Source organism: Rhamphochromis sp. 'chilingali', assembly GCF_963969265.1.
Source record: "Rhamphochromis sp. 'chilingali' genome assembly, chromosome: 2".
NCBI classification, from domain to species: Eukaryota; Metazoa; Chordata; class Actinopteri; order Cichliformes; family Cichlidae; genus Rhamphochromis; species Rhamphochromis sp. 'chilingali'.
The window spans coordinates 65,835,885-66,124,242 of record NC_137930.1 but is presented as its reverse complement, the minus strand read 5'-3'; the positions used below and the strand labels follow the sequence as shown (position 1 = coordinate 66,124,242).

The 288,358-nt window shown below is 41.2% G+C and overlaps 9 protein-coding genes and 2 long non-coding RNA genes across 15 annotated transcripts in view; 6 read left to right on the top strand and 5 right to left on the bottom strand.

Annotated features, from left to right (window-relative positions):
• srgap1a (SLIT-ROBO Rho GTPase activating protein 1a) overlaps nt 1–33,215 on the bottom strand; it is an 84,213-nt gene extending 50,998 nt beyond the window's left edge. For 4 of the 5 annotated variants that reach the window (XM_080875702.1, XM_080875703.1, XM_080875705.1 and 1 more), the window contains exons 1-2: nt 32,660–33,215; nt 2,670–2,865 (exon numbers count right to left, since the gene is read on the bottom strand). In XM_080875702.1, coding sequence (XP_080731828.1) covers nt 2,670–2,865; nt 32,660–32,723 — 260 coding nt within the window. In that variant the 5' untranslated portion in view covers nt 32,724–33,215. The remainder of the gene's footprint in view (nt 1–2,669; nt 2,866–32,659) is intronic. The other variant, XM_080875704.1, reaches the window with a different exon arrangement.
• Nucleotides 33,216–33,573: 358 nt separating this feature from the next.
• Nucleotides 33,574–37,563, bottom strand: rxylt1 (ribitol xylosyltransferase 1). The gene is made up of 6 exons (XM_080875709.1): nt 37,338–37,563; nt 37,039–37,221; nt 36,774–36,876; nt 36,342–36,656; nt 36,070–36,240; nt 33,574–34,960 (listed from the first exon to the last, which is right to left on the bottom strand). Exons 1-6 carry the CDS (start codon nt 37,483–37,485, stop codon nt 34,558–34,560), a joined length of 1,323 nt encoding a protein of 440 aa, XP_080731835.1. The 5' UTR covers nt 37,486–37,563; the 3' UTR covers nt 33,574–34,557.
• Nucleotides 37,564–37,795: 232 nt separating this feature from the next.
• LOC308392617 (cytochrome b-c1 complex subunit Rieske, mitochondrial-like) lies at nt 37,796–40,158 on the top strand. The gene is made up of 2 exons (XM_080875710.1): nt 37,796–37,993; nt 39,440–40,158. Exons 1-2 carry the CDS (start codon nt 37,882–37,884, stop codon nt 40,048–40,050), a joined length of 723 nt encoding a protein of 240 aa, XP_080731836.1. The 5' UTR covers nt 37,796–37,881; the 3' UTR covers nt 40,051–40,158.
• An 851-nt stretch (nt 40,159–41,009) lies between these two features.
• LOC308392618 (protein C19orf12 homolog) lies at nt 41,010–43,368 on the bottom strand. Its single transcript, XM_080875711.1, has 3 exons — nt 43,236–43,368; nt 41,896–42,056; nt 41,010–41,738 (listed from the first exon to the last, which is right to left on the bottom strand). The coding sequence occupies exons 2-3, from the start codon at nt 42,053–42,055 to the stop codon at nt 41,473–41,475; spliced, it is 426 nt and encodes a 141-aa protein (XP_080731837.1). The 5' UTR covers nt 42,056; nt 43,236–43,368; the 3' UTR covers nt 41,010–41,472.
• Nucleotides 43,369–44,755: 1,387 nt separating this feature from the next.
• Nucleotides 44,756–57,758, top strand: uri1 (URI1 prefoldin like chaperone). Its single transcript, XM_080868997.1, has 11 exons — nt 44,756–45,132; nt 45,821–45,855; nt 52,341–52,419; nt 52,592–52,727; nt 53,828–53,919; nt 54,017–54,080; nt 55,154–55,349; nt 55,449–55,689; nt 55,775–55,926; nt 56,479–56,719; nt 57,049–57,758. The coding sequence occupies exons 1-11, from the start codon at nt 45,061–45,063 to the stop codon at nt 57,235–57,237; spliced, it is 1,497 nt and encodes a 498-aa protein (XP_080725123.1). The 5' UTR covers nt 44,756–45,060; the 3' UTR covers nt 57,238–57,758.
• A 3,260-nt stretch (nt 57,759–61,018) lies between these two features.
• On the top strand, nt 61,019–83,441 carry LOC308392328 (uncharacterized protein). The gene is made up of 5 exons (XM_080875307.1): nt 61,019–61,131; nt 67,061–67,107; nt 69,949–71,776; nt 76,734–77,675; nt 83,042–83,441. Exons 3-5 carry the CDS (start codon nt 70,147–70,149, stop codon nt 83,275–83,277), a joined length of 2,808 nt encoding a protein of 935 aa, XP_080731433.1. The 5' UTR covers nt 61,019–61,131; nt 67,061–67,107; nt 69,949–70,146; the 3' UTR covers nt 83,278–83,441.
• Nucleotides 83,442–112,521: 29,080 nt separating this feature from the next.
• On the bottom strand, nt 112,522–128,791 carry tshz3a (teashirt zinc finger homeobox 3a). The gene is made up of 2 exons (XM_080875843.1): nt 128,397–128,791; nt 112,522–116,721 (listed from the first exon to the last, which is right to left on the bottom strand). The coding sequence occupies exons 1-2, from the start codon at nt 128,434–128,436 to the stop codon at nt 113,405–113,407; spliced, it is 3,357 nt and encodes a 1,118-aa protein (XP_080731969.1). The 5' UTR covers nt 128,437–128,791; the 3' UTR covers nt 112,522–113,404.
• A 35,019-nt stretch (nt 128,792–163,810) lies between these two features.
• On the bottom strand, nt 163,811–285,727 carry LOC308393113 (neural-cadherin-like; the record flags this gene model as incomplete). The annotated part of the gene is made up of 33 exons (XM_080876623.1): nt 163,811–164,786; nt 166,220–166,374; nt 171,613–171,860; nt 174,979–175,162; nt 175,656–175,920; nt 178,124–178,290; nt 178,521–178,704; nt 183,697–183,820; nt 185,928–186,055; nt 186,243–186,370; nt 187,752–187,966; nt 189,786–190,063; nt 190,543–190,772; nt 196,294–196,478; nt 197,506–197,599; nt 198,309–199,917; nt 200,393–200,676; nt 201,994–202,137; nt 204,874–205,060; nt 205,434–205,561; nt 207,650–207,899; nt 209,623–209,790; nt 212,886–213,058; nt 213,360–213,530; nt 214,979–215,147; nt 217,124–217,296; nt 218,770–218,912; nt 222,271–222,520; nt 225,342–225,453; nt 236,812–237,016; nt 237,927–238,152; nt 243,780–243,977; nt 284,728–285,727. 33 exons carry the CDS (start codon nt 285,725–285,727, stop codon nt 164,220–164,222), a joined length of 8,742 nt encoding a protein of 2,913 aa, XP_080732749.1. The 3' UTR covers nt 163,811–164,219.
• Nucleotides 179,504–182,766, top strand: LOC308393114. Its single transcript, XR_013970921.1, has 4 exons — nt 179,504–179,837; nt 180,714–180,785; nt 181,367–181,468; nt 181,642–182,766. It is a non-coding gene; the product is annotated as an uncharacterized lncRNA (long non-coding RNA).
• On the top strand, nt 228,541–232,093 carry LOC308393112 (uncharacterized protein). Its single transcript, XM_080876622.1, has 2 exons — nt 228,541–230,461; nt 230,745–232,093. The coding sequence occupies exons 1-2, from the start codon at nt 229,271–229,273 to the stop codon at nt 231,030–231,032; spliced, it is 1,479 nt and encodes a 492-aa protein (XP_080732748.1). The 5' UTR covers nt 228,541–229,270; the 3' UTR covers nt 231,033–232,093.
• LOC308393115 lies at nt 263,137–263,706 on the top strand. The gene is made up of 3 exons (XR_013970922.1): nt 263,137–263,312; nt 263,403–263,514; nt 263,607–263,706. It is a non-coding gene; the product is annotated as an uncharacterized lncRNA (long non-coding RNA).
• Nucleotides 285,728–288,358: the final 2,631 nt, after the last annotated feature.

Genomic DNA, 288,358 nt, shown 5'->3' with positions numbered 1-288,358 from the left:
TCTGAAGTATGTAGATGAACTGATCTGCCATTGTGGATGATTCCATAGCCTTCCTTAAGCCTCAGTCAGAGATCATCTGGCTTTCCCAATTACTAGGGAAATCTGCATTTCCCAACTGGTTGGTGAGTGGCTGCTGGCTGTTGCAAGGTGACAATGGTCATAACGAAGGTGTTGTGATTGTTTTGATCACTAGCAGGCTGCCACAGTCACCTGTAATTTGCATGAAATATGTCGATTTGTCCGTCAGCATTTGACATTTATGTTGTGTGCTGTCGTGCAACTGAAAAGTAAAGCATATACTGTTGTAAATGTTGTGCCTTGAAAGTGAACTTTCATCATTTCTGGTTTGTGCTGCATTTTTCAGAGTTTCACTAGGACTTGGCAAGTAGTTTGCAAGTGTCTTCACTTCACAGTCACATGGAGGTTTTTGGTGCAGCACCATATACCTCTCTGCGACCAATTTCACGCTAGCAAACACTCACCAACTATCAGAAGGGTCACTGATCAGCTTCTAATACTGTTTAACTAAGACCTTAACTCGCTGCTTTACCAATTTTTCCCCCAAGTTAATTTCAAAACTAGTGACGTACCTAATATTTGGAAACAATCTCTGTCCACTCCTGACTCAAAGAGCTGGATCATGTATCAGTGACAAAGGTCAGATTTATGGGGCCATCAGGTCACTTCAGTTGTTCTCTGCTTACTGTGCTAGCTGGCAGCAGCAGTGTATCAATTGCTAACAGGAGAGCTAACAGCATAGAGGAAGCAAACTGCAAAGGGTCAACAGTTTGAAAGCATTTCGCACTCAACACAACAGCTTTTCTTTTTATGCCTTCAATATTTTTTAACTAATTGCATTGTGGTCAAATCTACACTCACAGTAAGAGCAGGAAATAGAAAAGTAGCAAAACTTTAAAACCAGCATGCAGGAACCAACTAACTCTCACACTCAACTTAAATAATTTAGGTAAATGATGTAAATACTTATTTCAGTAAACTAATATTCTCTGACGCATGTATTTGCTACAAAGTTGAATAAATAGTATTTAAGCCGAGCTTGGTGTTGTCTGATATGGGACCAATGAACTCCTAGACCCTTAAAACAAATATTACGTTATTATCTAGTATTTGCAAATATTATTTCGACGCCTTAGCTTTTGCTAATAGAACCAGTGCATCGCTAATAAAAATGGACATCATGCTACAGACAGAATAAAAACAGTTTTTCACACCACAGACAAATTTGTCCAATGAAAACAGCCTGGAGAATACTGAAGCCTTATTGTACGTGCTTATGTGAACACAAAAATATGGGCCACATGATTTAACACCCGCAGGAGAATTCTTAATGTTATTCAAACGTCTTATATTTACTTAAGAAATATGCTCCTAGGCAGATGCCAAATGTTTACCCTGTGAATGAAGTGACCAGACTGTACATCATACAATGAAAACCACAGAGCGCCATACCAGAGTCTTCTCACTGGTTACACACATGGGCACGCACAGCTGCTAGAGCCATTGGAACTTCAGACAGAGAGCAGGGGCTATTTGCAGACAGCGAGGACAAACATACATTTTATTTTTGCTCCACCACAAGTTCAAACGATATGCTAATGTCTGCTTTTTCCATGAGCCACCTCCTACTAATAAGGCCAAAAAGCACACTATACTTAACTGTGTCAAAATCGATCAAAAAGCCTCCGAGACAAACCGATGCACAATAAATACAGCGGAAGAAGAGGGAGGAGGACAGGGCGAGAAAGAAGACAAACAGAATGAAAGCAAACAGTTTTTCTTCTCACTACACTTTGGTATTTTTGTTTAAGGGTAGATACCAAACAAAAATACTCCTTGAGAACTAAATATATCCAAATATCCAAAATATAAAGTACAGAAACTGTCAAAGATCTTAACTCTAATCCGTTTTATAACAGCTTTGCCAATTTTAGAATATATTTAGCAACTGTATCAAAATAATACCCCATCCACTAGATAACGTCTAATATGTCCTTATGATGACATTCACAGCACTTTGTCCTCATTACTTAGGCTTGTGTCTATTGTGGCACACACAGAAATGCAAAATGAAAAGTCAAGATGGATTATTCAAGAAGCTCCTCTGCTACAATGATGTAATATTCTCAATATATTAATATAAAACACTACATGGTTCTACACATTCAAACAGTACAAATTGTCATGAAACACACTGGAAAATGTACCTTTTCAAATTCCTCCTCTGACACTATCCTGTTTTTCTTTAGTTAGACCTCGTCTTGCTTTAACAAGGCAGATTTCTCTGTTAAAACAACCTCACCACTAAACTGGGCCTGTATAATTATGATTCACCAATAACGCACAGTGATAAGAACAAATTTGGCCGTACACACATTGTAGGAACCTGATGATTTTGGACCTTTTTTGTATGACCATTTCTAGGACGTAAACAGAGAATGAGGTCAGGTAACATCAATAGAAAAACTGCCTGGTTGGTGAACTAGCCAATGCCTGATCTGATTAATTTAGAGATTTGTTACATCCATATTTGTGAGGCAAAATCTAGAAAAGCTTAGAATTACAGAGCAACAGTTAAAGGTTATTATTGGACCCGTGTTACATAAGAAACACATTGACGACAGACAAACATCGAGACAGTTTCCTCTCACTTGTATTGCTGGTGATCTTTAGTGCTGCGAGTCTTTGCCATGAAGCGTTCGGCCAGCTTCTCGAGGTTTCTGGAGTACTCCATCTCAATCTCCGCCTTCTTCCTGAAGAAATCCTGGAGGTCCTGCAGCAGCTGGACCCGCATTTCTGTCTGCTGGTCCAGACATTTCTGCTGCTCCACTAACTGGGCCCTGATCTCTGAAAAGACACAAATTTAAAAAAATATATATATATATAAATATAAATATATTAGGAGCTACAAACTGAATGAATGAGAAGAAGCCACAGAAACACATATGTGAGGCTGGTACTCATATACTGATGTTTTAGCTTTCTGAGATCTTGTAATAGAGCTAAACTAGCTAAATGATTACATGCAACAGTTATTTCTGCAGTAATCGCATGTATTTACCGGTTAAATTGGCTCTTATTTTGAAAACTACACACTCTTAAATGTTAAAATACGTGAAAAATATCAGTTATGAAGGTGCACAATTTGGCTTAAAACTGGGCATGCAAGCATAAAATGTCTAAAATGTATCGATAGGTAAATGGGACAAATGATCAGCAATGCGAGCAATTACATGATAGTATGTGTGCATAGGAGTGCAACTGATAGGCCCACCATAGCTTATTATCCCTTAGTTATGGGTTTTATGAATGTTTGTAAAGATATGAAGTTGTCGACTGGTCTCAGGTGTTTCATTAAGGCTGAAAATAACTCGAGGATGAATGGAAGATGATTCACGTCATACCGAGGCTACAGCGCAGACCCGTGCATGCACGCGCACACACACAAACACAGATACATGCATTCTCATTGGTGCTCATCAGTGAAAATCCACTTAAGAAGGCAGAGGGACAACACCAGGCATCACATAAACAAGCTGTACATGCAGGCAAATGACCCTCTAAGGTCTTTTCTGAGAAATCACGGTTGTCAGCGTGGCCCTCATTTAAATTTACGTTCTCAACAGGGCAACTGGGAGTGCACACACACACACTTGCATGAAGACAGTCGCACACAAATTGTTTCCTCTGTGTGTTCCGTCTCACCACAGCCGTGTATAATGGATTTTACCTAATGGGCGCAGCCTGGTCGGACATCTTCAGCAAAGGAAGCAGATTAATGAGGTGATTTAAAGCCAACACCACTGGAGAGAAGTGTGGAGTGATCCCTAATTCTAAAGGTAGAAAACACTAAGATGTAATGCCTCACAAGTCATTTGTAGTCTGAGCCATTATACAAAAACCAAACCAGCCTGATTGGGTTAAAGATTTAATCATCCTGGGTCATTCAGAAAAAGACGACTACATTTATGGAACTGAATTCAAGGTTTTTATGCCTTTTTTTTTTTTTATATCAGGTCAAATGACCATACCATTTGACATTTTAAAAAAAGTGTTTTATCTGTTTTTCTGCTTTTTCTAATAAAAGAATTTGAAAAATTCAATTTCAATAGCAAAACTTCATACATTTCCTTTTCCTTTCAAGCACTATCCCTGGATTTTTCTCATTATTTTCTGATTACTCAGTAGAGAAATCCTTTTCGTGAGCTGTAAGGTGCAGTTACTGACATTATCACTGAGTAGAAACTGTGAACAGAGATCTAAACCCAGATAGCTTTTACCTAAACACATCATAGCAAACCATTGCTTTCCTTTGAGGAGTATTCTTGTGCTTGTGTGAAATGACATCTACATCGTATGATGTAGATGTCATCATACGATGACATCTACATCATCTCAGCTACAGTGAGAATTTTCCTATATTTATTTACATATTTTTTCTACTTACTTTTGAGTTGCTATTTGCTAGTGTTAGCTAACCATGTATTCACTACTTTTAGCTAACTGGTTAGGCTTCTGTGTTTGTTAAAACTACTGGTCAGTACCCTAGATGGCTGTAGTGAAGAGAAAGCATAAGCACAGCCTGTTAGGAATCAAAGTGAAACTTGTGGATTATGTAATTCTGCCCAGTATTAAATGTACGTCAGACCTGAATCCCACTTTGGCCTCATCTTCATGAAAGTCACAGTGAATCAGTTTCATTTTCATTAGTCATAGTTTAACGTGTATCAGTTCCTGTTGAAAAGGCTTTGTCATACTGCACTGCTGGATCACTATTGAACTACCTGATTTGTTTCGATCGTACTGTCTATGTTTATATATCAGTGTCTGAAATTGTGATTCATTGATGGCTGTTCAGCTTTATAAGGGAGGGAATTTAATCATCTCCTATGCCATGGTCAGTGACCAACTAATAAGCTCATCAGAAAAAGTTTCCTCATGGATCTTTTTAAAAAATAAATAGGACACATCCTTTGAACCACAGAGCAACACAACCCAGACGTCAAGGAGCCACAATGCTGAAATTAATGCTTGGTCAGTGTTTGAATCAGCCAACCTCCTACTTAGTTAATGCAGTCGTTAATACAGAAGTAAAGCATACAAAACGTTGCGATAAGTATTTGATGATACAATCATACGGGAACAAATACTTTGGCAAGGAAGATAAAAGATCCCTAGGAGCCAGAGTCTTAACAGAAATCCATCAATAGTTCAATTAATGGCCAATCAGCTGCTGACTCATTTAGACAGCTTCCAGCCAAAGATGGGTGAGAGCTGTCTGTCTGCCTGTGTGCATATGGACACATGCCCATGATGCAGTAATCAATTAGAAAAAGCTCCACTTCATTCATCAACACAAGATGTGCTCACCCCATCCTGATAAATTAAACATTTACATTGAGTCTAGAACTGATTGTTTTTGCATTCTCACATAGCATCGACTTCCTTCTGGCACTCATAAGCAAATAAACCACTTTGAAACAGCTGGAACACAGAGATGCTAAATTTAAATCAATGTTTATCACAGTTGTTAAAGTCTTGTGAACCAGAAACAACATTATCATGGACAGTCTGCAATCGAGAACATCAGGCCATTAAACGAGCTAGCAGGACACCGGTGAGCACTAAGAAAAGGTTTGCTTTTAAATTTGACTTGAGTAAAGTACACCGGGCTTTCTGATGAATGAGTAAACCTTGCAATTTTTCCCATCTCCAAAGGGTGTGCGGATTAAAACAAAGCTACCGTGGCATTGACACAAAGCACTGTACTGGATCATTTAACACAATTACACTCGTGACTGCACACAGAAACTCATTAAATCATTCATTTCGAAGTCAAGTATTGGCCACTAACGCTGTAGCGCCAAAATGGAAATGAATGTTATAAGACAACCACCTGTCAGACAAGATAATAGGTCGGGCGCTGCCTAAAACTAGGACGTGCTTTGCAAATTGACTTTTTAGTTCTAGAAATTAAACAGTGAAAACGAAGTCACGGAGGCCTATCGTCACAATAAATACAAAAAAAACGTTTCCCCCCCCCCTCAGTTTTGGCCACATGTAGCTGCTGTTTTCCCAACCTACAGAAATATCCTCCAAAACTGCCTTCCAAATGCTGGACACTTTAATATAGGGGTGTCGAACTCCAGGCCTCAAGGGTCGGTGTCCTGCAGGTTTTAGAGCTCACCCTGGGTCAACACACCTGAATCAAATGATTAGTTCATTACCAGCCCCCTGGAGAACTTCAAGACATGTTGAGGAGGTAATTTAGCCATTTAAATCAGCTGTGTTGGATCAAGGATGCATCTAAAACCTGCAGGACACCGGCCCTCGAGGCCTGGAGTTCGACACCTCTGCTTTAATAACTACAAAACCAACTGTTGATTTTTCAATTTCAGTTTAGACCAGCCGTCCATCCAGTTCCTAGCAGCTTATCCAATTCAGACTCATATGGACTCATGGCCTTTTCCAGTTGTCATTAGGCAAAAAGCAAGTTACACCTTGAACTTGTCTCTAGTACATCCAGGGCTAACACAGTGAGACAGACAGCCATGCATGCTCACAGCGACACCTATAGCCAATTTAGAATCACCAGTAAACACAACATGCAAGTCTGTGGACTGAGAGGGTAGGTTAGAAACTGCCCACACAAACATGGGAAGAAAAGGCAAACTCCACATAGAAGGGCCTCAATCAGCTGGTGGGTTCAAACCAGGAATCTACACTGTATGCACAAGTGTGGTAACAGGATGGCATTGTTGCAACAACAGTTTATAAATTTGTCTTTTTCCCCTACTAGATGTGTCACGATCAATAGCAAAGTCAAATCATTTAAGAACCACCGCAACTCAGCTGCAAAGTGGCACACAACATAAAGTTATAGAGCAGGGTCACCGAGTGCTGAGGCGCCTTGTGCACAGAAATCACTGACTTAGTAAATGCATGAGAAATATACAGTGATGGCTGCAAGAATAGCCAGCTGTAACCAGTTGTTTATGTGCCCGGATCACATCGGAGTATATGAACTTGTCCATTTATACAGATACTAAACTGCAGTGTCACACAGGACAATGAAACTGTGTCTCAAAACCAAAATAGCTATCAGTGTTTAAACTTCAGGAAACCAAACAGAACAAAGCAGAGTAAAGTATTTGCAAAGTAACAGAATGAGTGACAGGAAAGCTTGCTCACCACTTGCAATTTTTCATGTTCATGCACCATTTAGAGGGCACAAACTCGAGTTATGATTTTCCATTTATATAAAAAGGGAGAAAGTTATCTAACCCCATGTGTAAATATTAGAAAGGAAAAACGAATTTACTTTGGTGTTTGAGGTCAGTCTTCCTTTGATCATACTGATGCTTTATCTGAAACCCATACTAAGGGCAGCATCTGCTGTCTGACTCACTTCTTAAAAAGCTAACACGACCAACAGAGGCCGTCACTTGGGACCTTGAAGGCTTTAAAAATCAAGCCACTCCAAAGTTTTTCTCAAGCTGGAACCATCTTATTGCGGCGGCGAGTGCTGATCTATTATTACATGCTGCATTCCTTTCTGCCACTCTGAGCTCATCTGTATGGTAAACATGTGTGGAGGTCTGTGTGTGTCTGCGCGGTGTTACATCAAAGCCTGTGATGCACTGCACCCTAACACACGCACAACTGTGATAGACAGACTGAAATGAGAGCACCCGTGTTATATCTTAAATTCTGCTAAAGAAAACAGAAATGCGCAGTGTAACACCGTCGTCCTATTCCTCCTGCAAAGCTACGTAGCCTGCAGAATGATAGCATAGCCTGTAAACATGTCGGCAACAAATCCAGCTCACCGATGGACACCCAGTCAGTGTTACCCAGAATGCACATGGTTCTGATATGGACAATGAGAGAATGCGATTTGCTCTTTGTGGTGATCAGTAGGACCAAGGCCGCATTGTTTCTGAGCTGGATGCTATCCAATTGCTCCTTTGGAGAGCACATCACATACTTCACATAACCCCATTCATGGCGACAAATATGTCCAAAGTTGCAGTTCAGAATGGCTGATCTGATTTGCCAGATAGGCTTGTTCTATTGTCAAAGAAAGTGCCTTGTAAGCAGGATGGCTACTGACCCACAGTGTTGACCCTCTGAGAGAGAAACTGGGCTCCGGTAAAAAACAACTCGGCTACTGTCAGAGGGCTCGAGAGATAACTTTTCCTCTCCCTCAACAACATGCTCTCCCATGATGCTGCCAATTAACTCTGTTATGAATCAATCTGCCTGAAATACATCTGTTACTTATAATGAGTGCAACATTGTACTCTTCCGTGGGAACTATAAAAGACTTTAGACTCTCAGAGAGTTTCTACAGTTGCTCCAAGTTGATTACAGTTTCCACAAGCAGCTATCTGGGACATGCTGTACCACATCAGTCCCACTGCTGCATTTCCACATGCAGACTGGCTCATCAGCAGCACCTGAAATAGCGGCTAAGGCCTGGGGAGGGACTATAAAGGAGCGTGCCCAACCTTACCATCTGCTTCAGATCTAGGGTTATGGGAGAGGGGGAGTTGTCCATGCCTCTTCTAGAGGCTGGATACAAGACAGGATAAATAGCATCAAACGTAATTACAAAATTGCTGATCAGCTTTTAATAGAGAACAGGTTTTTAATTATAACTGGAATGGGATCACGTTCTAGAAAAACTCGCCTATGTCACTTATTCTCTCACATTTGGATAATCCTACAAAGGCGTGCTGCTATATTTAACTGTAGCAGTGCTATCATTCATGTTGCTGCTGTCTTGATAAACGCACACCAAGACACAAAAGCAGTTCTATCCAAGCAATTAGATCCATAAAAGATCTAAACCACATCTTGCTTGTCCAGATACTCATTTACATTACTGCCTATGAAGAAGGCCCTGCTGTTATATATTAATGTGCCAGAAAAACAGAAAATCCTTGATGTGAAAAAGCAACTCGAACCATGTGATAGGGGCATGTTGAAATTAGATATTAAAAAGGGAGATGAAAGGTTGGGATCGTGGACATGTGCGGGTAGTTTTTTTTAGCGCAGGCGTGCAACAAGAATGCAAAGCAAAAAATAAAATAAATAATTACTATAGTTGTAGCTACCTAACTGTTACCTTCTCTCACTCACAGCACTCATGCACAGTGAATCTTCACCAACACTGCTGTTGGAAAATCAAACCCACGCTCAGGGTGTGGGTGACCCACCGGTCACTTGATCCACGTTAGAGTCTTTAGAAGTTTTCCAAATGGGAGAGATTTCCACATTTTACATTATTGCTCATCAGGACAGCGTTAGATGCAGTGCACCTAAAAAAAACCTGTCAGTCACTATATCTGCTGAGGTCATGTAGTAACTTGAGAATTGACTCCATTAGCCTGGGGAAACCACTAAAATTCATAGTTTGCTTGGTATGCCTGACCAGCCCTTCTGTCCTACATCTGGACAAACAGCTGGATTATGTTACTGTGTTATCTCAGATTACATCACTACCCAGACTGCATTACTAATATGTAAGCCTTCTCTACTTGTATCATATATCCTGTGTGTCTGATAAAATAAAATAAAAATAATCAAAGGGCAGCCAAGCAGTTTTTTTTGAATGAAATAAAGCTGTGAGGGACACAGCTTTAACTTGAGGAGTATTCAGGTTGGTCTTAAGTCAGAGGGACTTGCCAAAGAGGCTGAATGGATTCCCTCCGCTTACTTAAAGCACAGCCAAATTACACATAACACACTGGCAGCTCTGCTAAAGGGTTTTATCTCAAAATATTGTAGAGCTGGCAACAAGGTCCACATTACAACATCTGACTGACATGTTAACAGCTTCCAAAACCGCAGAGAGGCTTCCAGTGCAAGTACTGTAGGCTACTGTGATCCAGAGAACGGCTGCTAAATTAGAATGAAAGAGAGCCTATAATTCTCCGATTCTTTCAAACACTCAGATCAAAACTAGATCCTTTGACATATTCTTTTTTTACAGTCTGGCTCAGAAACTTCTCAGTCATGGTGGATAACTCTCTGCACTGTTCAACCAAAACACACTCTAGCGGTTAAAAACCAATCTTAAGCTAGACGATTCTAACTGCACGAAACAAAGGCTTCAATCTACGTCAAGTCCATTCAACAAGGTAATATTTAAAATGTATAATTTCAATAACAGAAATCTAATAATCTATGCTAATTAGATTCAGCTTAGCTAAGTGGCTCATAAGTCAAAAGGCACCGTTGCTAAGGCAACACCCTGACACACCAAAGGCTTACAGCAGGCAGGCATGAGATCAATCACTTTACGGTGGCCTTCGAGGACCATCATTATGATCCAAATAAAATAAGAGTGCAAGGAGCCGAACGCTGGATGAAGTGAGCCCGTTTTAGAGCCTGAGCTGTTTGTTCAGCTGCTGTTTAACATCTAGACACACTGTTTGATCTGGATACCAGTCTGGTGTGTTGGTGCGTCAGACGAAAGTGTGGTGTTTTGTGCTCGAGAATGCGTTGTTTAACAATGGACTGCAATGGCAAGCCAGAGTGACAACGAAAGCTTCAAATAATCGTGGAAAAATATGACATCACCAGTATAGAATAAGCTAACTCTGTGAGGAATAAAGTAGGCTAAACTGTGAGCTCTAGCATGACCCAAGCCTGATATGACTGCCACCTTAAACAGGCCTACTGTTAAGTCTAGAGGTAACATGTGAAGAAAAACTCGTATCAAGTCATAGTACCATAATAATAAAAGCTCTTTTTTCCTTCTTTATAGTTCAAATGTCTACCCTCTCTTACCCAAATGCCCATTTCATAACATCTGGCAGAGCCCGTTATATGTCCTAACATCTGACTTGTCACTTCTGGATGTGAAACTTGCCTTAGTGTCGACTTTTAAATCTCTTTGTAAACGATGTTTTATCATAAAACTTTATGCTTAACTAAATATAGTTATTCCAATTTATTAAACATATTTTATGGTATCTGAAGTTGTGCTTCTTATTAATCTTCAAGATGGATTTTTACTAATGACTCTTGTTATGTCTGTCTACTATAGCTATGTTAAATAAAATTGCACGGTGCCACTAACTACCCAACTCTCTGGAGCCAGTGGCACAATTAAAAAGAAAATGATTATAGTTTAACTTAGTCTGAAAAATGTGTGCAAATTTATTCGGCTGACATAAGACATAGACCTCTATACTGCAGAAGCTATTTGAAAGGCATTTTCTTTTATACCACCGAAGTCCTTTGTCCAACTGCTGTGGATCAGAGCACACTGCACTCTGCAAAGAGGCAAACGACAAACTTTTCAGAGGCACCTTTCAAGTCTGTGGGGGGGATAACTATCTGATATTCAAAACTTCTCTGTGCTCTATGCCAAACCCAAGTTCCCACTGACACATGCTTTGACATGACCTGTTAAACTAAAGCAAGAAAGTAGACAAGTAAGAAAAAAGGGATGGTGTGGCTTAACGTCAGAAAAATAAGAATCTGTAAGGAAAACAATCTCTTTCAGAACGATGGCATGACCAAACTGCTCACTGCTGCCCTAAAGGAACCGGTGTGGGCTCTTTTGTGTCAAAAAATGAACTACAGTGGGGCAAAAAAGTATTTAGTCAGCCACCGATTGTGCAAGTTCCCCCACCTAAAATGATGACAGAGGTCAGTAATTTGCACCAGAGGTACACTTCAACTGTGAGAGACAGAATGTGAAAAAAAAAAATCCATGAATCCACATGGTAGGATTTGTAAAGAATTTATTGGTAAATCAGGGTGGAAAATAAGTATTTGGTCAATAACAAAAATACAACTCAATACTTTGTAACATAACCTTTGTTGGCAATAACAGAGGTCAAACGTTTACTATAGGTCTTTACCAGGTTTGCACACACAGTAGCTGGTATTTTGGCCCATTCCTCCATGCAGATCTTCTCGAGAGCAGTGATGTTTTGGGGCTGTCGCCGAGCAACACGGACTTTCAACTCCCGCCACAGATTTTCTATGGGGTTGAGGTCTGGAGACTGGCTAGGCCACTCCAGGACTTTCAAATGCTTCTTACGGAGCCACTCCTTTGTTGCCCGGGCGGTGTGTTTTGGATCATTGTCATGTTGGAAGACCCAGCCTCGTTTCATCTTCAAAGTTCTCACTGATGGAAGGAGGTTTTGGCTCAAAATCTCACGATACATGGCCCCATTCATTCTGTCCTTAACACGGATCAGTCGTCCTGTCCCCTTGGCAGAAAAACAGCCCCATAGCATGATGTTTCCACCCCCATGCTTCACAGTAGGTATGGTGTTCTTGGGATGCAACTCAGTATTCTTCTCCCTCCAAACACGACGAGTTGAGTTTATACCAAAAAGTTCTACTTTGGTTTCATCTGACCACATGACATTCTCCCAATCCTCTGCTGTATCATCCATGTGCTCTCTGGCAAACTTCAGACGGGCCTGGACATGCACTGGCTTCAGCAGCGGAACACGTCTGGCACTGCGGGATTTGATTCCCTGCCGTTGTAGTGTGTTACTGATGGTGACCTTTGTTACTTTGGTCCCAGCTCTCTGCAGGTCATTCACCAGGTCCCCCCGTGTGGTTCTGGGATCTTTGCTCACCGTTCTCATGATCATTTTGACCCCACGGGATGAGATCTTGCGTGGAGCCCCAGATCGAGGGAGATTATCAGTGGTCTTGTATGTCTTCCATTTTCTGATGATTGCTCCCACAGTTGATTTTTTCACACCAAGCTGCTTGCCTATTGTAGATTCACTCTTCCCAGTCTGGTGCAGGTCTACAATACTTTTCCTGGTGTCCTTCGAAAGCTCTTTGGTCTTGGCCATGGCGGAGTTTGGAGTCTGACTGTTTGAGGCTGTGGACAGGTGTCTTTTATACAGATGATGAGTTCAAACAGGTGCCATTCATACAGGTAACGAGTGGGGGACAGAAAAGCTTCTTACAGAAGACGTTACAGGTCTGTGAGAGCCAGAGATTTTCCTTGTTTGAGGTGACCAAATACTTATTTTCCACCCTGATTTACGAATAAATTCTTTACAAATCCTACCATGTGAATTCATGGATTTTTTTTTCACATTCTGTCTCTCACAGTTGAAGTGTACCTCTGGTGCAAATTACTGACCTCTGTCATCATTTTAAGTGGGGGAACTTGCACAATCGGTGGCTGACTAAATACTTTTTTGCCCCACTGTATGTAAATATTCTGTACATACTGAAAAAAGCTAATTTTAATTCAAAAAGAATACTGCGCTGAACACCAAATTTCGATATGTCTAAAGTTTGAACTTTTTACCTTTTGCCAAGATAAAAAAAAATAGTCCAACTCCTCACCTTGCATCTGGCATGTCTTAGTGCCTTTGTCTGGACATATTAGTGGAGGTAGAGCTAAAGGGGCTAAAGCTCATATGTCAATGCAAACAGTCATTTTTAACAAAGCAGCCCTTAGGGGGGAAAGAAAAAAAAACTTGGCTGGGCATGCCTACAAGTCTTACAGTTGGGATGTTTGTTTGGGGTAACAATAGTATGAAAATTGTGCGGTTGGACAGCTGAAGAGGGTGCAGCATGAGAAACATCTGGAACGGATGCGCACAAGCTTTCATCTGCTGGAGTATTTACTCTAAATCACAGTAAACAAATGGAAACTGTAGCACGCTGGTAAAGACTTTAATGACACAATGTCTGTAAGATGAACCTAAAGAATGGCAGGGCAGTTATGTGGCCTACAGTGTTGAAGGAGGGATTGTTTTTAGGAGATTTCCCTCTCTTGGGCCTCAAGGAGGTGGGAAAGGGAGAGAAAAGGAGAGCAGGGATTTGTACCTGTGTGGGCTTTGGACAATTACACTGCAGGTATAGAGACAAAGCTACAGAGAGATTTTCAGTGGGAGAGATGACTCACTGAAGACATTGAATATAATAAATGAATTACTAATTTGTAAAAGTACGTTTGCTCACGTTGTATGTCTCATCAACTAAAACATTCATCCTTTGATCAGTAAAATGTTACATAGGTGGCATTTTAGTTTCTAACATTATCGCCAACGTTACTGTCGACCTTTAAGTGGACCTTCCTCGATTGCATGAATGTTTGTCTTAACACTATCGACCTGTTCGCCTGCCTCTGTTGTCCATCTGCTTTTTCATAGTTTGTTTTGTTTCAGATGATTTACATAGCTGGCTTCCAAAGCCATCTGTCCTCCTGTGTTTCTTTCTGTCCAGCTGTCTATTCACCCACTGTGTTTGTACATTCTGTTTCCCTTTCAGAAATCTTTCAAAAAAAAAAAAAATCCTGAAATTTAACTAAAAACAAAGAGAAGGAAAGAGCCATTCCTTCATCGTTTGTACAGTACACACTGAAAAGCAAAGAAAAATGATCTTCCCCTGCTCGGTTTCCCATCTGCCCTTCCTCCTTCCCTCCCCTTGCTCTACCACAAAAAACAGCACCTTGCAGGATGTGCGGTTTCTGGGCCTTTGATAGGGTTAAGCCGGCAGTGGAACTGGAGGGGCCGAGGAGGAACAACCCTCCTATTCAAGACTAGGCCTGTAATTTCATCGGGAAGGACATGTGCTGCAAGCCTACTGGTGAGACGGAGGGAATAAAAGAAACTGAGAAGGGAAGACAACGTAGTATAAGGCCAGTAAAATAAAAATACTGCAAAGGGGGCAGAGGGCTTAGCAAGCTCTTAAACATTAAAGGGGAAAAAAGGCATGCTATTGTTATAGTGCAAATCTAACAACCTATAAGAACACACTCGAATAATCCACTGCCACCATACCGGTAACAGACACCACAGGGACACCCCGGAAATCTCAAATTCTTGTCATGATGTTTTTGAGCTGATTTAATAGTTTTCTTTATAATGTATTATGCGAATCCAGAGGCGAGTACAAATAAGACTGCTCCACAACACACACACAAAAAAGACAAATAACAAAAGTAATATAAATTTTACATGTTGCTGTACTTAAATACAAACCAGCACCTCTCCTCTTCCTGCAGTTTAGCTTCTGTGAACCTGACGCCCTACCACTAGCTAGTCTGTACTGTAAAACAAATTGCACATATCTGTTGCCATATTTTTAATTTACCTGAAAATGAGTAAGCTTTTTGTCTTCCTAATGCTCATCTTGTCTGCTTTGAAATAAATTGGTGTTTAATATCCCCATGCTTACTTTATTCATTTCATTTAAAAACAAACAAACCCTGAAAACACAGATACGTTTGGAGGTATAATGGGCTTTATTTCCTATTCAGATCTTCATAGGTTAAAGTTTGGAAAAGAAAAATAGTTTCAAGGTCAAAGACAATGGATAACATGCTTTATCTGCAAATGAGCAGCTGGCTTAGAAAAAGCACAAGTAAAAGTTTGTACATGCACACACACAAACACATACAGACACACACCATGAAGAAACACACATGTCCATTCAGGCTTTTCTAAAAATACTATTACAAACCCCTCTGTGTCTACACACAGGCAGTATTGATTACTAGGGTAATGCCTTTAAATTAGACTCTAAGTAGCACAGAGCTTCCTTGTGTGCTAACCTTGTGAGTGTCAATAGGGATCTATGAATGTTTTTGTAGCGATGTGCTCTGTGTCTATGTGCCATTTGTCTGCATCTTTCATCTTTTCAGTCGTTCCGTGTGATCAAACGAGAGGCTGTTTGGTTGAAAAGCATGTGCAGGGCATGACTGAGGCTTTATAGTAGGATATTGTTAGTATACTGTATATGAATACATTCAATTCAATTTTATTTATATAGCGCCAAATCACAACAAAAGTCACCTCAAGGCGCTTCATGGATACAGAGAAAAACCCAACAGTCATATGACCCCCTATGAGCAAGCACTTTGGCGACAGTGGGAAGGAAAAACTCCCTTTTAACAGGAAGAAACCTCCGGTAGAACCAGGCTCAGGGAGGGGCGGGGCCATCTGCTGCAACCGGTTGGGGTGAGAGAAGGAAGACAGGATAAGAATTAGGGCTGCCACGATTAGTCGACTAGTCACGATTACGTCGACTATCAAAATCGTTGACGACTAATTTAATAGTCGACGCGTCGTTTGAAGCTTTGTAAGATCCCAAAAGACGCAGGAATTAGTAGGATTTAAGAGTGTAATAACGGACTGAAACAGAAGATGGCAGCACTGCATGTACAAGGATGCCAGCTGCCGTTAAACCCCGAAGAAGAAGAAGCTCTGTCCCAGAATTCATAGCGCGGCCCAGCCCAGTTTCCAACACTGGCGGCAGCTAGTTAGTTTTAATGTTACTCTTATTATTCTTTCTGGGTCACAAAATAAACGTTTAACATATTTTCAGGCGAGAATGTAGCTAGGGCTGCTCGATTATGGCAAAAATGATAATCACGATTATTTTCACTGAAATTGAGATCACGATTATTTGACGATATTTATTTAACCCTTTAAGACCTACTATAGAACCAAGTCCACCAGAGCTTATATTATTTATTTTTTTTACATGCTGTAGTGCCATTTGTGGGAGCATTTCAAGTTGCTATACATCAATACAACTTTTATAGCCCATATTTTAATAATATGTATGCATTAAGTCCATAGTAATTACATAAATTGCAAAAAAGTGCAATAAACTACAAAAAAAATTGAAAATCGTTTTTGTTTTGTTTACATATATTTCTACTTGGAGAAATTTAAGAGGTTTATCCCTCAAAACTTTAAATACAATAAAGTTGCAAAAAAATAGTTTCCCACCACAGGAAATTTATTTTGAGTGTCTTCATAGTTTTATTTTGGAGATACAGCAATTTTTATATACTGCAGGAAAAACAAAAAACAATCCTATGATGCAAATTTGCAAAGAAAACAGCAGGTGCATCATTTTACTGTGGGAAGTGTTATGAACAGCTGATAGTAACGGCAAAGCGTGTTTCTGGAATATTATGTTTTTGTTCCTGCAAGCGCTTTTTATGCAGTTTTTGCAAAGCTATATGTGGAACGAAACCGTGACCGAGGACAAGCTGATGGCATCAGATGTAAGTACAACTCCTCCGGTTTCATATGCAAAACAAATTATTGCGCTAGCTTACACGGTTCAGATTCTACAGGGATTTAAAAATAGTTACGCAAAACGGAGCGTGCTGCTCTGACCGGCTTTAAAGGGTTAACAATGACTTTAAAAAAATAATATAAAATAGTGTGCAACACCACTGAAGTTTTTTGTTTTTTTTAAACTCTCTTTTCAACCAACGGCAGTCACTCTCCTCTCCAAATAACTTCTGCTTAGCTTTCCGAGCTTCCCTCGGGTCCTCTTAATCAGCGGTCTCCACCCTTTTTTGCGCCACGGACTGGTTTATGCCCGACAATATTTTCACAGACGGCCTTTAAGGTGTCGCGGATAAATGAGGGAGGGGCTAATAATCGGCTCAGTCATTTTTAATGATCGTTGAAAGCCCAGATCGTAATCGTGATTAAAATTCGATTAATTGAGTAGCCCTAAATGTAGCTGTGTAAACCTCAAATATCTGCTCAGTTTATCAAGACACCACATATTTTCAAAAGCGCTCCGACGTTTTCGGAGACATCTGTTACCCACTAGCTCGATAGCTAGCCGGGGGCTAGGCTCACTAGAGCCGTGAGAACACCGGACTCCCGGCAGATCGTTTTCAAACCCACTGCCGTCTTTCGCTACTCAGGTTAAATATATATAAGTCACTTAGATAACTTAAAATGTTATTGTTTGGCTTTTTTTAGTATTTTATTTGTTCCTGAGTAAATCGGTTTGGCTGAGATTAAAGTTATAGTTTTTACACAGCTGAATAAACGTCAAGCAGACAGCTGATTATCAGAAGTGTGAGATGCTGGAAAATTTACTCCGGTGTCCCGTTATATTTTAGATAGCAAGGAGTTTATTAAACTTTACCGAAACAATCTGCAGATTTCATTAAAATTTAATAAACTATCATCTTGTCTTTATTTTTAGTTAGCACAGACCTTAAACACTTAAAGCTGTAAGCTAATGATAGTTATATAAGAGCAGATGCTGCTGGTGCAATAAGCTGTAGTTTTACGTCCAATGGATGATGATCTGATTAGTCGACTAATCGCAAAAATAATCGGTGACTAGTCGACTATCAAAATAATCGTTTGTGGCAGCCCTAATAAGAATACATATATCTCCTTAATGTTCAGTATATGCAATCGTTTGGTTCAGCTGATAACTTCTATATAAGCTGACGTTGTGCAAAAATGCAGTAAAGTATAATTAACTGAATTTGGGGAATCTTGCCAACTACAAGCTCTGGGACGGCAAAGACAGGAAACAGAGACATTGACTCAAAGATTTATCCCTTCACTTTAATCTATATTTATGATCGAAAATATGATCAAAAAAGTTGGATTTTCTCTCCCCTTACGAAAAAATATTAATCTTTTCCAACTTGGCATTAATTTATCTGACAGGTGAAACAATGCTTTCATTGCCCTGCAAAGTTGATTCTGCTCATGTGGACGAGAGAGACATCAATACAATCCTTTCACTGAGACATCTCCAACCAAGCGTTAACATACTTGCTTCCTTTAAATGTGGAGTCTAATGTCATGTATTGAGTATAAAGTAATTTAAAAGTTGTCTTTCAACTGCACTAAAATAAGGGCAGTACATTTCCCAGAGTGTCAGAGTAATAATGTTGTTATTGAGTCACTGTGAAACTAAGAACATTAAAAAAAGTCTCATTTATTTCATAGAAATACAAATGTTGGCCAAATGAAGCAGAGCTCAGCTAATTTATGTACTAATCTGGAAACTATTTCTACACCGCTTCCCAGGAAGGACAGTTGAATTACAAGTTGTGCCATGATTTCTGTGCACACTGTGGGGCATGGGGAGCAGGGCAGATAGAACATCTGACCTATCGGCATGATGACATCCCATGCATCTGTGCTTCGATTTCCCGAAAGCCAAATCAGTCAGATAAAGTACATTTCATTCTTTAAATACAAGAAACTCGTTTGGGAAGCTCTGCCTTGGTTTGGTGCCATGTTTTGATTACACACTATGCTATACAAGCTAACAAAAGAGTCCCGCAAGTCTACAAGGTTTATCAGTTTATGTAACAATTCAGCAAGTTAGAAAAAAAGAACCCAAGAGGTAGGGCAGTATTTAAAAAATTCTCATTTGTTGCAAGCACCAGAGAAACTTGGATCATGTTACAATTTGCTTCTAAACAGGAACTAAACCTTTTGTGCGCAGTCAAACCACATTAATGTGCTTACTACACAGAAAAGTTCCAATTTTCACACCATCTCAACAAGTATGTTGATACGTGACAATACCAGACCTCACCACTGCCAACCTGTACAGACATGAACCTGGTTTACTGACACCTCAACTCAATCTGAATGTTAGCATCAGGAGCAACTGCTTGACACTGAGCAGTGCAGGTTGGGGGTTAAAGTAATGAGGTGCCTGGATGGGTACACTACAGCTTGTACTTAAGGGTAGATTTCAGGGGCAGGTGGAGGATAGTGTAATAACATTCATGTCACATGTCCGGGCATCTCTACTTAGACTGCTGGCCCTACGATCCAGAACTGGATAAGGGCAGAAGATGGATGGATGGAACCCTCATTTTGGCCTTACTGTGAAAATGTTGCAGCGATAAGATGCAACAAGATTGACAGGATGGTTTGTTCCCCAGGCCCCACACCCACAAAAAGCCAAGAATCTGGCTTGTAGTTGACAGGAAATTTTTATTTGAGGAAATACAGTAGCTACAATAACCACATAAGTGTCTTCTTAACTTTAAACCCATTATAATTAACCCAGCTGATCATGACAGTGAATGAAAACCAAGAAACCAGTTGAAACGCATACTGAAACCAGTTCCCACCAACAGAACACTTTTGGGGGAGGTCTTCCCCGCAGCCACAGTAAAATGCCACAGAATTTTTGCCAAGAGCCAAACTTTAATCTAATCATAATCTAAAAATCAAAGCGATATAATTATGCTGATATGATGCACTTTTTCATTTTCAGCCATATACGCGCACATGTATTTTTAAAGGCTGTTTAAGGGCTGTGAATGAATCATCAGAGCTCCATCTGAAGCCTACAATCATAATCATTTTATCATGAATGATTCAAACATTCCTAGAACTGAGAAAAACAGTAGAACCACATCCTTCAAGCTTGAGCTAACCAAACTGACAGATAAAAAGAAAACACTGAGAATACTTTATACTAGAGGATCTGATTTTTTTTAACACTCGCAGGCTGATGCAACAAAAATGTGTAAGGCTAAACTGCACTGTGAGGGCATGATAATGAGCCTGCTTTGATTCAGATGGCTTCCTGCAGTGGAGCTGAGTTAGGATATTTAAAAGTAGGCACAGATAAATATTTCCAACATATTCCCCATCCTAAATTGTGAAGATCATCACCTGACAAGGAAAAGATTAGAAAGAAAAAGTTGGAATGAGCAAATGTGTTACACCAGCTCATTCCTTCGTGGTATTCAGAAGGTGAATTCAGCGCTGCCACAGCTTTCCTCTCAGGTGTAACATTACAAGAATATTCTTTGATTTTAATTGAAATGTGTTTGTGTGATGTTCAGGACAGCAATTGCGATCATTTTGGTAAATGAATATAATCACTAATAATCAAGCCGATTTTGAGTGAACACCTACAAAACAAGTCACAAACCATCCAGGGGATTACACCACCCCCAGCACCAATGAGTTCTCAGACCACATGCATGAATAAAACTGCCCATGGGCATCTACTGTAGCAGTAATGATGGTTTTGAGTACTTTAGCAAGTGTCTTTTTTATTTATTTAAATCTAAGAGGAAACTGTTAACACTGCACAAGACACAGTCGTGCAGTGTAGTTGTTCATATATTGCCTTCCAACCAGGTGGAGACACAAACCTAGCCTCCGGTGGTAACATGCTAGTGCTGGTGCCTACTCAGATAAATGGGAGGGTTGCATCAGGAAGGGCATCCGATGAAGAAATGTATGTCAAATCTAATATGCGGCTCCATCTGCTGTGGCAGATTTGGAAGTAAGGGAGCACTTTCTTCTATTTGACATCAAAATGAATGTTGAGTTCAAAGACAGCCAACGTCCAATCCATGAGGACAAACTTAAGGACTCTGTGTAGTAGTCAGCAAAATGAAAGCAGAGTTCAAAGATAGGTGTGGTCAGAGAACTCGGTGGTGTCATAGAACTCGGTGGTGTCATAGTTGGTGTAAATCCATCATAAGATGGTCTCTACTTAGGTCTTTTCTCTGATCCTAGCTTAAAAAAAAACAAAAAAAAAAAACAACTGTACTTGCTGTAGCTCAAATCACACCCTTATCTTGGCCCTCACTCAGGTTTCAGACAGAGCGATCTCACTGTAGCCCGAGGCCCAATCACTCCCCTTGTCACAGTCCCAGTCACGAGCAGCAGGGATTGATTTCTCACAAGGCATCTGGTGGTGAAAGCAAATCTGTGAAGAACGAAAAGTCCACAATGGTCCCAACCCACACTTCGCAGGGCACCAGAGGCTAAGACAGGCTAACACTATCAGCTCCAACGTGAACGCACACAGAGCGAAAACAAAAGAGCGAGGAGGCTTCACAAAGACCTCATTTCCAGATAATTATAGTGGAAGCCAATATGGAGGAAGTGACAGAGAGTTACGTTCTGTTATCTCCTCAGACCTACCCTCAGGGAGGCTTTAACTGCCAATCCTCTCTCCGTTTTTTAAAGTACCCACACTTGACTGAGAGCAGGCTCTCAGTCTTGTTCTCAGGGGCTGAGATGACACATCTTGAACAGAATAAATGTCCATCAGAATATCTCGTTAAACCCTTTGCCATGGTACCTATGTGGAAAACAAACTTGTCAAGACCGGACAGATGAAATCAAATGCCAGTTTTGCATGCAGAAGGCAACCCCAACAGGATCCACCCAGGGCTTTTGGATTAGCACAAGAAAGATCGGAGAATGTGGTCTACCTTAGGGCAGCTGTTAAGAGTGTGACAGCAAAGGACAAAAGGGGGCGAAAGAATAAAAGAACAGACAGATCAGTTTTCACTGCCCTTTGTCTTTTTACTGTAAGGCAAGCAAAACTAGCCATTTCTTTCTCTGTCCCCCCGAAGGCTCAGGACATGAAGGCCACCCTATTTTTCTGCAAGTGACCATAGCACCATCGTGCATGTGCCACACAACCAGCCAGGTTACTATGTATCACGTCCCTCTGACACATCATTAACCAGGACAAATCACAGGACCCAAGGGTAGACGGGAGCTTCCTCCACACTTCCTGATTAAAAAGTAAGATATATGAGGCATGTCCACAGTGCTTGTGCGCCTGCTGGAAAGCTGACTGCGCAAGTGTATACACACACACACACACACACACACACACACTTTAATTTTTTTTCTGAACAATCTTATTCCCCAGCTATACTGGTGGCAGATTCTGTCATCCTAAAAGCAGATCACCATCTATAATTAAGGAGATTAAAAAAAAAAAAGTTTTGTGGACTATTTTCTTCATGATGGTTGGTATCATGCTCCACTTTGGATTGAGAGAAATAGGGCACATCAGGAGAGACCAGACCGATCTAAAAACAAACAAACCCCAAAACAAAACAGAAAGCATAAAAAACAAAAACCAGAACTTTCTTCGCAGCTCACTCCATTCCTATTAAACTGTAATAAAATGGGATGTCAGACTCCGCAGAGACTTCTTGCAATATGCTGCACTTCACCCTAGCCTACAAAAAAAAATCCACCAGAAAATAAAGCAGTTCTGCATCTTTTTTATTATGTTTTTTTTCCTCATACAGACATTAATACAATTAGAAATGAGATCTGAATATCTTCATTGGACTCGAGTATAGTTTAACTCAAGGCTTAGTAGCTCATACCAGAAATTTCTACTGGCTTACAAACCTTTTAAGGCAGCGGTCCCCAACCCCCGGGCCTCGGACCGGTACCGGTCCGCGAGTCGTTTGGTACCGGGCCACGAGAGTTGAGGCTCGGGTGTGAAATGTATGGTTTTCAGGGTTTTTATCGGTTTTAGCGTTATTTTGTTATCGTTTTTATCGTTAACTCGGTTTTCCTGGGTCTTTTCACGTGTGTTATGAATAAATCTTCCTTTTTTCGGTACCGGTACTAGTTTTATTTTGTTGTATTTATCCGCGACACCTTAAAGGCCGGGCATATTGTCGGGCATAAACCGGTCCGTGGCGCAAAAAAGGTTGGGGACCGCTGTTCTAAGGTACTTTGGAATTTTACCTGCATTTCAACCACAGTAAATGAGGACACTGTTAAGGTTTCTGCCACAAAAAAGAAGAAAACAAAACTGTCTGTACTAATTTACATTAACCCTAAATTTAGTGAATCTAGGGGTAAAATTTGTAAGACTATATGCAGTAGACTGGTCAAGAGGAAAAGTTCACAGCTTCATTCAGACAACAAATCTTGAAATCTGTCAACTGCAAAAAAATGTATTAAAGTGCCAGTTAATCTAAATGCCTTTTGCCATTTAATTTTAGAAGCAGTGGGCAATTGAGTTCCTTGTTTAGTTACTGATTTTAAATCTTAAACGTTATTTTTCTTGGAAAAATATGATGAAATTTTTTTTACCGATTACTAATTTCAGCTGTAAGAACTGGTTTGTCTCTTGCCAGTAACTGAGCAGTTAAGTTGCACAAAAAGACAACTTTGACTTAAAAGTCGTCCATTAATCTTCTGACTGTCTGCAAGCCATGATATTTACACAAAAGACACAACCAACCAAGTGAACAGAAGTGCGAGAGCTTAGATTTTGGAATTCAGGTCAAAGATCAAAGGTCAGCAGTTTGCTGACTAAAGGGCAAAGCTGTCCTGGCGAGAAGGCTTCCAACCGAGGGTCAGTGAGGACAAACAGCAAAACGGACAGACCGACGGAAACAGAATACCATGAAGAAGCATGCTCCAAACATATCAATTATGAACTTTTAGGATAAATCGGTGAGGGAGTAGTAAACGTGCTACAATTAACTTTCATCTAACTTTAAACCACAAGCAAGCACAAATATTGGCCATTTCATCTATTCGATAATAACCACAATAAACAGCTGGACAGTGTTGCATAGAAGCAAGGAGAGTTTTCAGGAAAAGTTACATTTTCCATGATGATTGTAATGATAAAACAGAACTATAAATACACAGCGTTATCTTTTCCCTTAGGTTTATTTAACCGTTCAGTACTAGTTATCTCGGGAGAAACTCTCTTTCAGGCTTAGAAACAGAGTGAGAAGGGATATAACAACAGCTCAAAGAGGACTAAGTGGGACTCTCTCCACATGTGACTGCTGGAAGTAGGACTCCAAGAGGAGGGGAGGAACATGGCTGACAGACCTTTATCCCTAAATGGCGCTTTTTTTTTTCCTCTCCAAGCACCCCACATATCTGTGGCTGGAACCACAGTTTTTGCTCCAGTTTCCATCCCAAGGGAGGGTGGAGCAGAGTTCAGACTAGAGCTCATAAGCCCAGCCTGAGGCTCCTCGAACACTAGCCCCGGCTGCTGTACACTCAGTTCGTGCCTCCTCCTCCTGCAAACCCACAATGATCGTTTATTGCAAGGCTGATAAGCTGAGACCGTGGAAAACTCTCCAGTTCCTCCCTACATTAATACAGACTTTGTGGTGTCCGCAACAGCAGTACTCAATTATATTTTTAGATGAAAGACATGGGTGACTTCTTGTCTTTAACCTATGGTCAATCAGACCTACACACACAAAAAAGATTAGTCATTTTGTTGACATCTTTCTGACTAGATTTTATAACCCCACCCCCGAAATCTCCTCAGGGCAGCAGCCCAACATGGTAGTTGTGCCTCAAGGGGTGGTCTCTGGCTATAGATCAGGAGGGCGGCAGGCTAAAAGCTCTCTTTCCTCAGGTCATGAGGTCAAAATAGAACAAAGAAAAAAAGGGGGGTGGGGTGGGGGGGGGCAAGGAGGAGCCACAGGATCACTACATTAAGCTTGTTCACCAGCGTTAAGGCTAGATGGGAAAGACAGTTTATGGCAGATTGTGAAGTAAGAAATTGTCTTGGAAACAAAGTTTCATACTTGATGCAAAATACATTTCATGCACCAGCATTTATCAGACCCAAAGAAACTCTTTATTTGAGATTATTAAGAGGTGCTTTCTTCACCTTTGCAATTTCATGTTGTCAAGTATCACAAAGCCTGTTAATTTGTAAAAATTTTAAGAAGTAGGGAAATGTTATACAATTTGAATGCATTTTTTTCTTCCAGATTACGCATGGACTGCCTGACCAAGACAGTGTTATGCAAGAACACATTCCAGATGGTGTGCAAAACCAGCAAAGAAGTTGAATTGTTGAGTTCAAGGATATTACACGTCTTTAAGTATGCACACGTTCAAATACAAATATTTCACTTGAGCATATAGCGGAAATTATAAAAGAAAATACATTTCTTCAATACACCAAATCACTAGCGTAATCATCTTTGTCAGGTGCTGGGAATATGGGTAACTATTTGATGAACACCAACAAGGCTCGACTTGCCAGCAAAATATTATTTGTCAGTCTTGTCATACATTTGATTGTTTTGAATTCCATTATTTCAAGAATGCTGGGAAGGCTGCCAACTAAAGGCAATCAGAGGTGAAAAGTAAACAGGCACAAACGAAGGCTCAAGATCAGTAGAAGTGAGCACAGTTGTTAATAATAGACTGTATATTTTTATCACTTTGGTTTAGGCTTTAATTAAGCCAAAATATTACGTAAACATTCTGTTTGTGCAAAAGACCAGAAAAAAGTAGAATATTTTCAGTTTCTCTTTCTTAAAAGGAGAAACTTTTCCCCCACACAGCTCTAGAGACCAGTCAGTGACCATCTGGTAACCACCAGTCACAAGGAAAAGTGTGTATTCTGCAACTGGTTGGCAAGTGATTGCTGGCAGCCTCTAGTGTGAAACTGATTGCCAAGAGGCATGCGTTACTGCACTGAAAACCTCCTTGCAACCGTTTTGGTTAGTAGCAGATTGGCACAGTTGCCAAATTAGTTTGCTTGGAAGATGCAGAGTCATCTGCAAATTATTCACCAAGCAGTAGTCAAACATAGAAAAGTGTGATTCAAACTGTAAATGGAAAATGTTTGCCTTCAAGATAGAAGTTGCACATTTTGAACCGTTTTGACTGCAGCAGCAAGGCATAAATTACACTTCTACATTTCTGGTTTGTGTGTCACTTTAAGCTTTACTACAGCTTAGAGAGTAAATAAATGACAAATATTTGCAGACAAGTCGATGTTATCGATGTAAACAGTTGACCACTGTAATTTGCTAGCAACCAAAACAATCACAAAGAGGTTTTTTTTTTAGTACAGTACCCTCTTTGTGGCTGATGAATAAACTACCTCAGCAAAGAAGCTTCAGCTTCCCTGGTCATGGTCAGCCAAACCACTGACACAGGCGGAAAAAAAGCAACCAAAGTGGCAGATGTCACATTGTTTAAGGGAACCCAGAACAAGGACTAACGAGAGACTTCACTTATAGAATGTTTGCACTCATCTTAAAAAGCTTTCACCACCGCTAACCACATAAACGGCTTAGAGCCGCAGATGAATCGGATGAACACACAGACGCAGTTTAAAACAAGTCACCCAAGTCAGAGCCTGTGACCTCCGCCTTCACTTATTCCTGCCCTGGCCTCATACTGTCCTCTCCCTTCCCCCAATCTTCTTACCCCTAATCCAGGCCTACTGGGTGGCAGACAGCAGCATGGCCTGGTAGTCAAACTGTGTCTATCTGCCTTCCTGTCTGTCCATCTGTTGGGCCTCAGCCATGGTTCAAAGAAATTAAGGTTGTCCAGAGAGTAACCAAAATCTCTGCAAATCCCCAACAAAACCTCCTTTTTACTTTAAACTTTCGCTTTTAATTCCGGTTTTACTTTCTTCAAGCACGGTCTTGTTCCATTTATACCCTGCACCTCATATTAGCTAATCCAGTGCAGCAACACACTGGATCTCATCCAGCTCATTACTAGGCACTTACATGGATTCTTCTTTTTGCGCCAACATCACCAGAGAGAAGGAAAATAGTAGTTGAAAGAAGAAAAAAAGAGGAACAAAAGCCAACCATTTAGTCCAAAACTTTACTTTCAATTTATTCGGTCACACTGCAGTAGGGTACATTTCTGGGAAGAAACTGAATTAACTGGATCTGAAGACAATACACCAGGCAACATGTTTGTTTGGTTTGGGGAATATAGTGACATGAATGGGGGCAGGTTTGGCTCTTTTTTTTCCTTGTTGATGGTCAGCGTGGGGGGCTGCAGTAAGGTCCCGGTAGCCTTTGTGGTGACAATAACGAGCAGCAGGGAATGTGAAGCTTTGCTTGTGCTCAGCAGAGTTTATTAAAACTACAAAAAGGGTGAATGGCCACAGATGGTGCTGTCAATAACAATTCACCCAGCCATGCAAACACACACCCATGCACAAAGACAACACCCAGTGCCATACCACTGCATGTGAGCCCATTACAAACACCCACAGTTATAGAAGTTTGGAGGGGGGGGGTTAAAAATTGATGATAAGTGTGTGAACGGATGTGTGATACTGTGGAGAAGTGATCCAGGAGGGGTTAGAATTACGTTAGTCTTGCAGCCTTTAAACTCCATCAACACTCTGCCAAGATGGAGCATCACACATCCACCAATGTACACCGCGGTATTGGTTACAACTTAACTGTTGTGGGAAGTGCAATACTGTTAGTAAAATGGCTCTTTGTGTGAACTGATTGGCTGTTGGCAAAAAGCAATGTAGAAGAAAGCTGAGCTGAAATTAGAGGCTTGGTGGTGCAACTACAGGTTGGTGTTAATGGAAAAAAAAAAAAATCTGACCGTTGCAAAAAGGGTCATGTTATACTGACAGCTGGCTTCAGAGCCATTCACACCTTCAAACTCACATCTGATAATATTTACTGAAGGAGGAGGCAATGGTGACACTGGGAAATAGGAGTCTGCTCAGACAGCTGCTCTATCTGGATTAACCCAAAGTATGAAACAACCAACAAACAGTCCGTCAATCTATCAGCGACTAGATCAAATGTAACAAACTTCTAATGTTACAAATTCAATATTTATGATACTGACATTAATAACTGGAATACCAGAAACATGAAATTATGTACCCAAGGATGTAAAATTGGCTAATGGCTATTTTCGGGTTCTTTGTGAAATCCCTCTTCAAACTGATTTTGTCTAAACAGATTACTTTCTGAAGTATTGTGAAAACTTCCCAGTGTTTTATATCTCACAGTACTTCTTCTAGACTATTCTAAATAAATAAAGACAGCCTCTATAGACTACTCTCCATGCTAAAGCTTGGTAGCAGGCAGAGTTAAAGCAAAAATCCGTCCACATGATAACCTGACGTCACATGAACATCACATGCAATGCATGATGATCCACAAGCACGCCCCCATGCATTTGAAGAGACGTAATTTGTGCTGATAGTGAAGTAAATTAACTAATCACACTTTTAACCACAAGACAACTCTTAGCTATTTGAAAAGTAATTACCACCATACAACCTCCCAGCAGTTTCCTTCCTTTAATCCCCCTGCGTACAAACATGGAGGGACCATTCTCTTTGTATGCAAAGGGGCAGAGCTCTGATTTCAAAGAGCAGTGAAGTCAGGTCAAGGGTCAGCCTTTATAATGATCCAGGAGAGGACCCCTGTCAGAGGTTTTAACGGGTTCTGCCATCTGAGTCACAACCCCCAGGACACAAACAGCAAGCTAGAGCCTGACATCAAACCGACATTTCACCCACAACATTGCAGACAGTGTTGCCCCGTTCCACCAGTCCACAGAAACAGAGGCACACAGAGAATTGCAATGTACCCAAAGCTTTCACTTGCTGGTTTACAATTACTTTAATTGACTGCAACTGATGCACGTTATAAGGCACAAACAAACTCCACTGTCTTAACCCAATCTCCTTAATGTTTTTGTTTTCCCAGATCAAGCCGAGTCTTGATGTAGATGCCAATTCTTAGCAGTTATAAAGAATTAAATCCCCATGCAACAAAGCATTGTCAATAAAATGATAACTGCCTTCAATTGCCAAAATGACTTGCTTTACATTTCTCGTAGGAGGTTAAAAAAGCCTATTGGACGGGACTTATGAAACGAATGTTAGCTGAATGACAAACCAGGCCAGGGAACAGTAGTGTAAGACTTTGTAGGAAAGCGTTCAGACAGTCACCGTTAGGGCTGCCACGATTAGTCGACTAGTCACGATTACGTCGACTATCAAAATCGTCGACGACTGATTTAATAGTCGACGCGTCGTTTGAAGCTTTGTAAGATCCCAAAAGATGCAGGAATGAGTAGCAGGATTTAAGAGTGTAATAACGGACTGAAACAGAAGATGGCAGCACTGCATGTACAACGATGCCAGCTGCCGTTAAACCCCGAAGAAGAAGCTGTGTCCCAGAATTCATAGCGCGGCCCTGCTCAGTTTCCAACAATGGCGGCAGCTAGTTAGTTTTAATGTTACTCTTATTATTCTTTCTGGGTCACAAAATACACGTTTAACATATTTTTAGGCGAGAATGTAGCTGTGGAAACCTCAAATATCTGCTCAGTTTATCAAGACACCGCATATTTTCAAAAGCGCTCCGACGTTTTCGGAGACGTCTGTTACCCACTAGCTCGATAGCTAGCCGGGGGCTAGGCTCACTAGAGCTGTGAGAACACCGGACTCCCGGCAAATCGTTTTCAAACCCACCGCCGTCTTTCGCTACTCAGGTTAAACATGATATATGAGTCACTTAGATAACTTAAAAATGTTATTGTTTGGCTTTTTTAGTATTTTATTTGTTCCTGAGTAAATCGGTTTGGCTGAGATTAAAGTTATAGTTTTTACACAGCTGAATAAACGTCAAGCAGACAGCTGATTATCAGAAGTGTGAGATGCTCCAGAATTTACTCCGGTGTCCTGTTATATTTTAGATAGCAAGGAGTTTATTAAACTTCACCGAAACAATCTGCAAATTTCATTAAAATTTAATAAACTATCATCTTTTCTTTATTTTTAGTTAGCACATATCTTAAACACTTAAAGCTGTAAGCTAATGCTAGTTATATAAGAGCAGATGCTGCTGGTGCAATAAGCTGTACGTTTTACGTCCAATGGATCTGATTAGTCGACTAATCGCAAAAATAATTGGTGACTAGTCGACTATCAAAATAATCGTTTGTGGCAGCCCTAGTCACCGTGGAAAGCTACTTTAAATACATCACATTTACTGACTTGAATAGCAATCCCACTAAGCACAAGCATGCTGAGCACAAATATGAAAATGATGAGTCGCAGGGAAAAAAAAGGAAGAAGCATGAATTGTTGGTGTAACGATGCAAGTCTCCTGTCAAAATCAAGGCAGAGGGTTTGAGGCTACAGATCAGTGTGCTTATGTAAGATGCAGCAAAACTGGCTTCCAGATCTCTGTCAAAATATTGTGAAAATTCTGTACTTTTTAAAAGCTGTGAGACGGGGAGAATATTGGCCAAAACATCAGAGTGTTGGCTCCAGTTGTTGATGTTTTTTAGGATGCTTGTTGTTCTACTTCTAAAGTAATCAATGTCTGTTCACCAGATTCTGCCTCTGGCTGTCACCGGTCATTGCAGATTAAACCCCACTCATTACCACCCTTAACATATAAAAGGCTTTACAATCGCTGAATCAGGAGCTGCTCTTCTGAATGCAGAAACCGTGCTACTACACTACAAAGCATTTTCTTCCTGTACTACTTACTCATATCCCAATGAGCCCAGCAGCTACCCCCCCACCCCAAAAAAAACAAAACAAGTCTTCCTTTGCAGGCGAACACCGACCTAATAAAGATTCCTCTTTTTCTGTTTAACAGACGACACAGTATTGATAAGAAATACAGTGTTTACCTGTGGTTAATTATAGTTAAAGATAAATTCAATCAGTCGTTTTTGGAACATACATTTGAAAGATAACAAATAATGCATCCCTCAGATGGAATACCCACGGGTTATTTACAATGCAAAAAGAACCAGAACAGTACTTTATGCAAATAGCTGTGCACCGCCTGTGATGTTAACTCCCCCGAAGAAAAATATCCTACCTAGAGGATATTTACAATGCACGACAAGCTTCAGAGCATTAGCCTCAGAATTAGATTCAACAAAACAATACACTTAAACTTTGATTTACTGAGGCTCTTCTGGTGCTGTCAAGCAGCAGCTATTCTCAGCATCAGGTGCTTTTTATTAACACACCAACTTCCTCGAGACAACTGGGAGGCCAAGTCATGTCTTGTTTGACATCGTTTATGACTGTGCATCATCTTCTATTACTGGCTGAAAGCCCTTAGTCATCCTTACAGGGGGGTGCAGGGGGATGGGGTTCTGAACAACCCTTGGCAAATGATAGCTTGCTTTCATGCAATCTTGTAATTCCTCAACCAACACTTCTCTATACCCTTCTTAAAGCCCCACCAACCACCACTAACCTCTCCTCTTTTCTCAGCAGTTAAGGCTGGCTATGGGAGGTGAATAGGTGGTATTTCTGCAAATTAATAGCACTGAGGAACAGAGCTGGTAGGCTGGGGACCAAATCCCCATGGTTACCCTGGAGCAGCAACTGCCTTTTCTGTCTGGGAATAAGCCAACGGGGGACTTGAAGGAGACAAGATAAGTTAGGGGCGACATCAGTGAAGCACACCTTTAAATCACATACCTTAATCTAGTCACTGAGCAGTTTTAAGTTTTAAAGTGTGTGTGGCATTAAGTGGGAAACAAATTGGCATAGAATACTAACCATCCACTACTTCTTAAGTGCCCCTGAGCAGTTCACTCAAAGTTAATTTGTGTGTATCTGTGATGCCTGAACTTGTCCTTTCTCACCTCTCCAGTTGCATAACCTTGCTGTGATATTATGGGAACAATGGCTTAACGACAAAAGTCCCACACCAGCTAGAGTTCAAGAAAAAATCTCAACAGTAACAGGTAGTTATAACACACAAGCGTGACTAAAAATGCAACAGGCCAAGTGGGAATAATTACAAGCATCTCGGTTGTTAAGGACAATGTGTGGACATACAGCCTTAAAATAACAGATTTGATTTTATTTATTTTTAAAGGCTACAGGCCTGAAGCCATGTGAAAGATAGTGATCGCTTCTTTGAACCAGTGTCAGTCTATTGAGCGTTCTCAGTGGTTTTCACATGCAAAACTATGCAAGACTAAAAACCCTTCCTGAAATGTGACTAATGATTTATTTTGCTGACTACATCCCTAACTTTGTCCTGCTGGCACAAATATTATTGAGCTGTGGCAGCCCTCCAAGTCATTTTACAGATATCCAAGTTATATGAAGGCTGGACCTCTTGGAAAGACATGTCCTCGTTTGACTTGACCAAAAGGGGGTCATTTACACCAACTTTCTTTCTTAATCCACCTCACCACAAGTCATAGCCAGTGACCACCATCACTAGCTATGACTCATGCAGGTAGTGATGAACCAGCCTGGTCCCAATTAGTCCTTTCTCGGTTCTCCCAGCAGCTCTTACAAGCGCATTTCCCAGAGAAACATTTAACCCTCCCCTTACCTTTGACTTGACTCTCGTAGTCCGTGATAATTTCTTTATCCTTTTTGAACCTCGGTGTGGACATTTTCCGTCTTCCTATGTCCGAAACTTGTTGTAAACTTCTTGTATAAAGAAAAAAAAACTGTCAACAAGCGGGATCCTACAGCTACCGACGCATCCCAAACAACACGAGAAAAATGAAAGCCAGGGGAAGAAGCACCGAGATTTTTTTAAGTCTGCAGCGGGACTTGGAAAAAGGAGGAAATGTTTATCGCTTCATTGTTCTTCTTCCCTCAGGATACGCGGCGGATACACGGCTGGGCCAATGCGCAATCCTGCTCCAACCAATGAATCCTCTCAACTATCCGAGCAGTCGGCACAGCGCGACAGCGCTGCTGAAACCACAGAAGAAGAAGAAAAAACAATCGCGCAAGTTTAGGGTCCTTCCGGCAGAAGTAGTGTCAACAGCATGTCCGAAGGGCTTGGAAGTCGGCTTGAATGATTAAGAGTCTGCGCCGCTTTGGTGGTGGTTTCCAGTTTGAGACCCACACATCCACACGTCCCCCCCCCCTATGCTCGCTCTCCCTCAACGCTTTCTCGCCCCCCACCCCCGACCCTACAACTCAACTCCCAGCAGGCGAAAAGGCAGACAGGGCAGGCAAGCCGACTGCAGCACGCAGCAGCTGGAGGTAGGAAGGACAGGGAGGGAGGGATCTCCACAGTAGTGGACATCCGCGCCCTGACGGACACTCCTGCTGCCAAACCTGAAGGCTTTTTGTCCTTATTAGGGACAAACTACTTATACGTAACTTGAAATAGACGTCACATTATATTAGTTTTTCATTCAATATTTTCTTTCTAAATCAAAATAAAACGACATTTTTAGGTTTTTTTTTTTTATTATTTACAGACATTGAGTGCTCTACAGGGTAGACTAAACGTGTGGCCGCACACCTGTGCACAGCTCTAGCTGAAATACAGCGAGAAACCCCATAATTCCTGGTAACGACCACGCATCAATATATTCTTAGCTAATATCGATCTGTGTCCTATACATCTCAAATACACTAGTTTGGTAGACATCCAGAAGTTTCTCCTTAGTTTTACGGCATGTTTCGTGTTTATTAGCTTATGTGAAAAGTAAGTTTCCCCACATATAATTTTTTTTTTATCAACTTAAAAAAGCGTCTGCATTACATTTCACTGGAGATCATCGCATCCACTGACATTTAACTGGTCCACAGCGCCATCTGCAGGCACAATGAAAGCACAACCTCACATTTCTGTTCAGGACAATGCTCCATTTTATTTTACTGCACTGTCTTTAAAAAAAAAAGAAAAAGAAATCCCCACACACATGCAGCACAGAACTGAAATAAATATAAAACAGCTGATTTTTTTTTTTTTTTTTACCACAAAGCAAAACATTTCATCCCAACCACATCCATTTGCAAGCAGCTCACAAAGAGAAAAGATTTCAAAAGGATATCAGGGTGTTAAAAATGGTGCAAACACATTGCAATCTCTTCTACACATATTATTTAGTGTTTCCTAAAAATCACAATAAGAATTACTTAAAAACACATAAAACATACTTAAAGTAAATTAAGGGTTGTTTTTTTAAAATGCAAAGGCAGTTCATAATCCTCTATCTCTAAATTCCTGTACATTCCACAGTTGTAAACATTTAGATGATGAATATACTTAAATATCACGAGGCCCCTTTCTGACTAGTAATGGCAGCTTTACAACTTTACTACACACATAAATTATTTTTTTAATAACCTGCGCCAGAATATTGAAAAGAACATCACCACTTTCACTATGTCAGTAGTACATCACATTTCTCCACAAACCATAAAATAAATAAAATCAGTTTTAACTGTCAACCACCCCGTTGATATTTAGAAGCACCACAGTCAGCCGTTTTTGAAGAAGGTCTCTTCGATGACCTCGGTGAACCTTTCCTTCATCTGCTGACGAAAGCTGGAATACCACTCCAGCAGCCTCCTCCTCCTGTCCACCCTCTGCTCCTGTGTCATCCCTCTCTCCCTCTGCAAGATGGCTGGGAGCTCCTTCCAGTCGCTGATGAAGATGAAGGGCGCCCCTGCAGCTTTTAGGAGTCGTAGCGGGGAGCTGGGCCCTGCTGCACAGCTCCCAGGTGTCATCACATCTTCCACCACGGGCACGGAGCCATAAGAGCAGGCCTCGTAGATGCGGTAAGACTCTGTGTTGATCCCAACTGGGCAAAGAGTGAGCTCGCTTTGGGCCAGAGCTGTCTGATAGCGTCTCAGACTGTCTGCTGTCTCCTGAGGGAGCCACCTGTGGCAGGTAAGAAGGGGAGATATTTCAGTCAACAGTTTAAGCTACCCCTATAAACACAGAAATATACTATAATATTGTTCCATGTAATTTACATTTAGAACTCAAAGCTGTCTCACCTCAGCTCCATTTATTATTAAACAAGTCAGAAAAGTAAACTTAAATGAAGTGTTTCTTGGTACAAAATTGCCATAACCTAAATATAAGTGGAAAACTGAGCACGTGTCATAATTATCTATGCCTATATAATTAGGGCTTGATTATCTTAAAGGCTTAATTTTATTATTTACTTTCTTTATTTAAAAATGTATCTGAAAGCCTTAGCTGTTCACAGTAAAACCAGGGAACAAGTGTTTGTGTTGATGTGGCAGCGTTCAATGATTTAGCACATCAGTTTTTCTTGATATTAAAAGATTTAAACCAGCAATGGGATTTTCTTAGACGAATGGCTTAGATGAATTATCTGTAGGGGTACACACTGAATAAATCAATCATAACATAAATATTGCTAACATTAAAAATTAACAATTAAATTCTTTATCAGCCCTTAAATTAGCATTTATCTTGCCAGTTGTTTGATCTTCGCTACTGCGTAGATTACTGATGAACCGCACTGCACTGAAATGGACTTAAATGGCAGTGAAGACTTATTGCAGTTATTCTCCTTGACATTCCTTAGCATAATCCTCTTTCTTATTCATTTTTCTTTTTCTTTAAGGAGATTTTGGTCAGATTCAGTTGATTTGCCCTATATTTTGCTCACATGTGGATTAAAAGCTTAGGCCTCTGTGATGTCTAATTTTAACCAAAGTCGTTTGGTTCCCTAAAACTTAAATAAGTTTTGGATTTCACTATGCAAGACTAATAATTTGAAACCGCTTGACCATGAAGCTTACTGTAGACATTAATAGTTTCACAAAGATACACTAGGACGGCCTTAGTGGCAAGATGTTCTTTATACTATTCTAAATATCTCAACTTTTTGTCCTCTTGTTATAGCTGTGTTATAGCACAGTCAGCCAAAGTAAAAATAATCCAGCCAATAAAAAAACTAAAAGATTTTATTCTTTCAGATAAGGCAATGAAACAGGTAATAAATAGTGACTTACTTTTCCCTCCCAGTGGTGATGCAATCCTTTTCCAGGCCAGACTGTGTCAGAATATGCATGAGTGTTTCTCTGGAAGAATTTTTGTAAACAGTTCCTAAGAAATTGCAGAGGTATGGCCGGTTGGAGGTAATTAACTGGGCATTAGGCCTGATCATTGGAAACTGTCTGTATCTGTACAGAGACAAAATCGTGGCATTATATTAGACAGCGTTACTAATTCAAAGAGGAAACATGACACATACACACAAATTAGACAATAAGCGAGGACATACGTAGCAACACCAAGAGGCCACTGAAAGACATCCTTGTCATTGACCCAGGGGCTATCATACACTACAAACAGGAGGTCCACAAAGCCACCATTTCTCTTCAGATGTGGGCTGATCCAGTTGTTGTTGCAGTGCTCATTGCCCAGCAGAACCACAGCAACGTGAGACACTGTATTGGACTGAACCAGAGTTTGGACGTGCTCCAGCCACCGTGTGGAGTAAGTGACTTTTTGCTTTTCGCGGCCATTGAGAACCAAAACCAGACTATTCATGTCCAGAGGCACATGACCCTGCACCACTGCAGGACCTGTGTAGAAACTAGAGACAGAGTGATTTACTAGGATGGGGTCACATTTTTTTCAGTAAATATGTAATTAAGGCTCAAGTGCAAACTATATGTTTGTGCTTTTAAACTTTCTATCTCTGATCTGTTACCTGAAATCAATCTTCCCTGACTGCAGCTCCCCCTCTCTCCATTGTGCTACCTTGTCAGTGGGGTTGAGGGGGCCCTCTAAAACATGTTCCCAAAGGTAAAGCCCTGTAAAGAAAATAGATAGACGAATGACGGTTATTCTGTAGGCCTCCAGGTATGAGATAAAATATATGTAAAACCATAATCTTGCCACAGAGCAAATTCTTTCCATTTTTAGATGACATCAAAACCTCCTTTCAGGCTGTGACACATTAGATCATGACCTACCTATTGCAGCTTTCCCCCATATCTGGACCTTGTATCTTTTGGGTTTGTTCTTGTCAATTTTACCCAGGTACTGTTTGAAGGCCTCTCTCTTTTTGTTCAAAGCAGAGTTGTACTCCACCTGTTCATCCTCCCACGGATTCCACTCATCAGCAACGTATGGAGCACCGCCATCCCTTACACCACCTACAAACCCAACACACCGTTATCTATTCAATTTTCTTTCCACGCGAAATTAAATAAATATAATTTTTAATTATCGGCTCCTGTTTTTAGGCGGCCCTCCTGCTCCGTGAAATTACCCGATTGTGCTCCCGTCTCTTTCTTCACCACCCTGTGAACGCGGGATAGTACTTTGGTGCTGAAGAAAACATTATACGCAGCATAGAGTGAAAACGCTACATATGCAAAAATAAGGAGAAGGAACAGCTTTCTTTTTGGTATTTTCATTGTTCTCCCCTTTTTTTGTCAGGTTACCATGGTGTATGTAGCTCCGTTTCTGTTGCAAGGACCCTTGTTTACATCACAAGGACCCTTGGATTTAGCTGACGGAGAAAAATGCCTGTACTAAAACATTTGTGTTTAGTTTGTAGGCTTTAGGGTCAAATTATCGTAACGTGTTAAAACCGACATTAAGTTGAAGAAGTCAGACAATATTTAATAACGATTTTTTTTTGTAGAGGAGAAAAAGAAAGACAGTTAGGTTAATGCGGAACTTTAAAAAGAGTTCGGAGACAGTTTCCGGTACAGAAGATTAGAGTGACACACACAAGTTACGTACCGGAGATTGTACACGCAAGGTCGTGTCCCCAACTGTGGGGTTGAGAAATCTTATCTTGGGCGAAAATGATGTCCATAACTGCTCGTCCCGGGGCTTTTCCCCCGTTTCTCCAGACAACAAAGCATGCACTAAAAACTTTGATGTCTCCGGGAGCCAAAGAAGTGGCCGTTGTTGCTGGTAAGGCCCAGTGACGAGCGTTATTAATGTTAGCCGGGGTTGCTAATGAGCCGCATGAGGATAAAAGGATAAAAAAAAAACGCAGTACCGGCGTCTTAATTATTCTATAACATCTTAATGCTGTAAAATGTGAAACCTATTTTCGGAGGCTTCTTGAAAACTAATCGTAAACAACTTGCGATGGCTAGCAGGACGTTGGAAGGGTAATGGGCAATCTTTGACCTGACTGACAAATAGGACCCGAATAACAGCGTAGTGGAATAAGGAAAGATGACAATAGAAGGATCTAAAGAAATATAATATATATTTAAAGAATTCCATTTGCATGGAGGTGGTTACATAAAAGACATTTTTTTAAGCCTCATATTTGCACAGTTTCCAATTTGATAAATATGAACAATGGTGCCTCGGTTTTGTAGCAAAATGTGTTTATTTTCGTTGTTTTGTCAAAATATGAAGATGTCAGCCTAGATTTCTATTAGTTATTCTAGAAAGACCGAACAACCTGATGTTGTATAATTATCAGATTATCATATAATTCTAAATAAATGTTTCAAGCAGCTGTAGAGTCACAGTAATTGATTTTTTTTTCCTGTTTGGCCTTTCACCATGTCAGATTTTCACTAGAATGTTATCATAGCTTCAAGAATTTACAATTGTTTAGAATATTATGTGCATTATGAACATGAGGCTTACATTTTTAGTGTCACCACTTTTTTTTTATACCTGTGTATCAGTTGACCTAATTTGAAATTCCTTTTTCATTTCACTTCCATTTTATATGTATTGCATGCATTCATATTGAAAGGAGCAGACCCTACAATATTAAAGGGAAAACCCCAACAATGAGACATGAGACAACAATCAGTATGTAAAGCATTTAGGCAAAAAAAAAAAAACAACAACTCAATGTAACATTAAGAAAATGGAAGAACCAGGCTCAGTGAGCAACAACTACCCACTACAAAAAAGGAGAACACAAGGAGACGGCATAAAACACAGACTGTAAGACTGAAGTGATGAAGAAGTGCTCAGTGCAACATTGCCAGTCCACCAGCATGCTGAGTCTTTGAAGGCAAAACTAAGGGATGGTTTCACTTTTAGGGATCTTTAAGAACAACCATATAAAGAATTACAGTAGGTAGGTTAGTCTCAAAGTACCAAATGGCTGCAAAATTAGGACGTGTGGAATTTACAGCATGAGCTCAAAAAGTAGAAATTTAAAGATTTATTTTTGCCAAACCAAAGTCATTCAGTTTTTAGGGTCATTTGAATGCACCAGAAGTTATTGTCATTACAGTCAAATATGAATTAAGCCTCAAATTAAACAACACTTTTCTGAGTTGAGTTTTTGACAGAAAATGATTATTTTGTGAGATGTTGTATAGTTTACTATCTGTTTATTTATCTCCTGCCTGTGTCTTTGAAACGTATTTGTCGCTTCAGCTCCTGGAGGAGTCCGCCTTGCACACACAGACATCAAGATTCCAGACTTTTCAGACTACCGTCGGCCTGAGGTTATGGACCCCAACAAGTCCTCCCAGGAGAGCAGTGAGGCAAGAAGGGCATTCTCTTACTTGTTCACTGGCGCTACCACTGTGGTGGGAGTTTATGCAGCCAAGACAGTCGTCACCCAGTTCATCTCCTCCATGAGCGCATCTGCTGATGTCCTGGCCTTATCCAAGATAGAGGTCAAGCTGAGCGATATCCCAGAAGGCAAAAACATGACCTTCAAGTGGAGAGGAAAACCCTTGTTTGTCCGTCACCGTACAGAGAAGGAAATCGCCACAGAGCAGGCAGTGAATCTTGCAGAGCTGCGTGATCCCGAGCATGACAAGGATAGAGTGACCAACCCCAAGTGGGTCATCGTTCTTGGTGTGTGCACCCATCTGGGTTGTGTGCCCATTGCTAATGCCGGAGAGTACGGAGGCTACTACTGTCCCTGCCATGGCTCTCACTATGATGCTTCAGGAAGAATCCGGAAGGGACCCGCTCCCCTTAACCTAGAGGTTCCCTACTATGAATTCCCAGATGATGAAACGGTGGTGGTGGGATAAATACAGGAGCTTTGCCTCGGTTCCTCTCTGTAATATGTATTTTCTGATGGCTCCCTGAGAGAATTGGGGTTGTGTATTTACTAATAAAGAATATTATATCCAACTCTATTATTGAAATCATGAAAAATTATTTTCAATTTTAACTGGGTTATTTTTTCAGTTCATTATGTTGATATCATAAATCAATTACACATTAATACTGAATCTTAAAAAGAACTTAATCTACTTACACAAACAATTTTTCACCACTTTATTATTGGGCCAGTGACACAACAGTAGAAAAGCAAAGACAAATAGACCAGAAGAAAGTTTTTATCAGAAATGACTAAAGCAGGAATGAAACCATGTAAAATACAGAACCAAAACACCCACAACAGGTGCATAAAACTATATTTAAAAATACATATGCTTAAAAAATAACTTGATTCATTAGTGTGAATTTTAACCTGTACATACATTTAATTATCTGACAGCCAAATCTCTTATTAACGATGTCTGGAGAGACTTTCTTAAAGGCGATTCTTCATTCACGCTGATAAAGGGTTAATGGAGAAGGTGTATGTCTATAAAATAGAGCAGAATCAAAATAAAATGGACGTTAAATGGACATCTTTTTTGAACCACTACTCCACATGCTATATGCACATATTCACACATTCTATAGTCTATGTGTCTTATGCCTTTGGGCACTTTCACGTGAATAATAAGCACGCACACACTCTCACAAATGCTCTGGATGCACTAAGAGAAGCTTAGGGTTCAGTATCTTGCCCAAAGATCCCTCAACATACAGACTGGACGAGCCAGGATAAAATCACAGACCTTCAGATGACTAGAATCCTATGCCAACCCCAGCACGCTAGCTTAAGTGTGTTAGTACTAAGTTTAATAAAAGACAGATCTACAATGTTAATGCCCAGATGGATTCAATGCCAAGGAATAAAGACTGCTATGCCAAATGCCAAGTCCACACTGGTTTTATTTTTTATTCAAAGTGTACAATATGCTGTATACAGTTGCTGGCAAATCTGCTAAAATGTAAAAAGGCTGGTAATTGATGTAATTATATCAAATCTTTATATTACACAGCAGAATTTTGGCTTAGTTCACAATCCTTCTTATGTAAATAAGATAGTAGACTGGACAACATCACAACTCCATCAAACCTAAAATTCACTATGACTTAAAGCCAGACTTGATGATCGGTGCAGTTAAAGACAGAATAAATGGTACAATAAATAAGTAATAATTGCACTTATCAAAATAAATTACCCAGCCATACAGCTGTTTTCATCAACATATGTAACATTTATATCATACAGAATTTAATTAGGAGTCTTTTAAGTGTCAAAAAGTAGTTCACACTCATCAGAGAACATCCTCCTCTGCATTTAGGCTTCTGTGTCACAATATTGAAAGTGACTAATCAACATAGTGCACTTCTGCCTGGAGCTCCTTGGTGATGTATCCAAGAAGAGCAGCCGTAAGCTGCTGCTTCAGAGTTGCATTGCCCATGACTAGAGCAATCAGCTGAGCCAAATCAGTCCACTCAATGTCTCCCAGGATTTCCATGAGATCCTCATAAAGCTTCTGCTTTTCCTGAGGGCTGAGCTCCATTATGATCTGTGGAAGTGGTTTGAATTGACCACTGGTCAGCCAGCAGCCCAGAAGGCCTCCAGCAGCCCCTCCTACAGAAGATCAAAATTTCAAACTTTTGAGATAAACCAATAATGCTGATCACTCCAAAATAAACAGCTTAATTCCAATACATCAGCATTTATGATGAATCTATATGATTAGAAATGGTTCCTAAAGATAGAGGAACTGTTGCATTGTTCCACTCACCTACAGCTATGCCAAGAGGACCTCCAACCAATCCTCCAGCAAAGGCCAGCGCCCCAGCTGCTGCTGCTCCTTTCCCAGAACCTTTTACTGTGGTCTTAACTTGCTGATTGGTGGACAACTCACAACACAGCTTCATAACATCATCGATTCGTGGAGACATCCTGTGGATTAGATTTGCGATTCATAAAACAACTGCACAATTTAGACATTTTTGTTCAACATTTCAGCAACACAGGCCCATAAAAGTTGAAAGGATTTGAAATTGTGTTTTTATTTAGAATTGTTCCCTCATAATTTATTAAATACTTTCAGTTTCACAAGATTGGGTACAGCAGCAGCATTGCCAACATTTCAGCAGGTTATAATTGAAAAATAACTTCAAAATTAAATAAATGAACAAAATACCAACACAGCTTAGCTCATCTTAAATTCCACACATTACTTGCTAAACTTTAACAATAAAACATTTAACATTTTAAAAAGCTAAAATAAGAAACTTCAGACGTAATTAAATCAGTTCTCAATGAAAAAATAACATTAAGCTTAAAAATAAAACAGAACAAAGTTAAAGGTAAATATGAGACAATGAGTAGAAGTGATATAAATAGGTTAAAAAAAAAATCAATGACCGGTATCTCGAAAAGCTAGGTCACAAAGGTCTTTGTTTTTAAAATGCTTTGCCTTTGTGTACACTCCAGATAGGTATGCTGACGTAAACGGTCATACTTTTACCGAGCATGCGCCCTCAGATTGACTCGTGAACCCATCATTTTTATTTCACTGTTAATAAGAGTCTGACACTTTTACTAAAATCAAAAAAATTTTACTGTCAGTTATTGTACGCGCTGATTTGTATAATTATATACAGAGTGATTTTAATTACAGTTAAATTCAGACTCTCGTCACAATAAATGGTTAAATAAACCATAATTACACATTGAAGTTTAGGAATAATAAAGTCATTAACAACTCAAACGGACTATTTGGGCTGTTGATAATTAATACATTTTGGTGAGTGTTCTTGTGTTATGAGACTTCTGGCTTAATGCAAGTTAAACTGATAGTATTATCTATCCACACAGCCGCAATTTAATCACCGTGAGCCCTTATCTCACTTCAACTGATGCTGAATTTGGCGACCTTTACTAAAAACAGTTTTTGAAAAAAACAAACAATTAACATTATGAATATTCTTCCCGCATGCTTTCGTATTGTTAAGGCGATCAAGCAATCAAAAGCTTCATAACAGACTGCGCAGCTCTGTCATTTCTGCAAAACTCTGTCAATTCAAATTAAAGCCATAGCTGCTTCACCATCCACAGTAAACGCTTGGCACATACCTTGCTGTCTATTCAAATCCTTATCGACATTTACTGGTCCTGTTTTTACTATGTCATTCTCATTATTTGTTGAGCTCGGCCGGGCTCCGCATGCGCCTCATGATATATGAAGCTTGCTGTATGACTCTTGCCGCAATGCCTGATGGGAATGCGCTGGGAAGTTGCATTCAAGTCCAAAAACTACAAACGTGTAAACCACATTTAGCCGAATTAAAATAGAGTGTTGAGCCTAAATTCCAATACAAGTTTCAGCAATGTATAATATTTTTAGACTAGCCTAAATTAGTATTGTTATATTTTTCTTACAAATTGTACATTTTAACAGCGTGTGAGTTTATAAATATAGCATATATGGCATCAAGCCATTATAACGTATTCTTAACTTAAATACGTTAAAATATCATTGGACAGTTGAAAATAGTCTTTGATTTTCAGGCCAAATAATCTGTGTTCACTGTGCTTTAAAGGATAAACTCTGAATTATTAGCCGTTCTTTTTTTTTTTATAGCTTGTGTACACATTGTTTATAACTGGTGTTTCTCATATTTCCAACAGCAATTAAAAGCAACAAAAACAGACTATTTAATTCCTGCCACACAGGAAGGTTGGGAGCTTGGGGATAAATCATATTGTTGTTATCATATTAAATCAAACTCATTCAACTGCCGTGTTTGATTCGGTCGTTACTTCTAATACTTTTATAGGCTTTTATGTGATGTGTGTTTAAATATTATATGTAAATTTTCGTGCAGCATCGGGAAGGTGAACATGGGGAGGTTTGCACCTGCTGCCAGTTAAATAGTGCCTGAATGTGCAAATCTGTTGTGCTTGTCACTGTTTTTATATGCAGGTGGAACAACATCACCTCGCTTTAGATTGTTTACATCTGTGCAGACGTTCATATTTACCCAGAGTACACTGGGAGGAAGAACTGCATCAAGCTCGCTTCATTTGAAACCAAAACGGAAAATGCAATGTTTGACATTTAAAATAAAAGCATTAAATGAGAAAGGAAAGAGATGCATTAAATGCTAAAACTTTTGAAGTTCTCGATGAGTCATGGTAAAAATAAAGTACACACTTTTTAAATGTAATCATTTGTAGTCACAGGATGTGTGCGCCTCGCAATTATTAAGACTACCGAACTCAAGGTGTTGCAGTGGCCCAGTCGACCTCCATATCTTAGCCTTCCATACGCAAGCTGAATTACTTGTGTGAATCCAACACGGACTGATTTTTTAGCCTTACGAAAAACTTGCTGATGTGAAACTAGAGGATGGGCTTGAGAGTAGAAAGAAGCCACCACAAGGTGTGCACTTTGTTGTGACTGTAATTTTACCAGATTTATTCCTATTCACTGAGGTCCACCAAAAGTATAATTGTTTTTAGTTTTTTTTTCTTTAATTTTACGTTTTGTATTTGTTGCTGTTGTTGTTGTTGTTAATGCTAAACCAAGTATACAACCGAAGTCTTTTATTTTGAAAGCTCAGACCGGGACCACCCTGGAATAACCGTTGAGTTCTTGGAGTTGGACGGAGGTGCATGGCGCAGCGAGAGTGACAAGGAGTATTGGCTAATCTTCGGATATTCAGACTGTGGATATTTTTGGAAATCATGCAGAAATTCTGAAATGAGAGTGTGAGATGATATCACTTCCGAAAGTGTGGATAACTATCACTGACCCATTGATGAATACGAGCAGAACGGGTCTCAGGAATAGCTGCTGCTGCATTCATAAACACTTCTTTAGAACTCACAACAGCCCTTGAGCTTTGTTTTGGGGTCACGAAACACCAGAAATTTATTTTGTGCAAGTGGGTTGGCAATGGCTGAAAAGGGTCAAGTGGATATAGAACACCTCGGCGGAGTTATCAGGCTCCGAGAGGAGCACGAAAAGGTAATATCACCAGTTGTCGCGAAACATTTTGCTGGCTAGTATGCAACGTTAGCCAAGCCACCGTCAGCCACTGGGCACATGGTGCACCGGGGAAGGTCTTGGAGCCACTTGCTGGGACTTGCTGAAGTACCTTTTACTGCAGATACACACATCTGTGCCATTATTGTTTCACAGGTTACACAAAGAGTGTTTGTTGTTTTGACTTTCAGTTTTCGAGAAGCTTCCTCCTTCTGCGCTCACATGTTCAAGTTTAAATGTTGTAGGAGGGCGTGCTCAGCTAGGTTCGTTTCTTGGCATTAAAAAAAAAAAAGAATTTTATACCAGTGCTGTTTGCTTCTTTACTTTGGGAAGTAAATTTCACCTAGATACAAAACCACTGTGTTTTTATTTCATTTTTTTTGCTTCATTTTTAAATTATTAATTTTGTGTTTGTCTCGTCCTACTTCCTCGGAGTTGCTGACCTACTTCCCTGTGTGTGATGATTGTCAAACTATTATTACATATAAATTCGTGCCTCTGGGCAGTTGTGTCTGCAGCCGGGGTAAAGTAAAAGCCTCGGTGAAATGAATGTTTTATCACAGATGATTTAAATGTTTTTAAAAAAAATTTAAATTTTCCACCTGGAGACTGTGTAAGTTGCGTAGATTTATCAGCTTGATTCTTACTAAAATTATTTGTCCTGAAACAGGTGGTGAAAGACTGTGAAAGTCGGATTCAACACTGGTAAGCATGAAAGCACCAATGAACTTGAGCACAAAGTTGGTTGTTTTTAAAATATGCTTGCATTAACTGAATACACTGTGCAGGTTCTTCATGTTCTAATATTCCTTCAGTGTAGTTTTGAAGTTTACTATATCAGGTTTAGACCTCCCCATTTTTTTTTGCCCTATTTTGCACAAACATGCTGTTATAACCAAAAATAGATTCTTTTAGGGTCATCAATACTTTCTAAATTGACAGAAAACGTCAGTTGCTTATCAAGTTTGTGCACACCCACACAGTGATATTCTTTTATTTCCTAATGAAGTGTTTGACCTTTGCTCAGGTTCCAGCAGGCCCCATTTCACAGCACAGATTTTTGACTTTTTATTGTAGGTGTTACTGTTAGTGTTGTCAACAGCCCTGGAGTATTTAACAATAAACAGTGCCTGTGATGCAAAACAGCAGGTTAGTGACATGGAAACACCTTAACAGAATTGGGTTAATAAAAAGAATGATTGAAGTATTATCAGAGAAGTAACATGTCAGGGAGGGTGGCTCCATCTCATTTCTCTTACTTAATACTCATCAATCCTTGCTTGCTATGACCTGTGGGTCTACAAGGACAGACTTCACTCTGATGTGAAATCAACAAGTTTAGATTTATTTGTTTAGCACAAATTGTGTTGCAACAGTAGGGCTGCACGATTTTGCATAAAATGAGAATCACGATTTTTTTTGGCTTAGAATTGAGATCACGATTTTCTTTTCCAGTATAAATATTTATTGCACTTATTAACTGCACATCAACTTCGTAACAGTTGAGACTGAACATAAAAACAATAAATAAACATAAAAACAACAAATGTCTCACGTTTTGTTGTTGCCGCAAAATGTTGTACTGCTTGAAATTCCGTCTCCACCGTTGCTCGACACTGCGTGTATAGAGCAGGTAGTGCAACAATAGAAAAATAACACAGCACTGTGTAGCGTTTGTCTAGGGCAGGGGTGTCAAACTCAAATACACAGTGGGCCAAAATTCAAAACTGGAACAAAGTCGCGTGCTAACGTTAATATTTATTGAAATATATTTATTCCTCCAGATATAAGAATGAATCTTTTCTTATGGACTCAAACACGTTTTGCTGAAAAACTGAATATGGAACAAGCAAAGCTTAATACTAAACAATATATATATTAGCTGTATAATACCAGTAGGCCAGCTCTGATAGTAATTTGGTATGGCTTCGCGGGCCAAATGTAAGTAGGCTGCGGGCCAAATTTGGCCCGCGGGCCAGAGTTTGACACCTATGGTCTAGGGTGTTGATCATTTTCCTAAATCCCTCGTTTTGCACAGTGTTGATGGGAGCCAGGTGATAAGTAATAGCCGCTAATTTCTTTGTGCCTGCGGGAGGTCGACGGGTATAGGGAAGCGCTGTGTAAGGTTCCCGTTATTGGTGTTTGGGTGGTTGACCGGGACGGATTTTCTCCTGTCACTTTCTCGTCATCCCTGATGTGCTAATTTTAGCATCACACGGCACAGCTTCTGTATCACGTGGTATAAGGCTCCGCCCTTGTCATTTGTTGAGCAGGAAGAGTGAGCGCTTGTTTTCATGCAGAGTACGTCCCGGATCAAAATGCGGTACAATCGTCGTCGTCTTTTTTTTTTTCTTTTTTTTTTTTTATCGTTGTCATTTGGAAATGAGATCACACATAAGTATGAATCGAGATCGCGATTTTCTAACGATTAATCGTGCAGACCTGTGCAACGGCACAGCTGATTAAAAGAAAACTGGCTTATTTTATTGAATGTGCACATGCAAGTAGTTTACAAAAGGGAAACATGCAGAGATGCTGTATATGGACAAAAATACTGGGCCACTTACACATTACACTACAGGAGCTGCTCAGCCATAGAAACCTGTGCCATGAAGCTCCGAACGCACAGCTTTTGTGCTGATCTTAATGCCAGAGGAGGTCTGTAGCTGCTGAGTCGGCAGAGTGATGACGACTTTTGTCTACTATGCGCTTCATTACTCAGTGTCCTCTCTCTGAAACTTTACATGGTCTGCCACTTTGGATCCCGAATGCTTTTACTCTAGTAGGAAAGACATTTATTGACAGTACCACGCTTGAATTCAGTGAAGTCTTTGGAAAGACCAGTTCTTTCACAAATGTTTGTAAATGCATGTTTAGGTGATGGATTGTAAGTACTTGAATTCAAAAATTTAAAGGTGTGTCCCAGTATTTAAGTGTATATAGTACATTTCACATTGCAATTTGTCGTATTTGAGGAAGTTACTACTTTGTTTCAGTGGCAGTAGTCTGTTTTTGTGCCTTGTTATACTACAGGCATTTTAAGCAGACATAGATTAGCAGAGCTGCTAACAAAAAAAAGATGCTGAAAGTATTGCTGCATTTAAGAGAATTGACATGTGGTGTATGCACAGAGAGACATTAAGAGATAGTAGAGCTCTTAACAGACAGATAAAAACACCTGTGTGAGTGGACCATGACTGTGTAGGGGCTTCACTGCAGGGTAGATTTGCTACAGTAAGTGCATTTCCATTGATTCTAAGTAGGGGGTGTTAGCATCAGTGTTTTAAGTATTATTGATTAAAATAAGAAAAGTGCATGTAGGTTTTGTGTTATTACATTTATTTTGCATTATGTGTAAAATGAAAGAGAGTACTTATTAGGGCTGGGCGATATGACCCAAAATTCATATCTCGATATTTTTTAGCTGGATGGCGATATAAGATATATATCTCGATTTTTTTTTTTAAGCCATAAAGTAAGAACAAAAAGAGAGTTCTTAGTCAAAGCTGTGTCCCAGATGTCACACAGGCACTTTTATTAACATACAGCACAGATGTACATGAAAAATTACTCAAAATTAAATTATGAGAATTCATTAAATAATAATGCTCCATAAATAAAAGAAAACAAGGTTGTTTTTGTGCTAAACAAAGAGCTCACAATTGTGCAGTCAAAATGTAAACTAAAAGACGCTGAGCGTAATAACAAAGACAGATTTCACAGCTGCTCTGTTCCCAAGTTTTACTGTGTGACTGACAGCCTGGAGTTTGAAATCCGCTTCATAACCACCTCTCTTACAGGTGCCATTTATGGTCCTTATACACACACAATACGGTAATATTACGTTGATGCACAGTACGTATCACTCCGCGAAGCTCCTCGGTAGCCGTAATGCGCCGACAATCTATCAAGCGGTGCAGCTCCGTAGCTTACCAAAGTCGTACTCAAACATTTTTGACAGATTGCTGAGCGCCGTGTACCACATAAAATCGGTTCGCGGCCATCAAGCACAACCAGAATTCATACATAAGGCGCGCTATCAACTTTTGAGAGAATGAAAGGATTTTAGGGTTAGCGCTGTTAGCTCGTTAGCATGTTTAGCTCGTTAGCACGTTGACGCCGTCCAGCCCCACGCATGGGGCGATGCGCAGTAACTCGTTAACGGAGATTTGCCGTGTCCGTCTTGTCGCTGCCTGCACGTGAAGCGATGGGGGAGGAGGGGGAGTTGTCTTCAGTGAAGGCGAGGCGGAGTAACGTTGCGTAGAGACAAAAGTGGACGAAAGAGAGGCAAACTTGCGGCTCCACAACTATAATTATAACGTAACATAGACTATATCGATATAAAGGATATTGTCACATCTTATATCTCGTATAAAAATATATCGATATGTTTTAAAAACTCGATATATCGCCCAGCTCTAGTACTTATCAGTAAAAGGGCAATAAAACATTTTCTTTATAACAGATGTGTAAACATTGTCCTGTAAGTCTCGACAGACTCACACAGGTGATTTCATTTCCACTGACTAGAGCTTTTAAGACTATATGGGCGTGCATAGAGTGTGATAAATATCTTCCTCATGCTCCTATTAGCATTCACGGACCTGACGTGAGATAAATCCCCTTTTTGTTATTATTGATACATTAATCCAGTCCAGTTACACACTATTCAGTGTAGTTTCTCTCACGTTTCTTTTACACAAGGGTCTGATTTGGCAGAATATTTGCCTATTCCCAAATTAAAAACAAAAAAAGTAAGTAAATTCAAAAGAAGAAGCATAAAAATTTCGTAAAATATGCTGAGGCCACTGTATTGCACTGTGAATCTAAAGCTCCCCTCTCAATGTCTTTATTTATTTTTAAATTCACCACTGCTGAAAATACTCTTTCTATCCTTCCAACACAGTGAGTGAAGTGTGTGTGTGAGTGATCTAAAATAATAGACAGTGTACGAGAGAGGTGAAGAATAGAGTACAGACATGGTGGAGTGGATAGAGATGAGTGCCAGGGGTGATTTGACAAATGGATAGAAGAACGAGGGAAAGGGAAGGCTTACAAGATGGTAGTGAGACCTGCTATGATGTATGGTTTAGAGGTGTTGCTACTGATAAAAAGACAGGGGGTAGAGCTGGAGGTGACAGAGTTGAAGATGCTCAGATTTCTGTTGGGAGTGACCAATAGGGATAGAGATTAGGATGTTGGCAGGACAGCTTAGGAGACAAAGCTAGAGGTGTAAGGTTGAGATGGTTGGCTTTTTTAATCATAGCTACAATCTGTACACTACCATGGTGGTTTTTAAGTCAAGCGGTCAGTTGTTTTTATTTAATTGCTTAAGATTTGCAACCATTTTTATACACACTCCCCCATTTTCAGAGGCTTAAAACTATTTGCACAAAGAAACATACTTGTAAATATAAGGATCTTTTTAAATACTTGAATTAAAAAATCCTTTCCAGTCAATGTCTGTCGAAGGACATCATAAAGTGCTGCTCGGTTTTCATGCAGCCACCTTCATTTGCTGCTGCTTGTTTGTTTTTTGGGGGTCTCTCCGCCCTCAGTTTTGTGTTCAGTTTGTGAAAAGCAGGATCTGCTGGGATGAGATCAGGTGACCGACTTGGTCACTGAAGAATATCCCATCTCTTTACTTTGATAAACTCTTGGGTTGCTTTTGCAGTTTGCTTTGGATCATTATCTGTTTGCAGTGTGAAGCACCTTCGGATCAGCATTTGGTTGAGTCTGAACAGAGAGTATAGCTCTGTACACTTCACAGTATGTACTTCTGTCAGTAGTGACATCATCAGTAAACACTCCTGGCCCAGTTTCACTGGCAGCCATATGTGCCCGTGATATAACATTGTCTTCACCACGTTTGAGAGACGATGTCGTGTTCTTCAGCTCATGGGCTGTTTCTCTCCTCCTCCATACCTTTTGCTTTCTATCATTGTGGTAAAAGTTAATCGTGGTTTCATCGGTTCAGTTTTTTTTTTTTCCAAGAACTTGCAGGGGCTTTCACATGTTTTCTCTAACGTGTAATCTGACCTTTCTGCAGGCCAGATTACATAGGTTCATTTTGTTTGTTTCCCAAGAAGTAGATTCTGTTTTAAATCATTCATTCAAGTGACTTCTTTAGTCTCAGCTGACTGCAGGTTTCCCCACCCTTATAAACAGTACCTTTGAACAATAGGCTTTGAGGCCAGCTTCTTGATCATTGTTTGTTTGTTTTTTAACCATAACAATGGCCTTCATTCATCAACATCTCCTCCAGTAAACAGCTGCTAAATCCAAATTAAAAGCTTATAATCAACTAAAGATCTTTTATCTGTATTACTTGTCATGACATAAGGGAACAGGCTTCACCTGACAGTCAGTCTGCTTCTCAGTTAATCCAACTGCTTGGAAACCAACAACTTATGGATGTAACTGCATACAAAGTTCATAAATGTAAAATTCCTAAATCCTACTGAAAATGCATTACAAAAGCTACAAAAAAGTACTGTTGCCTCCATTGCTGTAGCTGTTTACTAATTGGATTTTAAAGTGCTCATTAAAAAGTTTGGTTTCAAACGTTTGATTGCAAGAGGAGAGTGTAAAGGAGAAAATACTCTTCCAACAGATGACTGGAGGGATTTATTACCCAGTATGAGGGGGCTGTTGGCAGCACTGTGCTTTCAAATGGGAATATAACACTTGCTGTAAAAGGCATTGGAAGCTGAGCCTGATTCAGTAGTTTATGTTGAGGATGCTGTCATAAAGCTTTGGTAGCTGTGGTCCATTTACAAAGTGGTCAAGTGATTTTTGCTGAGGGGATTTTTTGTTTCTGCTGTCTTTGTTGTATAAATATGATAAGAAATTTTAATTAGCTGGTCCTTTTTCTTCTTTCTTTCTTCCTTCCTTCCTTCCTTCCTTCCTTGGTCAGTTTCTCTTCCTATAATTCCTAAGGTTTTACAATGCCCAGCAAAAAATAAGTAATAAGAATAAGTAAATGAAAAAAAACAGTGACATCTTGAGACTACTTTAGCTGCTATGCCACATTTGCCCTCCCCAAGTGGAAAACAGGCGCTCCCCCTTTACTCCATTGTTTGCTTCCCATTGTTTAAATTTTGACTTATCCCAAATATGACAAACACACCAAATTAGACAGGATGGCTTCAGAGAGCTGTGGTTTCATTGGAGAAACCTTTTGTTTGCAGGAAGAAGGTGTCGGGTGACTATGAAGCCCTGAATGACCGCCTCAAAACTCTGCCAGATCAACTGTCATATGACATCATGGTGAGTGATGACCTTGTTTAAAATACAGAGGAAAGGAGAGAATTCTAAAATACACAAAAGTTCACTCCTATATACGTTTTACTCCTTTATTTGCGTTTGCTCTACCTGTTTGATTTGACCTGTTTCCCTTTTCTTTTCTTTTTTCTTGCGCTCTGTTTTTCCACACGTGCAGGTACCATTTGGCCCTTTGGCCTTTATGCCCGGAAAGCTGGTACACACCAACGAGGTCACAGTGTTGCTGGGTGATAACTGGTTCACCAAGTGCTCTGCCAAGCAAGCTCAAAAAATTGTTGATCACAGGATGAAATGTGAGTATTTTCCTTAAACTATGTTTTTTCACTTCTCACTGAATACTTACCGCGTGACATTAACATAATCTGTTAGTGCTGCTTTTCATCCAGCAGAGGGCGCAAGTGCATCATATCAACATAGCTAGTCTGAACAGATCCTTGAAGGAAAAACTTTAAACCGTGTAACGATTCACCACAGCAGTCATACGTATGCAAAGATGCTACAGCTGTTGGACGTTTGTCATAGCGGGTTGCCGACACATTCGACGCGCCTTTATTTCAATGTGCAGTGTTTGCAGGGCTCATGGACTGCGCAGCTTTTGTGTTCATTCAGGTCACCGCTGTCGCTGCTTAGGCTGTGAACCGTGGGATAACAGCTCCTACCTGTTCCTCTTTTCTGTGGTCAAATCGGGCCCTGTTACTGCAGCGGCTTTGTTCGATCTCACATCAGTTGTGTGCAGCTTTGCTTCCCTGTGTGTGTTAACCCCGCTGCTCATTTCTAGCTCTGAAAATCTCATATCAAGTCAAATGGGCCCAAGTAACGATCTCTGATGTGAACATTATTAGAATGTTTAGTGAAGCAGAAATGTGCTGCCACAGCCCCATCTGCAGCGCCACCCCCAACCCCCCCCGCTCTCGTCCTCCCCCATCTCCTGACCCTGCCCACCCTGCTATTACAGAGCTAAGTGCTGTAATACAAACATAGCTAGCTGAAATGTGTCAGACAGCGGCTGAGTTGTCAGGCCTTCTGTGTTTGACCTTTCCTCACTTCCAGTTGATGCACTGACTGGAGGGGCTCCCGATTGCCATGGAAACAAGGGCCCTCTGCTGCTATTAGTGAAAGGGCTTAATTGTTGTGAAGATTTAATGATCCGGAGTAGTATTCAGGGCAGAAGATATTATCAACTGTTTGTGTCATCATTTTTCATTTTTTTTCTCTTCTCAACTTGTTTAGGATTTTAACTCTTTACAAGCTGGTTGTCTTTTTCCTTTTTTTCTTTTTGAAGCGTTTCATTGAAATCTGCCTGCTGTCTCTGTGTCTTTTTTCGGTACATGTGGCTCTGTCAGTTTGCCCTCCTAAGTGCACAGTTTAATGAAAATGCATCTGCTGTCTACAGATGTGAAGAATGAACTAGATGGCCTGTCCAAGACGATAAAAAACTTTGAAGCCAGAGTTGGGTTTGCGAAGAATTTGGAAACCATCTCTGCTGTATGTTGCATTACCAACAAGTTGTCTCACACATAAGTTATTGTGCAAGTCATAAATGGGGGCAAAAACATTAACTGTAGTGTTCTTGTTCTTTCAGAGTAAAGGCGACTATGTTGACATCAGAGAGGAGGTTGGAAACAATGACTCTGTTGTCACCAAAGGTATCTTTGTCAGCCTTTCTTCTGACCTCATTTCACTTGTGCATCATGGCCGCAGAGAAAGCAGTGTAGCTTTTCACCTATTGCTTAATTCTACACCAGAATTAAATTCATATGTAGGCGTGAATAGTTTAACCCTTTACAGCCGATCGGAGCGGGCACGCTCCATTTTGCGTAACTATTTTTAAATCCCGGTAGCTCTGCAACCACGTAAGCTAGCGCAATAATTTTTTTTGCATATGAAACCGGAGGAGTTGTACTTACATCTTATGCCATCAGCTTGTCCTAGGTCACAGTTTCCTTCCACATATAGCTTTGCAAAAACTGCATAAAAATCACTTGCAGCAACAAAAACATGATATTCCAGAAACACGCTTCGCCGATCCGATCAGCTGTTTGTAACACTTCCTACGTCCATCAGCGCGAACTATCACATGACCGCATGACCTGCCCGAAACCGGAAGTGACGTCATTTTGCGGAAATGTAGTTTTTTTACGATCGGGGCCTTATGAGCCTATACTTGTGTTTTAAAAAGTTATGTTTGAGTTTATGACTTTCTGTGTCGTTTCTGGGATGCTTAGGACTCATATTGCACTGCTGGAAATAGTTTATTTTGATGCATATGCTGTTATTTTGCAAATTTGCACTATAATATTTATTTTCGTTTTTCCTGCAGTGTATAAAAATTGGTGTATTTCAAAAATAAAACTATGAAGACACTCAAAATAAATTTCCTGTGGTGGGAAACTAGTTTGTGCAACTTTTTTGTATTTACAGTTTTGAGGGATGAGCCTCTTAAATTTCTCTAACTAGAAATATATGTTAAAAAAACAAAAACGATTTTCAATTTTTTTGTAGTTTATTGCACTTTTTTGCAATTTATGTAATTACTATGCACCTAATGCAGACATATTATTAAAGTTTGGGCTATAATGATTGTATTGATGTATAGCAACTTGAAATGCTCCCAAAAATGGCTCCACAGCATGTAAAAATATAATATAAGCTCTGGCGGACTTGGTTCTATGGTAGGTCTTAAAGGGTTAAAGGTTTCTTTTTCTGTACGCTTTAACAGGAAAGCAAAGAATGGCTCACAAGCCAAACTCTAAGCCCAAGCAGGATGTGTTTTTTGATTTTAAAGAAGAGGATGAGGAGAATGAGGAAGAAAGCAGAGATAGTGGAAGCAGGAAATGCATTATGACTGAGGAGGAGCTATGGGCTAGATTGGATGAACTCGAGAAGCTGGAGGAGCTACAAGATGAGCAGGACAAGTATGTGAAGATACTTTTCTGTTTTTGTATGAGGATCAATAATCCTGCTCTTTCTTTGTTCTTTTTCAAAGTTAGATGTTTTGGTTTTTTCCCCTTCAGATTATCTGATAATGGAGACATGAATGGTGAGGACACATCATCCTCTTCCTCAGAAGAGGAGAAAGATGCAGATGCTGCGACTCCAGTAAATGGGCTGAGTTTGAAGCCAGGTTGGAGCGCGCTGCCTTCCAGCACAGCACCACTCAGACAGGACAGGAAAGAGGAAGAAGACTTTGAGGAGGAAGAGGAAGCCAACTGTTTGCCTACTATCTACTTTTCTCACACAGTCGAACCCAAGAAGGTTAGAGCAATGAATAAGTTAGAACATCTGTGAGTCTTCTGTGAGTTTTCTCTTCATCTTTCCATGTGTCTGCCTTTTGCATCAGGTGAGAATAAATACAGGCAAAAACACCACACTGAAGTTTAGCGAAAGGAAAGAGCAGAAGGAACACTCGAAGAGGAAAAAGAAAAATGGCCACAGCAATGGACATGCTCATCACGAACTTCACAAAATCACAACACCGGCAGACCTTTACAGGTAAAAATATTGCAGTTAGACTTAATGAACAAATGAATTTTGCATGTCTAAAACTGAAATGTGGCCATAAACAGATTCTGGTTTGAAGTATGGAAAAAAAATTGGCCACATTGTATTTTCAGTCCCATTACCACACGTGTATAAAATCAAGCAATACAAACCAGTGAAGAAATGGGTCACTCTAAAGCACTCACTGTTGAGTGCTGTAATAGGTTTGGGGAAATTTCTTCCCTCTCTTCCTGATCAGCTGCTAGTGGCATTACTGCAAAGTAGAAGCACTGAGGAGCTACACCAACTCAGTCACTGTTATCTCAATAACTGAATGCTGGCATTGAGAGCATATTCATAGTTGGCAACGCTGACTCAGTAACGATGGAGTTATAAACCTGCTTTTGCATTAACATCAGCAAAAATAACGTGTCCCAGGAACTTTTGAGCAACTTCTGTGGATGTAACATTTTGGTGGCCCAGTACTTTTTTTCATATACTTCATGTTTAGCTGCTTTGACTGGTGAAACTGGACTCTTACTTTTTTTCTTTTTTTTTAATCAGGTTGTTTGTAGATGTGAAAAATGGGGAACCCATACCTAGGAAGTCCATACTGAAGTCACGCAGTCGAGAGAACAGCGTGTGCAGCGACACAAGTGAGAGCAGCGCTGCAGACTTTGAAGAGCGCAGAATTATGGGACGCAGCTTCAGTCACGACGAAGCAACGCACAGCGACACCAGCGATGGCATCACAGAAGAGGACAGTCCCACAGCAGTGTTGCTGCAACCTCCCAGCAGATTTGAGGTGAAAGAGAGCTGAATGCTTCAAAGTATTCACCTCAGAGTAAATGTAACATTTAGAAAAGTTTCAGCATTGAGTTTGTTGTTTTTACACTCTTCGATTAAATGTATGGTCTGCATGATTCAAAGTTACTGCACTTGTGTTATTTCTTTTTAAGTAGTGTCCCGGCTTTAAGTTGGTTTAGTATTTGTTACCTGAACACGTTTCTTTGTATAGTTCTTAATCTCATTTTGGTGTGAAAGATTCTGCAATATATCCGAGCACAAATATATGAAAGTGTGACGCAACATCAGTTTCCTTACTGTTGTTTCTTTTTTATTTCTCTTTCTCAGGCTTTTTCAGGTACAGTTATAGAAAAGGATCCAATGCCCTCAGCTGTCCCTCATCTGACCATCTCTCCACCAGCTCTGCCAACAATACTGGAGAAGAAACAGGAGGAGGTGGCGCCTGATGTTGCCCCACCCCAGCAAGCCCCGAAGAGGGTGTCAAAGTTCAAAGCTGCCCGATTGCAGCAGAAGTGACTGTTAAGAGGCAAATATTCAGCTTTTACATGAACATCTTTTGTGAAGCCTTTGTTTCTCTCTGGTAACTGAACAAAAAACAAACCACATGCTCATTTCTTTGCACGCCTTTCATCCACTGATTTCTGTTTCTGTCTGTGAAGTAGAACACTTAACAAATCAGCCTTTGCGTAACACTGCTTTTTTACGGTTTATTGCAGCCTCTTTTGCTTATCTGCTTTAAAAGACATTCTTCTTTTAGTCTTGTTTAAGACATTTGCAGTCTGTCATACGTTTACCTGTCTACTCTTCTGTTGATCTGTGATATCGCCAGGTTAACTCCGACTGTAGGCTTTGCCACATAAGATGAGTTGCCTTTTTTGTTTGTTTTCCCCTAGTATTGATTATTAAACAGAATCAGGTCTCGTTAGCTCTCATTTTACCCTGTCTTGACCTGTCCTACTGAATGTATGTATTCCTTTGTGACAAGCTTTATGTAAAACAGAAAAAATATTGATGGAAAGTAAAAGAAAAATAAATGATTTTGACTACAAGTCTTGATTTCTCTTTGTTCCATAAGAGAAAATAATTCTTACTCTCCTACACAAGGAGATGGATCTATATTTCATTTATGGTCTGCTGACAGGGCTTTATTGTGTTTCTCAATATCTTATACCAAAACGTTTTTCTCCAGTTGTTGTTGCACACAGCACAGTAATAATGGGTAATAATATTTTAGTTTTTTAAATTTTTTGCCTGATGCCTAGTGTAAATTGTTTCAGTCTTTAAATAGCTGTTACTAGACGCTGAGATAAGGCTTTTATGAATTATTGTTACTCCTAGTGAATTTCCTGTTATGCAGTGGAATTAGAAGAGCTAAGTAAAGCACCATCCGCCATCGAACTTTCTAAGGCAGCAATAATGCTTCATCAAATCTGGAAGTTAATTGAAAGCAAAATGGCTCCTCCTGTTAGTAAAAACTCAAGTCCTAAAGGAAGAGAAAGAATTCCCAAGACAAACAAATCGAGGATGTTTTGGGTGCAACACCAACATTTCACTGCTAAAGACCAGAAGCAAGTATTATTTACAGATCAAAGTCAGAAGTTCATGGTTGCATTAAATGTGCTTAGAAGGATAAACTGTAAAACCACTGCATGAATGTTGAGAAATATGCAGTTCAGAGAACAGTGAGTGAAACAGACGATTCAAAGAATAAAATATGAGACGTATTTTGCAAGTTGTTTCCTAAAACAAAATATTCATGCGTTGTATTTTATATTTTTTTATGTATTTTTTTTTTTACATAAATGGCCTATTTGAAAAATAACTGCTTAATAAATACATTATAAATTGTGCTCTTTTAAGTAACAATCACATAACCTTCAAAACTAAGTAACAGTTTCCTGTGACTCTACTTACAGTTTCAAAACAATCATAGGAAAAATCCAGAAGGGCCTTTTTTTTTTTTTTTTTAGCTGGATGAAGTAGTGAGGGGAGGTGTTCTTGGTTTTAGTGGCCTAAAAGGTCAAAATGCTGAACTCAACTGAGCACCTATTGATTACTAGCACAGCAGCAGATGCACATGTACTTCATCTACACTGAAATGCAGCTTTAATTAAAGCTATGATTTTTGAATTAAAAACTCTATCGCTCCCCTTTTAGTTAAATGGTGGGAGTGTATGTCTCTGATAAGAAGCTTTGAAACAGGTCCAGAGGTGACACCCCTCACCCTCCTCCCTTCCAGGATTATTCCTCCAATATGAAAATCTAGGTAGCATGAGACAGATTAGGCAATGCTTAACATGCTAGAGTTGTGTTGGTGAGACACAGATCAATGGTCTTATGTAGGTTAAGCTGCGTAGGTATATGCTGGAACTACATTTCAAAGAAAACTTGCATACAATCTATGTAATGAGCTGGAACACACTTGAGATCTACATTTCAGGGATTATGAGGGATTTTAAGAGTTGTATGATTAGGGATTCAGCAGGTATTGTTGTCCAGACAGGTGCTTGGGTCTGAGAGGGGGAGCTTTTAGTTCCAAATGACAGAAGAATGGATTAAACAGCAGCCAGTGTATCTGCTTCACTGCTATTTGAACATATGTTATGAAATATCCAACGGTCTTGTACTTGGATCATTTACACTCACTGCCTATAAGAGCAACTGGTTTCTGTTCCTCGCTTTTTCCACTAATGAGGCTCAGGTGGAAATCACAGGAGAGAAACAAATGTCCAGGAACAGCTTTGTGATATGATCTTTGCGCTGCTCTTTCGATCCATAATCTCTTAAATCCTCTGAAATGTCATTTTTTGTTTGCTTTAGTTTGCTTTGTGTGTGTTATTAAAGCCTATATATTCATAAATAAAATCAATGGGACGACTACAGCAGCATATTATAGAACTGTTAGAGCTGAATTCATTTGTCAATAATTTATAAACCGATTGAGAGAAAATGAGAAACCTGTAACATGTTACCAACTAGTTATCAGTGTGAGCTTGTCTTATATTGATAAATTCAGTACCTTTAAGTTTTGGCCAGAAAATGTAAAAAATTAAAGATAAAAAAAAATCACTTCCCCCACTGAAAAACAAACAGTGGTTACGGCCTTAATGATGATAAAAATCAATGCTTCATAGAAAACACCTACATCTACAACTAAATGAAGAACCCAAGGACCATGTCTGTCTCTGTCTGTCTGTCTGTCTGTCTGTCTGTCTGTCTGTCTGTCTGTCTGTCTGTCTGTCTGTCTGTCTATCTATCTATCTATCTATCTATCTATCTATCTATCTATCTATCTATCTATCTATCTATCTATCTATCTATCTATCTATCTATCTATCTATCTATCTAGGTGTATAGGTGTATAGGTGTATAGGTGACTAGTGTGATGTTCCAAAAGATTACATTTTTGATAGTAAGCTCCACTTTGTCTCCACTTTTTTTTTTCTTTTATGACCTTTTTTTTATCTATCTAAAGATAGATAGATAGATAGATAGATAGATAGATAGATAGATAGATAGATAGATAGATAGATAGATAGATAGATAGATAGATAGATATTCTCTTATCTATATATTTGCATTAGAAGCAAGATGGCAAGATTTTCTTTTCCTTTTTAGAGAATACTGAATGTCAGGCGGAGAGCAGAAGTGTGAGAGATGCTTCAAGCCTCCTATTAAGCTTTCTTAATAGAGTCATTTACCACCTATAATCACTCAGGTATAATCCCGTCTTCTCTTAAACGTCGAAAACCCATATCGGATGCGAAAAAAATAAGCAGCAGCTGCAGCACAAAGTGTTCTATACAACATCTTCCCGATATAAATGTGTATAATTTTTTAAAGATGAGAGCTCCATACAAATCCTTCGTGCTTTCACAGAAGTTTTCAAAAGTAAAAGCACCACTCTTGCAGGTAATCCCCGGGACTAATGTGACATGCATGATATAACATAATACTTCTACAAGCATGCATATCGAGGGGGGGGGGTTATTGATTTCTAAAGTCTGCGTTCTGGAGACGCTGGTGCACATTTTACGCACGGTACCAGTCTGTTACACTTACATACCAGCGGCCAGATGAGGGAGACATACGGCTTCGGGACATGTCGAAGTATCCCGAGTAATTTTTTATAAGATTTCATTACCTCTTTCTTCAACTGGAAATACTACAGAGCAAAGCGCGTTGCTGGCTTCGTCTGGCTAAACCGTGTAAACGCTTTTTTTTTTTTAGACCGAGGAGGAAAAGGTAGTTAAAGGAGGAAATCAGTGCGCTACTGTGTGCTGGGCGTTTATGATAAAGCGTGTGAAGCGTACAGTCCGTCAGTCAGCAGTCAGTCATCCAGTTCAACATCACTCTCCACTGAACTCCAGCTGTCACATCGTGTCCTCCGCGCCTCTTCGAACTGGCCAGGTAAGAGAAATCACTGCGACTCTTAAAGATTTACCCAAGTTATTTGTGAAAAGTTTCTGACGAGTCGGATTCTGATGGACACGCGTTTCCCAGGGATGCCACTGTTGGTTTTCTTTCTTGTTAAAAAGGAAGTAATGGCGAGGGCTGAAAGGTGACTAAGGAATTTTCTACAGCTCATCGTAAAAATTAGTCGAGAGTCATCCAATAGAACGCAAAAAATACCAAATCTGTGTATTTCTCTGGTGTTTATTGAGCATATAATTAGTATACAGTTAGACCACGAGCATCATATTCTATCATATTTCACTGCAACCTTCAATTATATCATATTATTGCATACAGGTTTTTTCTTTCACATAATGTAAAATTATGATTTATAAACATAAAAATGAGGGTTTTTATACTATAAGTTGTGTAGTTATGAATAAGAATGACGCAAGGTGGCTGTGCATTACAATCCCCAGTTTGCTTGTTAAAGACAAGCAGGAGCCCGAAAGAATTCACAGTTTTCAAGTTGTAGTTTTGACACCTCAAGCAGCATTAAAAGCCCACGTTTTAGGTTTTGTAACCTTTTTTCTTAACTATCACCTGTACAGAGTGGCACAGCTACTCTCAAAGCCACCCTCACCCTCTGCCCCCCTTCTCCTTCCTCCTGTTTCCAAATGCTCTCCTTTGAAGCGATGATGCCCCATCTGTCATATGTGAGCAAAGAGAGACCATGCTCTGCTCTTCTCAATTACTGAATTCTCCTCATGCCAGCTCCGGTGGGACAGGAGGAGGAGCAGGTGGGTGGCAGTCAGTACGATCAATCAACATGAAATATTCAGCTTTGAATATACACATCATTTACTAATACTGCTGCTGCTCTCCTTGTTAGAAACACCCTGAAAAATAGTTGGGGTGCTTGTCTAAAGCGTTTTATAACCGAGAGTGTGCGTGAGCTGTGACACAGTTCCTGATGAAAAATTGGGCCAGTGCATATTCAGGTGGCACCACAAAAAAAGGGTAAACTATACGCTGCACTGACACCAGAGGGGTAGCAAAAATTATTATCATTATGACTGAGAAGAAATTAGAGAGAGGGAGGGTGAGTGGATGAAACTGTATTAAATTTAGCGCCACAGCCGTTTTCTCATTATGCTGCGGTAAATTCATGCAGCTTACATGACAAAGCTCTGCTTGGCAACTTTCTCCCCTGATAGAAGCACTTGTTTGAACATGAGGCACATGATTTGAATATCTGTAATCCACGCTGAAATCAACAGGCCAGATGAACTTTTTGGCACCTTCTTACCACCACACTGAGTAGGATTTTCTCCCCCCCCCCAAAAAAAAATGCCTAAGCTAGTTAGACTTTGGCTTAAAATCACTTTGAGTATGGAGACAAAGCAATGCAAAAGTAATTTATGTAGTCTTTCCCGATGCATTATGTGGAAATCGTAGAACTTTGACCTTTCCAGTCATTCAAACTCTTCAGGAAACTTTGAATCTGCTAAGTGTCTGCACTGTGATAATATCTCTGTGATGTTGCCTCATGAAATTTGCCCGAGTACTATGGCCTTAAGTATTTGAGCTATGAGGCAATACAGTGAAAAGCATAGCCCCCTCATATGAGAACACAACAGTGAATAATTAATAACCTTGCTCCCAATTCCAGGAAAACAATAGCATATTGTAGGAACGTTGCACTAATTTAACAAGAGGAGAAAAAACAAAAAAACTTTGACAAAATGTGGAATGCTCTGCCATTGTTGTAAAGCATGTCTGTGTGAGTTTCGCTCTAGTTATTCCATCCACTGTTGCTTTTCACACTTTCTATACTGCTGTTCCATACTTGCACATAATGTAGGGGTTGCATGCTGTTTGCATGCTGTATAATGTTGTAGTGTAATGTTGTTTGCCTTTGAGATTAATCAGAACCCATTAAATACCCCTCTCTCACCTGCTGGCAGTATGTGAGGTGGAAGTGCACATGCAGGAAGCTATTTTCCAACAGGCCTCCTCTCTTGGCTGTCAGCTCCCATTAAGGGGGAAGGTGTCATATCTGTAACACAGCTGAGTGCAGATGGCAGAGTGGAGGGGATGGCTCACCGATTTAAACAATGATTAATGAACAGAGATGGAAAACAAATTACATTGGACTATTGGAGGCAGGGAATTGTTTTTATGAAAATGTTAATTGTGTCTGCCAGGCTGATACCACGAGTGGGGGAAGGGTGGAGTGAGGGCAAGGTAGTGAGGCAACCAGGGGGCTAGTGATAGGACGTCTACTACTCCCCTGGCTCAGATTATCGGCGTGTCTCAGCATGCAGTGTTTAATACCGTACCTTGGCTTTAAGACCTCTAATGTGCCATAACTTTCAAGGTTTGGCTTTTTATGATGAACCCCATGAAGAATTGTCGCCCACCACTGCACCAATTAGCGTTATCTCTAATAATAAGTGGTTGTAAGTGACGAGAGAAGGCGCCCTGTTCTAGTTGTAATTATTGCAGGCGGGTGCAGCTGCACTACTTAGGGAGATGATGATAATTATTTTTCTTTTTTTTTCATTGCGGGTTGATTATTTAAGAGCATCATACACTCATCAGAGTAATCAGGAGAGAGTGATTAGTGAAAATCCACGAGGCTAACAGCTGCCACATTAAACACTTGCCTCTGTTGCCAACACACAGAGGCAGAGTCCTTCGACAGGACAGAGACGAACGAAAGCACTTCACCTTCAACTCCAGGAACCGCATGTGTTTGTTAGAAAGTCAAGGCTCGAGTTACACACAGAATTAGAGTAAACAGAGCTCTCTGCGAAAAGACACGTTGTTGTGCACCAAGGTCGATCTTCGGTGCTTCAGTTAACAACTACAGGAGTTTGTTGCAGGGGAGTAAAAGTTTGATAAGGCATTTTGGGAAGTGTGGGAAAATCGAGATGATCCTTTGCGTTGCTTGCGCTCTTCTTCCCTAATGTCTCCTGTTGTGTTTAGGTGGGTACCTTTTGAACGTTCCTCTGGATGATGACTCTTTGATAAGGCCTAATTATCAAAAAGAAAAAAAAATACAGTCCCAATTAGAGATGTGTGACCATGTCCGGTGGTCATGCTGCGTTGCTTGCCACTGTGTAAGGCCTGCTAAACTAAGGGCTAATTCTCTTAGCCCAGATGTTGCCTGAGCACAGTCCTGGGATCCCACTGGGTTGATGAGCTCAATCAGTGAAATGATGAAAAGATGATTTTGTCCCTGTAATTACAGTGTGTAAACTACTTATCTAGGATTGCAAAGGAAGTCATTTTCTAATTACGCTGGTACCCCGTTGTCTAATGGTGGATGTTTTGTTGTTTTAGAGAGCATGTGAGAGAGAGTGAGAGAAAGGGAAGAAGAGCAGGAGGAGGGATATACAGTATGTGTGAGATAGATAGATTGATGGGGAGAGGAAGAAGGAGAGAGAGAGAGAGGAACTTCATGAGGGGTCTGTGCTCTGCTGCTGCGGCTGAAAAAAGACCATCACAAGGGCAAGATGGCTGCCAAATGAGAGTTCATTGAATTATCAGCCCAGCTAATGTGCCTTGGATTATGCTCTTTGTTTGTCAGGTTTTTTTTGCTGTGGATGCCATAGCTTAATGAGATACTGTAAGTGGCATTACCAGACTCCTGCTGTGATTTTGTGATGACTCGTTTAATGACTTTTGTTTTAGTGCCTTCAAGTGCTTTTTTTTCGCAACTGAAAATAGACACATCTAGTTTTTTTTTCGTGTCTTCCTTTCACTTTTGCAAATATTGGCCAATGTGAAAGACAAATGCAGTGCAAAAACAAATTGATCCTTTCACAGTTAGGAGGGCTGCTAACTTAAACGTTATAGCGAGCAAGAGTTTGCATCCGCCCGGGGAAGTTGTCGAGAAAGCAAAACATGTCAGTCTGTTGCAGACTGAAGAAGCTGTGTTCTTTGAGATCTGTGCGAGTTATGTTGGAGCTGACTGCTGTCATGCAGGGCCCAACCATCTGATGCAGCCTACACCATGTGGATAGGCTTCTCTTCTGTGAGGCATCCCCTCCTCACCCCACACTGTTAACACACCCCATCGTACGCCAAAGCTTTGTTTGTGTCCAGAAAGAACAGGTGGTCTGTGCAAACAAGAGCAACTGTTTACACATTAGTGATCTTAAATACATTCTATATGCATGTGCCTCCGTGTGTGTGTGTGTTATGGAAAGATAGAGACAGCATGTGAAAATGGGTGTGTTTGCAAATGCCTGACAAAGAAGAGTGAAGTTTATATTTCCTCACTCCGAAGTGTGTGAGAGCTAATGAAAACAACGAAGGAATTTCACGAATCCAGAATTTATTTACAACACACACACACACACACACACACACACACACACACACACACACACACACACACACACACACACACACACACACACACACACACACACATGGTTATGATACTGCTCGTATTCACCAGAGTACCTATGCACACTTTCACTCTTCACGTCTTATCCTTGCACGCGGATTGGAACCATTTGTCATCTGAAAAGACTTAGACGCCACCAACTCATACAGGTACTCACACAGCTGGTTGCCTCTAAGCAAACCTGCTGTTTTCAGTCTGAGTTCCAGGTGCTATACCCTGTGGCTTTTAGTATGTTGCCAGAGGAACTTATTTTTCCCTTTGCAGCGCATTCAAGGCCTCTAATCTGCATTGCTGACTGAGACAAACAAAATTAATCGAAAGCCACCTGAAATAGCCGATTCTCACATAACTGTTCATCACTGCTGTATCACTTGCATGCCAGGTTTATTTTTAAGGGGCACAAGACAGGTTTTTTTGGGGGGGGGGGGTTTGATAGTGGTAGAAGGAGTGGCATAGATTTACGTACAACACCCGCAACAAATGTGTATGTATTCTTTTATGAGTTCTTTAGCTATTACTCACAAGGAGCTAGTTTGTCAGTGCTGTGTGTGCTCTTTCTGTGCTCTGTACTCCTGCAGTAATGAATGGTGCTGGTTAGACTATTCTGTCTCCGTCAGGCTTTTGGGGGGCCTACAGAGAAGCTCCTATAGGGTTTCATTAATCTGGCTGTCAGAAAGTATATGTGTGCTATCTTTTGTATGGGTCATGGTGGGCAGCTGTGTTACCACTGCCCTCTTCCTTGAGCATGCTGTTCATCCCCTGACATTGCAGTCCACAGGAGTGTTGGCTGGCTGATTTGGTGGGTGGGCACGTGGATGAAGTGAGATACAGGGGACATAAAGCATAGCATGGGGCTTTCACTGTCTTTACATAAGCTCATGTGTGATAAACAGTTGCCTTCTGCAGCCTGGGAAGTCAGGAATTCCAGGAATTTTGAAGTAGGCTGAACCATTTTACAAAGAATCTGGGACATCAACAGACATATTAAATGTCAGACTGCATGCTTATTTGCTCATATGAGGCATGAGTATCTGCATCCAACTCTATAATTACATATGTGTTTCATTTTTAACTGCATGTGTTCACTATTGAGTTGAGTTTTTATTACTGTATCATGCGTACAACTGTTTCCAGCCTGCCTGGGTAAACAGAACACATCTAAGCCACTACATGTAGATTTTTACACATTATTACAAGGGACGGTAAATAGTTACATACTGAAATTAAACAAGGATTTCCAGTTTTTGGTCATCTGAAAACAACGTACACGAAAAGGCTGTTATCAGTCATGTTAACATCAGATGATCTTTAGCTTTCTTTGCTTATTAGAGGGCTCACTGTAGCTGTTGGGAGAAGGCTTTTGCAGCCATTTGTGGTGCATTTATTGTATTTTTCAGTCAACAACCAACATAAATTATTAATGGATTTTTATTAATTTTAACCGCTGCTAAAAAGAAAAATGTAATACGCACTTCTGATCTATAAATTTCATTTACGTGTTTCATTCCACTTTCATCACTCTAGGCCTCGACGCATCTATCCATCCATCCTACATGGCAATGCACTACAAGGTAAAAATATCGTGTTTCCACTCTCTTGTAGGTCAAATCTTTTATAGAATCCCCTTCGCCTGACAGCAGTGAAAGTAAATATAACAGTGTTTGATATTGTCACATCTAAAATCATCCCAAATGCACAGCCTCCTTGGCTGGTTGTAATGTATGTGTCACATTTTTGTTTCCCTTTTATTGCCTGTGCTAAATCACACCTGCTCCTTGTTCGTATATGTGCGTCCACACCTAAGAGGCGCTACTGTGACACAATGCTTCAAAACAATCAAGCGCTCTCTCAATCTGCACTAAAAGAGCCTAATCCACTCTGACAGTGAAAACACCTGATGGCCCCGCTCCTATCTCCACAGATTCCCACCAAAGCCAGTCCGCACACACAAGCAATGACGGCTTTCTGCCTCGTTGCCATGCGCAGTTAATCAGAGAAATATCACTTTAGTAAATATGAAGTAGATCTAGTGTATGCTAATATCATTCGCTCACTTTCTTCCTGTCAGATGTGATTAGGTCAGGCCTGTAGCCTTACATTGATCTGGGCTCAGTGCAGACACACTGCTCACACCAGCCATGGCTGCAGGCAGCTCTTTATCCGGGTGGTTTTATGTGCAACATTTTCATGCCTGATCAAACTTGCTGTGGAGTAGGGGTAGAGCTATCTCCTTGACTAGTAGCTGACTAGCTATTCCACAATTAGGATATTATTTTAATTATTTAAACATATATATATATTTTAGGGGGCACCAGATAATGGTTTGAGTTGAGTGGAGTAATGTATAACATTGTTATTGCTGTTTTACACTGCAGAAGAATACAAAAGCATTATAACAAAGCTTTAAAAGATACAAGAACACACAGGAGGCGAGCTGCCTGTTTGTGACAACAGCAAAAGTTATGTTAATTTTAAATTTGTTGCAAGACATGAGAATTCAAGGTCAGTCTAGCATAATAATGAACAGCCATGCTAAGCGGCTGCTTACACGTTTTAGATGATAAGCTAAGTTTGAGATGGATGAATGATGGGCAAAATATTTGCCAGCAGAGTTTGCCTGTCACTCTCTTGGGTGTCATCCTTTACCTTCACAAAATGAGCCCACACGTTGGATTTCCTGCCTGCCTGACATGTGCACTGTAACAAATGCAGACACCAGCTCTTGTAAATGACACTGTCTATCTGTGACTAGCTGTCTGACGCAATGTCACCACTTCCTGTGGTTGTTGGAGTTTTCTGTGACTGACCAAACAAAACTTTGCTGACTAAGACTATTTTTTAATCAGCTAACATTTGGTTGACGTTGTTATGGGTTATACTCATAATCAGATTTGATTTGGAAGGCCGTTATTTACATGAAAGTTAGCGTTTTCATTTTGGCGCCCAGGTAAGCGTGATTTACTGTGCCGGAGTATGACAGCAAGATTGTGTCGTGCCAGATTGTTCTTATTGCTCTCTTGTTTAGCTCAATCTCTCTTTAAAAGGCTAAATGTAACCCAGAGCTAGTACACATGTGCAGTGTTTAGCAAAGAAGGCATGCACTTGTGCACTAAACCATCGTCAAAGTGATTTCAGAAGATGTTGCAGAGACAGAGCTATTTAGAGTTAAGTTCAATCAATCATTATTGATTGGTTGCAGACTTTATATTGGCTACACCGTACAATAAGAGCAACTGCACAGTAATGACATTAATTAAGGCAAATGCGAGCTCGGTCTAACTGACGGCCATTCTTGAAAATGCGTGGGAAGTGGGGCTAACCTCCCATTTGCTTTCTTTTGTGGAAAGGCTGTTCAGGAATATCGGGTCAGGAGCTGTAAAGTGGATCTATGATATAAAGATATAATTTACAGACCTTTTCTTGTCAGATATGATTAAGTCAGCACCATAATGGTCACATTGATTTCTAATCTACATCTTAGAGCGGACACGCCAGTCACACGAACCGTTGCTCCCTGCCTGCCAACTCTTTATCTGTGTGGTTTTGTGTACATCATTTTCGTGACTGACTGAGGTTGCAGTCCAGGATGATGTAAGCCTGTGTTAATTCAGTGTGGACAGTGCAGGCTTTGTTCTGTGCCCTTTGGTGCTGCACTAGAGCTGTGCAGGGCTCGCCTGTTTGACCTCTACCATTGTAGCACGATGTGAATTTGAAGCTTTGTTTTGCTGCTACAGTCGAATAAAAAAGGGAGCTGGGAAGGGCAGGCTTTTTATTCAGATATGCTTCCTTTAACTTTAGTTTAAATTTTTGCATCCATCATTAAGTTGTTTATTTTCCTCAGTACTCCTGTGACATAATTATCCTAGTAACGGTTTTATTCAAATATGCAGCAGACCTGCTGAAAAAGCTTAACTATTTACTTTAATCTTCTCTTTAAAGCATTTCAAAGATTTGTGAAATGCGAAGGAAGGGCAAGTAGAAGCAGATAGGCTTTGATGTTTCTGCTGCCTTAGTATTGTGTGTCACTAACAAAATGAGATCTAGACAAAGATTTTCAACTTACCCTTTAGTAAAGATGAGATATTTGTTGAGGAAGCCTTTGTGGTTATACATAATCAGCATTTTCGCATTCTCCAACAATAATGTAAAACCACAGGTATACTTAAGACAGGATGAGGAGAGTCAGAACCTACTTTGCACTATTTCCTGACCTATTTGTGGTGCATAACTGGCATTATACAGCAGTTGCAAAAGTACAGATTTACACCTCGTTGACAACACATGGCCATATTTATTTAGCTTTGTTTTTTCCTTACTTAGTTGCTCTTCTTATTGCTTCTAATTTTTTAAATAATACATTTCCTGCAGCAGACTTTGAAATAACTTAATGCACCTTTTGTTTTTCTCTTTAGGTCAGACAAACAGGAAACAGACACGTCATCTAAACAGCATGAATCCACATCCTGTTTCAGCTAAATAAGTGCAAACACTTCATTTTACTAACCTTCAGACTGTCCCAGTTAGACACCCCTGACCACCATACTGTAACATCACCCAGTCCCCGAAAGGACAGCTTCATTACCCCATCTACCCACCCAATTAGGAGCCAGATGGCACTTCTGGCCAACCAAATCATGGATGCACGAATTCTCAGCAGCATGAATGGGAGAGTAGAGCTTTCCCAGTTCCTGAGAGTCACCAATCAAAGCATTGTCTCTCAGGTTAATTCTTCCCAAGATGATAACCGCAAAAACAGGAAGTATCCCTGCCCGTTATGTGGAAAGCGTTTCCGCTTCAACAGCATCCTTTCCCTTCACATGCGCACTCATACAGGTGAGAAGCCTTTCAAGTGCCCGTACTGCGACCACAGGGCTGCACAGAAGGGGAACCTGAAGATACACCTCCGCACACACAAGCAAGGCATTCTGGGCAAAGGCCGTGGGAGGATTAGGGAGGAGAACAGGTTGCTTCACGAGCTCGAGGAAAGGGCGATACTAAGAGACAGGCAGATGAGAGCTAGTCACGTTAGCCAACCGCAAGCAGCTAATATAAACCACCATCAAAAGCCTCTACCGCAGACTTTTCCGACACAGCCTCAGCTGTTAAGCAACTCTAGCGCAGCAGACAGCCAGCCATGTGGATCCACCTCTCCCAAGTTGACTACAATTCACGACGAGGCCATCCAGCCCCAAACCACTGGCTTCCGCTGCTCTTTCTGTAAGGGAAAGTTCAGGAAGCAGCAAGAGCTTGAGCGCCACATCAGAATCCTCCACAAGCCCTACAAATGTACTCTGTGTGAGTTTGCTGCCTCACACGAGGAGGAGCTCATCAGCCATGTTGAAATGACACATATCACAGCCGATTCGGGCTCAGGGCAAAAGCCCGCGATTGGGGCTGGTGATCAGGGAAAGCCTGTCGGTGAATTCCCCTGCGAGGTGTGCGGCCAGACCTTCAGCCAGGCCTGGTTCCTAAAGGGCCACATGAGGAAACACAAGGATTCTTTTGAGCACTGCTGCCAAATCTGTGGCCGTCGCTTCAAGGAACCCTGGTTTTTGAAGAACCACATGAAGGTGCACCTTAATAAGCTCGCTGCTAAGACCAATCTCCCTCCCGAGCGTGATTCCTCTGCTGAAATGAGTAACCTGACGCCATCGGAGCATCAGAGCAACCTCTACTCCCAGTACATCTCCCGCATTCACAACAGGTTCCTTACAGCTGAGAGAGTGGACCACCCAGATTACAACCAGATGATAGCTGCAGCTGGTGTTGACATGAAGGTCCGAGAGATGTTAGGGCGGATGATTTCCTCGGGGCCTGGTGCGGTGACAGATGCAGAGAGCTCTTCTTCGATGAGTCTAAATCATCTCCACCCTCCGCTGAGTTCCTCTAGCATGGAATATCTGCAGAAAATAATTGCTGCCAGAGATGCTCTCACCAACAGCAGCAGCTATGCGGGTTGGCAGATCATAACACCAGGGTTACCTATTGAACAGCAAATGTTCAGCCCTAAAGACCACCAGCAGCAGCAGCAGCAGCAGCAGTGCTCCTCCTATCTGCCAGAGAGATGTCTCCCTGTAGATGATGGGAAACTGTGCTTTGGTGACCCAGACACCAAAACCATAAGCAGACCTGGGAGCCCCGGCAGCGTGAGTCATCATGGGCCAGCAGAGATGATCACCGAGACGGGGAACTCTGGCAGCGCTGTGGACCATCGACCACAATCTTCTTCTCCAGCTACAGGTAATTCAGTGCAGGAAGACAAGTCTTCAGAGTAAAAGATTAGGACTACGTCTCAGCCTCTAGATAACGTTTTAATCATTCATTAGGAATTAGTCCCTGATGTTTCCATCTGTGAACTAATCTCAAAATATTTGACATAAAAGCATCTTATTATTGTTATATTTTTTCCCCTTTTTGTCAGAAATGATCAAGTGCATGTAAAACATGTGTCATCATATTTGTGACTACTTAGAGTAGGTGGATTTGAAGCAAGCACAGGGTCAGCAACACAGCTACAGATATTATCATCCACAAGGACTTTGTCTTCCTTTTAAAGATAATGGCATCATGGTGAATTGTAGGGATAATTAGTACCCTCTATTTTATATCCGTCACATCCCCACCCCTTGCCTACAGGGGCACAAGATGTTAATGCATGCCATCTGGTGTTTTTAATGATTTGATATATACCACCCAGTGATTTTTATGATTTGATCTACCACCTGGTATTTTTATTGATAGTCTTCTGTTCCACCTGGTGATTTAGATGATTCGGCTCTATGGGTAAATGCCTTCTTTATCATGGCATCCTGCTAACATGTTATCATGAGTCTAAATTACTGCTGTAACGGCGTTATTAAGAGACGAGAAGAAAAGATAAATCCAAACTTTGTTCGCTTTCCTCACAGCTTATGCTTACGGTTATTTTCTTCCAGTGTTAGAGAACTACTTATGTGCATCTAAGTCTGCTGCGCTCCTGTGGGATTTGGGCCAGTATCCTCTTAAATGATGGCCGTAGAGCAGAGATAAATGGATCAGGTCTAATCTCATTAGATGTTTTGTTTCCATATTGTACACACATACTGGCATCTGCATATTTACATGTAAATGCTCACAGTTTACAGCCAAATCCCTCTCTGGTTGCTCTTTAAGAAACATATTCAAGCTCTGTTGTTTCTACTTTCCCTCTTCTCCCCTATCTCCGAGACCATACGGTGTCACTTCCAGAAACATTTACGATAGTTGGCTAGCTGAGGATTTGAGCGTGCACAGTTCTGGGATGGCACATTCAGTATCAGACTCTAATTTCAGTCAATATTAAGCATGGAAACTAATTCATTGTAAAGGTCAGGCGTCATTGCTTTAGTCAATGATGGATCCGGCAGGCTCTCTCTCCCCTTCTCCTCCTCTCCTCTCTGTTCTTAGTCCTGTGTAATGGTAGACTCACTCTGGGGGCTTAGCACCGCATTGTTTAGCTCTGACAATATATCCCAGAGACCTCTGCAGCTGCTCCCTGTGCTCACAATGACAGATTAATTAACACAATCACACGCTGCTGGCCCTGGCTCAACGCACAGGTCTGCTGCGGGACAGATAGGTAAATCCTACACATATGGAGAACACGCACCACTTGATGAGGGTTTAATAACAGGGATAAGTTTTTTCGGAGGTGGGGGGTTGTAACTGATCAAGTCTGTCTGTCTCGATGCTTGGACACGGAGGCAGAGAGAGTGAGAGAGCGAGTGTTTTCTAATTCAGGAGAGCGGAGATGCTGAGGAAGAATTACCACTGCCAGATGTTCGGCTTGAGGAACATTGATTAGTCCAGAATTACAGGCTACATTATTCATAGTCAGCCTATGGTGGTCATGAAGTTATTGATGTACCCAACATGGATGGCAAATATAGTACAGTCATGGCTGTCAGAGTGGGAGACAGGTTCTTACAGCGCCCGATTTAGATTTTTAACTACAAACACCCAGCGTCGTAAATGAGAAATCTGACTTTGATTTGAATAGGAGGCGTGTTATGAATTCCTTCTTTCAATATCTAATCAGCACAGATTTCAAAATGCGCTTTAACTTTAATTATAAGTTGAGATTAAGAATAACGACTCTTCTTAAAGCTCACAAAGGGTCCATGCTGCAGGCCTCTGACCTACATTGGACCAGCTAGATCCCACATCTGAATGAAGAAAACACAAACTGCTAAAATGCGCTGACAGTTATTAATTAGTCCCATTCAATACTCTTAACCTCAAGGTCGGCGAGCAGGCACCATGTAACGATGTTGTCCCCACATGTGTTCCCTGCTTTTATGCTACTTTTACTGTAACTGTTACAGCCAAGAGAGCCTGAAGTGATAAGCGTCTATAAAACTGTGAATGGTAATATGAGCAGCGGTTTACCCAGAAACACAGATAAAGCAGGCTGCTGTGCAGAATATCACTTTTCCTTTGGCTGTTCCACTTCCATCCGTCTATTCTTTGTGATTGTTGAAAGCAAAAAAGCATCTTTTTACTAAATAGGTCCTTATCTAACTCTGTCATAGCTTTACAAATTCAGCTCTTATTCACAGATCAGAGTCAGTCTGACTGGTTTGTCTAAACTGATTACCTGTTGGCTTTGCCGTTTCCCTCTCACTTCTGTCTTTTAATCCTCTTTTTAATTATTATTGCAGATATGAGGCTCAAATTAAGCTCAAAATGCTTGTTTTCCTAGCATGCAGATAAAAAGATTTACCCAGGGAGTTCTGAACACCTGCCTTGAAATATTGTTCCACCGTCTCCTGAATGCCATTTGGCTTAATTGACTTGGAAACGTCCCAAATGCGTCATTGACTATGTGGTCTAATTAATATTAATAATATATGCTATTATAAACATCAAAGAACATCTGGTGCCCCTGTTTTTCTCACCAGTCTTGTGTGTGACTCTCACTCTCACTGTTTCATCTTAAACCAAACCAGCCACTATGTATCTCTGTTTTGCATTTCAGTTGCTTGATTACATATATACAGAAAGAGGCAAAGCCCCGCTGCATACAGAGTTTGATACCTACAATATAACTGCCAAATGCATGTGTAAGCATATAGTGTGTGAGTACGTGATTGCATTGACGGTGATATATGGACGTAAATTTTAAAGCCCATTTCCATATGAAATGAATCACTCGTCCGAGCTCAGCTGCATGCTTTTTCCATAGACACGGCTCACTTGAGGCATTTATTTATTTATTTACCTTTTTCATCCGCCTTGCACATTCAGTAAGGGCGGATAACTCATACGCATCACTTCATTAGATGCTCTGTGTTAGGTGAGAGAGGCTGGGGTTTGTAATGATGCAGTAATTGGAGTTTTGGTTGATAAATCTAAGCTCTAAAATTACTCCCCTCACATAATGTGCGCCTCTGCACTGTAAGTAAATCTTAAACTGATTAAGTTAGCATGAACCAGGCAATCACAAAGATGGCACCCATCCAAAGGAAGAGAAAAAAAGGCAGAGTCTTCAGTCTTTGTGTTGTTTTTAACCGCTTTCATGAAGGCTGGCAAATGGGTTTAGGAAGGTCCGCACTGAAAGATGAGGTCAGATATATGTGTTTTCTGCATTTGGAGCTGACCGGTAATGTCATCGTAATTTAAGCCACAGAATAATTGAGATATATAGTGTGTCTGAAAGAGTTCCATTAAGCTGTTTGGATCTTTTTTTTTCTCTCTCTTTTTTTTTGGTCTGTTACTGGAGACAAGGGTGTGGCACTGTTGAAGTCTCTTTCCCGCTCTTGCACACCCCACACACATGTAATCTTACGTAGACTTTAAATCAAACATGCTCTATACGAGCACACTCACATATAAACACTCAGAGTGCAGTGCAAACAAAAGGAGAAGACTTTAGTTCAAGGACACGAATTTCCCATTTCAGCTGTGACTTTTCAATTTCATTTGCTGGAGCTCTATTTAATTAATACGTGGGTGTTATTTTACGGTTTTGTAAATTGTAATAGTAAAAAACAGCCCTCTTTTTACTACGATTCAGCTCATAATGCAGGTTTTCTATTAAAGTTGGAAACAAAGTAAAGTAACTACTACAGATCATTAGATTTAGATTTACCTCAGAGAATTACCTCAGGGTCAGATCTCGAGGTGTATGAAATTGATATTTCTCTGGCGGGGAATGAATCACTGTTGTAACTCAGATATTAGTCCATTAAAGAAGAACAATAAGGCATCAATATGCATAGAATTAAATTAATGGTGGTGGGTTTATCTCCCTATCCCAGACACATCCCTAAAAGACACAGTATAATGTATGACCTGACCTTCAAATGCCAGGAGAGTGTTGGGCAATAAACTGCCAATATTTGTGGCTTAATGGCATCGGATGACTTTTACTGTAATTGGAATGGCAGCGAAACAGCTGGGCTGTTTAAAGACAGTGCAAGGCAGAGGTCTCAGACAATCACTAACTCAAAATGGTCACAGGGAGTGTGTTTAACCCTGAAGGGTGTTTCTGTGATAGCTATAAGGATTAAACTGAAGGTAAACAGAGGGAAGAAGACATTTAAATTACCTTTAATTAAAAGTTATGGTGTGCGAGATCAAATCTTGCATCCAGATGGATATTATTCACTGGCTAAAAGGAGAAAAATCACCCTTTGTCATTCTCCACAATAATACACTTTGTACTGTTTGAATTATGTTTCCAACGCACCATTTTTCAAGTGTGAAGCAAAAATAAACTCAGCTACAGTACATGGTGTGGTTAATCAGAACTGCTCACATGTTGGACTTCGTTATTTCTGACTGGGAAACCCACTTACTGGTTTTGATAGAATGAGGTTCTTGTCTGCAACATCTGCCTTGTTCTAGTTGCTTTACAATCTCACTGTTTATTATTTCTGGAAGAATCTTGTTTGGTGTTAACGTCTTTGGGTGTATTTATTGCACATGGTGGTGGCGTCCATACTGTAAAATGATGGATCACTGGAGCTGAAAGCTGATTACAAGCTTGATTTACTGCAGGGCAGCACTTTAAATCATTCAACTCAGCCTGGTGTGGGATTGCAACATTTTTCATGTTTAGACAACTGTTGTTGGTACATGCTCAGAACCAAATGCTCAGTATGTCTCATATGCACATGCTTTCCTAATTTGATTAAGTTTGTCTTATGTTTTTGCTGTTGTCATCTGTTGCTGTTAGGTGAGAAAGTCTACAGGTGTCCACCTTCAAATGACTACACCTCTGCACAGACAGCCTCCCTCGGCTTCCATCTGGATCAGTACCACTTCACCAACTGGCAGAACAACGGGGATCTTTCTTCTCCTCTACAGCCTAGCAGCAGCAGCAGCTCCAGCCCTAACCCCAGCTCCAAGCTCCGACCCAGATCCAGGGAGGACTGGAGCCCGGCTGCGGGGCCGTATCTCGGTCTGGAGAGCCACAGCGAAAATTCCTTGCTCATTAACAAGCAGTCCGATCTCGCTGACCGAGATGCGGGTCTAGACGGCTCTTTGTCTGCTCAAAATCGGAAGTCCCAGTATGAGCCTTTGGATTTGTCTGTCAGGCCAGACACCGTCACATCTCATTCAGCTGTGTCTCCTGCTGTGCTGGTACAGATGTCCAGCGTTTTTAGTAATGGACTGTCCTCCTCCATTACCCGCCAGCGACAAAGTTACTCGAACGCACCAGCTGAACTCAGTGTGAAACCCACATTTCAGTCTGACCTCTTGGTGCACGGAGCCAAGGAGGAGATGAACGCACAGAACGCAGGCTCTACAGTTCATGATGGTGAAGGTGAATTTGAGAAATCTGACCAAGGGAGGGAGGACAAAAATGACAATGCTGCCAAGTGGAAAATACTGAAAAATAATGTCCTTGAGTCAAAAGAGCCGGGAGAGGCCAGCGCTGATTTTGAGGGTGCTGGTGAAAAGAAGCAAGACAAGCTAGGACAATGGGTCAGAGCTGTGGCTGAATCTCCCATTTCCTCTCTGGAGAGCATAACTCCAGGACAGTCGGATCCACTTCAGCACCAGGGCGGCCTGCTCTCCTTCCTCAGATCTCAGGGGAGCCTCAACAGCACACCTGCTAGCGCCCACAAAGTCGGTCTGAACGGTGGGGGGAACATGGAGAAAGACATTGCATCAGGTGAGCACGAGCTTATATATCACATACACTAAATGCAGCTGTCACTGTTATCAAGATGTAGCCAGAGCTGTCTCCAGATTCGAAGGCAAATATTGCCACCTAGTGGTCAGACAGCAGCTATGCTTTGAACCACATTATTTCTGTGCATGTGATAAACTGCTGCGAGTGGGAACAGAGCATGATTATTATTTTTTGACTAAGCTCTATATATAACTGGCCAACTAGAGTGCAAGCTCAAACTTTTATACATTGTCTGGTGTGAGGATCCTGCTACAGAACACCAAAAAAAGTTTTGGCGGTATCTCAGCCCTCGTCACCTGACAGCAGAAGTGTGAAGATCGAGTGTGAGTGTGTGACTGAATCACACCAATTATGAACAGCACACTTCCCTTATACTTATAGCACTTGAGTTTTTTCTTGCAGATCTTATATCTGATCTCAAACAAGGGCTAAAGAAGACACAGGTGTGTGGCACTGATTACCCCTACACTTTAAAGGGTGATATAATCTCCTAGTGTGATAGGTTACAAATCGCCAAGCCAATGGAGCCCACTGATGGAGAGGCTTAAGCTCTTGTGCTGGTGTGATATGCTTGCTGAGTGCAGATTTAATAATGCTGTCTCTCAGGAGAGGGAATCCAACAGCTGGGGTCTTTGATATGCATGTATTATGAGTGCAACATGATACACCTTCCCTCTGATCCCCCTCTTATTCAGAAACTCAATATGTTCATGTGAAAGACAGGAAAGTGCCTGTCAACTCCATTAGGGATTAACATCTGTTCCCTTTCTTTATGATTCTAACAGCAAGATGTAGTTTTCTATTTGATTGTACAGATGGTTATTATAATATGCCGAGAAGCACCCCTCCCCTTCACCTCCTGTCATAGCCGTCACACTGTTCATGTTTCTTTCTTGCTTTTATTATGTATAATGCCATTTGGATTAAAAGACATTGATTTTAAAAAAACCTTTCCTCCGAAAAGCAGAAAAAATGACATCAAACAGTTCATCCCTCACATGCAGCAGGCCATACCGTAACTGTGGCCTGCACTTTTCAGCAATCGGATCAATGCAAGGAGCTATTTCAAGCATCGCTTGCCTTTTGTTCACTGCAGATTGATCCTCTGCGTTTTCTCTCTCAGGAAGTTGACTTCAAAGGCACAATAAACACCTGTCAGTCAAACTGGACAGTGAGATGCGGGGCTGACATTGAGAGTCCATCGAGTGTCCTCTAAAACTGAGCTAAGCAGGTGGCCTAGCAGTCTGTCCTGTCTGCAGCGCTGACCAGGTGGCTTTGTCATGGGGCTGTCTTCTGTTGACCCCATCCTCTCCATACTGTATGGCACGTCGAGTGGCATGGTGACATATTGCTGGGCAGTTTGGACATGGAGTGATGTGTTTGTGATGACAGTTCAGGTCGGCTCCAATGTGCCAGCAGTGGTAATTGGCCAGATGGTGACCTCTGGTTGAACCTGTCTGCATGCTCATTAGTCTCACTGAGCCCTCCCTTGTGTTTTAAACACTCTCTTACCTCTGCGCTGCTTGGGCTCAACCACTAGATGGCAACATTTACCACTCTAACAGCTGAGGCTGCGGTAAATAGCTCACTCCCAAGTAGTTTGACATGCATCCATATTTCAGAGGCACAATTAGGACAACTATTTCTGAGAATGCTGTCATGTTGCAAAATGGATGCCTTGGGGCAACTTTAAAAGAGTTAACCAGTTAACCATGTCAACTGTTCCTTCGGTGATGTCAGATCAGGCCTCAGACTCATGAGAACAAGTGAACATGAGAAGATCGATAAAGAAAGGATTAAGAATGAAAGAACATGGAGGACAGAGAGAAAGAAAAGGCCCTGATTTGAAAGGTTGAAAGGGGTGAGTCATTATCTCATTGTCTGACCTCTGTATACCCTCCGCGGAGAGGGTGACAGAGAGCAGGAGAAAAGGAGAGAGAAAAGGAGCGAGAAAGATCACCATAGATGGAGATAGATGGAGCGACAGCGAGGTGAAAGAGGAGCGGTAGTGCGGCTGTCTCTATGAGCAGATGTCGTTTGAGGGCAGCGAGAGGGCAGCGCGGCCTGCCTTTGTGCCGTGCTTCTCCCCATAGAGATAATGAAGGGTGGAGCACTGGGAAGGATGTGCAGTCATCACTCACTGTCTGTGTGCCATCAGAGCTCAGGCCTGTGTCATCCGTCACCATTCAGCTCTTCTGGCCCCCGTCGGCCCCGCCACTGTCATCATGGTCATTATCTCAGCCTGTGACACACAACACACTCTCGCTGCACACACACACACACACACACACACACGCACACACACCACACACAAACACATCATTGCATGCATGCAGGTGTGAACATACATGTGTACAACCTCAAGCAAATATGCAAAGGCAAGGCAGGATATGCTTTTCTAGTACTAGTCCCTGCCCAATAGCAACAAAAACAAAAATATATATAAAACTATACTTCCCATAATAGACAATATAACCACATATAAACCTACTGTTTTGATATATAGAATGATGATAAGAAGAATTACAACTGAAAGACTCAAATAAGTAAAAATCTACTAAAGAATATATAAAAACTTTGCTTAGTTTACTGTTAAAAATTGATCCAAGGTTGACACATTTTAGTCTGTACACAGAGGTTTTAGCCCTATTAAATAAAATAACTAGTTAAAGGAATGAAAAGAGGGGAAACAAGTTAGATGAAAGGATTATATTTAACCTTTTGAGTGGTAGGCTAGCTCTGGATGCAATATCTTGATTTTTGAATTAGTAAAAGGCTCATTCAACATGCAGAAATTTGGGAATACACGCCAGAGTCGGGTGATGAACTTTAAAACAAATTCCCAAGTTTTCCCCTTTTCTTTGAAATATAACATGTGAGGTGCAACACATCCATTTGAAGAAATTCTAAACTTGCCTTCTGGTTCATCTCTAACCGAACATACTTGTGACAGGTTATTTATGTGCGCACAGATCTTTTTTTCTTTTTGTGCTGTGATTTCAAGTTCACTCACTTTCAGTTTATCTTTTGAATAAAGTCATTTTGAATATGTGGTTAAACTGTTGGTTTGTTTATAATCTGACTTATTCATGAAAGATTGTGCGTATTGTCCTGTTCCTTTGGCCGCAACTGTGAAAATAAATTGCAAGGAACTGAGATTATCCTTTAAGTTCAGTGTCAACGTTCTGCAGATTCAAAGTCAGTAATCACTCTGTTTTTGTACTACTGGCAGAGTTCCACTCTTTCTTTCAACACCACACAATCCCACCCTTCTCATTTCCTGTTGAGTCTCTTCATGCATTGTTATATATGTATAGGGGTACGTGTGTGTGTGTGTGTGAGTGTATTTCTTTGAGTGAATGGCTGGTCTGAAGCTGTGGCTTGAGTAGCCTGTGAATGGAGGATCATATGGCGGCGAGATGGATGGCTAAGAGCCCACTGCTGTCTCCTCTAATTGTAAAATATTAGTTACATTAGACTCTGGCCTGTGATTAATGGAACTTATTTGGAGGTTGCCCTCTGTTGGACCTCCCCTCTCCTCTGGTGGGAGGACTAAAAGAGCAGCAGACTGAGGAAGACGAGGAGGGACAGAAAGCAAGGCAACAGAGGCAGAGAAGGGGGAGACACGCTGGGCACCGAGCGACTAATGTAGGCCCAAGACCTTTTGGCTTATTATTAACCGACTTTATGAAAGTGTAATAGGCTACAGAATTGTTCACAGCGCCTGAGTGCATTTACAAGGATTTGATAAGATTGAGGAAAATCTGTCAAGTTTATCAAGTTACAAGGGAACATGTGAAATTTGAGGAAGCGGAAGTCAGAAAAATGACATTAAAGTTTTAACAAGGAGTGTTTATTTTTATGCATCCAACCTCCTCTCCTGTCTTTCCACGTCAGGCTGAAGCCAGGGAAGCTTAAGTGAGGCAGGCAGAGTTTAAGGTGCGCCACAAACTGCACTCTACCTGGGTCTGACAAAGCTTATCTTTACTGTTGTTCATTCCAGCTCTCTGTCTCTCATACACACACAAACACAGACACACACAGACCCTTCTGTGCTATCCTGATGATATTCAGATGTGTCAGGCCTAGTTTGTAAATGTGTGTGTGTGTGTGTGTCCTTTACGGCCATCAGGTTATTATACAGCAACAGATGGAGCATTACCTTTTATTGCTCACACCTTCTGTGAGTTTTCCCACTTTTCCCTCCAAAAAACACCTTTTTTATGTAGATGTGAAAGCGAGCGTTGAGCTGTGTACAGCTGTCTCAGCTCTGATGAGGAGCATGATAGAGTGGAAGAGGCGAGGGCGGGGTGAAAAGGCTGAGACAGCCCTCACTTTTTGGGAAGTGATGTCAAATGACATCAGCACATAATGGTTTACTGTAACCATGAATCACAGAAAAACACATTGAAGTGTTAGACAGAGGGGAAAAGAGAAAGTCATTATATGAGGTAACATCTCAAAAATAGCACAGCGGTGAACAAGGACACATGGCTGTCTAGGTAGAGAGGTAAATGAGTCACTTTTGCTTTGATCTTAGCAAGCCTGAAGGCTTTGGTATCATACTGATTTTTTATTGAGGTTGGATAAACATCTGGAAGCTACTAGTGTTAAGCTTTGTTGTTTGTATCTTAAGGGTACATTGTGTGCTGGGTCATGTATGTTCACATTGTTTATGGAGAAACTATGCAGCGGGCACGAAGGAGGTGGACAGACAGGACGTTTTGGCATGCCTTGCCTCCCAGCTGCAGACATCTGTCATTCCTCAGCTCAACACTTGTGTGCGTGTTTATTTATTTGTGTGTGTGTGTGTGTGTGTGTGTGTGCGTGCATGTGTGAGTTGTGAGCAGGAAGTGTGTAATAATGAGCATGAACTTGCATGCCTTTTTAGAAAAACCCGTCAGCCCATTAGGTGTCACAGGATGAAGGCTAAGTGCCAAAGTGATCAGAAAATCAACAATCTGCAAGCCTACAGCAGCTTCAGTGCACAATAACAAATATTAACATTTCTCTCACATCTCACCTGGCCACATCTGTTGTAGAGCACTGGAAAAATGACCTGCCAAGACTAATGTTTGCTATCCAGAACTAAAAACATACCACATGCATTCTTCACAGAAATCAGTATTATTCTGTTTTAGCAGAGGCTTATTCTGCGTCACACAGTGAGGGTTTTTATTTTTTGTCAGGGAACTTGTTTTTCTTTGATTTTATTGGCTGACTGTGTTGTGTTCAGCATGCACAAACCCGATGCATTATAATCTCAAAAACTGCCCGGTGGGATTGTGATTATTTACTTGTTGCAAACATTAACCGCCACCCCATTCCCGTGTATTCGTTTCCAGCTCGGAAGCCTTTCCAGTGCCGTTACTGCCCCTACAGCGCCTCCCAGAAGGGCAACCTGAAGACTCACGTCCTTTGTGTGCACCGTAAGCCGTTTGACAACAGTCTCTACCCTGACCGCCGCCTTCGACGTTCGCACACACCCCAGATGCCCTCCAGACTGCCTCTGAGCATCACGGGAGACAACCGTGCGCCAGAGACAGACCAGATCGGCGTGACATCCCTCTGCGGGACTTGATGTTATCGTATTAACAGCACATACAGACAGTTATGGTTATTGTTTTAGCTTCACCTCAAAAGGATTAGGATGATGGAGATTGTTAAAAAGAAGTTAACAGCCAACCTTGATGTACATTCCAGTGTTTACTTGAAGAGCCACAGTATGTATTTATCTGTAGCAAAAGAAGCTGCCTATAATAATAAAGTCCATTGTGATGTGAATGTGTAGCTGGGGTACTTAGTGTCGTTCATTTTGTCTAAAGTGTCCAAACGATTTACTTGTGTTTACATGCATCTATCAGTCCAGCACTTGTCTGATAGGGAGAGTGTACCGTGCCTGCCCAAAGCACTTGTTCTTTCATCCAGTAAATACCCTGTGTTACATTTTTGTAAATATCGCTCGATTTCCCTTCCAGTCCAGAAGTCTTGTCGATCTGTCAGGATATGGTGCCAGATGTTCAGGCTTTAATCGCGGCAGATGTAATGAAGTAGAATGTTGCACATCGGAGCTTCCATTTGTTCTGGATTCCACTCCAGGGAGAAAGCCTCTCTCACATATAATTATTGCCCATTAACTCCTATGCTTCATGCCCTCGTGCTGGAACAATGCTCAATTAAGGGGAACCAAAGAAATGGAAAAACTGCAGAGATTCATCGATAGTACATTCAAATGATTTCCCCCCCCTACTTTTTTCAATCCAGTCAAACCAATCATGTGTGTATATGCCAGATCTATCCACTAGTGGAACACAGGCACAATCAACTGAGCTATTGTGTGCTGCTATGGCCATGTATGGTGATTTTAGCGTGATCTGAGCTGCCTCAGCCTCCCGTGCCAGAAGCCCGCCTGTATACCCAGAGATCACCTTGGGCAGCTGTGTGCCTGTTCAGCCGGGGCCTCGTAGCCACAGCGATGTGACTTTGACTGACAGTCGGCCTGACAACTCCATTCATGCGCCACCTGCTAGCTGTCAATCAGGGCGGCCATCCTGGGGCTATTGACGGAGCTGTCAGCCTGTGTGAGATGTGTCTGTCAAAGCCCACCCACTCTGCCACTCTGTCTCCCTGCCTGGGCAGTCTGACATTCGTTTACTGTCCTCCTTCCACCCTTCTTTTCCTTCCATCTCCTTCTCTTTCTTCCACTCTCTGTCTGTCTGTCTCCTGCCTGTTTCCCATCAGAGACATGGCAGCCCCTTAATCCCCGATCCAATCACAGATTCTTTGGGTACACATTTGTCATCCTCAAACCCTCTGGTTTTTGTAATGGAGTGCTTCACAAACACTTCTGCAGGTGACTCGGGCGCCATATACATGTGTTGTTTGGTTTTTTTCACAGCTGCCTCTCGCACGTGTGTGTACCCAGTTAACTCTGAATGTCACCAGTTCTTTTTTCTCCAAGTTTGTCTCTGCACCATCCTCCTCCACCTCCTCTGTTCATTCACCCTTCATGTCTCTACCTGACAGGTGACAAGGTCTGGGCCTCCAGCTGACTGGCTAATCGGAGGCCTGTCATACCTGTCAATATTTTTTCAGGGCTGTGCCAAGCTAGACCAGACCATCTTTTGAGTTGACCAAGGACACAGAGTTTTGTGACAAGAGGAGGAAAACTCTAGAAAATTCACTAGCTTGTACCCCTCCAACAGCCCTCTGGATATGGTTCATCCCTAAAGCCTCATCCTGTCAAAGCTCCTAATTAGGCACAGTTTCCCTTAAAGCAGGGACTTTAATTAATGCTGAAGAAGTTTGTTAATTACTCTTAATGGTGATGAATGTTTTAGTTAATGTCACACTACCGTTGTCACTAGCACGCTCAGGATTTTTGTGCTTAGGAAGGCCTGCGTGTTTTTTTTTAGTGCTTATTTACATTTGGACTCAATTTTAGACCCTGCTGTCACTTGATCTGAGAAGGCTGTGTGCATATGATTGGCTTGACAGACAAGTAGAATGCAGAGATGCCAAATTCTTGTATTTTTATTTGCCTAAGCTTTGGCTCACCTTGACCTTTTGCTGAGAATGACATCCTGTTTACGTGCAGTAAATCAATCCTCATTCTCTGACGCCTATAAATAACCGTTCTCTGGAGAAAAGGAAGAGATGTCATCCCACTGACTGTCGACGCGGGGTTTATCTTTACAACCTGAAGTCGGAATCAAGCCATTTTTACGCCAAGTGTTTTGGTCTGAAAGTGCAACATTTAAACACGTTAAACAGGGTTAAACACATCTAACAGATGTTTTGTTTTTTCTTCTTCTTCTCTTTTCCCACAATGAAAACGATCACCAACATTTCCCGTTCTTCTCGTCTTCCTTTAATTTCTGCTCGTGTCCTCATTATTATCCATCCTTTTATTACTACTAGTTACTGTTGCCGATCTGCAGATCATATTTGAGGTCTCTTTCTCAGCCTCATTGAGAGAGGCGGGCCATGTACAGCTAATCAGCTTGAATAAGTAAAGGAAACAGTTTGACAGGCCAGGTAATGAGAAGTAATGAATCACTAATCACAATCTCTTACAACCCTTGGAGCACAGATGAAAAATTAAAGGTAATTAGCTTGCACAGTTGTGAAAACAATATTTAAGACTGTTGGCATCACATGGCACAGACTTAACAGATTTTCTCTGCAGATAACATACATCAACACCACGCTGAAGTCCTAATATCAAGCTGTTATTGGAAAAGCTTTCTAGATGCAATTTTAGTGACTGATCTGATTGGGGTATACACGTCTCGCTCCTTTTTTTTCCTTCTCGGGCAATCTTGCCAAAACGCGAGCATGAAAAATGTTTCACTTAGCTTTTACCCCTCAGATTTTTCCTACCAAGGGAAAGAGGGAACATGCCAACAACACGCTTCTAAAATTTAGCTCTAATAAAACACTGAGAAGTCTGTTCATTCTCTGGTTCCCTCACACACACACACATAGAGATGCACATATATAGAATATAAGGTAAATCAGAGATCTGCGGTTGGAGCTGCAAACCTTCTGCAGCTCTCCATGGTTCCTGTGCTTGACAGCAGAGTGAAGGATGCTTTGACAGAGCCCGTGTTTGACAAGTCTGCGTGAGACTCAAAGTACAGGCTCCAGACATGGACTGTCAGTCAAAGCCGGCACATCTCCCAGCTGAGACATGCCAGTTTAGTCACAGTTACAAAGGAACTAATATGCGTTAAGTGGAGCAAGGCACACATATGGGCCTGGTAGAGCCCTGTGTCCCGAGGCTGGGATTGAATGGATGCCAAAGAACATAAGCCCAAGATATAAAAAGAATTACAAGGGGACAAATAAAACATGGGGATTATGTCAGTGTGAGAAATGGAGGCGTTGTAATTCTGCATGTGTGCCGGCTTGCCTCTCCTGTTTCAGCATCCAGGGCCTGTGGGCTGTAGCCCGGCAGTCCTGCACCTGTGCTTTGAGGATCCAGGAGCTTTAGAGACAGAATGGAGAGGAGGCTGTTATACTGTATCAGGGAGGGAGAAAAAAAAGATGGGGAGGAAGGAGGGGGAAGAAAAAGTGGGACAGGACAGACTGATTGGGGGTGCTGGAGACAGCAAGAATGCTGTATCTGGCAAATCAGATGCCAGCACCCGTGTTTTGGATTTTTGGCTTACATGCAGGAGAGTAAAGCTTTCTCAGTACATGTTTACAGTTAAATACTAGTGACGTGAAGTGACTCGATCTGAGTCCATAGGTGCTCCCCGGCTCGGCAGTTTGTGCGGCGTTCTCACCGAAAGCTGATTTGAGTTTCAAGCCTCCTCTCTCTCTTTCACTTTTTTCTTCACTTTCTGCTGAAAAGACCTGTCTCGCATAACAAACAATTGCACCAAACTCCATTAAAATCACTTCATGTGGATGTGATAGTGCCTCAAGTTAAAGGCTATAATTGAAACGCATTTGACAAACCACGCACCGCAAAGCGACAATAGACAAGCTGTGATTCTCACTTGTTATTCAGTGGAAATGATTATCATCATTTTATTCGGTGCCCTACACAACTTCCTTGAATAGTACATCTTTAAAACAGTGATTCTCGGATTTGCTCATGCTAACGATCTTCAGATGGATAGACACCCGCATAACGATTTTCTTTTTCTCTACATGAGTCGGTATATAATGGCCAACGGAACCTATACACGGTTTCCTGATGAACTAAAAACTGAAATGAGCTTATTTATTTATTTATTTATTTATTCGATTTGATGACACCCAAGCAAGGCTCCCTGAATGCCACTTTGACAACTTACTGTTCTCCAATCTGCACCGAAGCGCAGTGTAACCAGTCAAACCCTAAGAAGTGGAAAGTCTCCCTGGGAAGATGCTCTCGTCCATTGATTTGAAGTGACAGCCACATCCTTGACAAACACACCTGTCATTGTTCAAGTCACATCACATTTTCAGATTCAAAGACAGAAGACAGGAGAGGTGTGCAGATTTGTGTGTGTGTGTCTGCATGTGTGTATTTATGCAGAAGTGAGCATGAGAACCCATAAGAAAGTTTCTTCATCTCTCTTTTTTTCTTTTTTGTGGGTAGATATGTCCACTCGGCTCCAGCTGTTGTATAGGAACACGGCCAGATTCTTTCATTGGCTTCTTCAGCCGATGTTTATGAAACAAGACATCTGGGATATTTATTTTGAAACAGGCGTCAGAATGGATTTAATGTGCCAGAATCTGCTGACCATCACTCTGCGTGTATAGTCTTATCTCAGTGTGCCTCTGCAGTGGTGTGGCAAGTTTTAAATGGGGAGGGGGGCTGGTTATGGGGGACTGAGGGAGGGGGGGGAGGGTGATGAGCTGCTGCAATAATAAGCAGATTTTAATGATTTACTATAAATCAGCAGACGAGGCCTCTGCTTGGGGAGACTGAGGGGGATGACAGCTCCTGACTCACACACCTCGCAAATGCCTTGCTGATGATGTGTGTGCGCTTCAGATCATCAATCACTGAGCACACACACACCTACGCAAACACACACACAAGTCAGACTTTTACGAAACACATGCTTTCAACACACGTATGCAGGTGCACGGGCATGCACGCACACACACACACGTATGGTCACACACATGTTTCTTGTCTCTAATGTCTCCTGTGCTGTGGCAGGGGACAAATCAATCATGGGTACAGAAGTTCAAGGGGGTAAGAGATTGTCTGGTCCGTTTTTCCCTATGCTATTGATCCCATTTTACTGGCATCATCGCCAAGCTGTCTCACAAACCCCGGGATGGCGATGGATTGAAAGTGGATGATTGAGAGAGGAGGTAGGGTGACATTCACTGTAATCTCAGCCCTCCACCTACACCAAGCCACCCCCACCGCCTACACCAACCTCCACCTAACATGCAGAGAAATCCAATGACATTGAAAGTTAGGACTGAAGCAGGAGTTTTTGGAGCAGATAGAATGAGGCCCATCAACTTAAATCTGCGCTATCTCGCAGTAAAGGAAACACTCTTGGCAGAGATTAGGAGCGTTTTTTTTTATTGTTTGTTTTGTTTTGTTTTGTTTTTCCCGTCTCTTTGCATTTCTCCTCCAGCCATCATACTGTATGTCTGACTGTCTGAAGGTGTGCTGCCATCTCCTCTTTTTTCAAATTGATGAAAAAGACACTGGAGAGAGAACACCTCCTGACAGCACATCCCAAAGTGTGTGGGAGACGTAAAAAAGAGTGACACAGAACATTTCTCTGAAATTTCAAATGAGGCTCATGTGGAAAATATTGATGCATGCTCAATTTCCTCATAAGTACACTCAGTGTTTCCTTATCTCTTGTGTATAAACAAATGAGGGGGGATTTTTTGCAGGAAATGATGGATAGCCGTCTGGTGGTTGAGAATCGAAAGGAATACTGTTAAAGAGGAGATCACGGGATAAGCATATTGCACACAGATTTTCCAAGAGATTATTGTTTCTGCCAGAACTGGGAATGTTTTATGACAGTTTTGTTTTTCTAGCAAAGTGTTGATTCCCATTGGTCAGATGAGAAAGAAAGATTGCTATCTACAAACTGCCAGTAACACCCTTTCAAAAAATTCCAGATGTATTTGTAATTTGAAACACTGAACCCCTTTTCTCTAGCCTTCCTATAATAATTAAAATCTTTTAATCCTCAATACTGCATTATGCCTGCGCGAAGATATACGCTAGTTCATATCATTCAGCACCAAGTTTTACAATGTAAAGCCATAATGGCAATGTAGCTCAAATCATTTACCTTCAGTATTACAATGCAAACTTCAAGTGATGATGAACTTTAAATCATTTACCGCATTATTAGTATCAGTATATCACCGCTGGGCTGTTTATCACATTATATCTACATTATGATGATGCACAAGTTAATTACAGATGGATAGATGCTTCATTCATCTTTCCTGTTGCTGACATCTTGATTAAAAATGTTTAAAGGATTATCTATGGGGCTTCTATTTGTGTCCTTGTATTTGTCTTTTCAACTTTCATCCACTTGCCTGAATTATTCCCCCTTGTCTATAAATAAGTTGACAGTGTTCATGTGATGGATTAGTCTGTTGACATTGTACCAACTGCAGGTAAACAATTACTATTCATGCTTCATCGCTGCAGAATCTATACCAGGATACTGCCACTTAGCAAGGGGACAAAAGGTTAGATTGTAGGCCATTGTTCTGCATTTGGTCACATGTCATTCATTTTATAATCCACAGCAATAAGAGAAAAATTATGTTTTGGGGGCAAGGAGCACAGATGTGAGCTGGGACTGTCAAAAACACTGAAAGCGTTTCATGTGAACAGTTTTCTAGTTACCGGCAGCAGGGCTGTTTTCACATTAGAGCGGTATGGCCAGCGTCTGTGGCCTATGACTGTCCCTTTTTGTTGTGAAACACACGTTTATTACCACATGCAGCTCCTTCTCATACGTCATTCATTGTTTATTTAGAACCCAGTTTTGCTTCAACCCTCAGACCCTGTGGGCGGGATCAGTCTGTGGACATTATGCTGATACAGTATGAGCAGTGAGTCACTGGGAGAAGAAAGAGGGGGTTAACGTGCATGCATGTGTGTGTATGCACTGGGCCTACATCTGTCAGAGTGTGATTACTGTGTTAGGAGTTTATGAAACAGCCTCTGTATCAACATTATTCATGTCCCTTAGGCCACAGAGTGAAAGGCCTTTTTCATACTAGACTGGAAAAGAGGATTAGACAGAATACTATGAGATGTGTGGCAGAGGAAAACATGTTGTACAATACCAGCATTCAAACGCTATTCAGTCAAACAAATCATCTTTTCTCCAAAATATGATTTGTCTGCTCAATTAGATTCAACTATAGTTAGCTATTGTTCTCTTTTGTTAGAACTGCAAAACATCAAAGGAAAATATTGTTATTCACAGTCGAGCAGAAGCTAGTGACAACGTCTTACTGGCACGAGTCAAAGATCAGGGCTATATACAGTCATATATTAATGCTTTCTATTGTGGGTGATTGAATGGACAAACAAGCATTTAAAAAAAAAGCATTCCTATCAGTTACCATAATACTGTACTCGTGACAGCTTAAATGTTGGAACATGCCGTTGTATCAACAGTGTAACAAAAAACAAGAGCACGTAAATTAAAAACAAGCCAGCAATTTAGCAAAATAATCTAAACCACTTATGTTTAATGGCTGCATTCAACAAACAGATTATCTGATTAGTTTACCTTTCAGAAGTTTCCAAGAAGTTCTACGAGATTGGTGATTGTTTGAATGTTGTCAAACCTTCTCATTGCTCATGTTTCTGATTAGGGGGAGTATTTGAAAAAAAGAAGAAGAAAAGAAGCAACAATTGCACAACAACTTCTTTATTTTATTAAGTGGAAGTAACCTGGAATATACTCCCTAGGCTCCCCAGTTCCCCATGAAATTTAGAGCAGTGACTTAACACTGCTCATTGTCATTGGTGCAGGGAAACATGTTGTGATATGTGGTATCCTGTGATTTAAAAGTCAACTAATACTTCAGAGATAACAGTAACGCACTAATACCAGATTTACAACTAGAAGAAGACGGCAAAGAATGAAATAAACAACGAAAACAAGCAAACTAATGTAAAAACTCAATAAATGTTATTAGTTCAATATTAAGAAAATTGAAAATAATTATCGGAAACAGTAAATTAACCTGTCAAAAAGTGGCAAAAAATGTTAACAAAAAACAAACTGAGTTGAGTTTTCCATTCTGGGAACAGCTTAACCTCAAGTGACCACTTCAGGGTGAATGGACATATTACAAGATGTGTTTGTCTGCTGCTGTTGATCTCAGCAGATCTCAGTACTTATAGAAAGGATCGCCTTCTTTGATACAAAAGTAGCAAAGCACCTTTCTTTAAAAGTATCACTTGAACTGAATATTTATATGCCAATATGCTGAGAAAAGGTAAACCTTTGCCAGAAGATAATTTGTCAGATTGAAAATTAGACTGCAAACAGTATTAGGCGGTCTCATTAACTTTGACCAGAGCACATCCAAAATCAGAACCCAAAGCGAGTGGAAACAAAGTGATAATGATACCAGGTCACATGAACGTGAAGCACTGATGCGATTAAGGCAAGTGTTTATGTGGAGACACATTAACAGTGACAGCAGCAGGCTGCTGTTTGGACACAGCTGTGATGGAGGGACAAAGCTATGGCCCGTGGTTCATTGGCTGAGACATTACTTGGCCATTTCTGTCTGAGGCAGCGTGATGCCTTGTCACCTGACACTGGGCTGCTTTGACAAGCTGTAGCACCTCAGCTGACGTGTTCTGAAGACCTCGTGTGCACACACCATCAGTTTCTCTTACTCATGTTTCTTGAAGACTTGTCTCTGCCAGTGTGTGTGCGTGTGTAACAGTGTCACGTTCTTTACGTTATTGAGAACTAAGAGAGAATATTAGAGAGTCTGAGGAGCAGAATGCCATATTTCTTACATGAAAACTGCAAATTTCCATTGAAGAGAACTCTTTAACTCATGAAACTGCATGGGCTAGCCAAAATAACAAAGTCAGAGTTTTTTAATACTATGAAAACATATATGCTGTCTGAAATCTTGATTCAAATGTAATACTGGAGCAGAAAAAGGTCACAGTTGAGAAGCTGGACTGCTGTGGGGAGAAAAGTGACTCTCCTTCTCTGTTTCCTGCATCCTGCACAGCAAAGTCCACGTCCTGATGGAAATCACTCAAACACTGAATGTAAAAGATGTGAGGGATCCTGGAGAATCCTGTGTGTTTGTTGTTCACAGGAGGTAGACAAAGCTCTAACAGGATGTCCAATCATTTTCCAGCAGATCTTAGTAATGCAATTCAAATGTGTCCAGTTTTGCCAGACCTCATTTCTATATATTTTGCATACAAGGAGCAAGACTTTCTGGGAGTGTTTTTTTTAAGTGGTCTTGATGGACACTTCTCCAGGCCTTCTGAGGGTCTTCCAGAGTTTTGAAAGATGTAACTCAGAATCATAGTTTGCACTTAAGTTTATTGTCCTAAAGATGAACTAGTTTTTTTCCGTTGTTTAATTGCTGCAGCTTTCAGTAACCTCATTTATTCTTGCGCTTACTTCTAAATTAATTACTGTATACTTTATAAAATCACCAAGAAAGAAAAAATGTCTGTATTATATTTATTATTCACTCGGTTTGACCGCGTTTAGTAGGTAAAGGTGAATGGCTTGGACATGAATTGAGCTGCGGCTTGGGGAAGGACTTGAGGGGGACTGGCGGCGAGTCCCGAGTCTGGCAGATCCCCATGTACTAAATAGAAGTTAAAGAATTGAAAAAGGGAGGGAGGGTGGGGCATGTAAACGAGAATGAAGAGCTTGTAGAACTAGAATAGAATAGAATAGAATTCAACTTTATTGTCATTGCACATGCACAGGTACAGGGCAACGAAATGCAGTTTGCATCCATCCAGAAGTGCTTTAGTGATATAGATATATTACAATATATATTAGCAATAATATAGATATGTAAGTATATTACAGAAATGGGTCTATTATGGTATGTTATAATGTACACGGTATGAAGTATGTTGTGAATATTCTATAACTATAAGTATGTACAGGCTGTAGTGAGTACAAGCTATGTACAGGCTATGAACAGGATATAAATATGAAAAACTATACAGAATATGAAATAAATAACTTTACAGAATCTGGGATATACAGCTATACAGAAATGGGAACTATGCAAGTTGTAAACAGTTGTAGGATTAAAGATTATTGAATGTACAGAATGATTATTTACACAGAGCTATACAGTAGTGCAGTTAAGATAAGTGAGGGTGTAGATAGTTTCTACAGAGGCTATATAAAGTGCTAGTGGTTGTGAGTGGTGGTTCAGTCCATGTTATTATTGTGTTTGAGGGTACAGTTGTCCATTGTGGGTGTGTGTATGTTCAGTCCATGAGTTTAACGTGGGTCAGATGTCAGGAGGCAGAGTTCAGGAGTCTGACAGCTGTGGGGAAGAAGCTGTTCCGGTACCTGGTGGTCTTAGTCCGGAGGCTCCTGTGGCGCCTCCCAGAGGGCAGGAGGGTGAAGAGTCCATGTGATGGGTGACTGGGGTCTTTGATGATTTTCCCAGCCCTTTTCAGACACCGCTTCCTGTAGATGTCTTTTATGGCAGGAAGTGGTGCTCCGGCGATGCGCTGGGCAGTTTTCACGACCCTTTGCAACGCCTTCCGGTCCGAGGCAGAGCAGTTCCCGTACCAGACTGTTATACAGTTGGTCAGGATGCTCTCGATGGTGCAGCGATAGAAGTTCACCAGGATGTCTGAGGACAGGTGGTTCTTCCTCAGAGTCCTCAAGAAGAAGAGGCGCTGGTGAGCCTTCTTGACCAGCTTGGAGCAGTTGGTCGTCCAGGTGAGATCCTCGGAGATGTGGACTCCCAGGAACTTGAAGCTGCTCACACGCTCCACAGCCGTCCCCTTAATGTGGATGGGTGGGTGTGGGTCAGCATTCCTCCTGTAGTCCACGATGAGCTCCTTGGTCTTCTCGGTGAACATATATAGATGAGAACCGGAAGAAGTGTGTCTGGAAGCGCGGTCCCGCTCCTGAAATTCCGAGACTTAATCTCCAATAAGACTTAAACAATGTGTATTAAGGCACAGGAACTCAAAAGCAGATTATAGCTGCTGTTATCAGTCAAATGCAGATATTTCCCTGGACGGGAGAGACGCATTAACTGAATGTAATGTTTCAAATCTGTTGCCAATTAGATTGACTTTTCTCTCAAAATCTGTTTTGATTCCATTCATCAGCCTTCAGCAGTACCCTAGGTAGCTGCATTATCTGAACACCACTAGATTTAACCATTCCAAGAGTCCATTTATGTGTCACATTCTTTATTTCTATTGTTGTTCATTGCAAAGATGAACATGTTTATATATTTAAAATAAACAGTGGCAGAGCTAGCCTTTATATTATTGACATATAAGAAAGCGCAATCAGTTTTTCCATCTAGCTCTCATCATTAAAGAAACTTTTCCCCACAATCTAGAATTATTTATTTAAAGCGTTTGAACTGATTTCATGAAACACGCTACAAGTCTTTGGATCCCTGAAACAAGTCAGCATTTTATAGTTCAAAAGCTCTTTGCTCTTTATTGCACAGCAGGTGAACAACTTGTTTGCTTGTACGCTGACTGCCAGAATAACATGAAAGGTCAGAAACAGGATTTGGGAGACAGCTGCTCATGCTGTAAATATTGATTGAACTGTAGTGGACCACAGGGAAAACATGTAAATTGTTAAAGTGAACTGTAAACGCTTTTAAGTGGTGAACTTGCTTTAAAAATTGACCTGTAACTGCCTGCGATATGAGTAAAGTTTGGTGCTTCCAGGTATTGTGCATCTGCTTCCTGTCTTTATGGAAGAGGAATATTTATCTATTGTTACATTTTAAGAGCATATGAATTCTTTGCATGTGTTTATATGCTATGGTAGAATATAGCAATGTGTGTGTGAGTGTTTCAGTAAATGCATTGTCCAGAAAGTCTGGAGGGATCAGTTTCACGTTCCCTCCTCTTCCTCCTCTTCCACCCTCAGGAATGGATGACATTTCTTATGAGAACAAACCTTTAATTGTCTGCCCCGACGACGTGTAAGAGAAGTGATGCGTTACATTATATCATCGCGCTGCCCGACGCCCCCCGAATGACCCCAGAATCAGTGATTTGGCTAAATAGACCCATTGTTATCCCTGTGTTAATCTTAAACTTTCATCCATTGAATGAAATGTGTGATGTTAAGGAAGTGTGAGTATATTTTCCTGACATCACAGAACCTGATTGAGATTGACACTGGGCCCAGCACCCATCTTTTCCTACAGGCCACAGCCAATGGAAAACATTCACTATCCTGGTCGAGCCTTAAACTATTAGTGCTCTTTTTCCTTTGTTCTTCTATCTTTGTGGCTGCACCAGAGGGGAGAGCAGAAGAGGGACTGCAACTGAGTGACAACACTGACTGAATTACCCTTCACCCCATGAGGGTGCAAGTTTGGGTCAGTTACTATTGACAAGCCTCTGCTGAGCCCTGGAGTAGCTGGAGGGAAGAAGTGAGGCATTGTTGTCTTCTTTGTGCTGCTATTATTGGTCCAAATGTTGCTGCAGTTAGACAAAACACACAACACTACAACTCTGCCAAAGAAAGTAAAGTGAGCATACTCACATTTAGGGATGGGTATTGATAAGATTTTAACGATTCCGATTCCATTTTCGATTCTGTTTAACGATTCGATTCCTTATCGATTCTTTTTTTTTTTTTTTAAAGGAGAACACTAAAGTCAATTAGCTTAGAACTTTGTTTTATATCTTCTCTTTGAACAAGATAGAAATTTAGGAGTAACATGGCCTTACAAACCCAACAGTGAGATCTTAAGAGATCCAGCCTACGGCTCTTCAATGGGGTGTCACAGGGTCCCCAGGAAAAAAAAATGTATATGTAAAATAATAAAATAAATATTCTCCTGTAGCAATAACAAAGTTTAACATAAATTATTCTGTAGCAATTACACAAGAATATCCAGTAATGTCCTGCCTACAATTAAACACATTCACTTACCAAAGTGAAATCGGGGGCATCTGCTGTGGCAAATGGGTGCAAGCCTTTGACCACAAACTTAGACACTGCTCGGTGACATTCGTCTATCCTGGCCTGAAAGGAGACGCTGCCGGTAGACTGCAGCGACAACTGCCAGCATCTGAGCCAGCCAGACTCTGTCTCTCTCATCATGGTTATCTAAATGCAACGCACAGTAATAGCAGGTTTTGTAATAAGGTAAATCGCGCTAACATAATATGCAATGCTAATTGATTAGTTACCTGCAGTATTAACGGGAGAGGACGTGGAAACGCTACCGCTGCTGCTGGGTTGAGCTTCGCTAGTCCGGAGCGGATCAAAAACACGACATTCGTTGAAAGCAATCGCGTGTTTTTTGAGCAAATGCTTTTGCATGTTCATAGTGTTTCCTCCCTTTGATGAAATCTCTACTTTGCAAGTATTGCACGTTGCCCTGTTGTCATCCTTTCTCATAAAGTGTAACCAAACTTTTGAGCGTTTGTGCCGCTCAGGCGCCGTGTTTCCTACTGGGTAAAAGACGCTACTCAACGTGATGACGTCATTCGGGGCGACTGGAATCGATAAGGGAATCGTTTTTAAAAGTGGCAAACGATTCCAAGGAATTGAAACAGTGGGAACCGGTTCTCAACAAGAACCGGTTTTCGATACCCATCCCTACTCACATTCTCTCGACAGGGAGGGTGGATGGGGGGGCACGACTTTCCAGTGACTGACAACTAAATCAGCTGTGGAATTACAACGCTATTTCTCCTTTTGTACATGTTGCCTTACACAAGCCAGGCTCGTATCGGATAACTAATTAGGCAAAGAAAGTAAAGTGCGAAATTCTGCATTGCTGAAAGGTTTGAGAAGGGGAAAACGGCAATGCATTCTCAGACAAGCGACTGTTTGGTGGACCTTATTGATTCCGAGGCAGAGGCAGAGATCAATGAAAAGAAACAGACTGAGACAAAGAGTGGCATTTAAGGGTGGAAAAAGCTGACATTTTCTCCATCACTGTCACAGCAGCAGCCATAAAGCAGCAGCAAATATTAAAACATTTCTCATCTGCGCGGGAGTATTGGCAGCAGAAATTGTTTTCTCCGCGGTGTGATACTCAGGCTGAACTCCCAGTAGAATCCCCGGGGACTGCAGATTGGTGCCTGTGACATATCGGCACCAGCATTTACACACACCTGCCACTCATTCTCAAACAGCCCAGGAGCAGGGCTGTAGAGGGCAGATAGCAGCCGAGGAGGCTGTCGGTTGGACTGCTGTCAAGGTGGGTAGGTGTGGTGGAATTCATCACTGATAACACGCTTATGTTTGCGGGCCTCATAGAGTGCTTCTATTAGTCAGCAGTGCCCTCAGCGCTTTATGCTGGTTATGCATATGTAATGAGCATGTGTGTCTACTGTATGTGTGAATGATGTTTCTTATCTGTAACCGTGTGTGCTTGTGTTTATTCAGCGCCATTAGTGCAGAGCGCAGGCATGTGGATAAACTATAATGTATGTTTATGTGTGTGCGCTAACCCGATTGTATATAATTATGAGTGTGTCCTGTCCTTCGAGTGCACTCCCAGAGTCTTGAACTCTGAGTGACACGGGTACTGCGGGGTCATATGCCTATTTGTGGGATAAATGATATTATGCTACACTAAGAGAATTACATAGAGGATGTCCCTTGGAGTCACCAGTCTCAGCAATCAGTCATAGTTACTTTGTGCGCCTCTTAAGCCCCTCTATCTGTACTCATCCGCTGGTCTGGAACGGGTGTTAAATGGATCCTAGACCACATCCCATCATTATGAGCTTATGATTTCAGCCTTATGACGAAGAGAGAGAGGGAGAGAGAGGGAGAGAGCAAAACGGAAACAACACAGAAGAAAATTAAGAGAAAGATATAAATGAACAAATGCAGAGGATTCATTTTTGCACGCTTTCCGTGTGCACAATTGCACATATTTCCCTCATCCTAACTCATAATCCCTTCATCTCATCTCCCTGTTTTTATCTCTCCTCCCATTTGTCTGCTCTCCTGCGCTGTCGTTCTAAAACCTGCACTCCCTCCCTCCCGTCCTAGCTGGCAACTCTTATTTCACCTCCCTCCCTCCCAGCTCCTTGCCTCACTCCTTCGCTCTCCCTTGGTGGTATTTGATAGCAGTAAAGCAGGAAGCAGGAGAGCAAACAGCAGGTGAACCCACTTTAATACTCAGCTGTGCCATCTGCTGTGGTCACATGACTGAGCTGCAAAACCCGCTCTAACACCATGATGCCCCATCATACCTGACACATCGATCAATCATGACCAAAGTGCAACAGAGAGAGAAGATGGCGGGAGTGAGAGAGAAAGCAGGAGAGTGAGAGGAAATCAAAACAAAAGCATGTCTTATGAAACTCGACCAGTTATGAGTAAAGATATTAGCTTGTTTTGATGGTTTAATCTGGGCTTTTTATTATAATTGAAACGGGTTCTTGAATAAATTCAATCATTTTTGTCCATATATATAATTTAATATACAAAACACAATTTATGTCGTTATCTGCAATTTAAAACGCAAGTTGTTTCTGAAGATAATGAAGCAACATTAACGGAGTAACATTCCATAGTTGATTTACCGGTGCAATTTCGCTTTTTAAAAATAATGCATAATATACATTAAAGTACGAGCTGGCAGCAAACACACAAATAGATGCCAGTGACAGAAATGAAGCCAGAAGGATTCCTATTTCACCAAACAAAAGAACTAATTAAAGGAAAACCAACAAACGTCTTCTGCTTCAATCCAAAGGTCTCGATCGGGTGTGAAGAACACATTCAATTACAGCACACAGTGGCCACAGGAAATGATTTCAGTCAAAGCTGTCCCTACCACAATTAAGCTGTGTTAATTATGTATTTCATTAAGTAAGTGGATTAGAAGCAGTGCTGATGAAATCATAACAGGGTTTGCTGGAGGCCAGGCTGCAGAGAACAGACAGGAAACGACTGATATCTCTCGTTCTTACTTCCACTCTTTTGCTATACCCTGAAATAACCCTATAAATACTTAACACTTTTACCGGCCTATCTAGGTTGTCTTCATTCCTACACAGTCACCTGGTCTCTGTATCTGCATACCATTTTTGTGTAGCATCATATAGTGTAATTGTGCCATAGATACTGTTGACATCCACATGCTGTTTGCAAGTCCTCTGGAAACGATGAAGTCTCTCAGTCTCATCTAAGCCAGTTCATTACCATTCAGGTGCAAAAAGGAGATAAAGCAAAATGCAGATCGCTCTCTCTGTCTCCCCCTCTTTCACACCCATACTCTCTCACTCACTCACATGCACTCTTTCATTCTATCTCTCTCTCTGCCGTTCTCTGTGTTCTCTGATGTTTTATTTGATATCCCACAATAAAGCCTCTCTTTGAACTGCCATCAATTGTGTATGGATTTTTCCTCTGAGGAGAAACAGAGAGCTGTCTGAAAGGGCTCCAGTCCCGCAGGCTGCCTTCATATTGATGCAGAGGAGTATTGCCATCCTCATTGCTGGATCAATCACTCACGTCACTGTTGTTTTATAGCTGGGGCCACTTCACAGAAAGAAGCCTGACAACATCACCGCAGAGGTTTGCAAAACGATACAGCTCTGATAGTTGAGGAGGGTGGAAGGGGCGGCGGAGAGATGCAGGAGGATTTCGGAGGCAATAGGGGATGAATTTAGATTTTGTAACTGTCACACACATGCACTCGCACATATCTCTCTTTCGTACAGTGGTGGGAGGCTCTAGTTTATTGTTTGGTGTAGCTAAGTCAAAGAGAAAGCAGTGAGGCTATGGGATGTTGTCAAAGCATCCGGGTCACCTTGTGGATGCAAAATCTCTGTGCTGTCTAACTCTTTATGCGCGCTGTGTTCTCGTTCGGGTCTTAATGTTTTTTGGATGGTGCTGAGCTTCTCGGTTCACTCTCTTGTAGCACTGAGACGTTAATCAGCTGGTAGTTCTTGATATCTTGAAAAGGTTTTAGGTATTTATTGTTTTAAAAAATAGTGACTGTCTATCCAAATTCCATTTGAGTTGCGGTCGGTAATCAACCCTTTCACGTTTTATACAGTTGCACCAGGTTGCTCCACCACAGTGATTGGCTCTCTGTCACTGTAGCTGTTCTCTGTTACCAAATGTTTTTAACTTTTTCTGTAGTATCAGTAGTACACTTAAGAAATGTGGCTAAGCTAAGCCCGATTTTATCTCGCTCTGAACTTGAGATTGCTATACATGCATTTATTTCGTCACGCTTGGATTATTGTAATTCTAAGCAAAGGTTCTCTGGATCGTCTGCAGGTTGTGCAAAACGCTGCAGCTAGGCTTTTGACAAAACCCTCCAAGTACTCACATGTGACACCGTTATTATCTCAGTTACACTGGCTTCCTGTTAAATTTAGAGTTGATTTTAAGATCCTGGCCTTGACCTACAGAGCTGTGCACGGACTGGCACCTGCCTACATCTTTGATCTGCTACAGCCCTATGTCCCTAGCAGGTCTTTGAGGTCATCTGATCAGGGCTTACTTGCTATAAAAAACACTAAGAGGAGGACTAAGGGTGATAGAGCTTTTGCTACTGTGGCCCCCAGACTGTGGAACTCTCTCCCCCAAGCATTAAGAACTGTGGACTCAGTAGCTGTTTTTAAAAAACAACTCAAAACTTATCTTTTTAAAACTGCTTTTGGTTAATTTTATGCCTGTTTTATTTTCTCTTTTTAAATCTTTTTATGACTTGTAATCTTATGTGCAGCACTTTGTGATTCTGTCTTGAAAGGTGCTATATAAATAAAAATGTATTTATTTATTTATTTATTACACGTGTTGTTTTTTTTAAAGGGCACATTATTCTGCTTTTTGAGTCCAATCCCAGTTTCTAGCATTTACATCAATGTAAATGAATATTCTAAATGTAAAAAGGCTCAAAGGCCCACGACAAGCAGCTGCAAACAATAAGTGCTGTACCTTTTAAAGCTTTAAAGTTTATGATTTCCCAATGACCCTGACCTCTTCCAGTAAGCTCTAATGTTGATGGCTGTTTAAGGCTATGATTTACCACTATTATGTGACAAGGGTGTAGTTGACCTGACATAATTTTGGTTGTTTACAGGAATCTTTGAGCAGTCTCTTAAAAAGCATCAAAGATATGTTTTATATATTTCACTAGAGCCAATTGAACAACTCTGTGTGTTTACAGAAAGATTTCTGTTGAATATAAGATCTTTGGAAAACTTTAGGGAGCTTTTATTTTGCTCCTTTGATCTTGTACGAGTCCACGTTCCCAAATCTCTACAGATGAGCCGGTGAATACAGTGTTGAGGATTGTATTCACCAAGACTATAATTTTCTTTCATATGAAATGCAATTGTATTGCAGTGATTGCAATATTTTTGCAGCTGTAATTTGCTAACCTTTCAGACACAGATCTGGATCATCTGGTCACATTTTTCATATTTATATATATTTTATAGTTAACAAGCCTACTGATTGCTGGGATGTCAACTAATTTTTTCAAGCTGCTGTCTCAGCAGGGAAAGAGCAGTTAATGGCATTCTCAGTGCACTGTGACTAAAGTCCAGTTTTTGATGTCCTTGGTCCAGTCTCAGCTTGAAACAACCTGTTTACAGCCAGTGAAGGCTGGTCTTTGAGGTCCAGCAGCCAACATTAGAGTCCCTCTACAGCCATAAGTCAGTGCTCTCGCTCTGAACTCTACATGACCTTCCTCTCTACTCTGGTAGACTAGTTGGCTCTGTGGGCTCTGGTATCTCCTTGTTGACCTTAAAGAGACAGGATCTCTTTCTTTATGAATAAATCCTAATTTAAGAGGTCTCCTTTTCCAGAACCTACGAGGTATCAGAGAGGAAAGCATACGAGCAGAAGTTGCAAGGCCTGCCAAAAAGAAGTGGAAGTCTCCATGTCATGTGAATGGCCCTTTAATTCCCTCTCCTGACAGAAGGCAATGGCTGCCTGGAGGAGGGTCAGGACACCAGTTGGCATGAATAGACACATTTTTGTCTCATCTCCAACTTTCTCTGCTCTGTGCCTCCACTGACTGTAACATCTCATTTTTTCCCCCAAGCTGGAAGTCTCAACAGCCATTCTTTTGTCATTGGAAGGCGGGCAGGCAAATCTCTGTCTCTTCACTCACAGATGAATAGAAAACATTGTGCCAAAAGCTTCAAAATCACCAAGCTGTTTTCGATTGCATATAAAACACAGAATTCTCGAACATGTTTGAAAATGACAGGCTGATTGGCTGTGGTCATTTCAGGCTGTGTGGGCCTCATTTTTTCCTGTGTTTCATCAGTGGGTGCATTCATCCATTCAGGATAGATTGAAGCAGTAGCCTTTAATAAAGTCACTAGGCTTGAAAATATATGAATAAAATGACATCCACTGCCTTGGATGGATCAAATTGACTTATCCTGGTAATAGCCCAAGGATAATGTGTGCGTGTATGCGAGCGAGATAGTGTGTGTCTGTGCGGAGAGAGACAGGAAAAAGAGAAAAGGGCAGAAACAGAGATGTATATAGTGGTAAGACAAAGGCAGGAAAGAATATCAGAGAAATAAAACAAACTTGACCTAAGGGGACAGAATTCAATGAAAACCTGCAGCTGGACACATGGCTTTGAATCTTATTTGTATTGGTGAAAGTGACCCATCTCAGGCGCAAGCATTATTAGGGATGCTAGGAAGGAGAAAAACAAAGCCATTAAAGGAGAGAGCACAAGAGAAAGAGTGACAAACTTGATCCTAACAAAGTTAAAGGGTTATTCAACACAAAACATCAAAATTATGAGTCCAATTTCTCCAATTCTGCAGCAATTTGATCGCGCTGAGCCACCGAGGATTCCCAAATCCAATGATAGAGCAGAGGAGGCGTTGAACAAAAGGAAAAGAGTTGAAGAAAAAGGAACAGTGATGACAACAAAAGTTTCACGTTTCAGTCAATTATAAGAAAAACACCCTCTCTCTCACACGCAGTTGAGAATCTTGACCCATTATACTGCTTTCCCATCATTTCCCCTACTTTTTCATCCTTGTTTGGCAGATGCGTGTCAGACCGTGGCTTTGATGGAGTGGTTGTGTACCACAATAATGACAGTCAGAAGCGATGGCTGTACAAGGAGACACATGTCTGTTCTCCGTTCTTCAAACATCCAGCTTAAACTCCTGCTATGTGTGAATAAAGAGGACAGGAAGTGGCAGTTTGGCAGCTCCAACCAGGAGTGTCACTCTCAATTGCGTCCCCTGCCAGCTCCAGACACATCGTGCGGCCGAAGAGGTCATGGGTCTGACTCCTCTTTCTTTTTCTCTCTCCCGCTTTTTCCCTCTCTTTCCTTTTCTCCCCTCTTTCTTCGGTTTTCCAGGACATTCCGTTTCAATGCCACCTACGTGTCGCGTCACAGTCAAGAAGAAGACAGAATGATGTACGGAAGACACAAGCAAGAGCGACGGCGGCACATTTTTTGAACGCTCCGATAAAACATGAAGCTTGTCTTGTCAGATTACCCTGATACCCCGTGTCAAAATCTCTGCCACGTCTTCGTGAAGCAGAGAAGCAGATGTCCCGAGTTTGCCTTCCTACTGTGGACAGAGCCGTCAAGATTTGCTCATGAAGGACAAGGAAGACAGCGACAAAGGAAGAAATTAGTTACCCGAGGTTTAGTTTATTTCTGTTTTGATGACAATGACTGCTGAATGACTTCTTTTTGTTCCAGAATATTGCTTTCTAGAAAAACACACAGCCTAATATTTGGTTTTTTTTTTAAAGATCCATATGCACATAGCAGTCTGTCAAGCTGCCTTTTCCTTTAAGCATCACTTCCTCACTTGTCTTAATCTAAAATATGGACAGTGACATTTAGTTAAAAACAAATCCCATTAAACATGACATTTTTACATGCTGAAAATACAACACCAAACGGCACTACTGCCATATGCAGTTTTAACAACAGTATTGTAGTGTTGAGTATTATTTTAAATATTAAACTTTGTTAAACTGTACAACAAAAAAAATTAACAGCAGTCATTTTGACATGAAATAAATGAAATCATACTTAAGAGGAGGTGTCACATTAATTAGGGTTCAGTAATATTTAGGTGCAGAGCCTTAATTAATATCGTGAGTGACATTTGTGTTTACCTACAATTTCATGTCAAAATGGCTGCTACAAATGACATTTATGAGTGTGTTACAATCCAGGCTCCTGGATTTAAAAGTTAACCCACTGTGATTTGTACAGTGCTGTGCAAAAGTCCTGAGTTGCCCTTATTCTTTTAACATTTTGCTTCAAAGGAGACAAACTTCCTGGTATTTTTTTTAAAGTTGTCTTGAGCAGGAGTTTTCGGGGATTTCTGAATGCTTCCAGTCCTTGTACCTGACTATTTACAGAATAGTTTTTCTTTTTTTCATTAACCTAGTTTGGAAGGCATAAAATTTTAGGTTGATTACCAAAATGCAATCACATTTTGGTAATCAACTTAAAATTTTATGCCTTCTGTAGAAGCCAAGATGTCAAGTTTTCAGTAGATTAACTGAAAACTTGACATCTTGGCTTCTACAGAAGATGAACAATAGCTTAAAGTCATGCCTTTAAGAATTAAGAAAACATCTGGCAAAAACCTGGAATCTAATAGATGCATCTGACCATTCAGTTGCTCCATTAATAGTTCTAATGAAGCCTCATCAGAAACAGTCTCAGTGGACGTGCAGCCGTCAAAAAGCCAATCTTTAGGAAGGGAAAGGCCGAGATCGGTGACATCTTATGAAAAGGAGGAGAGACGAATCCAAGTTTTAAATGTTTGGTTCAAATCACTGTAAAACACGGTGAAGGCTCTGTCATGGTTTGGGCTGAATTTCAGCTAGCACTGTTGGGGATCTTGTCAAAACTGATGGAATCATGAACGCAAAAAAGTACCATCAGATTTGCATGCAGTACCATCTGGAAAGCGTTTGACTGGCAACAGCTTCAGCAATGGTGTCAAACACATAGCTTAAAGCAGTAAAAACATACCCATACTCCGTTTTGCCTTATTTAGTCTAGTTCCATCTATGTTTGAATATGTCTAAATAAAAGCTGCACCTATTTCAAATTTTCCCCATGAGACATAAGGAAATGAAGGGATCCAGACATTGTAGAATAATGTAGCTGAATAAAATATTATTCTGCTGTTGGTAAACTGCTAAAGTCTCCCAGCACAATTGCTTATTACTGCTTTTATTAATTAAAACAAAACAAAAAACAACAACAAAAAATTATAGACTTTAGTAGAATGTTAAAGAGCAGCTTAGTCACAATGTTACCAGTAGTTACAAATCATATAGTCAGTCAATACAAGACAAACATTTATAATGTCACTTGCACCAATCACTTCTGACCCAAATGTGTTTTTATGGAGCAGGTACATTTACTGGGGTCTGTTGAGAAAAGGAGTCTTCTGTGAAGTGCCATGTTCTTTGTTCTTTAGGTAAGATAAAACAATTGGAACACATCCTTATCACCCTTGAAAACCTCAAGTGACGTGTACCCCAGTACATGTCACTGTGCGGCTGCTGCGCTTAAAGCCATAATATCCACCTGAGATGATCGCATTACAGACCCCCCCCTTTCGTACATCATACAGATGTAAGAGTGTAAAATCTGCCTAACATCTAGCTTGGGGCTCACTAAGATTACTTGACACATGCGAATACCTAAATGTTATTATCCAACCAGTGTTGGGAAGGTTACTCTTAAAATGTATTCCACTACAGATTACAGAATACATGCCCCAAAATGCATTTTGTATTGTATTCTGTTACGTTACTCAATGAGAGTAATGTATTCTGAATACTTTGGATTACTTAATATACTGTCAGGCTTTTTACAACTACATGAATGTATTATTGTGTGATTTATTACTATTACTTAAGGTTACTCGCCATACCAATGCCAACTACATTTTTAAATCTTAATATAAAATGACTAACAGTAGGGGGACATTAGGTAAGGCTGCACTTTTTGCAGCGATCTCGTATAGAAAACTATTCCGCGCATTTATAAAACAGGTCCACGGCTCCGAGCCGTATAAAGGGACCTCTGGCTAATATGTCGGGTTCATGTCGGGGTTGTAGCCGAAAACTAGCTTTACTTTGTTGTCTGGGTCAACTTTGCTAGCGAGAGACAGAGAGAGGCGTTGAAAGGCTGCTCCAACGGAGCTTATTGTTTCGGAGGAAAACACGAACACGGTGTACAGTCGAGTCTTAATAGCTTACTTACAACCGGGCTTGTCGGGCACTCTTTTTGGCTGCAGTGGTTATTATTATATTTACATGCTTCCAGCTCCCGTTTCTCGTCGGTAGCACCTCATACTTTGGACTTTTTCTCCCTCCCTCGCGCTCACAGACACATATGAGCAGGAGGCAGGGTATGGCAGTCCATTCTCCCTGCAGCACAGACTACACTGCCCATGATGCTACATTCTTTAGGGCGATGCCTGTAACACTCTGCCTATTGCCTTCATATTAAATCATGTTTTGAATAATAATTTAAAAAAAAAATTTCTTCACGTAATTATGCGGACCGCAAGTAGAGGTGACATGGGCCGCGAGATTGAGACACAGGCATTAGAGCCTGTGTGAAAAGGAAAAGACCTCTGTGTAATCCATTTATTTCAACAATGTAACTGTATTCTGAATACCACCTTTTTAAACGGTAACTGTAACAGAATACAGTTACTCATATTTTGTATTTTAAATATGTAAAGCTGGTACATGTATTCCGTTACTCCCCAACACTGTATCCAACATTATAATGTGCAAAAGTCTTGAGTCGCTCTTCATTTCTTTATAATTTGTTCGAAACATTGTGAAAAATCTGCAACATCTTCTTGAATGTTGGCTACCTTTTGACCCCAAACTCCAGATAATTTTGCATGGTGGATCAAGATCTGATGATACTTTTCTGCATTCATAATTGTATCAGTGTTGTTAAGATCCCCAACACAGCCACAAACCATGACAGAGACTGGCTGTACCTAATACTTTTGTACCTGTCTCGTGACCTCCAACACTGGATTGGAAACAAAACTTCAAAGTTGGATTCATCACTCCACAAGACCTGTTAGCTACAGATTTTCAGTCCAGCAATATTCACCTTTTCCTCACTTCCTTAAGACTGGCTTTTTGACAGCCACACGTGCACCGAGACTGTTTCTGATTAGGCTTTATTAAAACAGTAGATAGATCAGCTGAAAGGCCAGATGCATCTCTTAGGTCCCATGTCAGGTCTTTGCTGGATTTTTTTCCTCTTTCTTCAGGATATGACTTTCAGATACTGTTTATCTCGTGTAGATAATTTTTCAGGCTTGCCAGTTTTTTTTTTGGTCCCCTACATGTCCAATTTCCTCAACTTTTATAGGGAAACACTGCACAGCATGCTGAGAAATGCTAAGTTTAAAGTTATTGGCTATTTGGGAATGATCTTCTTGGTGAAAATATATTGTTTTATGCCTATCAAACGGTATTATCTTTGTAATAGATTCAACTAAAGAAGAGGGAACAAATGATGTGCTTTTGTAACAGCTACTAGTGACTTAGTACCTAAAGATACAATTGAAACTGGTTTGTTGATAAGTTGTCTGTTTTGTGCAGACACAACACTGGTTTATCCCTTGAGTTAGGGATGAGTTATCGTTATCCCTTTTTATGCTTGAATAATTCATAGGTCAGCATTAAGTGGTTCAGAAAAAATGAAAATAGTTAGGTACAATAACTGGACTTACAATGTCCAAAAGAAAAAGAAAAAAACTTGGGAATAGTCTTGGGAACTACTGATCAAGACCACTTTCAAAAATTCAAAAGAAACCTTGCACCAAGGAAGCAAAAGATAAAGAAATGAACAGTGACTTGAGACTTTTGCACAGCACTGTACATGTGACAGAAGATAAAGTATATCATGATAGGTTAACTTTAAATCCTGAAGCCTGGAATGTAATGCACTCATAAATGTCATTTATATCTGATAAGAAATGATTCTAGATAATGATATGCCTTTGCCAAACAGAAGGGAAGTCAAATGGAATTTGATTCCACTCCAAATCATTCAGTAGCTTTCCACTAATGTAACTTGATCAGAGCACTCTCAAACCCGAGCTCTGTGAAATGACAGTTGAGATTAATTTTGTCAGCCTTGTAATCGCGCCTTATTGATGTGTTTCCTGTGAAATGGCACATCGGAAAGAGCATCTTCAGCCACGGGGCAACTGTGTTTCATAGAGTAGTCATGGATGGACATTTGACGTTGACCTCTTGATCGCACACCTTCATATCATCAGGCTGGCACGCACACACACTCGCAGGTAATGCTCTATTATGCTGATTTATTGAAGGTTAATTTAATCACTCTTGTAATACCTGACCAGAGGGTGTTCTTACCCGTGAAAAACCCAAGTAGCAGGAAAAAAAGGAGCAAAACATGACAACAAATCAAAAAGTGATTTCATGAAGGTGGCACTAGAGACAGGCCAATCCATCAGAAGGGTGGCAGAGTGTGGACGTGTTGCCACGCGTGGTGCCAGGCGAGGTGCCAGGCGGTCCAAGGCACATCCTCCATGCCAGAGCCCCGAGGCTGAGTGTCCTCGTCACAAGGACAGAGAGGTCGTTAGGACCAACTGCACTAAATCATATACCTCCTCCCACCCACTGTCGTGGCCAATGAAGCAGGTTGAAGCAGAAATACTGGGAGAGGAAAAGCAGCTACTGGTGGAATCCGCTGGTTTGTTACAACTAGTGCACATCATACCCTCTTATTCCAATTGATACAGTGATATATGATGTTGTTATGACACTTCCCCTGCTTTTGAGAGCACCCCAATGTCAACAAGGCTTTACACCCAGTGAATGATTCCTCCTAAATGCATTTTAGAGTTTTGCACAAATACATTTTCAGAGCTAAGTAAACAATGCGGGCCATTATCTAGATGTATTGTTTATGCATTTTGAGCTCCGTGGCTTGGATGAGCAAGTGAGCGAGAGAGCAGCAAAGAGAGGGAAGGAGAGACAAAGAAGAAGCGAGAGAGAGAGAGAGAGAGAGAGAGACTTTCTCCAAAACACATCAGTTCTGTGAGCAGCACTGGCAGATTTTCCATTCAGTCAGCATTTTTCTTTACATGCTGAACAGATAGCTAAAGGTACCACTTAATGTGATGGGAGACAGGATCTAATGGATTGATACACAGGTTTTGACATGCTATTTGAGCATGGAGCTCGCTATAATTGGTCATGTCATTGTGCATTAAACTAACAATATATAGAGTACTGCCCTGAGACGAGTGTCTTTAGCAAATCTGTCAGATATCACACCAAAATACCTCTGACAGCTATCTCAGGCAATGCCAGAGCACTGCAACACAGCGGCATGAAAACTTGCACCCGCTAAAGAAGGCACATTTGGGAATCCAGACACCTTAAACTCACCTCTTTGTCTCTTTGAATGTTGTCTGCTTTCCAATCTCTGTACCGCTTCTGTTCATAATCGTGGCATTTTGTGGATAACTCAAACCTGTTATACACTGCGACTTTCTTAATATGAAAACAGTTCCTTTTTGCACAAATGTTGGCGGGCCATGACCTCTATATCGCTTGTCATAGACGCGTGCGACTCCTCCCATACATTAGCGACACGGATTAGGGGTCCAAGGTGAAGCCAACTCAACCCATGACTCCTGTGCTGCTGTCAGAAGACATTGTATCATCTTTGGTATGGAGGCTATTTGAATTGGCAACACTTCGTACATTGTCTTCCGTCTCATCACGCAAGGAGATGATGGGGTGGGGAGCTGATTGTAGCCAGCAACATCACACATGATGTCAGGCCAAGACAAACCTAGACAAAAACTATTTTTTTGTCCTTTTAATAATTTTATCTCCATGACCTGTTGATATTTTAACATTTTCTCTGATTAAAGTGAAGAAGGCCGGCTTTTTTTCCCTACAGAAATTGCAATTTACGAATTTCCAGAAACACATACTTGCACATAACATTGTGGCCTGGATCAGCTTAACTGTTCATGCACACTGAGACAGGAGTGATCTATATCACTGTGCTCTAAAGACATCCACCACTATTTTGGCAGCCATTTTGTTTTCCTAAATACATAGTTTCTCCTTCTCAGCTGTCTGTCTGCTGGCACTGTCAGCCACTCTTGTGTGATTGGTCTGATGGTCTTGATGCTCATCACTCTGTCAGGCTAGGCTCGCCTTTCATTAGTCTGGGCCCCTCCATCCGCCACACTCACACAAATCACATTGACATCCAAACTCCTCAGATCCACAGAGCAATTTAACTGATATTCATTAGAGGGATGACAAGAGCTGATGGGAGATCTGTGGAGTGGAGGAGTGGGGGGACTCATTGTCCTCCTATCCTATCCCTGTCCTGTCCGCCTCCTTCCTTCCCCCTTCACTGCTGACTTTGTTTTAGGAGCATCGAGGCGCATCGGCGTCTGTAACTACCCAACCCTCAAGGAAAGTCAAGACAAAAGAACAATGGATAACACATCTAATCTCCTCTTTATTATTGCAGAAAAATACAACTGAGAGGAGGTTTGTGTTCTTCATTCTAAATAATTGGCTTTAGTAAAGCTGCTCCTTCTACATTGCTCTCCAGCAGCCACTATAATGCTCATTCAAGCAGAAGTCCAATCATTTAGCCTTCTCCCTCCAGCCCCTCATTAACCCCCAAAGTGTCAACTATCTCATTAATGTCCCCAACCATCCTCACCCCAAGTCCATCACTAAGCCCAAAGCGTTATCAACACATACAGTGGTTAAAAAAAATTGATCACGTCTGAGAGGTAATTTTATATCTGCGAGGACTCGGTAAGCTCTGGAAACTCACAAGATATTCAATAAGGGTGCTCAGCCTTTTTCATTTGCATTATCAATGGCTACCGGCCCGAATCCCATCTTTCAATTATCATCCTTTGTTAAGGGCTTTATTCTGCTTGTCAGATGTGAGTCATCGCTGGGTTCTCCCACAACGTTTCACCAATGTATCCTAAACGTCGGAGGGCTGGGAGCAAGTCTGAGGCGGTAATGAGTTTGTGTGAGAAGACGGGGTCAGGACACAGTGTGTGTGTGTTAATTAATCTGTTCCCGGGTGGGAGGAACTGAAGCGAGATGATGAGATTTAAGAGAGTAAATGGGTGTGCTGCACTCGAGCTGTCCTCTGCTGAGTGAACGAGCAGGGTTAGAGGCTGGGCAAATGGCCGTCGTCATAGTAACCATATAACTTCCCCAGCCCTGAGTCACTTAGTCAGTCAGTCATGACAAGCAAAGGTGGGAACATCAAACACAAAGAACATGATGTCCCCAGGCGTCATCGAGTAAGGCTAAGGTAGCTGGTCAAAAATTGAAAGAGTAAATATGACCGTTCGAGTGTGTGCGCGTGCGTGTGTGCGTGCGCCTCCATCACGCCTGCTGAAAAATATAAAAACCCCCCAAAAAAACCACTCTCATTATATGGCACTGAGCCTGAATTGTGACTACTCTGATAGCATCAACACCTGCCAGTAATACTGTTAGATCCAAAAGCCTGCTTTGAGGGAATAGCACCTGTCTGTGCATTCTGCACCACTGTCAACTTGTCTCAGTGTGCGTATATAGGATCTGCTTTATTTTTTTCAAGGGACAGTCTTGGAGTCCAGGTGTGTGCCAGATCTGCTGTCTATGCCCAGGGCTCCTGATGGCATCCAAGCCCCCGTGGTAATCAGCCCACTCTGCCTGCTGTTGCAGCTCGCCTGCCTCCTCCTCCTCCTCCAGTGGCTCGTTTCAGAAACATCTGGTGGTTTACATGCAGCACACACCACCTGCCAGACGCCTTGCAGGCAGTGGCACCGCTTGCACCTCTACAGTCCGCTCCACAACAACGCAACAACATAGAAATCACCGCGAACGCTTGACAAATTGTAGTTGTGGAGACAACTGCACTGGAAAATGTTGAGTTTTAAAGTTCTGTTTAGTGTATCTGCAGATGTAGCCTGGTGAGCAGCTGATTTGTAAAGGCTTACTCAAAGTGGGACAAAAGAGGGGAGGGCTGAGGTTCTCTTTTTTCGGCAACATTCGGCCAATACTGTGATGTTTGTCTTCATTAAATCCACCCTGATCAACAAATATAAAAGAACACAATGTATTTTTGCAGCAATTAATTTGATTTAATCATAGAAGCACAAGGCATTAACATATCTGTATTGTTTTTTTTTTATTTTATCAAATAACATTTATAAAACTATTGTGCAAAACAGTGTCCTTTTTAATCTTCTTCAAAGGCTCTGCACCAGTGGATAGTCATAGTCCTCTTAAATTAGGAAATATAACAAGTATGCATAATTTAAACAGCAAATCATAAGCTTACACACTATATGTACATTTTTACACAGACCTGGATTTTAGTGCCCCTTAATCAGTGATAAAGAACAAGGCAGCTTTTACAATCAGCAAAAAACAAGACCGCACAGAGAAAACTATAAAACAAGCAATGAACTTCTGCTGTTTGGCAGATTCTTTAAAGGAGCTTTCCCAGGCATTTGGCTGTTTTAATGTGTTGATGACCAGTTTGGAAGGGCATTTTAAAATCTAGACAGGATAGGACTGTACAAATGTAACAGTAAAACATGCAGTCTACCAGCAAATCGAAAGCAAACTCACAAAAATACAAAATAAATACAATAAAATTAGTACATTTCAAGTCAATAGTTGACTCTCGAGTCAAAAGATTCACCGAAATAATCGTGAAACAATCCGTCTCACAAACGTGAACACAGACTGAGGGAGCTGAATAGCTTTGACCTACAGTATATTTTAAAGTGAAATAAATGTCTTTTGAAATACAGAGAAATCAGAAATGTGTATAGGCTGAATAGATGTAAACACCTTGTGCTGAAATTTTTAACAGTAGTTCATGGCAACTTTGTGCATTACCACACTTTTCGAATATTTTGTTTTTCATTTTATCTTTTTTAACAGTCTGTCATTCTACATATGTTTTACAGTATTTCTACTGCTCAGAGGGATTTAACATTTCTCCGTCTCACACACGTATAGCAGATGGTCCTCTGGAGACTTCCCATGGCTCTTGCTGAGGTGAAGCTTGATGGCATGCTTAGTGGCAAACTTACGGACACAGAGCTGGCAGCGATAAACTCCCCCATTACTACTGCAGTCATCTTGCGACTGTGGAGGAAGAAAGGACTCCAGGGGCACTACTTTCTCAGTGAGAGTCTGAGAGTCCCTGACAGTCTGTTTGGGAGACAGTTTGGCCAGGTCCCTGATTCTGAACCCCAAGTGGGCTTCCAGGTGGCATACGTAAGCTGCTGGGGTTCGAATCTGCGAGGCACAGTCACTGCAGAAGAATATAGGTTGACCGGAATCTAGGTTCTTCAGGAACTTCGTTCTGCCCGTTCTCCGTAGCTGGTACTTCACGTTGGCCAGCCAGTGGCTGATGGTGGTCATGGAGAGACCCGTGAAACGAGATATGTGCATTCTTTCTTGTGGGCTGAGGTCATTAATGATATATTTCCCCTCTGACGTCTGCCTCAAGCTCGAGGCAAACTGGGCCTGCAGAAGAAGGAGGTGCTGTGGGTTCCAGTTGGAGTGACGACCCTTTCGTTTGTGGCCATGCAGGGACACGTCATCATCGTCGTGGGTAGAGCCCACAACTTCAGTTTTATCCGTCACACGTGGGCGTGACGCCGACTTTGTGACATGGTGGGACTGTGTAAGGTTTCTCAGCATGTCTGAGATATCCGACAATGCATTTTCGTGTAGAGGGCTGCTGGATGTGTATGGAGAGACCACTGTTAGCTTTGCAGGAGTAACAAGAGAGATGGGAGAGACTGAGGAGGCCGTGGATGAGGGCGTTAGAGGAGCTGAGTTTACAGAGTCCCCTCGATCGCTTTTCCCTTTTGTAAGGTCCATGGGTTGGTCATCATTTGGCTGGCAAAAGCTATTGTTATTAGCTACACTTTGCTTTTTGGTCTGTGATGGAGGAGCAGCCACAGCGGCCTTCTCAGCCATGCTCTGGCTGAGCCTAGAGAGGAGACTCAAGGGATCTTGGTTTGGCAAAGAGGGCTTGGCTGCTTTCCCCAAGTGAATGTTCATTACTGACTGAAGAGCACTTAGAGGGTTGACAAAGGGCTGCTCTGGAGGAGTGTGACCAGTGATAATGGCGGTGCTGCATCTCAGTGCAGAGGCAAGCGGGGATTTCACTGCTGCTTCTCTCTTGGGTTCGGTTGCTGGAGATGTTCTGTCACCATGGCTTCCCCTGTCGCTATTGGTTGGGGTAACTTCCCTCCATTCCCGAGGCGAGTCTGCCTCCCCTCCCTTGTGGGATTCTCCAGCCTCACTGCTGCAGGGGGAGAATTGGTTCTCCCTCTTTGGAGATAACTGCTTAACTCTTTGTTCTACTTTTGCTACTTTCTCAGTCACTTTTTTCACTAAGTCTTCCATTGCCTGAAAGTTGTTGCTGGGAAAAAGTGATGACTGACTAAGTGGTGGGGAAATGAGGGGCTGGTTCTTGGCAAGGCAGGACGGCACTCCATCGCCTCCATTGAACAAGAACTTCATTTGTGAATTCTTTTCCATGTGTCCTTGCTTAAGGGCACTGGGGAACTGGTAGGCAGCATGGATGCTAGGATAGCCTCCCCAGCTTGGATTGCCACTCTGTGCCTTATTGATGGCTGATGTCACAGTGTTTTCCAGTGATTTCAGAATATCCAATCCCCCTTTAGGGCTTTCCTTCAGGTCCTCTTCGGTAAGGTAGTTATATTTCGAAATGTCGTATTTTTCCTCCCTCTCAGTATCTTCCTCCTTACTAACAGTAACTGCAACTTGCTTTTCATTTCCTATTGCCTCCTGCTTAGTGCATTCCTCCTCAACCTCCTCTTTCTTGATCTCTTTGAGGGGAGGGGAGGTGGCCGGAGGAGTTGTGGTAAGTTGAGTTTGAAGAGGCGGAGGAGAGAAGGTAGAGGGTGCAAGAGGTACAGACTGGACCCTCTGTTCTGTAGGTGTGGTAACTCTCCCGGGATTGGGGGAGGTAGCCTCGGGAAGTATTTTGATTCTCTTTCCCACAGAGCTGGTCACCCTCAGGAAGTGTCCTGTCACCATCATGTGGGTCCTCAGCTCTTGGAGTGTATTATGGGAACTCCCACACTCCATGCACTTGAGGATCTGAAATTTGTTGGATTCAAATTGCCAAGCATAGCTAGCACCATTCTGGTGTCCATAGCGGTTATTTTGGGGAGTGTATGGGCTGGAGGAAGGTTTCTGTGAGGATTCACTAAGTTCTCCTTGTAGGTGTTTAGCTTTAGGGGTTCCTTCTCTAGAGCGCGGTGTAGCACTGAGGTCTAGCCCCACAAGTCCCCGCTTCTTTGAAGACATGATTTTGGCTGCCACAGGGGCCATGGGCTCCTTCAAAGGCACTTTCTGGTAGTGTTTGGTCTTGATCATGTGGACACTGAGGTCCTGGAGGGATTCAAAGGAATGGCCACAATACATGCATTTCAAAACTTTCTGGGCATCCTCTTTTCCCTCCATCTCCAACAGGGACCGCTTACGTGGTTTAGACCAGCGCTTTGCGCCACTGCCTGCCTTGTCCTGGTTGTCATCACGGTAGTGGCCTGTATCATTCATGTGAACTGTCAGCTCCACCAGAGTGTCATAAGCAGCGCTACAGCCCTTACAACGGAATTTACTGGCCCCAGTAAAGATTGAGCCAAACAGCTTTGGGTTTTGCCTGTGGAGTTGGACTGTACTAAAGAGACTGGGCTCTGACTGAGCGGGGTGACGGCTCTGTGGAGGATGCTGCTGTAGTGTCTTTGCCACTGCAGTTTGGTGCCAGTCATAGCTACCACTGCTACAGCTACTACTGCTACTGGTGCTGTTACTGCGAGCTGGCTTCTCTGCAGAAGTCGAAGACTGCGCCGGTAGAGGTGTGGAATTAAAATTTAGTGGTGACCACAAGGGGCTGGTGAGAAAGCTGGAGTAGATAGCCTTCATTTGTTCTAACGTGTCCATGCCTATGGGAGGCGTCTTGCTGTCAGCATTTATAGATGCTGTGACAACGCTCCCCTCAACTTTTCTGGAGGGGCTCTCGAAGTCTGAAAGACGGTCACTAGTCTCACTCACATGTGACTCACTGTCCATCTCTTGTCCTGAGAGCTCTGTGGTCTCAGCTGATTCCTGGTCACATGGCTGCTCCTTGGCAGTCTCTACACTTTGCTCCACAAACTCATCTTTCATGGGAAGGTCGTCCTGAGGGGTTGAGGGCAGGTCGTCCGCTTCTGCTTCCTCATCCTCCACATGGTGCTCTGTCAGCTCGTCGGGAGAATAAGCTGCAAGGAGAACCAAGACAAAGAGAGAAGGAAAGAGATGAGTTAAATTGCAGGGAGTGAACACGCTATGTTAGAATAACTGGAGAAAAAGTTTCCCTGCTATGTGTGCCCGAGGACTCCCAGGGATAAATGAGCCATCTGTGTGGGAGCCTTTAAAGCTGAGCTGAGAAATTACAGTCATCCCATTTCACCTCATCAACCGTTGAGGTGTTATTTTCCTCTAGGCGAGCCTGTATTTATATACTACCCCAGCCACACGGAACTTATGCCTCCCCTCTTTTCACTCCTTCTATTGGAGGAAAACAAAAAAGAAATATCTTGGCAAAAACATAATGCACCATTTTATTTATCTCAGGGCGCAACAGCTTGAAATGAAAACTAAATCTGAAATTAATGAAGCCCAATCTCACTGTGGCATTCTCCTCTGGGGTAATAAATGAGTTGGATCAACCTCCATCTGTCAGTTAATATGTCTGACGCCTCTTCATCTGCCTCTTCTCTGATTACACACACATACATACTGACACACACGCACACAGGCAAAGAGCATGTCTTCAAGAATTTCAAGAAAGGGATGTCAAAATTTTGTTGATGAAATGCAGATATGTTGAATAGACACCACACAGTTCCATCTGCACTGAAGTAAGTTCACTAGTTTTTTTTGATACGACAGATAATCAGTACTCCTTGTTCAAACTATACACCTAAAGACCCAAAGAGTGTTAAATATCACATATAAGACATTTTTAAACAGACAAAGAATTCTATAATTAAAATCAAAGGAAGCGGGGATAAAGAGAACGAGGCGAGACTGAGGACGGCTGACACGACGGCGATGCATAAGTGACCTGTCACTTTGCATGGTGGCGTCTACAGCTCACACAGAGACCGATGAGTCTATGTGCGTTGGTGTGTGTGCACTGCATCCCCCATCCCTCCACACACACAACCACTATGTCTGTCGTGATGATGAGCCTACCCACCTAGCACCGACTGGCCCAGCACACGCCCCCTTTTCCGCAGTGTCACCGAGCCCCTGCTCCCTCGCTTCCTGACCACCTCACTCACAAAACCACTCAACTTAAGGAAAAACAAATACTCTCAGAAAATAGTGGATGGCCTGTGGACAGGTCTGAGGCCATTTGGACAATGTTGTAAACCAAGACAAATACTACGGCAAGAACCTTTAGGTATAGGCTAAACGGTTTGAGCACTCACGCACAGTCGAGTCTATGTGTGTGGACACAAACAGATACACACACACACACACACACACACACACACACACACACACACACACACACACACACACACACACGCTGTGACTAAATCCTTCATTCCCCCCCACCTCCCCAAGCACTCACATCCAGTCTAAACAAAAATGTCATAGCTGAAATAACTCTCATTTCCAGTGCTAACAGCCAATCTCTAGGCAGCCATGCGGCTGGCGCTGGTCTGATTTGGGCCCTGGGGGCACAGTCAGCAGGCAGCCCAACTGAGAGGCCAGCCTAATGGAGACCTGGCAGGTGCGGCCCACTCTTCGTCCTCCCGGAGATTTGGTTTGTCACTGGGTATCCATTACCTGCCATTCTCCGCTGATAGGCCCCGACAGCCCTGATCAAAAGATGTCGTTGGGCCCCAGTCCGCTTGGCAGTCAGTGGCATGTCGTTTGTAAAAAGGGCCAAGCAGGGTGTAAATAAAATGACATGATCACTTCCCCGGCCCCTCATGTTCTGGACACAATTATGATAATGTGGACGTTGAAGGGGAGGGAGGGGTCTGGGAGGCTGGCGAAGTGGGTGAGGAGGTAAATTGCTCACCCTCAGGAAAACATGCAAGAGAGATATCTCTGTACAACCAGTGCTGAAGTGACTTCCACATCCTTCTTTTCTTTTGCTTTTGGAAGGTCATGTCTGATTCTAATTTAAACGACTAAAACCAGCCAGAATGAGGTAGTTACCACATTTGTGTATCGACTAGCTACATCTCTTGACTGAATCGTCATGTCGCCTTTCTCAGCCTTCAACACAAAAGCATTCCGAGCATTTCTTCGCATTGTCTGGATATTTCAACAAACTGTTGCTTGAATAAATTCTACATCTACATCACGCCATTGCATTTGTAAGCCTTGCCAGGTCCCTGTCCATTTCTTAACCTGGTAGTAAATGTTTTACATTTTGTACTAACAGAGCTCCAGTCCTATGGTTTATTGTTCATTTGTCATTAAGCCTAGAAAGCACTGAAAGGGGGAGTGAAGTCCAAAAGGACCGGCTATAAAAACCTATAGAGTCAAACCATGCTCCCAGGCAATTTAAAATGCAAAACAAAAACCATTATGTCTGAGCACTATCTGTTAATTTAATCCCCAATGACTGATAATCCATCACACAGGGCGACAACCACATCCAATTATTCTCCCTGCCTTGACTGACAACAGAGGTGATTTATCAAGCTAATAAAAGGTGATGGGAGTATAGAGGCTCCCTTAGAATAAATTATGAATATTATGAATACAACAATACTCCTGGATGCAGTCTTAACTAATATCTGAGCATATGGTGTAAGACCAATGTATGAATTTTCCTAGTGTGTGCGTTGGTGTGAGAAGCAGAGAAAAAAAAAAAGGAGATTGCGTGTGTGTTCATGTAATGATAAACTGAGCTGAAGCCATGTGGGGGAAAGACAAGAATCATTAGGTTCTATGAATGATTCCTTTAGGGAGGGGAAATGGGGTGGAGGGGTTAAGAGGGGTAGGAGGTGCACATTCACACACTCATCATCTCAGTCACAGCTCACACAGAAATAGCAATAACGACTTCACACAAACACACAAACTGCAGAAAATCGAACTCTCGCAAGCCGAAACACACGTTTCACCTAATGTAAAAATACACGACCTCAAATACGCTCTCGCATAATTGCAAACACAACTACTCAGTCGGTTATGACACCCCCCACCCCCCCCTCAACAAACACAAACACACACTTGTACACGCATGTAGATGCAAGCGATGAGGAAAGACAGTGACATCTTGGCATGCAGGAGGCATTCCTGTGGAGTATCATTTTCATAAACATAAGGGCCGCAGACGAGGAGGGAGAGATCATCTGATAGAAATACTGCAGTGCTGCTCTGACGATCAGGAACAACAGAGAGGGCAGGGACAGGGGGGTGATTAAGCAGGAAGGTGCTGTGGCTGCCTCTAAAGCTGAGGCTTTAAGTGTCGCTTTCTGTCTGTCTCTTTCCTTCTGTCCTTTGGGTTTTTTCTCCTCAAGTGCAGTTGAAAACATTGTTTTTGATGCTACGCTTTAAACAGTTTTTGTATGCATAAGGAAAACACGGCGTATGTTCCTGAAAACCAAAAACTATGTAATTTTACATTTGCAAAAAGGAGAAACACTCAGTAGCCTGCATAATTACGTATTTATTAGCAAATGTAAATTTGCGGAACGCACAAATAGGTTTCCATTGAACTACAAATTCTTCTAGACCCCTTTCTTAAGTTACCCCCTTGATGACCAAAGGGAGTGTCTGTGGTCTGGTTTTCACAGCTGGGGAAACAGTCTGGGAGCCGGATCACACCCAACACAAGCAGGGTAAACAGGATGTGTCATTAAAATCTCTACCTGTGTCTGACCCTTATACTCAAATGACTGCCTCGTCAAGAACACAACCTTGCTAGAGGCATCGTAGGAAAGTCCTTTACGCGGTCATCATGAGCACAATATTTTATTTGTCGGGTTTTTCCGCACTAAAACAGGACACCGCCTGTATAACAGATGGCTGTAAATTGCAGAACAAAAGCACCGCATCTTCATTTCTTTTCCTAAAATTATCGTGCAAAACTACTGCTATTAGTAACAATCTGTAAAATGTTTTTAGCTACGCCACAAACTAATGTATTGCAGAGTGTAAATCCAGCGTGTACATTATATAGAATTACTTAGACAGAAAAGAGAAGTAAGACATATAATCTTTACATTCTTGGGAAAATAAAATGGAAATTAATACTGCCGAAGGAGCATTGTCTGTGTGGGTTTTATGGTTAGATCACCTTCAGTGCACAAAGACACAACCGGGATCCAGGGAGGGAGCAGGAAGCACGAGTGGTCTCTAATAGTTTACTGTAAAAGAAAAGTTCTGCAGTGGTAATCAAAAGGCTACAACAAAAGGCTAAAAGTAGCTTCCAGCACAAGAAAGTGAAGCTCTGCAAGGAGAGGGTTAATCTGTATGAAAACATGGCGTGTGTGTCTCGACATGTGTACAATATTTTAGCTGGAACTTGACATCCTTAAACCAACACGAGCCCTCAGCGGGGGGCTCTTACCAACAGGAAAAACCTCCAGCACATTAAAGAACAGGAAGTAACCTTCAAAAAACCCCTACAAACCACTGCTTCTTACTCAAGTTTTGCAGCGATCTAAACCTCTCTAATAGATTAGAATAATTTAGCCTAAAACAGCCCCATTCTGTCAAAATAGCAGCAGATCAGGAACATACCTAAAATGCCTTTCTCTTGTACACATTTGTCAAAGTAACACACTCAATCAAACTTAGTTCTCTTACTCTTTTCCCTTTGATCCTCACAAGCTGGCTGAAAGTCCCATGAGAAAAAAATGAAACAGGTGATGTGTGATTATTTTAAAAATTAACAAGCTCTGACATAAGTCGCTTTTTCAGATATGACCGCAGAAGACTGTCTTGTGCTGCTCTCTTTTTGTAGGTTTTTAATACATTGCTTTGCTGCCTCATTGTGCTTATACAAGCTATCGTGTTACAGACAATCGTGGATGTCTTTGTCATTTTTTATTTGTGTGTGTTCTCTACCCCCTGATGGCATTGTGAATACATTGTGTCCGCCGATTGTAGTGGAGGATGTGTGATATGGGAGATGGGAAAAACAGAGAGATCATTCTGGCCCCAGGCAAAGCTTAGGGCTGAACCTTGTCAATGCACATGGTAAGAGGAGGGAGAGAGAAAGTGAATAGAGTCAACCCTCAGCTGCTTGTTGTGTTATAACTGGACTTCAAAGCTGCCAGCTGCAAATACAGACCTACAAGACCCGAAACTTCATCTAGTTTATCTAGAATAAGACAAACCACAAGCACACAAAGTCCTCCTGTTTCTTACTATAACCTCCATCTAATATTGAACACTATAAGTTAACCGAAGCCATAAAGTCCTATTTCAGAGCAATAGGTGATAAAATTTTACAGAAGAAAAAAAAAATACACACAAACTACTTCCACAGGCACGGAAATAAAAGGCAGTAATAAGGACTGAGGCTCCAGAGGAAGGTGATGTTCCAGTCTGATGTGCACATCAAGCCTGTCTCGTCTGATGATACGTAGTCAGTCAAACTTCCTTCAACTATTCCACATCTTCCCTCATTCTTTCCATCATTTTTTATATACGCCTTACTTGAGCAGCTCTCAAGCAAAGTTTCGTGAAGCAGAACTGCTGCTCATTCCTACATTCCTTGAACTGTTTAGGCCTCATATAACAATGTTGTTAAAAAGTCACTGGGCTGTGTGAATGGGGCAAAACAGAAAGACAGCAGCCTGAAAGCCGGACTAAAGCTAAACTAAGGATATGAAGCCAGCTTCAAATACTGGGACTATTTTAGTTTAGACTTTCTGACATTCTAGTTTGCGCAATCTGAAATACTTTCTAGTGGGGGCATGCATATGTGCACCTGAACCTGTAGCAAACATAAACACAATTATCTGTAAATGTAATTCCATGCACCAGGACTCGTGCCTATAAGTCATTCATGTCGTTGCATTGCAAGACAGCATGCAGTAAAACCGCATTAGTACAGTAGATCAAAGCCGTAACAGTTTGCAATGGCTAGCTTAGTTAATCATTTTGATGTTCATATTTATTTTCAGCTCCTAGTGTTTTCATAACTGGATTAAACTGGACTGGTCCAATCTGCCCTCATTTTCTGTGCTACGTGAAGTAAGTTGTCACTCTCAAAGTGATATCGTGGCGGTGCCACAGCAAGGGAGACAAGTATGTAGGGTTTTTTTTCTCATTACAAGTAGCTTGAGTAAAATATTTACACGACTGGACAGAAAAAAAACTGACTGACTGAGATCCAGTTATTTTAGTCAAAATGAAGACCCAAAGAGTGCGAGCCTAAACCAAAGGACAGCCTCTGGGGTTGCCTTTTTTTTTGTTTTTGATGTTAAAAGTCGAAACTTTGGGTCAGAGCACAAGGTGAAGGGTAAAAAATCAGGACTGGGGAGTGGGATGACCGAACCCCTCTCAAAACACACAGCTGCTGCCGTGATCGCCTAGCAACGAGGAGGTGATGGACGCAGCCCGAAGATGGATGGCCACCATAAATCACAGGAGTGTGTAGGAGGAGGAGGTAGGACACAGAGAGAAGGCAACATGAAGAGGACAAAAACAAAAATGTGTTTTCCAGTTTTCTGCCGCAGCAGCACCAGCAGAGCTGGCTCCACTTTTCACGATTGTTGGGGAATGATGTGGGTCTGGGGACTCTTCTGGGCAAAACTAAATGGAAATTTCTGGGTAATCATTACACTGGGTTATAAAGGATCCAATGGATTGCTGTATAAGGCATAATTGCAATAAACTCTATAGCGGCTTCTACCTGCCCTTTTACGTCTGGAGAGTTTTTTGCGATTCAACTAACTTTTTTAAAGATGATAAAAATGACAGACTATACCTTTCATAAAGCAACCCTTCAGGCAAGGCAATCTGGGTAGTGTAGTTGCGGGATAAACATCCCTGGGCTATCTGATTATGGCTTACTGCAGCGGCACTGGTGTCTAGTAACACTCAGAGAGAGCGCTCAGCCATCCATCACGCAGTGAGTGTCTGTCTAAGGCTTTCCACCCTGCTTCTTCTCGTCCTGGCTCTCCAGTTACAGCCATACACGGCCGGCCTAAATAATATTCTTCATGATAAATGGCACTATAAGCCTGGTATCCATCATTAATCTGATTTTTAAAGAAGCATCCATCTTGGAGAGAGCCTGTTAGGGCCACGGGAGAGCAGAGCAGCTCGGGTTCATTTAAAGGCCAGGCTGCTGCATGAGTGATACCTGTCAGCCCTGTTCATCAGGGAGCAGCACACACACTCACGCAGCATTAAACACTGGCGCCATATGGCCACATCTGCGCACAGACACACACACCTCTACAATGCCTCCAAGCGTCCTCGTTGTGCATATATTATGAGTAAACAACGCTAACACACATGTCGGACTTGTATACTCACAAAGCATATTTCTCCCCTTCAGTCGACATCCAGAGATGTGTCATGGAAGAACATTCTGTCACTCATCAAAACACAACTCGGTGTAACTCAATCCTCTCTGTCATCTCGAAAAAATCTCCCCTCCCAAACGCTTCTCCTTAAGGGTTTCAGGAAATCTCACTCGCCCCTGGAAAAACTCTCCCAAACTCATACACAAACAACTGTTTTTTGTGTGAAACTCTGCTGACTTTACACCTCATACTACGTCTCTTTGTTTCTCTCAGTGCAATCTCTGTCTTGTTTTCCCCTCTTTCACTCTCTCTTTCTCTCTGCCCCCTATCCACCTCCCTTCTCTGTGTGTCTGGTAAAGCCCGTTTGATAAATGACACACGTCAGCGTGTCAGAAGCGAAGGGTGGGTCAGTGATAAATGACTCTGTTGAAAAGGAAATCGGCTCTCTGGCATGGCTTGGCTATTCTCCTCCTGGATTGGGTTTCAGGACCCCTGAAGACCGGAGCAGCTCAGTTTCCCTGAAAACAGCACACATCCCACCAGGCTCTAACACTCTCTAACGCTCTCTACCTCTGGGAGGGGTGGGAGGGTGGTGGGTTTGGAAGGATCCAGCCTGTCCCAATTGTCGCCACAGTGCAGCTGCATCTATCACAACAGCAGTGGGACTATTTTTACAAAGCCTCCGACTCGGTGCCCAGACAGCAGTCTCAGCTGAAAACCTCGGCTGAAAGCACACTGAAAGCTGAAAGGGAAGAGTGTATGGCTAACGGTTTTCTATTTGTGACACTACTACAGCACTTACACTCTTCTTTTGCTCTCAGAGCCCAACCCAATGGGTTGACGTCTGCCAAGTGCGTGTTAAAAAGGAGAGAAGGCCCATTTCAGCGCCCTCGCTCTTCTTCTCGTCATCCCGCCCCCCCCTACCCCTCCACCACCCACCCCCATCACCACCACCAGCTCCTCCTCCCCTTCCTCCCCCTTCTGCCCTCGTTCTCTTCTCTTACACTATCTCTTTCAGTCACTTGCTGGCAGGGTGGCACTGTTATCATTACACAGGCAGGATTTATGGAGTCAAGGCCTATGGCAAAAACAAAAAGGCGTCTGTCAATACCTGTGGGAAACATTCTGTCCGCCTTCCTCCTCCTCCTTTCCCTGGTGCTCACAGCCTCATTAGGTATGCACTTATCAGACACATAGATCACAGACGTGACTCAACCTCACCGGAATCCAGCCACAGGACTTTCATTAGCAACGGGCCCAGCAAGGCCAAAACACTTGCCTTGCTCACACCTGCAGACAACAGCAGCTGAGGAGACGTATTGTTGTTGTTGAACCTCGCTAGCGCTGTCACTGCGTTTGTCAGTTGGACAATTAAGTCCAAACTTGCGGTCCCCTGCTGCTTCCAAAAGGGCGTGCTTTTCACACATAAACAACAGGAAGGCAGACAGATATAAAAGCGTACTTAATTTCACTTGGTGCTTTTACAACCCATTCAGAACATATGGGTGTGCGTCTGCAATGTGTGCTGTAAACGCTTGTATCTTTACTGGTGTCAACACTCTGTGTTTGTTGTTTCTTAGCTGGCACACACGCAACTGATTTGCTAAGAAAGAGGTGGGAAGAGAAGAAAAAGTGGAGACTTCTTAGGCCTGAAGGGTTCAGAGAATTACAACCTGACCGCAGCAGGTGGTTTGTAATTATCATTCCCGTCCATAGTATCAGTAAGTCAAACCACGTACACATTCAAACCCAACAAATTCAAAGGTAGATGCCCACTTATTTAAGTGTATACTCACTCACCCGCTCGTAGACAAACATAAGTGATGGCTGCCAGTTTGGCAGCTGTACTCCTGACCCTGCAGAAAGAAGAAACTGTTGCTGTGGAGTCCTGTCCAAATCAGACCGACTTCCCCACCCTTCTCCATCTACATCACACCCTCTCTCAGACTAACTCTTACACAAACGAGCAAAGCACAGCGTTTTGAGAATGAAAAGGGCAGGATGGATTTCGCTGTGGTGGTGTGACAATGCACTGACACGAGCTGCAAACAGCTGCGTCTTCGCCCTCATGTTGTAAAGCCTATGTCGACTTCCTGTTAAGTCGACGGAGTATTTCAACTTTCTGAAGCCATTTCAACAGCTTCGGGACCCCGAGCTGGTGGCAAATTCACGAAGGGCTCTACATTTCCACAGCCGGGAAAGTCTCGCTCTCTCATGTTTGCTCGCCTGTTTATGTGGCCAGCTGCCCTTGGCTGTTAAGAGCACTCAGACCTGACCCAGGTACGCAGGCCCATTTGTCACCTGCAGCAGAAAATTGAGTTACAGCACAACCAAAGGCGAGCGGCTCTGTGTAATATCAAGTTGATTACATCAAAGTGGTGGCAAACCTCATTGGGCTGGGCACCCCGAGCTTGTCATCTCCAATCACAGGGCCTGTCAGGACTCCATCAGCCTCACGGCTAATTGGACCAACGCTAATGAAGCAGGCAAAACAAGTTTTCTACTGTGGAGAGAGAAACCCTCTCAGACAGGAAAGAAAGAGAGGGAGAAGCCGAGAGTGTGTTTGAGAGACAATGAGAGAGAGCAAAGCAGGGTGGTGTGTGCGTGTATATGTGTGTGTGAGGTGGAGTGGGGGGGTAGATTTTTCATGCAAGTCTCAAGGTTGCAGTGGGCTGACTCTCCCCCTAAGTCCCTAATCAAGGCCCATCATCTGTCATCCTTTTCTTTGCTCTCTCTATCACCATGCTCTGTGCTGCAATCAATTCATCATCACCCTTTGTGTGCCACTGAACAGTTGACAACTTTATAACTTGCAGCTGCACGGGTTGACTGACAGGGGTGGAAGGGGAGCATGAAAAAATGAAGAAATGAATAGATGAATGAATGAACAAAGAAGCCTGGTTTCAGGGAGAAAAAGTTGTTTTCTAAAAACACAAAACGATCTATATTACAGCCTTTTATTCCCTTTCGTCAACAGAGAAACAGCAGTGTAGCAGGGAAGAGAGAGGAGAGGAGAGGAGGAGATGAAAAAAGAAAAACATCCTTCTCACTGATCTGAAATCAGAAAGCTTTCAGTCATTCTTTATGTGCTCCCCGCGGCCACTCAGAGCCAGTGAGCATGTACATTAGGCTGGGGCATTTTGATGAAATAAAAGCCCAGGCCAGCTTATGGCTAAACAGAATGGGAGCACTCACTCAGCTTGTCTCTGATTGACCATTAAAGCCATTGATGAATGGGCCTGTCAGGGGAGAGACAATTAAATCAAACATGAAACAAAGCCGTTGTGACGGCCCGGTCTGACAGAGCAAACCCATTCCTCCCCTCCATTACATAGCACACGGCTCCTTTTACAACCCCTAACCCACTCCTCCCGCCTCCTTCACCCACTGTATGTGTGTAACTGTGTCTGCCTATGTGTGTTCAAAGTGAAGAAGTGAGCATGTGCACATGGAAGTGTGATGTTCTCTGCTGGAAGTATGTGTCTGCTTGTGTGTGTGTGATGTCTCACTGTGAAACCACTTTGTCCCCCCCTTCCTTCACTTTTTCGTGAGTCACTTGACCATCACGGTAATAGAAACTGTGTGTGTGTGTGTGTGTGTGTGTGTGTGTGTGTGTGTGTGTGTGTGTGAGAGAGAGAGAGAGAGAGAGAGAGAGAGAGAGAGAGAGAGAGAGAGAGAGAGAGAGTGAGAGCCAGTGTAAAAAAGTACACAGGGCCTTTCAAAGTGGTTTAAACGTGACGTCAGGGGCCTGCAGCACATGGTGGGAAGTGATTTTCTGATGCAAATCGGGAAGGATCAGATCAAAGCCGCATGACAGCCAATCAATCAACCGTCAAATCAGACATGGCAACTGTCGATTATGGCTCCTTCCAGCCCACGAAACCCCATTGTGTGCTCTCAAATTGTTTATCTTATCCCAAGAAAAGAAATACCTCAGAGGTAGAGTTTTTTTTCGCTTGTGCAAATAAGTTAAGCGCTGTGATCAAATGCGCACAAAGCCCTTACGCTCTTATGGCACGCCTCGGGCACTCGTTAAGAAAACGCCGCTTATTTCCAGAGGTTTTACGCTTAAAGATCCAGTTTATATTACATCTCGATGCGGTAAACTATCATGGATTCAAGTTTGGAAAAATAGGAAGCGAAAGTTTACAGCAGCCGACTCATCCGACCGGGGCACACCAGCCACTCTAAGCGAGAGCGAAAACGCAGAATGTGGTATATAAACTATACATCAGCTTTATATTGGTAATAGTTTCTATTAGGTCTCACAAGAGTAGCCAAGAGTGACAAAGCGCATCGTTGGAGAGAGGGGAAAAAACCCCGAAGTGAAAACGGAAATGCGGTGACTGGAAAGTGAGCTTTACAAAACAAATGAACCGCAGCTTTGCCACCGTGAGCCTTATTTTACGCATATAGTATTTGGCTCCACATACCTGCTGCGCGCTTCGGCGCTTCTTGTTTCCTCCGTGGCATTGTGTTTTTTAATCTGTGGGGATTTCCGTGAGAAGTCTTCTTTTTATTTCATATAGCTGCCCCCTCGCCGTATCCGGGAAGATCCACCTCTACTCAAAAAAGATTCACGCCTTCGTGTAGTAGACTGCACAACATCGGGGAGTCCGATGAAAAGAAAAACTAAAAACCATCGTCACTGGAATAAGGGCATGCACTGAGAAGTCAGCGGGAAAATACATAAACAAGGTGAGGGAGCATATTTTTGTTTTGGTGTGATCGCGTTAAGAATGTCAGCGGTGATAGCCAGCGTCCACCTCGGCTGCCTGGTCTGGCAACAGGCAAAGTTGAGGGATAAGAGAGATGATCGCGTCACTCACAGCAGGAGAATGGGCAAACCCACCGCTCCGTTAACTCTTTACTTCTCAGAGAGGGGCGGACACCACACACGAGTGTCCTCCTACCTCTGGTTTTCAGGCAAGTCAGAGGTTATTACACGCAGGCGGCTGATTATTACAAGCTACAAAACCACAGCTATCATAATGATTCCAGTAATACCACTAGGCACGTCAGTCTAACGAATAATCATAGAATGTAACGTTTATCACACGTTGTGACTTTGCTTTATTTATTAAAAGAACACATTTCCCCCGTTGTTTACTTACGTAACTATAATTTTCTTGCCACATAGATGCAATGTGTCTGTTACATTGTAAATCATTAATCTATATGACATTTTAACTTTTGATCAAGTTCTTATGATTTTCTTTTTGATTCACCAGTATGTGTGTGTGTGTGTGTGTGTGTGTGTGTGTGTGTGTGTGTGTGTGTGTGTGTGTGTGTGTGTGTGTGTGTGTGTGTGTAAATAATCTCCCACAATTCAATCTTGTTCTTTTTCATACTTATGGATCACAGCTGGAGAAAACCAAAATTACTAGTATATAAAAGTTTTGATTCCATGGTTTATATTCAATGTAGTTAAACCTTTTTTATTTTGCCACAGAATAAATAAAAAAAACTTACAGTGTATAAAATATGGGTGGGGACAAATTAATAACGCAGTACAATAAGTACAATTGTATGTACATTGTCAACGAAGACAATATGTACAGTATGTATATGCAATGTATTTATGTAATATGTTAAAGACATACAATCAATTATATATATAGCAGGAGATGCAAACAGAGAGGACAATGGCTCTCGGAGGCCTTTATACTGCATATTGTAAGTCATTTTCATTGCAAGCTCACATAGTCAAAATATTTTATAACTGATGAACAAAATTTGTAAAACAACCCCGCTCCACACCGCCTGAAAATGCAAACATGCCCGATGCCTCAGCCACGATATTTTGATGTGAACAGTTAAAAATGTTAGCTTTCATCACAGTAAAAAAAGAATCACTTCTCCCATATATCTGCATTAGGTAGAGATCAAAGCCAGTTCGAGGGAACAGCGTCATGCCTTAAGAGCCAAGGTAATGAGTTCTTTTTTTACACCACTTATATCTTTCTTTTTTTCTCGAGCCAGCAGCATCTCTGCAGAGTGGGATGGTCCCAGGTCTCCCTCTGTGTCTCTGATGTGCGTTGACCCCTGCCAGCAAAAACGGCACATACAAATACCAAAACATACTGTATGCAGTGTGCTCAAAGCCACACACGCATTTTGCAGACACACAAATGCTTGCGAGTGTGCTCCCTCTTTGCCTCTCTGTCTCTCGCTCTGTCTGTCTGTCTGTCTGTCTGTCTCTCTCACACACACACACACACACACACACACACACACACACACACACACACACACACACACACACACACACACACACACACACACACACACACACACACACGCACGTAAGCATCCTCATTCAGAGAACAAGAGTTAAAGCCCTCTCTGATGAGGACTGGCCTCTGTCTCTGCATCTCTAAGAGCACATAAGCTGGGTTCCTGTCACTTTAACAACATGAAATTACAACCCAAATGGGATGTCAAGGGTTAGCAGTGTCTGCTAGAGAACTATGCGAATATATTCTCTCCTATGGACTTGGCCCCACTGTGACCTCCCCCAGGAACAAGAAGTAACCTGGTGATTGGCGTTTTTACAGCCAAATTAAACCGTCTTGGAGCCTGCTGAAGGCAGGAGGAGAAAGCAGTCACTCCAAAATTAGTGAGCCATCATCATGACAGAAAGTAGCGGGGACATGGTGTCATCCAGCTACTGTATCGATTAACCCATAAATAGTATATGGCCTCTACACTGTGGCTCTCCCAGGCTTACACTGTAAATGGAGGTTATCTCAGCTGTGCATCTGTCTTACTTTCCTGTGTGTGTTAAAGCTTTGAAACGGAGATGCTTTAATCTAGCCGGGTGTTTAGCACATTCAGAAAAAGAGGACATTATGGGTATAATTAGAGTGATGCAAATGGTATCTGGTATGCTTCCAGCATTTTAACAATATTGTACTGATGAAAGTTTGAAACTCATTGTGCAGGGTTTTATTAAAGAAAACAACAGCACACAATTTCACAAGCTCAATTACTCACTTGCTTTAAGGTATGCGATTTTATACAGGAAATTTGGATATTTTAATAATACTCAGATACTTTCTTTTTAAGGCATATGTGTGATTCCTTCTTATGTCAGGTAGCCCTGCTGCATTATTCCTCTCTTCTTGCTCTCGACACCAGGATTATCATAAAAGAGGAACGTCTGTCAAGCCTGCATTGATTTGCACACAAGTTCGCCCAATCAATCTCAAAGTTGTGATTAAAAGGCATGAGCTGCTTCTATTTTTCTACAGAAATCTTTTGGAAAAAAGAGAGAGGCCTTTCAATTTCATAGCCTCCAGAACACTCAAGTATTCATTGCGCTCTACTTTTTGCTTTCAACCTCTCTGCGGGAGGCAGGACTCATGACATCTATGTATGCCGCTCCTATTCACAATGCTATTCAGCCTTCCGATATGTGCTGCAAGTGATCCCTCAGTACCATCAAATCGCTCTTATTGGCCTGCACCGTTATGGGCAGCACAGTGCAGAGCCACAGCGCAATCTGACAGTTCTGTTCTCATGAGAAGTCCCCGTCAGCAGCGCTTTGTGCAAGAAAAGGACCAATCTTTTATAATATTGCAACGTTTTTATGCTATTCTCAAAAACGCTTAGGAATAAAACTTAAAAGCCAACAAATTTGCGATAGATGGGGTATTTTTTATTGATTTCTTGCAAACAGACACTAGTGTTTGTCTGTGCACTTGCTTTGTCTGTGTATTCATGTGGCTATGTTCACGGGTGCATAATGCATGGCCATGTTGAGAAGAATGATTGCTTTATTCCTGCCTTGTAGGTGCAATGGGGGCCAGGGCAGTGTCTTTGGGCAGCTGTATGGATGGCTTGAGGAGGTCTCCATCATTCATAAAGCGCACTCCTACATGTAGAATTGATCTAGCAAAGAAACAGGGTGGCAATAGCAGTTCATCAGTCTTCCCCAACCACAAATCACTCGGAGGTGTCCCCCCAAGGGAGAGGTGACACCATTGTCAGCGCAGCAGTCCCCTCGGACAACAAAAGGGGCAGGGCAGGGACACTTGCTCATACAGCGACCCCGAAGTGTCCAGTGAAATGCGAATACCCTTTGTGTAAATATAGTGTATCCATAGGAAAGGTTAAAAAACAACAACTTTAATATAAAAACGTGAGTGAAATGACTGAGGGTGGAGCTAAATTAAGATGTAAAAGTAAACAGCCGTGTGACTCCTTCTGTTTTCTTTTCTCACTGTCGCTACAGGAACAGGAAAAGAGGCACAAGTGCTATATGAACTAATTTTTCAACATTCTGATTAATCTCGAAAACACACCTATGCACCACGTGCTGAAGTCAAACAGGTTTTATAAAGGATGCATAATTAAAGCTACCTTTACTCATAGTGTTTAATATATGCACCTCTTCCTATTAATAAGCCAGGTCATTAATTTGTATAAATCAGCTATGTACGGCACAGAGTAATTTCCACTCCTGTAAAGAAAATTGGTGAGATGAAGCTCTTGCCTTTGGCCTTGGGTTGCGCATTACACTCATCTTACATTAGGGCACATGATTCTCCTGTTCTCCTCCTCCTCCTCCTGCTGCTCCTCCTCATACCGTTTGGACTTTGTCATTGATCTTCATTCTAAAATAATCTCTTATCATTTCTCATTGTAAGCCTGCAGAAAAACCTTTTCCAGATCCCAATTCATTAGCTTCACACTGAAAATAGAAAAGCTCAGGAAAAGGTGGACATGTGATGATGGCTCAAAGTAAGCACTTTTTGTAATATATCCCATGAACCACCTTAAACACTCTTGATCTTGCTTTAAACCTTTGATGGAGAGATTTTTTTTTTACATTCTTGAGGCATGGATGACTTAATAAAGAAACTTTAATGTTGTCATTCTCTTTTCCCTTGTTATTAAGCCATTTAGTTTGGTTTTCCCTTCATGTCCTCATTAATAAACATTAACATTCACAAACTGAATGGGTCAGGCATTGAAAAGGTCTCCTTAACATTTCTTTGTGCTTCGCTCCAGACAGCCGACAACCAACTCTCTCTCAGTCATTGTCCAGACGGGAAAAGTGAAGCATATGGGAGACAAAAGTAGGATTTATATTTTGGGGGAAATTATTAGGAAAAATTGTTAATTTGATAGGGTTCATCCTTTAGGGGTGGTAGACGACTCCACACCATTTCAATTAGTGCACTTCTGATTGTAAAGGCAGAACTCTGGTGATTGATCAAGTCTCTCCCTCTCTCTCCCTTCTCTTCTTCCCGTGCTTCATTGCCCAAAAGACCCTTTTAAAATATTCAGGTAGATTATGAATTGTTACACCCCTATCTATTTATATCTCCTTTATTGACAGAATTACATTTATATGAAGTCAAGGTGAGGGATTTAATTTAGGACTCTTGCTGAACAGCTCAGAACATTTAGAAAAAGACTGATTAAAGGAAAATGATGTATATGATTAACACTTTTCAGAGAAAAAAAGTATAACACAGTTGTAACTCTAATATGGATTTGCTGGGATTTTTCTCTGCTTGAAGTACTCTGAACAAATTCAGAAATATTTCAATAAGTTTTAGGAGCTATGGTCTCACTGAGTGACTAATAATTGTGGTGTTACCTTGTTATGGAAATTCAAAGCTATGTCTGGCACATCGCTCCTCTGATGTCACGTCAGTCTGCTTAGAGCTGTCAGCATGTGTTTGAGAGAGGGCTGATTTCTCTCTTTCCTGTTCCTTCTCAGGCGGGGAACATAAAAGGGAGGATGTTTATGATGGACGGGCAGCTTTTTAAAGAGAAGCATCACAGGGTGTTGGATGGGAGGGATCCGAATCAGGACGTCTGTGATGTGACGAGACAGACAGGAACATCCTTCTCCTCGTGTCGAGATGTCAAGCAGGGGGAGTCTTAGCAGAGTAGACAGTATCATCACTCTCCAGAGTGAAGCAAGAATTCACAGGGGAGAAGAGAAGTGGAGGGACAGCGGTGCAGATTGGGCACCGTTGGCCTGACTTTTGTGTCAGCTTGGGTTTTTCCCTCCTTGCTTACCTTGCTCACTTAAAGCGTTGGAGATGCAGGTTTGCATCGACTTTGTTGTGTTAATCACATGATATGTTTTATTTAAAAAATCCATTAAAAGAAGCTGTAAAAATAAGAAAAATTGTTCACAGCCATTCTACTGGAAGCGTGCTCAATCTCTAATAATCCTATCAAGCCAAAATTGGCTGCACTTCATCTTGAGGGTGCTCAAGTTAAATAGGGCCAAGTTCATAAAGTGTCTTTCTTTCTTTCTTTCTTTCTTTCTTTCTTTCTTTCTTTCTTTCTTTCTTTCTTTCTTTCTTTCTTTCTTTCTTTCATGAAGTCCTTTGAAAGTTAAACAGTTAAAGTCAAAGTGATATCATGGATTTTATGTATGTAAGATGGTGTGAAGTTATACACTGGTTTGTGAATGTGTCATTTTTAAGACCAGGGTTTGTCATTTTGGCCATCATAGCTTGGTGTTTTAAAAACAGCAGCGACAAACGAGGTACGGCTCTGAAACTCAGCGTGGCCACACAGCAAAGACTTTTAAATTGAAAGCCATAATTTAAAGAAGCCTTATTGTCAGGTTTTACTATAACTTCTAAAGTCATTTGCATTTTGTGTTGAAGGTGACTTGAAACTAGTGAGTGACAACATATGCTCATCAATGTTTACTGAACCCTTTATCTAATCAGCAGTTTGATCTTCTTCTTTGTAGACTTTATAACTGCAACCAGTGGAGTGCCCCCTGCTGTCCACTCCAATTAATGAAGATTTAAAATGCTTTCATTGGCTAAACTTGACCTGCAAGCTGCATTCATAGTTTACACACAGTCTGTCAGGGACACTCTCTGAAAGAGGGAAGAAAGACCTCTGACATTACTCTCATGTCTGTTTGCAAAACATAAGCTATAGCCAGTGAATAGTTAGCATTAGCTTAGTATAATATAAAATATGAATAAAAGTGACAAAACCACTGACTATTATCTGTGAAAACTCACAAAATAACACAATATATGGCTTTTCAAATCTTAGCGAAGATTATTTGATAGTAAAATGAAGAGATATACCTTTAGTGACACCATTACATAACCACTACACCCAGTGAGGACTTAAGGGCGTGACTATATTCAAAAGACAGACAGACAAACCCATTCCAGTCTTTATGTTCATCCTCTTTTCTAAAATGATGTTCTCACACAGCTGGCTTCTCACTGACATTTAAACACAAACATGTTTTCTCTCAGATTACATTTGTTTGTGATGTGTCACAAATTTGTAATCAACATGTACCGTGTCATCGCTTTGCTATTCGTTTTCCTGCACGGCACATTAATTGAGAAGCATAAAAATGTGCTCATCTTTTTTTCCTACATGTGAATTTCTCCTCATGGGTTAGACTGCAAAAGGGCAGTTAGGCAGAACAAACGAACAGGGTCACTGGAAAAAGTCCAGAATTGCACAATGAGACTACCTTGAAGAGGATATCATTCCCATTTAAATCCATTAATCCATCCATTTTCTGTTGCTTATCTAGGTCCTAGTCACAGGAGCAGCAGTCTAGCAAAGGCACGACCTCCCTCTCTTTTCAGCCATCTCCTCCATCTCTCCTGGAGTGAACACCAAGGCTTTTGCAAGTCAGCTGAAAGATTCAATCTCTCCACATGTCCCGGGGCTTCCTCCAAGTAGGACATTCCCGAAACACCTCACCCAGGAGGTGACCAGGAGCCATCCTAGTTAAGAGGTACCCACTTCAGCTGGCTCCTTTCACTGTGGAGGAGTAGATGCTCTATATCTGAACCCCTCCTGTGTGAATGAGTTCTTCAGTATACAATACAAAACACTTTAGCAAGCTCTTGTTTTCTTTGGGTTTTTTTTTTTTTTTGGTTTGTCTTTTTGTTTTTATGCTAGGAAAATGGAAAATAGGCACAGTGACTTTTTGAAACATGCAAACACAATGTATACAATATGTAAACCAAATAGAGTTTTTACATTTCTAACAAATGTTAATTATATTTGGTTGGACCACCTTTATTCTTCAACATGTACTGTGAACTCCTTTACACAAACTTTCTTGCAATTTCTTTTAACAGTCTTCAGGAAAAGTTCTCCAGGCGTCTTGAAGCAGATTCCATAGTTTTTCTTGGATGTTGGATGTGATTTGTTCTGTTCTCTGTCAAGTTGATCCCACACTGCTTCAGTATTGCTGAGGTCCAGAATGTGTGGAAGACTGATTGCCTTCCAGCGTGTGTCTTGGTAAAAAGTTGTGTGTTTTGTGTAGACACAACACTGGTTAATCCCATTAGGTGCCTTTTTTGTGGCTGAATTATTCATAGGTCAGGGTTTAGTGGCCCAACAAAAAAAAAATCAATCCTCTGAAAATGGACGGGTATAAGGACTAAAAGAATTAGCTGAACTCCTTGGAAACAAAATATTAAAAAATGAGAGTCGGCCAACGACTTTTGTACAGTGCTTTATATCTAAAGGAGACTGAAGACACGCTGCGTCTTATTTTTATCACTTGTATCAACAGTTTTATTCTTTTGGTTCTTTTGGTTTATAATCCTTACGAGACGGGGCCCTGGTAAACTTGGACCTTTGCTTTTGCAGTCTATATAGAGGTGTCAATTAAGATATTTTTTGACTTATCTTAATATTTTTATGCATGGTGTCAAAACATTTGGATTGCATTTCAAATTTTAAGCCAAAAATGTGACGTTTTCTAAATATAAGCTTTACTGTCTTAACCTAATCAAACAGTCTCTGAAATTCAAAAAACGTTACAAAACAAAGTGAAAGGCTAATGGTCCCACACTAGACTCAAAACCTATTTTCCTCGATGACAGTGAAATCTTATGTGCACTTTTGGTAGCAAAAAAATATGGTCTGTACAAGGTCTTAGTGAACGGGTAGGTCAACTATAGCTATAGCTTCAAGATTTATTACTATTGCAAAACAGGTGAGGTAGGTGAGTATGAGAAAGTAAAACCTCTTTGGAAAAACAATCTGTCCTCGTTTTATTCATCCTTTAGATGAAACAAACCAAAGTTAAGTATCAACAGTGACATGCTGTTAAAGTTTGCTAGCTCCCATCCATGGATTCACGTCAAGCTTCTTCCTCTTAAATTAGAGTTAAAAGACATTTCACTCTTAGCAATAATCTGCATAAATTTACACCTTTTAAAAATATGAATGTGCTGTCTTTCTCCTCCTCTGCCTCTTATCCTGTTTGGTAATTAGCCTTTGACCCCCCTGGGCTCAAGCAGGCGTGAAGACTGAAGGACAGAGATAGTTTAAGCGATGGATTTGTCATAGAAATTTCTCATCAGTCTGAAATCTTGAGGGCAGAGCTCCCAATTTATTACATTACAGAGCACATCTTGCAGCACTATCACTTAGGAAGGAAGTGTCAAGCAGAATCTGGCTTTGATTGTCGTGCCAACTCCATTTGCCTGGGTTTTACACCGTGCCCCTTGACTTTGCCATGTGTGGAGAATCACTAGATGCTGGTGATGGGCAGTAATTCCCTTGCCTATATGAGTGAGTGATCAGAATTCATATTAGCATCTTTACACGCTGATGGCAGCCTGTCACTCCAGGTGCCAAGTGGTCTCCTTGGACTGCAGTCAGTCAGTCACAGGGAAGAAGCTGCTGCCTGTTTTTATCCTGCCGGAGAAAAAAAATACATGTGTAGATTCATTAATTCCATTTAAAGGACAGAAAAGATATTTACTTTAATAAATAAACCAGATTTTAGTGCAAGCTGCTTTTATGCCTCCAGTCCTGTGATATTTCTATATCCAGAATAACATCCTTATGTTTGTATGTGGGTATCTGCAGGATTCCTCCACACCAAAAGTGAACACATTTTCTGTTAGCAGCTCGTGATTCTGTTGTATTGGTTTCTCTTTCTGTAATTTCATGAGATTAATGACACTGTCACACACTTGTGAAGCGTCCTTAACTAAGATTCAGCAGCATAATGTCCACTCCATCTTTGTTTCATTTTTTTTCCCTCCTCCATTGAAATGGCATTCCAATCAGCTTTAAGCCATCTTGAATCCCTCCTTGTTCTGGCTACTGCACAATGATGGTGCCAGTGTTGGGAGAATGTTTTTGCCAAACAGATGGAAAAGCATCACTGTGTTGCACACACTCATACACACATACTTCTCTCTTGGTGATTTCATGGCCTGCACTGACATTCAGTCATTCATTACAAAGTGAATTAATATGCCAGAGTTGCAGTTTTCCCTTAAAAACAGATGTCTGCGGAACATCTAATTAAGCCACACACCAAATCATTGCAGCTCGGTCATCTCCAACCATTTTTCCTCTGGGTAGGAAAGTCCCTCTCATACGTGTACAGTAAAGCTGTACTGGATGTAGATGTTGTGGCTGTGACCTCAGTGCCCAGTAACCTAAATCACTATTTAAATTATTCACACAATAACGACACCGGGTCACTCTATTATGAACATTATTGCTGAGAAATAGGCTGAGCTGAGGTGAAGGATGAGTCTTATCTTTTGCTGTCAGTCGGAGCATTTGTCATGGTAACGGGTTCCTCAGACCTGTGTTCGGGGTTTTCATTGAGCTTTACATAGCAGATTTATCACAGATCACTGGCTGATGTCAACGTCCCAACATTGAGAGAGATGACCGTCCAAAGCCGTTTGGCTTTAGTACTTTAATTTAAGGCCTGTTGATGCAGTGTGGACAGCGATCTGTTTAGTGCAAGCATACAGTACGTGTAAATCGACCTGCACATATGGAGTAAAATCGCATGTCGTGCTTTTCTGGAGTAAGGGTGCTGAATTCACTCCGCTGAGTGGCTTTGACATTAACATCTACATTTACTGATGCTCATGAAACTACACAGACAGAAAAAAACTTTCCGTTTGAGCCAAACAAGACAGAAGAACAGAAACTGTTTTCTCTGTCATTGCTCTTTTTTCCCTGTCAAGAAGCCAAACTCAATTTATGTCAAACAAGGTTTAAAGGACCTTGGGATTAAAGCCATAAACTGGCTGCTGTCAGACCTGAAGCCCTGCTAACAATTTAGTGCCAAACCAGCGTTGTTCAATATCATTTCATATTATATCATGTCACGACACAGTGACAGCTACACATCAGCCCAGTCACAGCTGGTTTGCCCTGAAGAACTCCTCCGATGTCGGCTCCAATCGAAGCTGACTCCACTTTGCTCTGATCTAAAATGGGAAATCTATCTGAAGTACTCTGCGGGGAGCGGCCACAGCTTTTGGTAACGAATGCTAACAGGTCGATCAGGTAATGAGAAGAGATATTTGAGGGGTGGGTGGGGTGGAATGGGGCTGGGGATCCTGTAATGGGCCTGCCAAAAGCCTTCACCGGCTCCATTATAACAGCTAGAGACAGTGCTAATGGAGTACTTGCCTATATACAGAAACAAAACAGCTACAGAGATATTTGCAGCACACAACTGGAATATTTCTTTTATATTCTCTCTGTGATGCCAATTCAGCTCAGTCCTATTTACGTGTGTCAAAGCCCACATGCGCTCTGGCGCAGATGCGATTCGTAAATGTCATTTTATGTTCACACCTGCAGTTTTAAATTGTTTGCTTGATCTATCGAACACACACACACACACACACACACACACACACACACACACACACACACACACACACACACACACACACACACACACACACACACACACACGGGATGCTTGAACCAAAAGCTTTGTGAAATTTCAACCACAGACAAACTGTCTTTACAAGAATGATGAAGCAGGCAAGATATTGAAAACAAAATCACATTACAGTTAAATATCTGCAATTGCATGACATTAAAAAAACAGGATTTCAAATTGAGAAAACAGTGAACAGTTCTTACATATTCTAAAAATAATATATAACATATAATGAACCAAGCCAACATACTAATTACATTAACTGGTAACAATAAGCACGATAAGCACAAACTTCATGTGCTAAAATTAAATTAATGAGATTTTGAAAATTCCTTGGACGGGTTTCATTTATCAGTAAATTTAATACAAAGTAAAGTTATTATAAAACAAATAAATGAATGTAATTTCTTCCAGGTACAGGAGACATAAATTGTTCTACTTGAGTTTTCCTGTTGATTAAGGCTTTTTCATTTGTTTTTGTTTCTTCGTGTAACCACAGATTTTTAAAAAATATTTTTTTTAGTCCACAATTTACCTAAATTAAAATGTTATTTGGAAATGAATGATCTCACACACATGCTGATTCATCTGCATGCAAGTTTCGATGAATTCCTTTCCACTGTTTGATTAATTTGTGTGCACAAGATAAATGCATACAGTGAGCCAACACCAGACCTGCCTTTCATGCCAAAGCCAGGAAGGAGACTACAGAGTGGGACTTGGCTCATCTTAATAAGACGTAGGCTCCCTTGAAAACATTATGTGATAAATTCTGGGCTCCCAGAAGTACTGCGATATGGTGGTTTGTCGTACATTGTATTCCATGGAATAACAGTTTGTGTACTCGGTGTAGTAAAATGTGGCCTTCAAATACACATTTTTTCTCTGTATCCACTGGCTGCCTCAGTACAAACTGGCTCATTGAGCATCTAAATCCCTGAAACGTTGGCACAGTTCTGTTTGCAACTTTAGGCATTTTCCAAGAAATGTGCTCTTAAATGCACACATCATTATTTTACATACCAACATATATACTGTTTATATTGATCACAATTAATAGTGTGGTTTGAATCATCTTAATTGTTCCTTTCTGTCATAGTTATGTGCGTGTTTATGTCACCTATTTCATCTCAGAAAATGCCTTTTATTTCATTTCCACACAATTTGTTGTTTTGTCTATGGGCCTCTCACTGAATTGCACATTTGTTTGCAAAGATATAGACTAGAGACCCAAATCCAGGTTTGGCACTTTCCTTGTTCTGTACATCACCGTGTATATATGCTGCTATCTGAACGTCCCTTTAAGAACAACCTCTTGAGCAGAGAGTGATGGAAGAGATGTGAGACCGCAGGAGCAGAAGGACGATGGGACAATTTGTACAATTGGAGGAGAAGGCAGAGAAGGAGAGTGACAGAGGGAGGGTGAAACCTCCACGTGTTTGATGGTGATTGGAGACATCACTTACACAAACAATGAGGCGGAGGATGACAACATCTTCTGCATGACGAGTGTGTTTGTGAAGGCTGTCCTCACACAAGGAAATGGCACTTTGAATCATCCTCACGCCTCAGACATGTACGTACAATGACATGCACAAACACATCTGAAGTCACATGCACGCACAAAGAGATTTCACTTCACATTTTCCAGACTGATGTCATATAAAGTGTGTAACTGCAAGAGGTGGGAAGGAGACATAGGGTCACTTTGTAGGAGGGAGAGATACGCCTTGTTTGTCAGTCAATATGCAAGCACTCAAAGGTGAGAGATAAATGCTGCTCTTGGAAATACGGCCGCATCTGTAACCCAAGATCACTAGATTGTTTAAAAAGAGCTCTGCTCACTCTCCTCTTTCCATCATTGCTCACAGTTTGTCTTCCAAACATAAATGGCCTTGACAACTCACTGGTCTGTGGCCATTCCACAGCGCCATCCTTTTCCTTTTCCCCCTTTTGGGTAATCTGATTTTAAACTGTGGAAGTGGAGGCTCGCACATATTGAGTACTGGCATATCACTGAGCTAAGTAGACAGGCCAAAGTACTCTGCAAGTGGCTTTTGTCTTAGTAGCTGCATTACATATGGCTAACACTTTGAGAAAGGTAGAAGAAATAAAGAAAATCCAGCAAGCATAGTTCTCAGCAAAGTCTCCAGATAGAGGTTTGGAGCTGAGAAACTGCAATTCCCTTCCATCATCTAAAAATGATTTCCTTGAAATGTTTGAAAGTTTTCTTTGCCTTATTTTGAAGTAAACCACAAAAAGACCAAAAATCTATCATAATAAACTGAAAAAACACACAAGTTATGGTACAAAAATATGTTAGCTGTTCAAGTCGCTCAAAGGTCTCATATACAGCTTGTTGATCAAAAGGTCTAGACATAATGAGTTGGTATTAAAGTATTTCTCTATGAAATTAAATATTTCCAAAGTAATAGGCAGCAAGCAAACTCCATATTGTTGAGCAAATATCTTCTGTTATTATTCTGCTTTATCATAACATGTTTGTTTGCTTTAATCGTATATGTTTGGCATTAGCAAGCAACCCATCTGAATTCCAACTCACTTTAAACCAGTTCAAACAAACAAAAAAACAGAAGTCTCTGACAGAAAATAACTGTCATCAGTCTCACTTAAAAAAAGAAAGTGCTTCCTCTCTGAAGTCAAATCCAATTTTTGGGGCCCCATTTGCTGAAGAAAATGTTACCAAAATAAAAAAAAAAATGTGAAAAATGCCACAAATATATATTTTTGATTCATTTCAAATTGAATATGCAGCAGTTAGTGTTTGATTTAAAAATACATTAAAAACTGGGTATATATTTTCTTTTGTTCTCAAGAATTTTGCAAAAAATGATTAATGTGCCTGGATATTTAAATGAGATTCAGTCAAAAAAATAAGTTTAATGATAGAATGTGCTAACTATGCATTTACATAAAGTTTAAGTTCTTCTGCAGGTGGTAAAACCTTTGTTTAATCAGAATCTTCAATAAATCTCATAGACAGTGGCTTCTGTTCCCTTTACACGTAGCAATGAGACTGAACATAAATGAAACATTTACCTTACCTGCCTTCTATCTGCCTGTTAACACTGTCATATAACATGAATGCAATTTGTGCTATTCTGAAATCCCTTTCTTTAATCATTGATTGTTATTCTACTTGTATCAGTGCTATTATTTGTGATTAGTTGTTGCATGTAGATGAGGGGCTTTCAGATGCATGTGATTCCATAGACCTTTCCAGCTGCAGGTCAAAGTGCAGAACACCAGAGACACACACACTTGCACACACACTCAACAGCACCACTGGAGGTGATCATTTTTCAGTGCTCAGCGGAGCAGATGATGCAAACATGAGGCTTGAGCGCAATCCTTTAAGAAAGCCTATAGCACATTTTGTGATGCCTGGCGATATGGATTATGTTGTAGATTGGATGTTTCCCTAAGCAGATACCACAGAGCGCAGTTACAGCATGTTTCACACTAACTCGTGAGCACCCACGCTAGTGCCAACACGCGTGCTATAACAGGGCTCCTCCTCAGGTGTGGTCTTCCCAGTTACAGACCATCAGTTGTGCAATCCACCATATTCTACTGCCAGGCTAATAAATGACTCGTGTCAGAGGCGGTGTCAGTCTATTGCTTGCTCATTTTGAGCTTGCGTAGGGGTTGGAGAGGAGCTTTGCATTCTCTGCCGTTCTGCTCGGTGACTGGCAAAGTCCTGACTTTATTGATTTCTTTCTTCACTGCTCTTTGTCAAAATATCCAACTGCAGACCTTAAAGACCTCCGCCATTGCTCGACATCTGCAGCCACACACGGCTTCTCTTATAATGGTCGGCTCCGGCACTTTGTTTTTTGAAGGGGGAGGAAGGGATGATAGGCTGTGTGAGTGGAAGATGATTGGAGAACACAATCTAAAGCCTCTGCAGCTCTCTCTTTCTCTGTCTCCCTCCCTTTCTCTCTCACTGTTTTTCTCTGTATCTCTCTCGCACTCTCTCTCTATCTTCCCAGTCTGACACAGAGAAAATATTGTACACTGACTGGCTCCCATTGAATCCACGTTGTGATTCATCGCCCAATTTCAAACTGCCAAGCAGCTAAATTGCACCAGGTCTGCCAAAATTCATCCCAGGAACACGCAGGAGATGTGAAAAATTAAATGTCATCGTGGCACAGTGGAAAACTTTCACCTCTCATCGAGCAGAATATGCTCGCTTCATTCTGTACTGATGGATGATGGCCTGGGGCTATACTTAACCTACTTAGTAATGTCATGTACCGCAGAATGTGTTTACTTTTGAAAAATAGTGAGAAAACATAAACTCTATCAGAGCTTGACATCTGCGCATTCTTCCTCCAAATAAAGTGGCTTTTTATGTTGATGCAGGAATGAATTTTCCCCTTCATCAGACTTGTTTGCTGTATATCATGCACTAACACTGGATGTGTAAAATAATGTATGCCAGCTGAAAAGACGGATACCGTTTCTAAATAGTAGGAGCTATCTGTTAGGCTTCGGCGCTTACTGGTAGATCAAAAATGTTCTCACGTGGATCCACTTTAGCTGCCAATTTGAAGTTCTATCAGGGAAAGTTCAGGCAGTCCAGACATTTTGAAGAGATAAAGGTACATTATTGAGCGTGAATTAGAGAGAGGGCGAGAGACAATGGGTTGAAAAGCAGAAAAAGGATAAGGTTGGGAGGCAGGGAGAGGGTAGGAGGGCTGAGCGATGACTGGCTACTTTAGCAATTAAAATGTGGGGCAAAGACACAGAGGCTTGGTTTGACCGAGAGACTGCACCATTCATCATCCCAGCTGCCATAAAGCAGGAGTAGATGGAACCTTTGATTTGAGCTTCACAGGAACATAAATCAAAATCCAAACCATGGCCTGTCAGGGCCATCGCCAGAATAACCCATTTGAGAGAGGGAGAAAGAGGAAGAGAGGGGAGGTAAGGTTGGAGAGAGTAAAGGTAGTTACTTTTCTGGCTTTGCACTCCATCCCACACACACTCGCACACAAAGACACGTGCAGTTTACAGACACACACCTTTGTCCCTCCATATGTATTTGATGTTCAGACGCAGCTGCCTCACACCTCTCCGCAATATCGAATCTAGGGATCATTGATCAAGTGGCTGGGTCCTGTCAGTGGCCAGTGGTGTGCCTGACCCACCCCGCCCTGGCAACATCTACCCGTCCACCCCCCTCCTATCTTCATACCCTCGTATACAAGGCAAAGAACAAGGAAGTGAGGTCATGCCGCGTGTACAGCCATCCATCTAAATAGCATGACAACGACAGCTAATAAATCATTCATTCATTGTTTAATCTATTGTCTGCCAGGGCAAAAGTCATGTGGCTGATATGAAGACAGATTTACCCCATGCAGGTGGGGCCCGTTGGAGAGGGATTTTTACTGTTACTGGTTTCCTTATCAATTAGTAATGTGTTCATTATACCTTGGAGCAATTATAACCACTAATGATTGAAATAACACGGAGGCTCTTTTATCAAGTGAGTGCCAAAGTAATTTAAGCCAATTTAGTCATACATTTTATTTTCGCTGTAGGCTTTTGGGTTTGAAGCACTGTGATTGACTCGCTTTACTGAGTGAAAGATAAATGATTGCTCATCTACGAGTTATTTCAATGTTACATTCACCTGCACACGTGCCCGAGTGGCTCTAATAATACATTCATTTGGGAGGGTTGTGGATGAGGCCCCTGACTCACTAGCAAGGTCAGGGAAGGTTCATTTTAAATGCAACGTGCAATTCCAGAAGGATGAATATTTAGGTTCATCTTCTCCACTGTGAGCCATGTTTAATTTATTATAATTACAGAAAGTCTGAGTGAAGGCAGTGTGTTATGAGCAGAGGTAACAACCCTAACATAACCCTATTACGGAAGAGGTTATGTTCCCCCAGTGCAGAATCAATGTAAAACACGTGACCTGAAACAGCTCAGGACAGGTTAATGAGGCTACGTTTGGGACATGCATCTCATTAAGACAGCCAGAGGGAAGGTCAGTGAGCATCACTGTTTACCTTAGCCCACCTACTAACAGAATCATCTCACAAAAGCAGGACAAAGTGCTTTTAAAGACCAGCAAATCATCACACTGTTATGATATGACTCAGATACAAAAAAGCACCCGAGCACGCATTCCAGTTGGGAAAGGTCACAAGCTCACATTCAGCGGCAAACGCTGTCGCCATGTTTGACCTGTTGTTAAAGTGACAATAGCAATTGTTTTATGCCAGGTGACCCTGATACACAATATGATTTAGACGCTATAAAAGCCGATGAGGTAGCGTTGATCTCGAGAAGACTATCAATGCTGATGAATGATTGAGCTCGCGAGGTGATTGAAGTTGGGAGACCATGAGAAGATGCGTGTTCATTTATGTGGCGGTGTACGGCAGCCAGCAAGCGGTGTGTGGCACGCCTGTCTGTGCCCGCATGCGGAGCGTGGCATTAGTCAGTGTGTAAAGCCCTACCAGTCAGACGGGAGATGGGTTGAGGGAGATGAATGGGAGGCAGGTTCACTTTATTACTGTCACTCTGCTCTCTCCCAGTCTGCCTCAACCTCCCCACTACCACCCATCCATTAATCACATGTTACTGCCTCCTCCCTCCCTCTTTCACTGTCTATTTCTCCTCCCTCCACCTTCCCGCTCCTCCTCCATCTGTCCCTCTATTTTCAAACTCAAACGTACTGTACCTTCTCCTCCTCACGTTCCCTTTCAATCACAGTATCGGTTTCTGCCTCCAGTTTGCCACGTCCTCGTCCTGAGATCTGCTCTTCACCAAGCCCGTGCAGTCTTAAAAATGATTCATCAGCATAAGTAAGTGATTCTTTTGGATAACAGTGGAGTTTCTTATGGGACTTATGGCTTTTGTCCTGTGTCTCTGCTCTCTTCTCTTTACACCCACCTCCAGCTGGTAAATGGAGTGGTTCTTATAGTGTTTTTAAACACTCAAAGCACTTTTTAACTGTGGCTTTCCCTTCCTGAGCCTGGTTCTGTTAACAGTGAGTTCTCTTTCCCTCTGTCCCCCTTTGAGTTGTGTGATTTTTGAGGTTTCTTTCTAATATTGTAGGGTATCTACCTTACAATATGTAACGCCTTGAGGCACCTGTTGTTGTGAATTTGCGCAATATAAATAACACATAATTGAAAGAAACTGAACAGACTATCAGCTAGTTTCAGTCTGTTCAATTAAACTGGGTTTCGCTATTCAAACATTTTGAACACCTTGATTTTAACATTTCAGCCTCTACCGTCATTTTTTTTTCTGGGGTCAGAAACGACCAATTTTGGACAATAGAACTGAGCGCCAAGCTATCAGCTAGTTTAGTTAGCAGTTAGCATCTATGGACTGCACAGGTTCATAGCACAAACAGACATACCTGCTAATCAATCCAAAGTAACATGCTTGGTATAAATATACAAATTATACATTTAAAAAAAATGAAAAATTTTATGAATGAATAAATGAGCTTTACTCACTAAAACTGGAACACAAAGTTCTTGGACAGGCAGCAGAATAGACCATGTTTTAAGATTATTTAAATACTCCAAAAGCTGGACCTCTTGACAGCACCAGTGTGTGCTGTCAAGAGGTCCAGCTGTGTAACTTAGATTAGCTGAGGAGAAGCCCGATGACAAGACTTCAGTCAAATGTGTCCATATCCACTTTGAACTGATACTGATTACGCCTTTAGAAAAGCCTAAACAGAATTTAAACTGCTGATTTACCGCTGTTATGAAGGTGGAAATTACATAGGATTCAAAATCTCTGTTTTAAGAGTGACTTGGTTAAGAGGACAGCAAAGACTGTAGCAGTGAAAAAATATACACAACTGCACAAAAGGTTCTGCTCTGTGGTTTTGCATATTTAGGCAGCGCTTTCAGAGCCCGCCTCAAGTGGCCATTCCAGGAACTGCAGTTTTTGCCACCTCCGCTTGGTTCTTTTTCAGCCAGCCAGAATGGTGCTTGAATAAAACTTTTAAAATGCCTACAGATCATGTAAGCTTGTTACATATTAATTTAAATCAATATAATAAAGTTGATGTTTTAAGATAACAAGCTGGTAAAGTTGTGTTGTTCGACTGGTTTTTATTTTAGTGGAGTGTATTCTTTTATGTGCATTATAAAGCTGGGCTAGGTTTAAACTTACAGTCAGCTGGTGCAACTGGTTCCTGGTCCATAAGCATGTACACTGTTATAGCTGAAACACTACACATCAGTGTGGAGCAGCAGCATTACCCAACCCCTGCAGTGATGCCACCAGCCTTCCCTCTGTCCCAGCAGCTATCAGGCTCTCTGCAGCTCCCATGGGCCACATGTCAGACAGTAGTGCTGTGTTGATGCTTTTGCTACATACTGTATTTATATATATATAGCCAGCTAGCTCTTCCTCTCAGGGGTACCTGAACGAGCTGTGCGCTACGTGGATACCAGGGCTGAGGGGGAGTAGGGAGGGAAGAAGGAGAGGCCCCCATAGGCTGGCCGTGCCGCTGTTCCCCCGGATCCTATCGGCTAATGGGTCGGTAGGGATTTGGGGAGGGGGGTGGAGGTGGACAGAGACGGATGGCTCCTGACAAACTCACACTGACAGCCAGTGAATACAGGGCAGCCTAGCAGAAAGGTCAGAGCATGGATGGATAAAGGACCGCTTGACTTTCAAAGTTTCACCCTGCTTGGTGCCACCGCACTGTCAGTGTGGGGAAAGAAGTGTTTACGGCTCGTCAGTTGGTTTTTCTGTCAAGCTAGCCATGTGTCTTTGCTAACCACCTCTTCATCACACACATGAAAGTTTTAAATTCCCACAAATACTCATACCCTGTGCTGCACACAAACACATTTGCACTAACGGGCAAGAAATTTCTAAAGTGACACTGTCCAATTCCAAGTGCAGCACATATATGCAACAGCACTGACATTCTCATTAAGCCTTTAGTAAGCTGTGTACCTTCAAGGAGAAAGAATCAAACCCTCTCTAAATGAACTAATGCTGTTCTCACCCTGGAGGCTCAGTTACTGTGTGTGGATGTGTTTGTGCGTAGGTGATGTGTTTATTGACTCCAGTAGAGGAGTGGATAAGAGGCGAGGCTCTGACTGAAGAACACTGATCCAGTCAGATGTCACCGGCCCTCAGAACTGCCTCTAATGGGGCCCCAGGGACTCTCTATCTCTCTTTCACCCTCTTCCTCCTTCTCTCCCTGCCTCAATAGCTCTCTAAAGCCAATCTCTTTTTTGTGTATCTGCCCCTGGCATTCTGTTTCTATTGCTTTGTGTATTACTGAAGCTACTATTACATGTGTGACTTAATGTTTAAATCTGCTACATAAAGTCTCCCCTGCAATGTTACTGGATGAGGCTGAAAGATTTATTACATTGTAAAGAAATTGTTTGAGATTTCGGAATTACCTGTATTTGATTTTGTTGGAGAAGTTTGGAGAAGTCGCCTTTGCCTCTACTAAGACATTAGCATAATATAACATAACATAACATAATAACCAATGTAGACTTTAAATAGGAAAACCACAAGGTCAAAATAAACACGATGTATTGACTTAATGTTTGGTATTATGATATAATAATTTAAGAAATTTAAAGGTAGCTGAACAGTTTACTGTAGCTTAGTGGCTGCAAAACTCCCAGTGAGACGATGAATAGACATACGGGTGTATAGACAACTTATAAAGCTACAGTTACAAGTGTCATCTTTCATATTGGATACAATAATAAAGTTCCACTGAATAGTTGGCTAATCTCCCTTTGAAAACTCTCACCTTGACCATTTTAAGCATGGCTGTTATGTATTTACATTTTATGCTGGCTGCACCATTTATAGCGACTTTCTCGTGTGCATCTGTGATTACCACTGACTTCAAACTTGTGCAGAGAGCAAACACAAATGTTGGTGTCATGCTCACCTAACTTTAATGTTGAGGTGTCAAAGGGTTAGTCTCCTGCTACAAGCCAGACATAAGCTTTCACTGCCTCAGTAGACTACTTAAGAGGTGCCACATTTTAATCAGCAAGAAAGAAAATTTCTTGTATAATCAATCTTAGCTTGGCTACATTTAACCAACTAAAAGGGATGACCTACTATGCCAGGGCAAAAATGCCCCTTGCAGTCCAACTTACAATTGACTGTACGATTGCTGCCTGTCATTCACCTTTCTAACATTTCCTGTCTGTCTCTCCTGCCCTGTCAGAATAAAAAGCAGCCTAAATAATCCAAGTAGCAAAAGTGCTGCTGATATGAAATGCCATATATTCTGCAGAAGCTGCAACAGCGTAGTGCAATCATCAGTAAATCTACTTTATTCATTCTTTTGACTGATATGTCACCTAACATTTGAGATAAAGCACATTCTGCCTGATTACTTGTGAAACTGTCCACACTTAACCACATTTGATTGCTTACTTAGTGTGAGTCTCATCATGCAAAATCAGCGAGGACACAACTCGTCAGCGGACCGGAGGAACCGGAAGGGACAGTTCCCGGCAGGACATCCACTCCTCCCACCGCTCCCAGAAGGCCATGCTTCAGCCATGTGTCCATCATCACTGTCGGGAGGCGTCCATTTTTGAGTCCTCGCGTCCTCCATCTGAGGCACCCCTGTCTCTTTGACGAGTCGTGTGACCTTTTCCCCACGTCAGGTGTCGTGCTCGGTTACGTCAGGGTGGCGGCTGAGTGTCAAAATGTGGTCCTGTTTGTGTCGGTCGGCTCCGTTAATGGTTTTACCCAAAGAGCACCGCTTTGGAGTCAAACAGGATCTGATGTGAGATGACAGGGGTGACAGAGACAAGGCCGGCCTGGCTGTGTTCTACGAGGTGGCCCTGGCTCGACAGGAAGCATCCTATTAAGACACGACACACTGTTCATTATCAGCATAGTGGAGAGCAGATCTCAGGATGAAATAGTGTATCTGTACGAGGGAGTATGTGTTTTTGACACCTCAAGACAAGCGAAGGGCACTGAGGAGGCAACAAAGAGGCCCAGGGAATCATTTGCAATACATCAGTCAGATCACATGTGAAGCTACAAAGGATAAAATGCAGGAGACTAATGTGAAAGTTGGGATGCATGTGTTTAGAGGATGCCTCTGATCCTACACAGTCAGTATAAGTCGTAACCTCGTTTGTTCTCTCTCATTAGATTTTTAGATGGCTCAAAACAGCCTGTGCTCACACACCATTGCCTGACCATGTTATATCTGACTGGGACACCAGAGCTAGCATCCGCTGGGCTCCCCTGAGGCTTCCTTCTCACCCCTCACTGTTACTGTACAATGACTGGAACTGGGGTCAGCCAAATGCCCTATATTTTCCTGTAAATTTGCAACACACTGTAGCATTCAGGACCAAACACTATTTGAGTGCTATGTGTCATTATTCTTGTGTCACGATTTTCTTGGAAGTGCATTAAAAGGGGCCCTAACAAATGTGATTTGAGAACACAGCTACTCCTTTGTGCAGCATATTTAGAGAAATATTTGCTCGAGTGAAACACCTCTTAAATGGAGGGTTTGTTCCAGCGTTTAAACCTGTTTGAAAGACCTGTTTGAAGCCTCGAACATTTGGCGTTAATAGGGCAGAACGGCAGGGTGTATTTGATAACCACAGCAGCTACAGTATGACATCCACAGCCAAACGATGGCTACCAGCTCTGCAAACAACCACCACACCCTCGATCCATTTTTATTGTATTTGAGCAGCAGTGTTATATTTCCTGGCCTCCCCTTAGCACCACACACACAGGGCACTCCAAACAAAAAATCCATACTATCGACCCGCCAATGTCACCACAATTACTCTTCCCAAACAGCCATTGAGGACAAATTACATCTGCACTGCCTTTTCACCCGGTCACTATGGCTGAGCAGTAGCCCCCTCACGACACCTCCTCCTCTCAGCCTCTTGTCTCCGTCCCTCCATTTGCCCCCTAACTGAAGTCTGGACGGAGATACGCAGAGAGGGGTCGCAACAGGGGACGGGGCAACAAAAGAGCAAAAAAGGACTAGCAGCTTAGACTACCTCAACACTTCATGAAATATGGCTTCAGCTTATCAGTGATCACACAATTTCAGGCCCTCCGGGCTGCCACCAAATGTGCAACAGTTATTCTGCCTGAACACTCGCTCATCAAAGCAGATATTTTCCCCCACATTGACATCTAGCGTGGGCAACCAAAAGAAAAAAACAAAAAAACCCTGCCTGATATTTGCATATGTCGTATTAGAATGGGTGATGTTCAAATATCATCTTCGTGCCAGTGGCAGATTCAAGCTGAGAGCTGCATCTTCCTCTGCACCCGGGCAGGCCTCCAGTGGTGAGAGGTAATCTCGCTCTGAGGTGTGAAGAAAACCACTTCCCATGTTTACATGAATACAGAAGCCCAACACCACAGAAAACCCTCTGGTATTGATTTCCCTGTCTGTATACACTGCCAAAATCATTTATTCACTATTGGCAGCGGTACTAGCAACAACCAGCGTTTAATGCTCTTAGCTATTAAGTTTCTTTGCAAGTAATCTCAGAGAACGTTGTCCCCCCTCCAACAGCAGACAGGGTGATTGAATTTTCCTGATGTTACGATGGCCCAAGAGGACATTTAAATGACTTCTGGTGCAGGTGGCGTATACCTGGGTGTTGGAGTTTGATTCTGTTTCAGACGCTGTGTAAGGTCCCCATTCTGAATCAGGACCATCAGTCACCGCCCACACACACACACACACACACACACGCACACGCACACACTCACATTGCCTTTTACCTTCATCTTAAACAATGAAAGGCTCTACACTCTTTTAACTGTAATAGCTCCAATGCCATCTACTCAGTATTTCTCCTCATAGAAGCAGTCGTGCAGAACTCTTTCTCTCGGAGGCACATCAGCCGTTTCGATTAGATTTTCTACAATATTTTAAAGAATCAAAGCAGGTTTTTACTTAATGCCCTTACATGTGGAGCAACATGCAAAGGTGTTTCTGGGGTATCTAGAAAAGAAAGTAAATGAATATATCAGTCAGTTTATTAGGGATAACTGTCCTCCAAGTCAAGCACCCACTGCAATATTTTCCCCCAAAAGGTTTCGCTTTGCTCTTGAAGAAATAAATGCTGTAAAGAAAGAAAGAAAAATAAAAGCGAAATAAATAAATCTTTGTTTTGCTGGAAGACGTGGAGGCATGAAGTCATACATCAACAAAAATCTCATATTCTTGAACATGAAATATTTGAATGACACAAGCTATTTGACAGTGTCACTTTCAGAAAAAAATGTGTACGGAATAGGCACCGAGAGATTTTCATATTCCGTAGGGGAAAAGATGCAATTGTATTTTTGCAGATACTTCCACTGTGTTTAGGCTCGAGATGATCGAAGCAAAGGCAACGTTTCAAACAGTTTTGTACAAAATATTTATCCAAATAAATCAAAGCGCTTCCAATTCACATGACAACCTATTAAGCTCCCTCTCTAGATTTTGCATTAATGCACAAATCTGCATTGTAACACTAAAGCTCCACCTATCAAGAGCTTGTGCGTGTGTGAATCATTCATGCATCTGTAAGTGTGTATCTGTATGATATATGGTGATCAGTCACAGGAGGGGTTTTTACTGCGTGATTATTTCTGCTGTGACACTAACGAGCTTCGGCTGCAGATCCACTGCAGACCAATTACACCGGAGAAGAGGCTGCTTGCTTATTACACTCGGATAATCAGTGGGTTTTACCCTCCATGTTACAGCTCCTGCTACACACATGAACATTTGATTTTCTCAGGATGTGCATGACTGAGTGGTGCATTTATTTTCCTATATATGTGTGTGTCTGTCTCTCTGCGTGTGCATATATTACAACTCTGCTATTCCGATAGACAGCAGGCCATTGTATGTGATGCTGTGCTGTCTATATCGTGGAGCTCCAGCTTGTTGATTTATCACTTCTGCATTTTGTGCCAGAGCTCTCCACTTGATTGTGTCTTTGGTGCACTAATATGCCACCTCTGCATGTGTCACATTGTGACCGGGTTCTGTATGAGGGATTTGTGACTGGAGGGGAACCTTGCAAGCAGGAGACCTACGAGGACAGAGAAGATGAGGGGAGAAAGAGGGATTAAAATCTCTCTGTATTCAGTGATTGGGTTATTCTGGAAAGCACTGTCAGCACTTTCCACAAAGAGTTGCAGAAAACCAAAAAGGGGGGTTGGGGAGATCTTTTGATGTACTGTATACTGTACCCGTGTGCATATGAGTGCATGTGTGTGTGTGTGTGTGTGTGTGTGTGTGTGTGTGTGTGTGTGTGTGCATGTGACGCACTCTAATCACCTTAATTATTTCCTCTAATTACCTGCAAACAGCTAATGAATTCCTCAGGAATCCTATCATGTTGTGTATGTGCTCACATCATCATCCGTTTTGCACGGCTGCCATTAATTTGCTCATAAACAAATACAATTAGCATAAAATGTTTCATTACAGGCTCATATATCCGGTTTAGTCCCTGGTTAGGGTACGAAACAGCTCACCAACAGCACACACAAAAAGACAGCATTTTTCTGCATTTCCCCTCATGCCTAATAAACGGTTTGATGAAATGAATGTGGATTAGAAAAATATTTCACGGTGTGTGTGTTTGTTGTCCTTGCGGATGCTTATGTGTGCACTCGTATCCATGTTTGCGCACGTCTCTGTTTGTATTTGTGCGTGTTGCTTATTTTTTCTGCTTTATAAATTTTCCATCCAAGGTCGTCTGGAGAAGAGGGACAATGGACTCGGTCCTGGGTGGACTGATGATGAATGTGTACATTTCATGACAACAAAAGCATAATGACCTTATTCTATAATGAATGGATTCATCATTAAAAATCTCTGGCCTGCGGCAAAGTCTTTTTTGCATATTCTGATGTCACGTCCTCTCTGAACATCACATGCATTTGTAGTCTACGCCTCTGGAGCAGTGCGTGTGTACGAGTGGGTCTGTGTGCATGAGCTAGTGTCTGCATTCTTATTTGTGCAGGTATACCTTTGCATCTCCTCACATGCATGCGTTTGTGGTACCTGAGGAAACTATGGCACACGTTCCCAGCTCAAATGGACCGGTGTTTGAGCCCTCTTTGTCGCAGACATGTTTCCAGACATCTTCAAGATAGCAAAGTCTGTACACGCCATCTTTCCTGTGACAGAGATGAAACCTCCAGCTGAGACTACTTAATGTCACCAAAGCTCAACAGTGGGAAACTGTTTATCAAATGTATTGAAATCTTCATTGCACGTTAAATATGATCTGAAGTGTTAAAATGTTTTCTATATGTCTATACTAATAATATAGCATCACAGCTACTTCACAACATATTTTAGTAATTTTTTATTGATTAGGACCAAACTACTGTTTCAAATCACATTTGATTGGTTTTATTATCTCTTGCGGAGATTTTTTATTTTCTACTCCCCTTTATTTCAGTCATGTTGTGGTTTTAGTCTGCTAAATCTATCCAAAAGCTATTATAACTAAAGTGGTTTTTATATTAATGCATCAGTAATACTAAAATAATAGAATAACACTCAAAAGTATTATAATCTAAATTATTATATTAGGGATTTACTGCTGATACTGCTCACCAGAACTCCTACTTGTAATTTAATCATTTTATATTGAATTATTATTCTTAGTAAAAGCCTATTTTCAGCTTTCCTGCAGCCAGCCGGCACCCTGATTTCACATTAAAAGGCTTCACAAACATAGCGTGATTGATTGACAGCGGTCAATTATCAGGTCCTCTCTGGGCCGTATTGATCTCTGTGCAAGATTAGTATCTTTTTCTCCAGCTCTCTGTCCTGCAGGTCATGTTACATGGTCTGACCCTGCCAAGGATACAAATGGCATATACATCTCCTGAACCGCTCCAAATGTCACCTGCCAGACAGGCGCACAGAGGATGAGGAGTCTTTTTTTTTAACGATTGTTTTGCGTGTGTATGTTTTTTTTTTTTTTTGCAAAGTATGCAGAAGAATAGACAGATTGTCAGGAAACACGAGGAAAGAACAGGGAGTGGCCTGCAGTAAAAGACCAGGTACGCTGAGGTTAATCATTTAGCTATGACGTCACCTCTAGCGTAGAGGGGTTTAGGAGTAACCATACATAATGGAGAATGCAAGCTCATAGGTCTAAAGGATCACGATAGAGATGCTGCTTGTTATACAATGATAATTATTTCATCTGACAGCCTTAGATCTGCTCCTGTTTTAGGAGCAGATGAGTCCTGCTTCAGGATGTGTGCTCTGCAGGTCTACGTTTTCAAGAGGTGAATCAGGTAAAGAACATTCAATTAGACTATCTAACACAGAGTGACAGTCTTACCGAGGGCTCGACCACACCAGTGCATTTCGCTGATCTGCCTCAAAAAACCCACTGAATTTAGAAGCCACAGTGGCTGTACTGTACAGCAGTGGGGGGGAGGAAGCGGTGGAGTCCGGGTGCCAAGTTGAGAATTCAGAGCTTTCCTTCTGTCTGTAGTCAGGTGGGATGACAGGGGGCGAGTGCTGGTTGGTGGCTCTCCGGCGGCTCTGACAGCCTGTCACAGGGAGATCACTGCCACATGCCTGTCTGTCCACAACGCTGACGGCTGACCCGTCCAACACGGCCCGGCCCGCTGGTCATGCCATCCCTGTCTGCTGTCGGACGTCTCTGACAGCTGACAAGACACCTGGGACACGGCCGGCAGGGGCCAGAGCGCTGCTACCTGTATAGACATCAGGATTTACTGCTGCCAAGGAGAAGAGTGTGGAGAAGGAGGAGGAGGAGGGAGCATACACAATTTATTTTCAATAAAAGGATCACATACTCTGCTTTCTCAACTCTATATATATACATTATATAAATTTGCCTTCAATTGATGAACCTTTCTCAGTAAAATTAATCCAGGACAATTTAATTCAGCATTTTCCTTAAACTAATACATGCAAGTTGCTCTGTTTGCACACGTGTGCACTAATTACATTTTTCACTGCATAACTCCCTTTAGATGTGGAGACAAAGGAGGCTGATGGCTGGAGTCTAGGCTACTGAAACATATGGGCCATGTCATTTATCACGTCCGCTGGTGAAGGAATGAGAGCCCATCAGTGGCCTGGCATTGATCCCTGCATGGGCCAGCCATTGTTTTCAGCAGCACCTGGTGGAGTTCTGTCTGCAGTATAGGGGAGGAGGAGACACACAGAGGGTGGGAGAAGATTAGTCTGGGGAGGGAGGTGTTAACATTTTCTGGGCTACTCATTAAAAGTCACAGAAAAGTAGAAACAAGAGAGAAGTTTGACTTTTGATGCTTTTTTCTCTCATATTTCTTTTCTTAAAATAAGGATCTTTAGGGTTTTAGTCCAGTTCTGTGGATGGATAGTGCCTTTTTTATCCTTGATTTTATTTTATTTTCAGTGTTATTTAATTATTTTATTTAGTCTTTTTAATGAGCTGTTGGATATTTGAAAATAAAGTATTTATCCATCTCCAAAGTGTTTATGAAATGGTGGTAGCTGTATGTATCCTTCAATACTACAGCTCCCAGAATTCGGAGGACTAGAAACACTCCACAAAAACTACTTTGTCAGAAATACTAAATAAAAGCAACCAAACAAACTCACACAGTAGATGCGAGAAACAAACAGTGAAATTTACAGGGCTAATTATAGAGAGTCAAGAATGACTTCTGTTGCAAATGTGCCACTGGTTTGATTTTAATTACAATCTGACAGACTTTAATTATCATTGTGTATTTTACAGTAAATAAAACAATCATAAACTCTAACCTCACAGTTATGTGTACATAAGTAAGTAAGTATATGTTTAGTGCTTTTACAGCATTCGGGAAACTTGCATTATGACTATATATCATGTCTTTAAGATTAATCTGTCATCTTGCCCTAAAATGTAAGAAGATGGTAATAATTAACATATGAGTGAAAGTAAGAGTAAAGAAAGAAAAAATTTTTTTTACTATAATATTCCATTTCTTGGCAATGTTCGGGCTTACCAAGAAATCATGTTTACATGAACATAGCTAATATTTCGAGGTGTAATGCTCTGAAAACACACACACACATTTGCTTGCTCAGCATTGTTTGTCTGCAGTAATTCATCACGCAGGCTTTGAGCTATTGATGGAGCCAGCATCCTATAGCAGGCCCTTGTCAATGATTCACTCACTAAGCCCATCTGTCAGGCGCCCTCTGCTTCTCCCCCTCTTCGTCTCAAACACCACTGCTGTTCAGCTCGACCCTCCTCTTCCTCGGTGATGGATGGACAAAGTCCTCGATGGCCGCAAATGGCCGCATTCAACGCAAGAGCACCTCACTGATTCGTTTGTTGTGTAATCCTGCCTTAAAAATCCAGTTAGTTCTTGTCTCAAAGTCACCTGTGGCACAGACCAGAAACCATTTACAAGGCTGAAAGAGAAAGGCTTTGTGGGAAGGTGACTTCTGGAGGTGATTGGTAACTATTTGAGTATTCGCAGCTTAGCTGAGGAGAGTGATCAATAAATCAGCTGCTCTCAGAATCCATCACAATTGTGCCACTAAATGTTCTTAATGCAGTCAGTGATAAACTATGGCCAGAGCACTTCTGGAAGGATCCGGTGCATCCTTGCAGAGCACATTGCTCGAGCACTGAATCACATGGTGAGGGGATGAAGTAACTCTCTGGGACTGAAAAGAAACCTGAGGATCCTGATGTGAGCACAGATCAGTGGTGTGGGGCAGAGCTCAGGTGTGGCAAAGAGTGCCATCTGTGGGCTGATCATGAGAACTGCATAATGAGATGGGATAAAATCAAACTGAAATCTCGACTTTCCTTTTTTTTAAATCACTCTAAGTTCATTCTTAATACTTAGGACAGGAGCTGGAAAATGTTAACACAGCAGCTGTTTATTGGCTTTCTGGGAAATTTCAACTATATCACAAATAATTTAAATAAACACTTAATTGTCACATGTTTCTGATTGTTTGGTCAACAACTGACTAGCCTGATACAGGTCAGGTCAGAGGTGTAGGGCCCTAACAGTGCTCCTCTTATTCCTCCTTGCACAAAGGAGCAGATACTGGTCCTGCTGCTGGGTGGATGTTCATCTACCACCCTGACCATCATGCACTGGCCCATTTCTTGGTATCAAACTGCCCAGACTGTGCTGGGAGACATTCTCGTCACGGCATGAATGAATGCGCCATCCCAGGGGAGCTATTCAACCTGTGCAAGTTGATTGGGCCCCATGTGCCAACTCATGCTATCAGTAGTGACAAGGACACTTGCAAAAATCAAAACTAAGAAAAAGTCAGGAGGGATAAGGAGAAAGTAATGGTCTGTGGTCCAAACTCGCATAACTGTTGACTTTTTGAGGGTTGCCTTCCTGTTGCCTCTCATATGTTGTCCGATTAATTTGCACCTAAGCAGATAAAATAGGTTCAAGCAGTTTATCCTTAACAACTAGACCAACTCGATTAAACGTTTAACTGACTTTTAGTTATACTGTGACGATCAACTGTTTCCAAAATGTTTACTTAACTTTTTTCAGAGCAGTGTACAGGATATACTCCAAAACTAACTGCAACACATGCACACTAACATCGAATATAATACTGGGTTAGTGCAACATACATTTAGTTTTTTAATTTTATTTAATTTAAAATCTCGGTATGGTAGAAAGTTGAGAAGAAAATCCAAAGCAGAGAGTTGAAACAGAGCTCAGTTTAGTTTCAGTCTATTTTCAGAGTGTTTAGCTCTATTTAAAAAAACAAAAACAAAAGGAAACTATGATACAGAGGAATACATATTACAGTGGAACAGAGCCATTCAACCGCCCCAGTCTCATTAAACACTGAAGCACTGTGAGCAGCTTTGGTGTTGACAAACAGACAAAAACTAAAATTAAAACCTTTGCTGCATATTTTTTTATGTATTTCAAATTTGTGTGCTACATTTTTTAACACCTGCCTTTACATTTCTGTTTAATTTTAGTTACCTATGCTACATTTGGACTATTCTCCCAGCTGTTTTAATGGGGAAGATTAAAGCTCTTTAAATATTTTCTTGCAGAGATTCCCTTAGTACCTCTATCTATCAGTTAGTCTATCGCCAACACACAACTACACAAATTCTTTCAAATACAGTGTTGAAACTGATTCATCGACCATATCTCAGGTTAAGTACAAACTAATTGATCTCTAATTCTTCTCGTTCACTCCACTTATTTGTTAACGATATTGTTGCAGTGTGCAGTGATTAATTGAGGCCATACATGGTGCATTTACAGTAAGAACCATGTCAGCAAACCTCTGGCAAAAGCAGGTTTCCTTTCCATCCATTTTAAAACAAAAGACTGTGAGGTGAAGCATAGTTGCTGCATCTCCAGCTGTGCAGAGATCACCGCAGCTTTCACTCACCCTCTGAGAGCCTGGGCCCTCAGCAGTGACCCCCCTCACATCAAACTTGACTGCTCATGTCCTGTCTGCATGCCGAGTTGTCGTGTAGGCTGTGTCGCTCTGTCACAAGACATGTCCCACATTTGCAGCCGCCACCGTTGGCCAGCAGGATGAGAGCGTCTGTCAGGAGAGCTGACACGCATGCCACTTTACTGGGCGACTGACAGAGGGCCACGCCACACTGTCACTTCTTCCAGATCTATTGCCTGAGGATAAACACGGACACACACACACACACACATACAAAGAGACTCACGCATGTTAATAACACAAGAGTAAACAGAGTTGGAATCTCAGAGAGTGACTGACTGACAGGCTGACTGGGTGACCGACCAGGGCTGAGGAAGCTGGAGCACTGTGTCACCCCTCATTCTTACAATCTCCAGCTGTCACATCAAACACTCTGCTCCTGTGTTGCTCCTCCTACTTACTCAACTCCACCACCTTCTCCCGTCCCCTACCTTACGTACTGATATCTCATCAGAAATATGTACTGCAGCGCTAAAACTCACAGTCCCAGCATGTTAGTCTTCATGTGTACTTTTTAAAACATCATTTATAGTACATGGCTGTATCTTACATGGTTCCTCCTCCTATTCATTCTGTTGGATCTGTGGGGCGTTGTGTTTTTAATAGTTCTTACAGACTTATGAAAGGGTTGATTTTACTTTCCAGTATGAGTCCCATTACTTTAATATTACTCCATAACACATGTAAGTGTTCTGAGACCAATTGATGCAGTTTTATTAGATCCTTTTTATTTATTTTTGCTTGATCTAAGGAACAGCTGCTCAGCACTTCAATTTAGTGTTAAAAGACATGCTGAATGTGTTTTGACACTGTCTTGTTAAAAAAAGGAAGTGAGACCCTCCCTAGCAAGCTGTCACCCCGATGGCAGCATATCTTCATATAGTACTTCATATATTAGCTATTTATCATTCAGTCATTATTATTGGGGTCTTCACAGGTGTGCAAGTTCCCCATACTATGCAGACTAATGTGCACTTTACCATCACGGATGCTGGCTTTTAAACTCTGCGTTCATGTCAACACTTTCCACTTCACAATTGAAGACAGTGAGCATATTTCTGTATGCATTTTTGGAGGGGTTGTATTGTTTTAATTTGCATCTGTGGTGACAAACTTTGTTCACTTGCAGCAGTTTTCAGATATGTGCCTGAATTCACCCAGGCTTCCACTTTAGGTGTCATGGTGGTGCAGTATGTAGCATCTCTCAGCAAGAAGGTCCTGGGTTTGAATCCACTGGATGAGTTCCTTCTGTGTGGAATTTGCATGTTCTCTCTGGGTATTCTGGCTTCTTCCCACTGTCCAAAGACATGCATGTTCGATTAATTATTGATTCTAAATTGGCTGTAAGCGTGAATGTTTTCTCTCTCTCTCTGTTTTAGCCTTGTGACAGACTGGCTACCTGTCCAGGGTGTACCCTTCCTCTCACCCCATGATATGCTGGGAAAGAAACCCCCAGTGACTTTCAGGTCCACAGGGATATTTTAAATGTTTTTATATGATCCTTTATGCAGGTAGACGAGATCCTTTTCAAAGAACCCCACAAAACATTTTAGTTTAAAAAAAAATTTTACTCAAAAAAAGGGGGAAAAACACTCAATGCCCTCCCCCAACCAAAAATAAATAAATATTCAAATCAAATACATAAATGTAAGCAACAATTGTTGAATTTAGCCCCTCCATTGGTTATACAGCAGCGAGCCTCTATGATGCATCAATGCTTGTACTGGTAATTTCTGCATCGTAAATGCCTTATGTATACACTTTGTGTTCATTTTGTCCGGCAGCCTCGCCTCTGTCAGTGCGCCCCAGGGTGGCTGTGGCTACAATGTAGCTTACCATCACCAGTGTGTGAATGTGTGTGTGAATGGGTGGATGACTGCATGTGTAAAGCGCTTTGGGGTCCTTAGGGACTAGAAAAGCGCTATACAAATACAGGCCATTTACCATTTCACTTTGTCTGTAATGCTTCTTTGTTATTAGTAAAGAAATTATTTCAATGAAGCTTTTGTTTCTTTTTCTTTTAGTGTGTGTGTGTGTGTCGTATTTTTACTTACAGTAAATCTGGATACACTGTCTGAAATTTGATATAGGAACGTATGACTCTAATAGATTTTGTGGTACTTAAGCCCCTCATTGCTGGCTCTCCACTCATTTGCTGTGGTTTTCATTTGTAAAAGCCCCTCAGGTGCTGTTGTAGTTGCACCATGGGATTGCTGTGGTACAGTATATGGAACAACAGTGTCCTCTAATGGCTGAAAGCTAAATTACGTCCATTGAAATAATTAATGGAAAGATAATGTTGTTGTGTTTTGGTAAAGTAAATAAATAAAATAAAAATAAAAAAGTAGTTTTGGGAGCAAGGCAAAATTTTTAAAAACCTCATTTTCAGTCTCAAACAAAACCTACAGGGATGTCGCATCTGTTCAACAGTGGGCACCAACACTGAGGTGTTTGGAGACTCCGAGTCTTGGAAGTTAATTTGTGATGATAAAAAATGCTGAAAGAGGGTCAGAAGCCAAGTTCTATTCAGCTTTTTTTTAAATCCAAAATTATCTGGTAATGATATTTAACTGTCTAAGTGGGTATACTTACTTAAATACTGAAGGAGTGAAACTGAAATGTTTACATTTACACTTATCGTGCACACAATACTTGACCGACTTTTAATAAGTGGAATATTATCAGGGCTAAACTGTGAATCATGATTCCAGAATAGAAATACCCATTCCTCGGAAATCAACCTGCGTGCTCTGCAGAAATGAACTGAATCAGAAACAACAGCTCATACTGAAAATAATGAGATGTTGTTTATGGGAAAAGTGGTGCCAGTAGCCTGCCAATAGATGGCAGTGTGCATTCATGCAATGCATTTATCTTAGACAGGAGTGAACAAAAGTAGAGCAAGTGCAATTTAGTAATAATAATATTAACACAGAGAAAAACATGTAGCATTACACGTATGTAACATGCAACAATGATCTTTAAGTTTAGGCAGAGATATCTGGTATTTCGTGTGTCTGGTTCGCTGGTTTCAGACTGACTACAAAACGAGTAAAGCTTTTTAGAGACTTACGGGGAGTCAAACCCGCCCTCTGAACCTCTCATATCTCTTTGCATGATGCATTATGTAGGTGTGCCGACAGACAGGAACATCAGGCCCAAGCAGCAGCTCTGTGCGCTTCCCCAGCGGCTTGCTCCAGTGTCACAGTTGTTTAACTCCAGTAATGCAGGCCAATTAAGTATGATGTAGGGCTGCCTGCTGGGACCCCCGCACTTTGAGTTCTGGAGACTCCCAGAAGCTCAGGTCAGGAGGCTATAGGCTCTGGACATGAATGATTAATCCTGAAATTGACTTTGTTTTTCTCATCAGAGGCCCCAGTTGCTGGTAATAGTTAGCTGAATAAGACAAGAACAGCTGTTCCAGCCTCATCATCTAAATAAAACCTGGAATAAAGGAAAGATCGTACCTATGTGTTACTTCAGTGATGATGAAAGTTAGCTTCAACTTCAAAAGCTGAAAACTTGAGCATCACTAATTATGAACTCGTATTTGAATGAGAGCAACTTTGAAATATTATCAAAGATATTCATTTATTGAAAAGGAAATAGATAATACAAATGAAACAAAATCGTTTTTTTCACATAATTAATTTCATGAGTCATTGACAGCAAAGAAAAGTTATCTCACAGGAAACTCATTTGGAGTCTTGCTTTCAGACGTTACTCTTATGAGTTTTATGACATGAGTAGTGTTGACACAGAGTGCTTCCAAAAAGTGCTTTCTGCAGAGTAAATACTGTACAGTGCAATGCCAAGTAAACAATACATCACATCTGATCATTCATTGGTAAACATGGTTCATATCAAAGAACATAAATGTTCAAAGTTTCATCAATACAGTACATTTATAGCAGACTTCACAGAGACCAAACCTCCCAGTCTCAAAGTATATCACATTTAATTATCTCCCTTTGGATTTCAACCAACGACTTTTGATTCCCGTTGCTTTTTTTTGCAACTTTCAGTTCTGTTTCTGTGAGTGCAACCTCATCCGCTTTTCTCGCAGTTCGGCTGCCCCCTGCTCTCCTTCAGTTTGTCTCTCTGGCCCTCCGGAGTCTTGGAGTCTCTTCTTAAATCACTAACCACAGCTCGGAGGTTTTTGAACCTGTCCAGCCGAGTGCTCTGGGCTGCCTGAAGTCTGACTTCTGAACCCTGAGTTGCACTTAGGGAGCTGAGAGAGCGCACACCAGCGAGGCCGCGCTCCTTTCCTGCAGGACGCCGTGGTGTGGTCATAGTGCCGAGATCCTCAGGGTGATCCATGTCCCTGATGACCTCACACAGGTAGCGGGCCAAGTCCTGGCTGGAGAAGGACAGGGTTTTCTGGGAGCGGCGGAAGGTCAGAGGGGACGGCAAGGTTTCTGTCTCTGAAGGAGGAATTGCCAGACGTAGAGCAATCGCGGCACTGCCATTTCCATTAGACATGCCATTTTTGTTGGTGTCCTGGGTGGGCTTAGTCTGCGGGTAAGAGATGATGCTTTGAGGATAACTATATCGGAGTGACTGTGCTGGGCTTGGCTGGAGGGAGCGCTGTAGCTCCACCATGTTAAAGGCATTCTGAGAGACCAACACAGAGAGAAGAAGGGAATGAAAAGAAAGAAGAGAAGAACAGATACGGTTTTCCTCTTGTGTAATCTTTTTTGGGAGTTTAAGAGATAATGAAAAACAACACTGGCACACCACATTAATCTGAGCTGTGCAGCTCAGCTAATGCCTCTGCTAGCTAATTAACCCATTCCTAAGACTGAGACAAAGATCCAGCATGTAAGAAGAGATGTTGGCAACAACATGACCATTGATCAGCCAAGTAATTAATTATCTAATTGCAGAAAGAGGAAACTGCTACTACAAGCACTATTAAAACTGAGGCGTTAACAGCTATTGGTATCTACGTTCTTAATTTCTGCTAATTGACTCACAATTCTATACTCCAGGCAATTTGCGGTTCCAAGAAATAGTTTGTGAATTGAGACTAACAAGATTTCTTGACTATGACTCACACGATATAGCTGAATCTTTATCTAGGTCACGATTATACAAAATAATAAACCACAACACCAAAAAAAACAACAGAAAAAACCCCACAATCTGAGGATGAAACACAAATTTTGTGCTCCTCATTTCAAACAGATAAATTAGTCAAAGCGCAGGCTTGAAAAAAAAAGTGAACCTCTGTTCTAATTTCTTCAAATATTCTTTCAAATTTTTGCTGTCAGGTTCTCCAATTAAGAAAATATCACTCAAAAAAATGGGACTGACATGTACAGGTGTTTGCTACAAGAAAAACACTGAATAAGTGCTGCTGCTGGAAGCACACTACAAAGAAAATTACAGCTCTCCAAAAAGACACTGCACCATCTCTCAAGTCTAGAGCTGCACCTGTGCACATAAATGCTCCACAACATTTTTACCATAGTTTTTAAGATAAAAAAATTATAAAAAAAAAAGCACTGGACACCAACACTGAAACTACGTCCCAGCTGTGAAGTACAGAGGAGGGAACATCCTGTTTGGAAGTGTTATTCCATCGAGCGCCTGAACGGTGAATTAAAAATGATACCAAGATTTCTTTTAAATAGAATGTCAGTCAGGGCAGCGGCACACTACCCGAAGCTTAAGTGATGATGGGGGATGATCCAAAGCACACACACAAAATCTAAAACCTAATTATTTAGAAAACAAGAAAAATCAGGTTTTGGAAAGACTTGCTCTTGGACATCACAAAATCACACATAACATGGTTGTTGCTGTTAAAGGAGAATAAATACTTCCCTAAATTCAACTGCTTTATCTTGCAAATGTAGGTTTTTATCTCAAAACACCAACAAATATTCTCCATCCAGTGTTGATGTTTTATTTCTGTTCATATATACTTTAAAATAATATATCTTAATGGTATCAACATAACCCTGGAAATAAGAACTTAAATAAGTACTCTATGTAAATTTGGTTGTTATTTACTCTCTGTGTCAGAATGCATTTACGTTTACCTGATCTTGCTCTCCTCCACCTTCCTCGTCGTAGTTGAGCACATTCTCTCGGATGTCCTCCCACTCGCCGTGATGCGCAGACACATGGTACACACCCTCCTTTAGGCCCTTGTGTCTCCTCCAGCAGGAGTAGAGAAACAGGCCCAGCATCAACACTGAGGGGTGCCAGAGAGCAGGTTAACGCAGCAGGGAGCACTGTCACATAATTAGCATGAACTCCTGAGCTGAAAAAGCACGGCTTTGGCTGCATATGTAAATCGAAAAAGTTAGGAGGTTCTAGGAAATACTTGACTGCAGTCAGGATATAATTTAATTACAAATAAATAAGTAACGCAGACTCATAATACATGACTGTAAATACATTTTGCATCACACTGACTTGTCCCGTAAGGCCTGTTAGCTGCACTGACTACAGTTAGGACATACTAATAAAACATACGTGCAGACGGAGGCACCACCTTTCTACCTATATTCCCTTTGATGTTGCCTCTCTGTTTCCTGTCTTATCAAAGACCGCAGTTCCTCAGAAACCTATTAACTGAATTTGTACTCCTCCCAGCTTAAACTCAAAGCCTCAGTGGCTCGGAAGAACTCTGAGAGGAATGCAGCGGGAGCCGAAAAAGAAAGGTCCTAAAGCATACACATCAATCACAGCTATTGTGTGCTGAATTATACAACATGCTGGACTGACCTTTAAAGTCCATTAATCTCAACCAATATTTTTCTCCCATCTGCCATCCTTCTCTTTCTCTTTTTTCCTTTCTCGCTATCTGTTTTTACTAGTTCGCAACTTGAATCCCCCTTTTTATCTGTGTACGTTTTTTTGGTCTCTATATATTGGCGCTTGCCTCTGTCTTTCCTTTTCCATTCCTCACTCATTAAGTCTCTCAGTGTTCCTGTTTTTCAGTCCCTCTCTGGCCTCTGCCTGGCCTTGGCTTTTATCTCTCACATGAGATGGGATCCATTTCAACTAGAATAGTTTATATGGTGTGAGTCAAGTATCAGTTTAATTGGAAATCTTCTGAGAAATGCGGGGTAATCACATTAGTCTGGATTTTTCAAGTAATTGCTTCGAAAGAGAATAATGCGGCAACGACTCATCGGGGGTCACGCTAAAAGGTACTCACAAACAAAGACAAAAACAAGTCCCGCGAGCTAGTCTCCACCAACTTCTTATTTCTTCTGCTACACTTTTCTGCTTCTGTTCTGCACTCATGTTAGATAGAAAAATAGAGTCTGCAAGCATCCCCCTCCCTCGATCCTCAGCTGACCCTCCTCAGTATGGGGTAGAGGGGAGAACGGTATTGATCAGCTGACCTGGCTCCTTCACTGTTACGCCAGAGTACCCTTGCAGAAAACATCAGAATTTTGATAAGGCCCGGCACCAACCAGACGACAGCTTGAGCCCCTCGCCTCGAGAATTACCTGCTCTGAGGTGCTGCCTGCAGGCCCGCGCTCAACCCTTAAAAAATCACCTGAATTGATATGAAAAGAATCTCTGGAGGGGAGGAGTTCGATACGCAGCGCAGTGGAGCTTAAGAACACTCCCTCCATCACACAAACACACACACAACTGCTAACAGGTAAACACTGACCACACCGCCCACCCACACACACCGAGGCTGCCTTCCCCCCTACACCTGCAGCCACTACTGCCTCAAGTTATATGGGTGTGTGCAGCTAAACTCCAGTGAGATCAATATCACTCAGGGTGGAGAACAACCATCGCACTCATTCATCAATCCATAACACCACTGCTGCCTCTTTGCCCTCTAACCATTAATATGACCAGGGTATTATGATGTTAGCCTCGATCGGACCGTGCATTATGAATGAGTATGGAGTAAACGACAACAGAGCCTGATCAAAACACTTAACCCTTTCGCTGTAGCTCCAGTCTGAGGTTAATGAGGGAAAAATGAGCTCCGAGACAGATGAAACATCAGCGGAAGACGAGGGAGAAAAGAAAAGTGACGACCGAGCAGAAGGAAATGAGACAGGTGAGAGATGAGAAGGAGTTGGAAAAAAATTATTTATTTATAAAAGTTTCAGGGGATGAAAAGGACAGGCACTTTACAAGATCGTTTGGCAGCCAGAGCCCATATGGGTAGCTAATTTCTGCTATTCATCAAGAAACAGAACGTCAGATCTGATGCTGGATTAATGAGGATTGGTCAGACATTGGCTCATCTGGCTCTGTCAATAACACACACTGAACTCAAATTCTGTAAGCTTGTGATGGCTTATGTAAAACTTAATAATGACTGATCATTTTAACTTTTAATGCATGTTGAGGCAGAGTAGGAGTCCCCCTTTAATTTAGCACCCAGCTAGTGGTCTCACTTAGTGCAGAGAGCGTGCTGTATGCGAGTGTGTTATTGTGGTGATGGGGATCATCATTAAACAACTACATACAGTACAAACAGCTGTTCTCTGACTCAAAAAGTGGATTAATTTTGCTTCCACGTTCAGCCAAGACGGCCGATTTCTCTTTTTTCTTCATTATGTTTTAGTGAAAGATTTATTTTAGTTTATAGTGTGTGGTTTTTTAAGGTGCGAAAATGTAATTACGCTCACCAAAGAGTGCTACTCTAATCTGAATTGCATTAAGGAACAGTTTGTAATTCTTGGTGAGGTGAAAAGTTTGAGCCTTGAATATAAATGCCTCCGCTGCAACAGTGGACAAGCTATTTCAAATGGACTTCTTTTAGTTAGCATGCAAGCAACACATGAATTTTCATGATAGATGCCAAGGCCACACTTCATCATCTTTGAATTCATTATCAAATATTGAAGACTGCTTTGTATGTTTCACTCTCGTGTGTCAGAATAACTGATGTCCCAATACTAGCCACATGCCCTGGAGGGAACACGAAGTTAGTTATAGCGGCAGGGACAGTGTATTGAATTGCCCGAGCGTTTTATAAGCCTGTATGTGACAGAAAGACTCATAAATAGCAACGTGGCGCTATAGAGAGAAGTGACTGCTGCTACATACACACACGGGCATGTGTTTAGCTTTGTGAGTAGCAGAAACAAACATAGTTCCTTAGTTAGAAACCCTTAAAGTAATGCCGTTAACTCATTCCTTTCCTAAACATTAACCATGAATTAATGCAATCGTCCTTCTTTTTTGACACAATTGGCGAGATATCAATGCATATGCATTTAAAAAGGCCCCGCTGGCAGCAGATGTGGGAAGATATTGAATCTTGATTCTATTAGATCTTAACACAGCTTATGAGACCATCAACCATGCAGCTTTATTAGACTGCTTATACAAGCGGGCCAATGCCATCAGTACTTAACTGCTTCAAGTCTAGAGCTGAAACATTAGTTGAATAATGAATTTGTTGATCAGTTTTGATGGCTGATCAAGCTGTTTCCCCGGTTCATTTTAGCCTCTCTCTCATTCGTCTTTCGACACATCGATAGATGTTATGTATTTTCAGCTTCTGCCATTTCATAGAGTAAACAATCAGTTTATGATTGACAAAGAAAACAAACACAATGTCTACCAATACTCAAATTATCTTGTGTCTTTTTCACTCTGAATGTTCTTTTGTGTTTCTTTATAGGCTTCATACTAGTCTAGTGATAGAAAGGAATTAAATTATCTGCCATTCTAAACAGACTCACACTTGTACCTTCTTCTGGAGTCAAAAGGTATAGTTTTCATTTCTTGACTGTTGGCTTTCACCTTTAAAACTGATCATCACTGAAAGTTTCTGCACCTTAACAAAACGAATGCATATTTTCTGTTTTTAAAAAACATTTGTTTTGACTTTCCTCAGCTAAAAAAAAAAAAAAAAAGTAAACCTAATACATGGCTAGGAAAGGTTTTCCATATATGTATTTATACTGCCCCAATTTAATAATGCATGTACTCAGACATCAATCACGAACATGAAAATGTCAGAACGGAGCAGCTCAGTTCTCAACAGGCACAAAGAAAAGCCAGCATCGCCCTCATCTTATGATTATTGATTTTAAGATTCTGCTCCTCACATACAAAGCAGTCAGTGGCTCTTCTCTGGTATACATTTTTAAACTTATGACCCCTCAAATGTCAGAGCGCAACCACAGATCACCAGATGAGTCTTCAAAGGGAAGGTCTTTCAATGAAGGCTCACACACTTCATCACCCAAACCTTGACAAGTCTGTCTTTCTCGTAAAATATTTTCTAAAACCTTACTTTTTAAAAAGCAGGATTTTGAGGTTACGTGATCATTTTTTCTAGTATCAGTGTAATTAAAGTATAATATTGCTCATATTTTGAATCTTTTATACGACATGCATATCTGTAGGGTTAGGGTTAGGTTACCATCCAACCTGTTGTATGACATTTTTGCCTAACTGATGTAACAAAATTGAAAAACCTATAAAATAAGAATTGCAAGGCCAAAATGCATGTATGTATGAGACTTCATGTGAAAAGTAACAATCTCTAGATTATAAAATTATGTGCAAAATGCACATATTTATTTGCCCAATATACACACTCATCCAACTCAAAATTTTGCTTTAACGTGTAATTCTGTGAGTCTAAGCCCAGTTTAAACCTTAAGCCTGAGAGTGATTCTGGAAACTTTGACAGCTTTTAACAGAATTTAAGTATGTTTTTTTTTTTTTTGCCTAAATCAAACCCTTACTGTTGAATCAACCTCCTAAAGTTTTGCCTGTTGTGTGCGATTCTCATTACAGCTCCACATGCTGTATATTACAGTGAAGTGCACACTTTGGCCATATTAGGGTTGACTTGGGAAAACAGTAATGCACGGAAAAGTATGGGCAGAAATGGATAAAAAAAACCCATCAAGGGGTAAAATGAGTGGATGGTGGGATATAAAATAAGATGGAAAGATAAAAAGTAAGGCTGAGAGTGAAATTGACTCCTGAAGTCAGAGAATAACATTGGGAGAGACAGGGAATACAGGTGTGATGAGAAATATAGAAAAACACATAAAGAAACGCCCCTTTTCTCCAAGGAATCTTACAGCTTCCCCATGAATCACAAAATACGACATACAGTGTTTCTCTCCCCGCTTCTCTTCCACTGCAGATATTTGTTTCATGTTTTCACCAACCACCCATGGAGAAATCACATCCTGGAACAACTCAAGAGATCAATAACACTACAAGATATGTGTGTGAATAGATTTCACAGGACCAAACCTGGGTGAAAAACTAATAAAACAGTGGATGTTACAGATAAAACCATAACATGATGTGATAATTAAAGCGTGACAACAACAAACAGAAATAAAAGAACACAATAAATGAAAAGAAACACCTCAGACAAAAAAGCGGAACAAAAAACATACAAAAACTGAGCAGAGATGTTGAGTGTTGGGTTACCACAGGTAGAAGAGGACATAGTCGACATAGCTACCTAGAAAGGCCATGACACAGATACTGATGGCGAACATGGAGCTCAGGCTGAGGCTGTTGCTGTCTTCGTGGAACATGGCAAGCGTCACCTCGCAGTGCCGGCCCCGGTATCCCTCACTGCAGCGGCACGAGTATCGGGACGGAGAGTGAGCCACGCAGGTGCCGTGGCGACAAGGCCGGCTGGCACAGAGTGTGTAGACGCAAACTTTTCCCAAAGAGCTCTCTTTGGTTATATGGCCTGGGGGGCATCTGCACGGAGAAGACACAGCAGTGTAATGCTGAGACAAGAAACACTTGGGAAGCTGTCAGATAAAAAAAGAGCACTGCACTCCACAGAGTTATGAGACCTAAGCTGACAGTGTAAAAATAATACCCTGAAGAGTTACACCTCTTATATCAGATTCAAAGATATGCTCTTTGAAGGTTACAGTGTCGACTGTAACTGGAGAGGGGGGAAAAAACAGTAAAAGAAATTGAGAAGCTAAGATTGGCTTTGCAGTAGTGGTTCCTCTGTATCCCCTGAATATCATTCACCCCTACCCCCTGCCTCTCTCACTGGTTTGTATCCTGAGGCACTGCAGCAATCACAGAATATGGATGTCAAAGTCCCCACTGGCTGTAAGTTTCAAAATCACAGCCGGGAAATTTAGTCGTCCTGCAGAGTTTAAAGGTGCAGCCAAGGCCCTGACTGTCACTGCTGTTATACACTATTCTCTCACGTTCACACGCTATTAGACACACAGTATAACAGGCATGCTCTTAAAATAGCTGCCATCTGGTGGACACTTTGACTTCAAGTGTATACATAAAAATGGAGTTTGCACTAGTGTGGAACTCTCTGTGTTATGATTCACTGTCATGGCTTATTAAGGCACTTAACAGAGCCAAGCGAACAAGTGAGCATGTTTGTCATGGTAAGTGTCTAATGTCAAGAATGATCTGAAATTAGCACAGTGTTGGAATGTTTTTAATTGCTTCTTTTCAAAAGTCCACAAAAATCTTTGTATTATTATGTTGACGTAAATGTAATATTTTTTTCTCTGCTTCTTATCTATTGTTATTTTTCTATGTGCTTAAGTGGCGTGTTCCAGTATATTGGAATATATTGATTTTTTTTTAAATATATATCGCAGTGTACATCACTTTGCAATGATGTTTCTGAAAAGCGCTTCATAAATAAAGTTAGATCTATTCTTAACTTTTTTTATTATTTGGTAACTTTGATAAATACTCGGGCGGTTGTCACATAAAGAACAACCTACGAACAGCGCGATAAACAATAACACATCAAGTACTTATTGTGTAGGAAGCCATGTGTGACCAGGTCAGCTCATGCCGAATGAGCTCGGCAGTCGCAGATGGCTTATGTAGAAGCAGTTAGTGAAGCCGACCGAGGACAATAACAGCACTTGCTGAAACATGTAAAGCCTTTGTCCACTGTGAAAGCCGTCCTGATAACAGAGACCATTTATACAAAAACAAGCCACTCATGTGCGTTGCCACATTACTCTTCATACTTTGCATACAAGACATTACATATGTGACATCACATAAGGTATACTAACTGTGCATGGTATTTCTGCTTAACTCTGTGGCCCTTGGATGCTGTTCCTCTTGACATTTAGTTAACAAATTGAAATATTTCCTAATCCTGTCATAGACGACCTCTGGAAGTTTGCTCCTTTAAAACCTGACCACCATACCTTGTTTATAATGAATAGCAAAATGTACATTTAAACAAACTGCACTCATATAGCTCTTTTCTACTAGATCTGAGCACTCAAAGTGCTTTCTTACTATAACCCTCATATACACATTCATATGGGTCGTTACCACCAGAGATTTCAGGTGAAAGCACTGTGAGACCTTGTATCATGTGACCCGTTTAGGTCACTTGACACAAGATGTGAGCAAGAGTGAAGCGGTTGAGGCACGTGGGGCGGGATCTCAAGACTTCTTTAAGTTGCTTTCTTTTTCAACTACTTGGTCGACCATAAATGACTGAGAACCTACGCGATCATGTCAAGACTACATTGTAGGTGGCTGACAGCTTTTGTAATAAGCAGTCACCTCTGTTCAATGACGGTTTTTCGCAGTGGACACAGACGTCTTCTTGCAATCTGTCTTCACGGCCCAAAATGTGAACACTGGCCTCCTTGAAAGAGTGACCTTTGTACTCTGAGTGCAGATGTACAGCTGAATCTTGCGATACAAGACTCATCTGTACTTAGAGGATAATGGTTACAGATGGTTTGAAAGAGGAGTATTTCAAACCTCATGTGATTATACACATGAATAATAGTGGGTCAATGACAATGTTCTAAGGGACAATGCCCACTAGAGTTTAAAAACTAGCGACTCTCCACTAAAACTGAACAAGTCTCTTGGATGAGAGTTGAAATGTCTTAAAAAAACTTGAAGTCTAATCACCTTCTTTTCAAGCTCTTAAAACAACCATGACCTGGATGACTGAGAACCTACACAGACAAGTGCTTTTTTCTGTGCCCAGATTTTGTCTAACATTCAGACAACGAACCCCAATGGATGGCTACAGGGCAACTTAGGGTTCAGTATCTTGCACAAGGATACTTTATCATGCAGACTATGTCACAGACTGAGGAATGAGGATCCAAATGCAGACTCTAAGGCTGAACAGGTGAATATAAAACTGACCCTTATTTGAGTTTGAAACCAAAGTCCATGAGATGCAAAAAGCTAATAGAAAACAAAAGGATCTAAACAGCTCCATGAAACACAAGGCAGTATTAAAAGAAGCAAGAACAGACTGGGCTTATATACACACACACACTGAGCACACGAAACACAGTCAGGGAACTAAACACGCCTAAACTAAATCAGGGTAATGAGACACAGCTGAAGTAATCCATGATGGTAAAACAGGTAAAGTCAAACTAAAGAGAAAGCACGAGAGACAAGACGGGAAAACTAAAAACAAGATGGGAGACATCAGATACTTTACACAGGGGAGCCAGGATAAACTGAAAAACCTATAAAAAATCTATAACCATGAACAGAACCCAGATAGCTGGCATTTTAATGAGACTATAGAATGTGGCAGCAATAACTCACATATCAATACACAAGGAATTCACAACACCATCAACTTGTAATAAAATTAGTAATGTCAGCACTGAGCTTCCAGTCCTATATAACAAACAATATTAAGACTTATACACTTAAACACAACAGTAGTTGCTTGTGCTTTAAAAATGTACGTGTGCTCTGGCTCCCTTAGTTTGTCATGAACCCTGGGGTTGTGTGCTTGAGTTTGAGGTATTGTATTTCGGACTCTTCTGTCTCCTTCTTAGTTTTAGTTCAGGTTTTTTATTCTGTAAATTTGCTGCACCTGCACTCATGGTGTCTCCAGAGGTCCACGCAGACCAAGGGAGGGGAGCAGTGGTGCTTCCTGCAGGCATCTGAAGCACAGCCGACAGAGACCCCCTGTGAAGTGACCACCTGAATCCCCTCTGAAGGCTGCTCCTCATCCAGGGAGATGGAGCGGCCATTAAACCTCAAATCCCGTAAGCAACCTAGTGTAAAAAGGAAAAAGAGAAGGAAGAAGAAAAAAATTGTTTACAAATCCAAAAGAAGCACAAAACCAGTCCTCAGGCAAAATCTTTTATAGACACACATTTACTCTGTGGCAGGGGTTTAAAGTCAAATAAACAGACACACTTGCATTAAGGCACAAAAACATCTGCAAACCAGTGCTCAGACATGCTCTCACACAGGCAAACACATGAACAGCCTCAGGCCAGGTTGTCATCATAGGCTTTTATTTATGGATATTTTCCTCTTTGCTGGCTAGTTTGCTCACAGTTGGAAGCATGAGGTTCAACACATTACTTAAATACACACCAGTGCCACTGACTCACTTCTCTTATCTGCTGGAAACCACAGCATCAACACACCAGTACCAGTAAATACCTGTTTGACCACTAAGTCATTCATAAATTATTCATTATCAGATTTTTCTCCACTCATTTATCTTATTCTTTCAAAGACAGCTGCATAGCAACCTACCCACAAAGCTCCCGTTATGTCCTGAGGGAAAAGAGTTTCCGAGCATCACCACAGCGGGGTCAATGATGATCTCCCGACTTTGTCCAGGTGAGGCCGTTACCTCTCGCCGTCCTCCGCCTCTGTCAAGTCGCAGGGTGAACTCTCTCCCATATCGGTACAGCTCCAACTCATGCCAGTCTCCATCATCCAGGCGATGGTAAGGCAGTGTGATGTTATAGTCTCCATCTCCAAGGTTGTAGAAAACAGCCAGATGACCCTGAAAAACCTAAAAAGCATAGTAATGCTTAATTTAAGATTCTGATGAGGAAGCAACAAAACTCTGCTACTGGAGACTTTAAGGCTTTTGTCTAAAAAGCTGGTCATTTTTGATGTTAGTCTTTATGTTAGTGTAAACTTCAAGAGTGTGACTCAAACTGTGAAATGAGGTGACACAAATACTAACTGCATTCCTGCTGTACTGTGCTGTGTTGATGGGCAAAAACAGATTGTGAGCATAACAATATCATAAGAGTTAGGCCAGTTCCCACGATGTGGAAAAGGTTAGGTTGTGAAATTTAACTATCTGGACAAGTAGACCCTCCTTGGTGGACTAGCCAGAAAAATGTCGTGAACGTTTCAGTGGTAAAAATTAATTCAGCAATTTTGCAGCCATGACGCTTTTCAGAGATGCCGTACACATCGCTGCATGGCAGAGGCCAGAATCATCCCGAAGGGAAGGTATACAAGAAACAACAATTATCTTCAGCAGTTAAGGATGAGCGAGCAGAATGGACTCAACCAATGAGCGGCTCCCGCAACTGCAGCTTGTACATGTCCACAGCTTAATTGGAAACAGTGGGGCAAGATAATTCACATTCAGCGCAGCCAGCATTAACTATTGCTCCCTCAGCATGAGTATCTCAAATGTGCCTCACCTACTGGTCAAACACACACACATGCACAAAGTAAAGGCTGACTGTGCGCTCCCTATTGCCTCATCCTGCCCTCAAGTCCGCAACAAAAATGAGCAAAGGACTCAATCGATACTTAAAGGAGAAAAATCAGATTACACAAACTTTCTGCAGAGCCCCCAGAGATCTACGCAATCACCACTTAGCACAAAATCTTCAAGCAAATGTCTAATGCCTGAACCTTCACATTTCAAATCCCATTCAATAATAAAAATGTCAGAGTTTTAAAGTTTTACTGTTTCGGAGGGGTGTGATGATCTTTGACAGTATTGCGGTTCATGTTTGTTACTGCCCCCCCAAAAAAGCTTCTTTGCAGAGTGCATTAGATAAATGTTTTCTTTAAAGAGCCTCCATACTCCTTGGAGAGGTACATGCTGTTTATACCCAGCTAGCCCCTCGTAACCTTTGTGTGAAAGTGTGGTTATTTATTCAGTGTGCACTCTATTCCATATCTACCCTTAAGAAAAAAGGGCAGAGAGGCAGCCCTTTAAATTAGAGTTTGTTGTCAGAAAACACACCAGGATGGTGCTCAAGTGTTTCTAAGAGCTTTGAGACAACTGGGCTGAAAATGTTTCAGTGTGCCGCTGCAGACAGACATCAGATACTTTATACAGCTCACCAATTCAGCTCCAGAGAGGGTTTCACACAGAGGCTTCACAGCCCACATACAGTAAAGGCTACAGCATTTTCCTTTTCCTGTCACCGCTGCACGGCGGCAAGGGAAGAGGACAACACTGTTTCTCGTCGTGTAGTGTAAAGACCCAAAGAACAAGATTTGATTCTTTAAACAATGCTGTCGGACAAATAACAAGCATGTTTTCAACGACAGACCAGTGGTGTGGAAACCATAAAAACGGTGACAGGTTCACTGCAAACAGGTGACCTGTGAGTTCACCAAAAGTGATGTTTACTTCCAGGTGCTGTTCACAGTTGGCCTGTCAGTGAGTGAGACAGAAGGCTTTGACAACAAACACTGGCTTCATATCCACTCAGGCAAGAGAGGCATGCTATTATGGAGGTTTGGCAAAGAGAAGCAGACTTGACTCGGTGTGAGCACCTTTCCACCCTCGCCGTGGCACAGCAGCAGCATGTATGCAGTCATCACTTTGAGCTGCCCACTTGAACTAAGCTGTGTTGAAACCCTAAAGCTCAGAGCGAGGGATCTGACCTCTGCCTATTACAGTACACATCGTTGTTCTCTTGCCACCCTAAATTGTGCTTCAAATATTAACCAAAGGCAGAAATAAGCCTGAACAGAAGAGGCATCATTTTTTAAAATAGCAATCTCTCAATAGGAGCATTCTGCCGACTTACTGAAAGGCCTTTTTGAGAACATACATATGTCAATCACCAGCCCCCTCTGTATCCACCCCTATGTCTCAAACCCTGGTATTAATCACTCTTAGTTTGACAAGCATTTTCAGCAATCATTGTCTGGGTCCTAATCATCATTTTAAAGCTCATAAACAAGACAATCATGGCTGTCAAGGTTGAGGGGAGTGACCGGTCATGACTCACCTCTAAACGCAGGTATTCGTTCTGCTCCTGGGAAAGCAGGCTGAGGATAACGCCGGTGGCTGCACGTGTTCGCACCCCAACCTCGACACTAGTCTGTCGCGCCGGTAGGGACCAAAGAAGGTGGAACTGAATGTGGCTCCGGCCGTCAAAGGAGAACTCTCGAGCCACTTGTCAATCAAAAACACACAAAGCTTGTTCAATTAATTCAACCGTCATAAGGGAAATACACGAGGTTATCACAGCAAGAGCATGCTGCTCTGCAAAAACACTTTATGTAAGGCAAGGTTATCTTCCCACAGCAGCAACTTTCCAAATTGGTTTGTACACTTTGCAAAGTTTTAGATGTAAAACTGACTGGAAACGTCACAGTCCACCGAAACGTATCCGGCATGCGTACCTTGATCGCACTGTGGCCCTGTAAAGCCTTTTTCACACAGGCAGCTTAAAGAGCCCCAGTCCCCATGACAGTGACCCCTCTTGCCACAAGAGGAAAGCTGCTCCAGGCTGGCGCAGTGGTCATCAATGAGAGTGCAGCCTGGCAATGTGTTGGAGGATTCAGCAGGGGAACCAAGGTCATATAGCTGAATGTAAGAATAAGAGGAGAAAAATGTGAAGATAGTGAAAATACAGCAACGTTGGAGGTATCTGTCCTTGTAGTTCTAGTGGATGGGATGAAAAGAAACATGACTGCAAAGAACTTTGTGTTATTACCGTAAATGAATGAAGGATACAATAGCTTTACATTTGATTTTTTAATTGTTTAATAATATCTTAAATCTTGGCTTTCTTAAAAGTGTTAGTTTTTACACTAATGGTTAACAAGAGCTACAAATATTATCAGAGGCACTATGCAACACATAAATGCTGTAGAACTGTTGCTAAAGCACAGAAAATCCTGAATCATGTCACACTGATCAATAAAAGATGTACTTGACACCTGGATTTAGGTGGCAGGCACGGTGTCTTATTTCTGCAGACAAAAGCGTTGGCTGCATTAAAATGAAGGCGCTGCACTTTCAGCAGCAAATGAAAGGGTGTAAATTCTTTCAGTATAAAAGTGGTTACAGTCACGGGTTAGTGTTGTCATTACTGTAGTAGCAGCTGTTATCTGTACTGATTCCATGTACTTCTGGTAACAATTCAAAAGTGCTTCCAATACAGTATTAAATACAGCACAGCATGGGGAAGCATGGTGGCACTGTGGTTAGCACTACTGCCTTACAACAAGAAGGTCCCAAGTTCAATTCCACCATCAGGTGTGTACTTTGCATGTTCTCCCTGTGTTTGTGTAGGTTCACTCCAGTTGCTCTAGCCTCCAAAGAAATAGCAGCTAGTGGGGATAGGTTACTCTAAAATCGCCCGTACACTGTAAAAACTGTGATTGGGGTTAATTAGAATCTAATAGGAGAGTAATAGTAATTATTACTCAGTAAAAACGTGTATGAGTAGTTTTAATCAAATCTAAGCAAAATTCAACAATTTTGAGATGTTCAGTTATTTAAATTTACACAGTTTTGTTTGGGGTAAATTCAGCAATGGTTTGTTGAGTAGATTTAAAAAAAAATGTTTGAGTACTAAAAAAATTTAAGAAATCTAATAGATTTAACTGATGAAAGCATTTTCATTTTAATCATTGTACACTTCCGCCCATAATCCTTTGTGCCACGTGCAGGACACACGCGCTTCATGAGTGGACGTCTCCATTTTGTCAGAGGTAAGACTTCTTAATTTGTTCAAATATAAGACACGGTTTAAACAATAACGTATATCGGTTTTGAGTAAAGGTTTTAAACAGTATGATACGTCGAAATTTTATTAATAATCATCACTGTAATGATAGTATCGTATTTTTACACAAATGGCAGTTAGTGGACTGCTAGCACAAGGTCACTTTCCAAGCCTTCACGACTGTGTTACTGAACAGCTTTAACTAACCACATGTTTTACCGTATTAAAAAATATCAACGGTATATTCCGATGAGTTTTAACGTCTTTCATCCACGTTTAAAAGTTCATGAAAAGGTTTTGCGGTCAGTTGTGAGTGATTTTGTCAGCCACAGTCAGTTTTTCGAACTCCAGTTTCCAATAATGGCGGCCGCTACTAAGTTTTAAAATTACTCTTAGTAATCTTTCTGGGTCACAAAATAAACTTTTAACATATTTTCAGGCGCGAAAGTAGCTGTGTAAACATCAAATATCTGCTCGGTTTATCAAGATATCGCATGTTTGCAAAAGTGCTTCGACGTTTTCGGAGCATCTGCTACCCACCAGCTCGATAGCAAGCCGGGAGCTCGAGGGTCACTGAAGCCGCTGAGAACGGCACAACTCCCGGCACATCATTTTCAGATCACCGCGGGGTTTCGCTACTCAGTTTAAACGTAATGTATAAGTCACTTAGACAACCTAAAAATGTTATTGTTTGGTTTTTTTCAGTGTTTTATTTGTTCGTGAGTAAATCGGTTTGGCTGAGATTAAAGTTATTAGATTAGATTAGATAAAATAAAACTTTATTAATCCCCCGGGTGGGTTCCTCCTTGGTTTTTACACAGCTGACTAAACGTCAAAAATGATAATGTTGCTTTCCTTTCAGGTAATGGAAGATCCCTCAACTTAAATTCACCTGATCAGCATGGGATTGAAGTTGCAGGCTATCATAGCCAAGGTATTTTCCACAGACATTTCAGCTTGGAATTTTATTTAAAGAATTTTTTTGTCAAATTTCATTTGCATGGTGCACAGCTCCACTAATTTGTTTGCATGTTTTTGTCAGTGCAAGAGGACGCCAGGACGTCACTGATATAATTAACAACACAATTATGGGTTTCATGTTTTAATTGTATTTTAAATACATGTCTATTCTTAGTAAAAAAAACAAACAAAAAACAAACAAAAAAACACAAGTACAGGTATTGCTGGGTTTTTGTTTTGTCCCAAGAAGGAAAAACCCTTTCTGACGAACATAAACTAAATTAGATAAAAAAAAACTAAATGACTAAATTAATGTAATTTACTAAAACGACACATTTAAAGATTGAACCTGTCAAGCATGTTGACAATACCTTTGTGTTGACTGTCAGCACCCAGGCATGTGCATTAACATCAGCTAATTATCGCACATAATGCTCCATGTGATGATAATTTGATATTTAACAGTTTTTTTTAATACTGCCAATTCTCACAGTTTTGTCTTAATAAATGGTCACTTATCTGATGGTAATTTTTGGAATTCTTGCTCATTTTCAGTCACCAAGCAATCCTAGCAATAACATAACCAGAAATCTGGTTATTCAGTGCTTGATGGTGTACCTTGGGGAGTCCATTGATCAACTGATCAAAGAGTACAGTGTAAGTGTTGAAGTAGAAACATTATTCTGTTTTTGTTATTCATATGTGTTTGTCAAGTTTCAAATAATTTGAGGCATTATCATGTTTTATTTGTCATGCAGCTACAGGATGTGTCCAGGAAATATTTCATGTGTGCAACTACAGTCAGAAAACCCATGTGTTTGTTGTTTCAGGATGCTGATGAGGATGGTGTGTCACAAGATCTTTCTGAACAGAGGATGAAAATCTACAAAATCAAGGCTGTTGGATCTGAGGAGGATGACATTGGCATTGTGCTGGAGGGTGTGAGAGTTATGCCTGCTCTGGGCAATTTTCCAAGAGCATGCGCAATGCTGGTTGGATTGACATATGCAGTCGATCTTGCCTATCCCAAAGAGCTAAAATACACCTTGGAAGTATTCCAGAAACTTTTCCTTGAACTGGATTGTGCTAAGCTCTCACCAAAAGTGAACAGCCTCAAGAACAAGTTATTGGCTTAAACGAGGACTCTGAAAGAATGAAAGGGAAGTAAGCTCACTGAAAACCTTTGGTTTGTCTTTGTTAGATGTAGCTATCTTTTCAGTTTTTAAGTTAATTTCATCTTATTCATATCTTACCCAAATGACCTGCAATGTGTCAGGCTGTATTTGTGCTCTTCATTTTAATTTTGTTTTTTATTACCTACAAGTTTCTTAGGAATATTCTGTTTGAAAGGCAGCAAATTGGAGGAATCACTAGTGAAGCTTTTCTTTGTTTATAGTGTATGTTACTATAAAACATTGGTTTAAAACAACTTTAAAATTTAACAGAAGTGCAGTCCTGTAGCTGTAGAAATGTTACTTCCTCTTACATGTGTCTTAGATTTTCTCAGGTTAAACATCCAAATTGGGATAAAAGGTTGATTTACATTATTGATATTCCATGTACATGAGTGAAAAACCTTTGTTCTACAGTTATATTGAGTGATTCAATTTAACAAAAGATTGACAAACTAAAGTTTTTGTTTGTCAATCATAAATAAGTAACAGAGATAAAGGAAACGGTAAAGGATATTCAAATTTCAGGTTCATGTTGATATTACAGTCTAAAGATTAATTTCTTTTTTACAAAACTGGTTTACATTCATGCAGTTTATGTTGCTGTTGCTCTGTACACAAAGCTGTGTGATAAACTGTTTATGACACTAAAACAAATTTACAGCAGAGGAATGTATTTAGGAGATCAGGAGATTGTTGATGAGAATTCAGTGTATACGAGCAGAAAAATGTTATATTATAAATTACTGTGTTTTATTTTCCACAATAAAACAAATTACTGTTTTGATGTTTTCTTTGTGAAATTGATTCATTTTACTCAGAAAATAAGTAAAATTCATTTCATTTTCTCTTATTATTCAGTCATTATTTTTAAGGTTTATTTGGAAAATTATTGAATCCAATTTGAGTTTTACTGAAAAAACAAGAAGATTTCATTTCTTTGTAATGGATATTTTAGGAAGTTTTTACTAAACCTTTGCCAGATAGTTAGTAAATTCAAAGTAATTTTTCTCAGAGACTTATTTCATATCAATTATTTTTTTTGGTAAAGTTGGGCAATTTCAACCTTCAGTTTGAGATTTTGACCCTAAATCCAACACATATTTACAGTTTAATTCTATTAATATCTACTTTTGTTTTCTATTTGAATTTAATTAACATTTTCTCTACATTTTACATAAATCTTTTGAAATTAAAATCTACTTAATTATTTCAAGTGTCACTTTGTTGCCATAACTTTTTTAAGTAACCTCTAGTCACAGTTTTTACAGTGTAGTAATAAATGTTACTTTGCACATTATTACTTTATAGTTTGCAAACTATTCGTTTACTAATTAAGCAATGCAGCATGTGTGTAAGGCAAATACATTTAGATGAACTATCATCTAATACATGATAAAGCATTACCGAGTATAATACTGATAACATTCTGCATCATTACTGGTACATTTACATTTTAAAGACAGAGACACCAGAAGAAAAAGGGATAAGTAACCAACATCAACATTCATAAGGTTTCCCCGCACTACCTTGAGGTCACATTTACATTCTTATTGAAGTGGAGACCTCCATCACCTACACGGCCTGTCATCCGAACAGGTAAACAATAAGAGGTACAGTACAGTAGTCAATTCACCCATCTACCCAACCAGCTTTATAAAAAGGCTTCATGGTAATGCATATGTGGTAATCTTGACCTGCTCCAGACTTTACCTTGCTGTCCACACGCAGGTTCCTTATACATCCAGTATAGTGTTTGTGCTGTAGCTGGGGATATTCATATGACATGTTCTCATTGATCCCTCCGAGCTGCAGAACATGACTTCCATTGAAATACCTGAAACGCATGCAGAACAAAAACTGAAGAAATCGAGCAGAAGAAAAGGAACCAGGCACAGTATGTTCTCAAGGCTACAATTAAAAACACAGCTCTCAATATAACGAACAGCAGTCAAACCAATGCATACAAAGCACATTGGCCTTTCATAGTAGAGATTCACAGATGATTCTGAATCTTTCTGAGGCTTTCATCACCTTTACATCTTTAGACAGCAAATTGTTCCTTTTCTATTATTTTTAAAATATGCATGATGGGTCAATTACATTTGCCTGAAACAACCAACTAATATGCTAACTAATATTCTATAATACTGGTGGTATTTTCAAAACGAGATGTACAAAGTGATCATTTTAGCTTGTTAACCTGGTATCTGACCTGCAAATGTCGTAACTATTAATGTTCCCTATACAAGTCACAACACACACAGTTAAATGCTTCTTAAAGGTTCACAAAATTTAGAGGTTATTACCAGCAATAGCAGCAGTATAGCTCTGATGTGCATTGTTAACTTCAGAAGCTCACAGCTTAATTACACAACATAATAATGAGCACAGTGGCAAGCCAAGGCCGCGATAGGGGGGAGGGGACAAATGTATAGCTGTGAAAGATTAGTTTGGCATTTTAAGGATTATATCTGAGGCTTTTATCAACAGCTCCCCTCCTCCAGAGAGGCCTGCTTGGTACACAGAGAAATTGAACGCTCTGAACTCAGACTAGTCTGAGTCACTATCTGATCTCATTTACAAATAATGCTCGTGCATAAACACAATTTCTGATATTATTTATGCAGCATGAAGACTAAAGGTTTTGCATGACTGCAGCATCACATACCAGACATAAACGTATTGTTTTAATGTTTTATTTATTTTGCAGAAATAGAGAAAAAACAGACTGTAAATGAAGTTTTTAAATTGTTGCATAAATGCAATTAGTCTGATTTCCAAGTGATGTGTGTCCAATGGGCACAGACCAAAATGCCTCAGGATACAATCTGATAGACATAAAACTAATCAGAGCAATGAAACATGATGGAAAAATGTAAACAGACTGCAGCATGCAGAAATGCCAGTCGTGAGAGCAATTACTGCCAGCTTGGACAAAGCCGGTTGGAATTCTGCTTGAATGTGACGGGAGCTAGACTCATTCTTCCTGAGTAAATGAAACATGAGCTGCCCGATTTGTCATTTTTCCTGCTAAGATATTGAATCTGAAACATTTAACTGAGTATGAATAGAAAATAAATCAGCAGCAATTTTGATTTTGATAGCAATGGTTTAAATTATTTATTTATTATTTTTATTATTAGTCAAAGCAAAGGATGTATTACAAATGGCACTTTCATAGTAAACTAAGAATCCAACATTAAAATGCTATGAGTTTGCCGGCAAGCAAAGATCAGCCTTTATCTACTAAAGCTGGTCTCTGGTTTCCAATAGGACATTTCCAAGCAGTGTTGACATGATGTACAAACATCCTTATCATTTCAGTCACCTCCCAAACAATGTCAATAGAAGCTTGGTTTTGGTGGAGACATCTTCCTGTTAAAAGGTAGTTTTTCCTCCCTACTGTCACCGAGTACTGGCTCATAGGACAATGTCTCATTGCTTTTTTTAAATAAGGTCCTTAACTTACAGCATTAAGCATCTTGAGCTGCCTGCTGTTGTGATTTGGCACGGCATAAAAAACCCTCTATCAACAATTGTGTGCATTCTTTGATTTTTTTAATAGTATTGCAAACTACTGCTGCTGTTGCTAGAGAACTATTTAGTCCTGTGGAAACACTGGGCATTTAGACACTGTCCCATGGGTCAGGCAGAGTTTTGGGTTTAAGACCAGCAAACAGAATGAATAATTAGCATTTAGGCAAATTTCCCCTGAGAAATTACAAAGCCCAACTGTTAAACAAGTTAAACAAGTGCAGCTATTGTATTTTTCTGTGTGTGCACTTGTGTGTACGGTAAATTATAACAGATTAATTGATTATCTCATTATTTATCAGTGGTGTCTTATTAAAACTGGCTCCCTTCAAAATTCAAAGGAACCACTTGATTTGTTATAATGTGCAGCATTGGTCACACTTTCTTTATTTAAATATTGATCTTACTTTCCCCTGTTGGGTGTGACTCCTCGGATTTCACAGGATGAGCGGTCCTCTGTCATTGCCCACGAGTCTACGCCTTCTGTCTCCATGACAATTGCAGTGGAACATCGATCCAGAGTAAAGCGCACTTCCTTTAAATTGGGCAAGAGTGAAGAGAGAGGTCATCTCTAATTTATGTGTAGATGTGTGAGTGTACTGCTGCCTGGCACTCTCTTAAAACTGTGGTGTATATGTATTATAATCTGATGTCTTCTGCGTACTCAGGAAGAAAATGGGGAATACATGCAGAGGGATTTGGCTTGAATGTGCATGTCTTACTTTACTGTTGCTCCTCACATCGAGGCGATGCCAGCGTCTATCAGCCACCCCGACATTATTTGTTAACTGGAGCACCAAGGTCCCAGAACCATGGTTAATTTTCAGGCTAGGCGTCCCTCCAATCAGCTCTGAGGAAGATAATGATGAGCATTTACATCAACTAGTCTAAAAATCAGCATAAAACTAAAAAAAAAAAATGCAGAATATTAAACTTTAAAAATCTAAAGGCGGAGTGAATAAAAAACTGTGATGAAATGCATCACAAACAAACAAAACAGGCAGGAAAAAAATGCAAGATGCAAATAACCAGTTTGTGTAAACACAGGAAAAACCCAAGGGATGTATGAAAGCATCTCACTTCAAAACAAAAACACAGTGTGAACCAAAAAGGAGGGTGACAATACAGTAACAAAGCCGAGCTGTACAACGGAATCAAAATTGCACCAGAAACAAATAGCTTTAAAATAAGTTGTCAAATTGTAAACAAAAGCAGCTTAATAGTCAGTTTCTCTGAGTTACTATTCCCAATGAGCTCTGTGCAAGATTTCTGAAATTAGAATTAAATTTTTTTAAATGGTGACATAAATGACACTGAATTCACCTACAAATTCACCTAAAATCTGAGAGTTAAATATCTGAAAACCTGAATAAAATATATATGCATGGCTCGATATCAGCAGTGGTAAATTAGAAAGCATGTTTTCTGTAATTTCCCTGAATCAACCCCTTTGAGTAAAATACAAAATTATGGGTTGAGGGAATAGTAATTTGAAACTGTATGCATGTGAGTGCATGTATCACAGCACAAATATTTATACCATGATGGCGACAGCACTGTAATCCAAAAATACAATTCAGACTGGTTTCTATGGATCTATATCTACTCGAGGAAACTTAATTTATCTGCACAATTACAGCACATAATTTTAATTACATTAACAATAACATGAATCGCTGTAGTAACATCATTTCAGTTTCATTACCATGATTCTTATGATACTGAATCACTTTGTCTAGATGCTGCATAGTGTAACTATAAAGCTTTATGCATAGCTGTCCCAATGCAAAATAACCTATTCACTTCGATGAAATATTTACTGCTGTCCTTCACCTGGCAGATTGAGTTTTGAGCCTCTGTGTCAGCAAGAATAAACCCCACTGATGTGTCCTTGAGTGAGACACTGAAAGTCTATAAGCCTGTTCTAAAGCTGAGCCGCCACTCTGACGCAAGGGGTAAGCAAAACAGAATTCGTTATGGCAGACGGCAAACTATTACATACACATTAAACAGTAAAACGGGGTTTCCTGCATAGTACCACATTAACGGTATAACTCAGTCAAGTGAGTGCTCCTATCTCTCAGTGGTGCACTAACGAACGAAATTTGCCTCGTATATCTGATTAGCTACCACCCAGTAATTAAACACACAAAATTAAGTCGCAGGTTTGAGTGCAGTAATGGCCCAGAGGCCCCTTGGCACACATCTAATTATACAGACTCTTTCTTTACCTATGGCCATGTAGTCTTCACTGTCCCCAGGCATAAGAGTGGCCATCGGGCCGGCATACAGTAGCAGTCCGTCATCTTCCTCAGTCATAAACTCCAGTGAAAGATGGCTATCAAAGCAAGGCCTTATGGGGGGAAACCAGGCATAGCCGTTGCCAAGGAAACTAACTCTCATCTGCTGACAGTCTGGCCCCTCAAGCTGTGGGGGGCACTGGCACCTGTAGCACCAAGGAGAAAAACAGTGTGGAAAATCAAGGGAAAACAAGGGGAAAGAAACAATCAGTGTCATTCAGTTTTGAGTTCGGAGAAATCTTCACGCTGTCCAATCTCTGGATAAGTGCATGGCGACTTTTCTCCGGCATACGTGACAGCTTTGTTGATTCACGCAGACAGAGGTTTGACTTTGCTCTAACATGCTGGCTGTCAACAGACAGCTGGGAAAGCACTTTTTCAAATCAGCATTAGCCACGAAGCCCCAAATGTTCAACTCCACATTAAATCAATTAGCTATGAACACAACATTACTCTGATCTATTCTTTATCTATCACAGCTGTCTGAGCTGAACCCTCTGGAGGGAGTTCCTGCTCAGCACATCACATTTCCTTTGTTGGAAGATAATTATTTCCATTTCTCTCACTTTTCTATGTGTCGAAGCACCACAGATTTTCTCTTAAGGTATTACACACTGGCTGATAACTGTGCAAATGCTTCATCTTGTAGTTATCCACTTTGATTAGGACTTGAGTGGACTGGAAACCGGAAATTAAATGTGTTTTATGATTTTGCTGACTCTGTTTGTGAGACCACAGTGTTAAACATAAATAATCATACATAAATGCCATACAAAGATACACGTAGTAAAGAAAAACAGCTTATTTTTGATGGTGGGGATTGAGGGGACCAGTTGATCTCATCCTGTCCTCTCCACTGCAGGCATGTGAGACAAGCTGGCTTTGCTGATAATGTCAAAGCCATCTATTTTCATGCGGTGTCTGAGGAAAGCTGTGTGTACTGAGACTGTTAAGGGATGTTTCTCCCATTGCTGTTTATTCTGCAGAGGGGCAACACATGTCAGGAATACTGATCCATATGCAGCAAAAGGGGCGGCTTAGGCAGAGTGTAGCCTTATGTATACATATGCACACGCAAAGCACAGTGCACCTCGAGAGTCGTGCCGGTCCAAATCAGGAGGTGCATGGCATGTTTTTCTTACTTCTGACTGACAATATCTGATCAGCTGCTGTCTGAGGTTTCCTGTTAAGCTCCTTTGACAGAGAATAGAAGCAGAAATTGGATTCTTTACGGCTGGACTGCATTCACAGGAGCTCATATATGACACATACAGGGAGATACTCTTCTTACAGAACAAAGGCTCCTTGCAGCAATATACAGATCAATTGGAGCAGAGACAATTTAAAGAAAAGAATGTGTGCACGCTGCTATTGACAAACTTGCATGCTAACTGAAATTTTAAGAAGTTGTGTGCATAGAGGGGGAAGGGTTAATCCCCTTGCCCTATATATATTTTTTAATCCAAGCACAAGTATGTGCATGAAACAAAGTGCATGCTGTTTCTTCGGTGATATATGCTCACAGAGACCTACACCTGAATATTGACTGCAGACATTTATATATAAGGTTAAATTCAAAGTACAGGTCTATAACCTTGATACCGAGGTTAGACTCATTATTTGCATCCTGGCAAGATAAACTCAGACTTCAGTTTTCAAAATCACGTGGACACACTCAAACATTGATTCCACGGTATAAAGGCAAGCCTTTAAAAAAATGATGTAACTGCAGATTTAGCTAACAATACAGCCGAGCTCCTCAAGACTTTTAGTTCTTTTCGTTGCAGCTGAAGAAGATTTTTTTCACAGGGGACCCACAGTAATTCTGGGCTCAATTTCCAAGGTATCACTCTAACAGCAAATCTACTAGGACTAGAAAGAAGACTGCTGCTCTTATTTCCATTAAATATCTTTTAAGAACCTATTTCATCTTAAGTTCTTTACAACTGCAGAAATGCCTCTCACCTGTATCCGTTCTGCGTGTCGATGCAGGTTCCCCCATTAAGGCAGGGGTTACTGGAGTAGGAAGAGCAGCGTTGATGGGTCATTTCTCTGGCAGCGCAGCCACACACAGCCAAGGATGTTACTTTCACTGAGACCAGGGATAAAGCACCCGAGTCTATCAAGGTGGGTGAGTCACTGATGCTTAACTGTGTGGAGCAGCCACCGGATGTCTTGCAATCGGTGTGCACGCACTCATCTACTTGCACCTGGTGCACGTTCGCACGCAATACTGACTGCAGCTGCAGAGAGGAAAGGAAGAGCGCAGCAGATGAGTGAGACAAAAACGAGAATTACAATAATTGTGGCTGAAGATAACAGGGATTTGTATCACCGATGCCGGTGGCGCGCGGGACACGCTGATTTACACTTGGCGAAACAAAACAGCTTCACGAGAAATGCAAAAGAGCAAGGCAAGGCCTTCATCATAAATATTTTAATATTCTAACTGACTACTGTTAAAGAATCATGATATGTCATTGGGTATGACAGATGAATCACAGCGATGCATAATGAACACATGGACGAAAGAGGGCAAGACAAAGACAACAAATAAATGGGAGAGACAAAGAGACATGACAGGGGCAGGCAGTAAACAGACACAAAGTTGGTGTGAAATCAAAGGGCAGATAAAAAGCTGCTGGTTTCCCTCAACCCCCCGAGTGTATCACTTGATATACAAGCACCGATGACTATCTATCCTACGTGATAACATATGTACCTTCTTTTTATGTGCGTCGAGGACACCGTGCAGCTTCTCTGGGCGCAGGTAGCCATTATCAGTTAGCACATTGAAGTGGATGTCCACAGTTTTTTCGTCTCTGTCTGCGATGCTAAAAACGTTGATACTCCCTGGTCTGACAGACAAGGTTTCAGACAGGAAGTCCCAGAACGCCTCGAGCCGACTCTTCCCCTCGACACGAGAGTCGATAAAATCTTTTGCTGTAATGCCTTCAGGAGACAAAGAGAAGGGAGGTTCGTGAAATAAGAACTACTGACTTGTCAATGACAACTATAGAGTTGATCAAATCAGAATCAGAATCAGAATCAGAATACTTTATTGATCCCTGGGGGAAATTATTTTTTGTTACAGTGCTCCATTTTAAACCAACATTAAGACAAGACAGACAATACGCTAACTAAGAATAGTACAATATATACATATATATACATACATACATACATAAGTCACTTATAAATAAATATTTGGAAAAGAAACATGTGTAGTTGTAGCAGCAAACAGTGTGTTAAGTGGATGCGTTGTACAGGGAGATGGCCACAGGCAGGAATGATTTCCTGTGTCGTTCAGTGGTGCTTTTCGGTAATCTCAGTCTCTCACTGAACGAGCTCCTGTGACTGACCAACATGTCATGGAGTGGGTGGGAGGTGTTATCCAACATTGTCTTTATCTTGGACAGCATCCGCCTCTCCGACACCACCTTGAGGGAGTCCAGCTCCATCCCCACAACATTGCTGGCCTTACGGATCAGTTTATTAAGTCTGTTGGCATCTGCGACCCTCAGCCTGCTCCCCCAGCATGCAACAGCATAGAGGATCGCACTGGCCACCACAGACTCATAGAAAATCCTCAGCATTTTCTGGCAGATGTTGAAGGACCTCAGTCGCCTCAAAAAATAGAGACGACTCTGGCCCTTCCTGTAAAGTGCTGTGGTGTTTTTAGCCCAGTCCAGTTTATTGTCAATGTGTACTCCAAGGTATTTATAGTCCTCCACAATGTCAACACTGACCCCCTGGATTGAAACAGGGGTCAAGTGTTTCCTGGTCTTCCTGAAGTCCACGATCAGTTCCTTGGTCTTTGCCACGTTGAGCTGCAGATGATTCTGCTCACACCACGTGACAAAGGAGTCGACCACAGCCCGGTACTCTGTCTCATCATCCCTGCTGATGCATCCAACCACCGCAGAGTCATCAGAAAACTTCTGAAGATGGCAGGTCTCTGTGCAGTGGCTGAAGTCTGTGGTGTAGAGGGTGAAGAGGAAGGGGGAGAGGACAGTCCCCCTGTGGTGCCCCTGTGTTGCTAATCACCTTGTCAGACACACACTGTGGGAGACGTACATATTGTGGTCTTCCTGTCAGGTAATCAACAATCCAGGACACCAGAGAAGCATCCACCTGCATCGCTGCTAACTTATCACCCAGGAGGGTCGGCCTGATGGTGTTGAAAGCACTGGAAAAGTCAAAAAACATGACCCTCACAGTGCTCGCCGGCTGGTCCAGATGGGTGTAGACACGATTGAGCAGGTAGATGATGGCGTCCTCTGTTCCGAGACGAGGCTGATAAGCGAACTGAAGGGGATCCAGATGTGGTCTTACTATGGGTCGCAGCTGGTCCAGGATGAGCCTTTCCAGGGTCTTCATGATGTGGGAGGTCAGTGCCACGGGCCTGTAATCCTGGGGGCCACTGGGACGAGGCGTCTTTGGTACAGGGACGAGGCATGATGTCTTCCACATCACCGGGACCCTCTGCAGACTCAGACTCAGCATAAACAGTTTATGAAAGACTCCACACAGCTGGGGGGCACAGGTCTTGAGGACAAGGGGACTCACTCCGTCTGGTCCAGCAGACTTGCCTGAGTGAAGTCTCCTCATTTGCATCTCAACCTGGTATTGAGTGAAGGTGATGGGTGGGGGAGGGGTGTCAGGAATCTCACAGGAGGCAACATGTGAAGAGAGAGGCTGGCACAGTGGTGTGGCTCTGGATTCCAGGCTGACTGCAGGTGAGGTTGTGGGGGTGGGAGCAGACACTGTGGTGTCGAATCTATTGAAAAACAGATTCAACTCGTCGGCTCTATTCTCACCTCCCTCAGCTCCCCTGCTGTTGGTTGGCCTGAATCCAGTGATGGTCTTCATGCCCCTCCACACCTCTCTCATGCTGTTCTGCTGGAGTTTCCACTCCAGCTTCCTCCTGTAATTGTCCTTAGCCTCTCTGATCTTGTCCTTTAGTAACACCTGGACCTTCCTCACCTCCTCTTTGTTGCCCCCTCTGAAAGCCCTCTTCTTGTTGTTGAGGAGGGCTTTGATGTCCTTAGTCACCCACGGCTTGTTATTTGGGTAACAATGAACAGTCTGAGCTGGAACAATGGAGTCGGTGCAGAAAGTTATGTAGCCTGTGATACACTCAGTAAGCCCATTGATGTCCTCGGCGTGAGGCTCACAGAGTGTTTCCCAGTCGGTCACCTCGAAACAGCCCTGTAGTTCCGCTATTGCCTCCTCTGACCACCTCCTAACAGTCCTGGTGGTCACAGGTTCCCTCCTCACAATTGGCACATAGCGGGGGGTGAGGTGAATCAGGTTATGATCTGACCTACCAAGTGGGGGGAGGGAGGAGGAGCTGTATGCATCCTTGACGTTAGCATACAGTAAGTCTAAAGTTTTCTCTCCCCTGGTGGGACAGTCCACATATTGTTTGAATGTTGGTAGTGTATTGTCCAGTGATACATGGTTGAAGTCACCCGAGATCACAATAAAGGCACTCGGGTGCTGAGTCTGTAGCCGAGCTATGGCAGAGTGGATAGTGTCACATGCAGCTGTGGGGTTAGCAGAGGGGGGAACATAAACAGCCACCAAGATGACGTGAGAGAATTCCCTGGGTAAATAATACGGCCTGAGTCCAACAGCACACAGTTCAGTGTCCGGGCAACAAATCCTTTCTTTGATTGTTATGTTGGCAGGGTTACACCACCGGTTGTTAACTAAAACAGCAAGCCCACCTCCTTTATGCTTACCGCTAGCGATGCTGTCCCTGTCCGCCCGAACAGTGTGGAAGCCTTCCACGGAAGCATTCTCATCGGGAATGACCTGGTGCAGCCATGATTCGGTGAAACACATCAGGCTACACTCTCGGTATTCCCTCTGACTCCGTACCAGTGCTGAGAGCTCGTCGATTTTAATTGCCAACGATCGCACATTTCCCATCACGATAGACGGCAGACACGGTTTAAACCTCCTCCTCGCTTCGAGCCTCCGCTGTCTCACCGTCACCTTTTTTCTTCTCTTCTGTCCTTGACCTCTGCATCCCCGATGTGTTTTCCTCCAAATTTCAGCTGGTACTTCTGCGGGCACTTCTGCGGGCCTGGCCAGCGAGCCGGCCGGCATCAGGGCGATCAGCTGATCTCTGGAGTAAACAGTCCGTGCGTGTAGGAGATGTGCCGCGGTCCCGTTCCATGATAAAAGTAACAGTTCCACGGCCACCAGAAGAACAAAAACTCTCTCAATCCACATGATTGAGTAAGAGATAGAAAACGGAGGAAAATACAAGTCAGAAAAAAAAAGAATACGTAAGAAAAAAGAGCTAAACTAAGAGAAAAGCAGGAGCGACTGTAACAGGCTGCACGCTGGTTGGCGCATGCGCACTGATATGTCTACCAAGTTCCTGATTCTATTAGCGTGAGACGTAGCCGAACATCCTTCTCTATTGATCCTATTTCCATTCTGAGTCATCCGTAAGGCAAATGAATCATGATGCACATAACACAAATTGTTTACTTTTTCACCGAAACAATGTTAGAGTCTTGACAAACTGTCTCGAACAGGATATTTTAATGACCGCGAAGGCAATCGCATTTGGCGTTTCACCTTCCAGTGATATGTGGAGAACGCGAGCAGTCACCTTTAATATCCCAAAAATGGTAACAACCTGGAATCAGACGCATCCATAACAGCCTTTGACTCTGTTTGCTGAATGACTTTTTAAATGTCAAGGACTTTACCTGACACTTCCAAACTGACCTTTATAACTCAAATGTACTCTGAGAGACTGTCAAAAAATGAACACTCTGACATAAACTTTAGAATGTTGAAGAAGGAGGAGGAAACGATTATCAACAAGCAGTATGAATGGTTGCTTTACAATGCTTAGAAATGTTAAATAATGCAAGTATAGAAAATTCTTTTGACAGCATATTATTTTTGTGTTAACTGGATTGACAACCTGATAATCATTCAATGAAAAGTACCAATTTATTCTTGCCTGTGGGAGATGCTGTCTTTTTCAACATCAGCCTCGAACAAGAATTTAACAGCAACAACAAAGAGCATGCTTTTTTTTGTCTGCGGAGGATGACTGAGAACAAGAATCCAATTGAAAACTTATTGTTATATAATTTTTTTTACTTATAGTCCTGGGGTCACGTACAAGGTGCAATCAAAATGTTCAGTTACTCAGCCCAAAATCAAAAACCTCCCATTATAGTTAGTCTCCTTGGGCATTACCATATTGCCTTTAGTGTGGCAGATATTTTTAGCTTGCTCCCTCAAAGTCCAGCTCCTGTCCCTAGTATGTGCTAGAGCTGGCCAGAGAAAAATCCTCAACTTCATCTTTAGGTTAAGGATAACCATTAACCCCATGACCAGAAGGTTGGGGGTTCAAATCCAGCAAACAGCTACTCTGAGGTACCCTTGAGCACTGCTCCCCCAAAAGATTTCTACCATGTGGGACTATAAGGGGTTTAAAATAAAACAAAAAAAAGTTTAGCTAATAATGCTTAAAATACAAACTGGACTGTTGAAAAACAAAACTAACTGAAATGAGGTTGTGAAGGCTGGAAAACTAACTAAAAAAAATAAATATAGTGGAATGAGTTTTAGTATTTGTTGGTTTCATGTAATTTTATCACAACATGTCTGAGGAAGCTTTTTTAGAAGTCTAATGAGAGACTGAGAGTAAACTGCCTGTACTGATTTTCCTAAATCTGGCCTTAACAAATGCCCTCCATGCAAAAGTAAATAAAAAAAAAATGAACTAAAACAAATCATTTTAAACAATAAAAACACTGAGCTTAAATGACAAAATCTACTTTGGAAACAGAAAAAAATCCAAATGAAATAAGAATAAAAGGTTAAGAAATACAAAACTGAAATAACTTTGGTAGGTGAAAGTAAAATGCTGTTAAATGTTTCAATATTCATGGTACTGTGTAGCAAAAATTGGAACTTTTCCATATGTAAACACTGAGTGGAAATTACAATTGTTACACTTGAACTTCTGCAGCTGTGCTATGCCGTCTATTTTCCTCTTTTTGTCACAGCAACATGTTTGATTCTCAGATTTGCTACATTTGCCTCCCTGCGACTTGGACCACTTCCCCAAAATGAAATTTGAAAATAAAATTAGAAGGATGCAGTTATAATAAACTGTAGGAGATCCAGTACACATCATTAATGCACAAAAGCAAATGCTCACAACAGAGTGATATTAAAAGAGCAGCTGTGCTAGAAGCGATGTGGTGCTGCCCAAACAGGCTACCTATGAGGTTAGAGCAAGTCAATTTGAATCAGCTATGTGCTTTGATTTTTTTTAAAGGTGGAACATTTTGATCACATGCTGTACTGATGAAACAGGGAAAACAAAGTGCAACACATGTCTACCTGCTGTGCCGAAGGCACCCAGGGATTCAAAATTAACCCACAGCATTCATGCCAACATTTAAGTCAGTGTTTGTGCAAATGCTACCGGTCAAACGCAGTGAGGCAGACGATAAGATGGCCTTTTCCTCCAGCTCCCAGACATGAACTCTGACTCCTGAGATTACATCAGGCCACACACCATCAGACACCTCAACCCTCAGCCAGTAGCTGCCACCTGGAATGTTCTGTCGCAGGTTTAGCTCTCCTGAGCTCTGGTCCACACTGAAGTACCTGAAGAAACAAATGAAAGCTGTAAAGTAGGAAACTGTTGCTTCAGTATAAAATGAGAGAAAGAGAAATTCAAAAGCAGGGTTCCTTTTGTTTCTTAGCTCCTGTCTGAAAGATATATACGAAACAGATGGCAGACAGACATGTAGAAAATTGGTCAGTGGTACCTGGGCTCACTCCGACAGGAAGTGAATACAAATTAATGTTAAAAAACAAAAAGCTCAGAGAAACAGGTAAACAAAAAGTGCCAGGAAAAAAGACAGACGAGAAAGGAAAATGCTTCTGCTCGAAAAACTCATAAAAGGGCTTGATAGTTGTCATGGTAATTGTCAAAATTTGTTATATGAATAAAACAAATATGCAATTGGTATTTCTAATCTGATCTTAAGGGTGTGAACACTGAATAACTGCACGGTTCTGCAAGGTTCCTACGAAGCAGCCTAGTAAGAAGGGCTGTTTCATCCAAGGAACATAACACAAGTGGATCAAGGATTGCTTAGGTTTTTTTGCTGGGGGTGTTTTTTAATAATAATAATAATAATGGATACTTTATTGATCCCCATGGGGAAATTACTTGTTTTTCTCTGCATTTGACCCATTCACTCAGTGAAGCAGTGGGCAGCCCACTAAGCAGGCGCCCGGGGAGCAGTGTGTAGGGACGGTACCTTGCTCAGGGGTACCTCAGGGTAGCCGTTAAGTGGATTCGAACCGCCGACCTTCCGATCATGGGGCAACCACTTTACCTACTGAGCTATCCCTGCCCCTAAATCTGATTGTATATTCCAGAATATCGATCAGCTTGCATTAGAGGCCAAGGAAATAAGATTAGGAGGATTAGGAAAAACTAACTGTGAGACGGGCCCTTGTTAGCAATGCGCCTACAGCATTTCTTTTAGCCCACATCCTCTTTATTTTACAGTTTGGCAGTTCTTCTGATACATTATTACGTTAGCACTTGTACCACTGCTACACACTGGGAGATCAGCATGTTTTCAGAGAACATTAGATGCATTTAACAGTGAGCTCTTACTTAGCTGCACTCGTCTCCAGAGTGTAGGTTTTGTTGTCCCAGTCATCTGGATCTGGGGCATATACCTTCCCCAGTGCTGCATTCGCTATCCTTCCTGTTCAAGGTAAACACACACACACACACTGACTCAGTCTGGACAGAATCTGCTGATGCCAACACTTATCTTTTTCGTCCCTCTCTTCTCCTTATCTTGCATCCTTGTGTTCTGTTCTACTTATTATGCTCATAACTGTGGAGTCCCACTGCTGGAATGAATAGGCTCTCAGTGCTCCACTTCAGAGAGCGTGGAGCTTAAGGAAGCGAGGCTATCTCAGTATGGATTATGTTATTATCGACCTGCAGTGCCAGAGTACTGCAGCTGGGTAAACAATGGCAGCCTGGATGAGTCACGCTGCTCCTGTTTTCCACAATTACCAAAAATGTCATGTAGCTGAGTGTGTGATCAAAACACTAACAAGCCAATGTGCCTAACCAACTTACCTGGAGGGTAGAAACACTATAAAGAAATAAGAATCATGATTCTTATCATATTGTGATGTTCAGATGAGCTTTAGGCATAGGGTTGGCAGGGGAAGACTCTGCTGGGAGCTTCAGAAAGGATGTGACAATGATATTACCATAAGAAAACACTGCTAGAATGTAATAGAAAGAAAGCAATTATGAATTCCAGACTACTCTAAGCACGTATGGTGGTGAAAACTTTCCCCTAGAGCTGTAGCCTCAGTTTTCCCTCTTGACTCAAGCTCTCCTTGCGCTGTAAAAACAAAAAATCAGGGGCAAAAAGAAGAGAACAAGCATCTCACCCTTGTAGCTATGTACGTAGACATCTTTCTCTCCTGCCTGATGGGCGTTATCATTATGATCGCCAATAGTGATGGTGAGAGTGTTTGTGGCTGTCATCGGTGGCTCGCCGCTGTCAATCATAATAACAGGCAAGTGGAACTCACTCTGCCTTTCCCTGTCGAATCTCCGCAGAGCGGTGAGCGTGGCAGAGCCATTCCCATGGTCCTGTAGGTGGAAGTCAGTAGAGTACACAGAGGGCAGGGAGAGATAAAAAGGAGGCCCTTGCTCTGGGGAGTCTTTGTCAGTGACATACAGAAGAGTTGAACTCCTATTGAGCCAGACCACTTGAGGCACTGGACTGTTCTCCCACAGCATGGGAATGTAGGCTGTCTCCAGCTCTGGCCCATTGTCATTCACATCTAGCAATGGCAAGCGGACCGTGACACTGCCACTCAATGGCGGGGTACCCCGGTCTGTCGCCATGACGACCAGCTCATAACCTGCCACTGTCTCTCGATCCAGCGGCCTAGCGACTGTGACCACACCTGCACCGCTGACTGCAAAATGTCCATACGGGTCTGACTCGGGGAGAATACTGTACGAAATGTCACCATTCGGACCAGAGTCGGAGTCAGAGGCCACAACCTGGATGACGCTGGTTCCTTCAGTTACATCCTCCGGCAAAGGAGACAGCAGATACGAGTCTGGGGTAAAAACAGGGGCATTATCATTCTCATCCTCCACCAGAACCAGACAGTGGATCTGGCTGGAAAAGTCAGTGTCCTCCACTTTGATGGTGAGGTTAAACCTTTGCTCCCCTGGCTGCTCAAAGTCCAGCTTTTTCTTCAGCCTCAGAGTGCCGCTCTGCTCCAGTCTGTGGCTAACCATGTAGAATCTCTGCTCAGGGTCTCCTGCCATCACACTGAAGGCCAAATGTCCGTATGAGCCGGCATCGGGATCCACAGCACTCAGCTCCAGGATAGGAGCGTCTTCATTTGTGCTCTCAGGTACACGAGCGCCGCACCAGTCCTCTCTAAACTTTGGCACATGGTCGTTGATGTCCGTCACCACTATAGTGACGGTAGCGGTACCCGTCATGCCGCCACCATCCCGAGCCTCTACCACCATACGGTGCGTGTCGGCATGCTCACGATCGAGGCCCTCTGCTGCCACAGAGATGGTCCCAGTGCTGGAATCAATCATGAAAAGATCTGCACCGTCTGCATTTTGTGAATTTTCCGTGATTTTGTAGGTGAGGATTGCATTTTGGCCTACGGCTGCATCATCAAGGTCTACAGCCATCATTTCCACAACTAATGTTCCAGGAGGGGAGTTCTCAGCTACACTGCTGTGGCAGTTATCAGGCGCACATGAAAAAGTGGGGGCGTTGTCATTGATGTCCCACACGTTGATGATAACATCCGTAAAGCCGGTAAGTCCCTCGCCCTCCTCGTCAGTTGCCATGACAACAAAGCGCCAGACAGCACGCTCTTCTCTGTCCAGGGTGTGCTGGACGTACATCTCCCCCGTGATGTCGTTGATCATGAAGTGTGACTCCGCCCCTTGGCCATGAATGGAATACCGTATGGCACCCTGGTCTGCATCTTTGTCTGGGTCAGTAGCTGTCACCTGCAGAGATAACGACAACTTCCTGAGAAAATGGATATTCATTCATCCAGTCAACCCCAAATTACTGCTTCCTCTTATCTCACCTCAGCCGTCACCCAAATCTTCTTTGCTTTCGGATTTTTTTAGACAGCCCATTTAAGTGTTTGCACTTTTCCCTGACCACCCAAATTAAAGCAATAAGCTCTGATCGGGCATGTTTCTTACATCTGGCGTCGGAGTAAGTCTGACAGCTGCACTGCTGAATTTCCCCGCACAACATCTATCTCTGTAACTTAAATGAAATTTCTAGAACGTTTTAAGCTAGGGTAAAGCACTAACAGTAGATAAACTGAAATAACATGTCACATTTTAAAATTGTGATCATTACTTAGCCGCAGCTATGGCCACACTAAGAAGGCGGTGTTTTAAGGATTATTACAGATGCTTAAATTACAGTAATTACTGAAAGAAGCACAGTATGTGTGTAGCCTCGTACCTGTAATACAAACACGGGTGACCCATCAAGCTCCTCTGTGACAGATCCGTAGTACTCATTCATGGAAAACACAGGCGCCTCATCATTCTTATTAACCACAGTAACTACCACCGCAGCGTAGTCTTCCCATTTCCCATCTGAGGCGAGAATCAGAAGCTTGTACCTCTTCTGCTGCTCATAGTCCAATGGCTGTGCAATAAAGATTGTCCCAACCTCTGGCTCGATGTCAAAGACACCACCTTTGTTGCCAGATGTTATCTGGTAGCGCAGCTTGGCGTTGGCCCCTGCGGCAGGAATTAAAAATGCATGTTTGAAAATGTGTTTAGTATCATTTTTACAATGTAGTAGAATTCACAGTGGGCTTTGTTCATGTCATTATTTCTTAAATCTCTGCATGCTGATACCTCACTATTGTCCCTTTTCATTTGTTGTTGCATTCCTCCAAAAACAAAAGGGTGTAACCACAAGGGTATTACACCTCATTTCCTCTAAGACCTGACTATTAGTAGGTTTTCATGTCTTCCTTTCTTCTTTTGATTACTTAATTAAATGGAAACTTTGTACCTCGTCTCCCTGGCTTTAATCAGATGCTAATTAAAAAAAAGAGTGTCGAAAAAAGTAAAAGGGAACATGAGAGCGAAAAGCAGCATAATGCGCTCTGATAATTCTCCCTAGGGAATGATTGTGAGGCTTGGGAGAGGGTGGGGGGAGGATTGTAGTTGTAGGAAGTCAATATCTGAAGCTATGTGTTGTGTCTCTATGGTCACCACCCGGTGTGGTGGTTTAATACTGGAATATTTAAGATAATCTCCTGCAATGTACAGTCTTTGCTTTCAATCATTTTGTTGGGTTAAAGTAGCTTCAATCCCATGTAAATACACTAATCTGTACTATTAACACAACCCTTACTGACAAAGTGCTCCCTGTCTCCCACAGGGCCCTGGTAGGCTTATTGCGGTCAAACCCAGGGTGGAGTTTTTAAACAAGACAGATTGAGTAGAGCCTCTTAGGCACAAGTGCAACAGTATTGTAACTTTAATGTTGGTGGTTGGAGTTATTCCACAGCTATTCATCATTAGTGCTGCAGCCCAGCCTAAGCTGCACCCCCGCTCCCCATAAATACTTGATTAACGGACCTAAACATGTCTGATAAAGGGATCTTAGGCTACTGCTATACAGAGGATGAGCATCCGCTTTATTGCTTAAATCCCACCCACCCACTGTGTGGGAGCGTGTCACTCTTTTTGGAACATATGTGCCACAGTGCATTACCGAACACTTAAATGACTACTAAATCTAGCACACTGCTTGATTTCAGCAGCATGATTTCAGCAGAGCTCAGACCGGATTGGAAAGGACTGCCCACAGGGTAACTTTATGAATACTGCTACAAATGAGGACCTATCTGAAGTAGTTTTGCTGTTTGCAGAAAGAGCCTGGCCAAACTGCAAACTGGAAATGTCTCTCTCTCTCAAAACCCCCCCATCCTAAATATAAAATATTGGTTGTGGTTGGCTAGCTTCTTTAACCTTTATTTCTAGAAAGTGGAATCAGTAAAAATGCCACGGGACTCAATCGTTCTGATGTCATTTCAAACTTACCTTCATCCTCGTCATTAGCACTAACAGTGACAACAGCCAGGCCCACATCTGCATTCTCATCAACGCCGACTTCATACAGTCGCTGAGCAAACACCGGTTTGTTGTCGTTGACGTCGCTGATGAAAACTCTCACATACGCTGTGTCTGCAAGAATGACAGAATGGCAGAAGATTAAACGGCACGCACAGCTCACACACATACATACTCGAACCATTACTGTAAGTGTGTTACTCTCATTCCATCTGTTTATTGATTCTACAATTCATTGTCACTGTTTAGTGGGGAAGAGGTACTTAACCCAGCACAATGTTGCTCAATGACGTATAAATTAGACAAAACATTACTCACAAAGATCTGCTGTAAATTACATGAATTATTCATTTTGTCAAGAGTTTATTCTTTTTACAGGGGGGACGGTTCTGAAGAGAAAGAGTAACAATAATGGGGCTAAACCTCGTCAACGAGCTACTTTCCTTTTTTTTTTTAACCGAGCGCAGATAACTAGGAAGGTTAAATATTTATAAGATGACAAGTGTTTGTGTCTTATCTGTGGGCTCCTCATTACATTGTTTATTCCTTTAGTTAAAAAGAGTAAATTATCTGCTCACAGAGCACATGGGTGACATGTTTATTTGGAGCTGCTGCAGTAAAAGATGGCGGAATGTGGCTTTATTTTCTTGGCTTGTTTTTGCATTTGCCTCCTCCGTTTGGTGCATCCCGGGGGTAACACAGAGACAGGTAATGTTTGCAGGGGAGATGAGCCCTTCTGGATGCGGTAGATATGTAGACACAACTAAGGCTCATCGCAAATGCTAAGCAGCCCTGGCAGCCTGGCAGCCTGAAGAGAGGGTTTTGCTACTCCAAAACACCACCCGGCACTCCTAACACCTCCTTCACAAACAGAGGCAAATACCCCCGTCTAAATACAAATGTCATAGGACGTCATTCTAAACACAGATATTATTACTGCGGAAATGTCACACTGTGAACAAGGTAAACAAACAAAGGCCTTTCTGGTTAAATTGTGAAACGAGAGAGTTAAAAAGGGGAAGAAATAAGGGATCGCTACAAGAAAGAGAGTTGGAAGAAATCTCTGAGCTATTTTCACATGGAAGAGAGTGTTGCTGTCTGGTCATGGCAGTAGAATAAATCAAATTAAAATTCACTTTTCAAAGTCAATCCCAAGGTGTAAATGAATGTATTGCCAATGCAGCCTTTTTAAAACACAGTGCACAGAGGAAGCACTCCTCACAGTTTAGAGTTACAGAGTTTCAGTATTGCCCTGTAGGCATATAGGGAAAGAACAATGCTGCTTTTTATGAACTGAACATCAGACCGGGGCAGAGGTCACCCTAAAGTTAACTCTGCCAAGTTATAAAGTTCCTCGGAATGCCACAGTAGTAAAAAAACAACATATTTTTGCATCAATTTAAGGCACAGGGACACAATGAATCGGAAGTAGCTGTCGCTAATCATTTATGTCATTGTAACAAAAGAGTAATTTACACAAAGCTGGATTCTCAATTGACTTAATTGTCTGGAATAGTTTGACATTTTGGCACACACGCTTTTTCTTGTATAGAGTCAGACGAGTCGATTGAACCCATCAAGTCATTATGTTAAATACAAAGCAAGAGACAGCAGCTCTAAAAAACATTCAGAAAATAAACAACCACCAACATCTGTCCAAAGGTAAGAAAAAAAAAAGTGTAACAAAAGAAAAGTGTAACAAATATATCTAAAAAAATGTAACAGTTACAGATTTTTGTGGAATTTATGTGCCTGCTTCTTTCTGGCTGTGTGCCATAACAAGTTTTTGCACAGAACAAATCAAATATAACATTTTAATTAGTGAACTCTAGGGGTTATGATAAGCAAATTAGCCAGCTAGTGCAGCCCCGAGCAGCTACAGCATTAAACTCAGGTAAATTGAACATTAACCATGTAATCCAGTGCTGTGCTGGGAAATCGTGGGGTCCTGCCATTCATTTCGATGTAATTTTGACACATGCCAATCATCATGAAAACATTGTTGAACACCTTGCACACTGCACTCCCCATGGATATGACAAAAGTTTTGACTTGGCCTCCAAACTCCCTAGATGCCACTGCGATGAACCATTTATGAGGCAGGCCAGAACAATCCGGAACAAACCCAGTCTATGGAGGCCCTAGCCTGCAGCCTAAGACCCAAAAGAATTAGGGCTGTGTTAGTGAATGATGATGATAAAGGGGAATATTTGATAGCTCACTAATTAAAGTGATTTTTAGCTCATTTCCACATTGATGATAATTATAACAAATTTAATTTGCCTTGCTTTAGATTTATGTTGCATCTCCACATAGTATATCCAACACTCTGGCTGTTTATGTGCCTTTTGAGATGTGCAGAGACCAGTTCATGCTTGGACTTTTGCACGCTTAATTGTGTGTTAAACAGGTAGACTGATCCATCATCACCAAGTGAGATGAAACAGGATATTTCTGTCTGATGGTTTGATTTTTAGATTTGAGCGTAACAAAACTGCACTAGAAGAGACACTTGTTTATTTTATGTCCTTTACTTTTATTTTCACGGGTGGGAGGGCGAGACAAAGAGGGGAGGAAAGATTGGTGAGCCATTTTATACATATAAAACAGACTGGATGAGTTAGCAGAACTGCCCAACGACACACACAATATATATATTTAAATATATTTTTTGAGCTTATTTATAATGTTGCCAATAATACATCGGTGCAAGAATAGTTGCTTCAGATTTTGAATTTGCCAAACATGAAACTACTTTAATGAAACTGGCAAGAGTTTTAAGTCTAGATAAAAACTTTTTACCTTTTTACCCATCCAACTATCCATTCACTCATTCTTAAAATTTCTCACCTGTGTTGGGCTGTTTGTACTTCCCAGGTCGAGCTGACTCTTGGCCATCTTCTGACTGAACCTCCAGTAAGTAGGAGCTACGGGCCTCACGGTCAAAGACAGCTTCTGTGTAGATAATCCCAAGTTCTGGGTCGATACGAAACAGATTATGGTCCCCACTGCTGTCACTCAGCAGAGAGTAAGTGATCTGTGGAGCACAGGGAATTTGAAAATTAAGCTAAAGTAAAGTTTCAAGCAATAACCTGCAGAAACAGCAGAAGTTACAGGCTCTGTAGCTGAAAATGTCAAGAGGGCTAAGCAAATCAATACGCTCCATTCAACCAATATCGCCACAATCAGTGAGACAGCTGATGAAACAGCTCCCAAACCCACTTCAACAAAACTTTGAAAACAGTGGAACAAAAGCTTCCACACTGGTGGGATTGTTGTGTGATGTTACATAATGCTCTTTGTAGTGTAAATGGATGCTTTAGCAGGGAAACAGCAGTCTCTAGATTTTTGTAAAATTACTCCATTTTGCCATACCTTCACAAAATGATCATAAGTGTATAACCACAAACCTCTCCATTAAAGCCCAGGTCTTTGTCATGGGCGGATACTTGCAGAACTGAAGTCCCTATCTGGGCTCCTTCGGTCACTGAGGCCTCGTAGATGGAGGATGTGAAAAACGGTACGTTGTCATTGACGTCTTAGGATAGAAATGACATAGTCACCGTGACAATGTGTTAATTTCCTGATACCACTCACAATATCCTTTTTCTGCATTCAAAAGTGTAACCACTGATATTTTCTCAAAAATGAAATGAAATATGAGAACAAGAGAACAACACGTTCACCGCATCAGCTATAGAGGTAAATAACTTCTCTTTAGGCAAGACCAAGTAATCCCTCTTATAAGTAATTAGAATCTGTTTTTACTTTTTTTAAATAGGTTTTAATACTGTGCCAATTTTATATTGTGTATTTATCCCCAGTGTGCTGCTTGTTAACTTCTTTTGTCTCTGAAGCTACATGTGCAAATATACATTATATTATATTAAATATAATATAATATACACTGTTCCAAAAAATAGTAATGTCAAAGTATCTTACTGTATATTTTACAGTTTTGTATTGTCTTTCTAGAATATCATTAAATTTACATAAGTAGATGTGATTTTACAGATCATTTTCTCACATAACAGACAAATATTTGTGAAATTATGATACATTTCTGAATGTATTTTTACAATCTAAATATGCTTATGTACAAATTATATATTTAAAAAACACGTAAATTGTGTTTTACTATATGTACAGTGATGTTATCTGTTAAATTCAAATGTAATACTATGGAAAAATATATAAAATGATCGAAAATCAATGAGAATAATAATTAAAGGAGTAATTTTGCTGGAAATGTCATGTCATCTAGGTCTGATTCAGTAATTCAGAGGTAACCAGTGAAAATATAATTAATATGAATAAAAACAAAGAAAAACATATAAAACATTGCACGGCCACGCTGTGCTAATTATATATTTTAAAAAATAAATGTAGAGGTAGGAATTGCAATTAATATAAATCTCAAAGTATTCACAACATTCCTGAACAGAAATAGGCCTCTGCACCTGGGGTGAGGGTGTGGCCATGAAAACAATGTGACATGCCATTGGATGTTGGGACACATAATCATCGGCCAATGAATGTGAACTAACAACCACAATGTCGTGGGTATGGCAGCACTGTAGGAAAACATCCTAATATAAAAGTATTTTACTGCATTTCACAGTTTTGTTCTGTTCTTCTAGAATATCGTCAAAGTTACGTAAATAGACTGATTTCACATTTCAAATGTAAATTAACGTTAAATCACTGTAATGTAATAAAACATAATTTTCATGATTATTAAATGTATCTGTCTGTACATATGCATATTTAGATTGTTAAAATACATTCACAACTGTATCATGATTTCACAAATATCTGTCTGTTATTTGAAAGAGTGAACTGTTGAATTCAAATGTAATGCTATGCAAAAGTATATAACATGATTCCTATAAGCTTGTGTTACATCACATAAGTATTATTATCATTGCTCTTTAGGGCGATCGTAGCTCAAGAGTTGGCAGTTCGCCTTGTGATCAGAAGGTTGCCGGTTTGAGCCCCGGCTCAGACACGCTCGGTGTTGTGTCCGTGGTCAAGTCACTTCACCTACCGCCTACTGGTGATGGGCCGATGGTGCTATATGGCAGCCTCGCCTCTGTCAGTCTGTCCCAGGGTATGCAATCCATTATTATTTAAACCAACTGTTAATTGTATATTTCTGTACATTTACGTATTATGATTCATATTGCCACATTCATTGACGTTGTTTATAGGTAATTTCATTGTTTGATCACGTTAAAATGTTCCTAATCTAAAAGCACTTGGAAAAGGCAGAATCCCATGTAAAATTAGAGCAACAAACTGTATTGTCATTACTGGAAATAACCGTATTTTTATGAGGAAGTTATTTTCTGTTATTTTACGGTAGTATTTTGGCACCCCAGCTGCCGGAATATTACTGTTTTTTTAAGATGTTTTTTTTTTAACAGTGTAATATAATATAATACAATATAATATAATATAATATAACATAATATAATATAATACCAATTAAAATGTACTCAGACACAGTTATTAAATAAATTAATTAACATACATTTCAAGAATTTCCATAAAGTCTGCTGATGTAATGGTGAAATCTATTCAATCAATTAATTATATCAAATGACAAAGACAGTGAGACATGTACCTGTAATATTCACATAAACTCTTGTGAAAGCTGCAAGCGGCACTGCAGCCACATTTTGCGCCCGGACTTGAAGAGAGAAAAATGGTGTGGTCTCATAGTCCAGTGGCTCGGACACCAGAATGGACGCAGAACCATCTTCCCGGTTGGGAGAGAGGTAGAAACGGACGGGCATGTTGGTTTCAGGGACCATCCCATCCTCAAGGTTGTAGGTCACTCTTGGGTCACCCAACTGAGACGTTGCCTTGACTGTCTGAATAGCATCAGAAGTTACATCATGACTGTCTTGAAAACCTGGATTTTAGGTATCAAATCAGTAAGGACTAGCTCCTGAGGCAGAAAGTGATAAATGGAGCATACATACATCTCATGATAGAGCAAACCTCTATCATCTATCATGAGCAAACATCTCATAATAGGAAAAAAAAAACATCAGCGAGTTTATGGATATGTAGCTGATCGCTCAGCTTATATAATATCATTCTACAATCTTGCTATGCAAATTTGGAAAACATGTTTTTTTGAGGAGTACAGGCATTCAGGAGTCCCCTGAATGCCTGCTAATTTCACGGTTAAATCACTGCTCAATAATATGAGGTCAATGAGTCAATCCAAGAAATAATTAAAGCATTTAAGCACTTACAGCTAGACATCTTTAAATCTCTGGACAAATCATAGAAGAAAATTATTCTATATTAATTAGTTAGTTTTAAAGATGGTAGTGAGCATATTTTGTAGTTTTGGACAGAGCCAAAATGTTTGTGAAGGACAGCAGGTCTAATTATTGATGTCATCCATAACAGGCTTAACTAAAATGTCTGGTTAGGAGGAAATCATGTTTAACAATTTCATGTGTGATTTTGTATAGTCATCCATTCATCTGTCGATATCTTTCTATCAGTAACTAAATAATAAAAAAAAAATAGTAGTGAAAGGCTCATGGTCACGTTTTCTTTTTTTAATATTAAGTTTTTTCTGTTTTTTAAGTAGTTTCATAGAGTGACTCTTACTTGTAGTCTCACTGTGTTATCTCAGTACTTTTTAGTCTCTGAATTCTTTTCCCATTACTGGGCAGGTTATATTAGCCATTTTACAGTGATTAATTATAAACACTTAATCAGAAATCAGCCCCTGAAAATGTTCTGTCCCCTCTGTGTTGAGAGTTAAGCTCCACCCCTGAGCTGATGGGCACATTTTCTAACTTTACACAGAGCCAGGTTAGCTGTTTTTCGCTTCTTTTGCTGAGCTAAGCTTACTAGCTGCAGGATACAGCTCTATAACTAACTCCCAGAGATTGAGTGCTATCAGTCTACTCATTCAAGTCAAGACAGTGTCAAGTCAGCATATTTCCTAAAATGCTAAACTACTTTTTCCTTTGAGATTGGTCAAGTAACATTTGTTCACATGTGACAGGTTATAAGCGGTCAGACTGCAGTACGGGTCAGCAGCCTGAACGAAACACAGGTTATATCAAATTCTGATTAAATTTTTGCTTCAATGACTGATTATCTAAGAAAGACATAGCGTAGGATGAAAGTCAAACCTGCTGCCTGAGTCCTAAAATAACCTCTTATCAAGAATTGAGCTGCCTTTTGAAGACCTTGAACAAAAGGACTTTTTTTCCATCTCAGATTGACAGCTATAAATTTTTCACATCAAAGGAGACATTTTCAATGAATTTAATAAGTCTAGTGTCATAAAATTTGCCAAGCACATGGGATTCAATGTCATCTTTCTGCTACAGCATCACATTAGAACTCTTTTACAGGTTTTTCAGCACTGAAGAACCTTCTGAGGCATATTTAAGCTCAGTGTTAGCAGAATGTCTAAATAATGGTCAAATTGCACTGATTCAGGTAAGCAAGCATTCATCTAACGTAAACAGCAAATAATAAGATTAATAAATAATAATAATGATAATAATGATAAAGGGAAACAAACATTGTAACAGAAATTGAAGTTGCTTGCATCCTTACCACTATGGGCGTGTCCCTGGCAGTGTTTTCAGGGATGACAACACTGTAGCTTTCTTTTTCCCACTGTGGAGGCTGGTTCTTCACATTGGTGATGGTGACTGCCAGCTCCACAGAAGTGCTACGATTCCCACCATCAGTTGCTATGATATCCCTTGTAATATAGGTCCGCTGTGAACAAAGGGAAGAGTTCAATGGGGGAAATTATCATCATATTTGATGTTGAAATGATTACTACCCTGAAGTAAGATATTACTTTAATCTTGTGACTCTCAGTGAGAAAATGAGGCCCTGTTGACACCGTTAGCAGCAACTACCACAATGGCAGGTTTCCGTGTTTATATCTATCTGTGCAGACGTTTTAGCTGCATTATAAGTGACATTAAAAACTTTCACCATCACCTCTTTGATTATGTGTTTACTCTTTTATTAATTACATATAGGTCCAGAAATGTTTGGACACTGACATAATTGTCAGTTTTTTGTCTGTACTCCACCAAGTTTTAAGGGTCTACAAACATGTTTCCTTTACTGCTTTGAAATTAGTTAGTCGTATACACAGTCACCTGTTGTCTTGGGTAAAACATCATATTTCTTTTAAACCCCTTGAACAGTAAGTTTCATTATTGTTTCTCTTAAACTCTATTGTGCTTGCATACAAAAGCAAAATTGAGAAAATTGTGTCACTGTCCAAAAATGTACAAATCAAGCTATTTTTGTGATAAAAAAAAGTTTTTTCATAGCAAAGTGTAATATTTTGCTTAATGTTTAGTAGAAGAGTTAGACCTCTGCGTGACTGTGGGGGCAGCTGTTTCTGGCAGCACAGCAGCACTAAGAAAAACATGTAGATCTGGGCGTTTATACGGATATGTCTTTGTGCGAGCAGATGCAAGCAGCGATAAGCTGTCGATCAGCTAATTGGACGACCCAAACGTGGAAACCATTTAGTTAGACTCAAAACAACAAAAGCAGCAGAATAAGCCATAGAAAAATACATTAAGCCATAATTCTGACTCCATAAAAACCCTTTTGTTACTGTGCCATAATTGAATTCCAAGGACATAAGGGAGTAAATTTGACTTGGGGACTGCATTTCATCAAAGTGGACACCACAAGAAAAAGTGAAAAGAGTCCATTTACCTAAATTAAACAATGAGTAACATTAAAATTACACTCACGCCAAAGTGAAGAAGAAGAACATTTAGAAATGTGTCCTTTTACCCACATATTATGATTGTATTTCATAATAATGACTAAGTCACAGTTACAGAGCTTAAATGAAAAATTGTTCACTATTATTTCACCACGAATTCAATCGTTCAGCTTTAACATTTCGACTACCAGCTGCATTATTCTGTTAATGTAAATCAGGGCCGGCGACTCTATTATTGTGCTGCAGTGGTCAGATAAAAACCAATCTCCCTGAAGTTCAGTATTAGATTTTCTATTTGTGGGACAATCCAATTAGTATTTTTAAAGCAATGCAACTCTTTTCCAAAGCTTGAAACCAGAGAACAAAGATTGCAATCTGCAATGCCCAATATGGACCCAGCAGCTGCTGCTTTTACATTAAATGAATATCTGACTTGGTAATACTTGGAAATTAAATTTGCTGTAATAGTGTCAGATCTCTACCAGAACATATAAAATATTCTGGATATGGTCATGGCAACCTTTTCCATCTTTTCCACTTAATTCTCTGTGGAACCAGTGTACAGTGTGTTGACACGGGATGAGGTCCGCTCTGGCTGTGCATGTCTTAGGGCATAAGAACATTCATAGCTGCTCAGTGGCATATCTCTTCCATTAAAGTGCTTCGAGTCAACTGGGAACAGTGCTTCACATTTTACTGTGAAGTTTGGCTTGAAAATTTAGCCTTAATTCTTTTTCAATGTAATCAGAAACTGCGATGAGAAAATCAAAAAGAACAACGTCCCAGACCAGCGAAGACATTTAACATTTAATGAAGTGCTTTTATGGTTACAGCACAAAGATTGTTGCAGGATCCAAATAACTTCTGAAACCACCCTAAAATATGCAACAGCTTTGTTAGGCGAGGTTTTGTGCTTAGCGTTATCAATTTTGCATGAAGTCAGCAGCAAAATTGCCAGAGACTTCCGACACCAGTGCAGTAAAAAGTATGTTAAATAATAAACAGCCCTATAGTGCAATAGCAGGTTTCTGGCCAAAGAACAGCTCCTGTTGAATAAATTAAGGTGAAAACTGGAAGCCGAGCACTGATAGGTCTCAGAAAGGCTACGACATACTTGTGAAGAATGTAAGAAATAAAAAAATGTGTTACATTACTGGCATTGACATTATAAATCACTTGAAGTTAGCTGACAACACTCAGCTCAGTAAACTTTGAAGATAGCGTTTTTAGGTAGTTTTCATACAGAAGCGAATTATGCATACATGTAAAATAACTTGTATTCTGAAAACAACTGTGTAATTTATCTTAAGGGGATTCACCTTTGTATTTCACACTTCTCCAAAGATTGTGGCTTAGTGTTTTCATTTTTCAGAAGCTGTTAGCAGGGAGGTTAACTTTGCATTCATAATCTTCCTCACAGTGTTTCAGTTAATCACTTCAAAATACAAAAATCGTTTGTTGGTGCACACTGTCAGTCTTTTTATCAAAGTCTCAGATGATAAACGACGATGAAAGAAAGCTTTTTTATATATATATATATATCAAAGCCACAGCATTTATAAGAGACAATGAGTTGCAGAGTATGGTAATTAGCTTCTTTTAAACCTGTGCCATTAATTAAAACACTTTTTTGACAGCTACTGCAGGTAAGAGGATGTTTTTGCACATTTGAAGGAAAAGTCTTTGTAACGGAGCACTAGAAAAATGCTAGTCATTAAACAGAACCAAAGGACACACAAGCTGTTAAAATGTATTTTGAATAATTTGTTTAGGCTGAATTAGTCTCCCTCCATCTTCTTTCTCTGTGGTATTTCCACATCCAGCACCTCCAGGAGTAGACATACTCAAGACTGGTAGTGGCAGTTAGAGGCACTTTGAGGTGCCTCATTCATTAACTTTGTTGACACAGACCCACAGGCCACTGTGTGTGTTGTCCTGGTATAACTCATTTTGCGGGGACATAATCTACTTACACAGTCTCATTACGAGGACATGCCTTCGTTGTACGCAAAAAAGTAAATCCCTAAAAATGAAGGTGAAGACCCGGAAAAGAACAGTTAGTGTCTCTGTGTGTGTGTCTGCACTGGCTGACAAAGACCTGTGGTTGACTTGCCTGTGAGATGGGCTGGTTAACATAGACCCATCCAGTGATGGGGTTGACCTGCAGGTACTCAGGCTGCTCCAGAGACATGGCGTAAGTGATAGCTGCATTAGTGCCAAAGTCATCATCGTGAGCAGCAACACGCAGAAAACTGGTACCGACCAAAGTGTCTTCCCTCAAAAAATCTGCACGGGAAAGAAATAACGTATGTGCGCTCACTTTACTGGTCAAAGAACTTGCATTGTAGTAGCTTAGGGCAAAGGATGATGAAGATCCTTAGGAACAAAAATAAAATGTCTCTAAAAACATCCTCAATTAAATCAAATTACTATATAAAGGTGCACAAAGTCAATCAAATTCTCTATGACTTAATATCAGTTTTATTTACTTCTGCATTTTTAATGGTCCTGGTTGTGCCCCTGCTTTATTAATGCTATGCATATTTCATTTGGACATCAACAAGAATAACATTCATCCCAAACTTACACTCATAGCGCAAATTCTCAAACTTGGGGCTGTTATCATTTTGGTCCAGTATTTGGATGGTTAGCTGACAGATGCCGATCAGTGGCTCCTCTGCCCAATCAGTAGCCGTTACTGTGATCGAATACTCTCTTTGCCGCTCCCTGTCGAAGCGCCGGGCTGTCACAATCCCTCCTGTACAGTTCAGTTCAGTTCATTTTTATTTCAAACATTTCAAACATGTGCCTTCACAATCATTACAAAATATCATTCCATTATTTGTTTGAAAAGGAGTAGGCTGAAGTATTTACTTATTTGTCCCTACCCCCTCAAGTTTTACCTCTCATTCATTTATTTTTTTTTTTTGTCTTAAATTAAACAAACAACATATGAAACATATAAACATATGAAGTAAAACAAAACATAACATACATAAATCAAAAACAAGAAATTAGCAAGCCCCACCACAGTATAGTTTCTTTCATATGAAAAATACAGAATGTGTATATTTGCAGATACACAAGTTATGGAAAAACAACAAACCAAAACAAAACAAAAAAACAAAAAAACAACCAAAAAAGAACCGCAACACCATTACCAGCAACATTACCGTCCTGGGTTAACCCCGTTTTCTTCATTCTTATACTTATTTAAAATTAGGTTTTTATATTTTACTTTAAACTGTTTTATGTTTTGACTGTCTTTTATTTCTTCTGTTAGACTGTTCCATAATTTAACTCCTGAAATTGAGATTGACATAGTTCTTAAAGTTGTTCTAGCACTTTGTATTTTTAAATTCCATTTCCCTCTTAAGTTATACCCACCTTCTCTTTCTATGAACAATTTACAGATTTCTTTGGGAAGCAATTTATTTCTGACTTTATACATTATTTGCGCTGTTTTAAGCTTCACCAAGTCTTGGAATTTAATAGCTTGCATTTTGACAAAGAGTGCATTTGTATGGTCCCTGTACCCTACATTATTTATTAATCTAATGGCCCTTTTCTGTATTATAGTTATTGTTTGTGTGTTACTTTTGTATGTGTTTCCCCAGACCTCTACACAGTAGCTCATACATACAGAATAATGATCAAACATACGCACGGCAATACCACACAGTGCTTCAGCACCCCGGTATTTCCACCAATCGACCCAAGATTTTGTAAACAAGTAAACAATTATGAATTTATTCGGAGAAAGTCGAGTATTCCTTTCAAGTGCGGTGACTTTGCTATTAAATCTTGAGATGAAGAAAACTGAGCACGAGCCTAAAAGAAAATGACTGACAGAATAACATGTTGCCTGCCCGTGCCAGGACTTCTGAACAGCTTCTCTATTTGCCTACCCCTTAATTATGTACACTCATTTTTTATAATCACACTGAGCTTCTCCCAAATTTAATCAAATGTTAATCAGTATACAGGTTTTGGCATTTGACTTAAATTCCTAAGAATAACAAGTCAACGTATAACAGTTGATATTGTATCAGTATGCATCCTCCTCACGTCTCCACGCCTCAGCTCAAAATTACCATTAGAGATGACAATTAACATTTAAATACAACACATTCTACCTACAGCAGACTCTCTGCTCTATGTCTAATTGAGACCTCTTTTACCCCAGACGAACTGAAACTGTTCTACCTGTGTCCGGATGGATTCTGAAGGCAGGCATTGCGCTGTCTCTGTGCATTAGGCCATATTTGACTTTTCCATTTGCCCCCTCATCTGCATCCACGGCATGCACTTGCAACACAAAAGTCCCCGTTGGCTGGTTCTCCAGCACCGAAGCCTGTTCACGATATTGCTGGCACTGAGATAGAGAGGGGAAGAGGAAACAAGGAAGGAGAGATAAATGCAAGAAAGTAGTCCTATATAAGGGATTGTATCATCAGAATACGATAATATTAATAAGAAAAAGGGGATCAAAGAAACTAAACTAATTAAGTAGAAGGTCACTACACACACCACACAGGGAGATTCTGCACATGAAACACAATATAGCAGTTATAGATACAGTAGACCACATCTTTGGAAATGAAAACACTTGAACTGATTTCTTTTGAAGAGCCAACAGCGAACAGCTTTGTCTTTGCAAAGAATTCAATCCATTCCCCCTAATGAACATATGCCCCAGATAAAGAGCAGCTCTCTGGAGTCGTTCTTTTTTGTAATCAGATATAAAAGCCAGCTACTCTTTCAACAGAATGACCATGAAAAAAGAAAAACAATAGACAAGGAGGAGCAAGAATGAAATGGAGAGAAGGAGATGGATCAAAGGACGTGAGCATGCAATTAAAAGAAGAATAATGCAAGAGTTCATGGGACGCGATGGCACAGACAGCATGGCCGGAGGCAGCTGTTCATAAAAATCACATAATATAAAGCATAAGGTCATGCTGGCCCAGGTGGTTCTGAGGCATAACTTGATATTCAAACAAATCAAGTTGACAAGAGTTCAAACCCGCCCGGAAGACCCAGGAGCTCCAGCTCTGCATGAATATGTCTTCTGCCGAAGTTCAAGTCATTCCTAATTAAGGAGGAAGTTAATTAAACAGGTACAGTATATTGTGATGATTTTGCAATTTTTTCCTAAATTAATTGAAATCCCACTAGACTGCCTAAAGATAGAGTGGGTGTGCAGGCTAATCGGAACTCATGGGAAAACAGAGCAGAGAGAGACGGAGGCCAGGGAAATGAGAACAGAGCAAAATATAAGAGTGCTAGAGAGTGAGGCGAGAAGAGGGAGGGAGGAAGGAAAAGGGAACAGCTGAAATGCAATGAGGGGATAAGACTGAGAAAAATACAACAATGGATTATAAAAGGTTCACGTTGACAGCAACAACAAAAGAAGGAATGCCTGAAAGGTCTGACATTTTGGGAAATACATTTACAGACTCTTTTGCTAATAGTTAGCTGAAAAGATCAATACAACTCTCCTTGCATGGCCTGCATGGTGAATATATAGCTTGAACCAGTAAGTAGTTAGCCTATAAAGACTTAAAACAGGTTGGAAGTGTCGACTATCCAACGGTGCTGGAAAAGTCTTGAATAAGAAATAGGTAAACAACCGCCCATAAATACATTTATTTTGAAGGCACTACTTTTCTTCTTTGTCCTTGGCTGTTTTACTTTCCTTCCCTCCTTTCTGATTTTCTCACCCATGACCAATTAGTTATACCTGTGGGGCGATCGTGGCTCAAGAGTTGGGAGTTCGCCTTGTAATCGGAAGGTTGCCGGTTCGAGCCCCGGCTTGGACAGTCTCGGTCGTTGTGTCCTTGGGCAAGACACTTCACCCGTTGCCTACTGGTGGTGGTCAGAGGGCCTGGTGGCGCCAGTGTCCGGCAGCCTCGCCTCTGTCAGTGCGCCCCAGGGTGGCTGTGGCTACAATGTAGCTTGCCATCACCAGTGTGTGAATGTGTGCGTGAATGGGTGGATGACTGGATGTGTAAAGCGCTTTGGGGTCCTTAGGGACTAGTAAAGCGCTATATAAATACAGGCCATTTACCATTTACCTGCTCGTCGATACCCCGTCCTTCTTGTGTGTTTAATTTGTCTTTGCCATCAAGTCTTTGTCAGATCGTCTGCGTCCTTTGCCCACCTCTGAGCTCCTGAGCTCCGTCATGCTGTCTACCCTGGTATCTGCCTGCTTTTGCACCTATAGTTGTGCTAAGCTTCCGTGTGTTTTTCCACTTCCATTTTTGTTTATCTTCTTGGATTTAACCATTTTTTTGTAGGGAATAAGTAAAAAACTAAATGTACTAAAAGTACCAGGGTTGTCTTCCTCACCTCCTCAAATATAGGTTTGTTGTTGTTGACATCATCAACCCCAACGATGACCCGGGCAGTCGAAGACAGAGGGTGTGGTCCGCCCGAGGCATTGTCATCTGTGGCCGTTACATTCAGGACGTACTCCAAACCTTGAAGCTTGGGCAGGGGAGTCGAGCGGAGACGGATCAATCCTGCAAAGAGCACAGACCACTTAAATTACTTCTTGTATAGTATATGGTCTACACTAACAGAGTACATACAACCATTCTATAGCTGTTAAGTAGGATGTTATTGCTGCTGAGGAAGTGGACGCATAGTAAGGGATGTGCTATCAATAAGAACACACTAGAAAATGCATACTGCATACTGTTGTTCTAGACGTTGGAAGCAAGATAGAGAGCTGTGAAAATTCAGCTCTCAAGTCCACAGAAAGGTAGAAATCTGATATACAGACTAAATCCAAAAACCAATTTCACAGTAGTGATTTTGTCACATTTCTAATCTAATAATTGCGTGCTTTCCTCTAAAGATGCCCATCCAGCTAAAGCACTTGAGCGAAAACATAAAGCAGTACAGTGAGTCTGGTCAGAAGTTAACGAGGCTCAGCAGATGCCTATTAGCTGTTCCTCTTGCCCCCTTTGTCTGCTTTCATGTAACAGTCAAGATAAAAGGTGGGATAAAAGGATGGAGCATCTGAGTCAACATCTTTCTCGTCAACAGAAATACAAAAACATCAGAGGTTGCAGAATGAGCAAGCAGCCTGTGATGTGGGGAAAACCTATTGAACTGAGAGCATGGGGAGTTTTTTTATTCTCTTGTTGTGTTTCTATTCATCCCCTTCAATGCTCTTGATTAAAGACAACACAGCATGCTGATACACACATATGGGAGCGCCTGACATCCCTCTCTCCTGTATTACTTGTAATTTCACCTGCCCACAGAGCAGAGAAGGATCCAGGTTCTAATGACAATGCATAACATTGACATTGCTGCACCGCTACATTAAAATACGCAAACTGTGGGATGTGCGCAGTAATTGTCTCGCCTTAAATGTCAGCCTTGTTTACAAACGCAACACCAGCTCAACCAGCTATTCAGCTAGCAGCATTCGTTGCATATACAGGAAAAGGGAACCCATATAGTGATAGTGATTTCCCCGCACCCAAAGGATATCAGCCTTAGCAAGGGTGGAAAGAAATATAAAACGATGACACAAAAGAAAGAGGAGCTGGCGGAGCAGAGCTTGGAGATTGCGAACTATGATAGAGCAGTTGTTGTGAAATTGAATTGAAAGGGTTGGGTGACAAATGTCACAGAGATTGCCACTGGTTTCGGATCAAAGGGTAAATAAAAAAGATAAACTGTGCAGTCCTCAATGCTAGAAGGCTAAGAAACATGTGGAACATTCCTCTCTGTACCTGGAAAAAGCCAAACCAAGGACAGAAATGTCCTAAATAATGTTATAGATTTTATTTATGACCCTAATAATAGAAAGAGCAGCATGCGTATAGGAAATATAGCTTTTATTATCAGCTTTCAATATCTTTTCACACTGCCTTTGAAAATAGAGGCCGTTCCTTGAAAGCGCAATTTGACAGAAAGCCCATCGATTACAATGAGAGCTGAATAATATGACACCTGGTTGGAAAATTAAGAAATATCACCTTTCTGGCTGTCAATGACAAAATTTTCTTCCTCGTTGCCTGCTGTTATGGAGTAGAATATAGCATCGCCATCTGGATCTTTGGCCAGAACTGTTGCAACCAGGGTGTTGGGGCCTGCATCCTCAGAAACGAATGTTCGATATCTGCAAAGAGGAACTCAAGTTTAGAGAAAGTGAGAACACATACTTGGTGGAAGTCAATAATAGAAACCCACAAACAAAGAGACTAGAGATATGAATCATTTACACAGTCCAGGGCATCGAGAAGCTGATTAGACTTATGGTTGTGGCTTTTACTTGTCACTATGATTTAACCTGTCCTCTTAGCTGGCCAGACCAGAGACAAATGATAATGTCTACTGGGATTTTGAAGCCATTGAACAAATGGTGCTTCTACATACCCTGCCCACTGTGGGCCATTTGATCCACTGCCTTTTAAAATGTCAACAGTGATTTGCTTGCTCTGTGGTGCTGGGTAGCAAAATGCCCAGCAAGACACAGGAGACTGATATACCGCTGTGGTACAAAGCACAATGGGGAGGAGATTAACTCTGTGACTAAGAGGACGCACAGATGAAGAGAAGAAAAGAAAAAGGTGAGAAAGGAGCAGCTAGGTGACAAAAACGAAGGCTGTCAGTGAAATGACAAGTAAAGTGACATGTGGGAGTGGGAGAAAAAAGAGAGGAAAAGAGGACGGCTGACAGAGAGGAGCAGGCTATAAGAGGGGGCGGTGTTCTCACAGAGTTCGAGTTGATTCGTCAGCAGAACTCATCCCCTGCGAGATTTTGTGCTGTATCCTCTTCTAATGCGTGTGTGTGTGTAAGTATGCGTGTACGTGGGGTGGGGCTGCGGTGTCTATGGTGAAAAGTCAGAGGTGATTGATGGTTTACAGAAGAACGCTGATGGGTGATTCATCTCCGCCAGCCTCGGCAATCTCCGTGGCAACATGAGTGACCTGTAATCTGTCACCCGGCTCAGAGGCCACCTCTCCGCAGCTCTGAGGGGATGAAACATATACACTCCCTTTGCTTTTCTTCCTGAAGCGTCTTCCTACATCTCACTGAACTGTGAAGTTGTGCTCAGACACGGTACGCCTGCCTGCCTGTCTGTCTGCTTCCCTGCATGTCTGGACATTTTGCATTTCCATGGAGTCTCTCGCTGTCTGTCCCTCACTTCAATCACATTTAGCCACTCTGTGGCTCATTCAGATGCAAACTGAGAGGAAAAAAACACTAGCCCGTCCACTCATCTGTCAGGCAAGTATCTCAATTAATCTGAATGTAAGAGTAATTTCTTAAATGTTAATGTGCACACTCTACCTCCACACGAGTCTCTGTTCTTTTTTGAGCACTACAGCCCAATTCTAATCTGCAGCCTACAGCCTCTCGGTGCACTTGCACATTTACATGGAGGCTCCGCCACATTAAGTGTCATTCCAACCCTACTAGCCTTAAGTGTGAGTGGGTTATGAATCCTTCCAACACTGAGACTGCATCAGTGCAGGCTTACTACCCACAGTGCTGAAAGGTGAAGAGCTTGTTTTGTTTCCTGCATGAAGGAAACTCCACGCATATGATTGTTGTGGTTTAGGGTCTTTACCTTACAATTTAAAGTGCCTTGTTGTGATTTGGTGCTACATAAATAACACTGAACTGAACTGCATTCATACAATTGAGTTATATGTGATTATTTCAGTAGGACTGCATCTGTAATGAAGAAAAATGAAATGGCTTCCCTTAAAACAAAAAACCCACAAGTTTTTTGTTTTTAAATCTTACAGTAAAACATTGTTGCTTCATTTGTTCCTTTTTGCTTTCAGCAACCAAATCTTAACTTTATTCTGCTGAATGTATCTGAAATATTCTGTTCAGCACTTTCCACCTTTTTTTAAAGATTACTATTTTCCATTCTAGTTATAGAGGTCAAGAAGAAGTTGGAGAAAAGAATGAAGAAAAGTAGAATAATTTCAACAAATGCTGAATACTGTCTGTGCTTTAAATGATTGAATACAATTCAAATGGAGCACACACTTTTTTCAGTAGAAGATAGACATCATCTTAATAGACCTACTTGGCACATTCTCACAGAAAGCACTGTTACTATTAAATAATGGCGGGTCTTCCCAAAGCTTGCTGGTATATTCTACACTACCCCTTAATTAAGAGACTCTCTGCAGACACAAGTGTGACTCAACACAGAGTTTCACTCATCACTGAGTTGGAGGAAGTAGCAGTCGAATTCGAATTGGGCCCCTGCTCGCTTCCCTCACAGCATTTATCTACATCTCAGAAAGCCATAGTGTGAGGAAGCGCCTAACACATGCTACCTGGCAAAACGTCTGCATTTCTAACTATCTGTCTGCTGGGAAGAATATTTGCCTGACTGCCGACAGGCTTCTCTGTTTATCTGCATATCTGACTGGCTGTCTCCTGTCTACTCGCAGTGTATGTTTTGGCATTCTCTACTTGCTTGCCCTGCAACCGTGTTTCAGTGTGTTTTTCTTTTCAGTTTTATGTTTGTCTGCCTACATCTCCACCTTTCTGCCCACCTCATTGTTTGGCTGTGTGTCTAGCCAGTCACTGAGACTGACACCTGACAATGCAACAAGAGCAGGTAACAGAGGTCTGCAACAGTCTTGTGTGAAGGTCATTGAAACATGACTGACAGGACAAGCAGCTTACTTGTTCGATAGAATAAATGTAGCAGAGCCACAGTGACAGTTGCTGCCCACCCACTTATACAGCTTTGCCAAAAAGCCACTCTGGGACACACTGGATTGCATCCATATGTCAGTTTACTGCATACCTTTGGAAAAGGCCAAAAATAAAACCCAGAGAGTGTGAAGTGAATGCTCGAATTCACTACAATATTGGACCACAAACATTTTGAGCTATCCATCAGAACATGCTGTGAAACTAACAATGTCACACTTTGTGATTAATGTGAGTAACAGGCTGTTTTGATGCCAGATGGCTGTGATTAACACGCCAAATAAAACATATTGAGTTTGTCTTATGCTGGTGGATTCACTACAGCAGTTTGGAGACGAGTTGGCCACTATTCACAACAGGACTCCCAGCATCAAATATTATTGCAACGGATAGCCTCAAGGACGGCAGGTCTGTGATGTATGATGTAACAGCCCATATGTCTGTGATGCAACTACCTCGTCTGCTCAAAGAGTAAAGCTTTGATAAACTCAAATATGATCAGCTGGTGGATCAGAATTTAAGCAGTGGCAGCAATGGCAACATTATTTAAACTCTGCTTGAGTTTGATGTTAAAAAATGTTCAATTCTGCATAAAGAAAAATGCAACAACACAAAGACATCCATGCATTGGATATTTTTTATAGCCATTTATTTATTTATTTTTTCATTGCACTTTTGTATCTCAGCCTTAGTTTTTTGATGCAGCTGTTTTATGTTTTCAATGAATAGTTGCAAATTAAGATGATAAACCACTGATTTTGGTTTGTGATGGGGAAAAAAAGACTACTTACACAGGCTGGGAGAATTCGGGGGCTTCATCGTTGACATTCGCCATCCTCACACGGACGGTGGCAGTGCCAGAGTGAGGTTCGTCCCCACTGTCCACCGCCATCACCACAAACTCATACAGATGATTAGGCCTCTCATAGTCAAGCCGTCTCGCTGGGAAAACAGTCCCATGGGGTGAAATGCTGAAGTCCGGGCTCAGGGTGTAATAGGTGAGTTCAGCATTTAACCCTGAGTCACAGTCCGTGGCTAACACTGGCAGGGGGAAAGACATCACACGAGAGCCATCAATTACGAGTTAATCGAAAAGGGCTGATGAGATGTGATCAGCTCATGAATATGTTGACATCTGTGTAGATCATTATCTCTTTATGGCCTTGCTAAACATGCGATAAATCACGAGCTATGACAGCTACTATTACTTGAACAGAAACGGTGCCCTTCCAGAATGATTACTATCATTTGACAATACGAGCTTAAAGACAGCAAAAAGACAGAGTGGAATGCACAGTGTTTGTGTGTGGATTTGGAAATGATTTTATTCTGGGGTAATTATAGAGAAGAAACAAGTATAGATTGGTTTCCAATGTGTGGTGTGATTTTCTCTAAGAGTATAGCCACAAACACTGTGTGAGTTTCACTTAAAATCCCTGTTTCATGCACATCCCCTCAAGCTTATAACAATTGTCTACTGCATATTCTTTTGATGTGTGTATTTTCTGTGTGTCAAGTATCTGCACCAGCAAGCAGCCTGTGTGTGTCAGTGCCATCTGAACATCTTGTAATACATTTCCAGACAGGTAATTCACTACGCACCCTTTGCATTTAACTGTTACAGTGTGACTGACTCATTAAAAGGTAAAGACAAAGTGAAAGGGAAGTAAATCTCCTTTGAACCTTGCTGTTACTGGCTCAGTCTGCACAGTTTCTTTTATCTTCTTCAATCGAGTTTAGCTATAGTTTGGTCCATACGTCTTTGGACAGTGATACGTTTTTCTAAGTCGGTCTATGTACACCACCACAGTGCATTTTAAATCAAACAATCAAAATGTGATTTTATACACAGTCCTACTTTTTCAGAGGCTCAAAAGTAATTGGACAAACTAACATAACTATAAATAGATAAATTGTTTCAATACTTGGGTGGAAAATCCTTTGTAGTCAATTACTGCTTGAAGTCTAGAACCCAGTGGCATCACCAAATGCTCTGTTTCCTCCCTTGAGATGCTCTGCCAGGGATTTTCTGCAGCTGCCTTCAATTGCTGCATGTTTGTGGGTCTCTTTGGCCTCGATTTTGTCTTCAGCAACTGAAAATCATGCTCTATTGGGTTGAGATAAGATAAGCTATTTGGCCATTAAAGAATATCCCATTTCTCTGTCTTAAGAAACTCTTGGGTTGTTTTTGTGGTAGCTTTAGGTCATTATCCATTTGGAGTGTGAAGCACCATCCTATCAATTTTGCTCAGAGAACAGGGCTCTTTAAACTTTAGAATTAATTCTGCTAATTTTATCAGTAGTCACATCGTCAATAAACACCTGACCCGGTTCGACTGGCAGCAACATATTCCTCCACCATGCTTGACAGATGATGTGGTATGCTTTGGATTGAGAGCTGTTCTTTTTCTTCTCCATACTTTTCGCTTCCCATCATTCTGGTACAAGATCATTATGGTTTCTAAAGTTTTTTTTCCCCCAGACTGTGCTACCTTAGATGTGTCCTGACAAAGTCTAATCTGGTGTAACCACTGGTTCCCACCATGTTGTAAACCCTCTGTATTTCCATTCATGAATTATTTATTCCCTGACTGTGGACTTTTGTGTTCTTGACTTGTTTGTATATTGTGAAGAAGACGCACTGTAATAGACATTTCATTCCATCACTTTGACATTTTAGTTACCTGTGCAGTTCACCAGTTTAAGTTACCTTGTTAATCTAAATTAGGGTGGTTTTACAGAATGATACAGTCCTATAACTGCACTGAATATCAGCTATAGTCCTGTTGCTGCATAAAGGTCTCCCTTTTATACTTCTGCTTTTCAACCCTTTAAGATGACACTTTGTCTCCATTTTCTTTTCATCTTTGATTCCTCTGCTGCCACCACACTGGTTATGTTATTTTTTTCTCGGTGCATCGGTTTGTATTGGTTGCCATTGTCTCCTGCCACTGGCTTTGCAGTGCCAACAGTCTTTACTGCTCCAGGCTGTTTATTCGAATGTTTTGAGATTAAATTTGTTCCATTTTTCTCAGTCAGAATGCACCAGAAACAATTGCCCAGCTTGAGATTCCCACTGTAGCCAGTGGGGTAAAGAAGTCCCAGAGGCACAGCAACATTTGACAATAACTAAAGAGAGAGCAATGTGAAAGGCCAAACAAATAGCCCCGAATAATGTTTTGTTTTGGGGTTTGTTTTTGCATATTATGTGACGTGTTTAACATTTCAAGGGTTAACTTTGTGAGTTAAATATCACGCATGGTGAAAGAATCCCTTTCAGATAGTTCTGTATCTGTGGCTGTGGCTAAATACTGAATCTCATACATACAGAATCCCAAAACACTCAGATCTCATGAGTGCAGTTAAAAGAGTAATTTTAATCACCAGCGACAGTGGCAAAAGTGTGTGAGAGATACAGGGTCATGAATTATGAAGCAAACAACTGTATCTGATTAAAAACACACCACACTCTGTTTCTACACTTCCCTCAATAGGTTTCTTAATTAGTGTGTATTTTTACAAGTTAAGCAGTGATGACAGCAAAACATATTCTTTCAACCTCATAATTAAAAATTATAAGCTAGACCCATGCAGTAATAGATAAACTGCCATTATTCATACAAAACGTAATAAATCAAAATGTATGGTGGGTTTTTTTAGCAGCTACACTGGTTCAGTATGTAACAGATTATGATGTAAATACAAAACACTGTCACTGGGAAACTCAAGGTCAGACGAGAAACTCTTCTGTTAAAATTCAGTTGCTGTTTTACCCTGGGAAAAAGTTACTTTTTATAAAGTTTCTTTTTTTAATTCAAAAAGAACCAGATGGATGTGACATATGGGGTCAGAGGATTCTCACCCTGCAGCAGGGATGTTGCCGTGGTTACAGTCTCGGGGACTCCATCCACACTATAGATGGACTGAAGAAACTCTGGGACACAATCATTCTCATCCGTTATCAACACCTGAACCTGATTAGTGCCGGCGTGATGGGATAAGAGAGGAGAGGAGAGGAGAGGAGAGGAGAGGAGAGGAGAGGAGAGGAGAGGAGAGAGGAGAGGAGAAAAGAGGAGAGAGGAGAGGAGTCATACAATCAGTATATAAGAAGACAAAATTAAGCTTTTGTTATCAACTCTCAATTCTAGAAAACAACCATATGAAGGTTTCTGTACAGGAAGCTGACCCGAAAACTTAATCTAAATTGCATTTTATAGCTCCCCAAGTTGCCAGTTCAACACATTCTTTATCTTCCACTCCATGATTTTCTTGAGTCAAAAATAGAAATGTTCTTAGCATGTGTGTGCCTCACTGTGCGCATTTGCGACAAAGGCCCTTAGTCGCCCCTCCACCCTACAAGCTCCCTGTCACCACTGTGTGTAAAGTGTGAAGTGACAGCTGAGTAATAGTCCTGAAATAGCTGAGATAGGTTTTCCCAGTTTCCATCTCTTATTCCACAACATGCAGCTGAGCAGAAGGAGGTTGTGCCCGCTAAATCTGCGGTACAAAGTAAGAGGCTGACATGATAATTGGGCAACAAAATCTTTTCAATTAATAATTGAAATCACGCTGCAGTTGTAAATAATTTATCTAGAAATATTCATTTATGAAGGATATTTTCAGATTTTGATTTCTTGTGCCTAAGAGGGTGCTATATTTTGCAGCGTTCATCTCTAGATAACAATTGACAAAAAGCACTTAGTGTGAGACACGAAGGCGAAGAGTGAAACCGCAGAACAAAACTTCACTTGGGTCACCAGTCTACTTGTTAACATTTAAAAACCATTCAGGCGTGCCACTGCTGTAGACAGTTGCAAACTATGCTGCTCCTCTTTTGTGGTTATTGCCAAGCAGTGTGATGTCAACAGGTCACTGTCGTTAACCGTTATGAGCTATTTAGATGAAAACCTGCCTGCCTCGGAGTGTTGTGGCAGTCCAGTGGGAGAGCGCGACAGACAAAATCATCCAAACAGCAGAACATATTTTGTTATTTCATTTAATTCTCCAAAGTAATAGTAAATGCCTGAGTCGCAGTCACAAACATCACAGTGGACCTCAGCTTTGGCCTCAGATTACAACAGAGCTTGAACTCTTACATGACTCCTATTTGGTGCCCGTATCTCTGTCTAATTAAACTAACTGTTAGATTTGTATTGTTGATTGTCATTTATGCTTAGAAATATTTACTTATATATGCTTAGAGTTTTGTAATTAGTTGTAGATTGGTAGAGGTTTTGATCCTTGATAGTCTGCAAACTTTGTGTGTATTAGACAGCACTTTGGGAGCATGAGAGGTCATACCGTGTCTTATTGTTTTATGGTAGGATTAACGTAGCTACGTCTGTTCTAGTCTAAGTGCTCTTTGTTTAGATGAACTGCAGGACTTCCTCACCGTGTTATCTAGGATGAACCATCTAGGGTGAGGGGGAGGCTACCCTCTTCCTGACCAAGGATGTTTAACCCTTTGATCAGCAACACACACACACACACACACACACACACACACACACACACACACACACACACACACACACACACACACACACAGGCAAGGTACTCTTTGTTTGTATGTAGACGTCGTATGTTAATGAACCTATGCATATTCATGTAACCTCAATAAAAGGGCAGTGTTACAGGAGGACGGACGAGACCAACTGGAGTCAAGTGTGACGCCCACAAGTGTATGGTCACAATTGTAATTTTGTTGTGAATTGTTTTTGATGTAAAAGACCTGATTTTATGGTGGTATTGCACTTTTCATTTAGCGTTATGGACAATGTAATTGCGTGGCATTGCCACAAGGGGGAGATAGTGGTGAGTGCGATAGGCTGTTGCAACGCGTCTCGGCCTCAGACGAGGAAGAGCCTGCAGACCGAACGCAACTGATGTCTCCTGTCTCTGCTTTTCTGTTAAAAAAACAGGTCAGTAGTTCAAGTTTGCTCACCACAATGTACATATAAAGGCAAGAAACCTTTTTCTGTCTTAGTTTAAAGACCGCAAATGTTGTGAGAGAGTGTGTTTTCACCGATTGAGAGAAAGCTAACTATACCGCCATTTGTAATGGCAGCCGCCATTTCACTCGTAGTCTAAATAGGCAGCTGGTCTTATTACCTGTTTTATTTTGTGACAAATGGAGCTCTTAGACACTTCTTTTATCCTGGCATTATCCGGTTGTTCAGTGATGACGCGACGAATCCTACTTCCGGGTCTAAAGTAGTCTGCGTTTAATATGGCTTTTGTGTTGTTAACATGTTTAATGTTATGTATTTTCTTCTATTTGATCTCAAAAAGCTCCTAAAACAGTCAGTGATCCCTGTTGACCTCCCTCGGCTTTTATTACCGCTAATCATTTATTTAAGCTCAGTTTTTAAAACCTTAGGATGTAACTACAGCCCAGCCCATGCAGCAGTATATGAATGACTAACCTCGTATTGTGGATGGATTATCTCAGTTGTTCTCCTGGCTGAAGTTTGGTCCTTTTACAGCATCCTGCCATGCGATTACATTTGTTTCTGACCACCGAGAACACTCAGTTAACTTTTATCGAGTGGAAAAAAAAGTTAGCTTGTTTATATTATGCTAACATAGCTATGTCGCTAGCGGTCACGTAGCACATCATTATATACCAGCTAGCCAAACTTCAGTAACCCTACAAACGTCACTGCTGTTTAGTTTTCTGTCTTCATTTATGCTGGAAGTGATAGCAGAGCTGTACGTTTTAATTTGTTTCCAAAACCCCGCAGTCAGGACATGCTATATTGTATTTAGATAGAAGCTAGCGAGCTAACTCCCTGCTAACTTCTAACTCCGTTAAATGTCATAAATTCCGTTTTCATGGATGCCTGGATGTTAAACTCAATTGTTACACCTGGTAGAGCAGAACGCTGATCATTTTATTAAAGATGAAAGACTTTAGACAGTTTTTCAACTCTCAGTAATGCCACAGTGATCGTTTGATATATGGACCTGCAGCGGAGTTTAGACCCAGACACGGCTAGTGACGTCAGACTGAACAACCGGATAGGAAGTTACAGTTGATTAGGACCTACCCAGTTCTTTTGTGTCAAATATAAATAGTCTGATGTATACTGTTTGTGGATGATTGTGAACTGTTTGTGAGCAAGGGAAGAATATTTTTGTTTATTGGTTACAAATGTAATATATTGTTTGAATCTGTTAAAGTATAAGAAAAGTATAAAGGTGACATAAGCGGGTTAATTGCAGTGTTAGTGGTGCTGCACAGAAATGTTTTGATGCTGAAATGCAGTAAAATTGGTTACAGATTTATTGTAAATAAGGACGTTCATATACAATGATTATTTTGTAAGTTTATTCTTGTGAGAGTGCAAGGTAACCAAAAGGGTTTGAGCTATGGACCTAATTGAATGTTTGTGTTGTTAAAAGCGAAATGTGTGTGTCTAAATGAAAAGAAAAGGACGTTGTTAAACTCTGTTAATAAATCAGACGAGGAAGAGCCTGCAGACCGAACGCAACTGATGTCTCCTGTCTCTGCTTTTCTGTTAAAAAAACAGTTTAAAAACAGACCCCATCGAAGGCCTGTAACATAATTTTGGTGGCCCGTACGGGGATCAGCATGCTACGTGGGTGACTGCTGATCCTTTAATCAACGAACCAGAGACAGCCATCACAGGGCAGGCGTGTTGGAACAGCAGACGTGCAACTGAGGCAGCAGCGGGACCTGTGTCGAGGAGGGGAACCCCTGCTGGAGAGGTGACGGGCTGCGTGTTTGAGCTGACTGCACTGTGAGGAGTGCTAGCCAAAAGACACAGAATGGAGGACAGTGAAAGAAAAGAACTGGCTTGGCAGATCAGAAAGAGTCTTTATGCACTGACAGCAGAGGAACTCTTCCAGATTGCTACAAACATCACACCAGTACCTGATGTGGACCCCGCAAGTGTAAGACGTGGTGATGAGGAAAGTTGTTTTGATTATGTTTGTGCTTATCTACGCTGTAAGACATTGCTTGACTTAGAGGATCAGGGGTTTTCACACCTACTGCTGTTGAAAGATGCTATTATTCATCTCATTGATAGTCATGCCGCTGAAGTATCTCACCCTGTAGTCTCAGAGGAAAATGTTGTTACTCTCACAACACTTAAGCACCCGGAACAGAGTGATGTACTTACCTCAGCTATATTGCCTCTTGAGTCTGTTAATCCACAAATAACAGAGTATGAAATGCTAAAGGCTAACTACGAGGCACTTGGTAAAAAGTTAGCAGATTTACAAGTGACATCTGCAACACAAGACACACCCACCCCCACTATTACACAGTCACTCCAGCCTCGAGCTGAGAGCGTGACAAACAGCCGCTCCACCACAGACATGCGACAATCTAAGCCTGATCACATGGTTTCCCTAAGAGACCTGCCATTTTTGCAACGCAGAGAGTTTAAAGTACATGGTGGTCAGGTTGGGGACATTGCATCTGACATTAGCTACCATGGACTGTGTAAGCAGATTGAGGAGGGGCTCAAGGTGAAGCACACAGAGGGAGAGATCATTCAAGGTGTGCTCCGTATTATCAAGCCTGGACAGTTTAAGGACATGTTGATCAGTAAAGATGACTTGACCCTCATTGAACTCAAAAGCTTACTACGTTCACACCTGAGTGAGAAGAGTGGGAGTGAGTTATTTCAGGAATTGTTGAGCACTAAGCAACATGACCATGAAACTCCACAACAGTTCCTCTACAGGATGATTGGACTGAAGCAGAAAGTCATGTTTGCATCCAGGCAGGATAACATGGACGTTGCGTATGAGACACGTACGATCCAAAATGTATTTCTACGCACCATTCATCAAGGTCTTCTACCAAAATATAGTGACATTCGTAATGAACTCAAGCCACTACTATCAGACTACAGTGTGTCAGATGAAGCCTTGATAAGGCAAGTGAACAAAGTGTCAAGCGAAGAGAGTGAGCGACAGCGAAGACTGGGATATTCCACTCGACAAAAGGTAACACATGCTCATACTGCTCAACTTGAACCTGCTAAAGACACTGAAATGACTGACTGTAAATCTAAGAGTAAGAATAAAGTCATAGAAGAGCTGGCTGCGAAGGTGGAAACCCTGACCAAAGTGGTTGAGTCTCTCACAGCCAGTCAGGCTCGTGAACCCACTTGTCAGTGTGCACACCCAAAGCAGAAGCCCAGACAAACTGCAAAACAGTATGGCTGTCCCAAGTGTATTGAAAGTGGGGCTACTTCATGCACTCATTGTTTTATCTGTGGGGAGACAGGTCACAGGGCAGTGGGATGTCTCAAACGAAGCCAACCCAGAAGCTCTAGTTGGCCTCCTGCTGATACACACACGCCCAGAACCAGTGGACAGCCAGACCCAAAATCACGAGGTATGTGCTCAGAAGAGTTTGCTCATGTCAGAAGTAGTTGGGCGACCCTTCCAACGAAAAATGCAGACACAGGGGCAAGTGAGAGAGTGGCACAGCTTGTTGGGAAAAAATGTAAAATCAAGTGTTACATTCATAGCTTTGCAGTGGACTGTTTATTGGACACAGGTGCACAAGTGAGTCTCATTGATCGCCAGTGGGCAAAAACCTACCTCTCTGACCACAAACTCCGGCCACTGACAGAACTTATTGGAGATAAGGCTCTTAGTGTGCTTGGTGTTAATGGCCAGCCATTACCCTACGACGGCTGGGTGGGCGTGATGGTGAGTCTCCCAGAGAATAGTGACCCAAACTTGACTGTACAAGTCCCCTTTTTAGTAAGCAGTGTGCCCATGGACTGCCCCCTGATTGGTTTCAATGTAATTGAACAGCTGATACTGGGGCCAAATGCTAGTACAAACCTCATACCCACCATTGTGAGCCTCCTGCGCAGCGCGATGAACCTCCAGGATGACACAGCGACGGCACTGGTCAACTTCATCCAGACCAAGCTTACCAGTGATAACGTGGTCAGCCAGAGTGTCCTAAAAGTGGGCCTGTATGATGTAGTAATCCCGGCTGGTCAAGTTAAGTATGTTAAGTGTAAAGTCTCCTCTACAGTTGACATGTCCAACCCCCTCGTGCTCTTTGAACCAACTGAGAGCAACCCACAACTGCAACAGCTTGATATTGGCAACAGCCTCCTCACAGTTTGTGATGCCAGAGTCCCATATGTCAAAGTACCTATTGGCAATCACACTAAGCATGATGTGACCCTCACCGGCAGAGCAGCCCTTGGAACTATTGAACCAATAGCAGGAGTCGTACAAACTGACTTACCAAACCTCGGTGAGCCCAAAGTGACTCAAGATGTCGACCCTGATGTATCTCAAATACCCCAGCAGTGCGGTGAAGATCAAGCAACACAGGAATGGGATCCACCTGTTGATGTTAGTCACCTGACTGAAGACCAACAGACTGTTGCCAAGAAAATGTTAAGGGAAGAGTCAGGGGCTTTTGCACGTGATGAGAATGACATGGGGTGCATTCCCAGCTTGGAAATGACAATAACACTCAAAGACACAACCCCAATTCAGAAATCGTACACCTCAATTCCAAAACCCCTCTATAAGGAGGTTAAAGAGTATATTGAGGACCTCTTGGCAAGAGGATGGATTGTAAAGTCTAGATCCCCTTACTCTGCGCCAATAGTTTGTGTGCGGAAAAAGGATGGCTCCCTAAGGCTCTGTATCGACTACCGTCTCCTGAACCAGCGCACAGTACCTGATCGCCACCCATTACCAAGAATCCAGGACCTCATTGACACCTTGGGAGGGTACAACTGGTTCTCCATTTTGGACCAGGGAAAAGCCTATCACCAGGGCTTTATAGCAGAAGGATCCCGCCATCTGACAGCATTCATCACCCCCTGGGGCCTTTATGAATGGGTGCGAATTCCCTTCGGTCTTACCAACGCACCTGCTGCATTCCAACGCAGTATGGAAGAAATGCTGGCTCCCCTTCGGGATGAGTGCTGCATTCCATACTTGGATGACATCTTGTGCTACGCCAAGACTTTTGAGGAACATGTGGAAGGGCTGAGGAAAGTCTTGAGAGCCCTGCAGAACTACGGAGTCAAACTCCGGCCGACAAAATGTGACCTATTTAAAAGAGAAGTGAGGTATGTTGGGCGCTTAGTGTCAGCTGAAGGAGTACGCATTGACCCAAAAGATCTCGAGGCAGTGTACGCCCTGAAAAAGGAGACACCTGCCACAGTGGGAGATGTGAGGAGGATTGCTGGGTTCCTGAGTTACTATCGCTCATATATCCAGGATTTCTCGAGAATAGCAAAACCCATCTATGAGCTTTTGCAACCCAAGAAAACCAAAGAGGAGCATCTTCTGGGGAAGGTTACAGGACAGAAGGGGAAAGGCGCACAGTTACCATCCAAAACACCAGTTGAGTGGGCAGAGAAGCACCAGGGTGCCCTGTGTAAGTTGATTGATATGTTGGTAAACCCCCCTGTACTTGCCTACCCGGATTTTGAGCTTCCCTTCGTCCTTCATACAGACGCATCTGATAAAGGACTTGGGGCCGTTCTCTACCAACATCAGAGTGGGAAGCTAAGAGTGATTGGATACGGCTCCCGAACACTGACACCGGCTGAAAAGAATTACAGACTCCACTCGGGCAAGCTTGAGTTTCTCGCCCTCAAGTGGGCTGTCTGCGAGAAGTTCAGGGATTACTTGTTCTATGCCCCGTATTTTACCATCTACACAGACAACAATCCCTTAACTTATGTCATGAGTACCGCCAAGTTGAATGCGGTTGGGTTCAGATGGGTGGGAGAGCTATCAGATTTCAGGTTTGATATAAGGTACAGACCTGGCAAAGTAAATGTTGACGCAGACACCCTGTCGAGGAGTCCCCTTGACATTGACAGATACGTCACTGAATGTACAAAAGAGCTCTCCAAAGAAGCTGTTGCCGCTACTTGGGAGGGATGTGGAGCAGGCAAGCATGGAGATGTCGCATGGATCGCTGCTCTGGTTTTAGCGCAAGGTGACCAGCTTGAACCAGTAATCCAAGAAATGGTCACGCCCATCAATTTGGATGAACTACAAAGGGCTCAAAGAGCAGATCCTGCGATAGGTGAGATCATGAAAATGAAAGACTCAGATCAAAAGCTGACAGATGACATGAGACGGAATGTGAGAGGTCCGGCAAGGAAAATGATGCATGAGTGGACAAAGCTGAGCTTAGAAGACGGAGTTCTGTATCGTAAGACTGCAGAAAAGCGCCAACTAGTCTTACCAGCTAGCTTCAAATCCCTGGTCCTGAAACATCTGCATGATGACATGGGGCATGTCGGGGTAGAAAGAGTTCTCAGCCTGGCGAGGCAACGGTTCTACTGGCCATACATGAGGCGAGACATCGAAGCCTATGTCACCCGGCAGTGTCCGTGCATCAAACAGAAGAAACCGGTGACACATGTCCGAGCTCCCATGTCCAGCATTACCACAAGCTCACCAATGGAATTGGTTTCAGTTGATTACCTCCACTTAGAGCCAAGCAGGGGCGGATATCAGTATATCCTAGTTGTGGTAGACCACTTTACTAGGTATGCCCAGGCCTATCCAACCCGCAACAAGAGTGGCAAAACTGCAGCTGAAAGGATTTTCAGTGATTATATCCCCAGGTTTGGCTACCCTTTAAGGCTGCACCATGATCAGGGGCGGGAGTTCGAGAACGAGCTTTTCCGGACTCTACAACAGTTGAGCAATGTGGGGCACTCTCGAACAACTCCGTACCACCCTCAGGGCAACCCAGCTGAACGCTTTAATCGTACCATCTTGCAGATGCTGAGGACCCTGAGTGAAGAAAAAAAAGAAAGATGGAGAGAATATCTCCCACAGATGGTTCATGCGTACAATTGCACTCGCCATGAAGCAACGGGTTACTCGCCATTCTTTCTGCTTTTTGGTCGACATCCACGAATGCCAGTAGACCTCCTGTTCAAGTTGGTTACTGATGGAGAGCCACAAACTGCAAGAGGTTATGCTGAGAAATGGAAAGAACGAATGACTGAGGCTTACAGGATTGCATCTGGAAACAGCCAAAAGTCAAGTGATCGTGGAAAGAAACACTATGACCGGCATTTGAAAGGAGTGGTACTCCAACCTGGAGACAGAGTACTAGTGCGGAACCTGACTGAGAGGGGTGGTCCTGGCAAGTTAAGGTCCTACTGGGAGAACACCATTTATGTGGTGAAGGAACAGATCAATGACAGCCCAGTGTACAGAGTGACCTCAGAGGCAAAGGGGAAGAAAGTGCGTGTTCTGCATCGCAATCTATTGCATCTTGTCAATGAGCTTCCTGTGGACTTGCCTGCTGTAGATAAGGGGGACGGGCCATCCGCCGTCAAGAAAAAGAAACCAAAACCAGCTCAAGGAGAGACAGAGTTTCAACCCCACTCTGACGCAAGCTCCGATGAGGATGAGAGTTCCATGTATTATGAGTTGAGGTATGATTTGAGAAGTGGGAACAAAGAGGATGCACTACATACCTGTAACCATACTGTTGGACCCCCAAGAGGAACAGCTGAGTTCAGCAGAGTGGTCAACTGTGGAGCACCTCAGCCAACAGAAGCAACAGATGAATTGAGGGAACAAGGAATGGAACAAGATGGTGGACACCAAAGCACTGAACTTGACAACGACATGGGAGAGGAGGAACATGAGAGGGTACAGGAATCAGGAGTCACTGAAGTGCCTTTCACAGTCGACGAAGGAGAAGTTGGACTGCCGCTTTCAGAAAGGGCACAGTATACACCTAACGTGGCCCCGCCGACTAATGAATCAGTTCTAAGAAGGTCTACTAGAGAACGACGGCCTGTTACACATTTCACATATGACACCCTTGGCCAGCCCTCTCTCCGGGTGCATCCATCAGTCAGTTGTGCTGAAGTGCACGAGTCACCAAACACAACACACTACACCATGCCACCATATCCCCTGTTACCTTACTTCCCCCTAGTGCCATATCGCATTCCAACATCTCACTGTGCACACCCAGGCACCTTCCCTGTATATTATAACTGCCCAATCTATACATGTTAGTACACAAGGAATGTGGGTATGTGGGAAGGGGATGTGATTTGAGTTGTTTGAGTAATGAGTATAATGAGTTTTAAAGGGTAAGAGGTTAAATGTCAGGAGCCATTTTCTTTTTGTTGGGGAGTGTGTGACGCCCACAAGTGTATGGTCACAATTGTAATTTTGTTGTGAATTGTTTTTGATGTAAAAGACCTGATTTTATGGTGGTATTGCACTTTTCATTTAGCGTTATGGACAATGTAATTGCGTGGCATTGCCACAAGGGGGAGATAGTGGTGAGTGCGATAGGCTGTTGCAACGCGTCTCGGCCTCAGACGAGGAAGAGCCTGCAGACCGAACGCAACTGATGTCTCCTGTCTCTGCTTTTCTGTTAAAAAAACAGGTCAGTAGTTCAAGTTTGCTCACCACAATGTACATATAAAGGCAAGAAACCTTTTTCTGTCTTAGTTTAAAGACCGCAAATGTTGTGAGAGAGTGTGTTTTCACCGATTGAGAGAAAGCTAACTATACCGCCATTTGTAATGGCAGCCGCCATTTCACTCGTAGTCTAAATAGGCAGCTGGTCTTATTACCTGTTTTATTTTGTGACAAATGGAGCTCTTAGACACTTCTTTTATCCTGGCATTATTGGAAGTTACAGTTGATTAGGACCTACCCAGTTCTTTTGTGTCAAATATAAATAGTCTGATGTATACTGTTTGTGGATGATTGTGAACTGTTTGTGAGCAAGGGAAGAATATTTTTGTTTATTGGTTACAAATGTAATATATTGTTTGAATCTGTTAAAGTATAAGAAAAGTATAAAGGTGACATAAGCGGGTTAATTGCAGTGTTAGTGGTGCTGCACAGAAATGTTTTGATGCTGAAATGCAGTAAAATTGGTTACAGATTTATTGTAAATAAGGACGTTCATATACAATGATTATTTTGTAAGTTTATTCTTGTGAGAGTGCAAGGTAACCAAAAGGGTTTGAGCTATGGACCTAATTGAATGTTTGTGTTGTTAAAAGCGAAATGTGTGTGTCTAAATGAAAAGAAAAGGACGTTGTTAAACTCTGTTAATAAATCAGACGAGGAAGAGCCTGCAGACCGAACGCAACTGATGTCTCCTGTCTCTGCTTTTCTGTTAAAAAAACAGTTTAAAAACAGACCCCATCGAAGGCCTGTAACACAAGCGGTTGTCCGGTTCTCTCCCGTGCACGAGTAACATGAAGAACTTTGCCTATTTGTGTCTTGCTTAGCAGTGTAATTATATTGTCTTAACGTTCCAGCGAATAGGTTTATGCTACAAACCTAACACTAACCTCTGTTGCAGCGCTGAGGCTGCCTGGCTCTTCACTGGCTCGCACCATCAGAAGGTAGCGTCGCTGGTCATTCTCATAATCCAGTGTCCTGGTCAGGCTGATCTCCCCCGTCTCCTGCTGAATGCTAAAAAGGCTACTGGGATTGATCAGCAGACTATAGCTGATTTGCTGCTTCTGGAAGGAGATAGCAAACACCACCAGGAAGCTGTAGAACAAAGAGAAAGCGATTAAAAGAAATGGAAAAAAGAGTCTTTATTGTTTGATTTTAGCTGCAGCCTTGTTGAATTAGAATCGAAATCCTCTTCTCCTACATCAGCACTGTGCTGTAATGAAATCAATTATTGTATGGCCCATTGGCTATGTGCTATAAACACAGTCAATCAGTGATCGTCAGTTCTGTGTAATAATATGATACTATTATGTAGATATCAGTGTTTGTTTTGACAGTGAAGAGAGTTTGCATTCCCTAATAGTGTGTGATGATAATAAGTCAGTTCGTGCTTGAGTGCACTGCTGTGAACAAATGAATATTTATTAACAAATTCTTAACAAGTTATGCTTGAGATCTGACACCTTTTGTGTGTTTTTATGCATGTCTGCATTCATTATTGTAGGACTTGTGTCAGCAGCTTATGTCATAGCAGAGCTATACATACTGGAATTTCAGTGATTTACATTATTATGCTAAAGTCTGCATGTGTAACTGTCCTCATGTGAGTCACTCCGTGAGACAGCACATCGTCTCATGCCTGCATTCATCTTAGTCTTTGTTAATTTACAGAAATTAAGTGTATTAAAAATATGTCTTCTATATTGTTGCATTTTTAATGTTGTGCTTGCAGTATTGGGCAATTAAACATACCGAGGCAGCAATGAAGAATCTGACACAAAGTGTTTGCTGATAACCAGATGGGAACAGATGAAGATCTAAAAAGGCCTGGCATATGTGTTTAACAATAAATGATTTGTAAAGATATAATAATTTCAGCTTTACAGAATGAATATAACACAGAAGAAGAAGAAAAGCATTTTTCATGATATTTTGCTCCTAATATGCAGCTGGAACGTATCCCTGATTATGTTTATAAGAGGATGCAAACACAGGCAGTACTCACGGCTGTCCCTCAGGTGTGTTTTCTGGTATTGAGATGGCATAGCTTGTATTGGTGAATTGCGGCGCTCTAGCTCCCGCCACCACAGAGAGCATGGCAGGGGCACTGCGGCTCCCCATGCCGTCAAGGGCCACCACGCTTAACAAGTACTCCCTCTCCCTCTGAAGTACCAGCCCTGTGGTCACCACCTGGCCTGTCTTCTTGTCAACAGCAAAGCAGCCATCACCGCCTACAGGGAAATACAATGACATTATTTTCCACAACTGGATCCAAACCAATGCACGGGCGATCGCCTGAATGCAAACACAGAAATGTTTCCTGAATAGCCTTTTGAAAGGGATTTCTGTCTTACTGTGTTTGTGGAATTAAGATTTATACAATCTGTTAAGCTCTAATAGAATTAATAAATATGATTTATGTATAAACACATTTAATTTTATTCATTCTGTGCAATTCCTTAATCATAATAGTCAACAACTGTTGTCACGTTTAATCATTTTTGGACTTTTTACTTATATTAAAATCATTTGATAGTTTATTCACTGTCAACAAGAACTTCAATTATTTTTAACTCTTATTTGTTTTTAGGCAGTCTGATAGATATTTAACAGCAACTGCATTTTTCATTTCACAGACACTTTGGACCAAAGTAATGAACTAATGACAGGAAATTGAAGGTAGTGTAAAAGAATTCAGATCATAAACAGTTTAAACTCTTAAAAATTACATCTTAGTTACTATAAAGCATGTTAGTATATACCTTAATGTATATTTGCTCTTCACATTTAGATGTCAGAATCACAGCATACTGAGAAGAGAAGGGAACCAAGCACAGATCCTTTAGGGACCCCAGATGCCATGAAGTAATGATTGCATTCCCTCACTTATTATTTTGAAAGAACACCATGTGAAACTAAAGAGCAGCTCTGTGCTCAAAATGACGATAAGCTTGAATAGAGGGGCCAGGAATATTTGGTGGCTCATCAAAAACCTCATATATATATATATATATATATATATATATATATATATATATATATATATATATATATATATATATATATATATATATAAAGTCAAAGCACCGGTTCTGCTCGGTGAGAATTGATGACTGGTTCAGGTCAGGTCTCACTGATATGACTTCCATTACTGACGGCAGTGCAGTGTCAGTTGAAATTTCAGCCTTGGTCCTCAGTAGTTTGCTTGTTCTCAAGGCTTATACTGACAAAGAAGCCTTTCCAAGCGCTACATTTTAAATTGTAAATAGCGATTTTTCATATTCAAAAATATTCATATTAAAAAATAGCCAGAAAATCTTTTCTGTGGAATTTAGAAACTAAATTACAGCTGACTTTTTATTTATTGACCTTACACCTTACCTTACAGTTTTAAATTATTTAACCCTTGTATGGTGTTCGGGTCTGTGAGAACCGTTTTCAGTTTTTTTCAAAAGAAAAATTAAAGAATTAATTATTTTTTCAACCTGAAATTCATTGGCTTTGGCTTATTTTCTGTGAAGAACATAAATCCGAACTAATTTTCAATGACCGCATACTGTACCTCCCCCCACGCATTTACATTACATACAAGGTGTTCGGGTCCACTGGACCCAGGTCTAATAAAAGTGTTGAAAGTGTAGGTCCTGTGTTCCCACACTCTGTCTTCCTCCTTTCTGGTGCTGCTGATAGTGTTTTCCTCCCCTCCCGCACAAAGTTGCAACATTGTTGAAAATTCAACTATAAACACCGTCTGCTCTGACATCTCACACACATTTTGCCCTCTTTCTTGAGGGATCCAAATTTTATTTTCTCATACCCTGTCCCACCTGCAAATTAGGGGCATAATACTATAAATAAGACTTTGCCAGTGTGGTTCTTTATCACAACTGATCAAGTTGACAAAAGATTATCTGCTGCGAGGGCCATCCAATTGATTTTGGAAGAGAGAGAGGCTTCTGATGATGATGTTGACAAAGAGGTTTCAGAATATTTCGCATTTCTGAAAATTCAGAGTCTGACAGTGACTTTGAAGAAGAGGATGAGGTTGAGCACCATTTAGTAACAAAACGAAGATGAGTACCCCATCTGCAGCCAGCTCCAGGACCAGAACAAGCCCACCAGACAGCAAGTGAAGAAATATGGATGTCAATAACTGGTGAAATTGAATGGTCTTCTTGCCCAAGAAATGAGCCACCCTGCAGAGCTGTTACTGTGATAAGCCAGGGCCAACACAGCTGACAGTTACTCATGTGCAGGACATCAAGTCTTCATTTGAGCTTTTCATCCCAGATTCCATCCAGAAAAATTTTCTGGATTGCAGTAATCTAGAAGGAAGGTGTGTTTTTGGAGAGAGGTGGAAGGAGATGGACCAAATTCATCTAAGAACCCCAAAGGCCTACTTTGGGGTTCTTATCCTTGCAGGAGTTTTCAGGTCCAAAGGGGAATCGACAGAATCCCTGTGGGATGCAGAAACCAGCAAGAACCTTTCCGTGCATCAATGTCTCTGGAAAACTTCCACAAAATTTCCAGGATTATCCGTTTTGATAACCGAGACGACAGACCAGCTCGACGGCAGAGAGACAAGCTAGCTGCCATCAGGACAGTGTGGGATAAGTGTGTGCACCACCTCCCCCTGTTTTACATCCCTGGGCCTAATGTCACCATTGATGAGCAGCTGATCCAATTTAGTTGTGAAACATATTGCTTCACGTGTAAATGTGTTGTGTCTTTCCACTCACTCCACTTGATTATAACTGATTTATTTTTTTATAACATTTTATTTAAAAAAAACAAAAAAAACGAGAAGCACATTAATTCATAAATGTGATCTAACAAAGGTAAAGGGAAAAAATTAACCATGTTTGCTGTTCATATGGCTTGTAATTGGGATGAAGTAAACATCTGTTGAGTAATTTAACATAAAATTGTTTGATAGTGTTAATTTGGAAAGCCAAAACTCTAGCGGGTCCACCAGACCCATGAACACTGGCTGAGTAACAAAAATACAAACACCACACAAGGGTTAAATATGTTTTATTTTATTCTGGTATAAATTGGTCATTAATAATATAAATGGGGATTAGGAATAATTGTTGTTTTATTGTTGTTTGCAACAAACAAGTGTCAGAAATGGAACTGAGGATCAGTTTAGGAATGAGAAGGTACATGCACATCTTGCACTTTGTGTTGTACTATCTGGATGACCATCGTGTAATTAAATAAATTATGATTAAATTCTTGTATAAAAAGAAAATCTTAGAGCAGTAGAGGTTCACTAATCTGCAAAACACTGCATCTACAAGTTGTGGAACAACTTCAGAATAATGTTTGTCAGCACAATCTCGTGAAGGCTTTGAATATCTCATCATCTAGCTCGTCTACAGTAAATAATATCATCACAAAATTCCAAAATTCTGGATAAACCCATGTGTGCAAGCTGAAAATCAGTCCTCAGGATCTTCAAGCTCGCAGCCAGCACTGCATGTGCTCGAGGAAGATTCCAGAAATCACTATTTGTGGACACAGTGTGCCATTCCAAACTGTGTCCACAAATACAGGATAAAGCTCTATCATACAGTCTTCTTCAGTTCAGAACGGAAGAATCCTCTTGGATGATATAAGAAACGTCTTCACAAATCAAAAAGAAGTTCAGCCACCTTCCTTTAAAGCACTTGAGATGATACGCAGCGGTAAACACGGCTCTGTTCCAACATAACTGAGACATGCGGCTGCCATCAAAGCCAAAATGGCTTTATTTTTTTATTAAAATGGTACATTATCTACATTTAAACATTTTAATTTATCCTGTTTAATACTGTAAATAAACTAAGGGGTTATGAAATGTTTAAATGATTGCATTCTGTTTAAATTTACATTTTATGTAGTGTCCCCACTTTATGCCTTGGGGATTGCAGTAATTAATAAGTTTTATAATATTCAGGCTGTTGACAAATGTTATAAAATGCCAAATCCAACACTGTGTTCTTAATTCTCTCAATAATGTGACTTAATAATATGAACCAAGCCAACTTGTAAATATTGGAGACAAAGATTTTTAAAATCACACAGAAAAAAAGCCATAAAATAGGCAATAAAAATGTATTAATACACAATGAAGTAACAGAACAATGCATATGGGAATGACTCAAAATGAACCACGGTGCTAATGTTTATTGTAACAAAGGAAATGTCTCCCTTTCAGCAGTATGCCTTAATGACTTATTGATGGGGTTTTTTAAATTATTTTGGAAATATATGGAGGTTTTGGGATCAGAGGAATAAATCAGGCAGTGGTTACACAGGTTTGATAAGATTTGTTAGGATTGTGAGAAATATAGCGTATGACCAAACTCCTTTTTATATACTCTTTAGACATTCTTAGTTATGACTTTCACCTTCTAAACATTAGTAATTATACTGACGAGTGGCTACTTTTACTTTCCAATTTAAGTTTTCATCAAGCTACTCAATTTCTATTTTCCTTAAGTTATAAAACATTTTTGTCTGACTGCGGTGTTTGTAGAAATTTTAATTAGCAGCTATGGAGAAATGTTTTAATTACTGAGTCCCACTGTTGTTATGATCATCCTGCCATTGGTTTCCCACTCTTCCACAGACTGACAGCCGGTAGGAGCAATGCATCAACAAAGGTATCAGTGTGCCAAAGGCAGTGAAGGAAGAATGCTAGCAAGTAAACATGGAAGTAATCAATGTAAGACTCTAAATATTTTAAAAAAGATGGGTGAAAAAATCCGTCCAACACTATTGTTAAACCACAAGGATGCACACCATGCATTAGGATGAGGAAGGCTGTGTGTAAACATAACCAAGTGTTTCTATACAAAAAAAAACCAAAAGCAAAAAACTCTGGAGGGCACTTTTTTACTTTTTCTGCTGCCGTTGAATACTAAAAAAAATTGGGTCAATCAGGGTGACACTGATCAACTGAAGGCTGGCTACTGTCATCTCATCTCATCTTCAAGTTTTTAAAATTAAGCACAGGATAAGAGGGTCGTTTTTTACTGTTTTTTTTTTTAATCTAGTTCTTTTAAGTTTATGTTAGCTGCTTTGACAAATGTCGCTGCTTATATGAGTTCTCAGCATAGACAAGGGGCGAGACAAAGACAAGGGCCGCTTTGTAGTATTTGTGGTTTAAAGTCAAAACGTGAAGCTGTGCGATGTACTAATGCGAGTCAGAGGGAAGTCAGTAGTGTTTTGTAAAGCCCCATTGGCAAGATTAGCACATCCCCCAATCTCTGACATGTGAACAAACCTCTATCCCCTCAACCACCAGGGGGTCTACTATGGCAGACTTCCAACAGCCAAATGCGTGTATGAGTATTTTAGCGTGTGTGTCTGCAGAATTTACTCTGCGTATGCAACATGGAGAATTAGAGAGATAGATAGAGTGCATGATAAGTGCATAAACAAATGTGCGAAGGCCTCTGGCTCTGTGTGTGTGTGTGTGTGTGTCTGACTGCTGCGATTGTGTATGTGTGTGTAGAAAAAGAAAGAGGGACAGAGATACAGAAGAAAAAAGAAATAGGGTGACAGAGAGATAGAGAATCTAACGGACACCTAAAGAACCTATAAATGCATGAATGAATGTGTGAATGCCTCTGGCTGTCATGTCTGAGAATTGGTGTCTGACTACTTGCATTTATTTTCAAGTCTCTATAGCTTGTTAACTTATTTTAACAACAACACAATCTATTTTAATACAACTTACCTTCTATATGCGTGTGTGTGTGTGTGTGTGTGTGTGTGTGTGTGTGTGTGTGTGTGTGTGTGTGTGTGTGTGTGTGTGTGTGTGTGTGTGTGTGTGTGTGTGTGTGTGTGTGAACAGCAGAAAGCTTACCATCTGACAAAAAGTATTCCACCTCTCCACTTTTACCCTCATCCCCATCATGAGCCTGGAGCTGGTAGACAAACGTTCCCGCAGGGGCCTCAGGGGATACGACAGCCAGGTAAGGGTACGGCTTCATACTCCACTCAGGGACGTTGTCATTGACATCAGTGATCTTCAACTTCACCTTGTTCAGGTACCAGTCTGGGCCTGGAGGATAGTGCAGAGATAGTGATGGAGCTCTGGTTACAAAAAGTGACAGCTGTCATGTAACTGAGTGTGCAGCAGGGAGACATGTTGCCAGGGGAATGTGAAGCGCCAACAAGCATAGAGTCAACTAAGGGTACAGGTATGTGAGATATACATCCTCTCCAGTAGATAGCAAAAACCAGGACTTCATGATTAAACTAAATGTTAATGGGGTTTTTTTCTGTGCCTGTACTGTGAAACTGATACCGCTACAGTCTCAATTCAGCTCAGAGGTCTGGTCAAAGTCAATTACCACACTATCTTTAACTTAGTAATTTAACGGCTATCTTTCCACTTTCTTTTGCTACACCATAGCTGCCAGAAGCTCAGGAAATTGTTGTAAGTGGATGTCAGGAGGTATGTTTGGCCCCAGGGTTGAGGACGGTGGATATGACATCATCCATTCATTCTCCATCAGGGTTTCCATCCAAGCATCCAGACACCTTGGTTCCCATGGGAGAGAGCCTCAGCCACTGTCTCATCTACCATGTCTAGGGTAAAGCTACCTTGATCTTCCCACAGGGGCGTGGGGATGATGCCTCACGACTGCAGGCACTTTGTCGCCTGCACAGTGCCTCACTGAAGTGAATAAGAAGATTCCAGGAATCCAATTACCAACTCGCTCAACCTAAGCCGGGGCAGACAGCAAGAGAGCACAACAGCACCCAAGGAGAGGCGGTGTAAAACTGTGTCTCTATGACAGAAGCATAGCGTGACTTTTCCTGGAACTGATAGTAAGGGATCGTTATCCACATTAAACACAATGACACAATCTGGAAACAATGTTCACAAGAAAAACTCGCGACACTGTCACAGGCCCCAATCTAGGACACATTTTCTGCAGAATATTCCTGCGATGTGGAGCAAGTCACAGAATTGTAGGCTAAGACACTATTTTCGCAAATATTGGCTGTGATCTTGTGTCAACGTGGCATGAAGGAATATGTCAGAAGAGGTGCCAAACAGTTCAGTAGACTGCAATACACAGAGGCCATCTGCCTCACCCCAGAAAAGAAAAACCCCCCTGCCAGGACAAACACATTGACACACACAAATGCATGCACATACAGATCTGAACACAACCCCACACATGCGCAAGCAATCCCGTCTCAAACACACACTTGCATGTCTCTTTCTATCTTCCTGTCTTTCTCTCACAAACACACACCATGGACACTTAGGAACAGAGGTGAGTTACCTAAAGGCTAAAAGTAACTATGGATTTCAAATCCCATTATGTAAAAGGTTTCATGTTTCTATCCACAGGCTATGTATGTACTTTTTAATCCAAGACAAAAGCAGCAGGAGTGTGCAATGCATCCTTTCACTACCTGAGGGCTGCCTCGACAGATGTGCTGTCTGTATAAAGCAGTTCTACCTAGCTGGTTTCCATAATGTTCTGCAACACAATGTCTTTCCAAAGTCTATTATAGCTGATAATGTAAAACTATATACCTCTAATGAGTACATGCACACAGCAAATGGTATGAAGTCTTCAAACTGCATGAAAATATTTGACAGCACCTTGTGTTGGCTCAAATGAGTTGGAAAAGAGAAGGTGGATGCGGAGATCACAATTCCTATTTCTTTTGGAACTCTTTTACAGTTAAGATGCGTTTTGATGAAAAATGCAACGTTACACTCCATACTAGCTCGTGAGTGTTCACAACTGAAACACAATAGCTATAAAGTGTGTGACAGCTCCTAAAAGGATTGTTAGAGGGATAATAACAGAGAGAGGAAGAAGCTAGAGGAGAGAATTAATCTCGCTTTCTGCTCAGGCTTTAAAGTTGCTCTGTGGAGAGGAAAGTTCTGACTGGGATCTGACGATAGTTCGTTTTGGATAAATAGCCACTGTATCGTGGGGGCAGAGAAACTAATCAATGTTCAGATGCTATCTCCTAAAATGTTGACAGCGGCAATTTATGCGCTTTAAGCCAGATCATCCTGCTCTGTAAGACGGAACAATCCTTTCGTGATGAATAATGAGAAAGGATAAAGATTCTATTGCAAAGTAGACGGGTTTAAAAGGCACTTAATCAAAAGAAATCAGAGCTCCAGCACTTAACATTTAGTTGACTATCAAATCTTTGCGGGGAGTGGTGCAAGACACATTCCTCGCCTCCTGCTTGTTGGTGTCTTTCCCAGGCATGTCTCTGTGGTAATGGTGGTGATGATTTTACAAGGCTCCATCTAATTAGCTTGTTACAGAGAGACTAATCAGAGCCAAGGCAGATAATTAGAGCCTATCAGCTCTGGAATGATAATGAAGAATGTAGTAGTAAGTGCGTATGAGTGTGTTTGTGTTGTATGCGTGTACGCGTTTGCGTGTGCAAGGTGAGAGTCCATACGTGTGTACGGGCAAAAGAGAGTGCACGCCGCATGTTCCGAGGCTGCAAATGCATGCGACTCCTCTCTGATCTAAATAGGGAGATGCTGTGAATGATGCCCTGTGAGCACCAAACCGACACGAGTTGCCTTACCTGACCAAGACAAAAGATGTGATCAAATAATGGGCAGGGGCTCACAGGCTCCACTGGATCTTTTAATGTCAAATATGCTTTCTGTGCCCAGTGTGATGAAAGGCTGGTCTATATTTTACAATAGAATCCCATATGGATAAGAGCATATGCTGGATGACTAACATAATAATGTATCATAAAAAGTTGGATGGCAGAGGTGCAATGTGTGGTTGGCAAAGGCTCAGTAAGTACAATGGTGTAGCTCCAAGTGAATGCGCACACGTCTGTGCAGTATTATGCATGTGTGTTCTATCACTGCAAGCCATTCTGTTGATGTTTCCTGCTGTTAATCCTCTCCTTGGGTACTTGCTATATAAAGCTGCTAAGTGGCTTGCCTGTATGAAAAAAAGTTGTCTCAAGTGCTTCTGTGCACATATACACTGCCCACAGTACAAGGACAGTGAGGGTGTGTGGGAAGGGGATGAGAGGAAACAGAGTAAAGGAGAGAGGCACAGCTACAGAAACACAAATATCTACAGAGAGAAGGAAAGAGACATAGAGAGGGAAGAAGGAGGCAGCGTGGTAGAAGGAGCATTGTGTGATGGTTAGCACAGAACGCCAAATAACATTGCAGAGACAAGAGCACAGGGGAAGCACAACACACAGCGTAGCACAACAAAAGATGGTGGGAGAATCTATGTTTGGAAAGAAAACATACAGTAGCGGACCGTGAGAGGAGAAAATTAAGACAGAACACACAGTATAATTAACAACCGTTTTTTTCTAATGCATCCCCTGTTCCTTGTACTCTCATCGAGGGGAGAAATTAAGATACAAATATTTCTGTGTGGAATTAAGCAAATTGCGTCTGCAAGCATAAATATCAATGGCCCGTGTGAGACGTGGAATTTCAGGGGTGCTTTTTTAGCAGCAAGTGAATGGAAAATGAAAATCAGCTCAAAGGGGAAGTAATGAGGTACATTAGCCAAATGTTTGCAGTGTTAAGGAGGCTCTTTTCAAAGCCGCCCACCACAGCCCCCCATCTCTGTGCTTAAATCAGAGTGTGAAGCCATCAGCAGGAGATCAACACGCTAAAAGCACTGGGGACAAAAATCTATTAACTCAGGGATTCCGGTGCCGCACACCACGGACTCTGCTCGGCTCAGAATGGCTGACACGCTAAGCATGTAAATACACATGCAGGCACTTTCATCCCAGAACAATTAGAAATGGTAGACGACCTCAAGTTCTGCTCATTTCTTCCAGTCCGAAATCCGCATCACTGCAGAAATTGTCAAAAACTGTGTTCAATGAAGCGGTAGGTACGTTTTTTGCAGACTTTGCAGCAATATCATCATTTATCTGTAGGTACTATACACCCAAACTATACTCAAAAATTTAAAAAGCAGTATTAAAATGAAAAAAGTTTTGATATAGGGTTTTGTATTTTTATTTTTTCAATGGCTATTAGGCTTTAAATGAGAGCAGGCCATTTGAGAACACGTGTAGAATTTTGTTTGCAGCTGGCTTCCTGACATAAGCAAGACCTTCCCTAAAAAGACCTCATCTGGATAACAGAACAGCATCTTTTGCTCTGTCAGCAGTAATGATGCCTTGATGGATTCCGTGTGCATAATGCACCCTATCCGATCAGAGATTCTACCTTCTGCTAAAGCCAGATTCTGTGCTGTTCCCAGTTGATGTCTCTCTTTTTCTGTTTGATTTTTATGTTGTCTACAGTCAAAAATCAGACACATAATAACATTCCTCCACTGCCTTTGAAATGAGGTGTGGGTCAAATCCAGTCCTCTTATGCTTGTGGGGGGGCTCAGCTTTAACGCAGCAGGAGAGCTGCTAGGGCTTGCCATCAGCTTCATATGTCTGGGGTCGGCATCTGTCCATCTTTGGTTTTAGATGGATTAAGCTGAAAGCTTTTATTGCACTCGCAGAAGGTTAACAAGACACTGTAAATTCAAGTTGCACCACCTTCTCTTTACCCTGTGTCCTCTGCTATGCTTCTGAAAGTATTTCCAGCAGAGCTCTTTTTTTATGCCCAATCTACTGCTGACCTGTTGCCAATTAGCATTAATAATGGAATACGCTACCAGGTTTTATTTTGTAATTGTCCAGCCTTTATTACCTCAGCTGGGTGACACAAGGTTTGATTTGCATCCCAACTGTTTTGGAAATTGAGTTTTACATTTATGGAAAATCTTACATTAAGTATAAAAAACACAGTAAATCAACATATTGTGCTGATAATGAAGTTGTAGTACTTACATACATCACACTCCTAAAATGTTTATCAATGCTCAATTTCTTAAAAGCTCTATAAAATCTAAAGAAAATTCAGTGATTATCAAATTATATATAATTATTTATTTATTTGCTACACATAATACCAGTCCTGAGAAAACATCTATTGTTTGATTTTTTCAGTTTATACAATTAAATGTTTGTGTCTGTACTGTTTTCAGTTTTAGGATATTTGGTGTTTAAATGATTGTATGCTGGGATTAACACCACTGTGGAGGACCCATCCAGCTTTACTAGTGACTCACAGTACTTAAGTCAATAATAAGAGTATTAATGCTTTTCGGAAATACAAAAATTAGGTATTAATAATTTTTCAGTCTGTCTCTCAAATTTCTGGTGTCAGACCCATAACCTTGTTAGAGCCTGATTGATATACTGGCAGGGTCAATATTAGGTATTTGCCAAGATATCGGTACCAGCATTTGTAACAGAAATAGAAAAGTCCAGAGAGATTGGAGAAACACCCTTCAAATATCTTATAAGTGTGGACATTACATAGTTTACCCGCCAGAGTGGTTGCCCCATGATCAGAAGGTTGGGGGTTCAACTCCACTGAATGGCTACCCTGTGGTACCCCTGAGCCTGGTACCGTCCCTACACACTGCTCCCCGGGCGCTGCATCGGTGGCTGCCCACTGCTTCACTGGATGAATGGGTTAAATGCAGAGGAGTAATTTCCCTACGGGGATTAACACATACACACATTATTAGCGTGCACTCTGCAACTTCCCTGTTGGTAACGCAACAAAATACAACCAGCTGAGGTAAGCATCACTAGCCAAAGTGTAAATGAGTAACTGTACATAACTGCCATATTACCTTAGTAAAGACATTGTAACTACAGGTAACAAACGTCAGGGAAATCTGTCTATGTTTTGTGTGTCCGAAAGAAAGAGAATATATCAGCTGCTACATCAGATTTTCAATTCACCAATTACCAGTATCATTGTTAAAATTCCTCTGAACCCCTGTATAGGTATCCAATAATACCTAAATACAGTATTACAGACTCACACACTCAAGAACAATTTCTTCCCAAAGGCCATAACCACCCTTAACTCATACACACACCAATAACACAGACCCCCTCCCCAGTTTTCTATTTCCCTCTATAATCCTGTGCAATACCAAATTCTATGTGCAATAACCAGAATTGTATATACATAACACTATTGTACATTTTATATATTTTTTTCTGTTAATACTGTTCATATGTATATATGTGGCCCCCCCAATTTATTTGCACTGAGTTGGAGATGCTCTGTATCTCACTGTACAACTGTATAGTGACAATAAAGGCATTCTATTCTATTCTATTCTATTCTATTCTATTAGCATGGTTAACTGTTACTTTTACCTTGAACTTAAATATTAAATAGCTTAAGTATTAGACATCTTTGCTATCAAAGTCACTTACCAAATTAAACATGATGGGCTGAACACACATTTAATAGGCTGATGTGTCTGAGGACTTGGACCTCCACCCACCATGTTCTGTTACATGATTGTGTTAAACATGCTGGAACAAAGTGGCTGTGTTTGCATAGCGCTTTATTCCCTTCTGAATTGTTTTTACTGAAGCCATAGGGTACCCATGATTGCAACAGCTTCTCTTTTTCTTTCTTTCTTTTTTGTCTTTTGCAGCCACTTTTTCTTGTCTGCATCTGTTTCTCTAAATCTGGGCTGAATTTCAGGGAAGGCTAGGTGGGTGGGGGTGTTAAGGCAAATACACAGAACACAAGCAAACTAAGGAAACCAATTTTACAAAAGAAAATGCTGCAAACTGCAAATCACATTTACTGAAAGAGATGCAAATACAGCAAAAAAAATGACAAATATTGCAGAAAGAGTAAAATATTTTTAAAAGGCACTATAGAGACAAATGGGATGGGATACACTTGTTGTTTTAACTTTAAAACTGCCTTCTGTTCACATTTTCTGTTTAGGTCTATCTCTTTTCATTCAGTTTCCACATGCTTCTCTATTGATTTGGTACTTTAATTCTTGAACAGCACTTTACAACTTTTATGCCAGAGAAAAGCGCTTTATAAATACTTACTTAGTTATTTACTTACACGGTTCTTGTTGCCACGTTACCACTAGACAAAACTATTTTTTAAATGTTTGTTTGTTTGAGCACAGGATTCAGATGTAATCTCAGATACTTGCTGTTAACCCTGCAACCTTTGTAGCATTTGGCTGTTTTTTTCTTTTGTGAGTTTGTTTTCTATTGTAGGGTTTGTGTGGGCATCTGAACAGGTTGTTTTGGGTTTAAGTGTAAAGTGTGTGGCACAAATCATTTTACAAACATACCTATGTGTAAATTTTTAGTATTCCATTAATTGCCCAGCCATATCCTGAGCAGTATAATCGGTTTAGAAGATGGATGGATGGATCTTTTCTAGCTGGCCCCTGACAGCTACAGTCTCTTTTCTGGTGCCTGGGTTCATGTTTCTTGTATTCCAGCCAAACGAATTCTAAAACTTCTTCCATCCCTTTTGTTTGTTGCTTTGAGCTGAGAAAAAATGTGCCCTATTCACTTCTATTCACCCGCACAAAAGAGGAGGATTTAGTGAGGAGCAAGTGTTGAATAGAGATATACTGGTAGTGTGCAGCCTTCTGGGAAAGGAAAATAAATAATTTAGCTAAACATTTTCAATTTCACTTAAAACAACTGTGGTTTATGAATTACTCTTTTTGGTTTTGCATATAAAAATAACAACATTTAATAAGTTTAATTTAACAATTTTGTTAAATAAGCTTAACAAAATTGCTTTAAAATATTTCATGTCTCCAGCAAGCTTTCATATCCACAAGATATTTTTCATCTAATTACTTTCAAACAGTAATGCTCATTAAATAATAAATACCACAATTCTGCAGTTTATTCAGCATAATCAAGCATAACCTCAACCAATTTATCAGTGAATACAGTATTAAAGTCTCAGAAAACACAAGCTGACCCCTGACTCACTGACTCCTCTTTTTATTGCCTGCTGTATGCGATGCTTCGGACCAGGAGAAAAAGTTGTAGCGTCACATTACCCTCACCTCCATCCTCATTTCCTCAGTGATGTGTGTGCTTCTCTCTAGAGCCACAGGCAAGGGCAGAAGTAGCTTCCCGGCATTCACATGACGAGAGCTATATGCATCATGCACTTCTATCTTTGGGATCCTCCACAATTCTGCAGCTTAAGGCTTAAACCCCAGGAAGACCTTTCATTGCAGGCACTACCCACACACTTTCAGTCAAAAGCAGCCTGTTTTTAAAAATGCAATATATGGTATAAGACCAGTGCTATACAATCGTAAAATTCACGGTAAATTCTAACTAGCTAAAACAACTGTTTTCCCTCTCTTGACAAGCCAGACTCTAGAGTTAATTGACTATAAATGGAAGTCTTTTCAAGACCTCCTTTGGTATAGCCTTTGCCACCCATAAACTGAATGTAGATTTGAAAGTGTCTTTGAACATTTGTATGATACAGATATTTCACTGTTCATTTTGTCACTGGGTTAAACAAAATGCCATAGACTGTATACAAATTATGGACACAGGCACTGTGGTAACACCCCAGTTTTACATTTTGTTACTGTGAACCAGGACAGATCTAATGGAGAACCCAAGGACAATGCATGTTCATATAACTCAGAAATCATACCTTGCTTTATTAGCTATTTCACTCGGAATGGGACCATAGTTTATAATATATACACCATGCTGTGTTAAATAAGATCTGAAAACAGCAAGTGACAAAGTAAACGCATTAGGAAATTGTTTACTGAGGCATTTGATTGAGGATGGCATTTGAATGAATGTTGAAATCTCTTCTTTTCACACTTTTCTGGCCAAGTGGCAAAGTATAGATTGGGTGAAATTTAAATGTTTAGCCATGCAGTATTTTTTTTATGAGGAAAAGGTTTTGTTTGGTATTCATATCACAAGATATGTTAAGGTCAAGGTCAAGGTCAAATTTATTTATATAGCACATTTCAAACAGCCGATGCTGCACAAAGTGCTTAACAATATAAAAATGGTATTAAAAAGCAACAATGTAATACAATAATAACAATAAAAACAATAATAGGACAATAAAAGAATTAAAACAATAACTAAACTAATTCAAATAAGACCAAAATGCTTGGGTCATAGTGTGTTAAAAGCCAGGGCATAGAAATGTGTCTTTAGTAATGATTTAAATTGCTCAAGTGTTTGTACAGATCTAATATTTAAGGGGAGACTATTCCAAAGTCTGCGACCTGCCACAGAGAAGGATCTATCACCACGGGATTTGAGATTAGTCCGTAGGATGGACAGCATTAGTTTTGAGCTAGACCTCGTGGTTTTTCCTGGAGCATAGGCAGAGAGGAACTCAGACAGGTAAGGAGGGGCTCGGGCATTAAGTGACTTAAAAATAAAAAGTAAAAGTTTAAATTGGATCCTGTAGGAGACAGGAAGCCAGTGTAAAGAAGCTAAAACTGGGGTTATATGCTCTCTCCGTTTGGTACCAGTTAGCAGGCGAGCAGCTGCATTTTGAACAATCTGAAGACGATGGATGGAGGCCTGATCTAGACCATAATACAATGAATTGCAGTAGTCTAATCTGCAAGTAAGAAAAAGGTGAATAACACGCTCAAAGACGTTAGCCGGAAGGTATGGCTTTACCTTGGCTAGCTGTCTTAACTGAAAAAAACAGGACTGAACTACTGCACTCACCTGCTTATTCACTTTAAAAGAACCATCAATGTAGACACCGAGGTTTTTTACATGAGTTTTACAATACGAGGAAAGGGCGCCCAGAGTGCTGTCGATATGATTAAAGTTGCCAAAAATGACAACCTCAGTTTTATTTTCATTTATCTTTAAAAAATTTAATGACAACCAGCCTGCAAGACAGGAACATAACATGCTATATCAGGATTTTAATAAAGAGTTTACTTGTAAACTGTGTTTTATTTGCATGTAAAGACGTGTTTGGCCTCCTTTTTAATACAGCTAAACAAGTTTTATTGATCATTTTGAAGATTTAATTATCTACATTTTAAATTAGCGATGATGCTGATTATTGCAAAGATATTTCTCTAAAGTCATATTGCACCAGTAGCCACAAAATTTGGTCTACACAATTAATTTCAGGGCATTTAATGTTTCATATACAGCGTCATAAATATGGAACTACGGTCACTCTGTACCAAAAAGAAGCTCCCAAGATGTCCTAATGGGAGGAGCTGCATACATTAATGTAAAATTAAAAACTGCACTTACTGCTGAGTAGTCATGTAGTCATACCGCTGCTCCATTGAAAGTGTGCTGACATATTGCATCGGTGTGTGGTTCTCCAGCTGCACCACAGCACACAGAAAGGCACTCCAGAGGGTCATCAACATGGCCCAAAAAATCATTGGACATCCTCTTCCCTCCCTGAAGGACCTGTACAGCACTCGCTGTCTCAAGAGGGCACGCAGCATCCTACGGGACTGCACACACCCAGGACACCGGGTGTTTAAGCTGCTGCCGTCTGGCAGGAGGTTCAGGCTGCTGAGGTCCCGAACAAATAGACTCAAGGACAGCTTTTACAACAGGGCAATAGCCCTGATCAATGTAAATAGCTGACCTGACTGGATACCTCCCTGGACTTTTTTAGGGGGGAGGTAACAATGTTTAAAACAATAACAATAATATTTATATTTATAACAAGGTGCAATAATAATTAATGTGCAATAATAACAGTGTGCAATACACATACACTTATTCTTCTTTTTTATACTAAGTTAATATACTGTGTTGTGTTGTTTGTTGCGTTGTGATGTGTCATATCGTGTCGTGTTGTGTTATATGTAGTGCCGACGTAGGACAGTTTTTCCAATTTCATTGTACTACTGTACTATGTATGACTGTGCAATGACAATAAAGAGTTATCTTATCTTATCTTATGTGCAAGTGTTTGGGGTTACAGCATCAACTACTCTGATGGTATGTGCCCTCTTCCAAAATATGCTAATTTTGAAAGCCCGAGGTGCATGCTCCTTCTGTTTGACATTCAGTTAGCGCAGTATGTTAAAACATGAGACAGCAAAAATAGGGTCGTGGGTGATGTCTGTCTGGATGTTGTTTTTCTTACGACACCCCTTGCTAAATTTTTCATTTTAAATTTAGTTCAGTTTTTGTCAATAATTATGATCTTTATTATTTATGTAAATTCTGCATTTTAAAGGCTCAATGAGGGTCATATATTATTCTTCAAGCATCTTATGTTATTCTTCAAAGTTAATTTTTTCATCAAAGTGGGGGTTTTTTCCAATGTTGTACTAGTTAATGAGAAACTGATGAAAGCCAGAATGCCCTCAGAGGGTCAAACATCTTCAAGGAAGAATGGTGTAATATGAAGTCCGTATAATGAAGTATTCACAACTTTAAGTGGACATAACTTAAACATTTGAAGGCTACAGATCATTTTGGTGCTTGCCTTGCTTTCACTTATATTGTCTGGTGTAAAAGCCTCTTTTGCAATAAAACTGTAAATTCCTGCCTGAATGAGAATTAATAATAAATTCTTCAGCATTTCTGTTGAAAAAACAAACAAACATGCATGAGCACAAGTGCAGTTTTTTTTTCTTCTTTTTTTGGCTGTACCATGCAAAACTTCAAAGTAGTAACATGCTGACCAGATATCATTTGAACATGAACTGACAGAAGAGTGGAGAAGCAAAAAATACATCCATGATGGGCACGTTAGTCACATTCAAAGTGACTCATCAAATCCCTGCAAGCGATAAAGATGAGAATATAAATTTGCCCAGCTGAGGTAATCAAAACGTCATGTCTTTACTCAAAAACTTCTTCCTTGCTTCTGTCTGTGGAACCTTTGCTGGTTTTATCTCAGTAACCTGGCCCAATTGAATATATAATACAAAAAGGGTTTAGCTGTAACACTTTTTTATATTGTGGTAACAAATGATGGCATGGTGATTATTAATGTAGACTTAGTATTTGAAACTTGTTTCATAAACTATCTATGAACATCTGGATGGCTATTGTAAAGTAACAGATGTTAAACCTTGTAAACTATTAACAGGTTGTAAATGCTGTGTAGGGCACTTATAAACATCTGGGTGACTAGCGTACGGTTGAACGTGATGTTTACAGTAGTCACTTTACAGAAGTGAAAGCATGGGGGAAAAGCTATTATGCGAACAAAGATGGAGGAAGAAATGAATCTTATGTTTGGACAAACAGTGGGGTTGAAGTATTCCTCAATACATGAAATATCTGTCTGTGTGTGCTGTGTGTGCAGGAGCTGAGCAAACAAATTTGGCATACAGGTGCATCCTGGGCCCCTGAAGGTTCTCATCTATATTAGATATTATGATGTTACACATGTTGCCTAGCAACCACCTGCGAACAGACTAAAATGGTTTGCTTCTTTGCTCATACAACACCTCATTGTTTTTAATTAGGGCTGGGTATCGTCACTGACTTCTAGAATGGATTCTTTGCCGATTCACAAGGTCCTGAATTGATTCGATCCACGATTCGATTCAATTCGATTCGATTCGATTTGAATCGGAGAAATTTTGCCTCAGACAGTCAGAAATATTATAATTCTGCTGACTTATCAGTACATATCGATATTTTTTATATCTATAAAAAGAAAGCTGACACTTGTGAGACTTTATCAAAGGTGTGAGCATCACAGCAGATGTCTTTGTGTCAAAGTAACTGAGGATAAAACACAGAAAAACATGAAGGCAGTTTTCCTGGTCTGGGTTTTTATAGCAGATGACCTTAAAAATATTGTGCAGTCAAAAAGAAGTGAAGCAGAGCAAAGTTAAAGAGGTTTGATTAGAGACACAGCTAAGCATTTTGCAATTTTGCATAATTTGTTTACATTTGTTCAGTATTGAACAGCAGAAATGAGGCTTTATTGTCGGAAGTAAGTTAAAAAACAAACAAACAAACAAACAAACCAGCGGCTGGTGGGTAATAAGTAAGCGAATAATGCAAAAAACAGAGATTTTTAGATGGGAAACTATTCCTGAGAGAGAGAAAGAGAGAGAGCTCTACATGAAGTGAGATTTTATCGTGGTGGAAGCACAACAGCAAAAGTAAGAGGAAATTCGTGACGATGTTTATGTGAAGCGAAATGTGAAGCATAGTTTGGATCTTCTTTGGCTGCTGGTTCAGTCAATATTGTTGTTTTTTGTTTTGTTTTTGGGGGTTTTTTGCCTGTCCCGTTTGGATCTTTAGCCGTCAGAATTGTTGTCTGAAGGCCGAGAAAGATGCCAAGTGGATTTATTTTACCAAGTGGATCATCATGGCCTTGCCATATTGATCCATTTGATTGACCTTTATTATAATTATGTATTTATTTTATTTTTCGTTTTTTAAAGACGGGACAGACATGATTGGGGGATAGGACAGGGAGAAAGAATGACAGAAAGAGAGGGAGAGAAAGAAAAATAGAGGGGGGAAGAGATGGTGAGAAAGGGGGGAAGAAAAAAAAAGAAAAACAAACAAAACACCTGGATCACCTGTATGGAGATAAAAAAAAACAGAAGAGACAACAAACAACAAAGAGCAACATAATAAAAACAACACCATCACAATAAACTAGCTAACAGTAGATATTACATGTTATTGTTGTTGTTGTTTTTTCTTTTTTTTTTCTTTTTTAATTTCACCTGTTGAGAATGAAAAAAGAAAACAAGCAGAAGAAAACGAGAGCAATAGAATAAACAACATCACGATGATATATGGGAATATAACAGTAAATACTAAATATTAAACATTATTGTGCAGCACGTAAGATCGACAGCGCACAGTGTGCTTTGAGGTAGGAGCCAAAAAGAGTGTCGTTTGTGTGTGTGAGCACCTGTGTGTACACCTGTGAGCATGGACGCGCTTGTTTTTAAAAGGTTCCTTCATGTAATGATCTGCTAGAGCAGGGGTGTCAAACTCAAATACACAGTGGGCCAAAATTCAAAACTGGAACAAAGTCGTGGGCTAACAGTAATATTTATTAAAAAAAAATTCTTCCTCCAGATATAAAAATGAATCTTTTCTTATGGACTCAAACAAGTTTTGCTGAAAAACTGAATTTGGAACAAGCAAAGCTTAATACTAAACAATATATATATTAGCTGTATAATACCAGTAGGCCAGCCAAATTTGGCCCGCGGGCCAGAGTTTTGCAGTGACGTGCCCGTGAGCTCCGCCGGCAGCCAGCTGCGCCAGAGTGACCGAGCCCCAGGCCGAGAGGCCGAGGGCACCCCACCCCCGAAGTGGCCCGAGCGAGCCCCAGGCTCCAGGCCCCGACAAGCCGCCACCAAGGAGTGAGCCGGTGTGTCAGTCAATATTGTTTGGAAAGAGATAAAACCTGCAGCTTCAGAATCTAGCACAAAAAGGATGTAAACACAAAGCGCCCGCCGATGCTTCAAAATCAGTGAGCTGTCGGCTTTCAGCCCCGACGGCGTGTCCGTGTCCGCTTACGTGTACGTGCCGTCGGGTGAGAAAGGCGACATCTCACTGATTCGGATGCGTTGGGTCTGCGTTTTGTGTTTACGTCTTTGTGCAGAATCCGTGTACCTGCTTTCATTTACTGTTTTAGCTGTTTGGTGGTTGGAAGTTTAACCTGAGATTCTGGCGTTTCGGGCAAAATAAATTTATATTTAAAAATCGATTCAGGATTTTAATGAATCGATATCACATTATCCAAGCCAGAATCGATTTAAATCGATCATCAAAACCCACCCCTATTTTTAATCTGATCTATAGCTATAAAAGCTGGACTATCGTTTATCGTTTATTTATGTATATAGTACATTTAATTACAACAATAGTGTTGGCCAAAGTGCTGTATAAAGATAGAAATTACACAATAAAATGAAGTAACAAAATCAAATAGCATCAATATCAAATAGCAAATGCCAAATAACAGATAAATAAGTAAATAGGTACATAACTCTTATGCTGCGTTAGAAGCCAATGAGTAAAAATTTGTTTTGAGATTGGATTTAAAAAGGTAGGGGACAGCAGGGGCCTTTCTAGTGTGGAGAGGTAAATCATTCCACAATTTAGGCGCCGCGACTGCAAACGCACGATCACCTCTATGAACCAGCTTCGGCTTTGGTATCACAAGGAGCAAAAGATCACCTGATCTAAGAGCTCCAGGGGGCCAATGAGGCTGCAGTAATTCAGACAGATACTCTGAGGCCTGTCCATTCAGTGCTTTGTAAGTCACCAATAAAATTTTATACTTAATTCTAAAGCAGACAGAGAGCCAGTGGAGTAAGGCAAGCATATGTTTGTATCTCTTTGTTCAAGTCAAGAGATGAGCAGCAGCTTTCTGGACCAGCTGGAGCCGTGCTAAACAAGTCTGGTTAACGCCTGCATTTAAGAATGACAGTAGTCCAGTTGCGGTCGAATGAAAGGGTGAATTGCCTGTTCTAGGTTTTTAAAAGATAAAAATGATCTCACCTTGGATAAAAGTCTCAGTTTAAAAAAAGACCGCTGTACAACTGAGCTAATCTGTTTCTCAAAGGTGAACTTATTTTCAAATATAACCGCCAAATTTTTAGCATGCGATCTGACGAACAGTAATAATGGATTGCATTTATACAGCGCTTTTCGAGACCCTCAAAGCGCTTTACAATTCCACTATTCATTCACTCTCACATTCACACACTGGTGGAGGCAGCGACAGCTGTAGCCACAGCTGCCCTGGGGCAGACTGACAGAAGCGAGGCTGCCATATCGCACCATCGGCCCCTCTGGCCATCACCAGTAGGCGGTAGGTGAAGTGTCTTGCCCAAGGACACAAAGACCGAGACTGTCCGAGCCGGGGCTCGAACCGGCAACCTTCCGAAAAGACGAACCAACTCTTGAGCCACGATCGCCCTCTACTAAAATGCGCAGATCAAGATCTGAGGTACTAGAACTATATATGATATACCGTGCTGCCTAGCAACCACCTAGCAATGGGCTAACGGGCCAGTTTCCATCTTTATGCAAACATTGTATCATTTTAGTTTCACAAACAACAGCACAAACAAGCCAAACATTACTTTAGCATAGCCACATTCTATTAAAAAGATTCTGAAACAAAAAATTATTGATAGATTATAAAGTGATTAATTAGTATAATTAAAACTGATTGAATGTAATTTTAATAATTTTTAGAAAAAAATAACAATTTACTACTAAGTTTAATTGACTATAATTATTATTATTTACTTCAAAAATTATGCTTTATTGTTTCGCCCACAATGTAGAATTGTGGGCAATTCTACATAAATAAATTCTACATAAATACACTTCATGTGGTTTTTAGCGTGGTATGTCCAGGATTACTCCTCAATTAAAAAAAAACCCCTAGGTTTGGGTTTGCTTGTCAGTTGGGAAGGCTGAAAAGCTATTGAGCATGGGCTAAAAGAAAGTTCGTCATCCAAAATATTCCTAAGAAATACATAAATTGTCAAGGTTGATCAGGAACTCCACTAACCTTTCATACAGTCAGAAGGCATTTTTGTGCGGTGAGGCAGGAGAAATCTTATTTTCTAAACCTTGGAGATATAAATTTCATACCATCTTTAATCATTCTGATATGCAATCTTCTCATAGTTTATTTAAGCACAAGTAAAGGGGAGATTACTTTCAAGTCAAAAGCTTTAAATTGAGCCAGTTCCAATTTCCATCCCAGCAAAATGTTTGGCATGCTCTTAAAAGCAGTTAGTCATTCTGTCATGGATCTTTTTAGTCATGCTGTTATATTCGTCGCATAGAAAAGTCCGATACACAAAGAACTCTGTCAAGAGAAGACACATTACATTTGTTTTATGGTTGATTTTTGTTTATTTGTTTTTTGTTGACATAACCTAAAAAACGGTCTCATACGTGACATCAAAATTTTTTTAAGACTGTCAAAAAATCTGGACGTTAGAGGCCACGTTCATTAGAACACAGATGAGAGTTTCTTTTCTTCCTTCTTTATGTCCTTTATATACAAAGGGCACTTTATTGATTGTTGACTTTGTGTCTAGATAATAGAGTTGAAAAATGTGCTATTTGTTTCTGAAAGCCTCAATGGGAATAACAGTTTTAAGTGTCTATACACAAAGAAACAAGCTACCAAAGTCAATGATGAGGTCTACTGACAAAACCCACAGTAGAAGGATTTTCTGCTTTGCTTTCACACAGATGATCATGGTTACTGCGGCACATGAGCTTCATTTATATTTAGACAATTAACTCTTCTGACAGTTTTCTTTTTGCTGCTTCCACATCTACCTTGGCCACAGCGTGTTGCAATAAAGAGAAATGATTATTCACAGAGGTAATGACCTATTACACACCACTGGCTTGAAGCCTTTCAGCTTTATTGAGAATTAAATAAAACATTTACAATAAAACGATTTTACATTTTACCGAACAGTCCTTGACTTTGTCCACCTTGTTACAGAAATTCACATATATGTGCCAACATTTATTTAACCCTGTTGCAATAGCATATGGTATATTGTTTTGATTGGTACAGAAAGAAGTGCTGAATGAATAAGCTTTGTGTGTGCTGAGTTTTACAGCACTGAGAAGGTGTGGATGACAACAGGGAAGGACAAACCACTGTCCCATCAGTACTGGAGGGAGCTCAGAAAGGTCAGTGGACTTCATTAATAAAACAGCGTATACGCACAAAATCTGCGTGTAAATCATGCATAGGCATGCTTCGCACACAAATCAGCGATTTATCAATATTTTCGTACCTAAATTTGTTTGTAAAGTACAAACAACACGAGGGTGTGTTGGTCTGCTTGATGGATGAAGTCCTCCTTGATATATGAGCAATGCCTATCTTTTGCAGCTCCTATATATTGACATTTCCACCCCCTTCTTGTCCAAAACAGGAGCACAGATTACCACTGGTACTGTTGTAGTTTTCATGTCCCACATCTTCTCCATTTCTCTTTCCTTCTATGTTCATATTTTGAGAGTTTTTCTATAACTTTCAGAGAGATTTCTTTCAGTGAGGACAGATGTCGATAAGCAGACAAGTCAGCTCTATTAGTCTTGATTTCTTTATCAGTTTGTATTGATATATCCCATAGTACAGCAGCCTCATCACTTTCAGTTACCATTGAGGGTATGTGTTCATAATAACATTTATCTGATATCTATTTTTTGTTCTTCTGGCATAGCTGGTGGTTGGCTTGTTTTCCATTATTTGTATCACTGGCATGTTGAGCTCCCTTTGAGCTCTATTCTGGATTTAGCAGCTTTGTAACGTAGTGGTAATGTTTTCTTAGTTCTTTCATGGTCTCTAGCTATCTTAAGGAGATTATCCTCTTTGTTTTTGAGGTATGTCCCAGCCAGTCATTGTTCTTATAATGATAATAATAATAATCATAATAATTTTTTTAGGGTTTTCCAAAACCCCGTTAGCCACAAAATGCTTAGAACTACACAGTAAAAAAAATGGAGTGTCAATATTTCAGAGTAAACCTATTTTAACCTAGATAGAGTATTTACAACTCTAAGAGGAGTAAACCAGCTCTAACATCAGAGTTAAAAGTCAGTGTAAAGTTTGTTAGTCACACAGTGAAGACTTAACTCCACACAGTGTTATTACCAGTCCGCAGGCGTGTGCGGCCTCAGAGCTCTAATGCGCAGGGAATTTTCTCCGAAGAGCTGCCACAGTCAGGTAAGTGAAGTTAACATTCCCAGACTGGTAACATTGTTTAAAAAGGTATTTTTAAACTAAATAGCTCTTTATAGTTTCACTGATGTCGAGTGAGGACATGTTAGCAGCATTTACCCATAGGTTTAATGGCATTCCAGTAGCTACATGCTAGCAGTTGCTAAAAGTTCAGATGTTCGTTATCTTCTCACTGCGTTAATATGAACCTAAAACATTTTAACTATGTATTTCTTCTAAATGCTGTCTAAATAATATCATTGTCACATGTCAAATCGCACAGTTTGAACAACTAAATTACCGTTTATCAGTAAGCTAATAATCGCTAATTAGCTTACGTAAGCGAACATACTTTCAGAAAAAGTGGGTAACATTACCATAAAGTTAACTTTACTGGTTTATATTATTTTAAGCAAATACCAAAGGCATACACTACTTTAGAGTTTTGCTCATTATTTAGTAAGAAATATGTATTTTGTGTAAATTAACTGATAGCAATGTTAATGGCATGTTAAGTAATATTAAGTAATGTTTCTATTTTATAGAAAGGTTTAAGACTACGCAAAAACCAAATCTCTGAGAGATGCAACCAGAAGACGGATGAGAAACATACTTGAGGCTGAGATGACAGAATAACATGGGTAAGAATCAAAAATGTAAGATATAAAGAAACATTTTAAACATTGTATTATTTTTAATTGTGATGTTTAATGCCAATTATTGAATTTATACATTAGGACATCTCCCCCTAAAAGCGTAAGAGTGATGTATGCGCAGGGCATTGTTGCTCTGTCTCCATATCTGGAAGACCCATATTCACAACATGGATATGTAAGTAAAGGGAACTTTTCAACATTAAATACATAATTGCCCTCAGAAATGTTGATAACATAGTCCTTCTTCGTTTATTTAATTACATAGAAACATTACTACGATCCAGAGAGCAGTTCAGGATACATTGCATGGCGGTTGAAGACCATTCAAAGAAAAGCTGTGGAGGAAAGAAGCGTCTCAGTTTGCAAATCTCCCAAAAGTAAGTTCACTTATCATTTAAATGATACTGATGTAATTTGTAGGCAGGATTCAATCATACACCTCTCTATGTTCTGTATTTTTGCATTACAGATAGAACAAGATTTCCGACTCCTGTTTTGTGAGGTCACTGGGAGCAAATTCTTGGAGAGGTGGCTCACCAATCTCAAAGCAAAGGTTGTAAAGGAAAGTCATAGACTTGTCCCCACCTCAGAGTTCTTGGAGTTAATGTGCAATGCTGAGTCAGGTACTGAAGTTGAGAATGGTATGATTGTGACTGTTTTTATTTGCCATTGTTGGTTATATAGATAATTCTGTCAATTCAATGTATTTTTGGAATAATTCTTTGTTTATTCGTCTGTAGGCTGGGACAGTGACTTGTCTACTATCTTGCTGCTGCTACATCTGCTACCACCATCTGCACAAGGGCGAAAGAGACCAGGAAAGATGTCTGCATCTCAAGCTATCAATAACCTCATCAAATTCCCAAAGGTATGTTGTTTAAAATATACTTTCCATCACCTCTATTTTCATGGACAGTGAGTTGAGCTAATCTACTGTCAGAGGATAGTCACTTAATACTGTTGTTTAATGTGTTGTTGTAGGCTGGAACCAGTGTACAGCAGCATCTGACTTACCCGAAGCAGTCAGCCCTACCTTCTTATTCAGGGATCCACAAGAAGCAGCATTCACACCTTCATTGTGATTGAGAAGCATGCACTTCCATGTAAAGCGACAGGTTCAGTAGGAGCCCTTGATGAACTCTTTAGGGCCCACTATGTCTTATTATGGCCCAACTTTTTTACTTTTCTGCAAACAACTACGACATTGGGGAAATGTCATATTGCTTTCTCTAGTGAGCATCATAGAACTGTGAATTGTAAAGGTTTGTTACGTTAATTAAATGACATTGAAATGAGAAACATAATAAATGCTGTTACTTTAACCTGTATATTTGTTGTTATTTCCATAATGTAGGATAGATCACAGTTATTTAGTAATATAGCATCATAAGATGAATATGAAAAAATCACACTACAGAGAAATAAAAATGATATATTATTACACATCAGAGTGCTATTATTAAACTAAATTTTGAGTAAAAATAGCTCTATAAAGTGTAATCAAATTTCTCTGAACAGTGTGAATAACCCTCAGTGTTAAATATTTTTACACATTTTGTTGTTAATTTTGACACTAAATTGAGTACAATTAACACTGAAAAGTTAACACTGGCCATAGAGTAAATTTAACTCTAATTTTAAGTGGGACCAAATGTTATCTGAAGCAGAGTTAAAATCAACTCTGTAAGTGTAAAATTGACACTTGGTTTTTTACTGTGTACACATTTTTTACAGCTACACAAAAAAAGATAAATATAAATGCATTTAAAGAAAACAAAATACTAAATCAAAGGATGTAAGTTTTAATTTAAACATATTCTTGTATTCATTATCTCATCTTAAATTATCTCCCATCCATACATTTTCCTGTACTTATCCATTTCAGGGTCACAGGTTAGAGTGTGTGTGTGTGTGTGTGTGTGTGTGTGTGTGTGTGTGTGTGTGTGTGTGTGTGTGTGTGTGTGTGTGTGTGTGTGTGTGTGTCTTTGGACTGTGGGAGGACGCAAACCCACACAGAGACGAGGAGAATTTGCAAGCTCCACAAAGAAAAGCACAGGCCTTCGATAGTTTAAACACCGTTATCTTTTGTTAACAATTACTTCCATCATCACTGAATATCATCACTTACAGTCACATTTATTGGTACTTTCCCACGGATGCTGTTTTTTTGTTGTTGTTGTTGTTTTCTTTTGTTTTTTACGCTGCAGTGATCATTTCAGGCTGACAGACCACATGCTCTGTGTCCTCCACCTTTTTCTTATTTTTCCTCTAGTCTGTTAGTCTTTTTTATATTTGGACTTTCATGTCTGCAACCTTTGTTTTTTTACTTAATCCACAGTGAGTGTCTCATGGGAAATGATATGCTCGTCTTTTTTGTTTTGTTTGCTTTGTTTTCTTTTACCATCTTACTTCCACCTACAAAGCATTTCAAGACTTTGCCCCTTTTCTTACTCAACATAGGACAGAGGTTCTGGTTCATGCCCTGGTCACCTTTTGCATGGATGATAGTAATTCTACTCTCTCTGGTGTCTGCAAAAAAACCCCATCTTAATCTGCTCCAAATTAGACAGAACTCTGCAGCAAGGATCACATCCACACCAAGTTCACAGATCATACTACTGGTCATCCAGCTTTATTAGCTCCCCATTCTCCAGTGAATCCAATACACAGTTCTGTTTGTCACTTTCAAAGCTCTCCACAACTTGGACCCCTCTTATCTATCAAATTTCCATCATCCTCACACCCTTTCCCGTGCTCCCGTGCCCCAGTCGTTCGCCTGACTGGCCCTTGTTTCAGGCTTGAGACCATGGTTGCCACAACCATCATCTATTCCACCTTCATCAGCCAGGCACTCTGTTACACAGTTGCATCTCAGCGCAACACCCACCTGTTCACATCTGCATATCAACTATAACCCTCATGTTTCAATCATTATTCCTGGATTTTAGAGCTTTCTAGCTTTTGTGTTATTAATGTTGATTTTGTTGTTAATTCTGTGTTGTAATGTGACGTAAGGTGAAAGGTGCCAAAAAATAACATTTATTTATTTATTTGTAATTTCTTGGATACATTTCTTAAAACCTTTCACCCTTTTCTTAAATCCTGAAACACAACCAACCAGCCAACTTGTAAAACTATATTTCTTTTAAATACCCTCTGACAGTGTGCTCAAATTCCCATGTTTTCAGATCACACACATAACTAACTCGAATAACATTTGAGCATTTATTATACACGACATCAGAAAATGTCAAGGACATCTAAGTCAAGTCCTCTTTGATTGTTTTGCAAGTCTCCAAAAATACAAACACACTTTACATTTCATCCACTTCTCAGTACCAGCTTCTTTTAGTAAACTGCATCCACATCATTCAAGACTTAAGATTCTGGATCCCTAGTTTGTGAGTAGTAATTAGTGATTACTTTGTGATATGCTCTTTAAAAACATCGAGTTTTTTTATTTCAGTTTGATACTTGTAAAATTGTGACGTGATGTCTAATTTTCCCCTACTTCACAAACAGTCCTTCCAAAAACTTTCTTGAAATGAATTCCAAGAGTCACATTTTTTCACAATTGCTAAGACGTATTTTTCAAAAGATTCCTCCCTTTTCTCAAAACTGGAAACACAAAAGCCATTTTTCAGACTACATTCACAAAACCTTCTGGCAAAACCACTCACATCAAAACAGTTTTATCTGTGCTCAAAACCACACAATGTTTTCAGAACATGCACATACGCACGCACACATACACACAGCCCGTATAAATAATGACACTACTGAGCATTCATTATATACTACATCAAAAAACAGGGGGTATGCAGCTCACAAAAAGAAAATCAATGTAACATTCCTGCAATTCAGTCAAAAATTCAGTGATTATGGTGACTATCTGCTGAGATTAGGTTACATTCTTTATCTCTTATTATCCTGCTTCCCATATTCCCATGTATACTATTCCAGTGTACTATGATTTACTCACAAAAGTGGCCACTTTCTTATTTATCAATGACAAGTAAATCAGAGAATGTGGCAAAGCCTATACACCTTGATTAGGTATATACAGCGTAAACATTTTTTGATCTATATTGTCCAGTACATTAAGTGTATTTTAAAATGTCTTTATAGTTTTGCAGAATAACTAAATGGGAGACTATGCAAAGGCTTTGACACAAGAGTGAGTGATTCAATGGTTCACTGGTTCAGAGCACCAAGCGTTCAGGATTTTGTATTTTAGAAATTTAGAGAAAATGTTATGCCCTCTGGTAGCTTAGCTTACTTACTAACTTTAGTTAAGCTTGACAAAAGTGTGACTTTTTATTCTGCCACTGGCACCTTATGGTCACAGGTAGCCACATAACTGGATAGTTCAAAATCTTATCAAATACCAAATAGTGTCAGAATTACACAAATTATTTATACAAACTGCACCAATTGCAAAGATATGAACTGAAGGATATCGTATCTTATGCAGGTATAAATTCCAGCCAATTCACCAAAGGTTTATTGACATACTATGTAGCTGTGCTGCTGCCTGGTGTGGTTAAAAACAACAGTGATTCAGGCAATAAGCAAAACACAGTTGTGCTGTATTTGGAAAAGCAGGAAAAAAGAGCTGAAGGTCACTTTAAATGCGCTGCATAGCTTTTTTATGTATATAAAATATTGATCATAGTCCCTTATCCTTGAAGATAAAACCGTTAACAATGCATCAGCAATGCCAGCAATAGTCAAAACAGACAGCAGAGAAGTACCACCAACACACATGAAAAAAAGAAAACACTGCAAATCCTCCTAACATTTCAACAAATGTTAAATACATCATTAAAGCCAACAGAAGCCTGTGCTCCCAGCAAATCAATATTAGCCCCTACAGCATAATGAGGGCAGTAACAGGTTGACTGTTGAATGCAAGATAATTAGGCTTTCAGTTGTTTCTTAAAAGAATATACAGCGTTGCTGTTCACATTTCTTCAGGCAGGTGGCTTCAGTGTTTAAAGACCCTGGATGAAAAATGCTTTTTGTGCTTTGTCTAGGCTGTGAAAGAGTTTTCTCTTTGGGCTTTCTCTAACATTAATGAAGATTGGAAGTTGAAGTCGCCCTCACGGGAGCTATAGACAGTCCATTTATTGCGTGAGAATAAACTGTTAAAGCATATCTCGGCTCATTTCTATAAAGACCTGTCTACTCGCTGAGCCTTTGATGGGCAGATGAAGAAAACTAAACAACTGGAGCTTCCTGGTGGATATTTGAAAATGAAATTCAAAGTCCAAGTGATTGACAGTGTGTGGGATACCTTGTATTTTCTCAAATCAAATTAAACTGGGGAGGAATAACTGTACACACTGGTATTAGGTTAGATTTACATAAGCGCTCCATTAGTAGTCAAGTATTGTAACTTCGCAGCTATGTGTTATATAGATAATTAGAGCTGGTTGTGAAGTGTGCTTTCTATTCTCAAATTTGAGATGGAACGATACGGCTGCATTTCAAATTGACACTTGGGGTGGAACTAATATTTACTCAAGCATATGTACAGTACAGTTTACAGTGTTCTCACCCACCCTTCCACTCAGCAGCCCACCACCCTGTGAATAACATGATGCACAGTGGCACATATGCACACCCTGTCATACAGTTCGCAGTCATTTGGAAAATTGGCAAGGGGACTTTATCTAAATGACACTGCAAGACTGAATATTCCAGTGCAATCTCTCAGTAAGAGGATCTGATATAAATTGTTTGGACTCTCAGTGCCCTGCTTCACACCTTGCTTTGGGCTTTTATTTGGCTGCCTGGAGCAAGGAATATGCGGTGTAGTTTGGTTTGTTTGTTTTTTCTCTAACTTGTACTCACCATGCATGCGTTTTTGGGTATAGTTTACACAGAAGTTCATTTGTGTCTTGTTTGTGCATTCATGTGGCGTGTGTGGGCTTTCATGTGTAAGCATATCTATATCTGCCTGCATGCATGGTGCTTCATTTTGGCATCTATGGGCCATACATGCGTGACCAATCAGCTCACAATCACCTGCGGTTAAGTGGAAAGTATACAGTGTTCCAACCAACCCAACTGTAAACAAGAGAAGAGAAGAGAAGAGGAAATACCGGTTGATACCAGACTGCTCTCTTCCATTCCAACCAGAAAGGTGTACGGTTCATAGCAGAGGCTTTCATTTGGTCATTAGTCTCTATCAGCTCCCGTCTGTTAGTGTTAGTATGTGTCAGAGAGCTATCTTTCTCACTCTCCAAGGTTTGATGATGGAGAGGTAATTTCAGCTTTATGGCGGTGTGACTCTAATGATGAGGAAGCCATAGCTGAAAGCATGCAAAGGCAGTGAGAAGTGCTTTCTGTCTTTCCCCACATGTATATACAAAAAGACACATCTGAGCTTTTTATGTGTACATAGGAAGTATGTATGTGTGGATACAAACGGGAAAGGTTCCAACTTGTACTGCTGTCCCCATCACTGAATAGGCTTTTAATGGAGAGTAATGAGGAGCACTTTTGCGGCAGATGTGCCCTCCCTGCAACAGCGTTTTACCCCGAGACTTTAAAAACTGACCCAAGTGAGACGTCAGCAGGCACCAGTCTCTCCTTGCTTGGTACGTGTTGCAGGAATTTGAACAGGCTGTTGACCAAGTTTGCCTCGAGCACCTCGCTGCACCCAAGCAAGTAAGAGTAAGTATCATTTCAGCATAGCACCTAGAGTCACATTAAATGACAAAAGCCCTAGCAGTGTTGGCCAGGCCCAAAATCTGTTACAGGGCCATCTTCTTCACTGGAGTGTGAAATTATTTTAGCTCTTTCCTCATTATAGGATTTTAAAATGCATTATAGTTAGGGCCTTTATGGTGTGCCGCAGCATTAATTCAATTTGCCCCATTCACGCTTTCTTATTATCACTCTCAGTTCAAGCTACAGGGGGAGGAAGCTGCTGAGCAGTGCTCCCCAGCCTTATCTATAAAGGATATAAACTACACTACCCAGCTCAATCAGAGCCAGCCTGGACTGTTCCATCCATTTTTCCTCTGACTCCCCTCTCCCTCGTTCTGGATGCTTCTTTCTGTGGTGACCTCCATCTTTCTTTCGATCGTCTATCCCTCTCTCCATTTCCTTCTGAGTTGGTGATTGATGGGGGTGGTCCAAGGAGCACTTTCGATATCTTTCCATAGACACACTCGTGTAGGCAAACCAACAAACACACAGCCTGTGCACGAGCTCAGATGCTACACACATGAATACAAACGCAAAACCAGGGCCAGGCAGAAGCAACAGAGGCAGCCGCACAGGTTTAATGGGAAAACAAGCCACAGTGTATGGGTGAGACAGCATTAATCTATCACTGAAACCAGAACTGGACTGTGTTTGTTTAGCACACCATAGAAGGAGGCATTCCGGGAACACCCCATCACTATCTGTTATGTGCAAAAGTACAATAATGTATTGAGCACAGCAAATGTGTTCCTGCGGAAGTACAGCAGATTAGTATGGAGCAGCTGCGTGAAGCGGGACTTGAGCTCTGACAGTGCTCCTCCACACTTGCATGAATGCACTTCGATTAAACACACACAGACATGTTTTGTCCATGTGTGTTTAGACAAAGATGCACAGTAACATGCTATACACTATACTAGTCCACATGCATTAAACTGTAACTCAGCATGCGATTGCAGGCGGGCTTACTGGCAATGGGGGAAGAGGAAGAGAGGATAAACTCCTCATTTAGATATCTAATCCCGTGAGCAGTCTGTCCTGTGTGGACCATCATCTCCCGTCATTAGCAGCAGGCCAGCAAGATTAAAAAAGATCAATGTTTATCACCCACTGTGTGCGAGGAAATCCAAGTCTTAAACCTCCCCATGTCATCACAATTAATCACAATATCTGCTATCACAGCTATGTTAACAACAGAAATTCATGATTATAGTAAATTCATAATCAACCTTAATGCCCCAAATCTGTGATAATGTTCACGCGCTCACAGTGGATGAGCTCATACTAACATTATTAAAAGTAGTAACACTCCATCAGTTGGATTTAGTGTAAATATAGGGTGATCTTGCACTCAATCCAAATATTAAGACAAGCTGAGTGACTCATTTGTAACTTTGAACGCACAATTATTCACGGGGCGGACTGAACATTTATGGTAAGATCCTCAATTTAGTGTTTGACAAACGCAGCCATTTCTCAGTTAGAGATATCCATCAAAACTAACTTATCGCACATTCACACAATTAATTATTGAAATTACTCGATTAAATGGCAGCTGCAGTGTCAGGGCAGAAAGGGCAGAAGTAATTATGAGTCGATAACTTGTGAAAAATGACATGCAAAACTGTGGACAGAGCCTAGGCAACAGAGTTCTTGCAGAATAAGAAAGCTGAAAGCAAAACTGAAAGGATCCCTTTCCCTGCCATTTTCTTTATTTAATTTTCAACAAAAGCGGGTTTAAGAGCTGCAGGAAACTTAATTCTAATTCTTGATCCTTAATGCGTGGCAGTGGTGCATGCTTCCCTGTTTCCACAGCAAGGCTGGCACTACTTATGACACCGTAACATCCCTATCCCATCCTTCTCAGCACATCATAAGACTGTGGAGACCATATGGTCTGATTAGTCGACAGAATTAAGCTCTACACTGTCGAGGCAGCGAGAAAGATAGATGAGGAGAAAAAAAAAAGCCTTGCACGTTCAGTGGTTCCGCTGAGAACAGACACAAATTCGTAGCTGGAACACATTTAGAGAAATAAAAACGCATGCTCCACAAGCACATGCCTGAGCCAAGATTGGAACAGATAAAGCAGAAATGTCCAAGTACAGAAAGGAGGAACATAACAGAAGCATACAACAGACAGATCAGGAAACAATCAGAACAAATACTGTCTTTTGTGTGTCACCCACAATCTTAAGATCCTTTGTCTGCATATCATTCTTCATCTCTGCAACTGTCTCAAACTCTAATTTTAAACATCCATATAGCAATGTAGCATGTAGCTGCTCTCCCCCCTCGATGCCCATCAGCCCTGAGAGGCACTACATTATCTCCACATCTAAGACACCTGCTCCTGCAATCAGTTGGACTCTCTCTCTCTCTCTGTCTGTTTTTCTGCAATGGATTAAATAACCGAACCATGAGATGGACATCATCTTCAAACACATCTTCTAATCTGGGCCTCAATTCCCTAGTCTTCTCTATAGTCTTTTTGATCGCCAGTGAGACGAAACTTTTGCAACCCTTTTTCTTCACTCTACCATCTCATTTTGGATGGCACTGATTTTCATCTTCTTAACAAAAGGATGTGAAAATTGGTGCCACGCAATTACTACAATTTCTGCAATTTGCCCGCTTTGCTCCAAAGCAAAGTTCACGGCATGTCAAAACATCTCACTAGGAAACTTGGCCAGCCATGTGATCTTTTGCACAGCATTAAGAAATCTCCTTGTTCACAGTTCACCCGGCAGAGATTTCAAAGTTGTCCATGTCCTGTGTTTTTTTCAGTGCCTTCTTGAGCCACCGAATGCAGGGCTGCAACCATTGTTATGCTCAGTTAATTGGACCTTTGGGTACAAAAGGTTGAAAAATTCAAGACCAAATAGATAAATAAGCACGAGCACTGAATTCCCACGACATATCCCAGCGCTAGCTCCAATTTTCCTTTGCTCATTCTAGCCTATAGGCAGGCTTGTCTGAAAGGCTGATTCATTAGAGTGCTTCAGGACAGTTCTATCAGCCCTTCGACTCAATCACACACCTACCTCTCTGCCAGTTTGTAAACTATCAGCAACAGTCTGTCACAGCCTGTTCGGCGACATATAAATTGTTGTTTAAAGTGATGTTTTGTGACTGTGAGCAAAACTGCTCCTAGTTAATCAATACCACAAAATCAATTCAGCTCTCTGGGGAAATGTCACAGAGAGACTACCCAGCATGCAAAGGTGGGGCAAAAACAAAAGTTTTAGATGGATGGAGGAAGTGGCAGATGAGGCAGCGAGCCAATGAGCTAAAGCATAACCGGTTCATTACAAATCATTCCGCATTAAGGGAAACAAGGCAAACACAATAGCAGATGATTAAATTATGTCAACAAAACCCCCAAACTCACACCTTTGTTTCCCGCTAAGCTGGTGTCAGAGCATCATGGATTAGATTTATTAAAACAAAAGCTTCTCCACTGGTGATAAGCTTCTTGTTCAATGTGTGAGCTGTGCTCATTTATCACACAGGTAGACATCGGGCTGCACAGAGGAATACTGAGAATCTGTGCTATTGGAGGTCAGCAAGACATTTACCTGACAGCGCCTGCCTCTGTGCAATGTCTTGAGCTGACAATGTCTGTGGTAATGGGCATCAATAATGCAGAACATTGGCCGAATAAAAACTCCCTGTCGCCATGACTATCCTCACAGCCCTGTGCGACAGCACATATGCTTGCACTCATCTCCTGCTGCACCACACACAACATGTGTGATATACAGTATGAGTGTGGGCTGAATGCCTACGTTTCTGTAATTCCAAGATGGCCCACAGAATAACAGAAATAGTCCACATTTCTTGAGCTTTAATTATTTTTGGGGGCTGACATTGAGTAAACGTCTTAACTTCCTTCCTTAACAGCTTGTTCTGGTACACGGGGTTTACCAGTCTGACCCCAGATCAGAGCAATGTGTGATCTTAAACTTTAGTTAAAGGCCAGACGTGACAAAATCACATTAAACGCCAACTAAAAACTGCAGTTCTTGAAATGGTCACTTGGGGGCTGGTTCCAAGAACGATTCAATCCACATACATCCCATTTTAAATATGATAGCAAGCTGATACAAAAATAATTATTTCAGTCCCTAAAGATAATTTTCCCTTAGTGACACATTCATCCCAATTGTAAAGACAGTTATGCAGTCACCTCCACCCCAGCTGAACACTGACATTTTAAAGGCAGAGTGGCTAAAGCTAAAGCTACACAATGCTCAGAGCCAACCACAAGACAGCAGCCTCAGTGAGAGTCTTAGGTATGAGCAGTGAAAAGATCAAAGCAATTACGAGGAAAATTATGGAGACGAGTGAAAAAGAGAAAAGGGCGGATGTCTTGTTATCTGGTGAGGTTCTAAACATACTAGAAGATGATGTAAGTAACTGACATTTGGTTTGTTATATAAATCTGTTGCACCTACTTTTGTTTGGTAAGGTAAAAAATGTCAAGGTGACTGTACAGCAACTCATTCTTAGTTATTTATTTGTAACAGCGCTCCTTCTTATAGCTGAGTACTTTATTTTCAGTTGTTTCAGTCAGAGATCTACTTTACTGAGATCTGGGGGAAATAGTAAAGTTTTAACTATTTATTTCATTGTGAAAAGAATATTTTGTGTTGTTTTTTCTTTGTATATGCTGTAAATTACAGCGCTTAAGAAAAGAAACTCTAAACTGGCAAACACTCTTTATTGACAGGCCAAAAGAACTGGACAAGAAAATTGCAATCACTGCATCTCTAATAATTATAACCCTGTGATAGACTGCCCAGGGTGTGCCTTGATTTCTGCCTTGTGACAGTGAGTCTGACTGAGCAAGTGATTGGGAAAATGTGTAGATGGATTAAAAAAGACAATTTTAAATAAAAATAATAATATCTAGAATTCGCAACTCCAGGCGAAGGTGTTGGGATACTTGCTACTTGCAGACTCGGACTGTGGCTTGCTGTCGATGGGAGCAAAAAGTTGTTGATAAACAGCTTGTTTATGAAAACAGGTGTGCCTAATAAAGAGGCAGACATTCTGAAATTGAAGTGTGTTTCTGTTAATCATACTGTAGGTTCATGGGAGCATGGTGAAAAAAGTGGGCCATGCTGTAGTCGAACTCACAACCTTCAGCTTCCAAAACGTTAAAGAACATGTATTAACCCACTAACTCAAACGGCAACGCAACAAAACTCAAAACTTGCATGTCCCACATGAGTTAGTGGAAAGTGTGCCACAGCAGGCTGCAGCCACACTATGGTGAGACACAGGTCAAACAGTCCACCAAGGATATTCAAATCAATGTGGCGTGACACGAGAAAAGTAGCCCTTTTCTCTCGGTATAATCAAACAGCTTGTTGCTGTACAGTGAACATAAGTGTACCTAACAAAGTGGCACAGTGTCCTTTTAGAGTAGTATCATTCCATAGAGCATACAGCTCTGCTTGATCATGAAGAGTGCCCCATGGTACACTTGAACTCAGAACCTTGAGAATACAAAGGAAGAAGAAGTGAGCAGTAATACTACTATGCACCGAAGCAGCGGCAGGACCAGTGCACAAACGAGCCAGTCATTCTGAGGTACGAACAGCGTCTCTACGACAAACGGTTACTACTACTAATAATAATAATAAATCCATCCATTTGCTTCTGCGTATCCTTTTTCAGGGTTGTGTGTGTCGTGTCGTGTCGCCTCTCACCCAGTTGTCTTTGGGCGAGAGGCGGGGTACACCCTGGACAGGTTGCCAGTGTGTCACAGGGCTAACACATAGACAGAGACAACCATTCGAACTCACATTCACAACTATGGGCAATTTAGAGTTTCCAATTAACCTATCCCCACTAAGTGCATGTCTTTGGACTGTGGGAAGAAGCCGGAGTACCCAGGAAGAACCCACGCAAACACAAAACATGCAAACTCCACACAGAAAGACCCCGGCCTGATGGTGGAATTGAACTCAGGACCTTATTGCTGTGAGGCAACAGTGCTAACCATCGTGCTGCCCCGAAAAATGAAGCCAATTCACAGACCAGTAAGTGAGTAAGTGGCAGTCAATAATTGTCAAGATTCAAAGCTAGTTACAGCTAGTTCTGTAACTAGCTAGTTCTGAGCTAGTTACATTTACTCAAAGGGAAACGCTGTTCCAAGACAAAACCTGCGATTTCAGCAATGCCCAATTTAAAAAAGACAAATATAAATCCTGAACTTTTCAGTCAGCAATAGCATAGCAAAAAACGGTAATTGTGGCTAAAGAAGGGCACTGACTGACTGTTTACAGTGTGGCAAAAAAGTATTTAGTCAGCCACCGATTGTGCAAGTTCCCCCACCTAAAATGATGACAGAGGTCAGTAATTTGCACCAGAGGTACACTTCAACTGTGAGAGACAGAATGTGAAAAAAAAATCCATGAATCCACATGGTAGGATTTGTAAAGAATTTATTCGTAAATTAGGGTGGACAATAAGTATTTGGTCACCTCAAACAAGGAAAATCTCTGGCTCTCTCAGACCTGTAACGTCTTCTGTAAGAAGCTTTTCTGTCCCCCACTCGTAACCTGTATGAATGGCACCTGTTTGAACTCATCATCTGTATAAAAGACACCTGTCCACAACCTCAAACAGTCAGACTCCAAACTCCGCCATGGCCAAGACCAAAGAGCTTTCGAAGGACACCAGGAAAAGTATTGTAGACCTGCACCAGACTGGGAAGAGTGAATCTACAATAGGCAAGCAGCTTGGTGTGAAAAAATCAACTGTGGGAGCAATCATCAGAAAATGGAAGACATACAAGACCACTGATAATCTCCCTCGATCTGGGGCTCCACGCAAGATCTCATCCCGTGGGGTCAAAATGATCATGAGAACGGTGAGCAAAGATCCCAGAACCACACGGGGGGACCTGGTGAATGACCTGCAGAGAGCTGGGACCAAAGTAACAAAGGTCACCATCAGTAACACACTACAACGGCAGGGAATCAAATCCCGCAGTGCCAGACGTGTTCCGCTGCTGAAGCCAGTGCATGTCCAGGCCCGTCTGAAGTTTGCCAGAGAGCACATGGATGATACAGCAGAGGATTGGGAGAATGTCATGTGGTCAGATGAAACCAAAGTAGAACTTTTTGGTATAAACTCAACTCGTCGTGTTTGGAGGAAGAAGAATACTGAGTTGCATCCCAAGAACACCATACCTACTGTGAAGCATGGGGGTGGAAACATCATGCTATGGGGCTGTTTTTCTGCCAAGGGGACAGGACGACTGATCCGTGTTAAGGACAGAATGAATGGGGCCATGTATCGTGAGATTTTGAGCCAAAACCTCCTTCCATCAGTGAGAACTTTGAAGATGAAACGAGGCTGGGTCTTCCAACATGACAATGATCCAAAACACACCGCCCGGGCAACAAAGGAGTGGCTCCGTAAGAAGCATTTGAAAGTCCTGGAGTGGCCTAGCCAGTCTCCAGACCTCAACCCCATAGAAAATCTGTGGCGGGAGTTGAAAGTCCGTGTTGCTCGGCGACAGCCCCAAAACATCACTGCTCTTGAGAAGATCTGCATGGAGGAATGGGCCAAAATACCAGCTACTGTGTGTGCAAACCTGGTAAAGACCTATAGTAAACGTTTGACCTCTGTTATTGCCAACAAAGGTTATGTTACAAAGTATTGAGTTGTATTTTTGTTATTGACCAAATACTTATTTTCCACCCTGATTTACCAATAAATTCTTTACAAATCCTACCATGTGGATTCATGGATTTTTTTTTCACATTCTGTCTCTCACAGTTGAAGTGTACCTCTGGTGCAAATTACTGACCTCTGTCATCATTTTAGGTGGGGGAACTTGCACAATCGGTGGCTGACTAAATACTTTTTTGCCCCACTGTATATGGAAAAAATGTGGTACGTATTATTTATTAATATTATTAATGTTTATAAATAATATTTATTAAGTCTTATACCATTTACTCCTTTAAGTACCAATTTCTAATATGCAATATTGTAGGAGAAAATTGTGAATGCAGCCATTTTAAAGTATTTTTTTTCCATTTGTTTTTCATTTGAGAGAAAATCCATTAAAACTTGAACGTTATGTCAGCAGAGAGTAACTGGTTTCATTTGTAGTTGTCACACTGGTTGCTTTGAGTTCTCTCCAACAAGAGTCAGCGTTACTATTATTAATCATGACAGTTATGTTCCCCTCACTTTAAACAAAGCAGTTTAGGTTACCCAAACCAAATCACCGGTTTTCAAACAATCCTTAACAGAAAACCGCATAAAAACAAATAATGAATACATTGGATAGAGGATCTTGTTCTTCTGTATCGAAAATCTCTGACAACCCCGCAAAAAGATTTTATCCAAAAGAAAACTCTAACAAAATAACTGTCAGGAAAAGGCATGTTTTATCCTGCATGTCGGTGCTTATATAACAATTAGGCGAACGTGACGTTAAACGTTAAAAATAAAATCATTAGAAACAACTAGAAAAGGCATAGATTTCCATTCCTCCAAGCTTTTTTCCACTGTGCTCCTGTGATGCTTGTATTCGATGCGCCAGTCGTTTAGCTGTTTCACATGGAGGGCTCTGTGTAGAAATTTTCTGCCCTCATCCTACCCACTGTAAAAATGATCCCACTTAGTCCCACATATAATTTTCTGTTAAAGATAGCACTGCTATAGGATCTGCAGTAGGATCAGTATCTGCAGATAACCCAGCTTAAGGTGTAGAACTTTGTTCTGAGAGAGAAAAAGTTCAACCGAACATCTTTGCTTTCTCTCTTCGTGCCACTCCAAAGGGCAGATCATACTTTCCTCCTCATCTTCCTTCCATTTGCCCCCAACAATCTTCAGACAAATACGAGCACACGTTGCCCTTTTCGCAGCTGCACAGCGCTATATTTTTTCCCCACCCCCCTGTGCCCTGTAGCCATCCATTCAGCACTACAGACTAGAGTACATGCACACCTCATTCCCCTACTGCCACCCCAACAGTTTCTCACTTCTCCCCTCTAACCATCTGACAATTATTTTTCACCAAGCTGACCTCTCATCAGCAGTATACAACTCCCTGTCTCTCATCTGGCTGCCCTCTACTTATTTTCAGTGAAGCTTAAAAGGGTGCGGAAAGCAACAATCTCACACATTGGCATGTATTTACACACTTCTTCCATCTTTTTCTGCCTCCGTGCTTCTCTGTTTCTTTTTTATTTCATGTTCGGTTTTGACACCTTTGCCTCACTTAACTTTCGTGATCTTAAAGCCACGCGGTGTAACCATGCCCTTAGCATTTAAGTTTGTCCTGACCTTTCTGTGTCCCTGAAAGTAATGTCTTGTATCCACATTAAATATCTCTTCAAGATGTGCACTAGAGCTCCTTTCCTTCTTCTCTCTGCTCTTGTTCTTACTACTTAATCCCATCTTTTTTAAAAAGCGGCACCTACACCCTCTTCCTTTCTCGTGTCAGATACATGAGAGGACTGTAGAGAGGAGAGGATGGCGAGGATGTTGCTTAGACACATACGTTTGATATCTGAGAGACCACAGAGCAGAAATATAATGCTGCAGGCATGTTATGGCTCCACAGCATTTGTCAGACGCAATGAATCTGAGAATCTTTGCCATGGGGAATCTGGATACCAAAAAGCCAATTGCAAGATTTAACATGAAGCAGACTGGTACACAAACAAATTTACAGAATCACATGTGTAGATGAAAAATAATCCCCATCTATACGCGCATGCAACCATATGTACATGCTCACGATCACTAGAGGCAATATTTTTAACGAAATTTAATAAATGCAGACAGCTTTTTGTGAAATTGTTTTCTACTTACACAAACAGCCCCTCAGTCACAAATTACAAACAAAAATGAGATCTCTTCTCAATTCATTTCACATCACAAGGGGAATATGCAAATATAGCTGGGGGGCGGGGGCAAGTAGGAAAAGGGGAAATTGGATTAAAGACAGCATGAGGCAAGATGCTGACTATGAGACTGAGACAGGAAGAAAGACGAGGGTGGAGGAGAGAAAAAGAAAGAGTGCAGGAGACAGTTCTCTTACAAAATGGGCTGAGAAGAGGTGATTACCACAAACTGAATGCCACCCTTCCCACAGATACCCAAAGGAGCGGGAGAAACCACTTCAATATTCCCCATTCCAACTCACAAAGGAATGCACCACTTGCTCGATACTCCTAACCCGTCAAATACCATTAACAGATTCCCACTCAGGTGCAAAGAAAGGGATTCTTCGAATGGGACAACCAAAAGGAAAAATTCTCCACCGCAAATCTAAAGTGACATCCTCTGTGGGGCAGCAAAAATCCTTTACAAGTGAAGCTGTAGAGGTCCCTCACTCCCTCTTCACAAAACAACACCACATAACCATTTTCTGTGAGTCATGAGTCATGGCCTACTTCCATTGCTTTTACTTTTTTTCTTATACTGCTGGTTTGATACATAGAAGCTATGTCAGAAAAATATCATTGTTTTCTCTGGGGATTTCTGCTCTACTGAATATAGTTTAGAAGGTAAATATTTCTCCAACATTAGCAGGGGATCTAGTCAAGGAGAAAGCAAGGATGCTTTGATAAGGCTCAAATTTGATCCTAATTTGATCTATGTGCATACACTCGCCATACATAATGCTGATGATGAGATGCACAAAATGCTTTGCTTGCACAGTTAAATAAAGTTTGGAGCAAAGTATAATTAAATGAGAAGAGATTATGCAAAAAAATCTTTTCTGATTGTTTACTTTTACAAAACAAAGTAATTCCTAACTTTGCGGGTGTAATTAAAAAAGTAAGTGGTGTAATGAACCACGGCGCTACGATGGTGGTACGTAATACGAGGACATTTCTTCAGAAATCAGCAAGAGTAATAAACAAGTCCCAACTTGTTAAAAATGGAAGCAGTCAGACACGACAGTATGTTGGATGATTACATTAACTTTTGTTGCAGAAAATACCAATCACAGCGATGACTAATTATATGAGATGGGATCACAGCACTACATATCAGTAGGGTAATTTCAATCGAGTTCATGAGACTCAACAGCATTCCAGTTATGATCAATGGGTTTCCACCCGAAAAGATGTTGGTACTTTGTTAACGTGGCACAATGTGCGGCACTGTGTGGCAAAGCCAGAACAACAAAGCTATGTAGATTTGCTGCTGGTGCGAGAAGGAAAGAGCAGTGAATGATTTACCTTACAGTAACTCGTGCATATAAATGAACAGATAAACAACTAGGTATATAAGTTAAGCCTTAGCACTTCCCTGGGTTTCCCTGAGTGGAGATCACAAGTATCTCTGATTAATTGTAATCTGCACTACAAGTTCCCTACAAGTTCCCCAAGTGGGCTATTAGTGGGCTACTGACAAAAACCCTGTCATCATATTCCTGGATGACAAACAGCAGTTCCGAATTATATCCTGAAGTAAAAAATTTTTACATGATAATCTCAAATTAAAACAATATTCAACTTTAATCCAAGTAAAACATTTTCCCATCACTGCAAAAACTCAAGCAGAATGCTTAGTGTTCAAACATTTCATGTCGTAGACTCATGCATGGAGCAAAGGCTGAGTTTTTGGTAAGCGGATGCTCTTCTGGGTAAATATGTACGTGAGGATGGACCCCTGCTGAGAGTAATCAAGAAACACTGTTCCCCTAATCTGCAGTGTGCCAGAATAATTTATCCGAGATGCATTTTCATTATCATTTCATAAAATGAAAAGGATCTCCATCCAGAGGAGCGCTATAGTCCTGGTTAAAAAACAAACAAACAAATGAATCACTGCAAGTATGCCTTACAACACATAGACTATCATGCGATCTGTGTACTGGTCATACACAGAGTACACTGAGTTTTTGCTTGCTCTTTGAAAATGCTATGAAGGAAGAACAATTACAAAAATGCTGGAGATTTCTTTGCTTTGACATCTGGGAAGGTGGAACTGTTACTGAAGGTAATACACGAGTATAAGGTGGTCAGGCTGGTGTAAGAACACAGACAGGCTGTTGTTCCAAAGAAAATGCAGTGACGTATTAGATCATGACCGAAAAATCCTCCACTGGCAAAGGAAAGCCGTGACATTGAGAAAGGAATACCTACACAAGAAGGATGAAATCACAAAAGGTATCTGAGCCTAGCTTTAATGTTCTGGTTTATTTTTTATGACTGATAAGACCCAGTAAGGAAGCAATAGGTGTCATTATTTCCAGTAGTCTGTCTGCCCATCCAGACTAAAACAAAATCCCAGCACTGCCAAAGTAAAACAGCAGCATTTTACACATTTTACAACAAAAAGGCTGTGGCATTGATGCAACCAGAGTGTCAAACTAGACTTTTTATCTCCTTTTTCAACAGCACTAATAACAGCTCTTCTGATGACTCTAATCATAAGGCAGTACCCACAGCAAATCCATTAACATAAGAAAGCCTTACACCAGTGTGATTAGTATTTCATGGCCACATTAACTAGTTAATGGACACATTCACTACACATTTAGAAAATCTGCATTCCCCCGCTAATTACAGAGAGTACTTATTGTCCCACATGGACTTTAACCTGTGTGTTCTTGGAATCATCCACCGAAGCGTGCATTAAGCTGTAAAAACAATAAATAAATCACACATTTAATCTGCGAGCAATGGCTTATGGTAGCAATGGGAATAGAAGTAGTGGTTAAAAATACAAGACGGAAACATCAGTAGTGTTGCTCAAAATGAACAGAGGCTTGATTTTTTCACGAGTACTGTTACAGCCATATACAGGAACTGAGGCCATGCACAAACTTACAACAAGAGAGTGGAATCCCACATTGTTGCAGCTGCAACGAGCAACCTGCATCATTATAAAAGTAATGCAGAACTTTATCTTTGTACAGTTTGTTAAAATGCATTTTCAAGCTCTAGGATTTATCTCCATGGCCTTGTTTTTCAATTCAATTCAATTCAAATTTATTTATATAGCGCCAAATCACAACAGTCGCCTCAAGGCGCTTTATATTGTACAGTAGATCGCACAATAATAGATACAGAGGAAAAACCCAACAATCATATGACCCTCTATGAGCAGCACTTTGGCGACAGTGGGAAGGAAAAACTCCCTTTTAACAGGAAGAAACCTCCGGCAGAACCAGGCTCAGGGAGGGGCGGGGCCATCTGAGAATGCTGTTGATTATTTTTCCACATCACGGACATTTTCTTTCTTTCTTTTTAAGGTGAGCGTTAAATGTTCCTTCCTGGAATGCTGTTTGATCTGTTTATTAGACTGCTGTCTGACAGCTTTCTATTTGACATTCAGCAGGTGACCATCAGCGCCACGGATGGCTCAGTGCCACGGAGAGTTCAATAAGTAAAATAACTCAAGATGACACAACGCATGGGGCCTCATTAAAAATGTTGTTTTTGTGCCTGAGGTCAGTCTTCATGTGACTATCCAGCCTCATAATTGCACACAAACATATACAAAGAGAGAAACACAATTTAGAAAACATCTCACTCCTTCTTTCTCTAATGTCTCCAAGAGCACTCTCCTTTAACTTTGAGACACAGCACTAATTTGCTGCAGTACCAAAGCAGATCCTAATGCAAAACCACACGGCATATTAGGTGAAACCTCTAAAAATAAAAAATGGACTCATTCTATCAGAGATGTGTGTATGCAAGGATTGGGAGTGAGACGAGCAGAAGAAAGGCCTGTCCTCCCAGACTGCCGTCAGGATTCTGTCTGGCAAGCTGTAGTCACAGGATAAAGGACATGCCATGCCTTTGATCAGGAGAGGAGAGTTTTGCAGGTGAGAGAGGTAAAATGGAGGAAGATCTGAATATCTGTCAGACTGGAGCGGCTGAATTCTGTTACGCATCAGATTTCTGACTGTTTTTGCTTGTTCTGGGGGGGAATAAAAAAAACTGCAGACACCCTTTACAAGAATGTGTCCCAATCAGCCATGCAATTACCATCCAGAACATGCTGTGCAATGAAGCAGCAGCAGGCAATTCAAATGAAAACAGTGCAAACTGTTTCCTGCTCACTGTGCAGCTCAATTACAAAGCAAATCAATTTGATCCCCTTATTTTATTTTATTTTTTTTTACTTGTTTTTAAGCTCGACGGTAAACTTTTGGAGCAGCAAAACAGAACTCGAATATCTGATGCACACACGACTTTCACCTTCCCTCCGATATTTGAAAGGTTTCCTGACTGTAGCAGAGCTTCTTCAAATCCCTGGGACTAGAGAGTGAATGAGAGGAGGATTAGAGGGGTAATGTGAGTAGATGAGAGAGTGAGGGTCGCTGTGATTTGCCACTCTGCAAGGATTAGCTCGGAAAACATCTTCACAGTCACAAACTATGTCAATCAAGGATGTGATTCAGTCAGTTTAAAAAAAATTAAGTAAAATAAATCTTTAACCTAAAAAATACTCTTCTTCTCGTTGCCACAAGTGTGCCCCATATCGCTCACCATTATTTAAATATCGTATCCATATCAAAATAACTGGAAGAGCCATCTAACAATGTCTCCACTGAGTGTGTCACTAATGGGGATTCTGGATGTATAGATGCCATGTGGCACACCTGTGGAATAAGCCTATAGGCTGCAGCTACACCTACCGCCCTGAATGAATGCACTCCAGATGTCAGGCCTATTCAGGGGGCTCCTCTGATGAGGGGTGAGCGGGTCCAGATGGCGGCACAGTTTTACCATGTGCTTATAATGTGCAAGCATTCCGTTTAAATAGGGCATTATCACCACAATGGAAATAATTACAGTCAACAGAAAGGGGGGTGGGAGAGAAACATGGCCTAAGTTTAGCGCCGATTAACAGAAGAATAATCAACGCACCTCTTTTATCTTGAATCTTTACAGTGAGCTCCACGAACGGCTCTGCCTCCCTATCCAGCCTCCTGGTTATTGTGATATCTCCGCTGTCGCGGCCCACGCTGACCGGAGAGCTCTCTGACTCCGGGTAAATCAACTCGTAGCTGGCTGATTGAAATCTGGTGGGACTCAAGCTCGTTATGACCGAGCCGATGCTGGCGTCTTCGGACACGTTAAGAGAAACCACGGAGCCAGGGTCAAGTAATGCCCTCGGCGAACGCCCTGCCCTCGCTGTCCCCGCTAATTCAGCAGGACGCGTCGCCCACCGCTGTGGAGCGACAGTAACCAACACAGCCTTACTGGTCAGAGGGGGCCATCCGTGGTCTCTGGCATAAACGCAGAATTTGACTTTAGAAGGGAGCCCCAGGATTGAGTCGACCAGTAAAACTTCGCCTGTTTTCGGGACAACATAGAAACTGCCATTTTGGGGGACAGAGATATACGTCAACTCTGCGTTTTTTCCGCTGTCTGCGTCGACAGCCTCCAGCCTGTAAACTACACTACGGAGGGCAGTGGTGTCATGTAAACTTATGTGAATGTTGTCTGCACTGCGAAAAGTCGGTTTGTGATCGTTGGTATCCAAAACGTCCACTTTTACCGACGCAACATCGAAGACGATAGACCCAGGTGCGCAGGTCTGGCAGCACAGACCTAAGCTCAGCAGGTATTCTGAGCGAGTCTCTCTGTCTAAAACCCTGGAAGTTCTGAGCAATACACTTCCCCGCTTGTGGTGAGCGAAGGCTCGGAAAGCTTCACTGCCGTTTCCATACAGTTTGAAGTGCGTTCCGGAGACCGGGCACCATTTTTGCGCGGTGATGCGCCTCACCGGAATAATCAGTCCGTTTACTTTAGAACACGGCGGTGAGTTCTCAAAAACATGCCCGTGGAAGAAAGGCAGTCGCGCCTGTGCTTCATATCCAGCAGCTGGCGTCAGAAGGCAGCATAACAAAACACCCCAAATCATGTTGGTGGCAAGTTATGTACCCCCGAGTGTCTCAGAGGGGTTGGTAGGAAATCCTTAAAAAAGAAAGGAAACACACTTGAGAAACATTTCCTTCATAGCCATCCACGGTGCGGTCCTTCCAGGAGAGCCCTCTGAACTTTAAGCTGTTTCATCCTGGGAGATCCGCCTTTCGGCTCCATGTAACACGGCAGCGTGCAGGCAGCCCACAGCGCTGCAGGCAGTTTGTTGTGTTCGCACCCAGCGTTCAGCACTAGAGCACCGGACAGCGCCAAGCGCGGGGGCGTGGCGGCGCACGGGGACGGAGCTCCTCGGTGCACCCCACCCTGTGTGATGGTCAGGAGGGTCTCTGCCTCAAACCTCTGCACGGCGGCACAGCGTGAGCACGCGCAGCCGTCCGAGCGGTGTGCCACATAAATCCGCTCTCTCGACTGAAGGATAATCACTCGTGCTTCCTGTCCAGAGAAAGTCGATAGAAAGCAGATCCACCATTTCCCTAGACGCTAAATAAACAGCGGTCTTCAAACACGGCAGTTAGAGGTGCCTTGCTCGAGAACACTGGCGCACAAGTTATGAGGAATTATCCATGCAGCACTCCCATGTGTTCAGTCCGTTCACAAGTCTTCTCTGAACTTTAGATTACTCTTCTTATCAGGCATTACATTTCTGAGCTGCTCGCACTCATGGCGCAGAGAGACAAAATAAACTGAAAATGCACCAATATGAATGCAAATCCGAGGATCTGGGCTGTTAAACTGTGTAAACATGACTGCTTTACGATGGGCTGTGCTGAGTAGCGTCTTTGCCTCTAGCGTTATGGCGTTATGCACACCAGAGTTCAAATTAAGACTGTCACCCTGATTGCTCTTCCTTTCCCTCCCCACTCTGCTGGTGTGCCACGCACCCACATCGCTCTAAACCTAATCTGTAGGGGTCTACTGCTAATTCTCACAACTCCCCTCACCTCTCTGTAAGTGGAGAGTCAGAAGAGTAAACACTGTATGAAGCTTTGAGTTGTCGGAAAGATAAGAAAATAATGGGCTAGAGAGCAAGCTCTGTTGAGCTTGTCTCCCATGTCATGTCAGCCTTTTACCTTGAAATGCACGCAGATCAATATTTATATGCCTTGGGGGTGTGATGTTACGCTGGGTATGTAATTCAATGCCATGCATTGCTTCTATGCTCATGCTCTTGCCAGAATCTGTATTCAGTTTGAAAATTCATCAAAGCTCCCGCTGAAAGATTCTTATCAATTCAAAACCACAATCCATCATAGCAATTTTAGCCAAATCCACTCTACAGTAAACTGTTCTTTTCAGGCAATAACTCTGGTAACTGGCAGCGAGCCTCCAGACAATTCTGAATCACAGCCTGCAGCTGGAGCACAAAGCTCATATTGGTTGCTTGTTGTATTCCTTTATGTGGCACCAGCTCTAGGCTCTAGGCTGTGTCACCAGGACACGTGAGCCATCCCACACTCTCGCTGGTGTTTTTACAATCTCTGACCACAGGAGGGAAAGGCATATCAAAACGTGTCCACCAAAATAACCCCAGAGCATTCTATGACAGGGAGCCCATTGATGGGAAATGACCTCATGCAATATTATCAGTGTTTCCATTGAAGGTGAAATTGTGATACCTGAAACAGACACTGTCAGGGAGGACTCTGTGCGCTCTGTTGAGCTCGGCAACTTTTCTTTGAACTTCCTAAGTGCTTCATGAATGCAAATCAAATCCTGTCTTTTATCATGTTGTCTCACATGGTGAAATTCACCGTGACTGCCAGCATGGGAGATAGTGTAGCAGAGGCTAATTCAATCACTGGGGCCAGGCCAGAGTGTGAGGGATAGTTTACTTGAGGGTTGCGGCAGTTATCTACAGAGATGAAACGCCAACATACAACACATCAAAACAACAAAGCTGTAATGAATTTAAAAAAATAAAAATAATGAAACTGTCTCATTATCCCTCTACTCTAACAGATAACTCAGAGCTGCAGGGTATTTCCAAAAAAAGAAAGAAAGAAAAAACTCATGCTGAAGAAAGCAGCAAGTGAACATTAGAAAGCTTCATGCTTACTTAATGAATAATTGACCAAATCTATTCCCGTCATTCAAATAGAGGCAGACATAGCTTTTGAAGGCAAAGTTTGCAGCCTAGCATTTCAAATACTCCTCAGAGACAAATGAAGGCTAGGACTGAAGGAAAGGCATATGTTCTATAAATTGATGTCAATGTCTGTCATTCTTCTGGCAAAAATGGGCTCAAAACATCCTGAAAAGATGAAAGTTAGTGTTAAGAGGATTTAGTACAAACATCAGTTAACAGGCAGTTAGGGCCCAACATGAAATAGAGTAGGCTGATGTTTTTAAAAACGAGCCATTCAGCAAAAGTCGATGAAATAATTGCCTTAAACAGGCAGGTTTATTAAAAGGAACGGCAGGACATTTACAATGGATGACTAAGCATTCAGCTCTCAGGTTACTAATCGCTAGTGAACGTTTATGGGGAACATTTATGTAAACTCTCCCCCCACTAGTTTTCCTGGAAAAGCTGCAAAGAGCCTTTTCTGGAAACACAATGATGCCCGACAGGAGCAGCATGGTGTGCTCTGTAGCACCGTTCGTTTAAGTG

Excerpts from the sequence above, each read along its gene's own strand:
- rxylt1 (XM_080875709.1), bottom strand. The coding sequence starts at position 37,485 with ATGAAAATACCAAAAAGAAAGCTGTTCCTTCTCCTTATTTTTGCATAT. Across the intron at positions 36,657-36,773 it reads TCAGGGAAGATTGATTTCAG|TTTCTACACAGGTCCTGCAG; the intron begins GTAACAGATCAG and ends CTCTGTCTCTAG. Across the intron at positions 34,961-36,069 it reads ATCACCACTGGGAGGGAAAA|GTGGCTCCCTCAGGAGACAG; the intron begins GTAAGTCACTAT and ends TACCTGCCACAG.
- LOC308392617 (XM_080875710.1), top strand. The coding sequence starts at position 37,882 with ATGATGTCCATAACTGCTCGTCCCGGGGCTTTTCCCCCGTTTCTCCAG. Across the intron at positions 37,994-39,439 it reads AGAAGTGGCCGTTGTTGCTG|CTCCTGGAGGAGTCCGCCTT; the intron begins GTAAGGCCCAGT and ends TTGTCGCTTCAG.
- LOC308392618 (XM_080875711.1), bottom strand. The coding sequence starts at position 42,055 with ATGTCTCCACGAATCGATGATGTTATGAAGCTGTGTTGTGAGTTGTCC. Across the intron at positions 41,739-41,895 it reads TCCTCTTGGCATAGCTGTAG|GAGGGGCTGCTGGAGGCCTT; the intron begins GTGAGTGGAACA and ends GATCTTCTGTAG.
- uri1 (XM_080868997.1), top strand. The coding sequence starts at position 45,061 with ATGGCTGAAAAGGGTCAAGTGGATATAGAACACCTCGGCGGAGTTATC. Across the intron at positions 54,081-55,153 it reads TGACTCTGTTGTCACCAAAG|GAAAGCAAAGAATGGCTCAC; the intron begins GTATCTTTGTCA and ends ACGCTTTAACAG. Across the intron at positions 55,927-56,478 it reads ACACCGGCAGACCTTTACAG|GTTGTTTGTAGATGTGAAAA; the intron begins GTAAAAATATTG and ends TTTTTTAATCAG.
- LOC308392328 (XM_080875307.1), top strand. The coding sequence starts at position 70,147 with ATGGCACTTCTGGCCAACCAAATCATGGATGCACGAATTCTCAGCAGC. Across the intron at positions 71,777-76,733 it reads ATCTTCTTCTCCAGCTACAG|GTGAGAAAGTCTACAGGTGT; the intron begins GTAATTCAGTGC and ends TGTTGCTGTTAG. Across the intron at positions 77,676-83,041 it reads GGAGAAAGACATTGCATCAG|CTCGGAAGCCTTTCCAGTGC; the intron begins GTGAGCACGAGC and ends ATTCGTTTCCAG.
- tshz3a (XM_080875843.1), bottom strand. The coding sequence starts at position 128,436 with ATGCCACGGAGGAAACAAGAAGCGCCGAAGCGCGCAGCAG. Across the intron at positions 116,722-128,396 it reads AGCGCCGAAGCGCGCAGCAG|CTTATTCTCCCGACGAGCTG; the intron begins GTATGTGGAGCC and ends TTCTCCTTGCAG.
- LOC308393112 (XM_080876622.1), top strand. The coding sequence starts at position 229,271 with ATGGAGGACAGTGAAAGAAAAGAACTGGCTTGGCAGATCAGAAAGAGT. Across the intron at positions 230,462-230,744 it reads GATATTCCACTCGACAAAAG|GTCACAGGGCAGTGGGATGT; the intron begins GTAACACATGCT and ends GTGGGGAGACAG.